The sequence below is a fragment of the Vidua macroura genome, chromosome 2, assembly GCF_024509145.1.
Source record: "Vidua macroura isolate BioBank_ID:100142 chromosome 2, ASM2450914v1, whole genome shotgun sequence".
Classification (NCBI taxonomy): Eukaryota; Metazoa; Chordata; class Aves; order Passeriformes; family Viduidae; genus Vidua; species Vidua macroura.
Genome location: NC_071572.1, coordinates 88,084,383 through 88,372,740, shown reverse-complemented (window position 1 = coordinate 88,372,740; position 288,358 = coordinate 88,084,383). Strand labels below are relative to the sequence as shown.

The 288,358-nt window shown below is 40.3% G+C and overlaps 6 protein-coding genes and 2 long non-coding RNA genes across 14 annotated transcripts in view; 4 read left to right on the top strand and 4 right to left on the bottom strand.

The window, feature by feature from the left end:
* Positions 1 to 10,858: 10,858 nt before the first annotated feature.
* On the bottom strand, positions 10,859 to 13,705 carry LOC128804163 (uncharacterized). The gene is made up of 3 exons (XR_008435958.1): positions 13,616 to 13,705; positions 11,858 to 11,940; positions 10,859 to 10,937 (listed from the first exon to the last, which is right to left on the bottom strand). It is a non-coding gene; the product is annotated as an uncharacterized LOC128804163 (long non-coding RNA).
* Positions 13,706 to 13,821: 116 nt separating this feature from the next.
* SLC35F2 (solute carrier family 35 member F2) lies at positions 13,822 to 34,679 on the top strand. 2 transcript variants are annotated; one of them, XM_053971710.1, is made up of 8 exons: positions 13,822 to 14,438; positions 20,015 to 20,082; positions 20,706 to 20,833; positions 25,921 to 26,080; positions 27,680 to 27,836; positions 28,621 to 28,673; positions 29,409 to 29,563; positions 33,318 to 34,679. In XM_053971710.1, exons 1-8 carry the CDS (start codon positions 14,299 to 14,301, stop codon positions 33,534 to 33,536), a joined length of 1,080 nt encoding a protein of 359 aa, XP_053827685.1. In that variant the 5' UTR covers positions 13,822 to 14,298; the 3' UTR covers positions 33,537 to 34,679. The 2 variants fall into 2 exon arrangements, with proteins under 2 accessions (XP_053827685.1, XP_053827684.1); XM_053971709.1 differs by having other exon boundaries at positions 13,825 to 14,438; positions 20,015 to 20,190.
* A 10,572-nt stretch (positions 34,680 to 45,251) lies between these two features.
* LOC128803687 (uncharacterized) lies at positions 45,252 to 51,715 on the bottom strand. 2 transcript variants are annotated; one of them, XR_008435809.1, is made up of 3 exons: positions 50,807 to 51,715; positions 49,744 to 49,914; positions 45,252 to 47,405 (listed from the first exon to the last, which is right to left on the bottom strand). It is a non-coding gene; the product is annotated as an uncharacterized LOC128803687 (long non-coding RNA). The 2 variants fall into 2 exon arrangements; XR_008435810.1 differs by having other exon boundaries at positions 45,252 to 46,524.
* Positions 51,716 to 51,999: 284 nt separating this feature from the next.
* SLN (sarcolipin) lies at positions 52,000 to 74,082 on the top strand. Of its 2 annotated transcripts, none has more exons than XM_053970801.1 (2): positions 52,000 to 52,184; positions 73,444 to 74,082. In XM_053970801.1, exon 2 carries the CDS (start codon positions 73,552 to 73,554, stop codon positions 73,645 to 73,647), a length of 96 nt encoding a protein of 31 aa, XP_053826776.1. In that variant the 5' UTR covers positions 52,000 to 52,184; positions 73,444 to 73,551; the 3' UTR covers positions 73,648 to 74,082. The 2 variants fall into 2 exon arrangements, with proteins under 2 accessions (XP_053826776.1, XP_053826777.1); XM_053970802.1 differs by lacking the exon at positions 52,000 to 52,184 and adding an exon at positions 72,367 to 72,440.
* Positions 74,083 to 92,099: 18,017 nt separating this feature from the next.
* On the bottom strand, positions 92,100 to 138,567 carry ELMOD1 (ELMO domain containing 1). Of its 3 annotated transcripts, XM_053971807.1 has the most exons (13): positions 138,394 to 138,567; positions 137,249 to 137,340; positions 122,990 to 123,084; positions 110,061 to 110,206; positions 109,884 to 109,912; positions 108,606 to 108,703; positions 103,058 to 103,187; positions 99,820 to 99,953; positions 98,552 to 98,620; positions 98,242 to 98,265; positions 96,148 to 96,198; positions 94,521 to 94,654; positions 92,100 to 93,685 (listed from the first exon to the last, which is right to left on the bottom strand). In XM_053971807.1, the coding sequence occupies exons 3-13, from the start codon at positions 123,004 to 123,006 to the stop codon at positions 93,513 to 93,515; spliced, it is 1,005 nt and encodes a 334-aa protein (XP_053827782.1). In that variant the 5' UTR covers positions 123,007 to 123,084; positions 137,249 to 137,340; positions 138,394 to 138,567; the 3' UTR covers positions 92,100 to 93,512. The 3 variants fall into 3 exon arrangements, with proteins under 3 accessions (XP_053827782.1, XP_053827781.1, XP_053827784.1); XM_053971806.1 differs by lacking the exon at positions 137,249 to 137,340; XM_053971809.1 differs by lacking the exons at positions 98,242 to 98,265; positions 137,249 to 137,340 and having other exon boundaries at positions 138,394 to 138,566.
* Positions 138,568 to 148,634: 10,067 nt separating this feature from the next.
* Positions 148,635 to 195,215, top strand: ALKBH8 (alkB homolog 8, tRNA methyltransferase). Its single transcript, XM_053971526.1, is given in 14 exon segments — positions 148,635 to 148,712; positions 149,583 to 149,649; positions 149,652 to 149,764; positions 153,723 to 153,863; positions 155,765 to 156,005; positions 157,068 to 157,199; positions 158,016 to 158,111; positions 159,449 to 159,553; positions 162,508 to 162,578; positions 179,429 to 179,535; positions 182,563 to 182,717; positions 183,537 to 183,802; positions 191,468 to 191,617; positions 192,814 to 195,215. Coding segments are annotated over 13 exon segments (2,214 nt in total). The 5' UTR covers positions 148,635 to 148,712; the 3' UTR covers positions 193,384 to 195,215.
* An 11,544-nt stretch (positions 195,216 to 206,759) lies between these two features.
* CWF19L2 (CWF19 like cell cycle control factor 2) lies at positions 206,760 to 265,418 on the top strand. Of its 2 annotated transcripts, none has more exons than XM_053971746.1 (18): positions 206,760 to 206,840; positions 217,990 to 218,100; positions 218,813 to 218,932; positions 220,343 to 220,450; positions 221,852 to 221,971; positions 223,103 to 223,196; positions 224,194 to 224,309; positions 224,611 to 225,341; positions 229,117 to 229,210; positions 232,511 to 232,600; positions 244,342 to 244,467; positions 245,681 to 245,818; positions 254,996 to 255,208; positions 256,887 to 257,003; positions 260,875 to 261,030; positions 262,316 to 262,396; positions 264,251 to 264,352; positions 265,206 to 265,418. In XM_053971746.1, the coding sequence occupies exons 1-18, from the start codon at positions 206,775 to 206,777 to the stop codon at positions 265,344 to 265,346; spliced, it is 2,724 nt and encodes a 907-aa protein (XP_053827721.1). In that variant the 5' UTR covers positions 206,760 to 206,774; the 3' UTR covers positions 265,347 to 265,418. The 2 variants fall into 2 exon arrangements, with proteins under 2 accessions (XP_053827721.1, XP_053827722.1); XM_053971747.1 differs by lacking the exon at positions 206,760 to 206,840 and adding an exon at positions 215,177 to 215,215.
* A 22,256-nt stretch (positions 265,419 to 287,674) lies between these two features.
* LOC128803159 (vitelline membrane outer layer protein 1-like) overlaps positions 287,675 to 288,358 on the bottom strand; it is a 1,708-nt gene continuing 1,024 nt past the window's right edge. Inside the window, exon 3 of the mRNA XM_053969810.1 lies at positions 287,675 to 287,966. Within this exon, the coding sequence (XP_053825785.1) occupies positions 287,675 to 287,966 (292 nt within the window). The remainder of the gene's footprint in view (positions 287,967 to 288,358) is intronic.

Below are 288,358 nucleotides of genomic sequence, written 5' to 3'. Positions count from 1 at the left end.
ATGACTGCAGTCCATGAAGGCATCCCTGCAGGAGCAGGTACTGCACTAAAGGGGACTACAGTCTGGGGAGAAATCCAAACTGCAGCAATCAAAAAGCATAAGAAACATGAAGTGACAAGGAAAGAAACCACTACCAGATGCTGTAAGCAAAAAGCAACTCCTGTTCTAGTCACCTTTGTAAAGCCCACCTGGGAAGTGTGATTTGAACAAGTGAGGGTGAAATAAATTTGTATTGAGAGATGATGCTGCTTTTTTGGTGAAGATTGTGTGCTGTGAAGAGATGTATATCAGTGTGTGCACACCTGCAAATATCAAGTTAGATTAGTTGGTGAGAAGGACAAGAGGCTTGGAAGCTGTAAAATAGAGAAGCTGTAGGTCTAGGCTGGATACCAGGGAGATCAGAGTGGTCTGACAGTTGGCTCCTGGAGGGACCAAGAGATCCAACCCAACCACTGGAGAGGCTATGAGGTCAGTGGTCAACATGAGACCCATCTGCAGGTTTATGTCTCTGAGTGTGAGTCAAGGGGAGACAGGAGGAGCCAGGGACAGTTACTGGGAAGATCCATAGTGCACACATGTAGGCTGTTGGTTTGTGTGGGGTCAAGCAAAGTAAAGTGGAAGGCCAAGGGTCCAGGGTCAGTTACTGGACAGAGTGCCTGAATTGTACTCATTCCATGGCCATTAAAAAAAATTATTTTACAATTAAAAAACCTGTTAACTGCCAGAGAGGAGGCAGGATTAGGATGCTTGTGCCTCTGGTGGTGTGATCAGCTGTGTATATATACATATGCACACATGCTCTGTGGGACTGTTGGGAATACAAGGAATAGCCCACCCAGTACTTACTGCATCTGGCAACGGGGAGCTGCAGCAGCTTCGCCTCTGTTGGACTACCAGCTGCAGCAATCCTCAAACCAAAAGGTTTCTCTCACAACACAGAAAGAAGCTCCAGCACTTGCAGATAAGTGGTTCTGCACAAAGTACACCACACTAATGCTAGAAGTGGATGCACTGAGACTCTGTTCAGAAGAGTACTTGTCTGTATTGCATGTGCAACAGCCATTTAATCCACCAACAAAAGGTCACTGTGAATGACTTGCAGTAGAAAAGTGCTGAAGCTTCAGTTCACAAATTTTATTTGCAGTGTGCAAGTGCAGAGACAGAATTTGGAAATTTAGTTAAGCTGAGAAATTAAAGAAAAATCTCTGGAGTATGTCCAACATCATCACAGCTCCTAAAATATACCTATGCCATAAAACAATGGCATAATATCTGTGTATCTGTAATGTTCACATGTGTGCCCTCTGAGTCTATTATTGATTTGGCACAACTCACATCTTAACATTTAGAGTATGACAATGAATGTTAAAGGTTTTCCTGGATAAGCAGTCAATGAAACCACTTTTTCTTCCTCAAAACATATGCTGTATTCTGGTATGCCAAATGAGTGTGATAAATATACAGAGGAAACTGCTCTTTACTCTTTAAAAATCAAACATTGCCAAAGAAATAGTTAATATTTACCTAAAATTGCAGAGAGAGCTTTTTAATAGAAGAACACTTGCCTTTACCCATTCCCCCAGTAATTGTTATAGGAGCTTTAGAATAGAATAAAATAGACTAGGACTATTTTTCCTGCAAGAAACCTACAGTGGTCATCCACTCCAACTGACTGACCACTTCAGAGCTGAGCAAAAGTTAAAGCATGTTATTAAGGGCATTATCCAAATGCCTCTTAAACTCTGACAGGTTTGGAGCACTCGCCACCTCTCCAGGAAGCCTTCTCCAGTATGTGACCACCCTTTTGGTGAAGAAATGCTTCCTAACATCCAATCTCAACCCCTTCTGTCACAGCTTTGAACCATTCCCACACACCCTGCCACTGGATACCAGGGAGAAGTGCTCAGCACCTTCCTCTCTACTTCTCCTCAGGAAGCTGTGGAGAAAGATGAGGTTGCTGGTGACCCTCCTTTTCTCCAAAACAGACAAGCTAATTCAAGGACCTTCACATCCTTCTTAAATGTGGGGCCCAGAACTGCACATGGCACTCAAGATAAGGCTACACCAATCTGGAATACAGTGTAATAATCACCTTTAAGCCCAATGCTCCAATCTATATAGATCCCTCTGCAGGGCCTCCTGTCCCCTTGAGAGAGTCAGCAGCACCTCTCATTTTGGCATTATCAGAAACTTGCTAATGGTGTATTCACCTCCTGCATCCAGACCATTAACAAATATATTGAACAGAACTCACTCTAGAATTGAGCCCTGAAGGAGCAGCACTGGTGACCAGTGGCCAGCCAGATGTAGCCCTGTTCACTGGAACACTTTGAGCTCTGCCCTTCAGCCAGTTCTTCACCCAGCACACCATGAGCCCACTCATCCCACAGCTGGACAGCTTGTCCAGAAGGGTGCTGTACTAAAATCCAGAAAAACTACATCCACTCCTTCCCTTCATCCACTACGGAGGTGACCCTATCACGGAAGGATACCAAATTACTTAAACAAGAATTTCCCGTTGTAAACCAATGTTGACTACAAATTCTTCTTTAAATGGCTTTTAATAGTGCCCACTATAATCTTCTCCATATTTTTTTCCAGGAACTGAGGTTAGACTAACAGCTCAGCTCTCTGAGTGTTCCCTTATGTAATTTTTTGTAGGTGGAACTAACATCCCACCAGTAGGGACCTGCCCAGACTCCCAAGACCTTTGGTAGATGATCAAGGGGGATCCTGCCATATCTGCAGGCTCCTTCAGACCTCTGGTGGGAATCTCATCAGGCCCCACGGACTTGTGAGCATTCACCAGCAGAGCTGCTCCTTTGCAATTTCAGTGTCCACTAAAGGAAGGTCACTGTTCCCACACTCGTGGTCCTTAAATTCAGGGGACAGGACAGTCCAAGGTCTATCATTATTAAGGGTTGAGGACAAAAAAAGCTTTGAATGCCTTATTTACCACTGAAGTTGCCATGCACGTTGCCTTTCTTGCTTGGAAGTGTGAAAAACGCCAATCACTTGTTTTTAGAATTTTTAAAAGTTTAATAATAATAAAATGGTTATTAAAATAGTAATACAATTAGAGTAATAAAAATTTAGAGTTAGGACAATTACAAGACAATAAAAAGCAAAGAATTACGGATGTCCGGATGCTCTCGGGCACTTAAGCCACGACAAGCACGCTTTGTGCACAAAGGAATAACCCTTAAAACAATACACTGTTGCATATTCATATATACTTAATGGTTATGCATACATTCTATTTAAAACAAGAAACTCTGTCTGGTATATGTCAAATACTTCTTTTAATCCCCACGGTCTGAGCAAGACCTGAAGAAATTAGCTTCTTCTGATAAGAAAATCATAAATTCCTATTCTCTGGAAGATTTAGGTATTCTGTGACTGTTATCTCGAAGCGAGTATCTCATTCCTTAAAAAAAAAAATCACCACATACACAGTTTCTATTTTAACTGCTAAAGTTTCATTTTAACTACAGAACTACATTTACCATTCTATTAAAATGTTAACACAGCACTTCTAATCAATATAACATAATACATATAGTATTCAATTTAATATTTGCGAAAAGCCAACCATAAAACACGCATTTTTCACAGAAGCATCGGGGATTTCTTCCAGGCTGCGAGGGACCTTTGCGGCGGCGTCACTGCGGCCCGCGGAGGCGCCGCGTTACCGCCAGGGGGCGCCTTCCGCCCGCGGCAGCGCTCGGGCTCTGCCGCGGGGCGCGGCCTGGAAATCTGGGATCGCCGCATGGAGCTGAGCGCCGGCCTTGGCGAACAAGCGCTTCCTGGGGCGCTGGCGGCCAATGGCATCCTGGCCTGCATCAGCACTGGTGCGGCCAGCAGGAGCAGGGCAATGACCGTCCCCCTGCACTCAGCACTGGTGAGGCCACAGCTCCAATCCTGTGTTCAGTTCTGGGCCCCTCACTGCAAGAAAGACATTGAGGGGCTGGAGCGTGTCCAGAGAAGGGCAACGGAGCTGGAGAAAGGTCTGGAGCACAAGTCCTGTGAGGAGCAGCTGAGGGAGCTGGGGGTGTTCAGCCTGGAGAAAAGGAGGCTCAGGGTGGACCTCATCACTCTCTACAGCTGCCTGAAAGGAGGGTGCAGCAAGGTGGGGGTCGGCCTCTCAGGTAATAAATGACAGAACAAGAGGAAATGGTCTCAAGCTGCACCAAGGGAAGCTTCTACTGGATATTATGGAGAATTTCTTCCTTGAAAGGGTGGTCAGGCATTGGAACAGGGTGCCCAGGGAAGTGGTGCAATCGCCATCTCTGGAAGTGTTCAAAAAATGTGTGGCTGTAGCACTTGGGAACATGGTTTAGTGGTGAACACAGTGGTCAGGTAAACAGTTGTCCTCTGTGATCTTACAGTCTTTTTCCAACCTCAACCATCCTACAAGTCTATCATTTTAACACAAGATTACAGAAAAACTTCTACATTTTACCTTCCAAACCTATACCATGTCTTAAAACACATTGTCTTTAGCTCATTGGGTTCTATGGAACACACTAGGTTTATGTGGCTGCATTAGTAATTAAACTTGGCTAGCAGTTGTAATGGCATGTTGTGCCCATTATGTGCTATGCCAGAGATGTATGTGTCTGCATACACCAAGGGCACTTTAAGATGGGAAAAAACCCAAATGATTTGACAGTTTTTTTTTGCTGAAGCCAAAGGAAAAAAACCCTTGGTGCTGAGGAGATTCTCACTGATTTTCAGGATCATACCCACAGACAGGTTTATAGATGGATCCGTTTTATAAAATACTTTTCCTGGGAATAAATTCCAATTGCTGTGATTAGGATGTGTTCTCTACTCTCTCCTCGGTGGTGTCTTTGGAAATGACAGTATCATTGTTACTGCCTCAACAGAAACAATATAATGAATGTTATTTAGTACAAGCAGTTGTCCATACAAGATTATCAAATAGTCTAGAAGACAATTACCCAGCTGCTTTTAAGAGGGAACACAGGATAAATATGTTCAGCCTGTCACTTTTTTTTCTGGGAGGTGCTAAACACACACAGGTCTCTTGGCATTACAGATCAATCACCAGCTCTCTTCAGCCAGAGCTGAAGATAAAATCTATTTAGCTTGGTCAACATTTATTGAGTGTCATTAGTATTTTTAAAAATTGAGGGTTTTCTATTTCATTCAAATAGATGCATTTATGTCAAACAGTTGAAAAGACAATTTTTGGCAGTTTTTTTTGTCTTCATCTAGTAGTTACAGCTAGCCAAAGCCAGCTGGCAGGCTCAGTTACCTGGTCCGTTGATTTGGGTTATTTTTCTATGCAAGGAAAATAGAGTGTGACTAGATCAAAGCTGGAGTTCAGATGTATATGTACAGTCTTGGCAGCCACCCTGAATTTATTCCACTCTAACTCAAATCAAAATCCGGCTTGTGATTTCCAAATAACAGAATGCCTTGTTCTTTCTTTTGGTTAAGTTCTGACTGACTTGTAAGGAAACGGGAAAAGGTGTGACTGTTCCAGATAGGTCAAAACACAAGTAAGTGCATATTTGACTACAAATTTAGGAAGTTCTTTTTCTTAAGTGTGCATTGTCTGAGATATTGTACTATTTACAGCTCCAGGAAACACAATGGCCTTTTCATAATGCAAAAATAATCAGAGCTATTTGAAAAAGTCTTTAGCTCACTGTTAATACAATGGAGATAACAGGAGTTCCCTCCTTAGCATGCTGAGAGAATTGAACAATCATTGGTTTGTACATACTGGTTATAGAATCAGAAAGTGGAATCAGGTCTTGGAAGTGGTCGCTGTAATCTGAGACATTTGACGTGACTGCTGAAGTTATGGTTTGATAATGCTGACAGCGCTGGTTTAGAGGGCTGGGCAAGGCTGACAAAGGGTTTCGTGGTATAAGTGGGCTGAGTGGTAGTGGTGGACTAAGAGATAGTGATGGATCAAGGGTTGCTGGGGAGGGAGGGACATGAAAAATGTGTGTGCCAAACAGAGATCCCACACAAAAGAAATGCAAACCAAAGAAACAGGGCACACAACAAAAATGACAGTTTGCATAAAATAGTGATTTAGTAATGAAGTGTGCAAGTGATTCCTGTAAATCAGTCTAGCCATTCTTCTTCCTCTTTCACAGATGTAATGCCAGTTTTCTGGCATGGGATATTTTATTTATCATACCCAAACGGCATGAAAAAGGAACAGTCATAACACCCTGTTACACCATGGTTGTTCAGTCTTGGACACACACTCTCTGCCTTCGTATTTCCTGTGGAAGACCTAACTTGTAGCTTCTAGAACAGAAGACCAGGTAACAAAAAGTTCTAAGAAGGTAAGACCAGATAAGAAAAAGACCAAATAAAATTCTGTTCAATGCTATGATTTGCAAACTTATTACTACCTTACGTTGTTATACAGAATATAAAAATCTGAAACACAGAGCACGCTTTATCATAAAACAGCTAAGCTTTCAGATAAGTGCATATATTTTTAAACCTCCCCCCTCAAATGAATAATATCCTTCTCATTAACTTACGTTTCAACATAACACTCAATTTACTAAGGTTGCTTATATATTAAGGCTATCAGATAAGGAGAATTCTGTGATCAATCTTAGTCCTAAAATATCTGAGTCCTATGATGAAATCATAATAGGAATAGGAATGACTAAAATGATCTGGTTACACTTCTTGGTGAAAATGTGTAGGAAAGCACTTCAACACATGAAGCTAAGTAGGTACTTGATATTTTCCTAACCTGGTAACTAAGTTCTGCAAGTGTCTCAAAGACCCTGATTTTCTGACAGTCATATTGAAAACAAACAAGCAAACAAACACCTGATTAGTATTGCTTATTTTGTGTCAATTTTTGAAAACAACTAAAAAATTTCCCTTGGAATATATATTAAACCGTAGTTTGAAAATGTCTTCCGACATCTTCCCACAAGGTGAAAGTTCAACTGAAGTAGTGCTACAATGAAGGTGCAGCTTGCATCATTTACTCATTAGTGGAATGCCTTGCCAAGATTAAAACAGAGAGTGGAATGTGGCCCCACAGGTCTCGTTGAAACCTAACCTCTTTAGCTTTTATTCTACTTTTGCAAAACCTTCACCTCTCTCTCCTCGCTCAAAGAAAATGTTTAGGAACTGCTCAGAATAAAAATACAAAGTCCTAAACTCCCAACATTGGTAAAAGAACAGACATATTTACCCCCCCCCCCAACTTTATATACTTAATACTGAAAAAAAAACTTGAAAAAAGATAATTATTTTTCTGAGAAGGAATAATTTATTATTTAACTAAAATATTATTTAACTAAAATTCCTTCAAGCTAGAAATTTTGATGAAATGGCTTTTGGATATGTAGGAATTTTAGGAAAAAATAAGTAAAACTGTATACCTCTGCATTATTTGTATAGTATCTCTCCTCTACAGTACCTTTTTTTTTGTGTAGAATAGTTTTATTTTACACCATTCAAATGTCTGGTATTACTTGTGCTTTGTCGGATTGCCAAAAACTAAAAGGAAGAAAAAAAATTTGGTCTTAGTTCCATACTGAAGCTGATACTCAGTTTTTGCTTTTCCTTATGTAACACCTAATATGCTTCTACAGAACACTTTTCCTCCAAGTATGATTTAAAATGTCAGAAGGCATGTCTTTATTTTAAGAACAAAGTCTGTCCTAAGAATAAGTAACACTTCTTTCAAGTACACAAAAAGAATGAAGAGTCAGCAGATCAGTAGGAGAATGTAAGTCTTCAGAAGGGACCTGGCAGAATCCATGTTTCTGAGACAATAATATTAAAACTGCTGAAATCACTCTGCATGATCACCTTCATTGCTGTGTTCAGGTTTGGTCTCTTCAGCAAAAGAACGACAATGGCATTTAGGAGGGTATCCAGCAATGGAGATGGTCAGGGGTCTGCAGCATATGACTGTCGTCCTGATTATCAAGAGTTTTCTAAAGCTTTCTGAGTTTACATTCTTGTAGAGAACTTTCGTACACAACTTTCTGTAAACAACTTATTGTTTTGCATTCTTTCATAGAGGCAGAGAAATTTGATGTACAGGTAGTTTGTCCAGTGTCGTTGGAGAGGTGGCACGTTCACCCTCCAATCCACTGGCACCTTTTGAGAACTATAAAAGATTGGAGTCAGAAAAAATAAATTAGTCTCTTCATCGTGACCAAAGCTGTGGTGCGTCGTTTTTCCTTGTGTCATGTGGTGACATATGACAGCCAAGTGAAGCTGAGGGAAGCTGGAGATGAAAAGGGGGATCTTTTTGCAGTCTTCACTTTCCCGATGGCACACTGCATAAGGAGAAAGGCTGGCAATCATGGTTTGCAACAAGGGAATTTCTGAGTAGGGAAAAGGATTTATTTATTATCTATTGTTTTGTGAGCATTCTTAGACACTGGAAGAAGAACACAAAGAATTGTAAAATCTTCAGCCTTGGAGAAATTTAAGCTTAACAGGCCAGGATCCTGAACAACCTGCTCAAGATGACCCTGCTTTAAGTGAGGGTTTGGGCTAGATAGCCTCCAGGGATCCCTTTCAACTCGAGCTACTCTGCAATTCTGTGAATATCTTTTGATATATCCTAGGGTACCTTTCTTAATAATATTGCATTGATGCAGCCCAAATCTTCAACAGTGCAAATCCAGTTGGATGAACTGCTGTGTGCCTGGCTAAACTCTTTTCAAATTACACTGGTTGATTTAATTAAAGAGTTTCTTCTGCCTGGAATCCATGTTTTGTTTGTGGTGGATCATCACAATGCTGCCTTACATAATGTTACCTTCAACTTTTTCATTAAGGTGTGAAGGAAAAGTGCCAGTAAGGTGTAAAAACAATCATGGAAAGATTGCCCCAACTCTTCTGTTAGGTTTGGAGTGGAAACAGGGGTTTCACCTACTTGTAAAATACTATCCTACCCTTAAACCTGTTTTAATGGGGGCCTGGTTAGTCTCTTCTCAGCCCTAGTCTGTATTTGAGTGTTAAGATTTAAAGATGAACCACACAATGCAAAGTCTGGCATTCACATTCATGCAGGGAATTGTGGATTCTGGCCTTCACTACTCTAAGTTTAGTCTCAATTACTCTAATAATATCCCATCACAGACAAGCAAGTAAACTGAAATTAATTGTACACAGTCTTAATCAAGAAAGACCTCAGACTGGCAAGTTTTGCAATTCAATTTACACAGATTTTAATTTTCATCTAATAGCAAAGGTGAATGCAATGTCATAGGGTATTCTGATAAAAAAAATGGGGTCAATGTAATAAAGAAGACTATTTTTTTGTGATTTTCTTTTTAAGACCAAAATCCCAAACTATTCTGTAAAGTCCAAAGAGCAGAAGATGCCTGTTATAGAGGACCTACTGGATCCTGCAGATTCAGAGTCAGAGGTATTAGATGCTATTCCATGAAACCACTGTGAGAACACAATTCTTTTAAGAGAAAGAAATATGTCAGAGGGTTGAAGAAAATTTTCTTTTATTTCAGGGACAGAGAGTTTTGATCAAAAAAAAAAAAGCCTTCAGCATGTGCTAAATAGGCTTAAATTTTGATGGTCCTTGGGCTTTATTATATCTGCCTTTCTGAGATTGAGCTCATGGCTTGAAGCTATAATCTCCAGTTGTCCCGGACATTATAGCACCAGCTCTTTAAATATTATATATCTTGTGTCAGTGATGGAAGGTTAAAGATTTGAGGGAACTCTGTTTGGACTGGGTACAAAACCAGAGTCCTTTGAGATTTTGCTAGTTATTAGTGAAAGTAACTCTCATGTTGGTTACACTTGGAAACACGAAATTTGCAACAAAACCCTACTTTTTTTTGTTGTTGTTGTTCTTTTTTTTCGGTTTTTTTTTTTTTTTTTTTTTTTTGTATGGGTACAGTTGCAAGCAGGGGGTCATATTTCAGGTGAGTGGGAAGTGAGGATGGTGTGTGAGATCAGAATTACAGATGCATAGACTTGTGTGACCTTGTACTGATTGCCCTCAAAATGCATCTGTTTTACCATTTCTGTTGGCTCTGGTGATTTTCAATGACAATCAAGGACCTAAACTCTGTTCTTGATATTTTCTCATAAATAAACCTCACTACATACTGAAATTCTCACCCCTCCTCATTCAGTTGCTTTTACTTAGTAGTTATGTTCTTTGACATTACAATGTGAAAACACATTTTCTTCACATTTCCTTCTTGGTAGAGACAGCAGAATGACCCCTGCACCCCAGGATATGGCAGTGCAGACATAAGGTATGTTTTTCCACTGAATATCTTACTGTGATGTTTATCAGATTAAATTTTTTTAGAGAATTTTAGGGAATATTAGAATATTTTAATTTTAAAATAGTGATTTCCTTCATCTGCAGATTTTTTTTTTAAGATACAGGATAGTAAGGAATCTTTTGGCTATCAGGGCCTTTGCAGTGAATCCATGGTGTCCCACAGATCTTTTTGCATCTTTCTGCATATTTGTCTTGAATGAGCAACCAGCACATACCCTACCTTTCATTAAAAGTTCCCCCAGGACTTTGTACAGTGTAACACATCCCTGTCTTGATTACAGTTGATGCACTCTGTGATTCCATTTGCCCTTTGTGCAGCTTTTAGGCCTTTCCAGCTCATGACCATCCCAGGAACAGCAAGTATTTCTTTGCCTTAGTTCCTAATAATTTCCAACTAACGAGCTATGAATCTTTGTTACTAGTTTCCCAATAAATAACATTGTGTTCTGTAGTGATAAATTTAATGTCAGTACCAAGGCTGCACAGTTCTCCAAAACAGTGTTCAGACGTTTTATACCAACTTCTAACTAAGAAAATAATGACAGAGCAGAGAAAAATTACCTTACATCTTGTTTTATTGTTCCAGTTGTTTTTCCTAATTTCACTCATTAGTTTGACATTTGTTCCTTCCTTTATTTTTCTAAAAGAAAAGTGATTATGTTGAAGATGAGGTATAAGGCGATGAAAAATTGGAAATTTAAAAACATGCAGTTATTGAAGTAAAAATAAATAATATTTATTATTTCATAATAAAACGAGCTTTTACTGAAGAAATGCTATCTGAAAAATTGTATTGGTATCTTCCCAGAAAAGGCTTAATCACAATAAGATCCCTCTATTATTCTAATATCTTTAGAAATTATAATTCTCATATATCCCATAGATAAAAGAATAGAAAAAGCCCTTGCAAAATGCTGTGGAGGAAAACATAATCTGATCATGAAGGACCTCTAGTGGCACATATACTTCCAATCAAAAAAACCCTCACATTATGCTTGCTCAGCATTTTAGAAAGAATCACTTCTGCAGTTTTAGCTTTTGACTTCAATTCATGTAATATTTTTTGTCTTTCCTTCAGTTGACACAGATGCAAAAAATATAATTTTGTTACAGTAATGTACACCAAAGTGTCTAGCTGAACAATGGCTTTGTTATCATTGTTATCTACTTTTATCACCTATTCAAACTTATGATTTTCTCAGCAGGAGGAACAGCCTGATAAGACACACTGAAATTAAACTGTTTAGCAAAAAGGACTTTAAAGCAGATGAGGATACCAGAGCTATGTCTGTCTCATATTTGTTATGGCTTTGCTAATTCTTTTATTTGTCCTCAGCTCCAATTTTTTTTTTTTTAAAGCAGTAAGTACTTGCTGGTACTTTTGAGTTATCTTTCACCCATTCTAGAAGATATCCAACTATAAAAAATATTTGGATTCTTAGATCCTTTCAGTCACACTTCAAAATAGTTTGATATTTCAGACAAAATTTTTGAATACAAATAATTAAATAATAAATTTATTGCTAAAAATTCTTAGCCAAAAAGGAGGTATATACCTACCAGTTAGTCTAGGGGCCCATTAAGCTTCCAAGTACATCCTGCCTGCAGATAAACTAGAGTCATTCCCAGAGATTTCACTAGTCCTGGAAAAGACACATTAAAGTATGTTACAGTGAAAGCAGTTACTTTTGTAGAGCCCCAGGAACAGAGTTTCTGTCTCTGAAAGAGGATGCACACCCTTAAAGGCACACACTGCCATGTTGCACTGGTGGGCAGCACAGGACAGGGACAATACCAGTTCTGGATGGAATGAAGGGTGTCTGCAGGGCCAGGCAGCCTGGCTGGCACACACTGCAGCCACGTGCATCTCTTCACTGGCATGAGGCAAACTCAGGGCACAACAAAGATCCAGAAACATACAGCCACAATCACACATGAGATGGACCCTGAATTGCAGTAGAGCAGCAGCCTGAAGCAGGAGTAGCTGAACACAAAGTCACGTTTAGACTCAGTTATCTCTGCATTCATGGCCATGTTGTCCACAAGCCATAAAAATGTCCTGCGATAGCGAAGTTTATTACACTTTGCAATGAACTTAGTCCCCAAAGTCTAACAGACGGCACTTTTAACAGCTGTTGCTGGGTTTTCTTGTTTGTTGCTATTGTTAAAATTTAAATTCAAACGAGATCAAACTCTTTATTTTGTTTCATATTTTTAGAATTCATAGATACCCCTCTGGCATTGCAATCTTTCGGCAGCTGAGCAGCTCTAGCGTAAAGCTCTGGCCTGGCAGTGTCTTTTTGTGTGCTGCAGCCTACCTGTAGCAAGGAATTTCAAGAGCTGAGCTTAAATGGAGACAAAGAGCACCAAAGACATGATTCCCTATCTCTGGAAAACTGGCAGCAGATTGCAGACATAGGATGAATTAAATGTGAAGATAAGAGTACCACAGCTGTGGAACTCAGATATGACTAAATATACAGGGTCCGATAAGTCTGTTTCTTTTAAACCCTTTGTTAGTTTAGGTTGTGAAGAATCAGGACCAGCATGACCAGATTCATAACTATCATAACACTGAGACTAATCTTGGCAGACTGATTTTTTTGCAGGAGTCAGAGCAGGATTTTTATTGGATTAGGAATTCAAGATTAAAATACCAGTAAACTTTTCTGTTATACAAGTGAAGAAAAAATACATAAAAACTCAGTATAATAAATAAATGGATATGTAGGTTATAATTTATTAATGCTATTAAAACATTTAATTATACAGCTTTTCTTTCATAATGACCTTTAACATTATACCACCACAGAGTCAAAGAGGGTATTTGGGGTCCTCTCCCATGTAGCCAATACCTTAGTGGTTATTTGAGCCTGGGCCCCTGGGGAAAGGGGAGACTAAAATTCACCTTCATTAATGACACATACATGGAAATGTAAAGATAACCTGAAAATGGCACAGTAATGCCTCTTTGACTCCTAAATCTAATCCTATGAGGATGAATTTGAGTAGCAGCATAGGGAAATAAATGCAATTTGAAAGAGAGAACTATGACAGAGAAAAACACGTCTGAAAAAAAAGTGTTATGGTGTTGGGAGGAGAAAGATTAGATCGTGGTGCTCTGCGGGGAAAAGCTAAGGGTAGAGACCAACAGTGTATTGTGGCAGAAAATCCTTTCTGCCTTCAGAATCCTTCAGGGAGGACAGTGATAAATATCTGCTCCAATGAGGGCCAAAGATTGCTCTTCCTGGAGACACCTCGGGGGGTTCAATTCCATCACATACAGAGCATCATCAGAAGTACTGTTAAAAAACCCACCAAAGTATGCAAAATGTCACCAGGTTCTCCAGGTGAGTTGCCATGAGATATAGGTGAAGACAAACAGGATGTAAAAAATCCAGAGGCATGGGAAAGAAGCAGCAAAGAAGTGGGAATTGAAACGTTAGAACACTCGAGGCTACGGAGAAAGCTGCGAAAGTTGAACTTGAAGGATATCCAGTAACTGTTACTGCTCTAACTGGCAGATGCGCCTGAACTGCCTGCACATCAACCAGCTGCTGCCAGGCTCCCACGTGCCCTGGGGCTCGATGCCTGCGCAGGGGCTGGGGGCAAAGTAGCCCTGCAGGGACCCGCACCGGGGCACCAGGCTGGGCTGCTGCCGGGGAGCCCCGCGGGAGAGCGGGAACACCAACGTGGCGTTGGCGCTGCTAAAGCCCCCCACCTGCACCCAGCGGTTGGAGGAAACTGCAGGGCCGGAGCGCGCCCAGGAGAAGCAACATCAGGAGAGCTCCGACCCCACGCCCCAGCACGAGCCGTGCCCCTCCCGGGGGCGGCCCCTCGGCGGGCACAAAGCCGGGCTCGGCCGCTCTCCGCGAAACAGTGTGCCGCTGTCCCGGTGCTGCTGCTCATCCCTTCCTTCCGCCGGGTGCCGCCTTCGCAGCGCCCGCCCTCCATCGCTCCCTGCCCGCTGCCGGCGGGCGCGGTGCCGGGGCAGCCGCGCCATGGAGGAGGCGGCCGCTGCTGTCGGGGCACCGCCGCCCGCGGCTGCTGCTGCTGCTGCTGGGGCCGAGCCATCGCTTGGGGCCACCGCCTCCTCTCCGCGCCGGCTGCTGGCGCTGCTCAGGGCCAAGCTCTGCACCTGGTGAGTCCTCGGCCTCCACGTGGAGCCGCGCGGTGCCGGCCTCCCCGCCCGCCGGCTTCCGGGCCGCCCGCCGGAGCGGGGGAAGGAAGGGAGGAGAGGGGAAACGTCCGCGCTGCTCTCGGCGCTTCGGCGGGCAGCGCGGTCGGGATGCGGAGGCCGCTCTGCGCCGCCGGGAGCAGCCGCGGGGAGTCTGGGCCGGAGCGCGGTGCGGGCCCGGGGTTACGGCCCGGGGTGCGCGGGGCTGAGCAGAGCCCGGAGCCTTCGGCTGGCCCGGCCTGGGGGAGCCCGAGGGAGCTCTGGCCGCTGCCCCGGGAGCGGGCGCTCTGATGCCGGGGCTGCTCCGGGAGCGCCGCCGAGCTGCAGCCTGCGGGTGCTGTTGGGCGGGAGCGCTCAGGGTCGCCTCGCCTAAGCGTGGAATTAGCGAGTGACGTTTTGACTCTGTTGAAGTAGGACTCTGCTCTCACACATAAACGCATGCATTTGTCTTTTTTGTTCTTCTGTTTTCCGTTCTTTTCCCTGCACTTTATCTGTTTTGTAGTCCTCGATCAGCATCATTATGAAGGACAGGTCATGGGGGATAGCGAAGGTAATAGAATAAAATAACTGAAACGAGGTATGGAGTCCAGAAAGACCAGTATCCCCATTTCCTCCTTCCGTGAATCAGTTTAGGATAGAGACTCGTTCAGGTGAAATATGAGCACTAGTTAAGCATGGAAAACTTGTGGAAAAATATCTGCCAAGCTGTGTAAACAAGCTGGTACTTCAGAAGTGCTACCTTCCACGAGAGCAGGACTACATCCTCAGACTTCTAGGCCATCCACTTACAGCTTCACTTTCCCTCTAAGAGAAAAAAACAGTCCCTGTTTAAAAGGCTTTTTTTGAGCTATAAGTTTGGTCACTAATAGTTATTATGTAGGATTTGTCAGCCAAGGATGTGCTGGCTTTCCTGCCAGCCTCTTGCTTATAAACTGTAGCCTGGCTGCTGGACTATGTGGTGGTGTATGCTGGACAAGCAGAGCCTTATTCCAGTGGACAAAGTCTCATCTTCTTTTTTGGTTATAAGTTTTTCTCTTTTCACTCCTCGTGCCTGTGAGGAGAAACACTAAAGGCGAGACAGAAACTTGTTGAGTGTTCAGTAACCTCCCCTATGCTGTTAGTTTTGCCAAAGGCTACACTAAGTGAGTCTATGGAAGGTATTTGAAAGAAAATCAGTGCCTTTGACTGAATTTTAAGAAGTGTTGTCTGAGATACTGAGTTGATAGTTTTTCTTTTTTTTTTTTTTTCCTCTAGGTGACAGCAGGCTCAGCCACTTCAGTTTTGTTTGAGGCCTTTCTGAGTCATAGGAAGGTTTAGTAGTTGTATGTAATAAACTAGGCTAAGCTGTATGTAATAAACTAGGGGGAGACTAGGCTTGTCCCCTACTCCCCCACTTTGTTGTGTTTTTTTTTTTTTCTGCCTTTTTTTTTGAGTAGAACCATTAGAAAATATATTTCTGGTGCTTTTCTGTTTTTTACCTTTTGCAAATTAAATTGATGTCAGTTTTAAAGCAGGACATGGAAAAACTAACTTCTCACGATGTTAGTTGTTGAAAATATATTCTGTTCTTAGTTAATTACTAATTATGTTGCAATATGGGTTCAGTCTGAACCTGCATTTTCCCTTAACCACTAGCATGAAAAAGTGAGATCATTGAAATTAAAAGGTCACTTCCTCCCCTGTTTAGGAAGGGTTCAGTAGATAAAGCTAAGCGCAAGTGCACTCTGTACGTGAACAGTGTTGCCAGGCTTTGCCATGTCAGTATTAAATTGGTGGCATAAATAAAATGAATATTTGAGTAGCTGTATTTATTATGAGTTAAAAATTCACATTAAAATTACAGGATTTACTAAACTAATTGCCAGTAAAATTGTTGAAAAGAAAGGCCTTTTCAGATCACTTACCTTGCATCATCTGAGACACCAAAGTGAATGTCTTTTCCACTGCATTAAAAAAAAAAATGCTGAGAGGATTAAGTTCTGGCGTGGAAAAGTTAATAATTAATATATTTCAAAATCTGATCAATTATTAATAAGAAAGTCACTGTCATCAATACTCATATCAATACCAGAATGAATGGAAACTTGTGTCTTTAAAGCATTTTTCTCAGAAGAAATTGTCATGCAAAATGCAAACTGTGGGATTTAAAGTTTGCTCTCAAGTTTTACAGAAGATCAAATATATTTTTTAAGATAAGCTATGAGCTCAGTGCATCATGCCAGGAGCATGGTGATGTCATCTAAATTTGAAGAAATTATTTTTCATGTTTTGGCAAATGGTGTGAGGGGAAACTGTTGCTGCTTCCTGCTGAGGCTTCCACCTGGCATTAGGAAGCAGTCAGGGCAAGAGGCTCTTATCTTACACACAGCTGAGAAAGCTGCTAGTTACAGAGCATTTTGGGATTCACAGAAGACATTTTTTGAGGATAGTTTTCCACTGTTGGTGGACTAAGTATTTCTGTGTGTTTTTTGATGTTAACATTTTGAATCTGTTCAGGTGAGAAAGAAATTCCTTGAATTAAAATAGACAAAAAAATAGAGAAGGGCATGAGGTGTGATGAAGCCTGCTTGCTTTGTCAGACACCTTTGTTACGGTAGAAGTAAACTCTGTAGTACTGCCAAGACATATTAACTAAATAGCAATGATTGCTAGGCCAGTAACCACAAAGCAAACAGTTCTGGCTGTTCTGGGCCTGCCTCTGTTCCCAAATGCAGAAATGCAAGGAGATAATTCCTTAGGTACTTTGAACTGGGGAAATTTGGTTATTAGAAAAGCTGAGGGTCACCTTAGTGGAGTTACTCCACTGCAAGAGGGCAGATAGGTCTGTCTTGTTTTCAGTAAATGATGGTTGGAGCTCAATTGTTAACAAATTTGAATGGCAGCAGGTTTTCCCCATTTTTCCCTTTCATTGTAGCATGGTTGCTATCCAGTTTGCCAGAAAGCTGCATGTAGAGTCCAGGCCTTTGCTATAGAGAATGTGCTGTAGCTCAGGAGGAGCAAAGTTTCCCCTTGCAACTCATATCCTAGACAAAAATGTTTAAAGCCTTACCACACAGAAGTCCATGTTAAATGAGCCTCCTTAAACAAACTTGTGGGGTGGTATTGCCTGTGCTTCTGCCCTTCTCTGTGGCAACAGCCAGCAAGTGGGTGAAGAGGAGTTTGTATCTAGATCAGGGCTTCTGCCAGCCAAAGCAGCTTTGACCTCTCCTGGTAGCACATTGACGAGTGCAGTTCATTTTGTGCAGCACACAAGCTTTGCTCCAGTAAAACTGCAGCAGTTTTGCCCAGTCATGCTTCTATTCATGTCTGACGCCTACCTCCACACTCTCCTCCCAGCTAGTCCAAGTGCAGGGTGAATTTGGTCCAATAAACTGCTAAAGGCTTGCTGTATTCCTTGAATGCTAATGGTGAAGGAGAAATTTTTTTTTCTGCTAGTTTGGGGCAAGAAGCTTTATTTAAATAATAAAAAGTATATGTGTGTTTTTTTAAATGCCTTAAATCATGTTCTTGTATGTTTTTTCACCACAGTGTATCTTCCTTTGAATATCAGTGGGTCTTCTGTCATTTTACCTGTTGCAAAGAAACCAGAGTTTGCAGGGCTGGCAAAGGGCAAGCTGGAATCCTCATCCATGCCTGCTTGAAATTTTAGCTAACCTACATCACATTTGTTCTAATGGCAACTGATTAAATTCTTTACGTGACCATAAAAAGGTATTTCTGCATCAGCCAGAATAATTAGCCAGAATGTGTCTGAGTTGTTCACTAAATAGCACAATCAGATCATTGACCAGAATATAAAGAAATGAAAAAGAAATAATTTAAAATATAAAAGAAGTGAGGTCGCTTCAATTTTTTCTCCTGCTATTTTTAATGAAAACCACCCACCACCACCCCAACAGATTTAGAAGTCTCTTTAGAAATGAGAATGTTTTCCTTTCACACGCCAGTAAGAGTTACTCATTTGAGACTGGATAGTACCTTACAAGATTGTCACATGATATATAATATTTAGGAGTGTGAATGTGCACCATTCCTGGGATTGGGATTGGCAAGGCAAGCTGTAGTAAAGCATGGGATTCAAATCTCTTGGAAGTACAGCGTGGCTGGACTTTGTAGAGATTTGCTGTCTCATCAGAATGGGCTTGGAGAGAAAAAAGTGCCCAGCAACATTTTCGAAGTCAGAAGAGCTTGGTGTTAGGCTGAATTGAAAACAGGATTCATGCAGGAACATTAGACTCTGTGCAAGGAAGATGCCTCCCTTCCAAAAGGAGGGATTGATTGCATGATTGTAGTTGGGTTTAGCACTGTCAAATACACCCTTCTCATTGCCTGGCAGCTGGATTGCACAGCACAGCAGGGTGAGCTGGTACTTACTGCATTGGGGTCTCCCACCTTGGGAAGACAGCCAGTGTTACTCTCAGGTGGTGTGCCTGACACATGGGTGTCAAGCCAGACATCAGCGTGGAGAGATGTGGGCACAGGGTAGATGTGGAATCCTAATGAGGTCCTTTCTTCCCCTGCTTAGCAGACCTGTACAGACAGCACAGGGCTGAGCTCCTGTCACTGTATATTGTGCATGTGCAGAGACTGGGGTGGTACAAGTCTGCATAGCTCCACTGGCAGGAGAAAGAGCAAGCCAAAAAAAATACATAGAGTTACATGCCCCTGTTTGTCTAGGAGCATCTGGACTAGTTCATCTTACATTAGGTGAAGAAATGCTACTAAAAGAGCATGAGCTTTTTTTTTTTTCTTTTTTGTCCCTTCTGGCTGTGGGTGGGACTTAAGAGCTGTAAATGCAAATGTGATCTGTACCCAAAATGCATTCTTGACTCCATCCTCAGTTGCAGCAGAACATGATGTAATAGAACTGAAAAAAATTCACAATAATTATTAATTACAATAATTCTTACTATAAGAAAGATTTATTTTATGGTGAGAACAAGCAATCACTGGACAACCTCCGGAGGGATGTTGTAGAGTCCCCATCCCTGGAGGTTTGCAAGATGTAACTGGACAGGGTGCTAAATAGTCTCCTTGAGTCTCCCTTTCCCATTAAAGGTTGGACCAGATGGTCTTTCAAGAGCCTTCCAAACTGAGTTGTTACTTGGTTTTATCATTAATACTTATGTGTTCCTTTAGTACTGCTCATCTAAGGTCTCAGCTCAATAAAACTCAGGATGGAATTCAGTGGAGGACAAAGGATTTAACTCAAAACTTACCTAATAAGAATAAGACCTGCTATTGGGAAGAGCCTGCCCAGGTGACCTGTTTGAAGATCCTTGCAAGTAACTGCAGTCTCCATGGCTGATGGTTTGAGCTGGCGTCACTTCTCATGTGGCTATCCTGAGGTCAGACTAGACCTTCTGTGTACACAAAACCCTGCTTACCTGTAGGTAACAGGACAACATTGTAGGGAGTAGAAAAAATATAAAGTGTCAGCCTAAAAAAATGTCATTTTTCCTGTTAAACTAGAAAATATTTTTTTAGAGACTTGAATGTTTAATTCTAAGCTTACTGTGTTTTGTCTTTTATGTTCACAGGCATATTTGGAAAACTATAATTCTGGGCCAGATGCTCTCCTTGTTCATCTGTGGGACAGCTGTTACTAGTCAGTACCTGGCAGAGAAATACCGAGTGAATACTCCAATGTTGCAAAGTTTCATCAACTATTTTTTGCTGCTTCTAGTTTTTACAACAATGCTGGTATTTAGGACTGGTATGTGAAATACGGCATGGGAGATTCTTGTTCATCTTTTTTTTTCTTTCTACGTTTTCATTTCAGAATTTGAAAATAAAGACCTCAATACTCATACTAGTTTTTAAAGTTCCTGCTTTATAGCAACACATGGAAACTAATTTCACAGGTTAAATGTGCATTTAATTTGATGTCATGTCTGTTTAGAGTTTTGTGCTCTTTGGTTTGAAGTCATCTATTGGGAAATATAGGCTTTAACATGCTTTGTTACCAGAGGCTATTTAGTATTCCTCCTATTCTTATTAATTTACTCTTTAGACAATTCTAGTCTTGCTGTGTTTTGCTTTATGTGGGAGAATTTCTGTGCTTTTCACTGTTTGCATTGTCTCCTCCCAGGCTGTGTTTCCTGTTATTGTACCTTAAGCAGGGGCAAGCAAAGTCAATCTTGGTATTACTTATGTTTCTAAAAAGCAACATTCCCGTGCAACATTTGGTTGGAAAGAAGCACATATTGATTGCCGCTTTCTTCTGAACAGGCAGTGACAGTCTTTGGCAGATTTTGAAACAGAGGTGGTGGAAGTATATGATTGTGGCACTGGCTGATGTTGAAGCCAATTACACGATTGTAAAAGCCTACCAATATACAACCCTCACAAGTGTGCAGGTAAGGACTGATCTCTCTTTTTGAACTGTTGCTTTTATTACAGTTTTGGACTGGTTTCTAAAATGAGATTCATAGGACAGACATGGAAGCTATTTAAGCCTGAAAAGAACTTTCCAGTATCTATTTTCTCTTTGCAGTACAGGGAAGAGCATCCTTTATCATGAATAACCTTTCCAGGAAGCAGAGAAGATTGGCTGGTATTACCCTGTGCCAGCTCCTGAGTTGAACCCTAATTATTTTGATAAAAGCACTTCTAAGAGTTTGCTGACAGCCACTCAGTTTTTTCTCCTGACACAAAATAAAAATTTATGACCAGATAACAGTCACTCAGTGCAGGTTCTTGATGACAGTGAGGTGGATCTTTTGCCTAGTCCTAGAAGCTGTGGGAGGCGCTGTGAGATGTAACCCCACCTGTGAGGACACACTGAGTGTCAGCTGGTGTTGCTGCCCATGCAGTGAGGTACCAGGCTTGTGGCTTTTGCATGTGGCAGTTCAGGGCCCTGTCTGGAAGAGGTGGAAGGAAGGTCAGCATAAATAAAGTAATAGTAGACATCCTCTGCAACACCAGTGCTTGATGCTGCATTGCTGCGCTAGGATAAATCTTGTGTTCCCAAAAAGTTCTATAGACAGAAGGGCTAAAGCTGGGGTTTCTTTGTCACACTATGCAGACAAAAGCTGCTGGAAGAGTCAGTGCTTTCCTCCTACCTCCAACTGCAGTCTTCTAAGCTTGCAGGGCCAGTTTCCTTGAACAAATTAACTCAGAACACTGAGCAAAGTGGGAGTAAACCCTGCCTTTGGCTGTACTGTTAGTGAGCTGTGTCAGGCCCAAGTTAACTCACTGTGTGACTTCACAGCTGCTGTGGGAACAAGGGAGAGGATGGTGCAGGAGCAAGTAGGGAGTGTGTCCATATTGTGCCAATTCATGCCTGCTGTTACCAGTGGTGGGGATCTGTGGCTGGGGTCATGGCCCCACTTACCTGAATAAAAAAAAAATAGTAACATGAAGACTTGGCTGTTAGTTGGAAAGGAGTCAGTGTTTTACAGAGTCAAAGTAATAGGGGTTAATATTTAAGAGAATTCCCTATAAAGCAATAAACTCCTGCAGTCTGGGCTCCCTTTAGAGAATTGCAGTAGATTTTCATTGCACTACTGAAGACCGGTTGTGTCTCTTGGGTTGTTTTGTCACATTTCCACTTCATACTTATGTGTTATGACTCATTAGGTCTTTAATCTCCTTACAAATAATGCCTAAGAAATCAAAGTTTTAAGAGTGGCTTGTTTCACTCTCAAGATCAAGTTAAGCTGGTAAGTGAGACACTGTTTGACCTTAAATTTACAGCTGAAGAAGCCAGGACTTGGATCCAAGTTCTCAGAAGTAGTAAAGCTATTCCCATTATTTCTTTCATAGAAATTAAGAAAGAATATATATAATAGATTGTCCTATCAAAAAACCTCAAGCATTTTCTGAGCCTTTTTCCCTTTTGGTAACCTTGTGTTTGATCAGTTCAGTAATTGCGATTTTTTTTGCAGTTGCCTGTTGCCCTGAGGTTTCTTGCACATTCTCTGAAGTCATCAGTTTCTCTCCATTGTCAGAAATGAGATACAGGGAAAAAAACCCACAACAAAAGCCTGTGATATGCTCTAGTGCAAGGCTTTTTGGTTTTGGCAAGCGATTTTGCAGCTACATCAGTACCTGTGGTTCAGAGCACCCAGCCTGATGGCCTGTCTGCAGTACTGGCTGTAAGTGGATGCCCAGAGACCATAAAAACATCACAGGGGTTTATGGCACTTTCCCAAATGCAATGTAAGCATTGTTAAAATGCTGTCTGGCTGGAGCTTCAGCTCACCACTATGAAATGTAGCTTCAAAGATAAGTTTTTTTCAGCTCAGCAAGGAACTTCCATGTATTTTCTCACACACACACACAGAGGCAGAACTGGTTTCCCTTTAGTTATCAAATACCAGCATTTTGCAGGAGGAGTTTGGAGATTTTTAGGGTGATAACAGTGGGATGGCAGCTCTCATTTCTTGGTAAATACTGAAGACTTTGGTCCACAACTGAACTGTTTGGCTGTGGCTGAGGCAGTACCAGGATACTCCTTGCTGCCAGTGTCCTTTTTTGTGGCAGGACTTGACTGTGCTGCAGTTTGACCACTTATTATGGCATGAAGCTGAGTTGGGAGAGGTTCAGGTTGGATATCAGGAGAAGGTTCTTCACCCAGAGGGTGGTTGGGCACTGGAACAGACTCCTCAGGGAAGTGGTCACAGCACCAAGCCTGACAGAGTTCAGGAAGCATTTGGACAACAGGCACATGGTGTGACTCTTGCGGTGTCCTGTGCATGGCAAGGAGTTGGACTTAAAGATCCTGATAGGTCCCTCCAACTCAGGATATTCTGTGATAACAATTATGTGATTTATATCAAAAGACAAGCAATATAGCTGTGGTTTGATGTTTTTAACATGTTACTGGGCACATTTAGCATTCGCTCTGTAGATAATTCAGATAGAAATGTTTTTCAGGCAACTATTGACAGATTGTCAGCTGATGGAAGAGTGCTGGCCTCAATAGAAGAAAGTATAGGATGAGGCCCTGGGGCTCAGCTGGAGGCTGCCCTTAGGGAGCCTTGTAGGGAATGAATAGAATGAGCAGTTGAGCATTCTTGTTTACAAAGCTGTCTGAAGCTGGCAATTATAAGCAAACCAATGACCTCCAACTGTCTATGATAATTTATTAACCATTATATTAAAATGTCTTTCAATAATTTACCCTACTTTTAAAACCTCCTATAAACATTGTGGCCAAAGCGTGGCTTGAGTCAAAGCATTTGTAAATCAAATGACTAGGTTATCTGGTTTCTTCCCCACTTCTTGTTAAAAATACGGGCTAGAATTGAATAACATGAGAATTTGAAGAGGCTCTACTGGAAATAGTAGTCAGTACCACAGTACTGCTGTAAATGTTGTAAAACCTCAATAAACAGAATTTATTTTTTAATTGGTTCCATTGACACAATCCATTGTGATATTACATCCGCCTTGCACCTCTTTGATCTTAATCCTGTACAGAAGAGCTCTGTAATGTACTAGATGAAGGGAAGGTACGATCCAGTAGCTGGAAATCTGATTTCATCTGTCTGTAATTGAAGAACAGAACAGAACAGATTACCAGAGTGTGTTCTTCATCCTTTGATGCCTCTGTGTCCTGGCTGCAAGTCCTCTAACCATGGTGGTATGGTTCTCCAGGGTGTTCTTGGTCTGGATGCAGCAATTCCCCATCTGGCATTACTGAAAGAACTTCTGGCTCATTATGCACTACTCCTTTATAGCCTAATTAAGATTTTTTTAAAGGGTTTCTACTCTTTCGGTTTGGGTTGAAAAACTGTTTGGAGGTTGGAAGGCTACACACTAACATCTCAGTTAATGGGAAGTGAAAGCTTACTTATTAGTAGAAGAGGTATGTCTATTTTTTACCCCTCTGGTGGTAGATATACCACCAGAGGGGTAAAATTTTTCCTTTCTAATGCTTGTAGTATTTCTTGTTGTTTGATACTAGTCAAAACAGTCCAATTTGAAGGAAATGTTAGAGGTTTTCTTGAGTCTAGACTAAACGTAAGATAGAGAACAAGACCTCTGAAAAGATAGAAGATCACAGTGTGATATATTCCATGGTATAAAGTTGTGTTGAAATACTTGGTACAACATACTGAGACTCAGGTAGTTGTAATGTCTCATAATACAGCCTGAAGAAGTACTTTTATACTTCATAGACTTTACAAACTGGACAAGCTGGAGGCAATCCAAAGAGCAAAGACAAGTAGATGGAAGGATTAAAGGCACTGTTAAGATTTAATCTTTAATAGCTGCTCTTAGCACTATGCTTCTAAGACTTTACTATGTATAATTATGAACAAGTAGAACGAGACATCATCAAAATGTTAACAAGTTTGGTTGAAGCCCTTGGGGAAATGGTACAGCACAGAAGTTGACTGCAGTGGTGCACTGAGGCAGGCAGAGTCTGGAAATAAACATTAAGAACGGAGGGCTCTTGTCTTAATTGCAGAGATTATATCCCAGTCCTACTGATCCGGACATATTTTGTTGGGGTTTTAAGAGGCCAAATTTTAAGGGCTGACATTTGAGAGTAATTCCTGAGGAATCTTTGGGAAGTTGACTGTATGTTCTGCTGTAAGCTGTTCCCTTATGTAGTTCTGTGGCACTCTACTGACACAGGTCAGAAAGTACACTTTTTCTTTCCTTTGACAAATTCAGAAACAAAATCTTTTTTGTTGAATTAAATATTAAAGCAATTATGATTAGCACAGTGGTCTCGATGGTATTTGATTATTTTAGAACAATATGCCGGTCTTATGTTGCAGTGTATGTTCTTCTGTATTAAGTACACAGATAACTCTTGCTGCTTCCTGTCCTAAAGGAGAATAGGTAGAAGATTCTTGAAAGTGTCCAAGGCCAGGTTGGAGTGGTTGAGTGGAAGGTATCCCTGCCTATGGCAGGAGGGTTGGAACTAGATGAACTTTAAGGTCTCTTCCAATCCAAAGCAGTTCTGTGATTCTATGGGTGGGTCTAACAGCGAAGCAAAAATACATATAAACTTTTACAGAAAAAAATAAAGAAAGGAAAGATAAGTCAAAGCATCAAACCCAAAGCTGCAGGGTCAGGTCCTTGTCACAGTCACGTCAATGTAAAATCAGATTACTTGTACCATCAATAGTTCCATATTTTTGCTTTGTGTACATGGAGTCCTGGGGAGCAATGCTGTTTCAGAGCAACATCCTAGCATTGATTTGTAAAGCTGCAAAGGTTGATTAGATCCATCATTAGAAGACTTTCTAAATCAGCACTTTCTACCAAGGGAAAGTGGAGCCCTGTTCCAGCTCCTCCTTCACTTGCAAAATGTTTTTAATGGTGAAATGTGGGTCTCACCCCTCTCTTAAACAAAACTACTGGGGCTGCTTTGCATGTTTCCTTAACATCTGATGACTGAAAGTAAGATCCTGTGCATTTGCTTCCAGGATGTTGCAGTCCAGATTTGGGGTGTGTTTCTAACTCAGTTTTTCTGTACACACAGCTCCTGGACTGTTTTGGGATTCCCATGCTGATGGCTTTGTCATGGTTCATTCTCCGAGCAAGATACAGGCTGATACATTTTGTTGCTGTTGCCATCTGTTTGCTGGGTGTGGGAACAATGGTGGGTGCAGACATTTTGTCAGGGAGGCAGGAAGGTGAAGGTAAGGAGTTCTTTATTGTGGGGGGGAAGAGCAGAGTGATGGTTCCTGCTGTGGACAGGAACTTGTAAAGCAGAAATAGTAGCAGATACAGTTCTGTTTTAAAAGACAACATGTTGCTATTTTTATTTCTTGTCCAGGAAGAGGAGATGTTGATTTTATGGGGAGTTGTGGAATTTCTTTGCTTGTATGTTTGGATATTTCTACCACCTTAAAAAAAACCCCACTTGTGTTAAGTTTAAATTTTGCTGCTGTTCATTAGACAGTGTGATGAAAAGTCTCATTCCTGAAAGCTTGTTCCCTTTGACTGTCATGTGAGATGGTTTAACAGAGGAAGCTGTCTCTGCCTGCAAACCTTGTCTTTTTTATACAGTATCAACCTGCTGGCAGCCAGACTTCTCTGATTTGCAATTTTCTCTGGGTACCAGTAACACATGAAAAGTTGCTCACAGCAGCTGACTTCTCAGAGTTCTGTTTGGCAGACCCAGCAGAAATGGTCCACGTGTCCCCAAGGTCACAGCCTGGAAAGCGGGGGCTTAGCACAGGAGTCCAAGAGGAGATGGGGTAGGATGCCAGGATTCCTGGGACCTCTGTGGAGGAGGCTGGGGCCAGGAGCCAGCTGGGTGCAGATAAGGGCAGGTCTTGTCTTCTCTATGACAGATACCTAAATCAACCCATATCATAGCGATCGTATTTTGAATAAGAATTTTGAATTTTCAGAGCCAGAGGCTATAAAAGAAGGTAAATTTCAGGGCATTGCCTTCATGAGGCAGCATAGAGATAAGACTGCATGCTGTTATTTTGGGGCTTTACTGTAGGTAAGACGTAAGACAAACTGAAGTTTAGCTTTACTGCTATGTGGTACAAGTATCTTGGAAGGAGAAGAATATTTCCCTGAGACATTAAGAAGTTGTGCTTTATTTGCTGACTTGGGCATCCTTACTGCTGCTTACCCTCATATTTTAGACATACTTTCTTAGTGATTGCTTAGGGAAGGAAATTTTAAACCAATCGAAGGATTTAAACAGCAGTGATCCTCTTGCTACTTAGCTGATGCACAGAGCCGTTTAATGATGAGTGATCGTAGCATAGGGAGTCCCGTTTGCAGTATAAATACATTGCAGCAGGACACATGGTACCACCCATCTGCAGTGCCCACTTAGGATATGGCATAAAACCTGAAGCTGAGTCCAGGTCCCTCCAAAATCAATAGGCTGATTTTAGCAAGCTTTGAATCAGGCCTTACTGCAAAAGTGAGGACAATATTCTCAAAATGCAGAGACCATCTCTAACTGGGAATTTGCTCAATTCCCTACAGTGCCTGGGGTCAGCAGAAGTAGGATTGGACCAGATAATACAGCAGGGTCTTGGCTGGGATGAGATGTAAATGCTGGGTTTAGCTTACTCCACACTGTGCAGGGTGAGGTGAACGGGCAGCAGAGTCTGTGCTCAGACACTCCTCTGCGCATACAGGAAGGGTTTCCTTCCTCTGAAATGAGCTAGGAAGATAGAGATGTTCAAGATAAATTTGCTTGCTTTTTTAAGGAAAGTTAAAAAGTATTTGCAGCATTACCCTTATTGTGGATTAATATTTCTGTACAGGTAGTGACGTGGTGATTGGAGATGTCTTAGTTCTTCTTGCTGCTTCTTTGTATGCCATTTCTAATGTGAGTGAGGAATACATTGTGAAAAATCTGAGCAGAGTGGAGTTTCTAGGAATGGTGGGCTTGTTTGGGACTATTATCAGCGGTCTACAGCTGTAAGGATCTAATATTTATTTTAAAACTAATTAAGAATACACTACAGATGATTGCTTTTGTACCCTGATGTTATTAAATTCTTTGTTACATCTGTTTGTGGCCTCTATCGGAGTCCTTCCACTTGAATTGATTTTTGCTGCTGATCAGCATCTCTTTTATATCCTTTTTATTTGCACTACTCTTATTGCAGCAGTACTAAAGCTGAACTCTTGCAGTTGAACACACAGGATACTTGGCTGTATTTTTTATTTTGTTGAGGTTTGTGAGGACACTCACTATGCTGAGGACTATTCATAGGAATGTATTTCTTAAAGAATTTTCTCTGTGGAAAAGATTAGGAGATAATTGTTAGCACGAGATCTTCCATAATGAACTCAAATTTGAAATGAAACCATGTATACTCTTACAAATAACCATATTTGAGTAACAGCCCAGATGTATTTATGTCTGTCTAATGAATTATACAGTCCTCATTTCTCATCATTATAGTTAATAATTTCCTCAAATGGTATCTCAAATAAAACTGAATTGCTGAAGGATTAAAATGCACATGAAGAAGGCATAAGAATTAAATAACAGTGCTGTTGACTTTCAGGCACTTTAATTTTTATGTCTTTTTTCATGCTTGTTAGATGTTTGAGCTAGTGTCATTCAGTAAAATTTGAAACAAAAAATGAATGGCGTATAGATCAAAAGTTTCTTATCTATTTGGTAATTAAATTCTCTATTTTAGTATGATTTTTTTTTCTTTTTTACTATATTATATCTTTTATCTAACTCTAGAGCCATTGTGGAACATAAGGAGATAATGAAAATTCAGTGGAACTGGAAAATTGGTATGTGTATGACAAAATAATGTGCATGTTACAGAACACTGGAAAATTGTTATCATTTAGACTTTGAATGGTGGGACTTTTCTTTCTCTGAATAACAAGCAGCATTAATACTATATTTCACAAGTTTATTTTCTTCAAACTTTGCAGCTCAGCAAAGAGAGAGGGTCTGCAGCACTGAACATTAAAACAGGTTTTGGATTTTATATATAACTTGAAATAATTTTTCAAAATAAATTGAAATAAGTAAAAAATGAAACCTGTTTAATTACTGTGAGTGTTTGTTGTTTAATTACTGACATGTTTGTTGTTGAAACATCACAAGAACATTCTTCGTTGTCCTTCCTAAATGAAGTACAGGAAAAATTGACACATTTTGACCTGAACAGAACTAAATGTTATAAAGAAGTGTGGCTCTAAATGTCTTCAGACAGCTCTTATGTTATGTAGGAATGAATGAGAACTTTCTTGTATATATACATATATACATACATCCATACATCCATACATCCATATATATATATTGTATATATACATATGTATATATACTTTCTGTACTTTCCTATATAGATACAGTAATTCTTGCAATACAAGGTAATCTTCATGCTTCTCTTACATGTACGTTCCCATATATTTTAGGAGATAAAAATGCATAGTTTCAAGGCATCTGAAGAATATCAGTGCTCTATAAAATCATAGTTCTGTGCCTGAGGAGTAACATGTCGCCTTGTTTTGCAGCACTACTGTTCACAGCCTTTGCCCTGTGCATGTTTGGGCTGTACAGCTTCATGCCAGTTGTGATTAAAGTTACCAGCGCAACCTCTGTCAACCTGGCGATTCTGACTTCAGATCTCTACAGTTTCTTCCTTGGGCTTTTCCTGTTTTTGCACAAGGTGAGTACATTCATTCCTTCACTTTCACATTCTTTCAGTTATATTTCTACTCCAGAATTATAAATAAAGTATAATGTTCTTAAAAGCCCCAGGACAGTCGTTTGCACCTGAACATTTCTGCAGCTTTTATGATTCATTGTTGGCAGGTGTCAGTCAGGAGGAGTCATGTTAGTTAATGACAGAGCCTTGCCTTAGCCAGAGAGCCATTTTCAAACCATTTCACACTTGAAGGAATAAGTCAATGTTAAGATATAGTAAATAATTTCCCAAGGTGTTCCAATAATACAGTTCTCACTGAAAGCCCTTTGTGGAACTGTGTGTTAGATCTGGTTCATTACTCCAAGTGTCGAAGGAGAGGGTTTGAATCTCCCTGTCGTGAAAGGTGTTTGGTGTCTGAAAGAAGACCAGTTTGATTTTCAGAAAACAATATTTTCTTTCAGAAGTTTAATCTGTTCATTACCAACATTTTGGGATGGGAATCAAGCTCTCTCAGGGCTGCTGCTAACAAGAGACTAAAGGATCTGAAAAAATACTGATAAATGTATTATTCTGTACACTCTTCAAAAGGCAGTTACTTTTATTGTGCTCTAAAATATTTTTGGCAGTGTCTGATCAAGCTAAATGACAGTGTTGAAAGGATTTTATTCCACCTTCCACTTTCCATCCAGAATCACTTGTGAGAACCTAGTTCATTAAAGTAATTGGAGTAATTGAGTCAGCCGCTCGGTGACTGGAAGGGCTTGTGAGAGTGAGAAGCTTGTGAACTTTGCTTAGGAACTCGATCAGTATTATTCCATGTGGTTGCTTTCTCTTCAGCCAGGAGCTTTTAGGTCAGATTTGTTTTCTGAAAATGAAGGCAGTGCAGATTCTGGTAGTGGTAGGGTATGACAGCAGCTAGATTTTCCTTTTCAAGAGTCTCTTAGCTTTCCTCCCTGTTTTGGGTTCCAGACTTTGCTCCAAACTACAAAGCATCCATTAAAAATGAATGCAGGAAGCAAACCATACTTACAGTCTAACAATTAAATCCTTTCTGAGTCACTTCCAAATGTGGATTTTGGCACCCAGATAGCTTAACTCAAGAAGTGATTATAAATTTATATTCATAATAGTGAAGAGGAAGAAGAGGTTTGGAAGGGATATATTAAATTTTTATTTTTTGGGTTTTTAGCTTATTTTGGGAAGAGGTTTTTCTGGGAGCAGGCCATCTCATAATTTCTAACACTGAGGTGTTCTGGTACCAAAGGAACAGGCAAAGAAAGACTTTGGGATTGTGTTGAGAGAACTTCAGATATTTATTGAAATAGGAACTTGCATCTGGAGTTAAAAACAAAGAAATAACAAAAAGGAGAGCAATAATGCCACATCTTTAGTAATCAGAGGATCTCAGATAAGTTATTATCTCATCTGAGATAACCATGAACTGAGAGAGCCTGATTTTGACATGACTCTTAGCAGTAGAAAATCTTATTGCCAAGTTAACCATGTAGTTTCTTAACCTATGGGGCAAAAAACCAAGTAGGATGTTTGCTGGAATAAAAAGCACTCTGAGTACAGGAATCTACAAGCAAAAAATACAGGGAATTGCTGTGTATCCCCCATTATCAGATGATATTTCACAACAAGTTGCTGGAGGCTTGGCTGAAGAGAGTCATGGAGAGCTCTGAATTGCCATGGTCTGAGCCTGCTCTGAAACAAACAAACAGAAGGACCACAGTCAGTGGCTGCAGCAGAGACCAGGCCCAGGAATTGATAAAGTTTTGATTTGTGCACAGTGTTTTGCTAATGCGCTTAACTTTTTGGCCCCAGCCATGTCTGTTTCAAGTGAAAAGTGAATTTTTCATGCCTGTTTTGAACTCTTTTTTTTTTTTCCGATTACTCCATAATGAATCCTTGCTGTGCTTCCTAATGAACTCATTATATAGATACCTGTAATCCCTCAAGAGATATTGAGAAATATCTTCTCATGCATTAGTTGTATAAACTGCTGTAGAAGGGAGTATACTGCACAGACACTAGATGGAGATACAGTCCTCCAGTAACACTTAAAAGTACTCTCTAGGCTCAGCACTGGCAATGAGGATATCAGCTGCACAAAGTATGACTGAAATCAGCGTCTGAAGCAATAAAGTTGTTGCAATATTTGAAATTAAAAAAAAAAAAAAAACAGAAGGAAGAAAAAGCCCAGGAAAAAACCACTAAGTTCTCCTCAAAAGGAAAAAAAGAAAGAGTGTAGGTCTGATAGAGCAGCATGGGTAATGCTCACCTGTGTCAGTAAATGCAAAGATGCGCACAGGCCTTGAGTCACAGCTACACTGTGACAGCTTTGGCACCCTGCCTTGGTGACTGTATCCACTCCTGGAGGAATTGACTCATCAGGATCAGAGACTCTTCCAGCCTTGTGTGCACTGTGCTGCAAGAAGGGTCTGCAGTTCCTGTGACTGTCCAGGCAAGTGCTCACTCAGGGCATTAGGCTGGAGAATTTGTGCAGGTGGTTGGATACAGCCCCAGGCTCTGCCCATTTGCTGGGAGCAGGTCAGTGGGAGGTGTGACCATGGGTGATCCTGCTGCTTCTGTCGGGATAGTTCAGAGCTTGATGCTTCCTCTTGTGTGGGGCAAGCGCTTGAGTCCAAGCTCCTCCAGGCAAACAGCCAACAAGGTGAGATGGGAAGGCACTTAACACAAGGCCACTGTATTTCAGTCTGCTTTTACTTTTGTGTGTTGCCATCCAAGAGTTTCCAAGCCAAGTGACTGCCAGCTAGGAATTGCAGTGCCTAAATTGTAGATGCCTTAGTCTTTTTTGGAGGAGAGTCCACCGTCTTAAGTCCTGCCATTCATTTTGTCCTGATAAACTAGAACATACTTTTCAAGCATGTCTGAGGAAGCTAAGGAGGTTAGAGGATATTGACAGAGGTGTGCAGGATATGCTGGTCCTTCCTCCTAGTATTTAATCAGTGTGGTTTGACAAAGGGAATATAGAGGATTTCAATAAACCTGCTGAAAATTGTTCCTGTATGTGGATATCTTCAACACTTGGTGTTATTGAATCTGGTGTTATGTAGTGTTTGTCTTTCTGTCAAGGTGGCTGAATCTTGGCAATTACTGGAATTTTAACAGGCAAGTGAACAATAGAGTGCCTGATATACCTCTGCAATTTGTACTCTTTAGCTCTCACCACTCTTCACAGCTTGCAAAGGCAAATCTTGTAAAAGGAGCCCCAGCCTCTGTCCCCTTAAGGACCTGTTGGGTGTAGAGAGCAAACTGGTTTTGATCCACCAATAACACTCACCTAGCCCTGTAGATGGTTAAGAGATCTGTGCAGGGAACTAGCTGCTCTGGTGACTTGCAATAGCATAGAGATTCATCTCTTGCCAGAACCTGAAATACTTGCATGTGCTGGATCAAAATTCTCTTAGGGATAGAGCGTTTCAGTATTTATGTGAGTAAACAACTTTCATTCAGTATGACTGTGTTTACACCCATTTGTTCTCTCTGTTAAGACTCTTGTATGCAGACCTGAGGAAACTCCCTCTCCAACAGTCTTGGGAGTGAGGTGCAGAGAAAATCAGCCAGTGGCCCAAGTCTTTAAGTAAATAGAGCTGTTGAATTTTGGTTTTCAGACCTGTGTCCAGCTCATGGTGATAATCCTCATTAAAATAATTTTTACAAGGAAGGGTAGCTTTCACATTCTTGGCACAAGGCAGCGTTGGCATGTTCTTGCATGAGACTGAACGCATCTCTTTCTCTCCTCTGCCAGTTTTCAGGTCTTTACATTGTGTCCTTTGTTATCATCATGGTGGGCTTCACCCTGTACTGCTCCACTCCTACTCGGACAGCAGAACCCACGGCCCTGCCGCAGCCCAGCAGCACCGGCCTGGACAACGCGGCACTAAAGCTGGAGGAGAACGACGGCGAAACCCCGGCTGTAACTGTGCAGTTCACCAGAGGAGAAACTGTGCTGGTCAGCACCAATTAAAGAAATGGCAGCACTTCAAAACTGAGCCTTTTTTTTTAATTGCCAAATTTCCCTCAAATATTAATCCAGAGAACTGTCCTACTGCCAAGGCACATGTCATACTGTGCTGGGTTTAATGGACTTGATAGACTTTTAAGGCCAGATCCCCAATCAGTGAAACTGTATTGATTTGCCCTTGCAGAAAATCTGGCCTTTAGATGAAGACAGATTAGTATTTATGTGGAGTCTCTGGAAAATGAGAGACTGTTATTTTTAAGTGCTTAATTAACAACAAATTCTTAGGGAAAAAAAAAAAAACTAAGCCAAAGCAAGCTCCCAGGTCACTTAATGGGGGGCAAATCTGTTTTATATTGCATTAGGGACCTAAATCTGCATGATGCTGTCTGAGGGCTTCATGGGTTCCACCCTTCGGTGCTGGATGCCCTCAGACAGCATCTTGCAAAATCTGCTTAGCTTCTCACAGGACCTGCTTCTGTAAGCCACAGTACATTCACACACCTTCTACGTGCCAGTGGACTTCATTCCTCTGCGGAAGGATTTGCTGCCTACATTCCACCCAAATGTTCATCTCTTCATATTGATGTACTCCCTGTCACCACTGGAGCTACAATGTGTATTTTTATTTGAATTTTGCTAGTATGGAAAGTTTGAATATGTGTTTTTATAATTCCTCCTGTTTCTGTGGCCTTTTCTTTGGTGCATTCCTATTAGCTGTGGGGAGGCAAAGTCAGGCTCTTCCTCTCTTCAGTAGAACTGAAAGTGGGGGTTTTTTCTGGATGAGAAAGCAAAAAGATTTGAACGGATGCTCACTTCTCAGTGAATTTCTCCCTGAAATGGGACATGTTTCTGCCGAAAGAGTTGTAATAAAATTGGCATTTCTTCAAAAACTTGAATCATTTAAGCCAACTCTCATGGCAACACTAATGACATAATATCCAAAAGGTTAGGTGCTTTCAGTAGATAGACTGGCAATTTTCATACCCCTCTTTATACTTAGAATAAATGATGAAAAAATACAAGGCTGAAGTTTTAAGATCAGTTTTAAAACCCCATACTGGGGTTTTATTTTATTTTATGTTTTGTACAAGCCTTAAGAGCTCAGGTGTATGAAGTAAAAAGAGAATAAAGTATTCAGCAGCTGGATACTTGGTCTTGGTTTGCTTATTTTTTAAGCTAGGATTTCTTTACTTCTGAAAATTGTTTTCATTATTTTTCTCAACTAAATCTTTTACTGGCTAAACTTTGCTCTAGAACGAAATACGACGCTTTCTGAAGATACTGGTGATCAAATGACACAGTCTGGATTTGTGCTTCTGGTGTAGTTTATTCAAGCAAAATCTTCCAGGAAAAATCTTACCTGATTGTTATTTACAAAAGTAAAACAAAGGTTCAACAGATACTACAGCAACAATTGCTGCTTTTTTGCTGTGTCGTTCATGCACAGAAGTGTGAACAGGTGCTTATATTTTATGGAAAGCATTTGGGTCTTCTCCCATGTAGAATGCTCCTTTTGAGGGGGAACGGTATTTATTTTATTTTCTAAAAATATGTGGTAGTAACATCAGAACACAGATCAGTGTAACATAATGTAGATTTTATCTGAAATTGCATGGGAGTGTGTATTGGCTCAGGCTTTGGCTGGTCTTCAAAACACAGGACCATCTTGTAGTGTGGTGTGAGTGCTCCGTCAATAGCTCATTTTCTCAGCATATAGACCACTGAAACCAAAATTGTGTAAAACATGGGCTGGATGTTTTAAAACCCACAGCCTGGATTTTTTCTTCCAAGGCTTTTAAAATCTGACTGTTATAAGAGGTTGGAATCTGATTCAAGCAAATTGGGCCAGACAGGGCTTCTGCTGAGCTGCAAGGAGAGGGGAGCAGTGTGGAGCAGCTTAGATTCCCCAGCACGGGCACTGGGACACCTTAGTGATTTGACACATTCTGAGTTGAAAACTTTAAAACTCTCTTTCACAGATACAGGCTGTGATTTAATTTCTTATGCTGTGATTTTATGCCATGCAAAAGATTTCCTGGAATATTGTGCGGTAGCTCAGATTCATGTGCATTAATGCCCCCAAGAAGGTCTTTCAAGCTCTCAGGACAAGATTGATCCTTCTGTCAATGATTCTGTGCTCTTGCCATCCTCATGATGGCTCCCATCTATCTTGTGATCCTGCTGGATGCAGGCACCTACTCCAGCAGCCTGGGACGGTGGCCAGCCACATACTGGTGGTCATGCACACCTTGTGTCTTGCCTTTCATCACCTTAAATTTCTACTGCATCCTCGTGGAATGGCTGTCTGGGTGGAGAGGAGGCAAAGTTGCCTTGCAGAAATGTTCTGCATCACAAACCAGCACCATGGTGTGGTCCAAGCTCTGGGCACATGAGGTACTTGAAGCCTGACCTTAAAGAGTTCTCAGCACGGGGTGCTGGTCCCTTGAACCTGCTTTGTGTGGGAGGGGGCCAGATATATCAGTCATCTTTGCTGTCTGTCCCGTGAATCAGAAGGAAATCCTTGCAGACTGTTGAAGAAAGATGCATTGCTTCAGAGCACAAGTGACGCATGTATTGCTTGTGGGGAAGCAAATGGTCGGTTAACGAATCCCATATGCCAGATCCAGTGGTACCTCTGAGACAAGGTGCCTGGGTGACTCTTTAACATAAATCTTTCTGGAATATTGGAATAAGCTGGAGAAAAAAAAAATAAATCTATCTGTCACTTGCATTAAACACAAGAGTCCAAACAAAAATGTGTGACATCCAGCCTTCCTCCAAGGCTTGGTTACAAAACAGCAAAAGTTATCTGGCATCAAAATGTCACGGTATGTTGGGAAGTAAGAAATTAGTGTCCTAACATCTCTAGAGTCCTAACATCTCTAGAGCTTGAAGGAGAGGATGGGCTTGTGGACATCAGCTATTTTAAGTTTTTTGACCTTTTCTAGGTCGCACATACTCAGTTCTGTACAATGTGATGTCTGGAACAAGCACATCAGTTCTTGTCAGCACCATTCATTCCCACTATTTATTGTGGGATATTTCATTGTATTATATATACGCTTGTCTTGGACCAATCTATTTCAATCAATTTAGGAGGTTTGACAGAGAGAAACTGCACATGCTCTGTGATCAATCATGAGCAATTTTGAGCAAGCAGACAGAGATTCCAGAAAATGCAGAGTGAAAGATCCTGCGACTGGTTTGATCTTTCACCAAAATACAGCCTCCTGGCAATTCCAGTGTTATACCTGATGAGAATCCAATGAGTTGTGATGTTGCAGATTTAATGTTTAACTTGAGGCTACACCTAAAATATATATTCATCAGACGAACGGCATCCAAGGTATTGGAGCCTCACCCTCTAGAGCTCTCTCTTTGCAGTCCTTGGAAGGAGAAATTCAGCTCTCCCTTGGAGATGCCAATATTTATTTATTGAGTTTGCTTGTTTTGAGTGGAGTCAAGCCAAACCTAGAGATCCCAGTCAAGTGTGATGTCCCTTTCTTATGGACATTGGTATCTGCAGTAAGGGGTTATAGAAACTGAACTTTTACAACTAATGTGAGAGATGAAAGAGGCACAGAGATTTTCTTAGCAGCTATGGGAAGTCTGTGGCTGCTTCAACAAGGTTTTGTGTGCAGTGGTATCTAAAATTTGCATCCTTCACTCCTCTCCTGATACAATTTAATTTTTCTCTTGTATGAGAGCATTCAAGACTGAAAGTTATAAATTTTACAGAAAAGAGCCAGAAGGAAAAATCTGATTTCTTGTACAACACGGATCAACATATTGCATCTGATTGCTCACAAGTAAAAAACACAGCACTGTACCAGCTACTAGGAAGAAAATTAACTCTATCCCAGCCAAAATCAGAAAAAGGTATGGGTTTTAGTAATGTTGCAGCATTTATTTAAAATCTTGATTAAAATATCAAAGCAATATTGAATTCATCCTTTCTGGAAGTAGGAGGATTGATTTTATCTTCATGAACTGGCTCTTGGATATATAAAGCGTGAAGAAAGTTACAGTTCTCAGAGCTCTCTGAGAGTAAATAGCCTCCAAAAGCAGGTTTCCATGCTCTTCAAGACTGATGTATTGTTAAGGTGCCAGCTGGGAACAGTTGTGAAATTTTCATCTTGGATGTATGGCCTGGGGTCTGTATCACTGAACTGAGGCCCATGATACCACCCTATTGAAAACAGACTTTGTTTCACCAACTCATCTCCAGCCTGTCTCCCCGTGTCAGTACCAGGAGCAGAGCTTGTGCAGCAAGGCAGAAAGATCACTGGCACTACAGATGAAATGTGTGTTTCATCCCCATAAATCATAGTATCACAGTCTTCAGAGTGCTCTGAAGGAGCGGACAACATGAACTGAGACAGCATTACAGACAGCTTCCAAAGAAGGCATTCAAGAAGATGGCTTAAAAAAATTAGAGAGATATATTATTAGTGTACAAAATGAAATGTTGATGTTTATTTGAGATGTTACAATGTTTTCATAGAAATACCAAAGTTTATTATGTACTGATGCCTGGAAACAGTGCAATAGCTCCAGAAGTACCCATCACTGGAAGTTTATGTAATCAGCAGCTAGTGACAGTGGTTGCAGTTCTCTGGAATATTTTTGATCTTACAGCAGTCCAGGGCATTGTTGCTGCTCTTCAGCACCATCTCTTGACACTGTTTCTAATTATTTGAATTAGAAACAGCAATCATACAGGCAAAAACGCAGCTTCCCCAGCACAACTATGTAATTCAGTAAATGCATGACCAAGGGGGTGATTTGAAATGGGATAAATGTAGCAGAAAAAGGCTGCACAAGAGTATGGCTGCCTGCTTGCCAGTAGTCCAGAAAAAAATTATTTTCCTTTAATCCATTATTATTATTATTTAATAAACCAGATAACTCATCCATATACAGATCATTGTAACAAAGTAGGGAATGTTTTAAATTTTGGCCTCAAAGTATTGGGTCACCTTTCCTTGTCAAAACCATGGCAAAATTCAAACTCATTGAGAAATCTTGCTCAGAGTAAAAAAGATGCCACCAATCTCAAATAAGCCAACACTTCATGGTCTGATAATAATATATGTATATGCATAATATTTGTGCCCTTGAAAAATCAATGAGTATTAAAAACCTGCACAGGTACAGGATACAATGTGTGTTCTTGCTTTGCTGTGTTGTTTGTGGCAAAATTCCTCCAAGTCAGTTGCAAGGAGACTATGATGCTCCCTGAAACTCAAAAACCTTTGCAATTTGTCTCCCTTTGCCATCAGTATAAGTGCCTGTTGGACTTCCCTGGAGAAATTGCTTACATTTAATAAAGTTTATACATTGCATGTGTTTAAAAAAGAAAACCTACTGGGTAATCCTATCTCTTGCAACATCTGTAAATAGATTTGCTTCTTGAGAGCAAGAATGATTTGTAACTCACAACAAAGCTAAAGTAGCATGACTAAATTAAGAGAAGCGTTCAGGCAGCTGGAACACAATTACAGTATCAATGCACTTGCTGTGTTAATGTGATATTAAGGTTATGAATGTCATGAAACTGGAACCAGCGTGCACAAAGATGCACTTCCTTCCTTCCTGTGGTGTTTGTCTGCTCAAGCTGACATGGAAATATCTGTGTTAGCTGAACAGGACCCGAGGACTACCTGCGGGTTTCGTGCGCGCAGACGGGAGATGCCAGCTCAGCTCATGGGCAGCGACACACACTGTGCTCTGTCAGAGAGATTTTGCTCTTATCCTGCTTGTTTTCCTCAGTCTGAGGGATTCAGGAAGTGAGTTGCTATTGAGAGCTGTTGCTCTCTTTGCACAGGAACACCAGGAGACCGGACAGGGGGCTGGGCACCTCTCACCTTCGCCTAACTCTTCCAGGAGCTGCTGTGGGGCTTCCCCTAGGGCAGCAGGAAGGACCTGCGGGAATGCAGCCCTTGGCTGGGATGCACTGCAGCTGCAGTGGCTTTCTCAGGGTCTTGGTTTCCAGTGGAGCATCATTAGCCAAAGGTGAGTGTCCCCTGGTCTCTGCAAAGAGCATTTCCTGCAGCAATAGAGCTGCCATGGGCCCTCTGCAGCATCAGTCTGTGCTCACAAGGACAGAGTGAAGGTGTTGGGTACCAAACCATTTTAACTGCGGTGAAACCTGGGTCCAGCCTCACTTTCTGGAGCCCACTTTGGGATACACAGGTGATAACTTCCTGGAAGGGATTTGCAGCAGGGTATGAGGAACATGTGGCAGGATCTGGAGTTACCTCAGCCCTCCACTCTGGTGAGGATCTTAACCAGACACCAAGAGCAGGGTTGCCACGTAAATCTGGGATACTTGAACTCTGGATGCAAAACACCGTATGAGACACGTTCTGCAGAGCCAGGTCACTGACACAACTTTATGGATGTGATTGCACCAGTAAGTAGAAGAGTTTGTTTTCTGGCTCCTAAGCCAAAATTGCAGGTTCAGCCATAGCTGAGGTCTTGCTTCTGCAAAGAGGAAAGCATCCTCATCTTCATGGCAGCTGATATGAAGAAAGTCCTGAGAAACACCATGAAAACACCACGTTTAACTTAATCTTTGCATTTGTTTTCCCCCTTCCTGTTTTGCTTTATATTAATATATTTCTTAGCATTTCTTGCCATGAAAACATTTCTCTGCAGGAAGGAAAAACCTGTGGGAACAAAAGAAATCCTCTGTCAGGCTGGCTGCCTCACAAACAGACTTGCAGTAACAGCAGGTTTTTCTGAGAGACTGAATCATCATGCACCTCGCCTGGTGCTCACACTCTGGTCTCTAGGAGCAGTGTGGAGCTGTAAGCTGTGCTTACAGCTGGCTCCCCTGCCATGGTACTCAGCCCTGGGCTCAGGGGAAATCTTTGAGATGCTGTTTATCATTTTGGGGGTTCCTTAGTTGCAGAGTCTGAAAAAGAATGAAGGGTGAGTCATGGTCAACCAGCAGAATGGTCTCATCTCATGGAATTGAGGTTGCCTCTCACAGACCCTGGCAGGCAGTAGGAAGTTCTGTCTGAGTCCCCCAGGAGAGTGCTGGGGGCTGCAGAGGGCTGTGGGAGCCCAGACCAGTGTAGCCTTAGCCATGTTCACCTGGAGCAGCCCTTGGCTGGGTTTGGTCTCAGAGGATGCTGACTTGGATGATCAGAGCAGCAAGATCCAGGGGTGAGCAAGGAAACGAAGATGTTTGAGACCCATTGATGGGCTCTGCATGCAGGTGGTGTGACACAACTTGTGTCCCTGCACCTACACTTCCCTCCTTAAAGGTTGGGACTTCATGGATCTGCCTTCCAGGATGAGCTGCTGCTCTCTGCTGCTCTGTGCTTGTCTTCCCTGACTTTGCCTGGGGAATTTCAGCCAACACAGGCCACAATTTGCCAGCCCTTATTTTCTTTTCCATATTTCACCCAGTGAAGACTTTGGCAGAAGTTAGCTGCACCTTTGGGTATCACAAGCAAAGTCAGTAGGGAAGGATCCAGTAATTCCTCCACTTCCTTCTATGCACCATGATCCTGTTGTGACACCTTTTCAGGAGACTGAGCAAGGTTAAATATGTGAGGCCCACCTCACTCCAGATTCTTTTTAGAATGTCCTTTGCTACCCTCTGCTGTGTGATTTCTGCAACAAATCACTTGAATGTCAGGAATCTGCACATATTTCACCCAGGAACAACCAGTGATAAGTGTTAGTGCAGATTCATTAGTGCTGGCGTGATGACAATCTCTCAAATGTCAAGTCTGTGCACATGCCTGGGCCTTGTTTCTTTCAGTAAGGTCTATTTTTGTTAAAGGACAGCACAGAGTGCACATTCTTCATCCATTAATGCTGCTCTGCAAAGTCAGTATTTTCTACTGTGATGGGCTGCAGTGCTTGGGATGAGGAAGAAATGAGTGACCCAGAGGAATGAGTGAGATGCTTCAGAGGCTCCAGTGAGCTACTGTGACTGCTGCTAATAAGACTTGTAATGCTGCACACACACATCTGGGTTTTCTGTAGGTCTTTTCAAAACTCCTTGTAAATTTGAGGTGTCTGTTTTCTTTTGTCTACAATTCCTTCACAGATTTTTCATTCATTTTTGAATAGCTGCTGGGAAAAAAGGTACTGCATTGAGGGAAAGGAATGATTTATCCAAGCATGAAAGACATTTCAAAAGATGAATGTCCCAACCCTGGTTGTTAACCTTAAGACTCCAACATGAGGATTATGGTCTACTGAGAGCTAGTAACATTTTTTGTAAAGAAAAGGACCTTTCACCTCAGTATTGAATGAGGAGAACTGAAGAACTGCTCCCCTTTCTTTCTGCAGTAGAGTAAAACTGTCTTTTACCAGCATTATCAGGCTGCTGGCAGAACTTGGAGTCAGGTTCATAACAAACTGAATTAAGACTGTTTTAAAGAAGACCTGCATTTTTCTTTTTAATTTGCTTGTAATGCTAAGAAGTTTTCCACAGGGACTGCCTCAATTTGCCTCAGGTCATTTAACCACAATTCAGTTAACAGAAGTGATGGATTAATTTAATTTAAATGATCCAATATTCAATTTTGATTATAATTTGGAGAAGCTGCATGTTGAGTTACTCATTACTGGATTGACCTTTAGCCTCACAGAAGAACTGAAGATTGTGCCCCACGTCCTCCAGACAACACTGACAGATTTGTGTCCATGAGGTACTGGCTATGCATTGAAAATATGACAGGCCTGAAAGTCAATGCAGGACAAATGCTGACCTGTGACCAAATCCTTCACACTCTTCCCTTAAAGCAGGGAAGAGAGAGCAGATGACAACTGCCAATTTAACTTCTCACAGTAAGGAATTGTCATATGGATGCTTTTGTTGGATGAATTTTGGTCACATTCCTGGTTTAATTGACTAAATCTGGTTAAAAAGAACCTGGATGTATTGGTCTTCCCTTTCTGCCATCAGCCATAGCAAGGTCGGTTTTGCCCCACAGTGGACATGTCCCTAGTAGTGTCTGCTGGCAGCAGTGTCTGGCAGGGGGCATGATGTCCTGGATGGCCCTGTGGGCCGAGGAGGGAGGGTCATGGGCATGGTGCCCACCCCGAGTCTCCCTGCCTTCCCCCTCTGCTGCTGAAGGCTGCACAGGCAAGTGGACACCGAGGTGTGATGGGGCAATTCTGAGTGACCCAAGCAAGAGCTCTGACAGCCAGCCTTGGGGATATGCCCTGCAGAGGCACAGCTGAGGTGTGCTAGCATCCCAGCATGGACACAGTGCTGTGGAGCACCTGACCATCCTGTTGCTGAGATGTAAGCCTGTCTCCTGCAGGGATGCAAAGCTGGCTGGAGACCCTTTTCATTATGAAGGACACACCCACTCCCCTGTGCTCCCATGACTCTGGTGCCTGCAATGAGGGCCCTGCTGCCAGCAAAGCCTTGCGACTGCGTTTGCAGCCACGTTTACGGGTTTCCAGTTCTGCCCAGGCCCTGGCAGCCTTTGATCCAGCACAGCATCAAGATGCAGTGGAGTTGTGTCCTTCTGGGACTACTTCCCATCCAATTAAGCTTCTGTGTGCTGTGATCTCTCTCTCAGTAGTAAGCTGATCCTCTGGCAGGGTATTAGATCGAAAATTAATTAGTGGGAGCAAAATGTTGTGAATACATACACTGTTAAGTTTTTATTCTAATAACCTAGTTAATAATTTTGCTTCTTCAAGCAAAGAAAAATAGTGTGAATTCCAGCTCTTTGATCAGGCAGTGACATTTTGATGCTAAATTGCCAAGATAAGAATCCAGACCAATAGTGTTACACAAAAGAAATTTGAAAGCCTTTTGGTAGTTTTTAAAGTGCCCTTTCTGGAAGATGGACCAGACACTCAGAAAAATGTCTGTGCCCCAACATAATACCAAAAAATATTGGTGCTATATGAGGTGGGATGGAAGTTGTGCATTATCCCTGGTAACTGGATTGAACTGCAAAGTACTCAAGACTTTAATTATTTTCCTTAGGCTCTGTTGTGAGTGGAGGCTTTTGGGAATCTCAGCGATGTAGATCAGGCTGCAGGAGAACACCCCCTCTGATGCCAATGCTCCTTGCTCTGCTATTCCTGTCCAGCCAAAGCAGAACATGATTTTTCTCCAAAGTTGAGCAACACTTAATTTTTTTTTCCTTCTTAATATTTTCATTCATATTCCTCAAAAATATACAGGAACTTTATCTGCTTGGTACAGATCTTCACCGGTGACACTCAATATTCTCATTTTGTTTTGAATTGGCCTAATTGATTAGAGATCATGTTGCAATGACAGTCTGCAGGCAGGCTGTAGGAGTCTACAGAGGCAGTCTCTTCTAACTGAAAGAGATAGAGCACCTTCCTAGGAGCAAATAATGAGTTTGACCATTTACATTGGTATTTACATGAACAACCCATTTAACATAAACATCAGAGCAGATGGGCTCCAGCATTCCAATGCCTTGCAGCCATGAGCAGCATGGGAATCCCAGCTCAGCAGATAGCAGCACTAACAGGAGCTCCCTGTGTTCTGTAGGACAGGTCAGCAGTGTTCATTTGCAGGTTTGCTGCACTAACAGGAGATGATTTAATGCTGGCATTTTGAAATTGGTTGTTTTACTGTGGTAGCACAGAGGCAAGGATGTGGGGTTAGGGTGAGGTGGGATGCTTTTCCCATCTGGGACTCTACTTACAAGCTAGCAGAATATTTTTTTTTATTCTGAGCTTAGTTTTCCCTCTTTCCTTTCATGTAAACCTTTCTATTTTGACATGAAATCACTAATGCAATCCACTGGGACATTTACTGTGGGCTGTCATCATCACCAGAGTGCACAGAAATATTAGCTGTGGATCAGCTTGGAGTTGTTTGGGGCAGAGGACATGTGGCTCAACAAAAATTGCTCATGGGATCATTCTTAGCAGAGTGAGCTTAGACAGGGATTTTTTATAAATCTGGCACCAGAGCTGTGACATTTGTGCCCTCTGCTTGATGGAGGTTGAGACTGGAATACTCCAGGCTTCTCTATGCAACCCTTCATCACCTAATTAGAAACTTCAAACCTTTCTGAACAGAAAAATAATTGGAAAACCTCTGTCACACTTCTACAAGTTAAAAAATACAATTCTCCAAGTTCAAAATTACAGTTTATGGTAGCCTCCAGAAACTGGGATAGTACTTATCTGTTAGATACCATCTGCCTTGATACCCTTAAGCTCTTTCTAAATGGAGGGGAACTGCAAGGAAAAGTGATGTACTGGAGTCTCACACCTGATTTCTCAGCACTGGAGTGCCTTGAATAACCACTTTTGGTGTTAGTTAGTTTGGAAATAATGTCAATTATTGCTTCGGACAATTTCTGTCTAGCCCAGCATATTTCTGATGGTGGCCTTACGCAGTGAAACTTCTGTGTTTTGAAAGTGGCTGACATTATCTGGTCAAACACCAAATAGATTTGTTTGCTGTGACTTCACTGAACTCTGTTTTGATCTTTAGATTCTCCTTAGAGTGCTGTCTTGCAGACAGCACACTTCAGTTTTATGTCCCTGTCTGGAGAAAGACTTTCAACTGCAAAGGTGTTATAATATTTTCAAAGCTATTTTTCATCACAGATAAAGATCTATACTTGCCTACAGTCAACACCTTTGAAACACCATAAGCAAAACAGAAGCCATCAACAAGCTGCATTAATAGTTTAGAAAGGTATTTAATTATTAATGATGAAACTTCAGCATATTCTTCATATAAAACTTCAGTGTAAAGTAGTTGGCTTCAGATGCACTTCTCTCTGCTCAATACTGGGAACAGTTTATAGGGCTTTTATTTATCAGAGAACATCAGCATCATTTAGTTAACTCTGAAGAAGTGTATTTAAGGCATTTTGCTTGCATGGATGTTGTTTGCTGTTTGGGTAGGCAGGAGTCAGCACAGGCTTCTTTGGTTTCTGCCTGCAATACTGGCACAGGGGGGGTGCATGGAGTACAGGTTACTTAGAAAGCATGGAAATAAGGTATTTCATTACAGGTTCTCAAATAACACAATGAAACTGCCATGGTCTGAGCAACTCTACTGATAGCTGAGACCCCAGGAGCTGAGCCAGGAGACTCAGTCTGTCACAGCTCTGGTAATTGGCTATGAATAGTCATTTGATCTTCCAAACTCAAGTTTTCCAGGTATTATAGCAGCCCCCTTTGTAAATGTTTCTGGAGTTAGAAACAGCTTATTGTTCCTCAACAACCTTAAAGGGCTGGGAATTCAAAATGGATTAGGAATAATAATATCTAAATATTATTATCAGAAAGTTAATTTATCTAGCCAGACAAGAATGTAATTTCCTCCCTGATGCCCATTAAAGGACCCTTTAATGTGCAACATTGATTTTATGTTATAACATCAACATTTTAATTTGCTCTGCCAGAACAGGTGTCTCTGTATCACTCTCCTCTGCATATTTGGCTTTCTTGGGGAAGCTGGAGATGGCATGAGAGAGTCATGGACACAGAGTTCATGTTTCTGTCCTTGGCTTGTCTCAGGTTTAAATTAAACATGTGCAGCATGAGGTGAGGGCAAATGAGGAATATGGGCTGAAATGGTAAAATAGATTTACAGGAGACAAAAGGAAGTTTCTCAGAAGCACTCCTCAGCCCTCTCACTACCAGCATCTCTCCTGTTATGGATGCTCTTACTCTGCCTTCCCAGGCAAATTTTTTCTCTTTTGTAAAAGGATCTTAACATTTCCTGCATTCATAGCATTGCATCCAAATGTATAATTCCAGAGAATCAATGAATTTTCACAAGCCCTCAGATTTACCAGGGCAGAAGATGTTAAAAGCTCACTGATTTCTCAAAAGATCATTGTTAAACAAGGAAATTGAATATTGACTTCCTGAGGTTGAAGTTGGTGCCTGTTCCCACAGCTCTGGGGTATGCTTCACCTTCTGCAGAGTTGTCCAGATGTGTCACCCCTTGATGGAGCTTGGGTCACTGCATGAAGTGACTTGTAGTCTGATGTCCTCCCTGTCCTCAGGGAAAACACCATAAACAGCAGGATAATGAGGCTGAGAACACAGATTCACAGGCAGATTTTTTTACACGTTTATTGGTACAGCCAGTGGATAGGAAAGAAAAGGTTAGAAATAAAGAATGATGTAGTCTTATACAGTAGCAGAACTAGAGGGAGTGAACTTCATAGCTTCTGCTGGGAGTTCATCTTTGACTATTGCTGGCCTATACCTGCTGGGCACCACTTTTATCTCTGACTCAAAGGACACTTCTGAAGAAATTTCCTTCTCTGGCAGTTTTTAAACTTGAAAATATCTCATAATCTAAAGCATTTCAAAGAGGAAAAAGAGACTCTGGACCCATTTGCAAGAATGTTATCATGCTGCCCTCTAAAACACTGTTTCCCCCCCATATGTGAAATGTGAAAAAAGCGCTGAAGAAAAGAGAAGAAAAGAAGGCCAGGTACCAAGTCAATGAGCTTGGAAAACAAAGCAGCATTTGGAGACAGGTTCATTTAGCACTATGTCTGTGATGTTTTTAGTCACCTTGGGAGCTTTTAGACCTCTGGATTCTGAAGATCAGAGATGAGGATCTTGCTTTTTACAAAAAGTAAGTTTTTTGTCTTTGTGCTTGCAGAAGAAATACCATCCAAATAACAGCCTAAGTCAAGAGAACACTTTGCTATTTAAAGAAAATTTTGTTTGGACTTGGGGGAATCTGGCTCATGATACTTAAATATTTGAACCTGGCGGTAGCAACCCAACTCTCTGTTTCTCCACTTAAAACTTCCACAGGCTCTTCACAAAGTAAAAATGGTGGTGCCAACAGTCAGGGATCTGACTCCTCCCTATTTGTGCAAGAAGTCACATAATGGCACACCTTTGAGCTTTGGTGTCCTGAAACAAGAACAAGAGGAAAAAGAAAGTCAAGCTCCACATCCAATTGTACATTGATTTAACTGGCTTGAGTCCCTTCTCCAAGGAAAATCCTGCAAGAGCAGAGACCTGGACTTGATCCGAAAGTTATATTCATATTTCAAATCAAGATCCAGCTCTTCTAGCAACATTTCTATTGTGAAATCAGGAAATGGAAAGTTTCTCACATTTTTTCAGTTCAAGAAAGTAGATAGATGGAAGCACAATCATTTGCCATTTTGCAGGTATCTTATTTTCATTCTACAAGAAATGTGTACCATAGAAATTACTACTGCATAAGAGGTCACTAAAGTTTCATATTGAGGCACAGTGAAATGCGAACTTCTTGAGCAGGCTTTTGTTTCTCATCTGAAAATCCCATATGGAGAATGGAGATATTATGGAAGTCTTTCTCTTAGGTAGAGCATGAGAGCTCTCAGATGTTTTTGTCTCCCATGGCAGATTGCCTATCACTGTCCTAGGCAAATAAGCTGATCCAGAACAGCACTCCCTGTCTTCAGTGTATTCCCAAATAAAAATCACCTTTCCCATGTGGACAAGTACAAGGAAGGTCAACTGTCTTTCTGTTCACTGTGCACCTCGTGCACATGTGTGGCAATCCTTTGGCATGTGGAAATTTGCTCCAGAGGCCCTTATCACATAAGAAACAAATTTTTAGACCAGCACCACTACTATGAACTCACTAGATGTCCATGCACATCCCCTCGATTCCTGGGGCTCTTATTTGTCATTTTGTTGTGAGAGAGAGCCTGGTTAAATGAAAACCAGGGAAGAGCATTAGCACAACTTCAGCACTCCTGCAAGGAGCTGTTGCCACTCTCAATATCATCAAGCTCTGGCAGAGGAGGGGCTGTGGGTCTGTGGCTCAGCTGAGCGGCTGCACAACTTGGTGCAGCTTTTGAGGCTGTAAATGAGTTTTAATCAACATTGACAATTGCGTGCATCCATGTCTTTTCTGCAGAAAGTGTGCAGAAAGTCCTGCAGAAACAAGAGCAATTAGTCTGGCTAAAAACAAGGCTGTGGAGCAGGCAAAAAGGAGTCCAAGCAAGTAAGCATGCTTTTCCATTGAAACAATTGGCATAGTGTAGTTCTACGAAGCATTTCCTTAATTTCCAATGCTATTTTCATTCACTGAGCTCCATGTTACTTGCTAATTAAAAAAAAACCAAAAGAAACAGAGCAAGGGTTCTCATTTGAAAGGCTTCATCTGCCTTTTTGAAGTAAGAAGTTAAAGCAAAGCACAAGTTGGTAGCTTAAATTCAGATCTCAGCGCAGATCTCCTTCTATCAAAGACGTTTGCTAGCGCAGAGGTCACTGTCACTGCAGAGGGGACACCTGGGGTATGCAGCCTGTGAGATAATTCTCTGGTTACCATGTTATGCAGTGCCTATCAAAAGCTTAATGTCCACATTATCCATACCCTCACCCTGACCTGGATCTGTTTCATTCTAGAGCCAAAGTAGCTTCCAGCCAGGTCAAAATGGATGTGGCAGAAGTAGTAAAATTAATGCTTAAATTTTTTTTGATCCCACACACATTCTGCTCTGAGAGGTTGATGCCTTACTCAAGGATTGGATGTTTGACGCTCTGTTTGTTTGCCTCTGTGTTCTGTGTTTGTCTCTGTTCTCTGTGTTTTGACTTCATGCATCCAAAACACCATCAAACAGAAGTAGAATTAACAAATCCTTAGTGTGCTTGGGGTTGAGTGGTCATATCAGCATGGAGAAGCGTCTGGCCATGGCACCTTCCTTCATTTTGGGGAGCAAGGGAAGACTGAATGCCTCCTTGGTTAGACATAGTAGAAAACTATTGCATGTAGGCAAAGTGATGAGGATGGTGAGCCACTGGAACTGGTTCCTGAGAGAAGTTACGGATGCCCCACATTGGAAGAGTTCGAAGTCACATTGGACTAGGCTTTGAGCAACCTGATCTAGTGAAAGATGTCCCTGCCCATGGTCAGGGGCTGGACTAGATCTTTAAAGGTCCCATACAACCCAAACCATTCTATGATTCTATGATGAAGTGATTAATTTGGACCCTGCTCTGATTGAAAACCCTCAATAAGAAGGAAAGATATGGTAGCTGCTGAATATTTGTGAGACAAGGAGGAAAACCATAAAGGTTCAGCTTTTTAGGCAACTGAAGATGTGCTTTCTGTGAAACTATGAGGAAAAAAGAAACAAAGAAACAAAAGAAAAAAGAAACAAAGCATGAAACTTTGGGTGGAAGGAGGTCCTGATGGTCTCTTATTGTATACTTATGGGAAAAAAATGCTTTACATACTTGGAAAATAACATACCTCTTAGCCTTTCTTCCTAGTAGAAATACTTTGCAATTTTGCTCAATTCCTTGGCTCAAAAGAAGCAACTACCCAGGCAATTCAGACCAAGCTTCAGTTCATAGCCCTGGTTTCCTTCTGCATCACAGGAAAGCAGAGTGGTGATTGCTCTGGTGCTGCTTCCTGGCTGTCCTGAGGATGAACACTGAGTAAATGAAGCCGAACAAATCCAACATGGGGAATATTATCACCAGTACACAGCAAATGAGTCACACAATGTTGCAGGTATTTGAGTGTAGAAATTTTCTCTGCCTGATTATTTGAATTAAAGCACATTATGTTTGATTGTGTCAGTAGAAAAGATTTTTCATCCAGTAACATTTTTAGATTACTTGTTCTTCCTCATGCATTTACTTGCAGTAAATGAAAAGAAAACTTAGATGTTTAGCGATCTCTTTTTATACTGTTGAGTATAGACATAAGTTCTTTAAGACAGGGATATTATTGTTATTTAACTGCTTGGTGCATCCTGGGTGGAGTCTGATCTTGAAACAGTACCACTCTAATAAAACAGGAACATAATAGTGTCTATGGGAGGGCACTTACTGAAATTACTTTTTAGATGTTGTCAAGCACTTTTATTTACCGAATAGATAATAGACTATAAATTAGAGGTAATAATTAAAATTTTGAACTTACCTAAATGTAATTTCCAAGGAGATAAGGGTATTCCTGTTCATAAAATCTACAGCGCTCAGTTAGAAAGATGACAATTCAAGTGATCTATGATATTCTAAAGCAGCAATTCACAAAGCTGTGGCAGTTAGTAACAACTATCAGGTGACAAAGAAAGATGGATCAAAACATGTTTCTACAAAACATGTCCATTATGAATGACAAGTATTAATAAATACCGCTGATTTTAATGCAAATAAACATCACATTAATAAACATATTCCAGTGAGAAGCCCTTCATATTTTAAATACAGTCTGTGTTTCTTGCCATTGTCTCAAAGGCTGAGAGCATTTAGGTCTTAAATCTTCTAAATTTCAACCTCTCAGTCAAGATCAGTTTTTGTCCTACCATGGGATGTCCTTGGCCAGCCATAGCCTTCACAAACAGCAGCTGAAGAAAGAGGAAAAAAAGGGTGGTGGAGACCCATCCTTCAGCTCCTGCCTTCAGAAGATCTGTGCGTGGAGATCCTCTCCTCAGTCTCTGAAGGTTTGGGGAATGGAGAGGCTGGCTCTAACTTTCTGTAAGGCACTTAGTGTAAGTGGTTAAATTTACATGGTAGAGTAGCGGTTTGGGTGGCCAGAAAAGAAAGGGCTTGGTGCGCATCTCAGGGACTGCAGGGGAGAAGATGCCTCACAGCCACACTCCATGGTGAAAAGCTGCCCCACAGTCATCAAAACAAGATTCAATTAGCTGGGGGCCCAGGCTGACCCCAGTGAATGTCCTGCTTGGTCCTCTGCCTGAAAAGGGGAAATTAGTATGTCATAGCAAACCTGTGGGAAGTGGTGATGCTGTAGCTGGGGACAAGGAGAGTGCTGGCACAGGGACAGCAGGGGAAGAGGATCTGTCCAGGCTGTGCAGGGAGGATAGCTCTGCTCTCCCACACAGGGCTGCCCAGGGCATTACAGTCACCGCTCCCTTCTGCTTGGCCCTCACCACTCGCCTTGGCACTGGGGTCTCTGGGCTCTGGTCTAAAGCACCACAAAGCATCTTTCTCAGGCTGGGAGTGTGGGTGTCCATGCAACAAAGACCGTCATGGGGCCTCCTCTACGATTTCCCTTGTGCTACTGCCCAGTGCTCGCTGGGCAAGGAACCATTTGTGTCTCCAGCTGCAGCACTGAAGCACGTGCTTTGTCCCCAAGACCTGTCAGGTGCTCTCAGCGGGGAGGAATGTGCAGTGTAATTAGCACTCAGCATCCCAGAAAGCACCAAAGGTGTGCCCTGGCAGAGGCTCTGGCAGGCTCTGCTGTGCCCCTGGGGAAGCTGCTGCCTCTCATGGCTGCAGGCCTCGAGCCTGGCCTGGCCCTGCTGGGGCTGGTGGGCCTGCCTCCAGCGCTGCAGCCCTGCACTCCCGCACGGGCTGTCTGCGCCTTGTGAGCCCCAGGGAGAAATCTGCCCTGGGATTAGTCTCCAGCAGCCCTGGCTGCTGCCATTCCTGCTCAGCTCCCTGTGCAGAGCTGGCTCTATGCTGTGCAGGGAGTCGAGATGCCCATGGGGTCCATGGTGCCCTGGGAAGGGCATGCCAGGGCTGGGCAATCTGGCAAGAGTCCAGCCAGCCCCACAGTCAGGATGCTACAGCCATGGCAGCACTGGGGCAGCACTGCAGCCTGCCTGGCATAGCAGGGCACAGAGCCAGGGACATGCCTGCTGCTGCTTTTTGGCCTCCCTCTCTCTCCCTGTGAAACGCACCCAGGGATTTGCATGGACTTCACCACCCTTCAGTGAAGAGGTAGTGGAGGTTCCTCCTTTGCTTTCTTTAAAATTAAAATTCAAGCCTTATTCCACACCTGTGAAATGCACCCAGGGATTTGCATGGACTTCATCACCCTTCAGTGAAGAGGTAGTGGAGGTTCCTCCTTTGCTTTCTTTAAAATTAAAATTCAAGCCTTATTCCACACCCTCTCTGCCTTCCCCACAACTTCTAATACTTCTAATACTTGTAATTGATTATTTTTCAGTTTCATTTTTGTAAAATACAAATGTTTCTCAGGGAGAGAAATCTGACAGCTCTTACCTAGAGGGTGCTCTATAATCCTAAAAGTAGGAAAAAATTAAAATCAGAAATAAAAGTAGAAAAAAATCAAAGATATTTGGCTGTCACAGAAACTCATGAGTATATTTGATCTTAGGAAAAAATATGTTAAAATGAAGTGGAAAATGCAGAATAGGGTAATGGAAAGACAGGTGTAAAATTAGGGCCTGGTGCAGCCTGCAGTGAACCAGGAACAGCTGAGTCCTGAGCACCACAAAGAGGTGGGCTGAGTGCTGCCGAGTGCTGCTGCAGGGACAGGGAGGGCGACTTCTTGCAAGGCTGATTTTAGGTCACAAATACTTTGAAATTAGTATTTTTTACCCCTATCAATAAGTGAAACCTAAAAAAGGCAAAAGGCATCTTTCTTAAGTGGAAAACACCCTTTCAAGTATGTTTGATAGTGATCTGAGACTCAGCTGCCAGTCCTGGCAGGCAGCAGCAGCCCAAACACGCTATTCTTAGACCTGGAAAGCATAAGTAGGTCAAGTTACAATTGGTTCTTATAAACACCATCTCCACTAAAATCAGAAATCAATATGAGGTCAGAAACTTGCAGTATGTTGAATCAGCAAGATAAAACAGATGGGGTTGGTTAGAGCATGGTGCCAATAGCGCCAAGGTTGTGGGTTCGATCCCCCTATGGGCCATTCACTTCTGAGCTGGACTTGATGGCCCTTCTGGGTCCCTTCCTGCTCAGAATATTCTGTGATTCTGTGGGTTCATCTAGCTTCCAATAACTGTCCTTTTGGTTCATCCCCATTTTTACCAAATGTGGTTTTGCTCCATATGCTATCAGGGAGACTTCTCCCTGGCTGGGGAGGTGCCATGAGCCCTCAGAAGGTCTGGCAGATACAAGACAGCAGTACAGTTGAGGGATGCATTTTATTTACACATCCTGAGCTAAATAGTTAATGAGATTTAAAAAATAGTTGCAGCTTGTCTAGTGCTCTCCCCTGTCTGTGCTCTTGCCTCTCTTTCTTTCTGGGATGGATCATTTAGACATACAGGGAGTTAATTTGTAGGCTAAAAAGAAGGTTTGGTGTAAAATGTGGGTAGAAAAATCCAGTGTAGATTTTAATCCCGCATTTTCTTCTCCCCTTTCATCTGCTCAGTTTTATTCCATATTTTATCCAGTTTTTGGGTCTGGCATTACAAATTTGTTTCTACTCATTTGTTCCACACAAGTATTACATTACAGCTCAGGGACCTCCTTTACATCCAGTTGAGCACTGCCTAATTATAGCTCGAGCTGGCCTTGTAAATAGGCACAGCATCTTTTCCAAATCACGTTCCTCTTCATCCTTTTCATTACAAAGGCAGATGGGCTGCAGTTATTTACAGCCACCTTGGTGGAGGAACCAAGACCAGAACATCTTTATCAGAATTGAGCTCATACTGATCCTGAAAAAAACATCCATGCTTGATTGCAGACAATGAGAAGGGAAGAATACACCAAAAGGAGATTTTCAGATAAGCTTGATAAGCAGGGAAGTGTCTGGAGACTGATCAGTGAGCTCTTGACAGAAAAGACTGAAGGTTAGCTGAACCTGAAATGAAAGAGAGATCTCTTAATTGTGAGTCTGAGCCCTTTCCCCAATACTGCAACTGAGTCAGTGGACTGATTTAATTCCTTGCCCTTGTTGAAACAGATTCAAAGTTCTGACATGTTTGGGGTCCTATTATCAATAAAAATCCAGGCTAAATCTTTAAGAACTTCAGTTTTCAGTTGGTACAAATGTGTCAAGTCTTGTGATTCATAATGATTTTCACAGTGCTTTTGAAGTCCCCCTTGCAGCACCAGCATGAGGAAGCATATTAGCAAACAGGAATACTCCACTTAAACTGAAAATTGTATGTGCATATACTGTAGTTAGAAGTGCTTGAAAATAGGAGTCTTGAGGTGCAAAGCCATTAGGCAAATGACCTCCTCACCCAGCAATTTGTGTTTCACCTTTCAAGCAAACGTTCTGGTTTCCACGTCCTAATTCAAAAGGCAGCAACAAAATCACTGTTAAGTTCATAAGTAGCCCTTGGCTATACTGCAGCTGTTAATGTGGGAATAAAATTGTACTTACATATTAGCTGACACAAGATACAGCTACAGCTTGGGTAGGTCCTGCCTATGTAACTGAATATATCTTTCATTATATGCTCCAGGCTGCTCAAGACCATGGATTTGGAAGACTGGCAAGTCATACCAACTTAATTCTAAAATGAAATCGTCCGCTAAATTTATTCATTAGCAACACACTTGCAAATGGGTATTTCTTGCACCATATTAAGCACTGCCACTACATAGAGAACAGTCTTAGTCTCTGACAGTCATAAATTAACTGGGAGTGTATGACACCACAGAGATAAGAGTTTGCACTGCTGGCTACAGTCCTGGTCATTCATAATCACTGGGGTACTGAGAGTTCATCAGAAAGACAACTCAGAGCACAGGTGGTATCTTTCTTCTCTGATTTTCCTTGTTGATGCCTTATGTTTTCATGCTACTGACCCTCTCCAAACAGGGGCAGGAGGTGTCCTCTGTTCCTGATGCCACTTGTGCTACTTTCTATTGTCTTGCCAACAGCTCTTATCCCATCTATTTCTATGCCCCTACGCTTCTCCTTTCTCTGGAAACTTTTTTTACTGGGATACCTCCGATGTGTAACTACAGCTGTCATTGCCCCTTTGATGATTACCTAGCTCACATGCTTTTGAAAAATTGTGCCTACCGATGCCATCACAAAATGTTACAAAATACTTGCATGCAGTTGGTAATTGCCCTATTTTAGTGTAGTAGGTTGAAGGCAAGCTCTTACTAATGTTATAGAAGTACATGTCTCTTCTATAGCTGTCAGGCCTCTGTTTTGTCTACACTGTACCTATGTGGAGCAACCCAACCAATACTCCCTCTGCAAGGACATGCACTTCTACAAATGAGGTGTTAAAGAGCACGGTACTGAAAAAGACATCGCAGCAATTAAAAGCACCCCCAAAAATCAAATGCAAAATAGAATCAAAAGGACCACATTAACAGCAACAAGCAGGGGCTAAATCAATTAGAAACCATCATAATTTTTTGGTAGTAAGTTCAACCTCCTGATTCTAGCAAGGCCAGCCTGGCTGCAGATTTTTGAGGCTTATTGAGGATTCCTGGGAGCCTTTTCTCTATATGTCTTTATGGTGTACTTTGCCCTCACTTTGGCTGACTTCTGACATCCTCCAGCAGGTACCAAAGCTACAACAGGCAAAACAGTGGTCCAAAGGGCAACACCTTCCTTTACTGACCCACCACCAGGACGAGACTCTGAGCAAATAATGACATTGAAGACCTGTGGGAAGACGGCCAGTGATCCCAAAATGAATCCTGTCAGGCTAGCTGTGGTAATGATCATTGGGATCTGAAAAGGGACTGAGACAGAACTGAATCAACCCAGATCCAATGTATCCTGTCAAATGATTCAAGCCAAACAGCAGTATGTTCCTGCATGTTGCCCACACTCGTCATGCTCCAATGTTTGGCTCCAGGGTCTGAACAAGGAGCATGGGTTGGCATCACAGCTCACTCAGAGGTCTCCAGAGGTGGTTCTCTTGGACCTGGTTCTCTTGGACCATATATTGGTCTCTGCACCCATGTCCCCATGCCTCCAGGAACAGGGTCCTCACTAAATTAAATGGTGGCACGGGTGATTTGTTGTGACAACTGCTTGCCTGGAGTGTAATGAGAAATAACTACAGCATTCACATGGGAAATGAAAGACCTGGAATCAGTTCCCTCAGCCTAGGGAAGACCAGGTTTACTTCTCCCAGTACAGCTTGTGGGGGATATTTTTCACCCAGTGCTGTAAAATGCGGCATCGAAGAAGGTTCATGGGATAATAGGGACTTGGATTTGGGGAAAATAGGGACAGTAACTGAGGTACAAAGTGTCCTTAGTCTATCTTGGCTGAATATGTGGGAACAGACTGCAGGAACATGGGGCCATGGTCTCTCCCTTCGTAGGCCATGGTACATGGTGTCACCCTGCTACACACAGAGCAAGGGTTAGGTATCTGACATTACCATTTCATGTACTGGACTCATGTACTGGACTTCATGTACTCAAGCCTGAACATGTGGCTTCTGGTTAATGGAATGGAAAGCTTCTAAAAAGCTGAAACTGGTTACACTTCAGCAGTATTGGCATTTTCATTACATTTCTTGGACTACAGAAAGGTCCTCTATTGGTCAGTGACAAAATCTCAAATGGCTGGAACAAGACTAGATAGATTTTTTCATTAAGGGCATCACCATTTGAATATAACATGCCTGCATAACAATTTGCCTGTGGCCTGATTCAGCAAAGATCCTCAAGTGCACTCAACTCTGAGTGAGAAGAGCTATTCTGAAATCAGCAGCTGACTCATAAACAGCTAAACATGCACTTAAGCACTTGTTGGGATGCTGCAGTGTGGCTCCTCTCCTGCAGGGAGCTCGGCACCCAGCCAGGCTGGGGTGGAGGGAATGGACACCCCCCACCCCCCGAGTTGTACATTTATTGTATTGTCACTTTTTTGTCACTAGGCAAACAAAGAGGTTGGGATCTAAGAGCCAGTGGCACTGGTGAGTTTTTCCTTCCCTGTCCTGTCTCCCTTCAGTTCCAAATTGGCGTGTAGCTTGCAGGAGGCCCTGCAGTTAAGGCAGTGCCAGCTGGGCTGCAAGCACTCAGCAAGGTAACTGCACACCCACATTCCTTCCACTGCATAACTAAGGCACTTATTTAAATGTCTTACAACATTTTACTTGTATGTGAAGAGGTTGGTTTTTTTTTTTTTTCACGCCAAGAACACTTACGAGGTTTTTGTGGTTTTGTTGCTTACTTTGATTCCATCAGCTGTATCCATTTTGGGATTGCCTCTTAGTAGTCAGACAAGGACTGAAGGTGACAGTGGATTATTTAACCAGTGCCCTCAGTGAAGGGTTATCTAGTTCTCCTAATCCTTCTCCATTTGTTTTCTTGATTTCCATGCTGGGAAGAATAAGAGCACCAAACTTCAGCTGAAACATTATACTGCAGGATCCTCACTGTAGAAATAATTCATCCAAACAAGTCCTTCTGGATGAGATAATGACCAGCCAGTCCTTAATGAGATTTTGAAGCAAGAGCCAACAGGTGTCCTGTGGCAGGGATGGATGCACATTCCAGGGATAGCTGGGGGGGGAGCTTTGGAGCCCCAGACCCATGGCAGCCGTGGCGTGATGTTGCCTTGGCCACGTTGTCAACAGCAGGCTCTGGCTGTACATTGTGCCTTGGTTGCTGCAGACCACACAGCTCATCCCAGGAAACCTGCCAGGCCTCAGGACTGCGTTGGAACAGGGCTGGTGTGGCTGTATAGAACTGTGAGCTGTAAAGAATTCTTCAGGTGCTGCTGCAGCAAGGACTAATGACTGAAGAGGCAAACTCTGCTTGAAATTCAGTGTCTATGAAGATTAGCTTTCAACCCTCTGTCAACCATTGGAATTTGACCTTTGCCTGTTCATAAACACCAAGGCCTTCAGATTATCTCTTCACAGGAATGATAAGCTCCAAAGGTCTGGTAAAAGACCCATATTCAGAATCATAAAAAGTCACTGTACCAACAGGGAAATCTTGCTACCTAGAGCAAGAGCAGGGAATTTGTGGTTGGTATGTTTCTTTTTGAAAAAATAATATTTGAAATAGACTTTAAAAACCCCCAACTTTCCTAGATTGTTACAGAAGATATTTACAGACATAAAGTATATGAACAATACAAATATTTTCAAATGTATAACTTTGCCAAGTGAGACTGATCCTGGCTGGGTTTGGATTGCAATTTTTAAGCCATTTTATTTCAGTTACAGTAAAGGGGTTAGTGGTGAATCCTGCATGAACTCCAGGCTTCACATCTAGACTCCCTTTCCTCCTTGCTGAGAGCATCTTGTGCTATGGCCATGTTCTTTCTGTTCTCAGGTTTGTATTGGAATAAAATGCTTATAATAGATGAGGGTTATTTTGGCATCCTTAATGGTGTCTAGTAATGAAAATATTTTTTCTGCTTCTTCTCCATCTCCAAGAACAGCAAAAGAAGTTATCTGGTTCTTTGGGCTATGGTAGAAAGAAATGCAAATACCTTGTGCTCATACATATCTACACAGCTGCTTTTTCTCTATTCGTCTCCACCTGAGACTGAAGCAGGTGGCCTGTGAAAGGTGGAGAACTCAAGCTGTATTACAGAAAAGCTGCCCCAGTCCTTCAGCAGGAATTTCTTCTTGAGCTTTTTGGCCTCTGCAGATACCACCAAAGCTGTCCTGGTACCGCGTAGAGCTGAACTGCAGCACAGCTCTTCCTTGAAGGTGCTGGACATGCAGGGATACTTGTCCTCGTGTGAAGGGATTGGCACTGATCTCATGAGGTTGGCTCAGGAAGGCTCATCCCCATTCCTGGGGATGCAGGTTAAACCCTCCCCACAAGGGGTGGTTGGGACCAAGGCAGAAATCTGCCCCAGCACCCACCTGCTGTCCACAGTGGCCTGCACTGGCTGACATCCCACAGAAGGGTCTCCAGAGATGCTGAGTTTGGCCTTTCTCTCCACTGACTGCTGGGGCATCTCAGAAAGATTGGCCTTGTCTGGCTGAAGTTGTGCTTTTGCTGCGTGCACCTAAGTTTTCATCATACAGACAGGTGAGCAAAAAATAAAACCATGCTGGCTTTCTGTATATGCCTTTTTCATCTTTTTTCCCCTGTTCTCTCCTCTGGGTTTATCCAGGAATAAAAAAGATTCAATGCTATAGTTTCATTGTCCATGAACTACTTACAGCTAAGAGCTTTCCAGTGTGCCCTTTTTCAAATGGAAAGACTAGCTTGGTCTTTAGTGATCCTCAGCTTTGAAATTGAAAGAAGAGGATTTGCTGTCTATAAAGTAAACAAATAATGCTTTTGAATGGAAAAAAACCCCAACCTTTTCTTTTTTTTTTTGTATAAGTAATATTTTCAGCCTTTCCTCTTTCTCTCTCTTGAATGAAACACCCAACATTTTTTTCAAAGAATCTTTTGTCCAAATGAAATAAGTAGAACTGAAGATATTTTCAATTTTTTGCAGTAGCTTGTCTTGCAAGTCCATCCAATATTCACAAGAGTGTGAAAGGTCCAAGATATGGACAGAATAAGTATTGCTTGAACTAAAAACATGACAGAGTCTCTCTGGATTTCCTGGAATTTAAATCAGGCCCTAAAGGGATGTTGTTTTGCCAGCTGTGCTGTTTCTCCCTGAGCTCACTGCAGCTACAATTTGCAGTAAACATTAACTGCTTTTCTACTGAAATTCTCACATGTGTCCAGGAACATATTATAGGAAAACTAAGAAATAGTACAGTATTTACAGATCAGATGAACTTATATAAATTCATCACATCAATGAACTGTTCTCAGGAAAGATAGTGAGAAATAAACTGTGACTAATTCTTCCCCGGTCCTATCAAGAGGAAGACGAGAGAAGAGGCATTTTAAAATGTCACTCAAGTGTTCAAGTGTCAGTGATTTTCTCCAGGCTTTCTTAGCTTAAATACTTTTTAGCAAAAAAAAAAAAGTATTAAAATAAGTCTTTACCAGAAATTTTCAGGGAATATTCCTAATGGGCAAAGGTGCATACAAATCCCAATGCAGCTAATTTAATACTCCTCACATTTCCTGGTCACTGGGATTATGCAGAATGAGGAAATTATGAAGCATGAGTAGCACGTGGACCTGAAGCACATGGGCCTGCCTCCTCTTCCTGCCTTCCTGTCACCAAGCTGATTTTAGGTTATAATGTGCTAGCTAGGCTGAAAAGCTGGTGAGAAATTAGGGGTTGCCACTCTGCTTGCAATACCTTTCTATGGCAGAAACCAGGATATTCCTGTGCCTCCTATCAGCAATTCCCACCTGTATAGCACACTACCCTTTAGAAACACCTGAAATTAGGAGGGTAGCTATTAATGATTCACCTCCTCCGATATGCATTGATTAGTGTACCTAGAATGTAAGCAGGAAAATACCATAAGATTCCCATAGTTTGGGAAGTCTCTAAAGTTCCCTGACTTGCCTTTGACTTTTACAGCACCGTGAGATCATAGCATAGGCTCCATGGGCACTGGGCAATTCCCCTGGGTCCCGTTTGCATGCTGCTTCCAGAGGGCACTGCAGTGACACTGGAGCTCCTGAACAGCCGCCTGTGTTGGGGTGCTGCGCTCACAGCGTGGGTGCAGCAGCATCGGTGCCGTGCTGCTCCGTCAGTGCTCAGCCCAGCGCTGCTGCCTGGGGTGCCGTGCTCCACCTTGTGCAGCTCCAGATGCCTTGGCTGTGGGCCTCATCTCTTCCTCCCCTGGGAAGTGGATATCAAACATCAACATGAGAGGCTGGACAGATCCACAGTCCAGCTTCGTGAGGGAATGTTCTTGTAGTCTGCATGGATGCACAAAGGCCAGGGGCAGTCAAGTGCCTAATGAATTCCCCAGAGATGACAAGCCTATGTCTTTCCTTCTGAGTCATGAGACCTGCTTGGGTTTGGCACCTCCTTCCAGGGCTGCACATGTGGTCATGGCTAATCCTGTGCCTGAATGGCCCTTAGCACAAGGGACTTTTCCACTACGTGCCTCCGTTGTACAAATCCAAGCAGCAGATGAGGGCCACGAGACTATGACCTTACAGTACTAGTGCTTCATTAATTCCAGGAGGTGACATCCTATCAGACCTTCTTATCACATTCCAGAAGTTTATTTCAGAAATATTTCATGGACTGTAAGTGGGACAGCTGTTCCCTTGTGACACTGTTAATAGCATGGATCCCCTTTGTCAGGAGTCCCAGAGCTGCTGCTCCTCTCCCAGGCTCAGTTTAACACTTTGCTTTTAATCTCAGCCCAAAAGAACTTAAATGAAGTTCTAACAAGGTGTACCTTGTGAGATCTCGGAGGAGGCTTGGAGAGCTGGGTAAGGGACAGGAGCGAGGGCATGTCAGGCTACGCTGAGGCTGACCAGCCTGGCACAGTGTTAGCCCTGCACAGCTGTGCTTGTGTTACTGAATAAAACCAGGGCCATTATTTGCCTGTATGACCCAGCTGCCCTACCTATAGCTCTCTTCCCTCTTAAGATGGGATGATCATGTCCAGACTGTGCCAGTAACATGCTGCAGAAGCCATGCTTGGGCATGTGCCTCTGTGGGGCTCAGCCTGTGGGTCCTGGGTGGACAAAAGGTACCTTTGGGACTAGTGGAAAGCACGGAGGTGGGGTGATCTGTATGGCAAAGAGGGGGATCTCTGGGATTTTAGAGGGGAGCAGAGCCCTCCACTCCTCCTGTGTGCCTGGATGCTTTGCTGAAAAGACAAGGACCAGCAGAGACACAGTCCTGCCAAATTTATGGGTAGGTGAATCCTCTCACATCTTTTTTCTTTTTTTTTCAAACTGGAGCTTAGCTAAATTTTCAGCAACCCAGTAAATTAGGATTTGCACCTAGCCATGTGTGAAGTGTGGCAACTTGTGCATTGTTCAGTAAAAGGCCTTGCTGCCTACGGGGGATACTTTTGTGTCTGTGATAAACCTGGTGGGACTGAGATCAAATAATACAACACACCTTTTTTCTCACTTGCTATGTGCAACCTGATAGCCTGCAATGGGAATCTGAAACTTCTGAATAAAACACAACAGAAAGGGAATACAAAATACAGAGCAGTGAGTGTGACAGACATTCACATGGATGCTGGATCTGATTTCAGAAGAACAAATTTTCTTCCTCCATGGGGACAGGGCTCCATGGGTAGGTACCACATACATTATAAAGTCCCTCAGGGTGGGCGCTGGGGATGCTGCAGGCAGATGGCTGCAATTTTTGTCTCTGTTGTGCACTCAGAAGGTTGGTCAGAGAACTCATCACCCCCTGCATGTCCTCTGTGATGAGTTTTGGACAAGACATGCACTAACGAGATTGCAACCCAAATCCAAGGTTGGATTTATAGGTAGGATCAGCAATATTTCTTGCTGAGATTATGGTTATTTTACAGGCATCAACCTGCTAAAGTGCCAGAGGTGTTTATGAAATTCATAGCTTGGACAATTACGATAACCTGGGTCTGAGCTGAGTGGTTATGGATTGAAGAACAGAGCACTGTTGCGAGGGAATATAACCTGATAACCCAAATAACTTGATTTTAGAAACAATCTCTTATTAATGAAACTGGGATGGGAATTTTGTGCTCTTGCCTACTTCATTTTTAAATCTGTAATTGTCTGAATTTCAGCTGAAGAAGGGATTTTAAGGTTAGCTGGTAAAACCCATTTATTTATACAGTCATGTTTTTATTCGCAGTTTTCTGCTCAAAATAAGATGTATTTCCCTGACATTTCTAAACCAGCTCTGTTATGCCTGGTTAGTACAGTAAAGCCAGAAGCACCAGCCTTGGCCATTAATCACATTAAATCCCATTCTGGTGCCACTGCCGACCAAGTGAAAACTGATGGTGGGGTCAGTCATGCTCAAAGATATTTGTTGCTGGATGCAGAAAGCTCTGTGCCCTACATCTGTCTCCAGCTGTGTTCAGCCCTGTTCTAACTGGATGTGGTCTCTGAGTCCTGCCAACCTCACTGTAAGTACTTGGGGACCGAGAGCATTTTCTAAATCATTATGACTTGTCTTTTACCAGTTTCCCTGAATTTTTTTATGGGACTCTGCTTGGCCACTTTTCTCTACAACCAAGTTTAATATACTGCATTTCTTGAGAGCACTCACAGGGCAAGACCTTCATTTTCTTCCAATTCAAATGGTTTGGGGGACAGTAAGAAGCAAAGGCATGCAGTTACGCCTCTGGGGGTGGGGATCAGGCAGGCTCCTTGGCTCAGGGTATCCCATGCATCCTGCCCCCTCTGTATACCATACACACTCCTCCATTACTCCTTGGCTGACATTTCCTTAGCACCTTCTGTTCTCTCAGGCTCGTCATACACAAGCCACATGCTGGCAAACTTCAGAAGATAATTGGCACAGAACCAATAACTTCTTATTACGATGAGGATTGCACATACAAAACAACACAGGCTAGCAAGGTTCTCATGCCCTTATTGCCGAGGTAATCTTCAACAACTTCAACCCTTATCAGTGTGTCAGGGTAGAAAAACTGAACTTTAGCTCAATCTAATGAAGCAACATTCCTCTAATGCTTCCTGGAATAACAAGTTTCTTCTCTGACCTGGCACAGATTTCTGCTTCGCTCCAAAAGCATAACAAGCCCCACAGGAGCTCTGCAGAGGATGAGTGTGGCTCCCTGGCTGTTCCTGCTGGATTAAGAGATACTTCTATTATCCAGGGTTGACACAGGTCAGTGTCATGTCATCCAGCCTGAGCAGTCTATTAGGTGTCAGATGGTTGTGTAGGTCCTACGGGCAAAGTACTAATCTTGTTAATATTATCAAATCAAGCCAAAGAATGCACCAACTTGCACCCCTGACTCTCTCTTCCAGGGAAGAGTTATAATCATAGAATCATTTAGGTTGGAAAAGACCTCTAAGGTCACTGAATCCAACTGTTAACCCAGCACTGCTGTGTTCACCACTAAACCATGTCACTCCAACCCCTGGTGACATATCTACACATTTTTTTAACACCTCCAGGCATGACAACTCCACCACTTTCCTGGGCAGCCTGTTCCAATGCTTGGTAATCCTTTCAGTGAAGAATTTTTTCCCAATAAAATCTAAACCTCCCCAGTACAACTTGAGGCCATTTCCTCTTGTTCTATTGCTTATTACCTGGAAGAAGAGACCAACCCCACCTGGTTGCAGCCTCCCTTCAGGAAGCTGTAGAGAGCAGTAAGGTCCCCCTGAGCCTCCTTTTCTCCAGGCTGAACACCCCCAGCTCCCTCAGCTGCTCCTCACAGGACTTGTGCTCCAGACCCTTCCCCAGCTCCGTTGCCCTTCTCTGGACATGCTCCAGCCCCTCAATGTCTTTCTTGCAGTGAGGGGCCCAGAACTGAACACAGGATTGGAGCTGTGGCCTCACCAGTGCTGAGTGCAGGGGGACGGTCACTGCCCTGCTCCTGCTGGCCACACCAGTGCTGATCCAGGCCAGGATGCCATTGGCCTTCTTGGCCACCTGGGCACACACTAGATTGTGTTCTGCAATGGGTAGGAATTAATTCTCGTCCACAGCTTAGCCAGACTACCTACCTGGAAAGCGTCTCCTGTGATGCAGAAAGGTCTGGAAGATGGCAGATAACTTGTTTTCCAATAAAGAAGAACTGGAACATACTTCAGAGGGGCAGATGCCAGAGGTGCATTGAGCCAATGCTTTCAACACAGCACTTTCAAGCAGAGCATCTTGTAAGCACCTATGAAGTGTTTGCACTGTGCAAAATGGGTAGCATACCCAAGGGTGAAGGGAAGGTGGTGTGCCCAGCTCCATCTGCCATAAACACTGAGTGCACACTGGCAGGTCAGCTTCACTGCTGACCTGATCCAAAGAGAGTCATGCTGACAGCTGGTTTGGTAATGCACAGGATTGCTATTAGCAGCTGCCTAACCAGGCCCTGAGAGGGCAAAACAAGGAGTTTCCTCTTCTAGGGCAGGGAATGAAAGTTAATGTATTAATAGAGGAAGGGAAGAAAAGGTATGATAGCTGAGCAGGGAATGGATCCCAGATTTGCCCCTTAGCCACATAACACTGAAGTTTGTGGGTGTAAGAGTGGGTGTCTGTGTGCTTCTCACTTGCTCCTCTCTGCAGTTGTACACCCTCAGGTAAGGAAGCCTCCATCTGCTCACCAAGAGATGTGTGAATTGATTTTGCAGAAAGCAAAAAGCAGGTTTACTATTCATCAGTGATGCACAAACTGTGATTACTAAGACAAAAAGAGGGCAAAGAACATTTATCTCAAACAATGGAGAAAGCTTAACCTTAGTGATGCAGTTATCTGGTGTTAAAAGACTTTGCTCCCAATACATTATTGGTCAGTAGTTCTGTTAAAAGGTATTGTTCACTCTTAGTACTTGTCTTTCCAAGACTCAGAACATATGCCCATCAAAACAGACTGGGAGAGTGATTATAATAGATGTGGATTTTGACTAAGTAAGAGGAAAGAAGAAGCACTGTTGGGGCCCAGGCTGAGGGTGCTTTTTTGGACTGTTCCCCTAATTTGGCTGTTCAGACTTTTTTCTGGATTAAATCCTGACAGTCTCAAAAGTTTTTTCAGGTGCATTTCATAGCCTGGAGCAGTCATCTGGGTCCTGGAGAAGGAAGGGGTTACTGAATTGTTGAGAGTAGCTGTGTTTTACTTTTCATTTATTCCATAAAATTCCATAGAAGTACATTGCTCCAAGAAAGAATAATAATTTATTTTCATTAGTTGTGACAAAACTCTGGTCTGCATTTTCTTGAGTCAAGCTTTATATTAGATTTCATCCCACTCACACGGGGTCAATGACTGCTGTGATTAGAAAATCATTAGAGACCTCTTGACTCTCTTTGGCTGTGTATAAACACCTCAAAAATGAAGGGTGAATCTGTGCTGAGAGAGGATCTGCTCCTGCCTTCCCCCCCCACCAAGTCAATCCAGCCTTTTTTAGCTCTGTTTTTCCTAATGAACACAAAGCAGTGCAACCCAATGCTTTGGGTTCTGCTCAGCCCCTGCTAAAACCCATAGCAAGATTCCTCTGGAATTCAGTGAGAGAAGGATGAGATCCTTCATGAGCTTTTCTTGCTAAATAACACTGGCTTTGGATTTTCTCAATGGATAGTACTGAAATGTGTGTCAACTTTCCTGCAAGGGATGTTTGAGGTAGTGATGGGCCAGAAGAGATGTTTTAGGTCCTGTTTAGTGGCAGTTTATCTATTCATCATATACATTTATATTTGTAGAGAACACTGAAATCTTGCAGAAGCATTAGGTCTTCCAGGCCTGTTGGCTTCCCCCTGTTCCAGGCGTTTCTGAGGGCTCTTATCTACAGCATCCACAAACTGAGACTACTGTAAAATCTACCAAAAAAAAATCTAATTGACGGTGAGTGCTAAACTGTGCTTTACCAGGGCTCACACCATGAAGCATTTATAGAGATAAGCTTTAATGGTTATTTAAATTCAACAATATTCCTGCTTCTAATACAGATACCCAGATTAGTATGGTTTCCTCTCTACCAGTCCTGAGCTGGACCCAGAGCTCACCCCACACATTCTTTTTTGTAGACCCCCACACTTCTTTTTCTTGAGTTCTGGATGAAAGTGTGTGGCTTGCTATATACCTCTGAGCTCCATAATTCCAGAAGCCAGGCAGTTGCTTTCTATTTGTTTTTCTTGGTGGGGTTTGGGGTTTTTTTGGGATGGTTTCTTTGTTTGTTTGAAGTTTGGTTTGGTTTTCTTTTTTCCTTTTTTCCCCCAAGACAGGTTCCAGGCTAAGGCTTCAGCTTGCTGGTTCTGTTCACATGCTTCTCTGAGTGTTCCTAGGGAAGGACAGTTCCTTTCCATGTTCCCAGGAGTGAGATCTCTGTCTTCTTACTGTGGATGCTGGACTATATAAAATACCAGCCTACAGCTGATAATTACTTCCTGATGATCTCCTCATGATCTCCTGGCTGAGGGCAAGGTCCCATGATGGTGTTTTTTGGTTTGGTTTGTTGGTTTTTTTTTTTTTTTCATTGAACCATGTGCACTGTTTTGTCAAAAGAATTTGCTGTTGGTGTTTGTAAAGCAGTGAGAATGGGAGGGAATGAAAGCTTGTACTAACAAGTAGGGCATACCCAGAATTTCTTGCTTCTTAGAGTGGTATTTGAGGACCCACTTTGGCCAAGGTTCAGTCAGAATTCCAGGGTTTTTCCTTTCTTGGATTCAGGTGAGACTGTCTGTTGGACACAGGTGGGACTGTCAAAGGATTTGTTTCCCAGGTGCAGAGAGTGGTGCCCTCCACTCCTTTCGGATTTTGCATGCACAGGCTGCTCCCCTGCCACATTCTTCTTCAGCAGTGCCAGTCCTTCAGGACAGCCCCCATCACCCCTCTGGAGCACACACCTCTTTGTATTCTTATAGCCAGCCAGGGGTGTTTAACACTCCCCTGTGGCTGCCACAGCTTTGTCGTGAGGGTTTGGGAAGGATGTTGTCTGCCTGAGGAGAAATAGTGCTGCTCTCTTGAAATGCAGCACGTGCTCCATGGCATCTGTGTTTGCTGTTGCGTGATAAACATGACAGAGGCAGGGGAGCCACACAGCACACCCAGGGTAAGGGCAGCCCTGTGGTTTGCATGTTGCAGCAGAGCAGGGCTGGGAGACTTCAGAGGCAGGTTCATCAGCCCACAGCCCTGCAAACCCACACAAACACTGTTGGCTGGAAGTACCAGGGTGTGTTGGCACAACAGCTGGTGGCTACTTGGTAACTAAAGGCAAAGCTCCTGCTCAGGGGGGGCGTTACAGGCTGCCTTGTAAGTGACTTCAGAGATGTGAGAGCTCACACAACAGCTGTATGGGTTAAGTTGAAAGCTTGTCACATACCAGTAGTGCTGATATTGTTGTTCACAGAGATAAAAATTGTATTTCTTCACGGTGCCAGGACATATTTTATTGAAGACTCACTTCTTTCCATGGAAGAGATCAAACCAGGCTGTATGTGCACAGATGCCTCACTCTGTGCTAGAGTAAACCTCACAAATGGCATTTATTGGAAGACAGATGTGGCAAAGGTCACAGCTACTGTGCTTCTGAGGATGTTGCTAATGGAGGGGTTCATATTCCCAGGGATTTAACATGCTCCTGCCTACTCTGTCTGCTCAAATGCAGCTCTGTCTGGCAGCACCTTTTAAGGTGGTATGGAAGAGTGTGGCCTCAGTAATTTGCATGTCTGTGACCTTGATCCTGATTGCTTAAATTTACAAGCATTTAAGCTCAAAACCCTCTCCATAGCTTCTGCCAGTACTGTCTGGACAAGCAAGTGCAGCGATAGCATATCCCAGTGCATAGCCATGAGTTCCCTACCAGCCTTTAGTTATCTTCCTGGAGAAACTCATTAACTTCAAGGTCTGACATTTAGCATCACGGGGAGTAGTTGGTTTTTAATGGTTTTCTGTGAAAGACGAAGGCTGTGTCCCAGAATTCAACTCCATTCAGAACAAGTAAGATGTAAGAATATGGGACCCAAGATGTAAAATACACCCATTTTTGTCTTTCAACAGCATTTTTTGCATAATTCCATCTATGATATTTAATCTCCTAATGCTGTTCACTGCTTGATTGTCCCTGGAGTGACTGGGTCACCGCTGTTGAGGGAGAATTGATGTTTTCTTCACTTGTGACCTGACATTTAATTTTTTTTGAGACAGCCAGCTATAAAAGTTTAAAATTAAGGCCTCCTTTTCTTTATCCTTCTTATCTTACCTCTCATTTCTGGTGCTTTAGAAGTAATTTCAAGTTTTCTTCTTTCCCCTCTGTGTTCAGGGTTGCACATGGTCTTTTATTGGCCTAAGTACATTGCCACAGAGAATTGTAGTTTGTCTCACAGTATTGTAACATTTGTCCAGTTGAAAATGTTGGAAAGGAGCATCTTCTGAAGTCTAAAGTTAATGAAACAACACCCAAAACCTAATAAAAATGTTGTAAGAAGAAAATATTATAAAAAGAAATGAGCTCTGACAGAGAACGAGGAATTATGCTGGCAACAATTGTAAACACCTGTGTGACTCATGGCCCATACTTATACATACATATGCTGCAATTGGTAAGAAAGGTAATGCCAAGAGCAAAAATGAGGACGATATCCTCTAACTGTGTAAGAATGGCTTTGAAAGATTATATGGTACTTGATTAGTAGGTTGGGAAGAACGTGAGATAGTCACAGCAACTTTAAATATAGACTGGAGCCTTAAGTTTGAGTACGCGAGGCATGAAAATGGAACTTTGGCATGGCCACATGAAAGCTGAGAACATCCAGATCTGTCAGAAAAAGGAGAAAAAGTGACAATGAGAAAAATATTCAACACTGTATCTAAACCTCTGGATTAGCATTTCAAATAAAATCACTACATTCATTTTCTTCTCTCCTTTCTGCTTTCCTAATCAGTATTAAACCACTTGGATAAATAGATCAACTTTTTAAAGAAACAGCCTTTAAGGTCTTTATGCTTTTTCATAAAGAGCAGGAATAAGTGGGGTTTTTCTTGTGGGGGGTGAGGTTGAGGTTGGGTGGAGGGGGCAGAAGTTTCACCCTCTGGCAATCACAAACTCTAATCTGTGGTGAGTTGAAGTCAGATGTTCAGACACTGGTCGGATTCACAGTTAGCATTCAGGGAAATTCCACCTCACGGATGTTTATTTGACCTAGTGCTAAGCCCTTTTTTTTTTTTTTTTCCCCACAAGTCTCTGTGTGTATGTCTGTGTGTACATATGTCATATATAGGTAAAGCTCAACTATTAACAAGTTGCCTGATCTAGAATTACTCATGGAATGAGCAAGAGTCAGCCATAAATGCAGCCTGTTTGTAGTCTCTATGATCTCTGCTAACATCTATAGAGGTGAGTTAGAGTGTTTATTGTATGAATTGTGTTCATTGTGATTAGTGACATTTATAGTGCTGTTTCCCTTCTTTGAAGAAGGGAAATTTTCTAGCTGTCATGTAGGACATTAAAGAAGAAGGAGATGAACTGGGACAGAGGAGAAGGAGCTCTGTCACTGTGGAAGCGAAGGGGACCTGAGCATGGGGACCAGAGCTGATGGGTTCTAGGTTAAAAAATACACTTCTGAGTTTTCTGTTAGCAGAGAGTAAAATAAATCCCAAGGTTTCCATAGCCCAAGGGGAATATTTGGGCAGTGCTGTGTAACATTCAGTAATTAGCATGAATGGCATTCAAATGTTTCACCTTTTCTCTGGTGAAGATTTATGTGATTCAAGGTGAAGTAGATGAGGTATAGCATGAGAAATCCACAGATTTCTGCTTCAGAACATCCCAAAAGAGGAACTAGTCTAGGGTAGGCTCATGGTAGTCATAATCTTGCTTCCCTCTGGCTAAAAGGAGCATTTTCAACCTGGATTTCCCAAATCCCTGTAAGTGTGGGATGTTTGCCCAAGTTTTCCCTAAAAGGATGGCTCAGCAGAACAAGCATTGTAACAGGACCCTGCAAACCTACTTAGGCATGTAACTCCTGAATGAGGCAAGGGTTAAAGCCTTTGCTGTTTGATCTGTGTACTTTAGCACAAGGCTCCCACGCAGCACACTGGCTTTTCTGAACGTGCTGCCTGGTTGTGTAGGAGGGCAGTGGCAAGGCAGCCAAACCAATGAAAAGGAAATCTTCTACTGTTCCGATCCCCCTCCTACCTCCACTGATCCCGTGGGAAGACTATTTAGGGAGATCATCCAGCAAAACCCAAGCAACACTCCCCTCCACCCCCCTGGTTACCCACAGCTATTTGTTTTGTTGTGTTTTCCACCGGGTAGGTTTCCAGCCAGCTGGCCTCGCTCACCAGGCCATCGTCCTGTGATGTGAGTGCCAGGGATGGTGCAGAGGGAGAAACCTGGGAGCAAAGGGAGGGGGATGGTGACAAACAAGCTTGGATACTCTGAGCTAAAGTATGTCCCAGCATGCCTGAATATAAATATACAAAAGGCATCAGAATCAATAAATTATCTGCATGCTATGTATCACACAGTGATTGGCAGTGAGAATAAGGTCAGTGTTGTGGCTAGCCTTACACACTTAAACCTGAGCAGGATCCCCCCACCACTCTGGCAGTACCGTATTTCAGAAGTGACCCTCTGACTTCAGTGGAAATATTTGTATTTTCCAAGTAGGGGGAAACCCATGGCACTGTCTGCTCCCAGTCCATTCCAACTCACCCTGCTGTGTCAATTCAAAGGGAGCAAATAGCCACTTCTTCTTGTTCATGTTTACAGCCATCAGTGTCTTTCTGGGGTGAAACACTGCATCGTGCCAGAAATACTTCTCTGTATGCTCAGGTAGGTGAAGCATTCACACCAGCACTGAAATTCAATGGAGGAAGAGCATGTAAGAGTGTTAACAGTTCTTTAAAGAAATGTTTTGTACTTTTCAGCACAAACTAGTTCCAAATTTTCTGTCCAGGAAATTATCCTGTTTCAGTTACTTGTATTGAAATGAAAAGTATATTTTGCTCCCTATTCACTCTCTTTTAAATGCATGTGAACTCAAGAAGCTGTGCAGACTGTAGGTATGTGGAACAGCAACAGCTGTACTATACTCAGAAAGATAGATATGTAGACAGGCTCTGTATCCTGGAAATGGTCTTGAGATCCTTAGGTCTGCACACAGAATTCTTCAAGTGGCTTTCTTTCCCTTTCTCCGCACTGGGGAAGACACCAACAGGCCAAAGGAAAGAATGTAGTGACAGAACATGGGGGAATGGCTTCCAGTTCAAAGAGTAGGTTTAGATTAGATATTAGGAAGAAATTCTTCACTGTGAGGGTGATGAAACACTGGAACGCTTGCCCAGAGAAGCTGGGTGCCCCAGTTCCCAGAAGTGTTCAAGACCAGATTGGATGGGGCTCTGAGCAACCTGGTCTAGTGGAAGGTGTACCTGTCCATAGCAGGGGAGTTGGAACTAGATAATTTTTAAGGTTCCTTCCAACCAAAACCATTCTATGATTGTATGAAATTCTCTATCAGATCCAATTGACTACCAAGGGATGCACACAGCTCTGCTGTTTGTACAGCACCTTGGCAAAAGAAGCAAATCTGCCCACAGAGCCCACTGCACAAACAGCCTTAACCAAATTTGCAGCCCAGCTTAGCCCTTTAAAAATATTTGGGGGGGGTGATGTCAGCACCTGGATTGCCAATGCACTTGTTGGTCTCCACCCTCAGCCTACTTTAGTTCTCACGCAGGGACAGAGCATCCAGACTGGGTGGGAGATAATCAGAAGCTTGGAGGGAAAAATTATCTGCAGTGACCCAAAGTCCAGAGGCAGAACCACTGGGCTCCATTTACCCCCTCAAGGTAAAAGAACTGGCTCAATTATTAGGTCAGATTCTCTCATGTGCAAGGACATAGAAGGCTGGCAAAACAACTTGAAAATGTAAGAATTTGTTAACTGCATGCATTAGACTTTTAATATTTAATCTGCAAATTAAAGTAATTTCAATTGAAACTCTCTGTCTTCATGCTGGTATGGTCCTAAGGCTTCTAATTTGCACCAGAGATGTTACAGCCTAATCTGGTTGCGTAACTGAAACTCTTTGTCTAGACTTAATGTTTCATTTTTTTAAGGGTTCCTATTTTATTTACATGGCATGCAGAGATCAGTGCATGATATTTGTGATAAAGTATTCTCTTTTCTCTGCATGAACTCCAAAATAATATAAAATTCAAAAATTGCTGTCATAAAGTAAATAAAAGCAATAACCAACAGAAAAGTTTATGAGTACAACTTGAATGGGATTTTTGAAATATGAGACTTTTAGCATTTCTCAATTCAATTTTTCCTTGAGATTTCAGGAAAGGCAAAAGTTTATTGAGAAAATACTATTTCATCTGTGGAAATGACTCACAAAATATGTGAAGCTCTTCAGAAATTAAAATGTCTAACCTTAGGTTCTCCCTGTACTTTTAGTAATAAAAAATAATTCAGATTTATTAATCTTTCTCTATAAAATAATAGTTTGCACTTATTTTTTAAAAAACAATACACCTAGAAATATGGGAATTTAAAAACTCTCAACAGTAGTATATTTACAATGTATACTTGTTGAATGTGTTAAATGGGTCTTGGGCATTATTTCTTTGAAAATACTTGCAGTAAGCAGCATTGATTTCCAAAGATTGCTCACCCCTGTGTACTGTATTTTGGGGCAACACTGGGAATGTCCTTGCTGGAAATTAAAGAAGGTGATAAGCTGCCAAAAATGGTTTTTACTTCTTAGCACCCCAGTGCTTATTGACTGAAACAACACTTATTTAGACTGACATAAAAAGCTCCTTTACTTTTTTTTTTTTTTTTAAGAGCCTGTGACTTGAAGGCTGAGCTCAAGGGCACATCCAAGCAAGTCACCGGAGTTTTCCCTTTTGTTCTGCCTGCTGACCTCTGCTCTCTCCTCATTACTCCCAAAAAATGGAACGTTCCACACGAGAAATTTGCCTCAACTTCATGGTTGTCCTGATTACTGTGATCCTCATGTGGCTCCTTGTGAAGTCTTATCAGGATTGAAAGACTCTCAGAAACTCTGGAGGTGACTTCAGTGTGTGCCTCCACAGACATCAGTAACACCCACAGCATGCCACAGCAATTAGCTTTCAGTCAATTGAGGATGTTGTGAACCTTTATTTTTTTACTCTCTCCTATCTGTTGCCTGCTCTAATGTTTGTAATGGGTCTGTGATGGTGTAATTCTCTCAGTCTGCAGTGATCCAGCTGTAAAGTGTAAGATGCTTAGGAACAGTTTGATGTGCCTGTCTCCTCTGGTAGTTTCTGTGAGTGCTGTACTCCCAGCCCACCATGCTGGCTTGTTTGGCATCAGTGTTGGGTTCTGGAGGGTGTGAAACTGCAGTGTGTAATGTAAGAGCCTGTATTATCCAATGTAAAAGGCATAAACTTGCTTAGCAAAAAGGAATGTGAAACCTCTGCTTCCACTTGCATATTTTGTTTAAATAAAGACGACATAAAACCGTTTTTTGGAGCATTCCTTATCCCTCTCCTGACCTGAGCCAATAATAGCTGTGGTACAGTGTGATATGAAAGTGGGGTGGTTTGCTTGTTCCTCCTTACTTACATTTCAATTTATATTTTTTAAGAAGTGCTGCAGAATGGAAACCCTACAGCATAACAGACACGTGACCACATATATGACCTGTTTGGGTAACTTTCCTATCCAGAGAGACTTACACATTTGGTGCCTGAGGACACAGACTTCAAAGAGAGCGTTTGTCCCACTGGGACATCGTCAATATTTGTGTTTTCTGAAGCTCGATTTCAGGCAGGGATTCCCACAGTTCTATTTTGGGCCAACCTATTTTTGGAGCAGTGCCTGGAGGGATGAGCCTGGCCAATTGCAGGCGTAGGTTCCTGCTGGAACCAGCCCTGCCATGAGCCCTACTCAGAGCAGAATTCCCTCTGGGTCCAGTGTAGCACACCATGTGTCACGGCACAGCCCTGGCCAGCCTCAGGAAGCTGAGGCGTGACTGTGTCTGGGTTGCTGTGATGGTGTTGTCACCTGCTAAAACATCTTGAGCCAGCTTGAAGAGCCCACAGTTCCTGGGCTTGTGAAATCAGTAATCAAACTCCTCCTAGGAATTCCCCATCTGTCATTTTAATGGCTTCAGAGAATCAGCATCTTCTACAAAGTGCAGCTTCCTGTAGGAAGGCAATTAAGTATGTGTCGTGCTGTTGATACACATCTCTTTCCCTTCCAGTGCCTGGAAGGAGCAGGCAGCATTGCAGAGCTGTGCTGGGCTACCCAGGTCTTTGATGGTGAGGCAGAGCTGGCCCTCACAGGTGGGATTTGGGCCCGGGCTTTAGGGAAAGAGCAAATATTCTGTTAGCACCACTTATTAAGGGTTGGTCTTGCTTAAAGTTTGCTAATAAATGAGCTCTTCCTCTGTGTCTTTGTACTGTCCATCTGGGTTTGCAGTCTTGCAGTTTGTGCCTCTCATTCTCCCAGTCAAGAAATCCCCACTGCAGTGCAATGCTAAAAAATCACCTCTTGTTTATTCTTGGCTGCAAATAGGCAAACTTGCCTCCAGCACTTCTGAGCATGGCAAATTTTCTGAAAAAAAGTGCTGAGACATTGAAATGAACTGTCAGCAACGGACACGGCCTTTTTCTGCAGCCCATCTTGCACCAGATGCTGCTCTTTATCAGTATTACATGAGGTCTGTTTGTGTTCATAAGCTTAGCTGAGACATGCAAGCAGTGGCTAGAGAAGGACATGGAAAATCTATTTTTAAATACCGTGAATACTTGATAATTCAGTATGAACGATGAGAATCTTTCATTGTCTGTAACTCCCAGAAGAGAGCAATACCATGAGTGAATTGACGTTTTTAGGCTCATCCCAGTCTAGCAATGGAAAAACCAGAGCTGTGGTCTTCACTGTCTGAACCAGCAGTGGTTCAGAAACAGTTCAAAATGATCTTAGCAGTTTTCAGATAGGAAGAATCACAGAATGGCTTGGTTTGCAAGGGACCTTGAAGTTCATCTAGTTCCAGCTCCCCCTGCCAAGGGCAGAGACACCTTCCACTAGACCATTCTTTCACTTTAGATCCATCCCCCTTGTCCTATCACTACATGCCCTTGTAAAAGCAGCTCTCCTGCAGACCCCTGCAGGTACTGGAAGGCTGTAGAAGGTGTTCTCAAAGCCTTCTCTTCTCCAGGCTAAACAGCTCTCTCAGCCGGTCTTCACACGAGAGGTGCTCCAGGCCGCTGATTGTCTTTGTGGCTTCCTCTGGACTTTCTCCAACAGATCCATGTCCTCCCTGTGCTGGGACCCCAGAGCTGATGCAGCCCTGCAGGTGGGGTCTCAGCAGAGCAGAGCAGAGGGGCAGATTCCCCTCCCTGGCCCTGCTGCCCACGCTGCTTTGGATGCAGCCCAGGACAGGATTGGCTTTCTGAGCTGTGAGAGCACATGGCTGGGTTGTGTTCAGTACTCGTTATCCGATGGCCCCAAGTCCTTCTCCTCAGGGCTGCTGTCAATCCATTCTCCACCCAGCCTGTATTTATGCTGAAAGATGCTAAGAAAACATTCTGGAGAGTTTGGGCCATCCACAACTTTCAGTCGCCAATCTGCATCTGACTGACAATATGATTGAGGTAAATCACCTTGAACAAGCTCCTAAAAGTGAGAACACCAGCCTAAGTGTTTCTCTTTTCAGGCATTTCTAGTTTTCAAGCAGATTGATGAAAATTGTTTTTATCAAGGAAAAATAAAATTTGTCAAAGGCAAATGTCATGTATGAAAACCAACTGTGTCCATTTTGCTTTTGAATGATGTGTCAAAGCTGCTGTAGGCTGTGTGACCTGTGCCCCCTTCTCCTTTATTTCCGAGGCTCCAGGCCAGGCAGGTTCTCTATCTCATGTGACGTAAACCAATCTCATGATATGCTGCCTCCAAGTCACAAGGTAGGAAATTGTCATGCAATGACAGGCGAGTAGGGGAAAAATAAGTGGTTAACATCAAGGAACTGCATGCTCTGCATTCCTAAGTGGATTGATTACAAACATTTTCTTAGCAACATTTTTTAGTTTGCAAAGATTCACTCAAAATTCAGTTTTCTGTAGGAAAAAAAATGGCACACTGTGTAAGCTCTGTGTTCAGCAGATGGAAATATATAACATGAAATGTGTAAGTGCTGTGTATGTGTTCAGCAGATGACAAAGAAAAGAAGAAAACGCAAAACCTGGGGTTCTCAGCCTTATCAAGGCAGTATTCCTGTGTATGCACAGAATCTTTCTCTGGCTCATGCCAAAAAAAATGTGAAGCATAAATAACTTCCTCGCTATGTAGAAAGTCCAGCACAGTTCTATTTATACAACTGCATTTGGAAGCATGCCAGAGGCAATAGTTGCCCTTGCAATTCAAGAAGAACTTGGCACAATCATAATCTATATTTTGCTGGTGCAGCGAGCTAGAAGGGATCAAGAAGACTGACAGGTGCTGACTCCCTGTGTTGCCATTGCTGGGGCTCCTAAATCACTCTTCACCTGCACAGCTGAGCTGGTTTGCCCCCTGTGTGCTGGGTTTGCCCACGGATTAACGTCTCATGGGTCTGAGCTGGAAAAGCCTTTGGCACGTTTCTCAGGGCCACATACAGCTGCTGCTCAAGCCAATCAGCTCTGACCTCCCAGCTTAACAGTTCAGCTGGCAGCTTCTGCAGAGAGATGACAGCATTTTCAAGCAGGCTCTGCTATGCTTATCAGCTAATGCCAATCTCTACTCACACTGAGCTGAGTGAGGGAGTGCAAAGAAACATAAATTCATATATGGAACAAACAGAGGTGGTCATCTTGTCCCACCATGTGTGCTGTCTTCCACTTGTGCTTTCCAGTTCTTGCCTGTAGTGGATGGATGAAGGAGAGGAGTAATAATTTGGTTTTGGCAGCAGTTGTTAGGTAAATGTAGATTCATGATTCCTTCTTCTACAGCTTGTATGGCAGGGCCCAGGTTTTTGTATGTGCATGTATTGTAAAATGCAGGTGAACCCAATGGGAAGAATGATGATGTCTGACTCCATTTCAGAAGGCTGAATGATTTCTTATTATAACTATGCTATAATACATTAATATACTATATAAAGGAAGATACTAAAACTACATGCTACTTTATCATATCTAACTACTAACAACTCATGACCCTGTTCCCGGGAGTCCAGACACAGGTGGATCCAATTGGCCACCAGACTCAAACAATCCTCACCAGAGTCGAATCAAGCAATCACCCCAGGTAAACAATTCTCCAAGCACATTCCACATGAGAAAAACAAGGACCAGAAATAGAAATTGTTTTCTCTTTCTTTCTCTCTGTGCACCTTTATGAAAAGTCCTGAGAGAGAAATGTGCTTGCCACATGCCTGGATGTGCCTTAATATTTTGGTTTTACATTTATGCCTTTTGGTGTACCCAGATAAGCAGCCAGAACTGTGCCTCTCTTCCAAATGACTGTTTTCCTTGGGTTTCAACTCTGCCCTTCTGGGAAGCAGGCAGTGGGTTTTGTGGGTTTTGTCTCAGCCTCATGGCCAGAGATGTACACAGTCTACCAGAATAATGTCCTGCCCTGTTCATGTCTGTTCCACCCTGCTGTCCCTGTCATGTGTATGAAGGCCTGGAACAAGTGTGGTTCAGATGACCTGAAGATCAAATTGATGGGGTCAGGATATTCATGGTGATCCAGGTATCTAAGTTGCTCAGGAGAGACTTAATCCCTCATGGATATGTGCCTTGGGAGGAGGGCTCCCAGAGAAGATCCTACCTTGTGCTTATAGAAATCTGCACATTTTTACATGCACATGGCGTTTGTGTGGGCTTGCACATCACTGTGACAGCCTGGCCCAGATGCGTCACCCAAAATATCTAGTGGGAGTGACCCAATTCCTTAATCAAAACTACGGGACACATTGAGCAATAAATAATCTAGGATGGATTTTACATGTACTTCTTTTCCCTGCTGTATTCAACCCTTTTGCTGTTCAGCTTGTTGTTCTCAGATATCTCTTGGCATAGCTAAAAGCAGGGATATAATTTTTTAATACTTGCAGCACAGTTTCACTGATGACTGCTGGTTCCAGTAGGATTGACCTGAGCCTTGTTACCATGTTAGGCAGGATCTGCTTTGGCTTACTGCAAGCCATTTCCCCAGTGTGCTTCAGTGGAGCTGGGCCTGGTTATTTCAGACAAGGATCTGTGTCTCTCTGGTTCTGACCTGCCCTCCACAGAGTTCTGTCTTAGCATCACCTGGAAGAGATACGCCAGAAGTAGCTTTAGATCTTTCACTTCAACACAATTTTCAATAAAAGAATTTCACTATAAGCAACATTAATTAACACTTTAATGAAGATATCATTTGGAAACAGTAAGCCTCACACTTGAAACCTATACCTGTATTTCAAACTATGCTTTCAAATTGCTAGGTTCTAAAATTTATATGGCTTGGAACAAAATAAGTAATAACAATTAACTGAGTTTAATGGACTTCTTTTGCAACAGATTTGTTTTTACAATTTAGTACAGAATTTTATTCTATTCTATTTAAAATAGAATTTTAAATCTAGCCTTAAATCTAATGTTTTTAAGTGGTTTAAATCTAAGTGAAGTCAGAAGATAATAAGCATTGAAAACACTAAGTCGTGTTTCTTTTCTTTTTTCAGTCTAGGATACTTCCCTACTTAATGATACCTCTGGGTACTTCAGTGCATTTTTACTTGTGTATCAAGAAAACTGTGAAACTGAAACCATCTCATCAGATACAGTCAATTCCATGTCATAATGAGGCTAAATAAAGTGAGATTAATAAGTGGGAACTTACACCCATTGTCCCAGTGTCATATTTTCTTTTGCAGCCTTAGTTGGGAGTTTTGGCTCTTCTCTCTTCTGAGACTGCACTCATCTGAGCACTGAAATTACTGAAAACTCCCTTTCAGGCTTGGGGAAAGCTTGTCTGCATAAACAGCCAGCTCCAAATTTGTAGCGCTCAGCTTCTAGATTTAAAATCATACCATACTGCATTCCCTGACATAGAACAAAGTGAAAGGAAACAAAATTTAGATGGAAAAAAAAAAACAAAAAAACAAAACAAACAAACCAAAACCAACCCCATCAGAAATTTCAACAAATAAAGGCCCATTTAGCCAGAAACAGAAAAAGACCATAGGACATGGTGTTAATGGAAATATCAGAAAGACAAAGATGACAACATTAGTAAAGAAGGTACAGTATACATTAAAGAAATCTTTATCAAAATAAACTCACTGTTAAAAAAAATAATCACCCTCCAGCCTGACATTTCAAAATTAGGAAAAGTGCAGTTACAACTGAAGTGTCAGCCAGAATAAGACAGCAGGGAGGCTTTAAGGCAGAAAGCACTGTGGCCATAGAAAACTCCAGCTTCACACCGCCTCCACAAAGTGGGAAAATGTCAAACTGGTCTCTAATTCCTGCTACAGTTTTTAGCAACATAAATTATTTCCCCTTGGGCCATCAGACATCACAGAAGGAGAAGCCATGCAGCCATTATCAGGATCAAATGTTACCTTTGTAAAATGATGGTGTGACAGTGACCACAATGTGCATGAGGGAAACTTCCTTATGGGACTAGGAAGGCTGAAAGAAGGATCAGCAAAGCACAGGGAGGAGTTATGAATAAAATACTACTGCTCAAAACACAGAAAATGTATCTACACTGGCAAAACTGAAAAGAACTCAGAAAAGTTATATAAAAGGTTGTAAGGAGGGTAAGAAAACTGTTGATTAACAGCACAGCAGATGCCTTAAAAGCTAAAAATAAAATACATCAGAAGGAGGCAACCTGCCAGGAGACTCCAGGGTTTGCAGATGATAGATACAGAGCAGGAGCACTCAGAAAATATGCTTGGTATAGAAAAGGTATATTAATTACCTGCAGCAGTGCTCACTGTAGAAGGGATTAGGAGAGTTTCCATGCTAGAACTTTTATCTGCAGGTGATGAGTAATGGTCTCAACAGATGGGCCAGAAGCCAATAGATGAGCAGTGATATATCAGCAGGACCAGATGATGTTCACCTGGTGATTTTAAAGGAGCTTGGATATGAAATTGCCTGCCAAGTTACTGTGGAATGTAACTTATTGCTCACATCAGACTGGTACCAGAGAAATGGGAGGTAGCAGATGAAGTATCAGTTTTTAAGAGGACTGCAGAGGACAGCCAGGCAGTTACAGACCAGGAAGCTCCATTTCCATACTCCAAAAACCCTCAAACCATAGAAAACCAGACAGAATTCAAAGGCCCATAATTGCCTTGAGTTGTCAAGCATTGGAACAGGCTGTCCAGAGAAGTGGTGGAATCAACATCTCTGGAGGTACGTAAAAATATGTAGATGTGGCACTCAGGACATGGTTTAGTGGTGGACTTGGTAGTGCTGGGTTAATTGTTGGAGCTTATGATTTTAAAGGCCTTTTCCAATCTAAACAATTCTACAGTTCTATGAATCTAAGTGGAAAAGTCGGCAAGGCTTCTGCAAAGGGAAATCCTGCTCTTGGTATCTATTAAAATTCTGGAACAGTAAAAGTGAGCCAATCAATACGTTTTAAAAACCACAAACTGTGATGGGAGAGAAAGGGGAGTTCTCCTTTTAACTGGGTGAAAGATGGAAATAGAGTGGCAGTGAACAGTGAAATTGCATAATAAAAGGGGGTCCACAAGAGACTGCATTGTTTAACATATTTACAGGAAAAGCAGAAGGACTGCAAAATTTTCTAGTGGTATAAATGTCGTAGATGAGGGGTTGCAGAAAGTCATCTGAATGACAAATCGTAAGTGAAAGAATGGTAGATAAAGTTAAAAGTTGACAAATGTGAAGGAGGATAGGGAGAAAGAACATTTCAGCACAAAATAATGAGCTCAGCAGACACTGGCATACAGGAAAAATCTAGGAATTACTGCAGAGAGCTCCCTGAACACATCAGCTCCACGGTCAGTGTTGAAAAAATTGCAGAGGGCAATAAAATCATAAATAGTGTTGTAACAGTTTCAGCTTGAGAAGAAATTAAGTAGACATAGATCCCTTTACCTTGAAGAAAAAAAGTAACTGAAGAAAAGACATGAGTAACAGCAAATAAGGGCAAAAAGAGTGGCTATTTGCAGTCTCTAGTCCATCAAATAAATAGCAAACATAATAGTGACATATAAAATGAAGAAAGGCATTTCACAAAGCAAAACTGAAATGTAAAACTCAAAAGTACAAGATGTTTTAAAAGAAAACAGAACAGGTATGTTTAAAAATGCTTAGACAAATCTGCAGAAGGACAATAAAAGACATGAAGACCTGATGAATATGAGGATAGGCTTGCTGGCTCCACAGCAAGCTTAACCCACAGACTGCTAAATCTCAGTAGGTATTCTGAAGAGTTATTGCACCTTGTTTCACCTATCGTCAGGGCACCAATGTGACCCACCCCAGCAGCAGACCCCAGGCACCTCACTGGGAATGGGGAAGGGTCAAATATGACAAAAGAAGATTGTTAACAGCCTTCGAATACATTCAACATAGCAGCAAAGAAGAAAGAAAAAACTTTTCCTTGCACACAAAGTAATGGGGTTTGGATGTTAGCAACGGAGATTTTGGAGCAGTTTTCTTAGTCTAACTAATGGCTGGTGTAGTTGATCACTGTGCTACGGTGTTGAGAGGTGTGGGGCTACCAATGTCAAGAGATGCTGCCAGTGGTCCCAGGGAATGGGTTCAAAAATCCATCAGAAATACTTTATAACCACTGTCCTAGTTTGGAGAGGGATACTACCTCTTAAGGGGTTCCTATGAAAGCAAATATCAGAGGCTTCTTTCAGAGTTTAAGAGGCCTCAGCCTTCCCAGCTTGGCTCAATGAAGAGGAGGATATTTTATAACGGAGAGAAACGCTAATAGAAAGTTGCTGTAATTTGCTTACAGGAACAAAGAAGATGTGAATAGGCCTATCTGCACTCGCCTTTATGGAATTTAGGAAGTGTTTAGGTGACTCAGAGCAGTGTTTCACAGCATGGAAAATGTTTGCCCCAGGAAAGACAAATGCTGCAGATTTTATTTCCTCCAGGCTGCTCCTGTCTCTTTGGGATCTTTCAGGTCTGAAGTGCAGGGTCCTTGGCAGACTATCCCCAATGTGAAGGTACTCACAACAGCCAATTCCTATTCAGAAACTCTTGATAGAATAGAATCATAAATTATTTCAAGTTGGAAGGGGACCCATAAGGCTCATCGAGTCCAACACCCTGCTCCTTGCAGCAATATGTAAAACTAAACCACATGGCCAAGAGCATTGCCCAGCCGCTCCATGAACTCTGACAGGCAAACTGAGCGAAAAATCACCCTGTACAGATCCAAAGCCCTGAAGGGCATGGCCTCAACACGACTGCCAAGCTCTGAATTCCGTCAGAAACTCAACTATAATTTATCTAATTTGATTAACAGGGCTTTCTTGGAGATAGTTACCAAGCATCCCTACTGCTATTGTTCCAGCACTTAGGGGCAGCAAAGGGCTGTAACACGGGAATTCCCAGGAGCTCCGGAGAGGGTTATTTATCATTTTTGCCTCGGTGGCCCAGTCAGTCGCACTGGGAGCTGTGCCGGCCAGGGCGCTGTCCGGGGTGCTGAAAGCGGCTGCACTTCACCCTCCGCGGCTGCCGGGGCGGCTCTGCCCGGCGGGAGGCGGCGCAGCGTCGGGGTTGTGAGGGACCCTGACACCGGGAGAAGGGGATTGTCCACAACCTCTGGCTGCAGAAGAGAAATCTCGTGCTTTTAGCCCAGAACGGCCCTTGGTTCTGGGGCAGAGGGGTCAACTGGACGCAGAGGGGTCAACTGGAAGGCAATTAATAATAGAATCACCTGAGTTGAAAGGGATCCATAAAGATCACAGAAGACCAGCTTCTGTCCCTATACAGGATGACCCCAAGAATTACACCATGTGGCTCAGAGCGTTTTACAAGTCCTTCTTGAGCTCTGTCAGGCTGGTGCTGTGACCACTTCCCTGGGGAGCCTGTTCCAGTGCCCAACCACCCTCTGGGTGAAGAACCTTTTCCTACTATTCAACCTAAACCTCCCCTGACACAACTTCAGGCTGTTCCCTCGGGTCCTGTCACTGCTCACCACAGAGAAGAGATCAGTGCCTGCTCCTCCTCTTTTCCTCACGAGGAAGCTGCAGACTGCAATGAGGTTTCCCCTCAGTCTCCTCTTCCCTGGGCTGAACAGACCAAGTGACCCCCGTGGCTCTTCATACAGCTTCCTCTCTAGACCTTCCACCATCACAATGGCCCTTCACTTACCATAATGTGAGGCTGTTCATAAAAAATGTTGGTGCTTATGGCTTTGAAGTGGTCTTTTGTGGTTTTGTTTTGTTTTTTTTTTCCCTTATTATTTCAAATTCATTGTACAGTCAGACATCAGTGGTGAAGACTTAGGTTGTGGGGGCCTTGCAAGAAAAAAAGTTTTGAATGGGGAGTGAAACTTTGGTTTTGAGGAGATAAGAATGCAGGTGGAAAAGTAGGCAAGGAGGCAAAACCCAACCATCAATGGTATGATGGTTAACTTGTTAGAAACTGGAAAAAGTGCCAGACATTAAACAGAGGAAGCTGCCCCCTCTGCCAGGGGTATCTGACTTTCTGCATTTAGGTGTTGTTGTGGTTTAGCCCCAGATGGCAACTCAGCACCCCCAACCACTCCTTCACCCCTGCAGCAGTAGAATGGAGGAGGGAATCAGAAGGCAAGAAAAAAAGCAAGAAAAGTCATGGACTGAGATCAAGACTGTTTAATAGGAAAAGCAAAACCCTCACATACAAACAAAACAAAGTAAGGCATGAATTCACCACTTCCCATGGGCAAGTAGGTGTTTAGCCATCTGCAGGGAAGGGATCCATCACATTTAATGGGGAGACAAACACCATCACTCCAAGCATCCTCATATCTTCCTTCACTTCCCATCTTTATACGCTGATTATGATTCCATATGGTCTGGAATATCTTATTGATCCCAATTCTGCCCCCTTCCAACTTCTTGTGCACCCCCAGCCTACTCACTCCTGGCTTGGTGCAAGCTGTTCTCAGCAATAACAAAAATACCTCTGTATTATCAACACTCTTTCCAGCACAGACCCAAAACACAGCCCTGTAGTAGCCAACATGAAGAAAATTAGTTCCACCTCAGCCAAAATTGGCACAGATGTTGCTTAAAGGTCAGATTTCAAGTGTTGCAGGATGATGGTGATGTGATAGCTTTAAGCAAGATGAGACATTGTATCCCATATTCATTATATATATATATATATATGGAAAACCTCAAAATGCAGCCATGTCAGAGAAGTGGCTGCTTCAGCAGCTGAGACAAAACAATGACATCATACCCAAAATTTGTGTTTGCCAACTATAAACCAAGATATTTCATTCTCAGATGGTATTCTACTTGTCTTTTGGTGAAAGCATCCCCATAGCTGAAGCAAGAAAGGAGAGCATGGGAATTCAGGCCTCTCCCATGCACTGGCATATCTGAAACCTATGTTATTTTGCATGGCACCTCCTTTTCCTCAAATGGGACAAGTAGGTGTTATTTGTCCATGTACAGGGATTTTGTGAAACTGAATTCTTTATGATGGGCAAAGAATGCTTGTCCTTGCTGGAGCATGACTATTGGGACTGTCATACGACAGCAGCAGCTGAGATACACTGATATTATGTAGGCTTGTTAACAAAAAATTTGCTCTCTCTAAACCACAATATTTTTCCCATTGCAGTGTTTGTTACAGACAGTTAAATATGAAGAAAATAAAGATATTGTAATTGCTTTGATCCCAAGAGTAGCAGTGAGCTAAAGTGTCCTGGAATTGACCCCTGGCACAGTGCAAGACCAATGTAGAAGTCCCACTCCTAGTGCAGGGAATTCATCACTCTGCAGCCCCCAGCTGCAATGGGTATTTCAGGCTTACCTTTTTCCTAGATAGGTACATAGTCTTATGAATGTTTTCACCTCTGCTGATATCCCTCTCTGAAGTTTAGGCACTTGATATTAAGGTTATATTGATTAAATTTTCAGTAGCATCGCAGATGACCTAACCTAAATGACACAGGCAGCATTGCCTCCCATGGTGATCTACCCCAAAGGCAATTCTCTCTCTTTGGGGAAGAGTTTCTAATTCTCATCACTCAGATGAGAGTCTAGGAGCTGTCATTGCTGTGCCTAAAAAATAATGGAACAGAACTGTGACATAGAAGTTCATCACTATTTTGTATAAGACTCAAAGGCAGTGATTATAGACATCCATAATAAATTGAAAAGGATCACAAAAGATACTGTTTCTAGACAGTGATGTTTAATACTTTATTCTCTACTCTTAACTTGCACCTATACATGCAAAATGAAGTGCCAGTATCTCTCTTTGATTTGCAGTTCAGACAGCTCCAAAAGGCAGGCTCCCACCATCTCTCTGTATCTTTTGGATCTCTACTGGAATTAGAAATTAGTTTAGTGCTCCAAAAGCACTGATATTTCAAACAAGGAGAGAGTCACTGGCAAGCTTTTCAAATAGTCTCTAAGGATATGAATGCTTAGTCTACCCATTAATACAAGGGCACTCACACCAGCGATCAAGGAAGGCTTTCTGACCCACTCAGTGTTGCCAGATGAAAAATCATCTACACCTGGAGAGCTAACACAATGGTTATTCTTTAAAACCCACTGGCCTATGGAATTGCACAATGCCCATTGTGTAAGAAGGAGAACTGGAAAGCAACCAGCTCCAGTTCTGCCAACTTCTACTAGTTCACTGATCATTCAGGTGTGACTGTGCTGACCACCAGAGACCACCAAAAAGACCCCCAGCACAGAAGAACACAAATAAAGGGGAGGGAAAATATGTCAAGGATTTCAAGGAAATTACTATAATATATGTATGTTTATTCTGGGGCAATCAGTGAATAGGTATGTAAAATACAGTATAAAAACAGGAGTACTCAGCATGCATGGTATTTTGAAGGAGATATTCCCTCATGCCTTCTGACAAATAAAGAATACCTAGTTCTTAATATTACATTGGTGTCAAGGAGTTTATTTTATTTTTACTGTTATTTGGTTACAGCTAGATAGTTGATGTTCACATTTCCTTCAGACCTGTCTTTTTATCCAGCAAATGAAGAAGAGTACTGTGCCGGGATTATAATTTCTTGCCAGGGCTCAGGATCCCCTGTTCTTTGCTGTTGCTGGATTCATTTCTTCCAGTCAGAAGTCATTGGAACCAGTGTAAATTTGCTGAGTTTCACAGCAGGCAGACATGACTTACACTAACAGAGGCCGGTCTCAGGCATGGACAAAAAAAAAACAAAAACAAAAACAAAAAAACCCCCCCAAAAAAACAAAAAACAAACAAAAAAAAACAACAACACAAAACAAAACAAAAAACCACCAACAAAAAAAGCTGATTCCCCCTGGAGAGAACCTGGTGGAAGGCTGAGGGTGCTTGAGGGGCAGAACAACCCCATGCACTGTCAGCAGCTGAGCTAGAGAAGCCCTGGGCTGTCCATGCAGCCACATGCTCGTGACCCTTTCCCACAGCCCTCAAGACAGGCACAAAGCACTTGGAGACAGCAGCCTTGACACAGCCAAGCTTAGAGCAGCTTTCCTACCCCTGGTGTCACAGTGGCCTCCTGCAAGCTGGGCCAGGGAATGGCAGGAGGAGGAGACTCACCAGGTCAGAGCAGCCTGCTCAGATCTCTGCTCCTGCTGTTCTTTTTCTGCTCTTTTTTAGCCACAGAGCTATGGAGAAGTGACACTTGCATCCTCTGCAAAATGGCTTGCTTACAAATGTGTGAGAAGGGCCAGTGGGGCCAGAGCCATGGAAACTGGCTTAAATACAAACCAGCCAATGTGAATGGAAAACTGAGAGTGAAGAGGCAAATGGTGGCTAATCACAACAGCTTAAAGGAACATGTGAGACCATCCAGAGCCAAGTCAGCATCACAAATTCCCCTATCAAAGAGAGACAGCAAAATGCATCCTTGGGTCTTCTGCATCCTGCCCCTTTGGTGTTCCCCCATCCAGCACATCAAGCAGAGGCAGATTCTCAGGGGTGAGCAGGCAGGTTTCATAGGCTGATGTGCCAAGAAGCACTTTCTAAATTTGGAGAACAATCCTATCTTGTCTCTGGACCATGACCAAAGGCCCCACTTAGGCCCTTAGCCTCCCCTCAGGGTTTTACATTGAGGCTATGTCTACATCTCATTGATACTTCCTGACTAGTCTCTTTTGAGAATCAGACTTCTCATCCATGTGGTAGGCACCAGGGATCACAGAATAATAGAATGGCCTGGATTGGAAGGGACCCAAAAGTTCACCTGGTTCTAATCACCTGCCATGGGCAGAGACACCTTTCACCAGACTAGGTTGCTTAGAGCCTCATCCAACCTGTCCTTAAACACTTCCAGGGATGAGGCATCCACAAATTCTCTGGGCAACGTGTGCCTGTGCCTGACTACCTTCACAGTAAAGAATTTCTTCCTAGTATTTATTAGGTGGAAACCATTCCCCCTTGTCCTATGCTCTTGTAAATAGCCTCTCCATCCTGTAGACCCCTTCAGGTACCGAACAGCTGCAATTAGGTCACCCCAAGGCTACTTTTTTCCAGGCTGAACAATCCAAATTCTCTCAGCCTTTCTTCATAGGATAGGAGCTCCATCCCTTTAACCAACCATCCTGGTGTCCCTCCTATGAACTCGCTCCAACAGTTCCATGTCCTCCCTGTGTTGAGGACCCCAGAGCTCAATGCAGTGCTCAAGCTGGGGTCTCCTATGTCTGTCCTCATTGCCAGAGTCACAGTGGCATGCCCTGCTGTCCTTGGGTTAGGTTTTTCACAGTCACCTGCACGTGTCTTCCTTGGTTACCCTTTCAGTTGGGTGATACTGCCTGTAAACATACAACAGGCAGTCTCATGTCTCTTTTTTCCAGCTCCTCTTGTGCTGCTCTGCTTTGCTGAGCTGCCAGCTGTGCTGGTGTGTGTTGGCCTCGTGCTTCCCCATCCTGCTACCCTCCCTCATTCCAAGTTGTAAGCTCTTTGGGGGATACACCACCTATAGTTTTGACAGTCCTTCAGCACAGTGGAGCTCAGGCCTAGTAACCAGCCCTCTGCCCTTGCTCATAGCTCCTTTGGAGTTTAGCTGCTGTACCCAGTTCTTGCTTGAAGGAAGGCTTTTAGAGCTAAACCTCTTTTCTAATTATAGTTCTATATACAGTAGAACAGTTTCCTTTACTAGAATAAGTAATGACCTGATTTCTACGTGCACTGCTCACAGGGGAAAGCACAAAGCCTGTCCTACTATATTCCTATAGGATCTGGCAGGAAGAGTCCTGTCTAATCATTGGCAAGTCTTACAGAAAACCTGCTCTGCTGCAAACTAAGGAAAACAATGAATAATTCATTTCCTTATCCATTTCAGGATTGTTTTCTGCAAAACATCTATTTTAATAATTTATGTGATTTTTAGCTGCACCATGCTGCAGATGCAAGAGTACAGAGGGGAGCCCTACTGTTTGTCTCAGTGTAGCCTAGTGCAAAATTTGAGCTCCCATTGGAACAATTTCCAAGTGAGGACTGAAAGGTGGAAATCAGGGTAGTTAACAAGATTCAAAGTAGAACAATTCTCTGAAAATCACAGTTCCAGAGGAGTCTTCCTGTGATGCCAAAATGGTCATGATGATGTCAAAATGTTGATGATGTCAAGCTTGTTAAGAGCCAGCTGGGGGACAGAAGTAAGTATAATCAGAGTTATCATATTTTCCAATGTGAATACAGAGTTTCCCTATTTCCCCAACAGCACTTGCCAAAGACATGAACTTAACAGTTATCGAATTGCACTCCAGTTACTATTCCAGGCTGTAACTGATTCCTGCCTCGGTCACATCCATCCAAGTGGTGGAGCTGTGGATTGAGGTTTCCCCTAGAGCTTGGGCAGGAATGGCAACAATCTGCAATACCACACTAGGGGACAGCCCTGCAATGCTGGTCACTGCTGTAGAAGGGTCAAAAATCTCTGGTCACGTTCTGACAAAAAGGGATAGGTCAGCAAATGACATGTTAAAAGCTAATCACAATCCATGAAGGGAGGGATTAAGAAAGAAGTTATGATCCCTCATAATGTAAGCCAATGTATTATGATGCTACCAGTGATTCTTTGGGCCAGTAGAGGCATATCTGGGTTCATTAACCTGAGCATCAGCACTCTGTTCATATACATCCTGTTGCACCTAACAGCACTTATTTCAGCTGGGGACATGCTGAAAATGCCCTGCTTGCAACAAGGTGTTTCAGCCTGCTAAGTCATCACCAGCTGTCTGTGCCCCACAGGGCACACAGTGGGCACAGGTGCTTTTAAAGATTGCTCTTTCATTAAAAAAGGATAATAAACTAATCTCCTTTACCCTCTAAATGACAGTAAATTTTTCAATCGAGCTTCAGTGCTGCTCCAGGAAACAGTTAGGAGATACAATCATCCAAGACAAATCGTATAGATAAGGTAGACCTTGTTTGCTTCTAAAAATAGTACACAGAAATACCACCAGCACCAGCATTTGAAAAACTACCTTCCAAAAGAGCCAAATAGAAGTGCAGCAAAAATATTTCTCCTTCCCTCAAAGAAAAAAAAAAAGCCACAAGCCAAAAAGTGTCAGGAAGTTGGAGTAGCACTTGCTCTCCTCCTCCTGGCTGTAATCAACCCCCCAGGCACAGCACCACAGATGCTGGCCAAGCACCAAGGTTACAGAAGATAAGTCCGTGCCCACCGATGCTGCTGAAGGAGCCCTGGTAACAATTTAAAAACACATTAGCTGGGATAAGAAAATGCTGTGCTATGGGAAGTGCTTGAATCGCTGACAGAGAGGAATATAGGCACCATTATAAAAGGATGCATACAGAATTAAAGAACTCCAATACTACACAGCCCCTTCCCCCCCCCGGCTTTAAAGAGATCAAGGTATGTACTTCTGCAATTTAACACATTAAATCTCCCAATATTATACTTCCATCAGTTATATTTTCACCCAGTTGCCGACCCAAAGCAACACATATTCTAAGCAATGCATATTCTGCATAACTTCAGCATGTTGTCTTGAATTTTATACAATAAAGTAGCAGCTTAGACTTACAACATGGCTTTTTAAAAACAATATCTGGGCTGCATAGCATTGCCAATGTGAATTATTTGACTGAAAAAAATTGCCTGTTAAGAAAGAAGGTAACCATTTACTTTACAGCCTGGGCAGGAAGCGCTTGCTGCCCGAGATGAACATGGCCAGGCACGAGCCTGAGAGAGAGATGGCTGGTGAAATGCAACAACCATGAAGCTGTGGAAGGCTTTTGGAAAGATCCAACCTAAACCTTCTCTATACTTAATTAAACCAAATTCTGCACTCTGCAGTGACTATAAATATTGATTCTTCTTTATTGAAACATCTTTTTAATATTTCCCTTCCCCCCACCAAATTTCTCCTTCATAAGGAAAGCAGTATCCAGGTGCTCACAGGTCAGTCTGGATCTGTACTAGTGATAGCATAAATTCTAACTTTTTAAACAAATGCTTAGGTTTGTATCATGGTAGAGGTCATATTTGGGGAGGAAGGAAGGCAGTGCCGACAGACATCCTCCCTCAGCAGTGCCCAGCCAGTTTTAGGCACCCACCAGGGATATTCTCTGCCCCAGGTTTGACATTGATTTTGGGAACAAGCATGTCACAGGACAAAGCTGAAGCACAAGTGGGCAGGATGATAAGATTTGAAGGCACCAGCGTGCAAGGGCTTCACAGGAGAAGGAGTTTCACACTTTCACTTCATTAAATCTATCTTCCTGCAAGACAGGAAAAATAATCACCCAAAGCAGTTGGATTGTAGTGATACAATCTGACACAGAGCCAGATGATATTTTCTGATTTTATTTGAAGTTGACACCTTGAGACAAGGCACAACTGAGAGGATCAGAGCAGTAAGAAGGTAGCAGGAACCTTGCCCCCCTCCCCCGCAATTTCATGAACTGCAGAGTATTAAAAGTAAACCAGTGTAACCTAATAAATTGCAGATGATATTTAAATCAGAGTGGGGCAAGGAAAGAAAGAGAGAGCCTAAAAACTGAAAACAATGAAAAAAACCTGTTACTAAAACCTATTTTAGGTTGCAAGAGTCACACAACGAAGTCCTTGAGACCTAAGGCTATAAATAACCACTTTCCAAAATCGATGGTATTAAGTTGAACATGCATAGTTTTTATTCCTTGTATTCTCATGCAAAATATGCAAATGCTAATATTTCCAGTTCCATATTTCCAAATTAGAAGACTAATTATTGCAACACCCATAAAATTCTGCTGATTAACTCCATGAGTGCGAGTTTCCAGCCGTGTAGAGAAGTCCTGAGCCCCAGCTTACATTTTAGCAAAGAAATGAGACAGCTTTAACTCAAGGAGTTTCCTAGGAAGTTGAAGTACTCCCATTTCTTTATTTATTTTTGTTAAATAAAGTGATGGCCCAAGCAGTAACTAAAATGATATAAAGCACCTTATTTAAAGAAGCTGCAATCACACTTCATCCTCAGGAATACCACAGAGCTGTTACAACCCATTTTACCCGATCCATTAAATAAAACATTTTTTCTCTGTATTATTGCATAACCCAGAAATAAAACCCACAGTGCTTCAGTTTAGAATGATGTATTATTTATTCATATATTCACAAGTAGTTGGACACTACTCAATTTAATCTCCATATGCAAGTGATTTACACAAACATATAATACTAAAATTGATTGCTTAGAAGGTAAAAAATACCATGGGGTATGAAATGCCATGGTAGATGTTGTTCATTATACTACACAATCTTAGTGTCAAACACTTTTATTCATTTATGGTTTTAGAAAAAAGGCAGTTTGCCATTTTGAATTTTTTTTATAAGTAGTCTGGGAAACACAAGCAGTTTTGTTCTAGACCTTCTAACCAATTATTTCTCCCAGCTCTTAGGAACTAAATTAACAACCAAAGCAACATTTTTAGTAGTTCAAAGAAAAGATACATATTTTTGCTTCCCTGAATTCACCAAGCACCACGTGACCAAATCATGTTGCCTTCCAACATGTGACACAAAGCACTCTGTTTATCCAAAGGAATGTGCAGGAATCTAGACCATGCTTTAGCATGGTGGTGTAGGTGACAACAGCCTGATGTTATAACTTTTGGCCTCTGCCAGTATCTGTTAGTTGTGAATGTGTTCACATCTCACTGTGTTAGCATCACCAGATCATTTGGTATTCATGCATTTGATTGTAATTCTGCATAAACTCTTCTCACTGAAACTTGTATCTCATAAGCCTCATTAATTTTGCATTAAGCATATAATGGTTGCATGGAGAAAATTGGACTTTAATGTGTTTGTCTGAATTAGATTAAATTGCATTATCTTCTAGATGAGGTCCAAACATATATTTTGCTTGAAATGCCAGTAGTTATCTTAAAAGATACCAAGAAGTTAAAAAGCTTTCACAATACAAGATCCAGCTACTTAGTCCACATATACAAAAACACTGCTAGATAAATACAATTCAATTGTCAATGCTGAATTATGAGGAAAATCTAAAAAAATAGAAAAACTCTGATATCTGGACATCAATTCAGAAGGTAACACTGCATAATGAGGCAATATGAGCACCCATTTAAAATGAAAATCCCCAACACGAGAAGCATAAGGGGATCATGTGACAAAAATAGATGAACACTGCGCCAAAAACATGCACACGATTGCCATGGTCATTCAGTATGCTAGTGATGGTCTAACAGTGATCTAAACCAAGAGTGAGACGGTGCTTCCAAATTAAATCAACTGAGTAACTACATATTGATTAAACTTTCTGATGCAGCAAAATGAGGACACAGAGCCATCTCTGGGTTCTGGAGCTGTCTCAAGATTCGCTTGTAAAATTTCTCCCTGACGCGATTGAATTCCATTATGTCCAGTGGATCCTCATCAATCCAGAATTTGTGGAATTCGTGCATTAAGTAACCTACAAAACAGGAAGAAGAGATAAATACTGCATGCAAAGATGACATATAAAATTAGAAAGTAGCTTGGAATTAATAATTATGATCTGCACAGAGAATCCTGCTCACTGAGATCTGACACCTCATGACACTGGGCAGGAGCAAGACTAAACCTATTCTGGACAATGCCAAAATTGGATGAATATTACACACACAGGCAGAATATCTCACAATAAACACAAGAAGTCACTAGTCATCTTGACATATGGATTCACAAATTGAAACATAAAACCAGGGAGTGTAAAAACAGGGAAAGATGCAGCAAGTGCTCATTATCAGTTCCTTGCCTACACATTGGAAAATATTAGAAGTATTACTCCCACTGTGCAAAGATGAACAGCAGGTCTCTGCTGTAGCAGGGATGCTCAAATACAGGGGAAAGAGCTGTCGAAACATTATTTTGGCATTGGAGCTGCAACTCTGCTGAAGGATGGGGAGTAACACTAGAATGTAGACGCAAGTATCATAGGACAGTTGGATTTAAGGGGAAACAATATTCAGACACTCCTTAAAGCACATTTGCTTTTCTTCTTATTATTTAAAAAACAGGAAGGTCACTTGGTAAGGTGCTTAGTGCATTTTTTTGTTTGTGTTTCTTTATTTGTTTTACACCTTGGTTTGGTAGTGGCCTCCATCACAGCTTAAGAGCTGAATCCAAGCATCCTAGACAGGAGAGCACAGTCTCCATGCTGTGTCAGAAGACTTTATTTCTTTTTTTAAACTATGGGCAGTAGTATGTTAGCAGAGTACCAATTATGCATTTCCACCCCTTGCCCCACACTCACATCCAGCACTTACAGAACGTCTGCTGAAAGTGGGTGAGCGTTGGTGCTTCTGGAGCAACATTGTAGAAATGGGTCTTCAGAGCCCCACTCACAAGCAGGTTGTATGCAAGGTCTGTTATGTTAATGCCCACGATGGCAAAAGAGTAGCTGTAAGGAAAAGCAGCAACTTTTGTTGAGAGTTCACCTTCTTTCGTCACGTTTTCAGGAACACTGATGGCCCTGACATTGCAGATTTCATGTTACTGAGATGTATTAATTCTCTCCTTTGTGAGTTTCCAAGGTGTGTGTGGGGTGCAAAGCAAGGAAAACATTTATTCTGCATGCTTTGTACAGCATTTCCCTTGGGAAATACATGGTCACAGTAAAAACAGGAGTTTCATCACTGTGCCAGCCTTTTCAGTAGAACAGGCTGAAAATAAGCCTACAAAATAAGCACAAGCAGAGACGTCCCTGTGCTCCTGCACTCGCCTCTGAAACAGGGCAAGGACTCCACACGGTGGCCATGGCTGCAGGGTGACCCATCATTTGTTATTTTTAACTGCTGGAATTCCCACTGGAACTCATTACCCACAGTTAGGAACATCATGCTTCAACAGCCTGTCCTATAAAGACATTCATTTGGCTAAAAAGCTTGTGAAAAAGATCCAGCCAAGTCACCTCTAATTTCTCCCTAAAAGAGAACTAGAGATAAAAGCTAGAAAACAGGCAAAATCCTAAATCAAAGCATGCTGGAAACAGAAACAAGAAAATCAGACTCATTAAGCAAACTCTGTCCCACTAGGAGATATCAACGAGTGAAGTATATTTAAGCACAACAAAACTTAGAAAGTGGAAGTTAATGTGTAAGGCTGTTGCATAAAGAACTTGACATTTCTAGCCATGACTATTTCCCAAGAAAGCACATAAAGACTCACACAGATATTTAGTCATAAAAGCAAACATGTTTGGATATTCAGCGATTGAAATTTTTTCTCAGCTAAAGACAGAGGTCTTCTCTAGACTGCCTTGGGTATTTTTTCAACCTCTATCTTTTTCTTTAACTTTTTTTTTTTTTTTTTTTTTTTTTTTTTTTGCATTTCAGGAGGAAAAAAACCAAATCAGAAGTCCAGAAGTTAACTTCAGCATGTGGCCTAATTGCAAGTTTCACAGAAAAATTAAATATGGGCAGTAAAATCTTGTATTACAGATTTTTAGATACATTCGGAAGGAACATCCCGTTCCATTTCCATGAACAATGCAGTTATACCAAACCCACTGTTAAAGAAGAAAAAACCCTCAGTACTATTTCTTTGCTATTATATTTTCCTAAAAGCAGTTCTGAACCTGGCTTTGACAGCAAGAAGTGAAACTTGATCATGTCATGTACTAAGAAGAATTGAACAGATATTAATCATCACACTATATATAGCACAAAGAGAAAACTTTTCCTTGCTACAAAATTTTTGGGTTATTTTTTTCTGAACGTAATTTGAATTGTTTCTCCTGTAATCTTTGATCAAAATCAAGATATGGCAGATGTACATATGCTCACAGAAATTTCCTTTAAAAATTAACTAGGAAACACCTTTTCTCCCTCAAATATACAGCATCATTGTTACCTGCTGTGTTTGTAGCAAATTAAAAAAGGTCTTTAAACTTACCCAATTGCCTTATCAAACTTTTTCTTCTCCCATTCAGCTTTGCTAAGTTGGCTGAGGAAGAAAAAATAGTTAAAATCCAGATATTGCCAAACATTACTAACTGACAAACATTTTCTTTCAACTTCTCTGATGTTATAATATTGATTGAACATGATATTTATCTTCTTTTACATGGCTAATCCCATTTAAAACTCCTGGCTGAATGGATTGATAAAAACAGACTTGAAATGGGTAACTGCTTTACAGCATTTCCAGCAAACTTGTCTCACCATTACAAAATTCACCTATGTCAATACTCTCAGAAAAGCCCATTGTTTTCTAAACTGACCACAAAGGTGATCCACTTCAGTTAAGCTCAAGCTGTACAAGAAGTTGAAATTACATTTAACTAATCAAAGATGGTTTCAGCTTTTTTGTGCTTTCAGAGATATTCGTGATAGTCATCACTGGTGATGAGGCATGATTCACCTGAGGCAGCAAACATGAAAATACTCCTGTGACAGTAAGCTTTTATGACTGGCCAAATTAGAAATCACTCAACAGCCAAAGAAGGGAACAGTGTTTCCTATTATTTGGCACAATAATGCAGTGCTTTTCAAGGACACAGAAGATGCCTCCCTTAAAATAAAATTAGTTAGGGAACAGATTGATTTTAAACTAAATTTCAGCTCTTCAGCGATTTAAAAGAGCTGTGCTATCCAGCCAGTCAGCCAACATCCCACTAACCAGGTTTGAGTCTACTGGAATGAGCAAGTTTAGCAAAAATCACTGCCTGCATTTAAAACTAACTAAAGGCAGGCACGGAACTGACCTAACCAGGGGCCTACAACATTGACATGGCTGTGGGAGTTTTGGCCTAGTAAGGCAAATCCAAGTTTGCAAGTTTTAGGTCCCAAATTATAGACAGCTATGTGTGAAAGCATTGTTCTCAGACTGTTCTTAGACTATTCTTGAACTTCAATAAGTATATATTACACTAAAAACAATTCCCTAAGTTTCATGTAAATATACTATATAAAAATTGTTATTATTTACTTAAGATGGTAACAGATTCATACCCATTGTAACCTGAGGGTTACTAGCTGATGTGCATGAGGACATTTAGGAGCTGACGTTCCTAAATAGCTTTGCATACAGGAATACACGATTCTTTGCTCATCCTCTAAAATCTGAACCATCTTTGTAGGCTGTGGTGTAACACCAGTTAGAAAACCCCAAGTAAAGACTGAATAATAAGAGTGGCACACATAGGATAGGTCAAGTGAAAGAGTTCAACTGAGATAGAAAATCCATTGATCATGATCCCATCAGAAAACAGCACAGCTGCTAAGCAATTGTATCAAGAAGTTCACCATGGGCACCACATGCAGCATCTGTCTTCTACTGAGTGCTCTGTCTAGGCATAGAAATTGCACATGCTCACACTGCACTCCAAGACTGCCCTTGGTAATCAAACATGCAAATGAAGCACACTAATATGTTCCAAGGGCTTTTTGTCACAGAATTACCATTAGGAACTCAACAAAAAAAAAAAAAAACAAGAACCCTGAGGAGATCAAAAGCTTCAGGATTTAGGTGTGAACCAGTTTTATGGATATCTAACATTCCTGGCAGAAGAAAAATGTCTTTTAAGGCAACTGATTTCTGTGTAACTGGCTAAGTGGCCTCCACTCCCCAATAATTATGGAGTCTCTTATTGACAAATTATCTACAACAGTTTGTGACACTTGAAAGTAGCTGATCTCTCAACAGTCAGGTCAATGGAGTAGCCACATTGGAACCATCATTAGTCAAGGTAGAGAGAGTATGTGAATATAAATAAAGGGGCTTTTCAGCTCTGCTAATAAATATTTGGCCTAGACTACTTATGATTATCAAGTCAGTCACTTTAAGTATATCAAGCAAGGTGGATTTCATTTTTGATATATAAGCATGTTCATATGTACTCAGTGTTCCACTGCCCAGTTTGGATCAACTCTAGAGGAAAGAATATTGCTCTCCCAGTGTTGCAACAAAGACTTTATAACACACCAAACTGTAGTTCAATCTTTATTTACATGTCTCAGAAAACTTAGAAAAAAGAAAAAAAAATACCTTAGTTCCTTCTTAGTGACTTCCCTTTATATGGAAAAACACAAACAAATTAAAATAAATGTAAATAAAACACAAAAATAATTTAAAATCAGAAGTGAAAACATTTAACACTAAATTTAACTATTTCCAAGATTCAGAATACAAGTTTGCCTCTTGCACCTGATCAACTTTCAGGATCAGTACTTTAAAACAGACAGTGTATGGCAATACCCAAGGATATGCCTAACAAAGAGAAAAAACCCAGCCCCCTTCCTCAAAGAGAGCCAGCAGAGCGCTCTCTCAAGCTATTGTTTCTGGTCTCAACCATTACCTGTATTTAGGGTGAAGAGAATCAGTGAGAACTTGCTGAGCTATCTCAGTGTCCCATTCAGCAAAATACCTGCAAACATATATGTTCAGGGTGAATTGTTTTAAAAAAACAAAACCAAAAAAAGCATCTGAAATCATACTAAGCTATCTATACACACTTTTTTAAAGGCATGTGTCACACAGTAGCATGAGTATGAGTAGCATCTGATGTGTTAAACTCATTAAACTGCCACTCAGACCCCCAAACTGGAAGATTAAAGCAGCCTCCAAGTGCACTCCTATATGAGTTTAGTGAATGTGCATTACCGGAGTCTCCTTTCTACCCACCCTATAAAAATCAGTTGTTTATGACTGGAGCATGTCAGGTGCTGAGCTCAAGAGAAAGCAGTTCAGGCTTCTTGATCTGGCAGATTCATTAAGCAAGATAAGAGTCATCACAGAAGACTAAGAAATTAAATACATGGTAGGGATTAATTTCAAATGGAAGTTCAAAGCCAGAGTCAAGAGTCCAGATTCTCAGCTGAGATTTACTAGAGAACAACATACGGACAGAGGATGATTTATGTCCTTCAATCTGTAAAAGCAGAAAATACTTATTTTTCACCTCATAAGGAGAAGTTATTTTACCAAATGTTTCTAAGTTATGTAACCGCATGCAGCAAATACAAGGGCTGGAAAAAACAACAGGCATTAGTCAATTCCCAAATTACAAAGCACAGCTATGGCATTAACACCTGGTGTGCATGAGTTAAAAGGAAAAAGTGATGTAAACTCACTGCCTGAATAGGGACAGAAATTGAAGCAGTAGTCAAACTACCTAAGTCTGCCATTGGCGGCTGCATATCAAGTGTTTTGCTTAAGAATTCAGCATGAAAATCCCAAAGAAAGCAGCTGAGCAGTAACATAACCCTCCCACCTACATACTTCCAGGGCATTTTGTTTAAGGATATCTAGATACTGGTGAAAATATACTTTACACTTCTTTCTGGTAGGACGAGAGTGCTAACTTGCTGTGTCACAGAGAAACTAAAAAAAGGGCTTAGCAAGTGGTATTACAAGGTTGAATTAGGAATACTGAAAGAAAGGAGACCCCTTTGAGAAGAGAAACACTCCAAAAATACAGCTAGCAAATAAATTCTTTCATTTGCTTAATATTAAGTCCCTAGCACTTTTATAAATTATTCCCACAGATTTGCTAAAATCTGCAAGTAATGCTGCTTTTCATGACTTCAGACACACGTAAACCCATCTGCAGAGGGACATACTTACACCAAGTTATATAAGCCCAGAAGACCCATTCCTCTAAAGTCTGTTTTAGGATCGTCACCTTGGAAACCAATTTCACACCACTGCTTCGAAATCCGAGCTTTCAGTGGCGAATTCGGCTTCAAGCACTTCCACAACTAGGAAGATTACAGGTAAAACATAATTAAGTTTCCACACAGTAGAGCTTTTTTTTTTCCTCTTTTTAAACCAAGCTAAATTCTGATCACTGAACAGACAACTGCAGTAACATAACTGCATTGCTATCCCAGCAACCCAAACACAAAATCAAATTAAGTTCCTCTGGATGTGTGTCTGTGGGGGGAAATCCCAAACTGCTCTGAAGTATTGCAGACATTTCAGCCCTACAAGGCCCTTCTAACCTTATCACAGCTGCTCTAATATCTCACACAAAGACCTGTTTTGCTCATGCTTTGTGCATCGAGGTGGTGTCTGCCTTCATAAGCACAGAGACAGGAATGGGCTGGAATTTAGTTGTAAATCACTGACAGAGCAGCAGAGCAGCTTTGAGTCCCTGAGGCTCTGCAGCAATCTTTTCTCTGGCATCTTTTGCAAGTCTCTGCAAAGGTTATAAATCAAGAGACCTGACTTGGCTACCACAGTGTTGAAAAGCAAATTGGAGAACATAAAAAAAGAATCCATACAAGGATAGCATGTGCACCATCATATTTTAACTAAGGGAAGGATCATTCATTGATCTCACATAAAGAAATGTCTGAAGTGATTTAACGAGCCAGATCATAAGGTGGAATAAATTCATTTAACTGCACTGGTCCAGCAACTTTAGTGCCTAAATATCATGTTGCTATGATCCTAAAAGCAGCCTAAATTGACATATGACAAATACATACCTTTATGCACACCTCATGTGCCATATTACAAACTCACCCTTTCTGAAGTGAACTAAGAAATCAGAATTTAAAATTAAGAAAGTGCATTAATCACCAGTCATGAATTGGTGAGTACACCCTCAAGAAAATCACTTAGACAAAGCCTACCAAAGGGAAAGAACTGTGTGCACATTTCCCAAATAAAACCAGAAATTGTTTTAATTTTACTATTCTAACTGCATTTAAAATTAAGTGCCTTGGGAAGGTTAAAACTTTAATGATTTCACTTTGTAATGACTGCATAAAGCATCATTGCTTAAACCACTGTTCATCCATCAGCAGTAAATACAGTATTAATCATTAGTACAATCACATTAAGTTAATCTTTCTCTCATTCGTAAAGTGCTCTCCTGGTAAACATGAATAAATGATAGCCATTAGGAACCTGAATTGCCCATTGCAGAGATCACTTAGCAGAGTATCTAGAAGGAATGAAAACCAACCAGACTATTCTTCCACAGCAAGGATTGGAAAATGAATTCAACCCTTGGACATATTTCCATTTGACATTTGCAAAAGTACAACATCTGCTGTAAACAAGTGCTAATACTTAGGTGAAACTGATACTTTTCTCAACATTCTGACTTTGCATAATGTTGCACAAACTGCACTGTTTAATCTCTCCTCAGACAAATGCTCAGTTTCCATTCTGCTTTTATGCTCATGCAATTATGTTTTTAAAGCACTTCCATGACCACACATCATTGCTGACATGATTCTCAGGACCTTGCCCTCATAGGCTGGATGGTGTGGGGAGACTACAGTCAGCTCATTAGTTCTTCTCACCTATGATCCCATCCCCAGACCCTGCTTGCTCTCTGGGCAATGTAGATGCTTTTTGGGGTATTATGTATTTGGGGTATTTAAGGATGCTTTCCTGGAGCCAAAGGCCCTCTTTAATCTGCAGTGAGGTGCCTGGTATTTTCAGGGACCAATGCTGTAGGTTACCACCTGGATTTCTCACCTGCAAGACACAGGCTTCTTCAATGGGTAAATCTGTGTGTCTCTTTAGTTAAAAGTCACTCTACTCCCATAACTTTGTGCATTTGGCTGCACAGGGGCAGGACTTGGACAAGAGGAGTCTATCTGCCCGAGTCTACCTGATGGTTAGAACACTCCTTCAGGGCAGCTCAGGATTTGGATCATTCCTTGGGGAGACTCCCACCTCCCATCAGCGGGCAAACCTTAAAGGCAGCTTTCCAGACTCCAACAGGAACCCTGACCATCTGAGGCATTTTTAGAAGTAGATACTTGCATCTGACAGCCCTTGTATAATATGCCTACTGGAATTTTTGGAAGACCAATTATGGTAAAATTTCCAGAAGCTCTCACTGTAACTTGTGCAAAGCTTTGCACTGCAATCTACAGCATGGAAGACATCTTCATCATCATCTGGTATCATTAAAGTCTTCAGTATTTTTGTCTTAAATTGAAAAAGAAAACCCCCCAATCAAACAGGTAGTATGTTTTTATAAGAACTCTGAAAATTCTCTAAGAAGGCATTTTTCTTATAGCCAATAAGCTCACTATCACTTATTCTGTGTTTCTTGGCATTTCTCTGAAGCATCTTGCAATAGCTACGGTTAAACCAGGATCAGGATCAGGGCTTGCTATTAGACTCTTTTCCAGAATCTTTATTTTTTCATCAATTTCTTTCTAATATAAGAACCCTCTAGCTCTTCCACTGCTTATGGCTTCAGAATAGAAAAATTGCTTTTATTATCTGCTCCAGTGCAAGGCTTTCTTGAAAGCATGAAGGAAGTAAAACCCAATTGTTATGGTTTTCCTAACTCTGCATGTGTTATCTAAAGAATAGTTTCATTTTGTTTCCACTTGAAAATACATTTGGCAAGTATAAATGTGTAAGTGAACTCCCACTCTTCCATTCCACATAATAAAAAATAGATTTTTGCCATTGGTACACATAGACATTGCCCTCAAAAATACAAGACATTGAAGAAACAAATTTGTAATTTGGCTAATAGAGAAAAATACCCTTCTTGTGTTGGAGAAAGGTGTAATGAAGTAGGACATAAAGCTACTTTTCCAGAGCTCACTGCAGATAACAGCTCTGTGCTCTAAGACCTGCGTTATCCAGTGCCTAGATATAGTCCAGCCAAGGGAAATGCATTTATCAGCCAGGGAGTGAGCTGCTTGCTTGGCAGGTGTTACACCATCCAGACCAGATTATAATGCTGTGTAGTCTTATCCTAAAACAGGTACAAGATGGGGGAACGTGACAACAGCTCTTGATGTTTCACAGAGGTTTATGAAGCAGACTTGGGAGCTGACATGAATAAAGGATGCCCTCTAAGCACCTCTTCAGTGCCTACCTTCAGCAGCATTTCCTCATGTTGTGGATTCTCCGAATCGTACGGCTCTCGGCGAAGCTTCTCGACCTCTGCAATGAGATTTCTGTAGCCCACAATCTGCAGCAGGCATGCCTGAAGAGACACTCCCAACCTGAGGGTGGGGGGAGCAAAATATTCCAACTCAATCACGTACAGCCATGAAACAGCACTGCCGTGTATGCACACGGCCAATACACATGACATCCATGAACTGATAGTCTAACACTTCAGTTGCAACAGGGTAATTTCCAAGAGATCAATATTACATTAAAGAAGGCATTATGAAGGGCATAGTCTCATTTAGTGCCTTCCTTAGATGATAATATCTGGGATTTTTTAAAACCGTGAACAGTGATTTTTCACATTGAAATCACATTATAACTATACACAGCAGCATTGAATGCCTATAACAAGCACAGTACTGAATCTTTCTCTTCATTCCAATGACAGCTTCTCAAACAATTCCCTGGGATCAGAGATATGAACTAGAAAAAGGCTGAGGGGGGAAAGAAAATTCAGCAAAAAGCTAAAAATAATTGTTTTGCTTCTGTGCCACTAAAGCTAGCACAAAGAAGCCAAAACCCTGAAGTAATATAGTTTCAAAGATCTGCCTCTAGGCAGATTTGGCTTTTGTCTCATGTTAAGAATCATCACAATGGTTCTCTTTTCATTATAATGCAGATTTTTGTGTTTCCTTTTTACATTTTCTGGTGCATCATCAAAAAACCAAACCCAACACACATGAAATAACTACCCTCAAAAACCCTAACCCAAACTCAAAAAAAAAAAAAAAAAAAAAAAAAAAACAAAACAACTCTGCACTAAACAACAGCTTTACATTAAGATTTTATAATACAAAATATAAGTCATGCAGTATGCAACTGCCATGCTCATAGAAATATTTGCTTATATATGGGAATAAGCCCTTTAATATCTAATAGTGTCTAAAAATATTGAAAATCTAGTATGAATTTGGAGGGCAAGCTAAGTGTGCACCCCTATTTCTCTGTGGAACACAGGCTGCACTGATATTAAGCTGCACAGGTTCCTTGCCCGTCGTGCTTGATACACTGAAACATTTTGTTTATTCTGTAATACTCTTAAATTTTCTGAACATAAGGGTTTTCACTGCTTATCTTTTGAGGCAAGTCCTTCTTGTCTAAACTGATCTCCCCCTATGGCAAGGTGACCTGCCTAGGATGAGGGAAAGGATGTGGATGTTTTCTTCCTGAACTTTACTAAGGCTTTTGACACTGTTTTCCTCAGCATTCTACTGGAGCTGGCTGCTCATGGCTTGGGTAGGTGCACTGTTCACTGGGTAAAAAACTGTCTGAGGGTGGTAGGGAATGCAGTTACATCCAGGTGGGGGCTGGTCACTAGTGCCATTCTCCAGGGATCAGTTTGGGACCAGTTCTGATTAATATCTTTATCAATGACCTGGATGAGAGGATCAAGTGCACTCTCAGTCAGTTTGCAGCTGATACCAAGTTGGATGAGAGTGTTCATCTGCTGGAGGGCAGGAAGACCCTGTAGGGGAATCTGGGCTGGCTGGATCCATGGACCATGGGCCAATTGTATGAGATTCAGCAAGGCAAAGCACTGAGTCCCCCATTACAAGAAAGACATTGAGGGGCTGGAGCGTGTCCAGAGAAGGGTAACAGAGCTGGAGAAGGGTCTGGAGCACAAGTCCTGTGAGGAGCAGCTGAGGGAGCTGGGGGTGTTTAGACTGGAGAAAACGAGGCTCAGGGGAGACCTCATCACTCTCTACAACTCGCTAACAGGAGGGTGTAGCCTGGTGTGGGTTGATCTCTTCTCCCAGGTAACAAGTGATAGGACAAGAGGAAATGGCCTCAAGTTGCCCCAGAAAATGTTTAAGTTGGATATTAGGGAGAATTTCCTTAACCAAAAGTGTTGTCAAGCCCTGAAACAGGCTGCAGGAAAGAAGTAGTGTCACCATCCCTGGAGGTATCTAAAAGACATGTAGATGTGGCACTTAGGGAAACAGATTAGTGGTGCATTTGGCAGTGCTGGGTTAACTGTTGGACTTTTTTTTAAACCTTTTCTAACTTAAATGATTCCACGGTTAATCTACAGAATCAGAGAGGTCAGTATTAATCCATTTCTCATGCTGCAATTTTATCCCATTTGAAGCTATAACCCTTTGAGACAGGAAAGCTTCCACAGTATTTTCCATTCTTTGCTGTTTCTTTTTTGAGGGATTTTTGGTTTTTTCTTTTTTTTTTAACATGCTTCACTAGCTATAGCCTCCAATTTTACAGAAAGGCTGCATTTCAAAGAAAGCTGAAAAGCCTGACAGACTGTGAATTGCTGTAGAGTATCACTAAATCACAGCCATAATGTTTTTAACTTCTTTATAGCCTCAGTTTAGAGCAGCAGAACACAGGCTGTGGCAAAGCAGAGTAATTTTATATTAAAAAATACATGTTTTTAAGATACAAGGTACACAACACATTCAAAGTAAACCATTTTTGCACTTTATGTAAAGGCAGTCAAAAGCTCCACACAATGTTATTTGGGTGAGGGGGTGGCAGTCAGATTCCCCCCTTTCCTTTTCATTAATGCTTTATTGTTCTTGCCAAACACAGGATGTGGGTGAGGTGCTGATGTCCCACACCTCCTCCTTGCCATCCTGGTGCTGGCTGTGGCTGTTCTCAGAGCACAGGAGCAACGTACCTGGGCTTGCACTGCCACCATACTCAATTCCAGGTGCTCCACCAGATGGAGGCAAGTCCAAAACTGGAGCAAGGGAACTAGATCATAGTTAAGCTCCCTCCCAACCCAAGCCTTTCTGTGATTCTATGTCTGCTTCCATAGTTAGTGTAGACTGCACGTCAGCACCAGGTTATTCAACCTGCTTGCTCCTACTGCTAAAGATACACACTTAGCTGAGAGGCGTTGATAAAGGAAAATTACTGCGGGATGCCTTCTCCTCTTTAGATCACAGCAGCCCACAGCCTTCAAGAACAGTCAGTGCAAGCAGCCCTGGCATGCTAGTTCAGCTCTGCAAAGATGCCACATTAACAAAAATGATGGCATACAGATTTGCAGAAACACATACAGTATGACACATGTCCCCTTGTCCTTACCCCAGGAAATTTCAAGTCTCTGCTATCCAACACAAGGCCAGAACTTCTAAACAAGATTGTTTGGATACAGGTGTTTTATGTTCAAGAGAAGGCAAGGCATTGGATTTTCCTTAATCATGTCTAAAGAAGCAGCTGACCTGCTTTTGCTCAAATTTCTATTTCAGATGTGTAAAGTTTAGCAGAAATATGATTAATTCAATATAAGGACCAATTTTGTGGCAGAGTGTGTATCTATGTATGTGACTTCATCTTGCACATTTCAGGCCCCCATTCCTCACTGCTTTAAGAAGATATTTTACCAAACAGGAGGGAGTGCAAGGGGAAAAGGAGATGAGAGACTCAAATGCAGTAAAATACTGAATGCAAGCATTCTAGTCTAAAAACAATTAAGCATTTATCTTCCAACTGGATAAAAAAAAATAATTTAGGTGATTTTTTTTTTTTTTTTTTTTTTTTTTGTTTGGGTTATTTTCTCCCTCTGTGTGGTATTTTAAAAAAATATTATCACAGATTCACAGAATGGTTTGGGTTGGAAGGGACCTTAAAGTTTGTCTAGTTCTAAGCCCCTTACCATGGGCAGGGACTCCTTCCACTAGATCAGGCTGTTCAGAGCCCCACTTAACCTCATCTTGAACACTTCCAAGGATGGGTCATCCACAACTTCTCTGGGCAACCTGTTCCACCACCCTCACCATAAAGGATTTCCTCCTAACATCTAATCTAAGCCTACTCTCTTTCAATTTTAATTCATTCCCTCTTGTCCTGTCACTACATGCTCTCTAGCTCTCCTGTGGGGTCTCTTCATGTACTAGAAAGACCAGATCACTAAAAATGTAACCTAATGTTCAGGGTCCTGATTTCAAGCAAGGAGAAGTCATTTGCATGTCTGCTCTCTCTCTCTCTTCTGAAGGAGAGCATTTCTTCAGAGACCAAAGGTATGCCATGAGGGGAATCAGAGGGTGATCTCTGGTGTTATACAAAATAATAATTAATTACTTGTTTTCTCCTGAAATCATTCCACCCAGTTACCCAAGGGTCCAACACTGAGAAGCGAGTACTTTGATCATTCTGATTACTAAACATTGCAGTTACTGATGTCCACAATCCAGGCTCTGAGCTGTGCACATTTACATCCTGCAGTTTTTCCTCATACATCACCTTCACTAATTTTGCCATTGCTGGGGTTTTTGTTTTCTGAATTTCAGCAATCAGCATCCTGTGCAACACAAGAGTACCAGTGCTGTGACACCCTCCTCAGATGGCAGCCTCTCAGAAAGGCCTCACATCCGCTTGAAGCGGCTGGTCTTTCTTCACCCTCCCTTTGAAGAGCATGTGGGCTGGGTCCGGCCTGTGCTCACTTCCAGAAAAAATTCACAGGCTTCTCACCTATGAGAATGAGGGGTTCTCTTTGTTTTGTTTCTCTTATTTTCTTCCTCTCTTTAATGGTTGGGTCACCATTTTTCAATTCTTGGGGCTGTGGTCAGCAAGAGCTGTCTCTCAAGTTAGCAAGATGCAGTGTATTCTATTTCCTTTATGAGCAGTGAAGCCTCATTTTAAGACTACCAATTAGAGGCCTTTTTAATGGGAGATGGGCTAGGAGGGAGATTCCTGTAATGAGACAAAAAATTTATAATTTTCCAACTTAGCTTTTGGGTTTTGTTGTTGCAGCAAGATCTTGAGACCACCTTACTTTTTGATGCTACTGACCAATTAAAGAAAAGCAGCTATCAATTTATGGATGTCCATTTTTAATTATGTATACCAACTTCAAGCTTGGGAAGAGGAGTGGACGTCAGATCACCTGGATAATACAGCTCTCATCTTTCCTCCTACTGATTCCTTACCTAGACACCTTGTGCCTTAAGCTAGGAACTGAAAGGAAGGCAACCATAAAAGTGTTATCATCACCTACTCTTGAAATACACACTTGTAAATTTAATGGTTGGTTGTCAATCTCTTCTTACAATATTAAATATCAGTTGTATCATTAAAACTTCTGTTTGGATAATTAAAGGCAGTTTTAAAATGCAAACCAGCATACATCTGTATCAGCTAAACAAGATGGTTTCTTCCCTACTCAAAAGGCAGCATACAGCCTTTCTAAGAAGCCATCACTGTCCCTGCCAGGACCTGTGGTTTGGTGGTGGGGAAGTAACCCCCATAAATCCATGCATTGACAATATGCTAAGACAGAATCAGGTAGATAAAAGACTCAGGACTTGCTTATTAAGTCACCATAAAAAATAATTCCTTTTTACATCAGTTTTTTGACAGCAAAGCTAAAATTAGAATTTTATGCTGAAAGACAGAATTCATCTTTGACTTCTGCACCACAATAACTATAGAGAACAAGTTCTCCGTGGACCCAAGAACTGAGGAAAGCAGTAATTCCCACTTGCTCTGTAAGGAAACTATGAACTTACTGTGGATTTATATCTGGATTAATCCTTTTCAGCTCCATGATGTCATCTATTGTTTTTTCAATAGCATCAGGGTGAACATTTACTGATGTTTGCAGCCGCTAAAAAGAGGTTTTAAACACATATTAATTCCTACAGAAGCTATTACTCAACAGAAGTTAACAGTGGTAAATTTGATACCTGAAAGCTTCTGCATTAAGAGCCCAGAAGACTCAACTCAACACCTGTACATATCTTTCCAAATTATTCAACCCTACTGACTCATTTCAGACCACTTGCCCTGTAGAAACTTGAGTCCCTTCACCCTCACAGTCAGTTTATCGCATTGTTGTGGTGGCTGTCACTGAAGATGATCAAAGGCCTCAGTGCAGATCAAGAAGCAGCTTCAGACCATCCACCTAATTACACTGGAATTGACAGCCTTCATTTGACATTCCCTCTCCCAATATGCTGCAGTAACACAGAAAATCATTCTTTCCTTTCTTTCATATGTAATTGTTATTTGTAGAAATGCCCCTAGTAGTTCAGTATTCAAAAACCAACATGACATCTGAAAATTTAAAAGGCTGAATTTTCTTGTGTTTTGTCTCAAAACTTCACAATTGCTTAAATACAAGTTTTAAAATAAGATTTTGCCTTTCTGTTTGTGCTAGAAATACATTTGGAGCTACTATGCTGAACTAAGAGCTAAATGACTTCATTTTTCTTAACGCTGAGGCAAGGTTTTCAACATCACTGACTCTTGTGACAGAAAATTTAAAGGCTGAAGGACATTATTTAACATACACACAAATGACTTAGGGAACAACTTAGGTTAGCACAACCACCGGTACAGTAAAAGGATGAAGTGAAAGAGGATCTTCTCCATCAATGTATTTAAGAGGAAAAGAGAGAACGAAGTTGGGAAAGTTGCTTTCCAGAGAAAAACCTGACTTTTCTTTTCTAAACTTGCAAGCAACTGACTGCAGATTACAGATATTGTAAGACAGTATGAGGAATCAAACCAAGAACCCCTAAATTACAACACTTCACTCTCATGAGCTCCACCATGGCAAATTGTTGATTCCATCAGTGCCACAGTGGGCCCATCCTTGGAACACAGGACACTCTACCCAACTTCATAAGATCAACTGCTATTGCAGACACAAGACCCTCTTCAGTGGAAAATGTTAAGTCATCTCAAACCTTAAAGTGACTTTTTGGGGTGAGCAAACAGCAGACTGAACAAACCAACAGCACAGGACGTCATAGAAAAGGTGAATAATGAGATCTTTCACTCACCTTACTTTTTGAACCTTTCAGGGATGCCTCTGTAAGGGAACAGTATTCAAAAGCATCATGTCAGACAAGCATGTTTATATTGGATCAATGTCATAACTTATTTCTAGTAACGATATACAATTTTCAGCATATGCAGAAAGTTACAAAGGCATGCAGAACTAAGTATATTGCAGTTACCTATTTTCATAGTTCTGGCAGCTCCAGGTTTGGTATTGTAACAGATCCTTTGCAATTCACATTGACCTGTTAGTTTCCTGACCACGAATTTCAGGCAGCGCCACAAGCATTTGCAGTAGAAGTACAGGCATACCTGGACAAACATCCTGGCAAAAGAAGTTTGAAAATAAGACTCTGGAGCAGAGCTTGTTTCAACATGTTCACTACCCAAACAGAAAGTACTTCCTTACCCCAAATTCCTATTGTCTAAGGGCACCTTCAGAGCAAAAGCAGCAATCACACTACAAATATTTATGCCAGTAAATGTTAAATTGTGCTATTTAGTATTAGCCAACAAAACACCCCCCACAAAAGCACTACAGCTAGAATGCTTTGGGCAGACAGGACTACATGAGAAAGGAGTACAGCTCACCCTGCTACAATGGATGCTGAGAATCCAGGAAGACATTACAACCTAGCTTAGTTTTGCCTCATCAACCACCTGCTCCAAGCAGAATGCTTGGTTATCCTGACAAACTTGACATCCTGACAGCATTCATGTCATGTCCCTAAGAAGGAAAATTAAGGCAATCAAATCTTCTCTCCTTGCAGAAGAAAAGGTGTTTGAGAACCTGTCTTGAGGACTGCCAGTTCTTCCCAAGATGAGCTGTTACATAGCAGTGATGCAGCACAATTTCTCAAAGTACAGAACTGACAGTAAGCCAGCCCTTATGTAGCTACTGCAACTAGTTTTGAGTCCCAGTAACAGAAGAAAGACTTCGACAAACTGGATGTATTTCAGTGAAGATGGTAGGGTTGGAGCACAAACCCTGTGCAGAGAGGGTGGGAGAGCTGGGCTTGTGCAGAGGATCAGAAACAGGACATCACGCCATGATCAATATGATCAAATGAAGTCAATTTATTGCACAAAAGACTGTATTTATACTGTGTTCTACTGTTCACGCGCCTTAAGCTAATACACGATTGGCTAGCCCTAACTGTTCACGCGTCTAATGTTAAAAGATGATGGGATTACTTCTGATCTTCACGTGTCGTGCTCTGGTCGTCTACTCTGCCCCACTATCTTGCTTCACATCCTGGACTTGTTTTTCTTCTTAGTTAGCTCTTCTTCTTTTCTTGCCCTCAAGGACACTCTGACCTTGCTGATTATTCTGTCTCCATGAAGGCTGGATTGCGCATCTGTTACAAGTGTCCGTTGTCCTGCAAGAAATTCTGCAAAAAATCCTCAACAATTCCCTTTTCTTGTTTTTGCACAAGCCAGACTGAATTAATGGCACGTTCAGTTATCCTTTGTACACATTGTAATAAACAGGGTACAATAAGCAAAATTGCTAAAATAATGCAAAGCACCATAATGCTGAAGCGGACTAAGTCTTTAAGCCAGCCAGTAATGCCCCAAGATTTTAGCCATTCATCAAAAGGGTTATCAACAACTGTAAGCCTTTTCATGTTTTCTTTAAGTTGTGAAAGTTTCTTGTGACTTGATTCAGAGTGATCAGAAAGGTTCATGCAACACATTCCTTCAAAATCTTTACACCCATGCCCTTGTGCTAACAATAAAAAATCTATGGCGGCCATATGCTGCAACACAGCAGGACGCATGCTATCAACATCAGCGGTGAGTTCATTTAGCACCATGGATGTAATGTTAATCTGTTTCCCTGCCCAACATGCCAGTCACCTCAATTGCATGAGGGCCTGTGTTTCAATAAGGGATAAATCTTGGCTAAAATTCTAACATTGTAAAAATACCCCTCTAAAGGGTGAGGGGGAAGGTTGTCTTCTATGACTAGGCCCTAAAAATATTGCTAGTGCGTGCTCAACATTCAGCATATTAAGTATACTAAGACATCTATTGCAAGCTAAATTAGTAGAGCTAAATTTTTGCTTTTTCTTGCAAGCTGTAAAAAGATTATTTTCCTGACAGACTTGTTGCCACCACTGCAGTTTGCATTTAACACATTGGACCTTGATCCATGGTTTGCAAGAATAGCCATGAACGGGACGAGCTTGTTCGATTTGGTTTAAAACCTGTATTGGAAGTGGTGGCAAGCTGTCGTTACTAGTTACCGCTAGCCCAGGTCCAGGTAGTTGGCCCGCATCTGCTAATAGCCGTGGAAGAAAGTTCAATTGTTGTTCAATCGTCGGATGCTGAAGTATCGGGTTCAACTGCGTCTGAAGTCGGTGTTGTCACCGACGTTCTGCTTCTGGACAGAGCATTAGATGGCAGGTATGACTTTAAATAAGGTTTCACCCACTTAGCCGGAATCCAGCAAATTCCTTTATATTAGTCTCCACCAGATGTACTGCAGAGTCAGTGATGGTAAGGTCTACTGTGGTTTCCATGTCCATTCCAGCGCTTCCAGGAGTTGCTAATTGGAGTGCGTAAAGTCCTCCAGAGGGGGTTGAGCCACTCATGCAGCTCTTTGTCTCTCTGTGGTTCTGGTCATTAATTCTAGCATGTCAACAACTTCTGCTCCCTTTTGCAACGTGCCTAAATTCTGCCGAGTCTTGTCATTAGCATTGTCAAAGGCAAGCATCTTAAACAGCTTCTGCTTTGTATCCAGATCCAGGTCGGGGTGATCATAGATGGCTCTGTGCAAGCGGTCTACGAATTTATCAAAGTCCTCATTTCCTCCCTTACGTATCTGTGTAAAAGCCTGAGTATGCAGCCGATCCGGCAATGCAAGGATTGAGTTGTATGCAAGTTGTTGGCTTAGATGCAAAACTTCATCAATACTTTGGGCTTGGGCGGTTGCTGTGAACCAGGGACCTTCTCCTAATAATTGCTGAGCTGTGATTCTGAACAATGGGTCCCCTTGAGCCCGAGGTCTTGCTCCCTCTTTTTTACACGCCCCTTCCCAATTCTTATAAAACTGAATTTGCTGGTGAGGGGGCATGATTAATCCAACCAAGGTTTGAACATCAGCTGGAATTAAAGTATCTGCTGTAAAAATAAATTTTAATAACGATTGTGCTAATTGAGATTTCAAGCCATATTGTGTAAGGGTGCTTTTCAATTTTTCTAATATCTTCCAATCAAATGGCTCCCATCCTCGCCCTGTGGCTTGGGCTACCACAGGGAAGGCTTCTATAGTACCAAGGGAAAAAGACCCCTCTATTATTGCTGAAGTTATAACTCCTTTCCACTTCCTCTTTTGTGCGGCTTCTATATCAGGGTCTAGCTCTAACTCCCGATCTGACGTGGTCGAGGGGGGTATCCGCCTCCCTCTCCGTTCATCAAGAGCTCTTTCGGAGTTTAAAATAGCTGGCAGTTCCCTCCTTTCAAAAGAATAGCCCTTTTGGGAAGTGACTTGATCACTTTGTTGAATTACTAACTTTTGCAAATTATTTACCAAAGCTTTTAAGTCCTTTTCTACCAAGGCAAATCCTGACTCTGTCTTTTCTTCTTCAGCCTCATCTTCAGATAATGAGTGCACTACTTTTAACACTTCATCACCAGCTGCCCCCTTTTCCTGAGTATCTTTATTCTTGGGTCAGCAGCTCAAACCTCCAAGGGAGGTAGTTTCCTCACTCTCCCTCTGAACTGGGGACCCAGTTCCGGTAGCGCCCAATTCAGGAACTGAAACCAGACGGGGGTTCATGGACCGTGTGTGGGAATGTCTAAGGTCGTGGAAAACAGTTGCTGGACTGGAAGCACCTGGGGTTTTGAATCTGATTCTGGGGCAAAGGCTGCACAGGCTGCTGCAACAGCCTTTCTCTCTGCTTTCATAGTCCGCAACACTTCTATTATATTTTTCCACAAGGTAGGATATTTGGATGCCTCCTTCACCTCACTACCCCCCAATGCAACATTATCCCACAGCATACGGTCCACGGCTTCCCATGATGGGACCTCAAAGGCGACCTGTGCTCCTGATATGAGGTTGTGGTCCCAAGCCCAGTGAGTAAGTCCTTTCAGAGTGGAGGCATCATATTTCTGCCCTCTCTTAGAGAAGATATGTTGGAGGAGTTTCTGGACCCTATCTCTCTCATGGTCCGACCCCATCTCCTCTCCGGCTGCTCACCTGATCAGGGCGAATTCACTTTGTCTCTCCTTGGAGTCCTTCTCCATGTCCCACCGGGACAGCGGGGATACTTTTGACTGGCTTCTCCGCTCTCTGAGGGCTGTCGCCGACTCTTCATGCCGAATCAAAATAGCCGTCCTTGGGCCCCTTGACAGTATCACTTTGGGCTCACCAGAATGTGGAGGATCAGAAACGGGACATCACGCCATGATCAATATGATCAAGTGAAGTCAATTTATTGCACAAAAGACTGTATTTATACTGTGTTCTACTGTTCACGCGCCTTAAGCTAATACACGATTGGCTAGCCCTAACTGTTCACACGTCTAATGTTAAAAGCTGATGGGATTACTTCTGATCTTCACATGTCGTGCTCTGGTCGTCTACTCTGCCCCACTATCTTGCTTCACATCCTGGACTTGTTTTTCTTCTTAGTTAGCTCTTCTTCTTTTCTTGCCCTCAAGGACACTCTGACCTTGCTGATTATTCTGTCTCCATGAAGGCTGGATTGCGCATCTGTTACAAGTGTCCATTGTCCTGCAAGAAATTCTGCAAAAAATCCTCAATAGCCTTGTTCCACCTGCAGCAAAGATCCAGAGGGATCTAACAGCAGCCCCCAGTGCTTGTGGGAAGCTACTGAAGGAAACAGAGCTGGGCTCTCAACCATCCTGCAGGGCCAGTAGACAAGGGACAGCAGCCCTAAGCTGAAACACAAGAGAATCAGCCTTGCAAGGAGAAGCTTTTTCCCTCGAGGACAGTCAGGTTGCCCAGAGAGGCTGTGCAGTCTCCTTTGTCAGTTTTTTAATCCTTGACTGGAAGAAGCCCTGAGCAGCCCAGTCTGACCTTGGTGCTAACCCTGCTGTGAGAGGGAGGTTGAACTGGAAACCTGCTAAGGTCCCTTCCAGGCTCAACTGGGATCCTACAAAAGCCTGGAAAAGGCTGCATACATGAAAAACACTAGATTTTAAATTTGGTTAGCAATGAAGCTGCTACCAAAGCCCACATATTGCTACCACAATTACATAACACACACCAAACCCATATTTTAATGGGAAACAATTTATTTGGAAATAATTTATCTTTTTTGTTTCTATGGTTATGATGGCACAGATCCTGCCACATCACCCAACTATCTGTCAACCTCCTGGATGAAGAGGATGGATCCAGCATATGGATCCACCCACAGTCCCTGGGTTCAGAAACACATCTCATAAAAGACAAATTGCAAAGAACTAGCAGTAGGAACATTGCCATTTGGGCATGACCCTTGGCTACAGGTGGTTCTGCTAGAACAGGGGGATGGACTAGATGATGTCTACAGGTGTCTTCCTATCTCAGCCTCTCTGTGATCACATTCGGTGATTATGTTATATGAAAACATCAATACAACTTTGATATGCTAGCTTGCCAATAAATATTCACAAATAATTTGGTACATTCTAAGCCTGTGTGTATGCATATTCATCATTAGCCCATTATTTTCTACTGTTGATGCCTTCAAAGGACAGTTATTTCTTAGGAAACTCTATTATCCTTTTCAACAGACTGCAGTGATTATTTCAAAACACTGAATTCCAGATACTCAAATCAGTTATAAATATGTATATATATGTATGTAAAGCTTGAAGAGCTCCATCACTTCCTAAAAACTTCCTGAAGGGCATGGTGTAGAAGGATGTTCAAGGAAGGGAAGATGAATTAAGGCATGTTAATGTCCACACAGGAGTTTAATCTGCTTTATGTTGGCTTCAGCTTAATCATCTTTGAAGGGGGATTAAGCTATGGGAACTAAAGACATTTTATGTCTAAATGGAAAACATCCACACAAGTATTTAAAATGCTTTAAAAGCATCCACTTTATCTTCAGACTTTCAGTTAATTCACTTAGTACTCCCAAATGCCTGCATGCAGAAAACCTCCTTGGTTTTATTCAGCAGGAAGCCTCTATTTTAGAAACAAATTGACACCTAAAGAATGAGGAATCAGTCTCATGACAGAACCAAGTTTTAGACAAGAAAAAAGTTTCAGGTGCTGACATCGACTCAAGACATGCCAGAACACACTACTGTGAGGAGTTAATTTGTGCTTCACAGCAGGTTATTGCCTTCAGTATTAAGAACAACACCAGGTATCAGGAGGCAAGGCCATCACGAGTCAAGTAGCCATTCTTTAAGTTTCCAACAGTCAGAAATAGAATAACAGAATCAACACAGAATGATTTGGGCTGGAAGGGACCTTAAAGATCATCTTGCTCCAAACCCCCCTGTCATGGACAGGGATACCTTCCACTAGACCAAGAAGAGGAATTCAAACAAAACCTATAGCCATTCCTTAGTTTCATCAGCACAACTCAGCTCTGTAGTTGGGCTAAAAGCACAGGAAAACACCAAACTGGAAGGTGGAGTATGGTAAAACAAAGTCCTGAATTTTCATCATATAGTTGTAGTAGAAATTAGAGTGGCTTTCTTTTGGTCTGCTTTGTTTCCAAATGTTAGATCCCTTTTAAAGGAAAATAATACAGAGAGCTCATTTATATGGAAGATGAGAGGAAAGACTCACTTAACTTCATGTTAACAGTCCATGTAAGATTTCCTTCTAATGAGCAAGATAGCTTCTGTAAAAACCACATGTGCTTTAAGAAAGTTCATGCCTATACTTAGTTGTGTCCAATGCTAAAACACAACAATCCGTTCCATTAAAAAACATTTTGAGTACTATATTGTTGATAATTGAATACTGTGTGTTGTGGATAAGTTTTGGGGACTTAGAGGTGGGAAGGTATCAGGTGCATTTGAATTACATATTTTTGCCTTAAGGTCAATGACAGATCTGCAAGTTGAAGGAAAAACTCTAAATGGGATAGAGCTGTGACCACATAATTGCAATCACTTTCTCCACTAAAGTTCTGCTTTGGCTGGGGTTTGCACAAAGACTAATAAAAATGCATCTACTAAAAACAAGACACTACAGCACACAAACACCACCTCTGTGAGTCACTAAAATATGCTTAGTAGCTATTACTAATATACCAAACACACACTAATTTTGACTAGGTAGCTTATAGAAGAAAGTTAGCCTTTGTGGGGTACCTTCAGTTTTCTATCACTCTTCTACCTCAAGCTTACAATAGTTGGAACCTTCCATTTGTAACATGAAAGACATAAAAAGTATCACAAGCAGTTTATAAAAGGGAATTCTTGCTTGCAGAAATCCTGTAATAAAAGCACATTAGTGATTATGCAAGGCAAGTTTTATGTTAGTCCCTATGCACTGTAAAACAAAACACAGAGTATCATGAACGGGAACCCCCCCCAAAAAAGCACAGCCATGTGTTTTGACTGTGGCACAGTGGCATTAATTTCTGGTTTATTTTAAATTCCAAACCTCCTCTCCACTCAGTCTCCTCTGTGTTTTTTTTTTCTGGTTTCTTTTTTTTTTTTTTGGTTTTGTTTTGTTTTGTTTTGTTTTGTTTTTCTTTAGTTTGTTATCCTTCTTTGTTAATTTTGTGGGTTTTTCCCCACCTGCTTGCCTTTGCAGGTTTCTCAGCACAGAAGAGAAAAGGAGGCTGGAGAAAAGGAGGCTCAGGGGGGACCTCATCACTCTCTATAGAACAGAAAATAGTTCATGTGGTCATGTACAGCATTATTTCAAATCCTCAGAGGTGAGGTCTAAGAACAGAAGTATTACAGAAATGAAGGTGTTCCTCAGGGACTCACACTCTACTCTTTCCTATTTCAATCCAAGTTCCTTTCCCCTCCTGTACTCCAAGCAGCTGTATAGACCTGCATATTTGTGTTTACACAAGCATGAAAACTGTTCATATGAACATTTATTCGAGTAAAAAAAACCAAAAAAACAACAAATGTGTGTAATACGATGTCAAATCAAGATTCAGCTCCCTTGCCAAGGATGCTGCATGACAAAAACCAATCAAGCAACCAATCTCTATCAGCAATAATGGGGCTCAAGAGATTCTGGAGAGCTCTCTTCCATGACAAAGAAGACGAAGAAAGGGGTTTCTACAATTTCTCAGATCCTTGCAAGACAGGGAGAAATGTAGAGCCAAAGCAAGCACAAAGTAAGAGTACTGCTGCAGCAGAGACAGCGCTTCTATTTTCCACAGCACATGCTGCTCTGCCTGGGGAAAGAAAGCACGTGGCAGCAACCAGCCAAGAGCATGGAGCACGTTGCTTCACACCCCAGCACTGCAAAGGGAAGGACATAAGTGGTTTTCAACAAGGGGTTTCCAGGCTTGCCCTTGACTAGCCCAGCTGATGCTGGGAGAGTGTGATTAAAATGGCAAATGCAATGGCTATTAGAATTTACATCTCTCTCCAATGACAGTATGACACCACATTTTCATTAAATCTGGCTTTTTATTTTAAAGTGACTATCTCTAGGAGATAAGCACAGCCTTCTCCATGATAAACTGTCAGAAGCAAAACTCTCCAAAACTTTCTGAAGTTGCCTAATATTTCTGTGACGCTCTTTCCTGTGTAATCTGTTCACCTAAATATCAAGATGTATGTCTAATGCAACATGAAGTACTTCCTGAAGGGAAGTAGAGATTAATTACTTTGCAACATTTCTGAAACTAAGAAAATAGAAGGTGGTTATTCCCTCCTTCAGTAATTTGAGAACCTTAGTATTTTCAGAGCTAGTAACAAACATAGGTACTCTGGGGAAAATGAAAGCTTCATCTAGATACTCAATGCTATTTACTGGACTTAAAACTGGGGGGAAAGCAAGCAAACTCCTGAAACAAGGGAAAAACCAAATCAAACCAAACCAAAACCAAAGAAAACCACAAAAACAAACAAATCTAAAAAAGCCAAAATGTCCAGCCCTATCAAAATACCCCCAAACACAAAACAAATCCAAAACCCAAAATCCTAGACCTAAATCTAAAACAAACAAACAAAAAAAAAAAAAACCCAAAAAACCGCAATCCCCCCCAAACAAATTGTTTAAGAGAATGAAATAAAAGTCACTGAGCATACTTACACATAATTTTCTTTCCTGTGTGTCGTGTTTTAGGTCCTATGGATACTGACGATTTTTATACAACTATTTTTCCTGAAGGACATATGGATCTCAGAAAAGCGTGCATTACACATCAGTATGTCCTTTCTGAGAATTCTAATTACTGTTTGAGAAGTCAAGGACACACTAGTCATGGCTGATAAGCTGTCCAAATGGGTGAGTAAGCAAGTGATACAACCCTGTTAAGAGCTCATTAACTTGACTATCTTTGGTTTATGTGCATAATTTACTTTGTGTATACAAGGTCAGCTAAGGAGTGAGGTACCAATCACCATTTCTACCATTGGCAGACCTGCTACTACCTCCTTTAAAACAAAAGATATTGCTTTCATTCTGTGCCTTTGCAAACTTGACAACTGAAATCCACCTTATCTCCCCATTTAGACATAGGAGCAACTCACTGTGGCAACTAGGGAAGGCATATGAATAGTTTTTAATAGCAGCTTTCCACACATTCACTGCTCTTGCTGTTTGCTGATTTGATTTTCATTTTATCTGATGACTCCAGTACACTTAAAATCTGCTAGAGCTTACAGTTTGCTTTGCAGTAGAACAAGAGAAGGTGTCAGATTTCTAGGATTTACTGAAAAAAACCTGTCTGCTACAGTTGGTTCTCCAAGTTGTTATTATTTCAGATGTTTAAGATAAATTACAGTCAAAGTAGAAGTGTTGCTGACAGACTTCTCAGAACCCCTTTACAACAAAATGAAAAAGCCCTGAAAGATTAAGTATTTAACCGAGAAACAGTTTTATTTTTTCATAAGTAATATTTCAGATGTCAGAAACAATTAATATCAGAATTCATTCTGATATGAATTTGTTCTTCATTTTGTGCCAGGAAAGGTTTAGATTCAAAATCATTAAAAATTTCTTCATAAAAATGATTGTCAAGCATTGAAACAGGCTGCCCAAGGAGGTGGTGAAATCGCCATGCCTGGAGATATTTAAAGGAAACATAGATGTGGCATTCAGTTGATATGGTTTAGTGGTACACTTGATTATGCTGAGCTAATGCTTGGATTGAATGAGCTTAAAAGGATCTAAGGAATTCTATGATTCTAAAGAAATGGAGCAGGTTTTTCAGGGAGGCTGCAGAATCTCCATCCTTACAGGTGCTCAAAATGTGCCTGGATGCAGCCCTGTGCAACCTGCTATAGCTGACCCTGCTCTGAGCAATGGGAAAGGACTTGAAGATTTCCAGAGCTGTCTTTCAACCTCACTAAACAACAAGCTGGATTTGAAATCCACTCTTCAAAGTCCTCCTCAGGCCTCCAAGTGAATATCTGCTGCATGAAGTTGCTACAGGTAAAATATTGCCACCACTTAGCAAAGTCAAGGTTATCATACCTTCAGAGATGAAAGCCCTGTTCCTCTTGATGTCTGTTTCATGGCAACTTCCACATTGCAATCAACAAACTGACTTGAGTTTGTGCAGACTTAAGTAATTTGTTTTAAACACAGAGATAATCTATGCCATCAGCATTAGCTATTCTGGTGTTTGTTGCACGCTGTGCAACAAGGAGAACACCATGCCACTGAGGAGTCTCTGCAATCAGAATTCCACATTTCAACCCTGCATTGATCTTCTCAAACAATTAAGGACGATTTAAACTCCCATGTGGTGGTGCTATTGGTAACAGACAAACATGGGGACACAATATATATTAACTTACTTTCCAACCCATTTCCAAGGTGGAAGGCTTAATAACCTTGTCTTGCACATATATGTCCCTGCAGTTCCACACTTCACTTACTCCCCATCACACAAACCTGCAACTGCAGGTTGCAACACATAGAGCAGAACTCATTATGACCAGTAAGTGCTTTCCTTGGAGGATTTTTGCTTCTTAATCTCTCTGGCTTTCTTCTATATTTACAGAATATGGGGAGGATAGTACTCTTATCAGTTCATGTTAAAGGTTTAACATAATATAAGAAAATCCAGATGCTTGTAAGTAAATAGTAATAGCTTTCCTATTTCAACACTGTGTTCATATTTTTGGTGCTCTGTACTCTCCTCCCCCCCAATCCCTTAATCCAAATTTCTGTTCAGCATTTGGAATACTGGACTTTCCATAACAAAGTCTCAGACTGTCCTGTTTAGATAGGCAACTGTTTTTCAGAAGACTACTGTTTTTCAGAAGACTGTTTTACCTTGACTACTTAAGAGAATCTAGCACCACCGAGACATTTCAAGCCTTTTAGGATTCACTGACTTCAGGAAAAACATAAAGAGAAGTAGAAGGTAGCTTCCCCATGATAGCCTCAGGAACCCACATATTCAAAACAGCACTCTTTCTCCAACATGGAAAAAATCATCAAGGGGCCAGGAGAGCAAAGGTGAGCAGAACAGGTAGTTTAACAGGAAGGGAGCTGGCAGCTTAGAAGTTGTTAACAGCTCAGCTTCTCCATCAGGAGGGAGCAAAGTTACTTTATGTTATGGGGTCAAGTGTAACACCCTCTGCGATCCCAGCCAGAGGCTCCCACCCTTCTCACAGGATGGTAGAGTTCACTTTATGAGGAACTCATGAACCAAATCCCAAATGACATCAACTTGTGACCTTGGGTCAGGCTGCTGAACAAGTTTGTAGAGAGAATAAAGGTAAAAATTATAGAGGGCAGGAATGTTGAGAAGGAAATAATTAGCAGGATTCCAGAACAAAGGCTCTGACATGAGGTGTTACAAAATTGTAAAGGGAAAAAGCAGTGCAGGGATGTTAGTCAAGCTAATTGTGAACTTTTAGGTCACTGGACCAGTACAAATGGAATTGGTGGAAGACTTATGACCACCCAGGACCTGGGCCACAAGCTGCAAGGGTCAATTTTTTCCCTCGTGGCTGGTGCCTATCAGGTGGTGAGCACCCTAATGTTTAAATTAAGGCTCAATTCAGCCTTGGCTGTGTTATGTGGATGTTAGCAAACAAATAGTTGCTTTATACTTTTGATCTGTCTATGTCCTTCTTACAGAGCCCTTTTGCAGCTGGTTCAAGATGCATGAAGAAGTTGGCCCAAACACTCCACAGAAATGCTTAAGCTATGTCTGTCTTGGCAGCAAAATCATTACAGATGATCAACCTAGAAGTAATGATGCTGATATCCATAGTGTGTAAGCTTCTTTGCTATAAACAGTCTAAAAAGGGAGAAAAATATAGTGACAGATGCTCTATACAGAAGCATATGTTTTAGTCCTCTTGAAAAGGTTCCTCCCATACAGACAGAATATGATTTCTTTGGTTTATACACAAATGAGCTCTTGATCTGTATTAGTTTTGAGAAGTGCTCAACTCCCTTCACCGACTACAGAACAAATACAGCATGGGCTTTCTGCACCTACATCTGTTGTCTGCAAGTCCCCCATTCTATAATTAGTTTATAGAGGAACAACTGTAAGTCATATGTGGGAGCAAGTAATTGACATTTCTCCTGCAGACTGAGCATGATCAGCTTCAAAAACACTTACACATCTTCAGCAAGCATCTCTGCTTTCACAAACAGTACTCCAAAAATCCAGACAGTGGACAAGAGCAGGAAGGAAAAAACCTGCCATTTTCCAAGCACTGTTCTATGTTACTATTTCTTCTCTTTTCCCCTGACTTATCAGGCACTACTGATTTGATACATCACTGCTCCAATCCCACAAGACAGTTCCACATTCTTTGCTTCTATAAAGAACTGCAAAAGAAAATTTAAATTAAAATAGCTTTAATTAAATAGTGAAATCTAGGTGAACAGAAAGCAGTCTAGTATAAACTAGTTTACACCTTCTGTAATACTTGTAACAGTTTAACCACTTAGCTCACTGCAGCACAAAAGTAATTAGAATAATTCAACACTTTTGAGAAAATACAGAACAGTTACCTCAGGAAGTGTTTCATGGTGATGGTTTGGTTTGTGCTGCTAGAGCCGTAATATATTGATCACTGATGACCTCTTCTTCACAGGTGATATTAGTGCTGTAAAAATAGAATTGAGACTTTTTTACAGACAGGAAAAAAAAAGGGTATACTTCATTTTTTAAAAAATGCTCTTGAAACAAACATCTATGGAAATACAAGGGAAATATATTAAGAAAAAATCTCATGTCAATAAAAACAAAATGAAAAATCATAAGTTGTTCACACTTCAGTCTGAGCACATACTTTGACTAGACTATACTACACATATTTTTTTTCAGAGAAGTAAAAAACTTGAATGAGAATGCAGAAATAAGTGAGAAAGCTTGAAGAAGTATCTAGACATTTTCAAATGCTTCTTGTGGCTTCTTGTGTTCTTCAAACCCCTGTCTGGTCCCAGGCAGCAGCTTCAAGAGACACTCAGTTCACTCTGCTGTTAGAAGTCCTCTCTTCACCAAAATTTGCATAATACATATCATAGAATAATAAAATATACTGAATTGGAAGGGAACAACAAGGATTATCACATCCAACTCCTGGGCCTGTGCAGAACACTTCAAGAGTCATGCTACATGCCTGACAGCATTGCCCAAAAACTTCCTGAATTCAGAGCTCCTATAATACACTTAACCAGGCTGCCCATTGGTTCTGTGATCTTGTGTCCTATGGTTGATATTCCTTATGATTACCAGATAGTTCCAGCAGAGGAGAACAGGAGGAATTCATGAAGAAACCTCATAAATATAACCCTGCCTGTGTACTGTAGACTCTCCCCAGCCACCACGTCTTTACTTTAAGTTTCTAAAATTAAGTATTCATATACAAGTGATACTTGACTAAAAGATGCAGACTCCACAAATTACTGTACTTCATGTCCTGTAAAAGGCAGTAAAATATTTTTACTTGCTGCCAGTAAATGGGACACTGCTACACAGGGACAACTGCTATTGAGACAACTTAATCCAACACTTAAAGGGAACAAGATCATGGTTTCAAGCTCTGTACTGCTACAAACCACACACAAAGGCCTGAATGAAAGTTCTGTTGTTAAAAGGCATTTAAGAGCCCATTTTTACTTAGCACTGCATGCTGAAAAGTACTGAAGGCCTTAAGAAATCTGACCTATTTTGTCACAAATTTAGAAATCTAGAGAAGTTTAAACCTATTTTCTTCTGTAAGACCTATCAATGATGGGATAAAAATCTTCTTGCCCTACCATGTTCTCATATTCTTTCCTCTGTGTAACTTGCAAGTTTTATATTGTGATATTGCCTGCTAACAGAAACAGAATAAGTATTTAAGTTCAGAAAAATACAGCTATCTTGTTGGATTATATCACATACAGCTTGCTAAAAATATATAATCCCTGAACTGTAAAAGCTTCTTTCATTTATATTGCTTTTGACTGGCTGAATCATGTTGCTGTCCCCTGAATACAGCTGTAATTGGTGCTGGCTGCAGTGACACCTGCTTGCAAGGGCAGAGAGATGCTAACTGGTTTATTAATGAACACAAGAGGCAGGCTCCAAACACTTCCTGCTACAGCTTTTGATAGGTCTTCTATGGCAGTGAGCACTGGAGATAAGCAAAAACTGGAGGGGATGTAACCTGCTCCCCTTCTCCAGTCTAATAATTTGCTGTTTAAAAGATATCCTTTGTGAAAGATTCTCACAGCTGAGTCTCAGCATTTTAACATCAACTTGAACAAAGGAAGCTTCACCACAAAATTTGACCCGTAAGGGCATCAGTGTAAGGAACACACCAGAAGTGCCACAAGCTGTCAAATCAACTCCCTCTAAAAGTGCGTGCTGGTCTCAGCCTCTGAGGTCAGCTCCTTCTTGATTCTGACCAAGGTCCTCGCTGAAAAGTATGCTACTTTGTTATTACTGCTTTAAAGTGAAGAGAAATTCCACTTGCCCCAACTCCAGAAATGGCTCACACAAACATGGCATGATAGGAGCTTCAAGATACTATCTCTTCAAGAATAGTCACCAGTTCCAGCCAATTATAAATTACAATTCTGTTTTCAATACTCATTAAAAATTAGAGCATCATTGCAGCTGTTCAGAGACTGCTGTCTTCTACACAGAAAGCTAAAGAAAGGTAGTTGATTGAAAAAAAAATAAAGAAAAACTAAATGACACAATAAGCATGACAAGGGGTTAAAAGTGCCTATTTTGGATGTCTTCAAAAGCCCACACTTGAAATTACAAGAATAAATTTTCCTTGCTTTCTCCTTTTTTATTAAAATGCATGTGGGGAAGTCTACAGAAAGAAAGTTTACAGATGAAGACCTGATGCCACAGAAGTCAATATTGAAGCCCTTCAGCATGGAGAGAAAGAGTTCACCCTGCAAGTTCAACATTCAGTTCCCTACAGTACAGGTCCAGCTAATAACTGGGTCCATAGGAAAGCCATGGCTTCAAAAGCAGTTTCATCCACAGAGGCACAAAGCAATCAAATCCCACCTGACTCTATTAACAGGAGAGCTTTAATATCTAGAGGCAAGACTTCCAGCTCAAACAAAAGTACAGGGAATCTATGCTGCTGTCTTGGTTCATAAGGTAAAAATAATTTTTGTGTATGGTGGACAGCCTTTCTAAATGCTGTCATCTGCTAAGTACAGGGATAGAAATCAACACTATGCTCTGTGGTTCTTGCAGCAATTCACTTCTATGAACACACACATACAGATGGCATTAAGCTATTTACACCCAGGATAAACTGAGAAGCTGAACCAGGTGAGATTTTACAGTCATCTTTAAACAAGTAGGACTGGAGGGCAGCATTTTCTGTTTCCATATACCTCCATAAGTGATCCTCTAGAGGAGTTCAGTAAAGATTTTCTGTGAAGAAAACAGTATTTAAACTCTTAAAAAAGATTATTACCACAATTTACAGCTAAGTTCAACTATTCATAAACCTGTAGAGCCAGAAGACCTAATTTCTGCCAATCTCTTTTTATCTCAAAATGTAATACATTTCTCATCAGTGAAACTTTACAGTGATGTTGTTATAGCATCTCAGTGAACAGGAAGAACAGCCCAAGCTTAGATATGTTCTATCAACAATTCAGAATTTACAAAAAGACTCATTTGCAATTAGGTGTGCTCAGAAAAAAATCCAACCCAAACAAAAAAGTCACATACTTATTTTTATTTAGGGAGAAGGACTTGACTTCCAGCCTCCTGTTTTCTTTAGGAAAGACCTTCCTCACCAAGTTGGATGTCTGCAGATCAGGAAGGCTTTCAAGGTCCACTTGTAGGAAAGAAAGACATGAGAAAAAGATTCTCATCTACAAGTGATAATTTTGTTAATATATGTTTATGAGTTTGTTGAAAGAAAGGGTGCAACAATTATACAATTCAGTTGAGAAGTTGACAGCAGTTATGGATTACATAGACTGAAATACAAAATTCTGAAGACTTGACAGCAGGACACCCAGAGCCATCAGGTTCTGGGGAGCAGCCAGTTGGCCACAGCATCCACCCACTGCTCAGAGCCTGAGTTTGTGATTTTACATGGTTTCACTCATGTGAACCTGTAGCTGTGGGCTTTTTTATGGCTTAAGAAAATGTTCCAGCTTCATGCTATACACACATTTTCTCACTAAGGAATCCTCAAGATACTTTTTTTCTGTAGATGGTTTTTCAGCTTTTCCTGATTTTAAGTCATGCAGCTGATAAAAGTCTAAAGACAAATAGATTTGATTTTGTTAGCAATCTTCCATTAACTCCCTAGAAGTAGCTTGAACCTACAACTACAGAAAGCCTCTAGACTCAATGTTTGAAGTTTCCTCTTTGACATGAAGGGACTCATTTATGTTCCAAGGCTCTATATTGAGAATGATGGGGTGAGGATGAAGTTTGGGTTTCCCACAGGTTCACGTTCTCAGCTTGCAGGATTTTATCCCATACCACATCACTTCCACAAAGCAGCTTCCTATTCCCTCCAACAACACACCCACATACCCATTCATTGCCAATTGTTTCATCCAGTTTATTTTAAATTAGACAGCAGCTTCCCCTCCTAAAACTAACCACAGCTTTTCTTGGGAGAGAAGCAGTACTACTATAATCACATATAACAGCAAAACTATTGCAAGATCTGTCTCAAAATAAAAATTAAGCTTTTCTTAAATAAACATCAACTATGTGAATTTCTTGTGACTCTATGATCTTTTTAGTCTTATAGCAAAACATGCATCAATCTGAAAGGTTAACAGTTGCTGGAGGCTTAAAGAAATCAAGAGTAAGCCTTAAACGTCACCTCTTTATCTAAAGCTGAGGGTTTGCTTTGTTTGTCTTCAATAAAGCTGCAGATACAGCTGCCAGGAAAAGTTGTGTTATTTAATATAAATCACCACACTCTCAGAGTAAAATATAAACTCAAGGTAGTTCCTTTCATAATCTTTGTTTTGCAAGCTAGTGGGTATTTACAATCTGGTATATTGCATACACTTTTAAATGTATATTCCAATTATTAAGAAAGAATAGATGTGCTGAAGAAAAAAAAAAACAGAAATGTTTATGTGAGCAGGCTGGATATAATACTTTGTTTATGTGGATCATTAGATTACCAAAAAAACCCCCACCCAAACCAAGTAATTTATTTTTAGTTGTGCCAGTTTAAAGTACGTGTTAAAGTATGTTCTCCTGAATACCACCACAATAATGTTGCTTTCAGGTTGCCACTTTTCTTTACAGTGGTGTCCTGGGTTGGCATCTACACATCATTCACCTCAAAAGCCTACATTTATTTATTTCTGAGGGACAATAGGCTTGAGCCTTATGTCACAGAAAGTGCTTTGCTACTGTATATTCCTGTTTCTTTTGCTGATGGGAATGTTAATGCTTCAGTATCTCGAATGCCAATGTAAGATAACTAGAACTGGAAAGGGGAAGAATAGCCGATACAGATTATGAAATGTCCCTTGAGGTCCTGGAGGATAGCAAGCTGGCTGGAAGCCAGCAGGATGCAAAGACAGACAACAGCACTCTGGGCTGCATGAACACAAGCAGAGCCAGTAAGCAGATTGAGGGAAGAGATTATCTTCCTCTACTCGGCACTCTGGGCCATATTTAGACACTGCCTAGTTTGGGGCCCCAGCAATACACAAAAGACACCAACAAATTTAAGAGAGTTAAGCAGAGGCCACTGGCATGATGGGGTGAGGCTGGGGGAGATGAGCTTGTTCAGCTCCAGGCAAAACTGCTCCAGGCAGTACAGCTTTGGAGGGACATAACAGCACCTCCAGTGCCTGTGGATATGTCATTGAAAAGTCAAGAGATGGAGTCTTTACAGCAGTGCAGAACAGGAACGGGAAAAACAACAGGCAAAAAACAAGAGAAGCTCAGCCTGGATACAAGACAAAATTTTTTTCCCAAGAGGACAGTCAGGCAGTGGCACAGGTTGCCCAGAGACACTTTGAGGTTTTGAGCCCCAACCAAATGAAGGCCTGAGAAGCCTGACCTCAAAGCTGACGCTGTTATGGGCAGGAGGTTGGACCAGAGATAGTCTGAGATTCCAGCCTTTGATTCTCTGCTCCCCCCACAGTCACTCTCCTGGGGTGATCTCAAATATCCTGTCTTATACCCAAATACTCTTAGTACTATAGTGTTATAGAGATACAATTGATAGGATGCCCAAGTGCCTGCCTGAGCATCAGTTTATCAGTTTAAGAGCTACCCACTTCTCAATATACTTTGCAATGCTTCCCAAGAAACAGGCTTACCTTTAGGATGAAACAAAATCATTCCCTCTCTCATCTCTCCCCACCACTCCCACCAAAAGCCTCCACCATGAAATCTGACCATAAACAAGTCATATTATGGTCCTACAATTCAAGAATGAGAGTCTACAAGAGTCATACCAATGACAAACACACAACACTCAAAAAGCCCAAATACAAATAAAACCCCAACAACTCTAGGACCCCAGTTTGGTAAGCCATTCTAATTCTAAGCATGCATTGTTTATCCAGCTATCCCATGGAATAGACACATACCTACTTGCATCTTCCATCTTGCATTCATGCCCAAATGTGGCATAAAAATCACTTCAAGTGTGTTAAACAAATACACTTTGTATTTGTATTAAACAAATACACAGAGGATCTTTATGTCAATTACAGCACAGTCATTTATAGGTCTGTTAATGTTATAGCAACAACACTGCTCAGACCTCTCCAACTCAGAGGGCACCCTGGGAAACGGCTCCATTGCTAGAAAAGCTCTCAAGAACAGGTCACCTGTTCCATGCAGTTCAAAAGTTTTATGTTGGTTCAGAAGTGGCTTTGACTGTCTCCAATGGATGCTGCCACTGGCAGGACTCACCTTAGAGATCAAAAGTGGATGCCTGTTTTGTGTTTTGTGTGAGCTTAGTTCCCCATCTCAGTACAGAAGGGTATTTTCATTTCCATGTGCCCAAGATCAGGCTGTATTCAACGTTAAGCATTCTTTAGAGGAAAATCTTGGAACAAAATGTCACACTTGATTGATGACCCTAATAAGCAAGACTTGACTTCAGTCACACTGTCACAGGTAATAAAAAAATTTCCACTTCTAGTCTACATCACACATTGACATTTTACATTTATGTATTTCACTAGGAGGGTAAGGGCAAAGCTAGATATGAAGTAAAATTTAACTGAATTTTAGTCCTGTGAGCATAAGCAGATACCACACAATTAAGCAATAAAAAGAAAAAGAGGCCTGAATAAAAGGTTAAAGAGGCCTGAATAAAGGTTAGAGTTGGGGAATCAGAGGGCACAAAACCCCCAGCTTCTCTCAAGCTACAGAAGAGTGCTTTGAAAGCCTCTAATTCTGTAGTTCTAACTTAGCATTTCAGTCCATTACTGCCTCTTCAAAGCATTATGAATATAAGGAAGGATCAAGAGGGTCTTAAAGTCCTTGTAAGAGACAGTCATGTAGGATTGTATTTGGATTCAAGAGAACTTACTTGTCACATCTCACATGGCAAGTTACCTCTAACACCACTCAATTCAGCCTACCTGCTGTAATTCCTCTGCAGATTTTGGCTCAGAGACAACCCACAGTTTGATGAAGGTAACATCAAACCAGAACTCAGCACTGCAGAAGCATCTCCACCTTTCATTGTAGATCTCTGCCCTTTAAAAAAAAAAGGCTGGGGTTCTCTACATGACTGTTCAAAGCAAACTAAATCCCAGAAATCCAACAAAGGAAATGTTCATGCATGCATACACACTTTGCATGCAGAACTGTGACAATAATCTACTTTTTCCAATTTCTATTAGCTCTACTCTACTACAATGTTGAAAGATGGAAAGAAAGGACAAAACTATATGAAGTCACTTCATGTCACTGGTGAAGACTTTGCTGGATACTAATAATTCTATTTCTAATGATAAGTCTATTCTAATGATAAATACAATGGTAAAAAATAGCGGAAGATCTCCACAACCCATAATAATACCATAAACTTCTAGAAATGTAATCAGATGCCTAAATTCAACAGGAATTAAAGTATTGTCTTGTCTTGTCTCTGTCTATAGTGTGTCCATCCTTAACAAGCTCATTTTGCATGTGGAGGAAAGTGTATTTTATCCAGAAGGGCACCGAGTAAATGATGTATCAGCTAAAAATGGAGTTCTCATGCTTGAAAACAGTCTTCAAAGCATAGCAACTTCCTCCGCCCCCTCCTTCATACATTATAAAAAGGTATAATTTTTAGTCACTTCTCATGAACTTTCACTTGATCACTAAGGAGTTCACCCAGGAGAACATCAGCTTCATCTGGGTGGCTCACATGTGTCCATATGTGGTTTGCAGTGGAATGTTTCTGGCCAACTTGCTCTGCTGCCAGACACACTGTACGACAGCTTGTATTGCAAGGAAGTGTGTTCTAAATAAAACATCACACTTCGTAGCAAAAATCCTTCAAGTTTAGAATAAATCCTACAAGGCTAGAAACATAAAATCCAAAGAGGCTGCCTGGCTACCTCCCAGACTAATTACTGCAGAAGTTTCAGGAAAAAAAACCCAAAATTACTATTTCTAAAAGTGAATGACTGATGTGCTTTTGCTCTCCCTCCCTTCCTGGCTCCACGCCATTGCCCAGAGATGAGTGGAGGGTACAAGTTAAAATGCAAAGATGAAGTATTCCCTTGCCACCAAAATTAACTGAAGGCTAGATTTGCTTTAGAGCCCTATTAATTCCTAACAAACAGTAGTTTGTGGGGAAGCAACATCATCCGATCAACAGGCTACATACAGACCTGCAATGTCAATAGATTTATGCCAGAGATTCTTGTTCTATCCATGCTCCCACCTTTCCAACATCTGTTATATTTTTTTGGATCTAGTAGAGTTAACTCAGTCATCAGATTAATACAACCTCACCCCAACTATTAGCCTGAAAGCATGCGATAAGAACTGCGATTTAGTTTGACCCTTACCCCCAAAAAACATTAAGACAAGAATACCAGAAGTGTCAGGACAAAAGCCAAACTCAGCTTTCCAGCTAGAGGAGCAGAAATCAATTTATTTATCCAGGAATTTGGTTAAGATCAGACACAATTCATACTGATCTAACAGAAAATTGTTCCATGTGGTGCCCTTTTCCCATCATGTCACCAGATTTCTTTGGCATGAAAGTGGCAACTTTTCCACAGAGCTCTGAGAGACAGACATGCAAGAGTAGAGCAAGTAGGATCCATGAGAGTTTCTGCATTTCCTTCTGCAATTTCACTAAGACAGGACTCAAGAATGATGACCTCCCATGCAGTCAGCCAGTTAGATGATGTCATGAAGCACCACACTTGTGAAACCATAAGCATCCTATAATAAGTGTCACGCACCAGCTGTTTGCTGCCTGCTGCCTGCAGCTTGCAGGGGGACCACAATAAAAGAGGAAAAATTTATTCACCAGACAGGAGGATCTAAAATCCCACTGCAGTTACTTTGCAAACTTCATGGCCTACAATTTAATCTCCTGGTTGCTGCTCAGTGAGATGTTCTGCATCCCAGGAGGTAGGAAATCAGGACAACTCCAAGTACATGACCTTGTTGGAAGCTCTGGTTATGCATTTGGTGTCATGAAGGACACATGCAGGGTAGATTGCTCTGGTTTTACTAATGTCTGAAGTGAGGAGAAGTGGAAGAAATAATCTCTTTTATGACATTTCTGTCATAGAAGCTTTTCTAAAGTTTCTCTAATATGTATTGCAAACTCCATGCTTTGGTTGAACCAGGTTTAAGCTGTTCTTTAGGGAAAAATTTTGAATGGCAACACACACACACCCCACACACACACCCACCCAAAAAAAATCTATCTATCTATCTATCTATCTATCTATCTATCTATCTATCTATCTATCACTCCAGGGCATCTATCCAATCTGTTGTCCAGACAGGCCTATGTACCAGCCTATCAGCTCAACTTGGAAGAGTCACAAGTATCTTACCAAATTTTTGATTCTATTAACAAGAGCTATGAATGACTGTAAAAATGACCGCACAAAGGCTCCCTTCCTTCACCTTTCTGTAGCTTAAGATACCTCCAAGTAGCATCAAAGTCAAACACTGCTTCTATAAGCAGTGGAGAAAGAAAGCTATGATGGAGTTTGGAGACAGAGACATTCATAAAAATGAGTGATGAATCAACACAAACACCATACTGACATGACACAGTAAGAGGAAAAGGCAATGGAGATCTGCAAAAGGTCAAGATGGAAAGAATGGTTTGAAGGTCAATGAACTTACACCAGCTGTTAAGCAAGACTTATGAAACACACTTTCAAGCATGGCATAGGAACCATTCTTATGTAGTAATTGCACAAAATGTATTTCCTCAACCAAGAAGGAAAATAAAGTGAGTGACAAGGGAAGTGCAAGGTGCTGTGGTGCTCTTCTCCTGTCTGCTGCTTCCTGCTTAGTTCAACCAGACCTTTACTTTCTTTTGGGTGCCCACTCTCAGACAGAAAAAGGTGCTGGCAAAGATTTGGTAGTAGAAAACTGGAAAGAGAAGAGAAAGACCACGTGGAGAAGACCACGTGGTGAAGAAAAGAGAAAGAAGAAACATGAAGACCATTGAAAACTGTTCCTGCAACATTACTGAGGGGGAAGAGGAACAAAGTGGAGCCAACAGACTAGGACAGGATGATTGACAGTATTGCCATAAAGCATTTATTCTTAACACACTGAAAATTTAGCTTAACACTGAAACACACAACACTGAAAATCTTCTTCCTTCAGTGTCTCTTTTTTCTTAGAAAAGTGGGCACACTTTTATTTCTTATAGTCTTACTCTTAACCTAGTAAGTGTAAAGTGATAGAAAAACTTCTAAAAGGAAATACATTAAACAAGTTTCCAGAACCCTTGCAGCAGATACACCCATAATAATTCAGCAGCATGAACTGATCTTATCATTGAGACAGTAACCTGTAAAACACAGCACATGTTGGTCAGGACGCACAAGATTCAAAGAAGAACATGACTATCTCAGACCATTGAAGATATTGTTGTAGTCCTATTTGAAAAAGTGGGGAGTAGGTTGTGAGGCCTTTTCCTAAATCGTGCTTATGGTATGTTCTGTTATCCATGTCATCTTCTGGGAGCACCATTTCTTTCCCTTCCTCACTGAGTTCAGCAAGAACTCCATTTTTCCTCCTTCAACCCATCTGTTCTCCTCAGGTTGCTTTAACACTGACAGCATGAGGGCCCAGCAAGCCCAGAATTAACAAACCCCACATTCATTTTAGTGTTTCAGAGGAACAACCTGCTTGATGGCACACATCCAAGCCAATGTTGATATGGATATGGCTTTGTGAGAGCAGAGTGGGAGAAGGAATAAGAGACTTGCTCTTATAACTGCCTACCATAAGAAGACTGTAGTTTCCATGACCACAGGACAGCTTTGTACTAAGGGGCCCAATTTTTATCACCTACACACCCACATGACTGTGCAAGTATTATCAGTGTAGTAACAAATGGTTGCTATGCCATGGACAAGTCTCAACATCTAAGTCATCCTGGAAGATAATGAAAGGTAGAGATTTAATTACATTTTTCAAATATATGAATAAGACTATGAAAAATAAAGAAAAAATAAACAAAATTAGAAAACTTCTTTTCATCATTAGTGCAATCTGTAACTAGCCACAGAAGCCCTTGCTCAGTTGAGCAAGTATAATAGTATCAGACTTGGGGTCCTAGGAAACTTCCTGATTCACTTTTGGCAGACACAGGCATGGGCACAGGCATACAGTATGGGCTTAAATGGCAGATGGTATATATATATATATTAAGGAATAACTCCTTTGTCTGTGAAATTGATAGCCAGCTGTACACAGCCCTAAACAAACCTTCTTTGCAGAAACTGCCTTTCCTTCTTATGCACCATCAGAAACATTGGTTAACCATGGCCAAGTTACAAGGATGATACAGAGAGCTGTGGAGACAGGACTTTGTATAACTACTTCTTTTGGGTTTGGTCTTGTCCCTTAATTTACCTGAGAATCCTTCCCTGGAAAAGCAAAATACATAGCTACTACAGAAGCATCAGTGCAGAGCACAGACCAACAGAAATGATGCTGCCAAGAACTTGAAATTGAAACTGCACAGGATGGGGGAAGGCCGTTTGTTTTTAAACAAAACACCCTATACAGATGCTGGAGTAGCTCCAACCACATCCCTGGGACTGAATATCAGCTTGCAGTTGCAGTGCTCCAAAAACATTTTCACCTATTTATTCTCAGGTGCTCCAAGAGTAGTCCACAAAGAAAGGTGAAGAACAAAAGCCAGGAGATTTGCTTGAAAAACATTAGTGTAGACATTGTATTTAGACTAAAAATGCCCGTGAAGTAATTTCCTACCAGAGAGGGAAGAACTCACAGGTACACAGTTTCCTATAGACACAGTCCTGAGGATCACTACTGAACCTCCTAACTTTGCTCTAACAAGTTGCAATTTCACCTGCTTATATTGTCAATTGTTTTCAATTCCAGTCTTTGTAGCTCCTATATTTCTCCTGTTCCCCAGGCTCCTTTTGAAATCTGTGGCTGTATCTGTCTGAACTAGAATGGAGTGCTCAGCCTGCAGATCTGTAGACAGATTAAGATGAGGTAAAAACACTATGCCAAATTTCTCTATTTAACTCAGGTACTTCAACTCCTGGTGGGGCTAGAAACTATCTTCTTGAAGGGACTCTCAGCTGTAAAAGAAAGCTGAGAAGTGTTTGCTCACATTTTGCAGAGGAGCAGGATACTATACTCCAGAACAAACTGCCAGAAACCCTTGAAGATGATGAAGTTGGTGTGGGGCTCTTCATTGGTTTAATGCTAAAGTGGATGAGAACTGCTCACTAGACTGCAGCTAGGAGGTACTTTCAAGAAGTCAGTATCTTTCATGAAAGGCTCAGTAACTAAATGGGAACACTCCCAAAGCAGAAGTCCTGGTGTAGTTTCAATGGGAAAGTTCAGGTCTTTTGCAGTCAGACTGCTCTGAGACCCGAACCACTGCAAGGCAACCGGAGAAGATCTTTGGAGGATGTGTCAGATACTTAAGCCAGATGAAAGCCAAATCACTAGTGTAAACATACTCATAAATGTGTCTCAAGGCAAAGTCAGACAGCAAAATGCTTGCTTTGCCTTGAAAATGAGTGCTCATGCAGTCCCACTTACCACTAAGTAGTGACTCGGGAAGCTGCTCCCACAGCTTCTGCTGTCATGCTTCGTTTTCCACTGCCTGGCAGGAACAAGCAAAATTTCCACCTCCAGCTCAGGCTTGGCAAATCCTGCAGTACAGCACAGCTCAGCACTCGTGCTCAGTTAGGTGGCTGAGCCTGCATCATGTTAGATGGATGCTGAGGATGCTAAGCCTGAACCGTAGCCACAGTCCTGCACGATCACAAACATTCTCCACATCTCTTTACATCAGTCTCATCTTTAATTTTGTTTTTCCTTACTTTATCTTTCTTGTGTGTTTGGAATCTCACCACCTGGTTTCCTTCTCAGTATTCCAGTAAGCTCTCCTCTAGAGTTTACTTTTCAGGCTTCCTTCCCAAAGTTTATATTCAAAAAGTAACATATTTCATGCAGTCCTTTGCCCTGCATTACCAAGCAAAGGATTTAAAAGGAATGTCAAATGAAAGAAGCTTTCCAATCAAGAAAGCTGAGCAGATATTAATAAAAAAAAAAAAATGTAGTCTTAGAGCCGGACAGCATTAAATCCAACAAAATTTGATCTCCAGGCAACTCAAGCTTGTTCTTCTTGCAATTTTCTGCTAACACTTCAAGTGACCCCTTGGGAAAAATAAAGCTTGCCTTGCTCTGTATAGTTATAATGCCCTGACTGTACAACTGAACATAATTTTTGTTTAAATTGGTTTATAGCTGATCACAGCTTAACTTTAAAATACAAGATTGTTTAAATACTAGGAGCAGTCTGGAGCCCTACGTACGCCAGCATTTGTGCAACAGCATTTTCCCTGCAGCCACCAGCAAGTCTGTTTGTGCAGGGAAGATGATAGATAACCAAATAATCACTTAATGCAACATAGCCCAAAAGTTTACCACTTAATGTATAGCTTAGCTCAGGGGGCTGCAATTCCCTGTCAAGAGCGACAGGAAGATGTTTGATCACAGGAAATTCTTGTGTTCACACATGTCAGTGAAGCTAATATGATGCTGTCCCATGGTTAATAAAGCCCTGTCTCAAAACTTGAGCAGGCTAAGGATTCGTAGACACCATGCTCATGTGCTCAGCCATAGCAGGTTTTTACACTAGCAGAACATGTTTTACTGTGTATCAGAGAGCCAGTAGGAAAGTTAATGACTGCATTCCATTGCCGATTTTCCCATTGTTTGCTGCTTTCCTGGAATCATCTTCTGCCCATTTTCTGTTTAGAGCAATACATACAGCATCTGATGCTGTCACATGATTTCACCCTTGAAAATCATAGGCTTCCTGTCTCCAAGCTCCTATTAGCCTTGATGATAAGTCATTTGCTACAGCAATGTAGTTTTGCATTAGTTTCAGTTGAAATAGTGCTTAAAATGATATGCAGATTATGAGAACTGAACAAGTTAAAGGATATTTCTAGATGCAACTCCACCTGTTCAGTTTGGCAACACAGTGGCCCACATTTTTAAAGACAGTCAGAGAAAAGCAGGCTCTCCTAAGAATCTATCAGTCTCATCTGAACCTGCACTTTGCAAAATAGATATAAGTATGCAACACCTACCAAATTACTACACATAATGAGGCTTTTGCTGTTCTGTTCCTGGGAAGATGAGACGTTCTTATCACACTCAACTGATTCAACTATTCATCGATCTACGAGTACAAAACAACATTCTTTAAAAATGTGCAATGAAACGTTTGGAACAGAAGGCAATCAGTAAGCTTATTGAAGAGCACAGGGATGATGCAGGATTTTAAAGATGCTATTTTTTCTATTCTGTTTCATTTTAGGATAAATTAGAATAACGGGGAGTGGAGGAGGGCGGCGGGGGGGAACAGAAGAGAAAAGAATGAAAACCTGAATTGACTAAAGCATGCAAGCCACAAAATAAATTTATTTCTGTTTCTAAAATGGCTTCTTTGTTTCAAATGCCTTTGCCACAAAAAAATCAGCTTGTTGTGATCTGACTGTTGAGTTGACTGAATTGGGACGAAGGTGTTGTTCTTCCCTCTCCCCCACCGCCCCCATTCTGACAAACACTTTTGCTATCCTCTTTTAGCTATTTTAAAGGAAATTGTAAAAAAAGCAGAAACCGTGAGGACAAAGGGCAACATCAAAGGCATCAAACCTGGAATAAACTCGGAGCAAGTGTAACTTCAATACACAATGACCATGTGGGGGGATGAAGGGGAGGCGGGGAAGAAGAGAGTGCCATGGAAAAAAGAAGTCATCATTATCATGTGCACACGTTGGTGTAACTGAGGTGCACAGAGCCCAGGGCAGGTGCAGAGGGGCAAGCCAGGCCAGCGGCCCCGCGCAGGGCGGGCTGCGGGGCAGGGCAGGGCGCGCAGCCACTGCGGAGCCGCAGAGCCGTGCGCCTGGCGGCCGCCCAGTGCCAGCCTCCTCCCGTACAGTTATAAAGGATGGAGCCGTTAGAAAAAATAAAAATTAAATCAAAAATTTAAAAAATCAACTACAAATACCCCAAATATGCAAACCACTCAGCGCCTCCAAATTTCCTTACGCCGCAAGGTCTTTCCGTAAAGCGTCCCGCATTCTGAAGGGAAAAACTTCTCTCCCACCGCCGGGCGGTGAACGGGGGAGGGAAGCGGTGCAGGGAGCTGCGATGCGATGCCCGGAGCCGCCTCCCGTCGCTAAGCGACCCGCGGGGCCGCCGCCGGGGCCCGCCGCCGCCGCGCACTCACCGCTCCGCGCCGCTCCATGCCCGCGGCGCAGCGCAGCCGCCGTCCCGAGCCGTCCTTCCTCGCCGGGAGGGACACGGAGCTGCCGCCGCCGACGCGATCTGGGTCACCCGGCGCGGCGCCTGGCGAAGGTGAGGAGGAGGAGGAGGCGGAGGAAGGCGGGCGGCGGTGCCGCCTACCGGCGAGCGCGGGGGGAGGCTGCGGCGGGGCCCGAACCCGCCCCGCAGGGAGGGGAAGGGGCCGGGGACCGACGCGCGCGCGTGGGCGCTCCCTGCGCGCCGCCCGCCGTCGGTCCGCGGCCCCCAGCGCAGGATGCACCTCTCATCCCTGGACTTCGAGACCTTCCCCCCACCTCGTTCTCCCCGCGCTTGCCAAGGAAAGGCGATACCTGTCTGCGCTCAGGGAGTCCAGCCACAGTGGTACGGTTAAGGTCCTACGGGAAAGCGGGGAATATCTCCAAGGTGTTAATGTCCCAGTTAGCTGGGGTAGTACTCAGCGAGCCAGTATCCTTCCTCCAGATCCCATACCACCGACCTGTCAAGCAGTGTCCTTTCTCCCTCAGCAGTATATCCTGGAGGCTTTTGATCTCCAAAGTTTCAAGTCAGCTAATTGGGATCATAGGCATGTCATACTAATTATATGGCTCTCCCCTCTGGAAGAATAACAACTGTTGTCTGCAGCATCCACAGAATCATTTAAAGTTGCCCAGTTCAGTATATACTGCCAGTAGGCAAGTAATCTGTGTTTTATTTATCCTTACTGCTGCATGCATCTGTCCAGATGTTCCTTTGAAGCTGTAAGCAGCCTGTCAGGCCACACTGGCATCCCAGTATTAGCCAACAGTTTCATGTTTCAGAAGTCCTTTGAAAATGCTAATTAACCTATTTTTCTAAGTGTTCTCTATGCCTAATTTGAAAATAGCTTTCATCATGCCTATTTCAGGGACATGGTTTAATTTCTTCTGAATCTCCCTTTTCAGTCATTTTGATCCCTTAATCAACTGTCACATTCAAGAAGTATGGTGAAAACACTCGGGCTGTTGTGTTAAACATTTAACAACTAGGAAACACTGGTCATGTCTTAAGGCAAAGCAGACTGGTATTTAATTCTCCTCCTGGCTAGAGCTATGCAGTCTGTCTTCCACCTGCCATCAGCATGCCTGGTGCACCTGGCTGGCAGGTGCTGTGTCCTGCAGAGCTGACTGAGTGGCAGGAAGGGAGGAGGTCCCAGCAGCCTCCACCTCAGCGTGTGGTCCTTCAGCAAATGAGGTCTGACACTCAATGGAACAACTCAACAGTCAGTATCAGACTGCAGCTTTACCACCTCATCTCTTACTCGCATCATGCTTTGCACATTGAAGTAATCTTTCAAGCTTAATTCCATGCATCAATGCAACTAGAAAAGTAGTTCTTTCTCCTGTCTCCTGCATTAGGGCAGTGTTTCTAGTCACTGTATCGCAACAATGTCCACCCCCAACACATCGGATCCTTGCTCTTAGATCCTGTGCCTGTCAGAAACTTCTCTTGCACTAGGCCAGCGGATCCACTGCAGGTCTGTAGATGTCTGAACAGAATAAACTCTAAACTGGGGGAATTTTCAGGGGCTTCATGAGCAGAGTTGGGTTATGCTTCTCAAAATAAATCTAGAAACAGAGATTTTATAGACAATTAATTCATATTATGCAAGATGAATCATGAGCATGAAAAGCCAGATCCTTGCTACAGAAGTAGCCTTACTTTCCCATATGACATGGTCTTATTCACAAATATTAAGGAATTCAAAATGTGAGATAGAAAGCCTTATTGACTTGTTCCCTTACTGTTGTGGCAAATTTAGGGGATCAGACCAACATGTTTGGAGTTTCCAGATGGCCTCTTGCCCATGCTCTGGAATCATGCAGTGGTACATAGCTGTACTGTAGTCATGCAGTGCCATTTCAGACTTGCCTGGATTTTTTTGAGACCCTTGTTGTCAAATTTCGGTTTGATGTACCCATTCACTCAATATGTTGGTATGGAAGCTACTCAGGTTACTATGACTCCTGTGTTCAGAATAGTTTTTTCATGGAAAGTTGAGGCAAACCAGCATATTATAAAAAGTTCTTCTGTTTGTAAGCAGTTATGCTGTACTTTCCTTTTAACAGCATAATTATTTTAATTGATGGCAAATGAAAGAAACTGTGCATGACAGCAGAAATATAGCCTGTACTTAGAAGTGGCAGTGAAGCCATATAAGAAAAAAATAGATGTAGGACCCCACTAGTTAAGCAATGTCATGCTTTTCCAGCAATAGCTCATACAGCCTGCTGTGCTTAATAAAACAGCAAGGTCACCTGCATGATTAATTTAGCATTGGAAAGAAGGTGACAGAAGCAGCAGAAAAACCAGATAGCAACATACCTTGCTCAGATATTGGTGAAAAATCAAAAGCTCAAGCCCCTTATTATTTTGGATAGACGCTCTTGCTGTTACAGAAATTACTGATAAAGACAAAATTGATAACAAGGACATGTGCTGTGTCCTTGTGAAGAATCTAACTAACACCACCCAGCACTCTTCTCAGACAATGTGCTACCCAAGCATTATTAAATGTACCATAAGTAGTTATATTTAATTAATGGTTTTATGGTATTATTTTGTTTTCTTTTTAACAAGTAGCATTTTTCATTTTGTGAAAATACAGAGCTGGAAGAAATACCTTAGCTACACTTGTATTCTTTGACTTAAAATCAACAAGAGAAAGAAGGTATTTTACCTAACAATCCTAGTACTGCTGGAATAATCCTAAAAGTTGTAGGAAGAAAGGACAAGGAAGGAATAGGAAAACCCTCCTTATTTACATAAGGAATTTTCTTACCTCAGTTTCCAAAATCTGTAGTTCAGATTATCAGTCCCTCTAGTTCTCACTCAGAATGAGATAGGCTACTCTCCATAAATGACAAGCTTCTCAGGCTGTTCTCAAATTTCCTCACTTGCCCCTTTTGAGGGGATTCTTGTCAGTTGGCAATTCTTTGTGCCTGGCTTAGGACAAGCATCAAATACAGATTGTCCTGTGATGGTGAATTATATGGCTCTCATGCATTGATATTATAGCAACTAGGGCTTTGTGCACACAAGCTTCAAGATAACTTTTTAAACCAATATCCTAGTTGTTTTGTTGATTTCCAGTCCCACACTTCACCTCACTTGTATTTCTTTGACTGAAGATCCCATAAAGTTGAAGATGGGAGACACTAACAGAAGCCTGTAGATGATGGTAACGTGAGATATGAAGTGTGTCAGGCTTACTCATAGAGCCTTTAGAGAGATGACAGCTAAGTGAAGCAGCCAGTATGCTCATTTAATTCACCCATTTCTTGAAGCAAAGAATTTTGCCCAAAAAGACTTTGTCTACATATAAATTAAGAGCATTTAATGTTATAATATTTTAATTTAAGTCATTCTGGTGGATATTTCTACGTAGAAAGAATAAAATAAAGTGATGTAGACATGAGTTTCAAATACTATAGACTAGCAATACTTGCCTTTTTCTCTTAATAAAATTGAACAAACTTGAATATGCTGAAACTGTGTCCTAATCATCACCAAGATGTGTACCAACCATATTATGCCTGTGTGAAAAAGAAAGATTTGCATTTATAAGAGAAAAAAAAAATCAATTTGTAACAAGGAAAAAAAAAGGTGATGTGTTTTTTTTTTTTCCCAATCTATTCTTTTCATTCATCCTCTGCCATTAATTAGATCCATACTCTGAATGCATGAGCTACACTTCATGCTAAGATTATGAAGTGTTTCACCAACAATGATTCATGAGGATTCACAACCCCTGGTGATGTGGGTAAATATTTATGTAAATGTCATACAGATCAGCAAACTGACTCACAGACAAGTGGTGTTTGTAAAAGAAAAATCACAAAGTTTTGGTGCATCTTTTTTTCTTCTTCTTCCTCTTTTGCCTGTCCAGCTTAAAAGCTTACAATTCCTGTTTACCAGATATGTCAAGAGTGCACATAGATCCAGAGAAATAATGAAAACTAGATTACAAGAGCAGCAAATGGGGTGACCCAAGCATATGACCATGTTTTTGTTTAGAAAATTTTAACTTATGGTAGAACAGCTATTCTTCTTATAAAGAAAGTAAACGTGTTGCACGAACAACAGCTAATGAGTTCTGACACGATGACTGAAAGGAGATGAAAGAATGGAGTCCCGGTCCAAGGAATACATTGTAATATTCTCTCCAGCCAGTGGGGGCACCAAGGTTCTCACGATGGAAATGTAACATTTAGTTCTCTTATGTAAAGCGCACTATGTCTTTAAAAATTAACTTCACACATTGTGTCCAAACTGCCAGCACTACATCCTTAAAAATGTATTGATACGCAAGTAGACAGAATCAGAGCCTGATACTGCATGATTGTCCTTATGATACATTTATGCCCTGAAGTTATAACTTTGAGAAACGATGTTTTCCAAGGATATGCAGGACAGCAGACTGCCTGCCTAGTGTAGATATCAGGGAGGATCCCTGTGCAAGGTCGTATTGCTTCCTGAATGCCTACCAAATCCTAATTGTTTGTGACAGAACTGAGTTTTCCCAGGTTACTGTAAGATTTTGACTGTACGGCCAGAAGAGTATAATATAGCTCAAATACAATTTAAAAAAATTATATTTTCTATTTGTTTAATGTAAAACAGGCATAAAGAGACAGAAGTGAATGTAAAGTACATGCAGACTTTGAAGGGATGACAATTTTCAGTATCCAAGTCAGAGAAAACAAGTATTTTGTGAGACTTTCTAATAACATTGCCTTCTAAACTACACTATGTGTTGATGGGTTTGGTGATTTAGAGGGAAATCAATATTTTGTATGATTCTTTCAGTGTTCCATATTACTTTTCTGACACCCCAGAAAGTGTACTAGATTGGCAAATAATCCCACCTAAACTTTGCCTGAACTGCAGAGAAAGAGTCACAGCAGCAGTGAAAGCAACAATTCCTGATCAGCATAGAATTATCATCTTTTCTTTAAAGCTTGCATGGCATTGGAAAGATTTAAAGCCCTAAGTCACCAAGATTGTTTATGCCAAGAGGAAGTTAAAACTGAGGACAAAACAATTTCATGCATGTGGTTGGTATGGTTTTGGTTTGCTTAGTATTGGTGCATGTGGGACTTTGAGGAGCATTCACTGAGAGGTTGTATTTGAGCAGAAAAAGCTGGCAGGAGATTCACTGGGAATTTTTGAATTAACTACTGCTTTCCAGTAGTTGTGTCTAGGGAATTTACATCTCTTGGGGTCTTTCTTAATGAAATCAAGAAATTATCTGGTTTTTTACATCTGTGTCCACATGTTGCAGGGACCTCTCAAGAGCTGATTTTTTGCACTGGCAGTACATATAATGAAGTATCTTCAGACTTGTAGCAGGCACATCATAATTACAGTAATTTCTGTCTTATGCCTGAAAGTTCACAGGAATTTTCTGAAAACTCACCAGAAAAGGATCAAAGATTTTCTGTTTTTTGGGGCTTACAGATTGTGTCCCCAGTTCAAGTGCAATATTAATGGTCACCCAGCAGTGTAGGCATTCTTTTGCAGTTGTCTGACAACAGAAGCTAAAGCTGTTCCTCCCTGCCTCTAATAAACAGCCTTGAACTTCATTAGTGCAATCTCATGACATAGCAGAAGTTCTCAGTTTACTTAACCCCTGTCCAATCCTAAACATTCACTGACTGGTTTGGTTCTGTAGATGACAAGATCTGTAGCCGTCCCAGTAGAGACTGGAATCTCCCTGCTCCGAAAAAGCTGTGTCATCATGCTAAAGAAGCTTGCTCCACAAGAGCAAGATTATCATACCTGGTAACAGTGGAAGTGAACCTGCCAATAATCATTGTGACAGATACAATACAATAATAATGTATTTGTGCCAGAAATGCAGTGTTGCCAAATATTACAGTTTTACTGTGAGATTTATACTATTTAGTGTATTTCTTGAAGTTCCAGTACACTAACTCTTGAAATTTCAGGAAAAGTGCAGCTTGTTTATTAAAGGAAAGGGGAAGAAAAGTACTCTAATCTTACATTTGTGGAAAAAAGCTTGAAAAAGTTTGGAGATATTAACAGAATGTAGGCTAAAGCTTAGAAACCAGAAAGCATACTGATACTACTTGACATTTTAAGTCCCTTGAGAATACAAGCGTTTTGATCACTAGCATTTGAAAATCCCACTGATTTTAAGAGGACCCAGACTTCTCATGTCTCTTTAAGTCCTACGCAATTGCTAACAAACTTCTAAAAGTTGTTTTTTTCTGACAGTTTTTCTTTTTTAGAAAGAAATAGAAATCTAACACCGAACAGCACAAACACAGAATAAAAATGACATGCAGCACAGAGCCAGCCTTGCCTTCATCCTGAAAAATATAAGCCCTTGGCTTTGCAGAGGTTTGTTATGGAGACTTTTATTATCTCAAGCAGCAGCAGTTGCACATTTTGAATTTAGATCAACATATATTTGTCCAAGTGCTGAATTATTACATGAATGCTATCCTAAAACAATTTATCTTGCGTCTCATCCTTTATTACAGTACTTCTCTACAGGAGTAGTCATGGGTAATTTTGAGCTGGATTTAGTGCTAAGAGGTTTCTTCTTATTTCTGTAACAAACTGCTATCCTGAAATATATCCTATTTGTCATGATTCTTAAACTGCAGTTTCTTATACCAAGAGATTTGATAGAGCAAATCCTATCTTCTTGCAATTCCCTTTTAATTGGGTTTGAAATTAATGGAAATCCAGTGTGATCACATTAGGCTACAGCATGGTTTGGTTTGCTTTACTATAAAAAGGAGTAAGATTATCTTTTCACCTACGGACCAGTAACCTCTTGTTTGTTGAAGGAAATAGAAGTGTTTACTTGTTATCCTATGAAGTTTATTCCCAGGGACTGACAAATGCCTTGATTCTCCCTGGGAATGTGGCCAAGATAAAACAGCTAACAGCATAGCAAATAGTGTAATTTGTTCCTGAGAAAAGTCAGTAGGATTTTATTTTTCACCTATGACTAAATGGGAGCATGATATTCTGCTTTAGAAAACATCTTTCCTCTTTATCAATTAAAAAAAATAGAGCAGAGACAAGATTTTCTGATATAAGCCTTATTTTTTCTTAAGAAAACTATTAAGATTTAATATCAAACTAGAATATTTGCTGACATATAAACCAAAAAATTAAAATTATAAAAAAGGGAATTTTAAAAAGAAATATTGAGTTTTCTGCTAATGCACTTTAAGTCAGAGATTATATTAACATCAAAGGTGAATGCATTTGAATCCCCACTTCTGTGAACTCTTTTGTGGGTTAGTCAGTGATAATGTTGTTAATGGAGATGTATTTTTACTTGACAATAAGTGGTATCTGTAGGAGGAGCCTGTACCCATCTTATCTAGCAGCAGAGGAGAATGCACAGTGCTTCTGGGCTTAAATCATGAAGGGCATAACAGTTCTGGTTTGAAATATGCTTGTATTAAACCCCTAACCAGCCTTTAACTGTTTTCCTTTTAAATGGTGGAAATTTCCTATGTAAGAATGTTGTTTATAGAAGAAAAATCTTGATGCATTATAAGAGGAAATGTTATTGCAATATGCATGAAAAATTATTGACCACTGCTAATCATACAGAGATACTTAAAAAAAAAAAACCTCACAGAGAGTTTGTTCTCCCCCAGAGAACACACATAGACATGCATGTAGAATGGAGAGTGCACAGAATCTGGAATGTGAACACTTAAGAGAAACAACCATTGGGCAGGTATTTTCCACCTGTCAGAACAAATTGGTAATTAATTACAAACTGGTATCATTAGCATCATCCTTTCAGCAGCTTTCAGGGTTGGGTGGTTTCCAGGGCTGAGAGCCTCGGAGAATATTTCAATAGAGACAGCAGCTGTTGATGCAGCCTGGTTGTTCTTTCTCCATTCATTCTGGCTACCAAGAAGAGCAGATGATGCTAAGGCTTAGTGTTCACAAAGGCTAAAAAGCTCTATGCTGTACTCTTACTGGGTAGCAAATATTCATACTTTACATGTAAGTTAAGATCTGTGCTATCACAACACTTTGCTAGCCACTGTGTGGGTCAAGGACAGAGGGTAACTTAACAGCACAGACTGTGGAGGAGGAAAAGAAGTGGAACCACCCTTCTGACCAAGTAATTCCTATCTCCCAAATATTACAGGCTGGTGGATATGCCCTGTCAGCCTCACATGCTTAGTGCACTTGCACCTTCTGTACATGGAACAACTGTGTCCTTGGCATAGGGCATGGTATACATTCCAAGGGAAAGAGAAAGGATTTTGTTGTTGTTGTTTCTTGGTTGGTTGGATTTTTTGTTGTTTTCTTCTGGGTAAGCACAGCCATAGGTAGATTCCTCCAGAGTGTGCATCTGGGAAAAACTTGAGGAGCTGGCTTCAATCTACAGGTTTACAGGCTCATCAGTCACACCTTACATACCACCTGCCTGGGAATCCCATACATCATTGAGAAAGGTTACATACCCACAGGAGGCTGAGGGAGGAAAAATAAACAGAGAGAGAAAAAAAAAAAAAAAAGAGTTAGGCTTTAGGTAATAAGATGCAGTGAGAAGTAGAATATTTGTCAGGTAAACAAAAGGTAGGCAATCCCAAATTCCAGCATTTTGGATAAAGAAGGGAGAAAGGTTATGTCTAGGGCATAGTATGCAGCTTGGTTAGGCTATGAAGAAGAAAAATGAAGCAAAAGCTTACACACTGTATCTCTGATTTAAAGGACCACTTTCTCCACATGAAGTCAGTGAGGTGTGGAGATGCTTCCTTTCAGTGAGGCAGGCCTCTCACTAGTTTGGTTGTTCACTCCACAGCCTTAGGGTGGTTGCTGGCCAGGTGGTGCAGAGGAATATTTCCGTACAGCCATGGGCTCGGTCTTCCCATGGCCTTGTCTGGACTGGCATGGTTTTATCTTCCTCTGTCTTTAGTGCTGCAGTGTGCCGAAGGTAACGTGATCAGTGCTGGCTGTGATGGTGGCTTGTCCAGGGGATGGTCTCTTCTGGTGAGCACCTGAGCCTGGGAGAAGCTGTGATGCTGTCTTTAATCCATCCTGGCCTGGTGGAAGCTGTCTTTAACTTGCCCTGTGGATGTGGCTTCCCCCATCTGGTTTTGGATCCCCTGTGCTGGAGGAGGCTCCAATGAAGGAATGAATATAGGTGTGGGGCTGAGGGACGGCATCCCACTGCATGTAGGGCTAAAGCATTGCAGTTGTGAGGACTCAGAGGGAGACTCTGGATGGAGAGGAGGATGCAAAGAGATGGCTCTACTTGGAGAAAATGTGGCATGGGAAGGACCTGCTGGCAAGTGGAGCTGGGAAGCATGGAGTGAGCACAGTGACAGTAAGTGTGTGTCTATGGAAGGTGGTTGTAGGGGGCCACACAGACTGCCCTGGATCCATCCAGCATGGCCATCCCTCTCCCCAGGACACGGCTGTGTGCCGCAGGAGAGCCCTGGCCTGGTCATTGGGAAATCCTGGCACATAGAATTGGCTGCTGCCAAAGAATCAGAGAGCTAGTCAGGTTGGAAAAGACCTTTGGAGATCATGAATCCAACATTTGACCCAACACCACCATGTCAAATAGGTCGTGCCACAACCAGTCTTTTCCTAAATATCTCCAGGGACAGTGACTCTACCACCTCCCTGGGCAGTCTATTCCAAGGTCTACTCACTCTTTCCATGAAGAACTGCCTCTTAATGTCCAACCTGAACCTCCTGCAGCTTAAGACTATGTCCTGTTGTCCTGTCACTTGTTATCTGGGAGAAGAGACTGATCCCACCTGGCTACAGCCTCCTTTCAGGCAGCTGTAGAGAGTGATGAGGTTCCCCCCGAGCCTCCTTTTCTCCAGGCTGAACACCCCCAGCTCCCTCAGCTGCTCCTCACAGGACTTGTGCTCCAGACCCTTCCCCAGCTCCGTTGCCCTTCTCTGGACACGCTCCAGCCCCTCAATGTCTTTCTTGCAGTGAGGGGCCCAGAACTGAACACAGGATTGGAGCTGTGGCCTCACCAGTGCTGAGTGCAGGGGGACGGTCACTGCCCTGCTCCTGCTGGCCGCACCAGTGCTGATCCAGGCCAGGATGCCATCGGCCTTCTTGGCCACCTCCGCACACTCTGGATCACGTTCAGCTGCTGTTGATCAGCACCCCCAGGTCCTTCCCAGTCACTCTTCCCTAGCCTGTGGCGCTGCCGAGAATTGCTGTGACCTGGCACCTGGCCTCGCTGAACCTCAAAACTTGGCTTCCCTGACGGTAATAAAGCGACAGACGTTTGCAGTCGCGAAACTCCCCCTGAGACTCCCCGCTCCGCGGGCAGCGGGGCGGGGCGGTGCCATGACGGCGCGGCGGGGGCGGTGCCGGTGCTGGTGCTGTGCCCGCCCCGACATGGCCGCTTCCTGCAGGTAACGCGCCCGCCGGGCCGGGGCTGCAGCGCCAGGGCCTCACCCGGCTCCGGCTGAGGACGGGGAGCCGCGGGAGCGCAGGTGGCCTCTGCCGCTGGTTCTCCTTCCCTCCCGTCCCCGCCGTGCCGCGCTGTGCGGGGAGCAGGGCCCGCGGCGGCCTGGCCGCGGTTCCGGCTCTATCTCCGTCCATGTCAGGACGAGGTGGTGTAAGGGGGGCAAGGCCAAGTCAGTCTCTACGTCTGCCTCAAAGCTTTTATGGCCTCCCCTGTGTGTAATCAGGGCAGAGCAGAAGGGACACTGCTGTGAGGGTGGTGAGGCCCTGGAACAAGTTGCGCAGGGAGGCTTTGGGTGCCCCAATCCTGGCAGTGTTCAAAGCTTTGAGAGTTCTGGTCTAGTAGGACGCGCCCCTGTCCGTGACACGGCGTTTGGGACTGGTTGATTTTTAAGGTCTATTCAAACCTTTAACATTCTGTGATTCTATGACACGCTCCTGTGGTTATTCCTGTTATCGTTATTGTTTACAGCGAGTGCCCAGAGCTCAGGGGTTTGCGGGGTGTCGGTGGAAGGTTTGGTGCTGACTGTCCCTAGTAGGGGTGGGATGGGACAGCCGCAGGGACATGCTGGTGCCTGGATGTGCTGGTGCTTTCAGGCGCGTTTGCTCAGTGCTGGAGCTTTTAAATCTCACCTTCGGGCCTCCTGAATGTATTTTTTTTCCCCCCAGATGTCTATGTTAATACTGTGTCCTTATACGTTTGCTGTGGCGTGTCTGCGGCACAAAACCAAGCCGAAAGTAACAAAGAGCCCAACTTATCCCTGATCGTGGCGCTCCCTCTGCCGACAGCCGCCGCTCAGCTCCGCCCGGCCGCCAGGTACTTCAGTTTTCAGAAGCTGCTTCTACAGCAAGTAAGCTTTGTGCATTGCATTAAAGCTTTACATTAACCTCTGTAGTAACTTCAGGCCAGTTTTGTAACGTGTATTTCAGTCTGTATTTTCAGGAGCTACTTTTTAAAAATACTTGTTGTAAAACCAGGTGGTAACAGTAATGAATTCAACAGTGGATTAACCCTTTTTCTTCTGTAGTCATATTGGCCTTTCTAAAGGAGGTGTGCGATCCTAGTAAATGAAGTTTCCTACTTCTGTACAGTTGAGTGTGTTTCCTTTATTCAGAAATCAGGGCAGACCTGGTTCCTGTGCCTGCCGAATTGAGACACTGGTAATGATGCAACAGACAAGACACAGAGTTTAGACCTGGTTCAGAAGGAGGCCAAGGGAATATTCTGCTGTCTCACATATGCAGATATTACTGGTTAAGATGCCTTCAGAAGCTGGAGGCACCATAGTGATGTTGGCAAACATGACACAGCACATCAGGAAGGTCTTCAGCTTCTTGAGCAGCAGGTGAAGAGCTGAGTGTTGTGGGATGGGTCATCTCTGCCAGTGTTATGTGCTATCTATACAGCTGAGTCACACCTCAGCTGTCCCTTCTAAGTTGTTTTGTTCAGGGACTATGAAAGGATAAAAACAAATCTTTCAGCTTCAGCTTTCTGTGCTAGTTTAACAAATATTGTGGCATGACTTCTTTGCTTTTGCCTGGAGAATGTGGGCATTTGTGAGGACCTGACTTAAGGCCTGACTAAACTCAGAACTGCTTTCCCCAGAGATCAGATGAAGTCTTCCAGTATGTAGAGGTGTAGGTGTTATGGGGGAAACCTGATCCTTTCAGTTTGAAGTTCTGCAGGCTGCAAGATGGTGGTCTGACTGGTATGGGTGATGTGCATAGCCTCCGTGCTTTTCCATCAAAATCCAATTTGCTTGGTTCCAAACTATTAACCTGTCCTGTATTTTTGCTCTCTTTCTGTAAACTAACCAAGTCAAAGATGTGTCACTTTCCTGTGGACTAGTTTGGGACTGCCTGACACCCTCTGCAGAGGAACCTGCTCAGGTGTAGGCGGTAAAGATGCAGGCCTTTGTTCACCTGTGTGTGGCAAATAAGGTGGGACAGGCCAAGCCTTTTGGACCCAATTATGCAGATGGTGATGCTTAGGGGTCATAGGGTTTAGTGGTGGATTTGGCAGTTCTGGATTAACAGTTAAACTCTACCTTACAAGTCTTTTTTTAACCTAAATGATTTTGTGATTCTATGAAATCTTATAATTGCACAGCTTGGTCATAGTAGGCTTGCTGAAGGAGCCTGCAAATCAGCTGAACCTTGGTAAGGGTAACCCATTAAATGCACTTAGGAGAATTTATTTCATAAAAACTTATTATGCTTCTTTTCATGAGGCTTTTATTTTTCCCCTCTCAGTTACCTTGCCTTCTAATTCTCTTATGCTTTTAGATGTTGGTTTTTTAGTTTTGTTTTTATGTGTGTCTTCCACTGTGGTCTTTTTTTTGGTTTAAGCAAGTTTGAGATTTTTTGGATCATTATTTAACTAATGAAGGTTAAGAGGACTATCGCTCTCTGTTTATTTAACACTGTTTGTTGATTAAGTGAAGAGTCTTACTTTGAACTGTTTTGAGCTATTTGTATTTAGAAGGAAGAATGTTGTTTTCAAATAATGAGCTGTGGCCTGTTTGCAAGTGTGACATCAGGAAGGGAAAATGATCATTTAAGAAGGTACCAAGAATTTGAGGAAGGGAAAAAATTAGAGTATAAAATAGGCAAAAAGCCCCTAATGAACACTGTTGCTTTCAAGGAAAATGGCAGACACTTCCTACAAATCTGTAATAAAACTAATTTTGCAGAAATCAAGATTGATTCCATAACCCATTGATATTTTCAGCCTCTACACTTCATTTCTGAAGTCATGTGAAATAATTATTGTAGTAGTCTTCTCCTTTTTCTGCCCTGTTTCAGTTTTGTTACTTGTGAGACTTTTCTCTTATGCATTTTGTCTCCATTGCATGTGAGCATGGTTGTGATTGAATTCTCTCTTAAGAGATCCTAGGAAATGTCAAGAGTCTAATGGTGGTAGGATGGATTTTGGTGCTGAGTAATTTATTAAGTGTTTTTTGGTTTTGTTTTTTTTTTTTTTCCTTTGTTCAGGCTCAGATATAAATGTGGTCTTTATGTGGTCAGATGCGTAAAAACTTGAAGAATGCCAGGAAGTCAGGGTTCAAACTGGCCTTGCATGTGCCACCTCAAACTTGTTAGCAGGCATCTGAAACCATATCAGGAGAAAATTGTTGATGCCCACCATGCCAGTAACTTGCCATGTTTGCTTGAAAGTGTTGTTGACAAGGGTTTCAATTCGTTTAAGACCACTGTAAAATTGTGTTTGAGAATGGAAGAGGAATGGTAGGAGGATGAACTAGTAAGTGGAAAGGAAGGGCAAAAGACTGAGTCTTCTTTGGCAGCATTGATCCTGCTCCTTTTTGGAGGATTAGAATCCTTCATTTCCACAGAGTGCTTTTGTCAATCTGATTCTCTTTAAAGATCGTTCTTGTGCAGTGCAGTTAAAAGTTGTGCAGGTTGACGATGGTAATGCTGCAGCAATCACAAGGAGTACATACTTACAGCTCCTGTGAAACACTTCAATATTTTATAACAATTTTACTAGCATATCAGTGCTTGTTTAAAACAAAATTTTTGTTAAGTCATTCAACACAAAGTTGCAGCAAATACTAATATGAGGGTTTTTTTACCTTTACCATTTTTGGTAGTACATTGTCATATTATCATGGTTGTGTCTGCAATTTAGGTATTGGGAAGCAGCTCTGCAGTCATGCAAGCCAGAAGGCATGCAAGTGGATGAGTGACTGTTGGGGCAGTTGACAGAGTTAAATAATTACGTATAGCGGTGATACATATACATAGTTATGTTTTGGGTTTTTTTTCCTTAAAAATAACTGAAACAAAACCATTTTTTGACAGGAAGAGAAGATGAAAGGATTGTTGTCAGGTCAGTGCTGATAAGAGAATGGAATAGGACAGACAGCTGCAGCTGGATTGTCCAGCTATACTGATAGGAGGATTTTTGGCAAAGAAAAGAAGTACCTCTAAAGTAAAGGTAAGGGGTTATGTTATAGGGAGAGATAAAGTCAAACTGCATCAGTGTCTGGGAGCTTTGTCATAATCTTATATGACATCTGGACTCCTCCCTTGGATTTGAAGGAAGTAGAAAAAAGAAAGGAAAAGAATGTAGGCTCAAAGAAATGTGGGAAGGTACTGTATGATCTCAATATAGTGTTAGACCAAAAGTAGCAAAAGATGCAGCAAAACCTGGAGAATGCCATTTTCCTGTAAGTACTTACTGGTTGGTAAATGCTGTGCTACCATGGAATTCAGTAGTTAATACATACATATATATGTATATATATGTACACAGTTTTCTGTTCACACAAGAGGAATGTGATTTTCATTAAGTTTGGGAGATGTGGTAAATGATGTGTGGAGCATCCTAATTGCTTGCTCTAGGACATCTAAGTATTGCACAGTTTTTTCTATGCTCAAGAAAGGCAAGTTTGGCCAAATGTTACACTAGGGTGCAATTAGGTAAAAGGAGTCAAACATTTCATCTCCAACACAAGCTTTTGGTGAGGCATGAGAATAACTGAGAAACTGAGACAATATGAATTTCATGGCAGTTACACACAAAATTTTTTTTTTTCATGTTCTGCTCTGGAGAGACTGTAGAGAGAAGGAAATTAGCTGAAATTACTGTATAAAAACAGGAGGGGCTGACAGATTAAACCCCACAAATGGATGTAGTGATATTCTGAATGTGAATAAAGGAGTGAAGAGGAAGAGAAAAATGGGAAAACGAAATCAAGCATCATAGCAATCTTTTAAATATTTATTTTTGGGAGAGATCCTTTTCAAGCAGGACACTCACTATGTGTTGTTATTTCTGCTTTTCAGAACACCAGTATGGAAGCTAAAACCAATGAAGATCATTTGAAAGTCCAGAAAATGAAGAAGAAGATACTGAGGAAGCAGGTCAGAGCTCAGCATACGTTGATGAGACATGAGGGCGTGAAGTGTGTCTCTCATGCCACACAGGTAGTTGTGATTTTGATGGTAATGTTAAAATACTGCTTATCTGTGTTCTCTACTTACATGTGTCTTGTGTAAAATGCAGTTTTTAAAAATAGTCTTCCCAAGACTGAGGGTTTTCTGTGCTTCTTTGATTTCAAAGCAGAGCTGTACTTCAGCAGTTCAGGGTCTATGGAGAGACTTTGGATAAGGTTTTTTTTAACCTGAAGCAGTAGTTACTTGGGTTGAGGAGGAGGAGGAAGCCTTGGTAATGCTATTGAAATAGATAAACTTTTCTTCTCTTTCTCTGTGGTTTCTTTTTTTCCCCCTTCTTTTGTACCTCTTTTGCTTTTAACTTTTGTACCTTTCTATCCTCCATGGTTCTCTGTCAAGTGTATTTTGTCTCATCTAAGCTCCCCATCTCCCCATTAAAAATATGTCTGTCTTGGAAATCTTTTCCATATTTTTTTTTTTCCTCTAAACAAATGAAGGCTGTGGTTCTGTGGGAATTGAGCTGGTTGGCTGACTTGCAGCTGTTTAAATAGGGACAGCTTTCTCTTTCCATGCAGAAAAGAGACCTAGCAGAAAGCTACTTGGATTTTTAATTTGTAGTGTTCTGCCGCAGTAGAGTTAGAGCAGATCAGAGAATGACCTCGCAGGTACTGGTGTAGCAAAAAATGACAGGAACTTGCAGACAGAAAGGGATGTTAGAGTTCCTAATTTCGCTCTCTCATTTATGAAGAAATACAAATGGCTTGAAACACTGTAGAGCAGTATCATTTACCCTATGCTTGCCCATCCTGATCCTGAAAATTCTTCCCATTCAAATATGGAAACATCAGTTAGATCTTTATACATTTTTCTAATAAAATTTGGTTTAATTTTTGCTCAGATTTCAAACCACATAGATGGATGTTAATGACTCAGCAATCTTGTTTATATTGTAAACTCTTTAGAACAAAGACTGTGTTTTTCTAGTGTTGCTTGGAAATCGGTCTGTAATTTGGGACTTGTTCCCCTTGAAACTGTCCCAGGTACCAAATTATCCATCTAATCTCTCCAAAGAGTAATTCTGCAAGGTCCTTATTGGTGACAGAACATTTGAATAAGTGATACATGAAACAAAATCATAGTGCTAGTGGTAAACTTGGGTCAGGAATATAGAAAATACTTCCAGGCTTTGTGCAAGAGTCTGACTAACTCTGAATTACATCATCAATTGCTGTATGTGCTGCAGCAGTTGTGTAGATTAAGTTGTAAATTAAGTGAAGGGAGTGGTGTGAACCTCTGCATGTCCTTCACACACATAGGTCTCTCCATCAATAACATTCCAGAAAATAGCAGTAATTAATAATGAGGTAAACCTTGAAAAATATGATCCATAGCAAACAGCCTGATGCAGAGCTTAGAACAGATGTTAACAGAGCCTTCACAATAGGCATAATCACAGCAGTGCTCAGTGTATAATTTTTTTAATGACCCTTCTCTTTGGTTCTAAACCTCATTTTCTGTTTTTTTTTAGAGAAGCAAAGTGCTGTTGTTTGAATTAATTGAACACTTTTCCCAGCTGTTCCAGAAATCACCAAAATTATGTATGCCAGTGCCATTGTTTGTGACAAGCGTACTGCAAGCACACATGGCACTTCAAAGCATGCATTAACTGAGGAGGTGTTTCTGATAGAGGTTGCAAGGCTTTCAGCCACACCATGTGCTGGGCAAACAAAGGTTGCATGAGCCTTGCATAACAAGCTCATGGAAATGTAAATATCTTGTGCAGAATACATAAGAGTGCTCATGGGTTTCATTTTTCTTTATAGTGCTGGTAACTATAGCCATTTTCTCTTGGTAAAATGTTAGTTTTAAATGAACCAACAGTAATCACTAATTCTTTGTTTGTTTGTTTTGTTTTTTAATACTTTTTCAATTAGAGCCTGGTTATTGCCAATGCCGGTCTTGGTAATGGGATGAGTAGACAGCAATTGCTCAGAATACTAGAAGAATATGGAGCAATGGAAACACTCTTAATGCCACCAAATAAACCATATTCATTTGTCAAATATAGCACTACAGAAGAAGCCAAAAAAGCCTTTAATGCCCTTAATGGAAAGGAAGTAACACTGGAAGACTGTGGCCAAAACATTGTTCTTTATATTAATTTTGTGGAAAAAGGTACAGTTTTTCTGCTCTCCTATATATCCAGCTTCCTGCATACTGCTCCCCTTTGCTTTTACTTCCTGAGTTGTAAATACAGGTAAAAGCACACTAGTTTTTGTATGTAGACTCAGAAAATGAAAGCTAGAATCTGAGATTCAGGACATAAAATAATCTTTGCTCCTTGTATTCCAGGTCAGGATATTCTAATTTCAGCTCTATTACTTGGAAGGAAAAGGGAAAAAAAGATTTGAGTAATTTCCTGACCATTCAATGCTGTACATGAAAGTTTTGTGATTAAGGAGCCTGGAGAATCTCTGTACAGTTCATTGGATTTCTTGTGTGACCCTGGTCTTGCAATCTCTATCCCAGCCCCAAGAAGAAAAATATGCACAATGAAATTTCTGTCTTTTTTTTCCCCCTTCCCCTCAATATTTTTTTATTTTTGCCTGATTATAAGTTATTTACTACAAGAACTGTTGCTCTTTCTGTAAGCTTTCATAAAGCCTTGCAAAAAGGGTTCCTGGTGTCAGTCTGTACATTCTGCTTGCAAATAGCTTTTTTTGAGCTCTGAGGATAGCAAACTGAATGTCCCAACATCAGTAATGTTTTACTTTCACCTAGGTGTTGTTCTGTACTCCATACTAGTTCATATTTAATTACAGAGTACTCTCTGTCTGGGGAAGCAATCTGCTGATATGGTAAATCACTAAAATTCCCAAAATTAAAATGAAATTCAGGTAGAACCTGAAGTGATTAGGAAATTCTGTTTACCGTTATTTTTACAGGAAAACCGCAAATGGTTTTGTATTTGAATAGTGTAAAGTCTTGTTATTCTTATGCAGTAAAATTTTAGAAAGCACTTCAATGATGCAAAACTCAGGCCTTACTCTGTTTTGTCATGACAAAAAGAGATCATTCTTTCTCCAAATAAGACCACAATTAGGGCTCCATTGTATCATTAAACATTTCTACAGCTGTTCTGTATTCTCATAAAAAGTAATTATATCTCCATAGGGAACACAGGTTTTATTTTCTCTAAAGAGTGAAAAAAATTATCTTTTTTTTCATATACCTCAGTTTCCTTGCAAAATGCTGTTCCTACAAGCTTGCCTCCAGGCTTAATGGTAATTGAAAAGATTATTTCTCCAGAGGAAGAAAGGAGGATGTTGGAAAGTATTGACTGGAAAGGAGATGAAGATACTCAGAATGGTGGGTACAACTGTAGGAATTCAGACATTCTATACTTCTGTGCTGTTTTTTTCCTGCAGTTTCAGGTTACAGGAAGTCTACATCTTAGGAAATGTATTGTCAGAAATGATTCTGTGGTTGCTCTTAGCATTTTAGAAATTGGGTCTTATACTGCAAGTGATACCCAAGTTCCTTGGGGCAAGTGATCTGAATTAATATCCTAGAATGGATTTACTTGAATAACAAACCTGCATCTAGAGACAACTAAAGTCTTTTTTATGTGTCTCATGCCAAGCAGAAGATGTTTGTAATTTGATGTCCAACTGAAGAGCTGTGTCTTCTTTTATGTAAAAAAAAAAAAAACCAAAAACAAAACCAAAAAACTTGGTGAGGCATACATTCTAGATGCTTTCACTTGAAGTTGTGGAGTTAAATCCTTCAATAAATGAATTCTTGGAAATGACTTCAGAGTTCCTGTGTAAATTTGTTCCGTGGAGCAACACAAAAGGTTATGCTGACCTTAGCTAATGTGTAACTTGGTGATTAATGAGAATGATGGATCTTGATGTAGCTGTAGGGTATTCATCAGGTGTAAATTCAGAGATCAGGGCAAGAAAAAGATGCATTAAGCATGGCTCAAATAAATTGGTATTCCCTGCTTCTTGCATATACAAAAACACCATCCCTTTGGTGGTCACATAGACTGTTTTAACTGCTAATTAAAGAATGTTTAGGCTTAATAGGTAGGATGGAATAGGGAAACATGATAAATTGCCTGCAGCGTTTCATATAGTCTTTATGTTGTCTAATCTTACTTTAAAGTTATGTTTTTTACAGCCCAGAAGACCTTAAAGCATAGAAGAGTAAAGCATTTTGGATATGAGTTTTTCTATGGTAACAATAATGTTGATAAAGACAAACCATTACCTGGAGGTGAGAACTTCCCTATTAAACTGTGCTTATTTTGCACTGATGTTTGATCCATTATAAAGAGCCTTTAACCCTTGCTGAGTTATGGCTGTGAGAGTCTGGTTAAAGGAAAGCCTTTGCTGTATCTTAAGCACACAGAAAAGTGCTTTTGAATTTTGAGGTTCATTCCAAATTATTGTTAGTGCTTCAAGCTTGTTGTCCAGTCACTTGGAGCCAGAGGTTGCTGCCCTTTGTTGAGGTCTGGTCAAATAAAGCTTTTGGGATTGTAATGGTCATTCCTTTTTGCTTTTATTTCCATAAAACAATTATGTGTTACAAATTGCATATTAATTTATTTGGGGGATGTGACGTATGTTGCTGTATATATTTATCTCAAGCAGCTTGAAGCTTGCTGGATGCACACTGAAATAAAATTTCCTTTGCTCTGAAAGCAATTTTGTAAAGGTTTCAATAACTCATATTGGGAGTTGAAAGCTGTGAGTCAGAGCAAAAGCAAGTGAGTCATCTTAGAGACTCAGATTTAAAAATAGCAAAATAGGAGAGTTAAATTCCTGTAAAACTTGAAGGTGTTTAAGGTGATGCATGTGTACTGGGGTGGATGTAACATGCAACAGAAGGATTCTGGTTATATTAACTCTGAAGCTATATCATTGTAAGAGTTTGATATGTGAATTGTTTTCTAGTCTCACAGATTATTTTATATGTGGGAAAAGCATAAACACTTCTTGGGAGAAAACAAGAATAAAAATCAGTAGATTCATGGAAGGGATAGCAGTAACATGTTTGTTGGTCTTACCTTCAGCAGAATTTTTTAATCAAGTCCTCAGTCGTAAATAGCAAACCAGAGCTTCAGTGGAGGACTGTGCCTTCCATTCCTGTTTCAAGACCAGCTTAACTTCAGCAGATTTTTTGGTGATACTTAATCTAATTCGGTAACAGATTTCCAGGGAATAAATTTTTTAGAGAGCTCTCTGCACAACTGACTCTGTATAATAATTTTGCTTCTTGACTGCAACTTTTTTATTGTAATTGGTAAAAATGTCTCCTCAGATTTGATGTGGTTTTATTTATGTGTAGAGATACTACAGTTTGCATTTGTAAGGAGTAATCTGCTTCTGAATGCAGAGGCCTTGAAAGAGTGACCTTTGTAATTTTGAGATCTTAAAGAATATTGGACTTGAAGATTAGGTCCCCAGTTCTGATGCGTTAGCAGCAGATGCAGAGTAATCATAGTTAGAGATGGACTTGCATGTATATTAAGCTACTTCTATGTATTTTCCTAGTTATATTTATTGTAAAAAGCTGTCCTGTCTTGTTTACAGTTCTGTTTCTATAACTAGGTCTTCCTGAAATTTGCAACCCATTCTTGGAGAAGTGCTTAAAGCAGGGATATATCAAACATAAACCTGATCAATTGACTGTAAATCAGTATGAACCTGGACAAGGTAAGTTCATTTGTCCCTCAAAAATTTTGAACACTTTATTTCATATAGTGGTTTAACCCTGGTAGGTAACTCAACACCATGCACCTGCTTGCTCACTCCCCTCACTGAGGTAGAGGAGAGAATTGGAAGATAAAAGTGAGGATACTCATGGCTTTAGATCAGGACAGTTTAGTAAGTTTAAAAAAAAAAAAAAAGCAAGCAAACAAAACAAAGTAAGACAAGTGATGCAAAAAAAAAAAAAAAAAATCCTTGACTACTGGCCAATCAGTGCTCAGCCAGTCCCTGAGAAATGACCTCCCTGGTAAACTTCACCCTTAGTGTTATTACTGATCACGATGTCATATGATCATATGGAATATTTTCTTGGTCACATGGGGTCAGTTGTTCCAGCTGTGTGCCCTCCCAGCTTCTTGTGCATCCCCAGCTGACTTGCTGGCAGGGAAACATGAGAACATAAAAGACCTTGATGCTGTGTAAGCACTGCTTAGAAAGAGATAAAACATCCATGTATTATCTACACTGTTTTCATCACAAATCCAAAGCATAGCACCATACAGGCATCTGTGGAGCAAATGAACTACATAACAGCCAAAGCAGTACAACTTCACTAAAAAGCAGGAGAGTGTACCATCTAACTGTGGAATGGTGTAGTAACAGGATTTAAGCACCTGCTTAGTGTATTTCCTCTGTGACCAGAGATGCTTTGAATCAGAACTAAAGTCTTAATACTGGTTTCTGAACATAGGAACTTGGGTTTAGAAGTGCAGTTTTTGATACCACTGTTATGGAAAATTACGGTGTTTGAGTCCAAGGCCATGATTTGAAAACTAACTATAAAAAGATACAAGAATAAATAGTCATATTTGGTCTTCTAGTTAAGTGTATTTTTTTTACTCCAGACTTGTATTGCATCCTGTAATGTGAATACAGTTTCCAAGAAATGGTTCCTGCTGTTAGTACATATGATATAATGTTAGTGCATGTGATATATGGAGTCTTAAGTATGATGCAAGCAGTGTTCCCTTATCCTAGAAATAAGGAATTACTGTATTGTTGTATTTTTTCCCAAACTGGAGGCTTCTGAAGAAAAACAAGCTTCTAATCACACTTCTAGGGAACAAATCACGTGCTGTACATTTTGCTAAGCTTAGTCATCAAGGTTAAGTATCTGGCTTGCTTTCCAGGGTGAGTATCTCATTTGTCCTTAGGAGAAAGAACAATGACTTTACTCTCAGAATTAATGTCTGGGAGTTACTACAGTATCTGCTGAACAAGGGTGTGAAGAGCTGATCCTATTTGTTTGTGTATCTGACAATCTGTTAAATTGATCCAGTTGTGTACTTCTGGCTGGGACATCTGAGGAGATTAGTTAGATTTGTAGATTTCTATCAAGAATGGAAGCAGATTTTTTTGAAAAATCAAACAAAAACCCAAGCCCAAAGCAAAATACCCTTAAGTGCAAATCATTAGGATATGAATGAGCACAGAGCACAGTCAGATTAATAATGCCTTCACCTTGGTTCCGAGCTGTTTTTTCACTGGTAATTATACTTGAAATTTTAGAAAGTGAGTTATGGCTATAAATATCTAAGCTGGAGGGGCCACACATAAGATACATTAAATGAGGTGTGTGGGTCAGTGTGGTCTTGGTTGAATTATCGGTGACAGTGTGGAGAGCTGTCAGTGTTCTCCTGCTGCACAGTGAATTGCACAGACTTCAGTGTGCCTCTTGAAGCAGAGCCTCAGCGCTTTGTACCGAGGCAAAGTTATGAGCTGTAACAAACAGGTGTCTATCTGTCCTTGGTTTTCAAGTCTCAATGATTTTCTGTCAGATTAAATGTTGGTCTCATAAAACACTTGTATTGTTTTCACTGAAACTAATGGAATTCAGAATATTTATGTCTGGATGCAAAATCTGCCGTATAATAAGGTTGCTTTGTAGAGCTGACTGACACTTCAGAAAAAATTGTCTTCAACTCAGGAATTCTCTACAGAGCCCAAAATGAACATGGGTAGAATATTTAATGAAAAATAAAGCTGTTTTGGTTTGGATGGTATAGGAATCAGTCTGTCTGCCTTGGCCTACAGTGGATCAGAGGAAGGTGCAGTTGCAGTTCTCCCAAGCTGTCTGCTGTTCTCCCTTGCTCCACTGCTGATTGCTGTTCCCCACCATGTGGTGAGATCTTGCTGTGGCATGCACACTGCTGTTCTAGTATTTGGCGTTAAAATGTGTGGCACAAACTGCAGGGATTGGCAGTTTCTTTCCAATTAGCAGATATGAAAGAAAAATCTAAACAAACCCTTAAAAATGACTGTCCTTTTGGCAATTCTCAGTTATGTGTGTACTCATATACACACTAACAGATGTATTACCCAGGGGTTAGCCTAGGAAGTGCAAAGCAGAGGCAGACTTGATCCTAACAGTGCCTGCCTTTGAGGTAGTAGGTCCTAATGCTAAAGTGGAAATCCTTAATGCAGTCATTTGCTTAGGAAATAGAGGGATTTGAGATTACTCCTCTGTGAAGGGAGTGAAGAAGAAATATATTATTGTGGATGAACTAAAGCTCAAAATCACCATAGGTACCATAACTGTTGCTGCTGAGGGCTAAACTGCCTGCAAGGAGAGGCAAGTGCTTGACCTTCTCTGCAGCAGGGAGTCATCCAGGAGAGATCAAGGCCTTGGAGTAATCTGAACTATCTTTTAGGTATTTCTACTGATTATACAAGATACTTAGGTTAATTGTATCTATCTAATCTAGGTGTAAGACAATTGCCCCAAATTCTTACAGAAGGCAATTCCCTTGTTTAAGGTAAGTTTTGTTTGTTTAACTATGCATCCCAGTTTTCCATAAGGACATCCGTAGAAATAGAGCTTACCAATGGAGATAGCACTCTATTACTGTTGTTATTATCATTATTATATTCATTTTTTTGTTTTTTTTTTTTTTTAACAGGAATTCCCCCTCATACTGATACACATTCTGCTTTTGAAGATGAAATAATCTCTCTCAGTTTGGGAGCTGAGGTAAACTTAATGTTTGCATGTGGTCTGATACTTTACTGAGAAGTTCCATTTTTATATTGTTAATTTGATTTTTCATGGTGTCTGTCCACATGAATCTGAACTTAATATCAGGTATGAGAGGTGGTGTGATATGCTAATTGAATAAGTAACTGCAATATGATGTTGTCACTGGAAGATTTGACAGTAATATCAATGATTTTTAAATCTTGGCATCCGGGTCTCCATGGACCTTCCTTCATCTTTATTTCATGCTTTAATTTCACATATTCTACCTCAGTACTGCAGCCCTGGGCTTTCTTATCCTTTCCATTTCAATGAAAAGGCTGACTCTGGCACAGATGCTCTGTTACTTCATTGATGTAACACCATAAGCAGTGCAGTTCTAGGTTATTGTGTTACAGCATACCTTTGTGATGGTCTCAGAGATGGCCAAAAGCACAGTGATTTTAATCGCTCTGAAAAATACAAATCTTTCTGGGAAGTGGACTGCATGGAGCGTTTTGAAGCTGTAAAAGGTTGGAATGTGTACATTTCAACCAGTTACGCAGTCAGACTTGGACCGTTTCTAGATATTTCAGGTGTAGGCATTGGATTACAGCCTGTTAGGTTTCTCACAAATTTCAGTGCCATTTCCTAATGGGCCATAAATACGCTTTTCAGGTGCAGGCAGTCAAAACACAGATGTCATTAAGCCAGGGGGCCATGAAATGCTCTGTTATTTATGGTTTTTCTTTCTAGTACTTTCACAATTTTTTTATGATTTCTTTGTGGTTTTGTGGACTTAGCTCTTCATCTGATATTAAAATGAAAATATCAGTTGCAGTAATATGTGATTTACCTATTTTGGGAGTGAAGCCCCCTTCTCTATTCCCATTAAATCTTATCACAGGCAAAATTTACACACGCTATTAACAAATAATTGGACTTACACAAACAGCATCAACCTTTGGTGTCTATCTCTTCTTCTCTTTATTTTTCTCTCTGTAGGGTGTTATTTCCTACCTGAACACATCAGGCTGCAATGTGGTGGAAAACATGCATAAAGCCATATGTCTTGTCTTTCTTTGTTCTCCTCAATAGTAAATGCACACATTTAAATAAAAAGTGCTGTAAAGAAATAACCTTGCAATCCAACTGGTTCTGTATTCTATTTTGGAAATTGGCAGATACTTCAGAGGAAAAAAAGGAAGCAGAATGCCTCATTATACTGAGTAATGGAAAGAACACTTCTTTCAATTGCATATATGCTTGTCCCTCCAGGATCTGAGTTAGGCAGATTGTGATAATTAATAACTACAGTAAATGCTTTGGCTTATGAAAAAGAAGTCTGTCAGAACAGAGGACTAAACACAAACACCCTCCTGGCTTGGTGACTTAGTTATCACCACAGATTCTCAAACTTTTTGTATCATCTTCACAGGCCCACAGAACTATTTAGGTTGGAGGGCTCTTGAAGTCATGTAGCCCAAGCTCCTGCTTAAGTATGGTCAGCAAAAGTAGGTTGTCCAAGACTGTGTCCGGTTGTGTTTTGAATGTTTATGCAGATGGAGACTCCAGCACCTCTGTAGGCAATATTTTGTAGTATTTGACCTCTGTCACAGTAAAAATCCAAGATGTTTCTTTGTGTTCTGATGGAATGGCATGGGATTTAAATTGTGCCCATTGTTTCTTGTCCTGTTGATGTACATTGTTAGGAAGAATCTGGCTCCTTCTTCTTCATTCTTTCCCATCAGTTATTTGCACACATTAATAAGAGCCATCTTACTTGACCCTTAGCCATCCCTTGTCCAGGCTGGTCAGTCTCAAATCTCTCAGCATCCCCTTATGTAAAAATATTCCTTAATAATCCTTATGGCCCTGTCCTGGAATTGCTTCAGTAAGTCCATGGCATTCTTGTAGTGGGAAGCCCAGTCCAATTCCAGTACTGGACAGAGTACAAGAGATACCTCCTCACCAGGGCTGATAAGTGAGAAAGGATCACATCCCTTTACCAGCTGAGTGTTCTTCCTAATGTAACCCAGGATGCTGTTGGCCTTTTTTTCTCCAAGAGTACATTTGTGGCTCATGTTCAGCTTGTCACCAGGACCTCAAAGTCATTTTTGGCAAAGCTGCTTTCTAGCTCATCAGCTGCCAGTGTCTAAAGATACATGGAATAATTCCTGACCAGATGCAGGACTTGGCACTTCTGTTTGTAGAACTTCATGAGGTTCCTGTTGGCAGCAATTTTCCAGCCTGTCCAGATCCTTCTGAATCGTGGAATCTGGTATCAACCACTTCTTCTAGTTTTATTTTATCTGCAGAGGTGCTAAATGTGTGCTCTGCCCTATCATCCAGGTCACTAATGAAGTTGTTAAACAATGCTAGCCCCAGTATCAATCCCAAGGGCAGCCCACTAGTGATGTGTCTCCTCCAGCTGTGCTTCATGCCACTGCTATCTTCAGTGGTACTTTGCAAATCACATTACTGAGGATCAGTCTTTTCCTCAGTGTGGAAAGAGTTCCTCCAATAACAAAGCACTCTGTAATGTTTGTTAGACTAATCACTGTAAGTTTAATTTGTTTCTGCAAACCTGATTTATGTTGAAGAAGCAACAGTTATTGGCATGTATGTTCATTTTAAATATAAATAATCTTGCGAAATAAAGGCATGATTCTTCACAACACTGCATTTGTCTTGCATCAAATATCTACAGCAATCCAGGTTCTTACACCTGCGTGAAATGAGGTGAAAATGTAGGTGTGAGATCCTCTTTCCTATCTCAGTCTCATGAAACAGCTTTATCAAAGGGCACAGAGTGGCCAAGTGGTGGCCCTGGTTGGTGCAATCTATCGTGTTTTGAGGAGTTTACAAGATGGATTAAACTTGTTTTGAAGGAGGAAAATCTCATTATTGCATTGCACTTCTGCCTAGCTTATAAAAACTACTGAATAGTTACAGGGCAAAGCAGTGCGAGGTGATTTGTCTTGTCCTATAATACTTCAGGAAAAGTTGGGGGTCTTGGGCTAATCTTTCCTGTTTGTAACCTATTTCTTTGCCATCTCCTGGGAAACTGCAGAATGAAATGAGACTTTCAGAATGTCCTGTGGGCTTGTAATTGCATTTTATAAATCACCACATTCACCCTGTCTTTATAGGACCTAATACACTGAAATTATTAATGAATATCAGTTTCCATGCTCTGTTATTGAATGCAACTTTCTTTTATTCAGAAATTGTCAGACTAGGGAAGACAAGGCAATGTGGTAAATTTAGGTGAACAGTCTTTTATTAAACTTAATGGCAAATCATGTTCTATATCCATAAATTTGAACAAAGTACTGTAAAACAGGGATTAGTCCTTTCTGTTGAGAATTTTGGTTTTATTTCAGTTAGGTGTCATTTTCAGTGCCTCCATTTGGTGTCTCTAAAGATATGCAGTTTTACAGTATTTCATCTTAGAAGCCTGGCCAAGTTTGCAGCTGTCTCAAAAGAATCCTAATTTTAACCTGTGTTGAATTTCTGTTTGCAGGTTTGCTGCAGGAGCTTGATCAATATTGAGATTTCTGTTTTTCCAGTTTTCCTAATTTGCTATTTTATATGCTGCTGTGTAAGCCTTGATTCATTAAAACTTTAGAAATACAGAGGCAGCATTTATATTATGAGCTAAGTAGTGCTATGAACATATCCAACCCGTAGAAGAATTTTCCCTTCCTGGCTGCAGATCTTACTCCCAGTCTAAAGTTACCACCACCCTGTAGTCCCTCCTTGTCAGCTCTGCCCTGCTGTGTCTGAGACTGCTGTGGGACACCCATTGTGCCCTGCCAGACAGCAAAGCACAGCCATAGTTTGCTCAAAAGGGATGTTGGTTTGGCACAATATCCTGAATTATGTTGCTGTGTCCCATTTTCCTAGGATGCAGCCCCAGGCTTGTCATTCTCTTCTTAGCTCTGCTTTTCCTTGCCTGACTCTGCTTTCTATGCCTTGGTCTGGCAAAAGGCTGGTACAAACACTGAGAACTGCTGTGATGCTCTGTCTAGGCCCTGACCTAATGTCTGAGGAAGGAAAGCTTTAGGGATGTCAGCCAGATTTGTGCCTCAGGGTTAAAGAGGGGGGGGCTGTGTATGGATCATCCTTGACCTCTGCCTAGCTTCTGTTCATATGAACACATTCATCATCTCTTAGCCTGTGGATCTTAAGTACTTTGATCTGTAAAATAACCCTGTGACTCTCTTAAGCCTTGAAAGCAAAGCAATGTTTCAAAGAAAAGCTTCACCAGACCTTTTGAACAACCTTTGAGTATGGTCATTCTAGAACTGATGAGAATGAGCTTCTACTCATCTCTGTCTGATAATTGATTATTTTTCTGGCACTTTTGCTTCTTAACTGTTGATCTATTTCCAATCTGTCTTGGCTAACAAACAGAAACCTGTGGCTGGTATAACAGCAGTTGTTTCTGTAATAGCTGAGAGATTTTACGAGAAACCTTTAGAAAGTCTAGACTGTACCCAGCCTTTGGCAGTTAGCAGCTGTTTTGAGTCTTGCATGAGCTTTAATAAGATAGACAGGCACTGGGTATTGCTGTGTGGTCCAGCTCTTGCTCTGCTTATCTTGGTTAGTTGCTGAATTCAGTTTAATTTGCTGTTTACATATATATTGCTTTATTTTTCTTGTAAGGGAAGGCAGAAAGCATCTTACCTATTTAAAGAATTACTATGGTAGTGGCTATATCATTTTTTTTTCTCTTTGTTGGCAGGATGATGGTAGTGGGTGAAATAGTAGTAACAGTCATCATTATTTAAAAAGAGATTGTATTGGCATAATCAAATTGTCTCTGAACCCAAATGGAAAGTACTAATTTTAATCACTGCAACCTAATGCTGAGTTTAGAAGATTGTTCAGATGAGCTAGGATTCCTAAAGCTCAGTAATGGTAAGACAGGTGCAAACTCAAGAAGCATGTCTTACAGTCTTGGATTTTATTGGTTCTTGAAGAATAGCAACTTGCAGTGGTTTTAACTAGAAATCCAAATTGATGTAATTTTTAATTGTTTGCCAATATTAGTTGGTTTGTCCCAATTAAAGTGGTATTTCATTTTTGAAAACGAATGGGGAGCTGCTCCATGTAAAAGGTGTGCTGACCACTGCAAATTAAATGCATCAAGCTTCATGAATCTGTCTCTCCTGTTTGCATTTGCTCTTTATAGATATGTCCTGTGTGTATCTTTCTGTCCATGTCATACCATGGTGGACTGTCACTGAGCTTGGATGAGATACAAGAACCACCAAAATCAAGAGCAGACTTCCTTTTGATGTAATTGGACATTGAAATATGCCCTCTGAGATAAGCAACAAAGCCTGCAGCCCCTTCATGGGAATACTTATAACAGTCTAACTGCCTCTTTTGGGAAAGGTGAAACATTCTGAGTTTTTATTTCTGTGCTGGATATCTCTTTTTCATTTGCATACAGGATTCTGTTCACAGATACCAACACATTCTGCGGATGTTTCCACCTGATGAGTTATTTTAACCCTTGGAAGGATCCTGAAAGCCCAGCTTTCATGTAAACTGTTCAGAGGGAACCTGTCCTGCAGTACAAAAAACCTCCTTGGTTGTTGATAGGCTAACTCCTGTTTTAGCCAAGGGTAAAAATTAACTTGCACCCACTGTGTCCAAGTAATGTAGACAAGCATTTGTTTCCTACAAATTTTGTAGGAATCTGTTAACCAATTTCAATTTGCATTGAGATGGTACAAGAAGAGCATTCTGTTTTGGTAAGAATTGCCCCCAGAACAATGATTTGATAGCATTATTTCTTTAGAACCTGTATGGCAATAATTTGTGAAGAAACAAGACAGCAGTGTGGAGATCTTACTTTCTCTGATATCTCCTCAGCTACTTGGGAAGAAGCTAAGCTATGACAGAGCCATATTTCAAAGTTTTATATGTAAAAATATTCTTTTTTGCTCCCCTTTCATATTGGTGAGATATTATAGTTTCCAGCTGCCTCTTTGTCTGAGGCTGGGTATTTACTATCAGTGGACCAATACCAGGTAAATAACTCTGAAAAGGTTGGTCTCCTGTCTCCCTTATCTTGCATTTGTACCAGCCCGCCTTCCTCTCCACAGAAGGAAGAAACTTATCATCCCCTATACCTTTCCATAAAGCTGTTCCCTGCTACGCAAAGCCCAGTAGTTCCTACTTCAGTGCTGAGGAAGAAAGGCACCCTGTGGTTTCATTGCTGAATGTGCAGAATGTGCTGTGACTTGCTGAGCTGTTTCTCCTGGGTCTGCTAGTGTGGGAATTTGCTTTACTCCATTCTCTGTAGTGGTTTTGTTTCCTCTTCATGGTCCATTATTTTGGCTACTGAGGGGGAAGGCAGAGCTGTTGCTTCTCCTGGTTCTTACCAGTTTGCTTTCTTCACAGTCAGTTGGTTGTTCTTTTTTAGCATCCTGTGTTTTGTTTGAGCTGTTAAGAGTTGAGAAAGGGTTGTGGAAAGAATGTTCTCTTTGTCTCCTGAACTCCTCTGGGCAGTGTATCCAAAGTGAATGTGGAAAGATAAAAGAAATGGCAATTAGGAAGAATTTGAAAATGAAATCCACTCAATATCACATAGAAAAAAGCATTGAGATGCTATAAGAAATATCATATGGCTCCAGTTATTTTTGTGTAATTGTGAGAAAATGCCTACTGTGACTGAAATACTTTCTAAAATGTTTGCAGTCTGCAGTAGGGCTTACAATTTTCTGATTGGGGTTATATCTGCTAAATAATGAAGGAAAACTTCTGCTTAAATCCTTTACCAACTTGATTCTGTTTTAACAGAACCTGTCGTCTCCAGGCTATTTGCTGTTTCTGTAGTGTGCTTATTTTGTATGGTGAGGCAGCACCATTTCATTTTCAATTCTCAGACGTCTGGCTGTTAAGGCGCTACTGTGACACACAAATAGAGATACTGAATTTTTCAGTGGAAGCAAATGTACTCTCTAAGAAGTGTCTTGCTATTCCATAGCTATTGCTACATATTTCTAATTGGTATTTCATGTGGTAGGAAAAATGTAGATGGGTATCAATCTTGGAAAAACTTTATGGTATGCAGTACCACTCATTTTAAATTAAAACCTTTTTTTTTCTGTTTTGCACTTCATATCTCCCATGTATGCTTTGTTATGATACATGAATCATTCTTCTGTGGTGGTGAGATGAATTAACTGTTTAAATATGAAATTTCTATTAATATACTTATTGTAATAAAAGAAAAGAAGCATTAGATAGGAGACCATCAAAAGCAGTGTGGGCAGCAGGCTGAGGAAGGGGATTCTCCCCCTCTGCTCTGCTGTCATGAGACCCTTCCTGGAGTGCTGCATCGAGCTCTGGGGCTGCCAGCATAAGAAGGACAAGGACCTTTTGGAGAGAGTCTAGAAGAGGATCCTGAAATTGATAAGACAGTTGGAGCTTTTGTTGTGAAGACAGGGTGAGGAAGTTGGGATTGTTCAACCTAAAGAAGAAAGGATTCTGGGGAGTTTTCCAGTACTTAAAAGGGGCCTACAGAAAAGTTGGACGGGGATTCCTTATCAGGGAGTGTAGTGACAAAATGTAGAGTAATGTTTTGAAATGGTTTGAAGTGGAGTAATGGATACTGAAAGATGGGAGATTCAGATTAGGAAGGAATTCTTTACCATGACGCTGGTGAGACACTGCAAGTTGTGAATGACCCATTGGAAGAGTTGAACCCATGGAAGGGTTCAAGGCGATGCTGGATGGTGCTTTGAGCTGGTGCAGTGGAATGTGTCCCTGCCCCTGGCAGGGTATTTAGAACTAGATGCTCTTGAAGGTCACTTCCAAGTCAAGCTATTCTATGAAAACTAACAGTGCATTTGAATTTACATTTCAGTTGGTATTTTACCTCTGAAATTATTTTTCAGTCAGATTTTGAGTTGTCATTCTTGAAATATAGTTCAATTTTTTAATAGAAACCTCTGTGTTGCTTTTTAGTAGTTACTAATTTCTTCATTTTTAAAGGATTTTTTTATTTTGTCAAGAGGTTCATCAGTGGAAGTTACTTTCATTCCCCATGTTATTTTTAGAAGGTTGGTACTTGCTGTGTGAAATGGAATTCTTCTGTCTGCTACCAATTAACAGCAAACAGGCTGAACTGGAGCATTTAAAAGTTGTTATCTTTAGCTGTTGCATTTCAACTGTACTTCAGTTTTGGAATTCAATTAGGAAATCTAATTTCATTAGCTGTTGATGTCATCTCTGTTGTCATAGGAGCCTATTTTAAGACTGTGGCAAATTTCATGTAGAAATGCCTAGCAAGTCAATAATAATAATCACAAGTAGCCTATAAGCAAAGAAACAAGCTTAACGTGTTAAGCTCCTGCTGTGGTGTATTTCTCTTGGCTTTAGACAGGAATTTGTAATAGCAGTAAGTGGTAGCACATGGAGTTTGAAGTCTGTCTGCATTTATGCTATCTTTACAAATCTGAGTATTTTGCATGCTGTAATGTTCTGTTTCTGTTTTTCTTACCAGATATGTTTTGAGAGGGGGTTTCTTCACAGAGCTTGTTGCAGTGGAGTTGAACTTTTGCTGAGGAACTGGCAATTTTGAGCAGTTAAAGTGTGCTGGAGCTGTCAGACCTGTGATGTTGATACTGTGACAGAACGATTCTGTCAGTGGGAGAGTTGTGCCCTTAGCAGAGAAGCAAGCAGGCAGGCAGCCTATTAGTGCTGCCCAGGGGCAGTACAGGGAAAACCCTGGTCTGTTTGCTGGGGCAGCAGAGGAATGGTTGGAGGAAACCAAGTTTGATGGTGCAGCAGAAAGCAGAAAACTGGACACTTCACAGTTCCTTGGGAGGTGTTCTTGTTCCTCCTGCCCTTCCTGTTACTGCCTGCATCTCTGCCCTGTGTGTTCACGCAGTTGGTTGTAAATTCAGGGCCAGATGTTGAGGCCCTGGTTACAGCCCTTTTGTGTAACTTTGGCTGCTTTATGAGAAGACAGTCATTGTGCTAATGAAGCAGGTGGAGGGAATGACAGAAGAAAGAGATGACATTGTTTATGATGAAAATCAGCAGTGTTGGAATACTTCCTATCCAAATTTCAGAATGTGGTTTTCCTTTATGGTTGTTTTCCCTGTTCTAAAATAACATGATGTGTGGGAGCTCTATGGGGTGAAATGTAGCAATTGAGTAATTGATAAAACAATTTTCTTCAAATTATTTTAAAGAAATGGCTTTGTGTCATGCAGTGTTCTGAATTATACTTTATGGCCACAGGAGACATTGTTAACTAAGAAGATGGCTTTCATTAGTTGTTTGGGTTTTTTTGGTTTTTTTCGGGGGGGGGGGGGGATTGAGGGTTATATGCTTTTGACTGCTTAGGAACAAGGTTTCTTAATGTATGTAAGCAATTTATTTAAATTCATACCCAGGTCTTTGTTCCTCAGTAGATTTCCCTTTTACAGTGAAGATGCAGAGGATTAAGAAACAGGCCATATGGTAGTTTCTATAGCAATAGATTAAAAACCATGTCTTGTCAGCCCTTATGAGATATGATGCAAGAATTAGTTTGGGAAGGCACAGTTTGCATGTCTTGTATCCTGGCAGTTCTCTTTTATTGTAATGATCTCTGGGACAGCTGTTAGATGCATATATGAGAAGGACTAGCTGACCTTTGTTTCAAACTATGAGTGCCTAAATTCAGAATTTCATCCCTTTGAATTACCGGTATTCAGTACCACACTGTTTCCATACTACTTTCTCAGAATGTCGGGGCCAAGATTTTAGTGATTATAATAGTGCAGGAAGAGGTTTTAATTAAAGCAGAACTGTTTCAAACAGAGTTGAAGCATCTGCTGAATCCATACTTGGATGCCTTATTCAATAACTTGTTGTCAGTGGTATTTAGTCCAGGATTAAGACACTGAAATTTTAGTGTTTACGAGTAGGTGTCTATCTGTCCACTGCATGCCTGAGCTCCTCGGTAATCAATGGGGATTGAGTCAGTCCAGCCTATGGGGTAATTCGGCTCATGCTGAGTTAGACAGCTCTTGTTTCATTTCATAGGTGTCAGTTCCCTAATGGGTTGTTTTAAAATCGAAGGCCAAATGTAGGTCTTAATCTTGAACTGATTTGCCTATTTCCACCCTAGTCTTAAAGTTAGCCTGAATTCCTGTACTACAGCACTGCAAGCAGAAAGCTGAAACCTGCTGAGGAGAGTAAGGTTTGTTGAACAATCCAGTGTTTCTAGAGAGTGATAGAAGATGGTTTTCTACAATGTGGGATAATGAACATGCAGCATGTTTTACCCATGCCTTGAAATACACGAAGCCTGCAAAGGCTTGGGCTATTTTACAAGAACTGGTGGGTCTGTGCCACACATTTGGTATGAGTCTACACTTTGAATGTAAATCAGGTCCTCTTTCCTGCAAATGACACTTTTTTATTCCATGTTTGTCAATATTACTCAGCCAAAGCCTGGTTTTTGCTGTATGAAATATTGTTTATATAGCATGGAGGCTTTATTCACTGTTCCTCACACTGCTTCTGCTGTAGAGAACCTGCAATTAAAGCCTGTAATGGTTGATGGCAGGATGATAAATGCACAGGTAGCATGGAATGGATGTAAAATTACAGTTGAAGGGAGTCCTGCTTGCGTGTATTTGCAGCCTCAGTAACGTGAGAATTGTGTGTATTTCCATGGGTATTGGTAAACAATCAATGGTTTGGAAAGGTGAGATGTGCTTTTTGAGTGCTGAAGTGTTTCCCTTTCTATTTAGATATTGAAAATCTCTTGAGAACTTTTCTAAATGTGTGGAAGAATTACAGATCTACCAGAGCATCATATAGACCATGTGCTACCACACACATCCATTTAGGATCATCTAAATATACTAAATATTAGGATCCTCTATATTAGGATCCTCTAAATATCATACTTGCATATAAATTTGTGCTTATTACAGAACAGCTATGTCTGTGTTGTAAGGACTTGTTCAGTGGTTTCTTGGCGGACATTTGGTACAGTATTAGACATGTAAATAAGGATTATTTGCTTTCAGGACATAGAGTAACACTTTAAGTGCAAGTCTGAGGAGACGTAGTTGAGGACACAGAACTGCTTTCTTATGATGTCTGGGCTTTACATGTTAACAGACTGAGCCCTCTGGAGACTGTCGGGTCAGGATGTGTAGTCATCCTCTTGTGCTCTTTCATTGAACTGTACCTCATTAGAAAGCAAGGGATGCAAAACCTTAGAAATTTCATTTCCTTTGGAAAGGAAGATGAATGATTTTGTGTATTTCAGGCACATTCTGCCCTGGTATAGTTGGATGTGATTCCCTGTATGTCAGTGTAGTAGCACCCATGGATGTGAGGGAAGATACACGACTGAAAGAATGGAAAATACTGCAGAGGAGGTGAAGTCAGTAAAAAATTAAATGAAGACTAACAGCATTAGCCTCTTGCTTTCTGTGTACTAAGAGAGTTTAAGCTAAGAGCTAGGGAGGCAATTTATTAAAGGATGAAGATGAAATGTTAGTGAGAGTGAGTTCCTGTTGGGAACTTGATAGGCTCTTTGACTCTGGATTCACAAAAGGACATCAAGGTTTTATGCTTGGGTTAGATAGGACTTAACAGAAAGGAGACATCTGTACCTCTTGGGGGAGAGAGGGGAGCAGTGGTAATGCAACTGTTGTCTTTTACTGTAGGGATTGAAAGCCTTTTATATATGAGTCTAATATTCAACATTAAGTCTTAACATAGGTAATGATCTGGGAAGGTGCAAAGACCACAGGTAATGTCCTGACATACAAAAGAAACTTGATAATTTTAGAAGCAGTAGGAACTGACATATTTAAAGACTTTTGAAACAAGGAGTCAGCTTGAGCAGAAGCTGGTGGGATGGTGCCACAAGTACCACCAGCATCCCAACCTCTGCCAAGGCTGGTCAGAGCAGCCACCTTGCTGGACATCACAAGGAGCTACATCCAGCTTAGTGAGGTGACTGATAATTCTGTGGGCATACCAAGAAAATCATAACAAGGTGAGACCTCAGATATGGACAGCTCTTCATTCTTTTATATATTGAAATATTTTTTAAACACTCATATGCTAGACTTTGATTAAGAGAAAGAAATGCATAGATACTTAAAATGGCACAGAGAATTCAGGAAGATAGTAACATGTTGTATGGATGGAAAATTGAATACAATTTTTGAAGAAAGAAAGCCTAAGTATATTAAGCATCTGAGTAACATCACCATAGTGCCTAAGTGGATAAACAGGCTTAGCAAGAGATGGTATGCTGTAGTGTGGATCTGATATGGGAGAGGCCTGCACATGTGTTGTGAGATTTTTGAGAAAGGCAGTACTGAAATAGTTCATTGTCATGATTGTCAATGGTGCACTCATTTTCTGAAGTATGGCCAGAGTATGTACATGATACACGATGTAAATATCTGCATATATTACATAAGGTAAATTTGCTATGATGTGGATTATTCAGGAAAGATAATCCTAATTGCTTTCCTTTGGAAACTCAGCATTTTCTGAATCCTGAATTTTGGAATTTAGCATGGTTTTTGCAGTGAAAGGTGCTGTATGTTACCAATTAATTGCCTTGTTCCTGTGTGAGCCAGCAGGCTCTTGTCTCTGCATAGAGCCCCACTGTGTTGTTCAAGCTCTGTGTGTGGGCTTTAAGCTTCTCAGCTGTCTTTGAAGTAGACATTCTTTTTCATCTGTTTTACATGTGGCAAACTGTTATGTAGGCTGATAATCTGTCTTTGCTCTCTGAAAATTCAGTAAATAATGTCAGAAACTTGAGAAGCATTCCACATTATACTTTTTTTAGCTTTAGAGTATGTTTCATCTAAGGTAGTCTATTATCATCAAATACAAATTGCATCAGAGACAAAGCTTAGAAAAATAATTGTCAATCCCCACTGTAGCTGTGAATTTCTTATTGACATTGTCTTTATAGCTCTCTTGCATTATTTCTGTTTTCCCTTTGAATCTCTACTTGTTTGATAGACCAGTCATTCACCTTCATCCTCCTACTCTTTCATGAAGTACAGTACCACTGCACTGAAAGGTGGTGCAGACTTCTGCACCCTGAGGTGTTAAGAAAAAGATACTTTATTCCCTTATGTTGGATTGTTTTCTGATTTTTGCACTTTGCCATATTTTATGCCACAAGGAACAATGTTCATGATGTGGGTGTCTCTTTGCTTTGATGTTTAGCTATCCTTAAAGCTGTTTACTGGTTCATGTGCTCCCTTGTCATGAACACTCTCTCTTAAATAACTTGGCATCATGACAAGTTATTTAAAACCACAAGTAGATATTAGCTGTTTGTTTCTTTGTGTTTTTTTTTTTTTTTTTTTTTTGGGTTTTTTTTTTTTTTTTTGGGTTTTTTTTTTTTTTGCTATATTCAGAGACCCACTTTTTCCATAGTAGAAGGAAAAATGGTAAAACTTATATGGCACCCACTGTTTTTATTTTTTGATTGTAATCCTTGGATGATACACCATGAGCTAGCTGGAAAATTTGATGTTTATTGACTCTGCCATCTAAGAGAAAAAAGAAGATAGGTAAAAACAAAAATAGTAATTGGAAATAGGTCCTGTGGAGCAAAGCTGTCGTGAAGCAGATTGATTCAGCAGTGGCAAAGTTGCTTTATTGATTTTAAGTCGTTAGTAAATTAAAAAGAGGAGCAAATGCGTTAATCTTCTGTGTGCGTGTGTGTTTGACAGTGACAATTGAGAATGCTCTGCCAGGATAAAGACACATAGAGGAATGTGGGAATGTTATCTACTTCAGTCAGTAACTGGCTTGCCAGAGATAAGAATAGGATTCTTCAGAAATCCTTCTGGGTTGAATGTTCTTTACTGTGCTGTAAACAAAGGATAGAAGAAGTACTCCTGCTTGGGTTTTTAAGCATTCAGGTGCAATTAGTCTAGGTAAAGGAATGAAGCATAGGAATTATAATAATTTTCTTCAGGTGTTTCTTAAATTTTATTCTCTGTCTCAATTGCAATGTCAAATTTGTTGTTAATAGTTCAGTGCAAAACCTTAATATATTCTAGCTTAAGACCTCAGTCTGCTTCATAAACAAAAGTCAGTTTTGGATTTGGATTTTTGACTCTTTTAATTACTGCTTATTACCTTATGTCATTGCCCATTTGCAAGTAAATTAATCCTTTATTTATATTTTCCTTCCCAAATCATCACAGCTTCTCATAAGGATGAAATTCAGTTGGATGGGAGCAGCTACACAAAGTGACATTATAGTACAGAAGCTTTCCCTTCCCAGAAAAGCAGGAACAGAGCTGGGATTCTGTTCTGGTGAGGGCTAGATGTTATCAAGAGAAATTCTTGCTTTTCAGCCTCAAATTGTGCACCATCAGAAATTTTGTTTCATGTGTTTCTTGTTGTGTTAGTGTAGTTGAAATTCAGCCAGGAGAACATGCTCTTCTCTTCTTTATTTTCCTGCCACTGCTGCCTGAAAATCCAGCTGCTGGGGATAGTTTTGTGGCCTCTCATTCCTAACGTGTCACCTGCCTATAAAGCACTCTGAACCTCTGTTGTTTTGGATGCACAGTTGTTTACAGGACAGGGTTTGAGCAGCATCTCCTGTGAAGAGACTCTGGGGCCACACAGGTGATGGGGGGGAAAGGAATTGGAGATGAACGAGGTAAAACAGCAGAGAAAGCAGGGAGCTGGAGATACTGTTGTTTCCCACTACTTTGTATGGAGTCACCAGTCTGGTGACTGAAGTGAAAGGGAACAATGTCCTCTTGGGCCCTGGAGGGAGATGGGAACTGGAAATGCAGGGGACCCATTAAAGGTCTACTCATTGATTCCTGGATAAAGTACAGTTTTGTAATATCATCTGCAAGAATAGAGCTTTGTAGTTACTTCTGACTCAGAAAGAGGACCAGTGGGGTAACGGGATTCCTTCCAGGAAGGAATCTACACATTCTTGTGTTCAATTTATTATGCCATACTGCTGAAGAACCTGGACTCTTATCTTGTCCCCTCACTTCTGTCCCCAGCAGCAGTGAGCTAGAGAGGCATAAGACAGACTGAGGCATCATCTCACCCATTTCATCCTACCACTTCACTCCCCATTTCTTTTCTTTTCATGCTTTTTCTTTCTTTACTTGCTGGTCCCGATTAGTTATCATCTGATTTATTTGCCTTGCCAGGTAGCTGTATCTTTTTGCAGAGACTTGCTGCTACTGTGCTTTACAGGACAGCATCCCCATCAGATTTGTTAAGTCCACTGTATTTTCTCCTTTCTCACCCCATACTTCTTTGAGGTTTCCTAGAAAAAATTGCAAAGTCCAAAGGAAGGAGTACAGTAGCAAGTGGCTGCCATTCATTTTGCCATTTGTGCAGCTAGTGAAACATTTCATGATCATTAATCAGAGCTTATAGTTATGCTTTATTACTCTTCCCTGACAGCTCTCTTTCAACCCCACTGTTTGTCACCCTTGTCACTTTTTGTCTTAAATTTAGATAGCCCAACTGGAGAAGCTATGTCACTCTGAGTGGTAGTACAGCATAATTTTTTTTTTCCTAAAAATGTAAATGCTGCTGTGCTTCACTTCAGTGCACACAACATTAAATAGTAATTGTTGTTAGTGGCAATTTGTAGTGTTTAAGAGTCTTACTTATTCAGTCTCTGTCATGCTGGGTTTTTGTGCTGAATGACTGATTGTTGCACCACTGTTTTTTCTTTGTTAAACGCGTCTGTACGCAGAAGGAGAACTGCCTAATTTGTTTCAATCTGGCATACTGGAATAAGTCTGCTTTTAAATTGCTTACTTAGTAGGTTACAAATCAGATGGCAGTATCTTCATGGTGCTAATTCTCCAGTGTACCAGGAACTGCTGACTTGAATAGGTTTTGACCACTTTTCTTTTTCAGTAAGTCTTCTGTAACTCATTTGGCTTGCTTAAATGACCTGCTCCTTATTTTCCACAGCAAGAGTTTCTCTCATTTGGGAAATGTAAAAGGATAACATTCCTAGCCCAAGCAGAAGCAAAATGTACCACTGCCGTCTGGGCTGTGAAATTGGAATAAAGCTGAAAGCGTTACCTCAGTATATTGCTGTGGCTGGAAGCCCGATGGCAGATAATAAAAAGATGGTGTGGTAGTTGGCATGTTAGGCAGGCTCTTGGGATGTGCTTGTTGTGTTTCAAATCTCCAAGAATGTCGGCAGGTTGGAGATTATTTCTCTCACCTAGTACTGCTTATCTGCATGTTATATATCTACTGAGCTAATTGCCTCAGCTCATCCACTGTGAACAGATAGGCTGTTCCAGAGGGCACAGGGTCATTCCACATCACTGAGCTCTACATTTTACAGTAGGATGAATAACCCTGTGGACAAACTGGTCTCTCTGCATAGACATCACAAAAAAAACAGTAGCTGATGGCCTTAGTCCAGGTACATAACTTTTAGATGTTAGATGCTTGAAATACAGCAAATGAGCCCTCTCTTCCTCTCATGCAGCTGCCTTTACTTGTGGGATAGCAGTTATTTTCTGCCTCACAGGTACACAGAGATTGAACAGTGCTACTGTTCTTACAAAGTTTTTATTGTGAAAAGAAATTTATATGTAATTTTAATTATCTCTATATACATATATTTGTGACTGCCTGAGATTTGGACACTGTGCTGAAAGGGAGGGAGCTTTAGGTCAGGGGACCTGGAGACTTTTGCATCCCTAGGAAATATGTAGCTGTTTCATAGCAATATTCAGTTGAATGCATTAGTGAAACAAAGCTAGGACTTGAGAATACCTGGCTTGTATATGAAGCTCTCTAAGTCATGCTCCTTCATGGTGGCTGGTTTTGTTTCTTTTTAGATTGTGATGGATTTCAAACACCCTGATGGCTATACAGTTGCAATTATGTTGCCCCGATGCAGTTTATTGGTGATGACTGGAGAATCCAGATACCTGTGGACACATGGGTATGTGTAAGAGTCCCTGCATTGCTGATAATAGAGGAATAATAAATGTTGTTTGTTTGCTTTTTAAATGACATTCCATGTTTAAAAGTGCCTGAAAGAAATCAAGTCAAGTTTTATAATTAATATAAAAATTCACTCCTCTGCTCAGATGCTGCTTAGGTTAAATTGAAAAACTTGGAGATTTAGGGAGCTAATTGCCAGTCCCTGAGGTGTAGTTTCCTGCTGCTGTCATAAGTGAAGTTTCAGTCGGAAATCGCTCTCACATCTGCAGTGTGAAAGTTCTCAATGACTCTGAGCTGGCAAAGAATTGATTGTAGTGCAATTAGTGTCACCATTCCCCTTCTCTCTTTTCAGCCCACAGCTTTTCCCATTGGATCACATACGCCAAAGGCTTGAGAGAGTGGCTTAAGAGTTTAAAAATTTTACTTCCCCTGCACTGAGAGCCTGAGGGTGGCAGAGGGGAGTCTTCCTGAGCTGTTCCCAGCTGCTTTAGGGACACTTTAGCTGCTGGTAAGACTGCATTGAGCAGTTTTGGGGTGCTACTAAGAGATTTCTTGAGATATGTCTTGGGGCTGTGCTAATTGTAGAATTTAAATACATGCTTTTAAAATCATGCACCACTGGGAGGTACTTACAATTGGAGTGCTGAAATTGGCAAAAAGTTTAAAACCTTGCTGAGCTCTGAGTGCAACAGTAATGCATTTCAGGAGTGTATGGCAACCCTGTATTGGACAGAAATGCCCACAGTAAGCATTTCTTCCTTTGTTTGACCCAAGCCATCACTGGTTCACCAGTCAACTGGAGACACTAATTATATTCTGTATAAATTAAACACCAAATCCTTTTATTGGCAGAAAAATTTCTGCCTTTTAATTTTGCTGGTTAATATGTATTATGAAAACAGGGTGAATATTAACTCCCTGATAACCTTTACATTGTTAATTTTAGAGAGCTCTTCCTGTATATTCCCATGTTAAATTAAATAGTTGTAAAAAGCACTTGGTACTTCTGATGTGCATCAATATAGAAGCCCAGGGCAGTGAATTCCCTTGTTGTTTGATATACAGGACTGAATACGAATAGCAGCATTGTAAGCTTCTTATGCTGTCCTGTCTAATGCTGTCAGCTGTCTTTTGGAAAGGTCACGTACAGCTCTGAGAACACCGTGCAGTTTCCATGTCAGTGACATTGCTGGCCAGGGAAGCCGGTGGGCAGTCCCCAACCCCAGGCATCAGGCAGCTCCATGGGCCGTGCTGAGGCCAGTTTGGAACACCAGCCCAAGGTCAAGGTAGTGGGTGTGCACAGACAGAGCTGGGGATGCATCTGAGGCTGTAACTGGAACAAGGCCCAGTGGGACAGCCTCCATTTAAACACAGCTCCCAGAGGAATCTCCCTTTGTGAGGCATCAGCTTTCTCCAGGGCTACCAGCTCTGCTCCTTCCAAGCCAGTGCTGGGCAGCCACACTCCCAGGAGGCAGAAGGATACATGCTGGGCACTTACAGTACTGGCTATCAGCCATTGAAGTTGGAATAGTGTATCTGTCTATTAAAATGTGGAATGAGATTATTATTTAACTCCCTTGTACTTTCAAGTGATGATTATCTTTTGAGAACCAATGAATAAACTACATGAAAATTAAGATCCCAGACCTTTATACTCATGTACAAATGATTCCCATGCTGGTTCTTGTCCACCTTACCTAAATATATTTCTTCTCTATGTTTTTAAAAGCAGTAGTGGGTCAAGATACTCAACTGGAGTAAGCTTTGCATCATGCCACTGGAACATCGTATTGTAATCAAAATTCAAATCATCCAGTGAGAAGTTGTAACTAATTCACTTGCATACATAATGTCAAAATATATTTAATAACATTTGTGATGCCTTTTATCTACACTTCAGAAGTCAAATTATAAGAGCACAAGAGTCAGTTTTGAAATTAATCTGGACATGTTTTCAGTGTGTATGCTTTGATGCCAAGGAATTAGAGACTTTGTTTTGGCCCCATTAACAAAGTGCACAGGAAAAGCATTTTTGTTCAGTTCTCTGTAAAAGGAAAACACATGGTTTAGAAATAAGCTTATGCAGTGTCATCAAGGAGGACAAAAGATGTATTCTCTTTTTGACTCATAAGTGAAAGTAAAATTCTGACTTTTCTGATGAAGTTCATTAGTGATGTTTTTCATATTTGGTTGGATAACTTGGCAAAACTATATTCTTGGCACTACAATAATAAAACCACTCTGTGTCAAGGAAGAAGGGGTGCAGCATTTTATTTTTGACATTGGGAAGTCCTCATAGTAGTAATGAAAGGAAATGAGAGAGAGGAACAAAACCCAGGAGAGACAAGTGATGCGCATTGCAGTTGTTCATCACCCAGTGACTGATGTCCAGCCCATCCCTCAGTTCATACACTGAGCAGGATCCTCTGTGGTATGAAATATCCCTCTGGCCAGTTTGGGTCCTGGCTGTCCTGGAGAGAGAGCTGTCCTGGCCGTGCTCTCTCCCAGCTTCTCGTGCCCCTCCTCACTGGCAGAGCATGGGAAACTGAAAAATCCTCACTTAGACTAAGCACTACTGAGAAACAACTGCAACATCAGTGTGTCAGCAACATTATCCTCATACTAAACCCAAAACACAGCACTGCTGCTGTTAGCACAGATGCTTAGAAGAAAATTAACTCTATCCCAGCCAAAACCAGGAGAGAAATAAATATATTAAAAATATATTTATAAAAAAGTACTAGACAAATAAACAATAGAACTTTATGGAAGAAAATGGAGGGAGGGAAGGGAAATGTAATTACATGCAATTAAACAACACTTTAAATCATGTCATTAGTTTATGTGTCATCTCTTTTCTCTCTGAAATTGAATAAGTTGAAAACTGAGAGGCAGAAGTATGTTAAATAGGATGTTGTAATCACATTTCTGTCAGAGTGTGGGGATTGCCTTCTTACAAAGATGGATTGGGTTTTTTTCTGATGCAAATTGAATTATTCCTTTATTTTGTGTTGCTTTGTTTTAGGATCACACCCAGAAAATACGATGTTGTTCAAGCATCAGAACTTGGGCAAAAAGTTAGAACAATCACTGCTGATGTTGGAGATCTAACATTAAATCGAAGGGAAACAAGGACATCGTTTACATTCAGGAAAGTGAGGAGAAGCCCTTGCAATTGCAGTAAGTGTCTTGAGGCAACCTTCAAGTCAAAATTACTATTTATCACCAATAGGTAGCTTTTTTTGTTTTGAGAAAAGAATTTGATTCTTTTGGGTAGTTTTAGCAGTCATCGTAGCTATTCCTGGATGGATCATAGCATGCTATATGGCTTGAATTGGCTGCATTCATGTGGTTGCTGGAGTTTCTCAATAGAGGAAGGCATTTGGCTTGCTCCAGAGCCAGGCGAGTAATCTGGAGTCTTGTGTTTCCTTGGCATTTCAAGTACTTATTAATGTTACAAAATAGAAATAATTACTATTCTTCAAGTTTTTTCCTCAGTTTTGATTTTTTTTTTTCGAGGGGGCCTCTAATTTTGAGAAAAATAGGTACATTAGAGAAGGAGAAGTAGTCATATCTGCTGTGACAGAACCACATGAAGTGCCTTAGGGCAATAGAAATAATAATAGACAGGTGGTTCAAAGACTACATGGAACTGAAGTCCATCTATACCCTTAAAACAGAATTTCAGAGGCTGAATTGTAATGATGTCGTGGTCTTTGGCATTGGAGACACTATCTCAGTTTTGAGAACATAAACATCATTAACATAGCAGATTAATGATCACTGCAAACAGCCTCTGGTACATGTGGGCCAGTTATTTATTTTCAGCTCATCAAACACTTCTGTAGTTTGACCTGTGTTTCAGTTTTTAAAAGGTGAAGGAAGATTGAAGCATTTTTTGCATTTTAATATTTCACTTTTAATATAATTTTATTAAATATGATTAATCAATGAGGAATTGCTTAAAAATGAATATTTTGTATCTGTTGCTGTATCTAGTTTACCCATCTGTCTGTGACAGCCAGAAAGGACAGCAGAGACCAGTGCAGCCTTCATTTCCCCAGAACGAGATGGAGGCCTCAAAGCTGGAGCAAGAATATGTACACAAGGTGTATGAAGAGATTGCCACACACTTCAGCAGTACCAGGCATAGCCCTTGGCCCCGAATTGTAGAGTTTCTCAGGTCCCTGCCAACAGGGTCAATAGTGGCTGATATTGGTTGTGGTAACGGGAAGTACCTCGGCATCAGTGAGGATTTGTACATGGTAAGTAGCTACTGTCATTTGTTTTTGCTGGTTCTGGTGTTTATTCTGTCATGCACTTGCAGCATGCTGGAGGTTCATGTCGGCATTGGAAGAATGCTGAGAACAGAAAACTATTTCCTGATCCAAGATCAAGTACCAATTGTCTTAAGTTTCCACCTGTATTCATGATGTGCTTTACCTTTTTATTTTTTTTCAAAGCTACTTCTGCTTTGTAATTCAAAATACGTTAAGAAAAATAGTAATGGATGCAGTGGATTGAAAAATTTGATGGTTTAGGCTTTCTTGTCATTGATGTTGAATAAATTTATTAAATGGTTGGACATTTTGAGTGCTTCCAATGAAATTTTCATTTGTTTGGTGAGTGAAATCTCCATGGGCAGTGCTATTTTTTGCAACTTCTTGAGTTCCCTATGGCCTGGTGACGTGTCTCATTTGTGAATGATGTCATGTTTACTGTTCTACCTCTGGCTCTTTGCACGGGCCCAGTAAATATGCCAACATAAAATTCACAAGGAAATCTCAACTTTGGTACAGATTTCTGGCCTTTCACTCCCTTTTCTTCACTTTTAGACAGTTCTGACATAATTCTTGCTCATTTTCTCTCTTTCACTGTCTCACAGTCTGTACTTAATCCAGTTTTATGTCTCTTCCTTCCTATCAGGGAGAGATGAAGTATGTACAAATATGAACCAGAAGATAGCTTTCATTGCAAATATTTAAAAGACCTTTTCCGAGGGAATAAAAAAGAGTCAAACTTGCCATTGTTTTAACCCAAGAGAAATCTCAGAAGTGTTTATTATGGTATCTGCGCTCTCTTGTTCCAAGATTGTCTGATTCTTTCACATGTTTGTCCTGCATAACACTCTGAAATCCATCAGACTTGAAAACTTCTATGTAGGGCAAGGCATTCATTATTGATAATAAAACTTCGAGTTGTCTTTTTCAGGAGTTTCTGTCCTGTTGTTTATATTTAGCTAAAAAAGAGAAGCTGTTATTTACAATGCTGTTTGTGTTAGTAAATTATCTCCCTTACTGTTCTAGCACTACTGTACTGGCTAGAACAACATCAACCAATTAATAAGTAGGCATCTTTATGCCTGACTGCTGTAGCCCAATTATTAATTTCAGTATATTTCAGTCTTTTTGTCTTTCAGTCCTGATTGGTCTAAGAAAAATCAGCAAGCCTAACTAGAAAGGAGAAACATTTATCAGAGTATCATGAGGGTCAACTGGTCCTAGAATGGATTTGGTTACAGTTGTGGAGGTTTGTGGTAGACTTTTAAAGTGAAATTAATGCAAGATACTATGTTCAGAAATTGCCAGCATCAGTCTGTTTCCTGGAGCCCACAGTTAACCAGCTAAGGAAAGGAAAGATCACATACTGGCTGTCAGTAAAAGGAAATCCTGCTCCTCTCCTCTGTTACTTTGGGAGTTACCTAATTTCATGTGTGTCTGCAGGAGAAATAAAAAACATGAAAAAAAACAGTGAAAGGGAGGAAACTATTAAAGAAGCAGTTGAAACAGTTGAAAAATAGAATCTGGGAATTGCTTCATTCAGTTGGCCTCCCTTGATATTTTATTTTCCAGTGGTGACAACTAGTGTTTCTTAGATGGAGATAGACTCTAGACTTTGCATTTTGGTTGCTTTCATCTACAAGTCAGCACGAGCCTCAGGAGGATGGATTTGACTTCATCTTTCTACCAGATTTTTTTTTTCCTGTAGCAGCCAAAGTGTGGTTAAAGAAAACCCTGTGTATATTGTGTTTACAGGTGTTTTTAAACTTTCGACAAGGTATCTCAAGTGCTATTCCATCTACCATGGTTTGATCATGGAGCTGAGGGTGAGGGATTACAGAATGTTTTCTGTATCAGGTGCATTGTTGGGATAAAAGGATTGGTCTCTAGATGCAGGGCATCAGTTTTCTTCCTCATTTACTCCTATTTAGTTGGAAGCATAAAATCCAGGCATAAACTTAGTAAATTCTATGTCTCTTTTTTGTGCACAGTGTAATGGAGCTCTTAGCCCAGGTCCTGTTGGGAAAGAAGCAATAAAGCAGTGCTGTGAAATTAGGAGTTGTGTAGGGATTGGGTAAGGCACTGTTGGCACAGCTCTGTAGCTTGGGTGTTTTGACTCAGGAGCACTGAAAACCTGAGGCAAGCGTTTCCTGAAGGCAAGCAATATGCTTTTATGCTTTAAGTAGCAGTGCTAATGGTAGATCACAGCTAAGGTAGCTCTCTTGATGTTTTACTTTATAGGTACTGTCTGAAAACATCTCCTCTGTGGCCTATGCTATTGTAGTTCCTTCAGTTTCTCTGGATAATTACATGTGGCCTTATCTACTTGAGTATCTCGTGTCCATCTGCGCTCAGGAAAAGTGACAGTGCTGTAATGGCTGCATTATTCTGACACAGTGAGAGAGCAGCAATTCCATGCCAAACAAATTCAGATTAAGTATGTTTCAGCTGGAGATGGAATCCATGTATGATGTAGCTAGCACAAAGGCAGGAGAAAGGATGAATTTAACAGTGTTTCAGATTACTTTTTCTGTCTTGCTCACCTTGTTATTATTTAAATTATGGCAAAAAAAAAATACATGGCTTTAGTGTTGTTTTTCCACAATTCTCTTTGCACCCAATCTCATTTGGGGGGATTATTTTAACAGATTTTATTTAGGTGCTTTCAAGCTGAATATTCATCTCTGTAAGAAGAGCTTTTCTTTTTATAGAACAATGTGTTTCAGCCTTAGCCATTCCCCCGATTACCACAAGGGTTTCATTGATGTTATTTCAATGATCTCATTAATTTCTATGCACTTTAGCTTTGTCTTCTTGTTTCCAGTGTTCAGGTAGGTGTGGTGATGTGCAAGTCTCTGCGGGAATGTTCAGAATCCTCACAGGGCTACAGCATGAATGAAAAGTCATTGAAGTCTTTCAAATTTGTGGTTTGCATTTTTAATTGAACTCATAAATTGGTGGGAAATTCAGTGGCAAATAACTGAAAATGCCATAGATATGTTTTCTTTTTGTATAAAGAAATTACTCTACTTGACAGAGTAATGATGATAGGAAAAATATGTCAATAGAGGAGCCAAAATTATTTGCTTTAATACAGATATTCCTATTTCTGTTGTGTGTGTCATTCAGAGGTAATTGGTAACACAGTTTATATTTCACAAGACATTGTAAGACCCACTTTTGCTCTGAGATGTGCACCTCTGTTTTCTGCATTACTGTCCCAAACTGTGGTCTACTAGAACTATATAAAAATTTGAGTTTTCCAGGGTCTGGGGAGGAGAGAGAGTGTATATTTACTGTGGAATAGTTGCATAAAGTTGGGTGGCTTTTAGTTGCACTGGGTTTGTACAGATTGGGAATAGACTCCCAAGGACTTTTTAGTAGTGGGTAAAAGCAGGAGGGACAAAACAAATTAGTAAATGTATACCTGGAGTAAGTTCACCATATCTTAGCAATTGAAAGGTGAGACAGATGAACCTTTCCTGCTCTTTTCTCTCAGTGAATAAGAGTAATTAAATGGGTGAGAGATCTGAGAAGAGAGCTCAGAAGGAACTGGGCAAGAGCAGAACAAAACTAGAACGGAAGCTGAATTGCTCAACTTGGTTCTGTTGCTTTGTCACTGAGAAATGGACTCCAGGTCTTAGGCATAACACTTTGCTTTCAGAGGTACCCTGACTGCATGCAATGGAAAAGCAAAACATTACATGAAAGGAATGCTAAAAGTCTGACTTAGATGAATTGTTTGCTGGAATGTAATTTGGTTTCTTGAGCTTCTCATGCTGTTAGTTATAGCTGAGGTGTTTCTCTGGAGAGCGACATAATTCCATTCGGTGGTTGGATTTCAGAATTAGATGTCGTTTTGTTCATCGCTTTGTAATGTGCTGAATAAATCAGGTTCCCAGATACTTAAATGAATGAAGTCTACCAGGCTGAGTTAGTTATAATGAGATAACAGAAAGAAAACACATAGTGGTGGGTAACCTCAACCTATCTTGTCTTATCTTTTTATCAGCATGCAAGAGGGTTTATCTTTTGCAGATTTGCAGCATAACTACAAAGCAAGCTATTTATTAGTATCTTTTTCCCCCAGTGATCTATACCAAACCACTGCATTGAACATATTTTATAAAATCTACTCCTTGCTGTAAAGGTGGAGGTGAAGGTGCATGGAAACATGAAGGAGCAGGATGGCATAACTGCCTATGTTATCAACTTCCAGGAAGCCAGTACAGAACTGCTGCACACTCAGACAAGTCACAGGTGTTAAGGGTTTTTCCAGACAGGATGTGGTATGCCAGAATGATGACATACCATTGCCCCTTTCCTAAGTTTTGTGTTTGTTGGAGTTCTAGTTACAGAGTTACAGGCCTCCATACTAATACAGATTTCCTGTCTTCAAGTAAGAGTTGGATGCAGTTAATATTTATCCTTACACACTGAAAGTCAGTGCCTGAAATCCAAGTGGATTTCAGTCACAGTACCTGTTAGTGGCCATTCTTGAGCTCCTGTGAGCCATTGTTTACATCACAAAAAGTGGTGAAGAAACAGGTCGAGGTACTTCCCAAAAAGGCAGGGATGCAGGAATGGATGTCTGGAGTAAAATCTGAGAAGCCAGCCTCCTTTATGGGAATATTGAAAGGTGTGGAATGACTTGCTGAGAAGTGGACTTGCTGAGGTAGACTCCACTGAATAATCAGCCATGCAATTTGAGATATATATGAGACATTGTGGAGTTTGAGCAAGGAATTTGATTTGGAAAACTGAGGTATAAGAAATGATTGAGAAGACTCTTAGATAATAGGAAATAGCCTAAAAACATACACATATAGCTTGACTCACCAAGAGGTGTATTAGATTCTTTTGGGTCTGGACGCTGGACTAATAGTAATTCATCTGCCTTTCTCCACTCTTCTGGAAGAGATGCCAGCAAAGACAATAAATATCCTGTCCCGAGCATTGAAAATAGAGCTATGAACTGGCAAAAATTAAAGCTTTCCAGTTATATTTTGAGATTAGTTTTAAATGTTTTTATTATATATTTAATTAGAGAGAGAGAAACATGTTCTTGATTAAAACAGTCCTTTGAACTCTTCTGTAGATGAAGTTTCATCAAATCAAAGCTTCTTCATGCGTTAGAATTTAAAAATCAGTTAATAATAGAATTGGGAAAAGCTGAGTTTGGGATCTCTGCCCCTTGCTGTAAATGTTTTCTGTACTCATAAAAGCCACAGATGGACTAATTTAAGGTAGCTTTTTGCTATCTTATTGTTTTTTTAAGTGACTGAAACAAATGAATTTTGGTTTTTAATGAATGCATGTCTCTTGTAAGTCAGAAGATGCAGGAATGCACTGATTATAATTATTTTGAAATATCACCTAAAGATAATTCTAGAAAAGATGCTAAAATTGCCTAGTTTCAATGCCAGGCATCTGTGGTGATTCCTTGTGTTCACCATTTATGCATATATGCATAGCACCTATTCTCCTGTTTACATTTAAAACCACGTAAAGTTTTAGTCTAGTATACCTATTTTAGAGCAGCTGTGTGTTCAAAGTGTTCTGTTTCAAGGTCTCCATTTTCACTGTGAAACAGCATCTTTTTGCTTTGGATGTACATTTGCTTTAGAAAGTATGTCAATGCAAGTAAACCTGACCTCATAATATTTGCTATAATTTAGATGCAAATGAGAACTTTGCAATCTGGCAGTCATGCCTTTGTTCTCATTCTCAGTTCATTGGATTTCATCAACATACACTGTAGTCCTTTTCAAGGTCATTTTGGGAACGGGGGATTGTGTTCCATTATCCAGCCATTTTCACTCTAGATGCGGAGATCCAAAGCAATTTTTTCTGGGAAAGGTTGCTGTCAGTGGAAGGTGCAAGGTTTCTTCTTCCTCCTTCTGCCAGCAGTGAATTTGGTCCTTTGAGTTTTATTATTAAGTACTGCAAACCAATGACTTAATTGCAGAAGTAGTTAAAGGTACCGGTAATGAGGTGTGCAATCACTAACATGCAGGTTGTCAGAGTAATTTAAAGACACTTCAGTTGGCTGCCAATGTAAAATGATGGGGATTTGTTTGCATTCAAGTAAGCAAGGGTTTCCTTTTTAAATTCATAAACAACACAATTCACTCAGTGCTTCAGTAAATGCAAGAGACCAAGGAATGAGTGTGAAGAAAGAAATGTTAGGATTGATCTTTTCTGGTCTGTTTATTGCTAATTGGCAGGATAATACGTACATATTAGTAGGTTTTTGTGGAGGATTATCTTGTATTGTCAGGTTGGCATTTTCACAACTGTTTCATTTACTTTGGATCAAAAGTCAGGGACCTGAGTAGAAGGCAGCTCACTGGTAAATTTTCAGGAAATAAGACTGGAACAGAATTCTGGTTTTCTTCAAAACTGTGGTGGTAGGCTGAAAGATAAAGGGACTTGAACAGATAAAATGAAAAATTATGATGGCAAATAAATATATTTTCATAAATCATTGCAAAAGAGGTTTTTAATTTTAGTGGTACTGTTGTCTCTTTTGGGTTGATTAAGCAGGGCAAGTTGTTTGCTATTCTTCTTGTGTCAAAGACGGTTTACTATTCTTTCAGTGTCAAATGCAATAAACACTGTCAACAGTAATTATTTAGGATTCTGAACCTGTTCTCTGCTATCTACGTGTTGCTGATCCTTGAAAACAAATAAAATATTATTCTCATACATGCAGAGTTTGGTATAAAACCTGGTAGCAGGGCTTTGGTTTGCATATTCAGTATGCATGGCAGACATGAAAACAATTTCTCACTATTTCTTTCAGAAGGTTTTGATCAATTTAGATTTATTCTTTTTATGCAAGCATGTAAAAACCACTTCTAGATGCTGATTTTTCAAAGATGGTAAGTTTTGTCTTACTGCCTTTGATGTGGACACTGGGCAGGTGTAGCAGGCTGACTGCTGGGTTTAAAAGGGGAAAAAACCAAATGTTTTATGACGTATTCAGAAATGGTCCTAGGGGTCACTTCACTGGACTGTACAGAACCTTGTAAAATTATATGGACCTTAAATTTTTTGTGGATTGTGATAATGAGAGGTTAGAGAAAGATATCTGAGCACTTCCTCACATTGAAATGACAAAACCTGGGTGATGAGTGAAGCTGTATGCCATACTTTAGTAATACCACCAAAGTCACTAGATAATTGTTTACACTTGTAGATCAGCTTTTGTGAGTTCACTATTTGGGTGCTTCAAATGTTGTCAAGTTAAAAATGGCAGTTGAAATGAAAAGAAAATACTGAGGCTAGATCACATCTCATTTTGCTCATTTCAAGACACCTTGAATGAATTTTGCACTAAAGCTAGGTTGAAACTTGGTCTGTCTTAAGCTGGTTCAAAATGAGGGTGCTATAATGGGCTGTCTAATATCCAGCCTTTCATCTTTATTTTCAGTCCGCATCAGGGTTGTTTTCTTTTTGTCTATACCTGGGAACTATATACTCCTCTTAAGGCTATTTTCTTATACTTGCTCTTGTTTTGATTTTAAACTGTGTTTCCTCAGTAGGAGACTGTGATGATTCTATTACCGTAAGCATCAAATGAAAATCATATTCCAGTTGTAAAATTATCCTCTCACGAAAAGCTTAATGAAACATTTTATGTTCTAGGTTGGCTGTGATCGCAGCAGAAACCTGGTGGATATTTGTGGAGAAAAACATTTCCAGGCATTTGTCTGTGATGCCCTGTCAGTGCCAATCCGCAGCAGTTCTTGTGACGCCTGCATCTCTATTGCTGTAATCCACCACTTCTCAACAGCAGTAAGTTACCCCTCTCTCTGCTCCACTGTACTGTTGGATTGCTGTATAGAGCTGCTAATACTACCATACAAGCAAAGGCAAGAACAAAATGGAAAGAAATCCGAGGTTTGCATTTGGTGTAAGCAGTTGTCAGAGCAGAATTAAGCTGTTGTGCTACTGCTGCTTCTTAGACTTTCAGTTCTCATTCTCCTTCTGCTTCTCAGATGCCCTTGTTCCCCCTGAAGTTTTGGTCCTATGTTTGGGTTTAATTTTCGTGTGCTTGTAATTAATGACACTGGAGAAGAGGGCTCCTCTTAGTGAGTTAAGAGATACATTGTTTCCTGGCTCAGATCTTGGCCTCTTGGGCAGATCTTGTGATTTTGAATTTTTTAATCTGTGCATTGGTTGTCCATCTCCAAACAAAAGGGAGACTACTCACCAGTCTGCTGTATCTCTGGGCTGGATGAGGTTCTCCTGGCAGAAACTGTGCCATGGTAACAAATTTCTAGACCATCTTATTGGGGCTCCACAGATCTTTCCATACCATAAATACAGTGAATGTTTCCAAATCCAGTAAAAAACAAAAGTAGAAAGAACTCTGTTTTGGAGAAGGCTGACATATCTTTCTTTGTGTGGTCAGAGGACCTGTGTTTAAGATGTAAGTCTGACCCCTTCAGCTGCAAACTTCGCCTGTGCATCATCAGGTGTGGTAGATTTGAATCTGGGATTTTAAACACTGAATCACCTTCTTGAAAAGGTCTTTTCCAGATGGGCTGAAATGTCCAAGAAATCCTGCTCAGCATAGAACTATTTTCAAAAGAAAGAGAATAGTAGAATCACTGAGGCTGGAAAAGAACTTTAAGATCATCAAGTCCCACTGTTAACCCAGCACTGCCAAGTTCACCACTAAACCATGTCCCTGAGTGCCACATCTACAGGTCCTTTAAATACCTCCAGAGATGGTGAATCCACCACTGCCCTGGACAGCCTATTCCAGTGCTTGACATGAATAATGTCTTGATGAAGAAATTGTTTTTAGGAAAATGTCTTGGTTTGCACACAGTGATGGGCTATATTATGAATGAAAATAAATAGCAGGGAAAAAACACCTTCTTTTCAAATTTTATTGTCTCTTGGGTAAGGAGAAATTGCTGCCATTCCATTCTCCTGATTTCCTGTTTATGTACTAGCTTCACACTTCTGCTTTTCATTTGCAGGAGCGGAGACTGGCAACTATCCGGGAACTAGCTCGGCTTCTAAGACCTGGTGGAACAGCACTCATTTATGTCTGGGCAATGGAACAAGAATACAAAAACCAGAAGTCTAAATACCTTAAGGAAAAGAATAGTAGTAAAAACAAAGACAAGGAAATGAATACTGGCACAGCTCAGAGACCACTTAATGACCAAGGGCCTGATAACAGCAGCCAAGATCCAGCATGGTCTGACCAACTCCTTAATGACTTCAAGGATGAAAGCTGTGGTGCCAAGCCAGTAGCAGAATTCAGACTGCCTGTTCACACTAACAGAACCTCTTTTCACTCTCAAGATTTGCTGGTTCCCTGGCACCTGAAAGGTGGTACAAAAAAGAAAGAGGAAAATATTGATACAGTGTTGGTTCCAAGTGGCTCCAAAGAATTGCAAGAACTCAACCCTGTTTTCCACCGCTATTACCATGTGTTCTGTGAAGGGGAACTGGAAGCAGTGTGCAGATCCCTGGATTGTGTGAGGGTTCAAAAGAGTTACTATGATCAGGGAAACTGGTGTGTGATTCTAGAAAAGTTGTAGCCTGTGATGCTTCCTCTACTATCTGTAGAGTTTTCTGTGTTTTTTACAGTGAAAGGTATTTTGTGAAAGGTATTTTTAATGCAGGCTGCAGCTATTGCCTCTTTTAAAATAGCAAAATAAAGATTGTGCATTGAGTTAATAACAGTGGCTAGCACTGTATGCATATGTTAACAAAATAATGGCCAAACTCAGCTACTACCTCTGCAGTGTTTGCTTTACTTCTCTAAATTACAGTGAAGAGGATTAAATGGGAATATACTGCCCATGCAAATCACTAAGACCAGTGTTGAGCTTTTAAAGACAAAGGGCCTGGTTCTTCCTTCTCTTACACCATTTTATACTGATATAGCTGCAGTGCTTTCCCTGCAGTCTGCAGCTAATTGGAATGGAGCTCTGGGCAGGAAAGGCAGAGCTGTTTGCTGTGTGGATGAGGGGAGGAGAGAGTGAATGGCATATGAAGCAGTTAAGCTGAAGAGTCAAACTGTTGCCTCAAGTTTGGTCTTTCCTGTTTTGTTGTCTTTGAGGGGTGAGAGATCTCTTTCAGTTTGGAATTTACTCTCTTGGTTGTGGTAATAATGATGTCCTCAAAGGGAAATGGAAAGATATTGGGGATAGCACAGACATTTTTCTCTTCCTTGACTCTCAAATACCCACAATTCATGCTGTCTATCCTCAGATTTCTGTAGCTCTTTATTGTAGTGTTGTGTGAAAGCTCCTGTAAGGTGTGAGTTCCAGCCCAGCTGGAACAGCCAGACCAGCTCTGCTACACACCTGCACCAAGACTTGTGGGGGTGGGGTGACCCTGAGTTCTCCCGGGGGAAAAAGGGAAAAATATTAAAGTGAAGGCAGTATTGGTGCAGGTTTTCTGGTGGGTATTTTCAACCTCTAAATGTTGGCAGTGGAGCAATTTTTTATTTAATACACTTCAGAAGAGCAAAGGACTGGAGTAGAGGGGGACTGATGCTGGGCTGGCTGACTCAGAGCAGCTCTTTTGGCTGTGGCCTGCAAGGACTACTGCAATTTCTTTGATACAACTCTTGTGCTACCAAAGGAGCATGACACCTGGAATGCATTTCTGAAACTAAACTTTATGGTATTGGCAGGTCGTGCTGCTGTAAATAATGGCATACAAACCAAGGTGCCCATCCTAAATCATGTGTGGACTTGGACAGCTCAAGGACAACTTGGCCTACTCCTGTCTGCCTCCCATGTGCAGGTTAAAGGCTGCTGTGCTGGCAGCCTGCTCACAGTCACCATTTCTCCTAGGCTCCCATCTTGTAATGGAGAAAATCTGAGAGGAATGAGAGCAGTAAGAGAGGAGCCTGCTGCCACCACAATTCACCTGGCCTGTGCTTTGCATGCTGTCTACTTCCAAAGAGCCCTTGGAAAGAAGGTCTCATTCCTCATCTGCACATGCTGTCCATGTCACAGCAGCCTTGTCCTAACTGATTTGTTTCCTTTTAACAGCAAAGGAAGCATGTCTGTAGCAGTCAGCCCTCTTGGGCATGTTCAGGGGCTGATTAGCACACATTCAATGAATATCACATAGCTGGAAAAATGTCTTGCATCAAGGCCTGACCTGGCTTCAGTACTGGGACACAGCGTTTGGGTGCAGGAGCTCACCCCTTTCCCAGCTGGACTGTGGCACCAGAGCTAACCTGAATAGCTCCAGGGTGCAGTGCTACATGATGTTGGTGTATCGCTGATGCGAAAGGGCAGAGAGAGCCTCTGCTGAGTGTCTGTGCAGTGAATAACTCACTAAACTGGGCTCCCTGTTATTTCTGACTATGTGGATTGCATTTGTGTAGAATAAAGTAGGATTCATCTCTGAAGCTCTGTGCCTGCATGGCCCTGTGTTTGCTGGTGACTGGACTCCTGCTGAGCACACAGCAGCTGCTACTGGGTTTGTACATTGCCTGTAGCTGCATTTTCTTTAAGAATATACAGTGTTCTTGCAAGGAACAATTACTGCTTGAAAGTCCTTCTGAAGTGCTGCCATATCATGACCTTGTGTGACAAATTAGGAATCAGGTCTGCAGTTGTGCTCGATTACTCAATGTATCCTTGTTCTGACTCAGAGATGCTGCCTCCAAATTCACTGCTGGCTCTGACTGGATACAAGGTTAAGCACTGTTCTAATCTGGGGCTCAAATGTATCAAGTAGACAAAGCCTGAATGAGACTTTATGTAACACTGATCTATTTTTTGCAGGCCCTGTGGCTCCTGAAGAGCTTTCCTGCTTTTCCTCTGTTTCCCTGGCAGAGGCAGCATTAGGCAGTGTCTGGTGTCACACTTAGCATTTCTTACCTTCCGGGCTGATTAACATCATTTATTGACTGCCATATGTATGAATAGGTCACACTCCCTCTCACCAGGTCTGCAGTGAAGCACCTGGGATGTCTGAGAGGAGAGTCAGATTTTATTGTCAGCCTTCTGGATGCCATCGGTCTTCTTACAAGGTATTCCTTTTAGCTGAGTCACAGCAGCTTTTTCCATCCATTTATTGCTGGCTCAGAGCAGAAAGTGTCACTCTCCCTGTTCTAGGCAGCCCGATGGTGGTGAGTTCCAGTGGGTCCTGCTTCTGGAAGGAGGAGGTTCTGGCATGGGGAACACCAGCTTGGGCAACACTGCTTGCACAGGCACACTGGTTGAACATAATTCCTTACCAAAGAGGCTTTTCCTGGCGTTTCTGAGGGCTGTGAGCCAGAGGACGATCCCAGCAGCATGCTATTGCTTCAATGACAGTAGAAAAGTTAAAAGTACTCTGAAATCCTCTGAGGCCTGGAAATGTTATGAAATATTTCTTTGGCTAAAGTCAGAGAGTCCTTCAGATGCTCCAAGAAGAATGAAATGGTGAAGGAGAAAACGACAAGGGAGGAGGGCAGGTAGATGTTAACAAAATGTATTGCAGAGATTTGCAACACAAAATTACGTGCAACGACAGCTGCCCTCTGCAGTACTCACTTGCCCCTTTTTACATCCTGGAAGTGATAATGAGATGAAACTCTTTAAGGTCAACAGTTGAGTTTAAATGTTAGAGATTTTGTGTTGCACTGTCCTGCCCTGACAAAGCAAGGGCTTCAGAGCATCCCTGGGCTTAGGGCAAAGGACATGATGAGGTGATTTCTTGTTCTGGGGCAGGACTTTTTTTAACTTCATAGAGGTTCTTCAGACTGATGTCATGGTGCAGCCAAGCCTGTGACAAAAACTCCTCCAGACCTCAGAGAGGTTGGATTTCCCTGGAAGTGTTCAACTTCAGCTTAGCAGGGAGATGTGTAGGATAGCAGATAGCAAGGGACAACATGCTGATTGGATTGCTTTGCTGAATGAGAGCCACAAAAAGCTGAATGGGGACCACAGCTTCTCTTAAGAGAGCTTGAAGGACTGGCCCTGGCACCATGAGCTCTTGTACTCTCAAAGATGAACTCTTGTACTCTCTAGTGCCCACCAAAGTCACTCAATCATGCTCTTCCTCAGCTGGACAGGGGAGAGAAAATTTAATGAAAGGCTCGTGAGTTGGGATATCATCAGGGAGAGATCACTCAGCCATCACCAGAGCAGAAAAAGGAGAAGTAAAATAAATCTTAAAAACACCTTCCCTTCTTCCCAGTCTCAATTTTATTTCTGATCCTCTAACTCCTCCTCACAGTGACACAGAAGGATGGGGAATAGGTGTTATGGTCACTTAATCACATGTTTCTGCAGCTGCTTCCTGTTCTTATACCAGGAAAAGGAATCTTCTTCCCCTCACAGAAGCATTATGAATATGAAACTTCTAATCATGTAAGTACAAATACAAATGCCAGACATTCTTTGTATAAAGTGAACGTCAATGGGCATGTTTGGGGAACCATGTGCCAGAAATAAATGTCATTCAGCTGTCACTGCATACAGCAAATGTTCTGTTTTACAAACTATTCCCCTAACAGTACTAGGTGGATGGAGAGCCATCCCAAGCACTTAAATTATGAGAGATTTAGAGTGATAACATTTTCCATACATAATAAAATTTTCATGTTTACAAGAATCTAAAAAACCTTTTAATTTCAGAATTCCAGTTGTTACACCTGTAAATATCTCAGAAACTTTCCACTTAAAAAGTGAAAATGATAAAGAAATGATAAATGAAAATACTAAAGAAGATCAATAGCTACTGTCTCCAGTGTGCTTTGTTTTGTGTATTCTTCTTGCTGCTACAATTAAGGATTTATTGTCATTATCACTTTCTGTGTGTCACTATGGTTTTGTATAATTTATTGTGGAGAAAAGAGGGAAAGACATTCATTATTACAAATCTCTTTTAGGTGTGTTAATATGCTTTATATGAAGTGATTATACTGACAACATCCAGCATTTGGACCCTAATTTATTATGCAGATAACTTGCTCTGCCTTAACTAGTATATGTCCACTTGGGGCAGAATTAGAATTGCATTGCTTTGTCTAAACTTCATGAAAGACCGTGCCTGACAACTCAAGTGGCTGAAATGAAACACTTTCCTTCTCTCACCTGCCTCCTTGACAGATACTTGCTATGGAGATGCTTGTTGTATGCAGACAGCTTGTTCCTGTGCCTAATGGTGCTCTCATCCACAAATATTTTGACCAAGCCACCTCAGTGAACTGTAAAAGACATCTGTGTTGAAGTCTACAACTCAGGTCAACAGCAAGGATTGTTTTTATCTGGCTGACATAATTTTGTACAGTATTCCTGTCACATTTCTGCACTTACAGCAAGCCACCACTGGTGTGCAAATACTGCAAAATTCTCAGAAACTTTGCCAGTATTGTAGCTATTTTATAGCTTTTATAGCTTACAATAGCTTAATCCTTGTTTAAATTGGATCAGGGACACAGAGAGAGTGCTCTGACATGAAACTCTTCTCTACCCCTTAAACAGGCTATGCCTATGCTTTACCATTGCTAAACAGCAACCCCAATAACAGCAGTACTTTTTCCTTTGATTTTATGAAAGTGGTAGCAGGAAATTTCCAATTCACAAGCAAATAAGGTGGAGAGATAATGTCAGTGCAATATGAGTAATTAATTTTCTCCCTGCAATGCAGAAATGCTCCATAGTATTACTTTAACATGATGACAAGCTTACTTTTGTTAAAAACTGATGCCCTTTATCTGAAAAAAGAAAAAAAAAAAAACCAAACAATCTTCAACCACACCAATCAACTATATAGATGTATTTATTCTTAGCTTTGTCTTTGTCTTATATTCCTACTGAAATTTAATTAAAAGGAAAACTATTGAACCAAAGCACACGACAGTAAAATAAATTATTGTGATATATTTATTTTTATAAATGATTTTGTATTTCTTCATGTGATGTCTTATTCAGCCTCTAGGTCAAAACTGAAACTGTGATTCCAAGGCCTAGAGAGTTTAGAAATTGCTAACAATAAAAGTAGCTCATAGTGTATTGCTGAGCCATCCTGTCTCCTCAGATAGTTCATCTTTGATGCCTTGTGCAGAGCAGAAAATGAAGCAGCATGTTTCTCATCACACACATCTGCTCACACACATCAGTCCTCAGCGTTAGGCTCCTCATAAACTCGGATGAATTCAAAGCATAAAATTGCAACCAGGGAACTGCTAAAGCACCCATCTCGGGGAGGCAGAGTCTTTTACAGTATGCTGCAGCTCTCTCTGGCAAAAATTCAAGTTACAATCTGGCAATATCTGAAGCTGTGTTAGAACAATTACAGTGAATTCCACGTTCCTGCTATTAGAAAGCAAATCCTGCCTTCAGTTCCAATTTCAAAGCTCCCCAGCTTTTCACACTGCCTTATTCTTCTAGTTAAAGAAGGCAAGGATAAGAAACAGAAGAGGTTGTTCATTCATTTTTTTCTGCTTGCCTCTTGCTTAGAGATTTGCACAGTATGTAGTCTTTACACATTCTCCTGCCCTTTCTAAATCTATTAACACAAATCTGCTGGTTTCCCCCCACCTTTCTTCCTTTGCAAATCTATTTTTTGTGCACAGTATCTCTTTCTGAGGACTTGTTTGTGTGTGCCATCCATCTTTTCACCTTTATGTATGTATTTCCTCTCTGGTCTCATGGCCTCTGAATTCTCACCCACCTAATTTACCAATACAGAAATAACTCTTTGACTCATAAGTAATGACATGCTTGAGTCCTTGAAAATCCTAACACTTTATATTTCCCATTCAAATCCTCTCCTTGGGTTATTTATCTCTGGGCTTCTTATATGCATCTCAGGCTGGGAAATTTTGACATAAAGCCCTTTAGTAAGTAGTCCATCTGGTAACTAGCCTGATGCTCGTTTTAATTTATCATAAGAACCAGCCTCTACCAGTTCTGTTAAGGGGTTATGTCCTTCAAAAGAGCTTGGTTTCTTTGAGGAAGCTTCCTATCTTTGGGGTGGTTTTTTTGTTTGTTTGTTTGTTTGTTTTTAATTGCCATTGTAATGATTTCTGCTGCATGTACTTGCTTCACATCTCGCTTTCCTCACTCTTCATCCCATATTTTGAGGAACATTCAGAGGGGGTTTCATTTTGAATTCATCAATGCGTCTCACCAAGCTACCACAATGAGAGGATATATTTCCTCTGGCCCAACTGTTGAGTGTTAAGGATACACTAAAAAGAAAAAAAAAGTTTATTTATCATGCATTCTTCTTGGGTCTCAGCCTTTTTTGGGTCTCAGGCTGTATGTGACAAGGATGTAAATTAGAAGGTGTTCTGGAGTAAAAATTTTGAATCAATTCCTTTTGATGAAGAAATGCTGATTATGGAGAGAGATGTAGCTTATCTGTATGCTTCATATTAGAGGAATCACTGAGATTTATCTATTTCTGTTGCTATCTCGCAGATTAAATAAACACAGTTGTGCAGTCTTTGGTGCTGTTCCCATAATCTCTCATTTCTGTTACAAAACCTGAAAGACATGGAGCCAGCTTGCCGGCCACAGCTAGATTTATCACTCCAAGATCCCTGGTAGGAGGTTTGTTAGGATGGCCAGAGTTCTTCCTTCGCCTTTGTTCCTTCCAAATAATCCTCTCAGTTGAATCAATCCACTTGTTCAGACTGACATGCCAAGTGGTCTCCTGGGAGAACAGGCAGGAGGAAACAGGGTCAAAAATCACTTATTGCCCATCTTCCCTGTATAAAAAGTGCTTGGCTTTACAAGGCATAAAGACTTCATAAAAAGATGTCATTCTTGTGTGACCAATCCCTTTCTGAATCCTGACTCCAATCTAAGGTAGGGTGAGGGCTTGAAACCACATAATGGGAAAATACTAAATGGAACTTGACAATGGGACATACTATGGTCTCTCCCATTTGGAAACTTCTAGGACAGAAGAGCCCAAAAAGCACAAGAAAAGAAATCCAATGTCCTCCCACCTCCCACTGGTCTCTTTTCCAGCTTGGTGGTATCCAGCATGGTGGCATATGCTTTGGGATATGCTTGCTTAGTGTAGCCTGTGTGTTAGCATCAACAGGGGCCTGGAGGGGCCTTTGTGCTTCAAAATGAGGTGAGTGGCAAGACAAGCTGGTAGTGTTGCACTTATCAGAGGGTTTCCTGTCAAGAACAGTGACAAAGACAGTGACTTGGGATGTCAGGCATATTACTCAGTATTTACAGCTATTTCTGGGTCAAGGGCTAAGACAAGAATTGGATATGAAATTGCCCTTCCCTCTAAACAGAGTAGTATAACACAAAGAAAAATGAAAAGCAATTTCAGGAATTGTGGGGTGAAAATTGGAGAAGAGTAAATTGTTCAAGTTACTGCTGAAAGAGGCAATTATGAACACTGTGTGACAGTCAAATTCTCTGTACAATTATTGTCACGGTGCTGTAGTGCCTTGGAGCCCTTTCCATGGAGCAAGACCTCACTGGTCTCAACAATTTTTCCCCACGAGTGTTCACCTTTTTATAAAAAAAAAAACCATGCTCCCAACTTTTTTTATTCTCTATATTGCAGTGAAAGGAGGAGACTCCCTTGCAATACTCCATGTGTACAGTCCAGCTGAGACGGTTTATGCAGCTCCCTTCAGTTTGCTGTGTGCTGCCCATGTGAACGTGTGTTGGACTGAGCTACAACACTGCAGGAGAAAAGGACAAAGACAGCCCCAAGGTCTCAGGAGCAGCCAAAGTCTGTGGTTACTCTGTACAGTGTCTCCAATATCAGTTTAAGGTATTGCTGCTCTTGCAACAAATGGGCTGATACAACTCTGTGGGACTAGGCTACAACGTGGCCTCTGGAGCTGGCCTATGTTTAAGAGCCAAAGATGTGCTTTAATCTCACTTAAAACCAAAACAAACCAATTGCACTGCATGAAAACTCTGTCTAAGAGTATTTTAGTTACTATTGCACTGGTCTGATGGATAGGGAGTGATAAATGAAAGCCCAGGGCTTTAATCCCTTGCCCCATCCAGATGATCTTGAGTCAGTATTTGTGTCTCACTTTCAAAGTAGCTGATCTGAAGCTCCCTGACATGTGCATCTCTCCAAGATAAGCAGGCACGAGAAGATGTAGTAATTTCTCCCAAAAGATGTGTTACCAGTCTCAGCAAATCACAGACAGGATGAGTGTTAGCCCTGCTGTGAGCTTCCTGTGTGATAAAAATGTTTTCAACTTCTCAAAGGAAAAAAAAAAACCAAACAAAGCATGTAAATGCTTCCCAAGAAATGACTTGAACGAGATATTTCACACGTGTAGCAGCTACCTCGCAAAACATTTATTAGTAGAATAATAGAAGCATTTAGGTTGGACAAGACCTCTAATCCAAGATCACGGAATCCAACCACTAACCCAGAACTGCCAAGTTGTCACTAGAGAATTTCCCAGATGAAGGATTCACTTTATTACAGTCGTGAAACTTGAGTGGGGAGAGTGAAAATGGATGTTTCTAAACCCCACCTCCCTGGTCTGCTGAACTATGGCCGAAATTATAATCTCTTTTCAAAGAAGCTGAAAAAATTAACAAAATAACTATTGCTCAGGGGCAGACAACTCGTGATTTGCTATTGAATATGGAACAATGGGTGAGTCATTGTTCGATCCACCACGGCCTCCTCATTTGTTCTCATTGCAAGCTGAGCTCTCCTTTCCAAGTGAGGCTGTCAGGAGCCTCAGTGTCACTGGGGCTCTTTTGTTGCTGCCAGGAGCACTCTTCTTGATGGACAGAAGAAAATCATCTGGTTTTTCACTTCAGGTGCTCACTGCACAATTGAGGCACTCATAGCACAGTTAAGGCAACAGCAACTAATAACCTGGGCATTGCTGCTGCATTGATTTTTGGGTGAGGTGTTCTATCATTTTATGGCACTGAATTTAGACACAGTTGCTTTAATTTTCTCCTGAGTAAACATAATGAAATTTCTATGAAAGAAATATGCTTTTCCCTGTAATTGCATCATTCTTTGTTTGTTTATTTTTTTTTTCCCACTGCAATTTCTCCAAGGACTGACATTTTTATTTCTGAGACAAGACAATGAAAATTCCCTTCTAATTAATCCCTCAGAACTGAATATAAAGGACTGCTTGATAGTACCAATGGCAACTGAAAACAAGGTGGTTTTAAAAATGAACTGAATGAGAATTAACTGAAACGAAGTACATTTTGACTGGGGTGTGAACCCTTTCTGTCCTCTTACCAGCATCTTACTGGATAATGTTTTTCTTTAGCATGAGGACTCCATAATGTGTTGTTATAACTGAGGTAAGAAATTCTCTCCAGCATCACAGTGGAAAAAGATTTTGTATTTTCAGGAAAAAAAGAACCTCTTTTCCCTTAGTGAAACCTTGTCTCTTGTTTAAAGAAAACTGCACAGGATCACACTGAGTAGAGAGGATTTTTTTTAACCTTTTTGAAATAAAAATAAAACATCAAGCTGAGAGTTGAAGGCACGTAGTGAAAGTTAGAAGCATGGAGGTTTATAACACGGGTCAGTTGGAGAGTGACCAGTTTCTTTCAGAGAAAGTGTAAAATGTGCCATTAAATGGAAAATAATACTTCACTAGGAAAGGAGAGTTCCTCCCTGAAGTTCATCAAAAATCAGTATCTCCAGGGCATTACCGTTTTGTTAGCCTTTTAATTTTGGCACAGAGAATTAGACAACTGAGCAGAGGTGCCCAGCTGACCATTAAAAATGGTATACCACAAAGTAGCTCTCTAGGCTCACTGAAGATTTCTGAGCATGTGAGGAACTCTCAGACATACTAAAATCTTCAAAGAAATAAGGGTAAACTTTAGTTTTTACTGCTTCATTTGAGAAAATACTTTTCTCAAAAAAAAGGAGAGGAAATTAAATTAAATTATGCCACCATTTCCCTAACTACTGACTTCAAAATTAAAGGCAGCTCTCAGATATAACTTTCTAGGTTTTACTGTTCTTCAGTTTTTGAGATTATAGAGTGTATTTGTGTCATAGTTTCTTTCCTAAAACCAGGAGTATTAGAAAATGGTTTTAAATTAAAATTTACAGAACCACCCTAATAATGACATGGAGGGTTACAGGTATGAAGAATAGCACCTAACACTGCAAGAGCTCACCCCCTGCTTTGAATCCTCTTCTTTGTAACTTTCTGCTGTAGAAAATACATTCCCTGTTCTCACTCCCAAATTGTCCACATCTGTCACTATTCACACTATGCCATAGTTTCCAGACTTTCTGTTCTCATTTTCAAATACTTCCTAAACTGATTCAGTCACAAGTAGTTGGCTCAGCTCATGGACTATCAATTTTCTGTTTAGATTTAATACAAATCTATTAAGCCCATATGCCTGGCTGTGTGCTGAGTGAGTTAGAGAGCACCCACTTGAGATACTCTGCTGGCTGCCTGGAACAAGTGGTAGCACTGGGATGGAAAGAATCCAATTTGTTGGTGAGAAGAGCACATCACAACCAGAGAAGAGGCTTTCCTTAATGGGGCAAACATGTTCTTTTCTTGCTTCTCCTCTCTCAAGCAGTGTACTTTGCTGTATATAGCCAAGGACTGGAAGTAGCATTAGTCAATCCTGCTGGAACATCTTCTGTATCCATCTGTTTGCTCTGTAAATGGCTCCCTGAAGAGGTTTCACATGCTGCTTTTCCAAATGGTGCCTATGAAAGTCTATCAGTTATCATTCTACACCTAGTGGTGATCTACAACAGGTTTTTCTTGAGATGCTGTTAACTGTCAGCATAAATTGAACAAATATGCAAATTCAATTTACACATTTAATACCACCATGGAGATGATGATTAAATTACTGTTACCACTTTGAAAACATACTGTCCCATGCAAATAGCTAACAAATTACCCAAGATCTTCACTCAGATCTTGGCCTAAAGAATGTTATTACTTGGCAGCTGTGGACACATTTGGTGTCAGACACATTAATAATGCTCTCATCTCATCCCAAAGAAATTATGTCCCAGATAAACATTTGTTTCACCAGAGGCATAGAAGTCCTGTCAAATGCTGCTGGCCAACTGCAACTTTCAAGTGCTTGAACACACCTGTTTTTGAATTTCCCTCTGCTCATCCAGGCACATTCTGGGCAGCCAGCACCCTGACATTACAGAGGTCACAGTCTAGCATGGATGCACTGAACTGGCTGAAAACAGGCAAGAAAATTTCTGGAAAATCATCTGGAGGTGTCCGCAGCAATGGGGAGCACTGGGCACTGCAGGGCACCTGAACCTGTGAGCATCTTTCGGGCCATGTTCCCTTGTTTGCTCTCATTAATGCTGGTCTGGACAAGCAGGCCAGGGTCTGTGCAAGGGAATTTCAGCCTGGCAGGAGGGATGAGCCTGGACATCAGTATCCCCAGTGCTAGGATTACATTTAGTGCTCGGTGTGCAGCTGCAGGCTGAGCTCTGGGGAGGAGCCTGAGCCTGAGGCAAGAGACTGTGAAACTGCCAAAGGGCACAGGGACTTGTGGTGCCAGCCAGGTGCCTGGACGCTCAGGGACATGGAAGGAGCCAAGGGTTCCAGACATGACTCTGCTTGGACTGTGCTTGTGAGGGTTGTAAGAGCCCTAAGATTTCACTTGGGGTCCCTCCTTGAAGGCACCCAGTTCAAGTTGTTATTCTGTTGTGGTATTATTTTAAGGATTGAGATGTCAGAGACTTTACTGTGGGAAACCTGGGGTTGAGCCGGTAATGAAGCCTTGTCTGACAGAGAGGTGTGTAGCTGCCAGGGTAGCTCAGGTGGTATGAGTGTGACTGCTGGAGAAGCTTCTGGGTGGCTGGGCAGGGAAGTTTCCTTAATGCCCATTGCAGGACTGTGTGGTCCTGTTGGTCAAGCAGCACAGGGTTCCAATAAGCAGCTGTGCCAGGACATGGTATTTGCTGTGACCTCCACCTGTGAGGCTGGTGAGCTCTGAGCAAGGTGTGGGGAACCCACCTGGGTGCGTGGGATGGGGCAACCCTGGACGTGCAGACAGACTGGGGAATGAGATGCTGGAGAGCAGTGCCACACAAAGGGACCTGGGGGTCCTGGTCTGTGGCAAGTTGGACATGAGGCAGCAGTGCCCTGGCAGCCAGGAGGGCCAACCCTGTCCTGGGGGGCATCAGGCACAGCATGGCCAGCTGGGCAAGGGAGGGGATTGTCCTGCTCTGCTCTGCACTGGGGCGGCCTCACCTCCAGTGCTGGGTGTCACAATGTAAAACAGATACAAAGCTGTTAGAGAGTGCCCAAAGGAGGGCAATGAAGATGGTGAAGGGACTGGAGAAGCCATTTGAGGAACGGCTGAGGGCACTTGGTGTGCTCAACCTGGAGAAGTAGAGACTGAGGAGAGACCTCATCACGGTCTGCAGCTTCCTTGTGAGAGGAAGAGGAGGGGCAGGTACCGATCTCTGCTCTGTGGTGAGCAGTGACAGACCCGAGGAAACTGGCGTGCAGCTCAGTCAGGGGAAGTTTAAGTTGGATACTGAGGAAAGGTTCTTCACCCAGAGGGTGGTAGGGCACTGGAACAGGCTCGCCAGGGAAGCGGGGAGCAGCACCAAGCACCAAGCCTGACAGAGTTTAAGAACCATTTGGACAACGCTCTCAGGCACACGGTGCGATTCTTGGGGATGGTCCTGTGCAGGAGCTGGACATTGATGATCCATGTGGGTCCCTTCCAACTCAGGGTATTCTATGATTCTATAACCCTGTCATGAGCCGAACGCGTCGCCACGGACGCCGGCGAGAACAAAGGGCTGAGGGACCGAGCCGGTACCAGAACCCGGCTCCGGGAGGTTCCCGCCGTGCCCCCTGTGCCCCGCCGTGCCCGGCTGTCCCCGCCGTCCCCGCCGCTCCCCGCAGCCCCGTCGGGAGGAGCCGCAGCCGCCCCCCCCCCCGCCACTCCCGGGACGCTGTTCACGACAGTGTCGCGGCGGGGCTGCCGTACGGCCTCTGCGCGGCTTCCGGCGGGCGGTGCGGATGGCGTCCGGGCCGGAGAGCGAGCGGAGCCGGGAGCAGCGGGAGCGGGAGGCGCTGCTGGCACAGGTGGGGTGACCGGCCCGGCCCGACCTTGCCCTGGGGCTGCTCAGCACCTCTCCGTACCCCAGGCTTGGCGCTGGGTGCTGCGCGGGGTCGGTGCGCTCCTGAAGGTGCCCCGGTCGCGGCAGCCGGAGGCGGGGACGCCGTGGGGAGAGCCCCGTCTGTGCCCAAGGGAGCTGGGCTGCAGCACCGACAGTGGCAGGACGCAGTTTGGAATTTCTGCGTGACACCCACCTGGTTTCGTGCGTTTTGCCACTTGTGGTATTGATCCTCTTGGTGTTCCACTTATTATGTATTTCTGTGCTTACACCTTTGGAAAGAGCCGGAGTCTTTACATTCTCTCTTCAGATTTTTTATACATTGATAAGATGGCACCACCCTCACTTCCCGGCCTTCTCTAGGCTGAACAGACCTAGCTCTCAGCCTTTCCTTAAATGAGACTTAAAAGGCGACTACTTCTCCTTGTCTTATGGCCTGTCTTTCCTAAAGAGCCTGTATCCCTCCATTGCAACATTCTGGTTATGGAGTGGTAATAACTTGAAGTTGCGTGCATGTATTAAGAAGTGGGAGCCTGATTTTGTAGGGTCAGTTACTTGCCTGGTGATATGTTGCTGAACTGTAAGACAAGAATTAGGAGGCTCTCACTCACAAGTGCTTTGGTAGAGATGCTGTGACTTGGAGACCCGTGCTAATCCTGATGCATTTTGTTCAAAATCTGCCTGGTTTTGGTATTTGTGATAATTCTTGTTGTCACTTGTAGGTAGAGTGAATGCTGAAGTCACAAATGGCATATCAGTTAAGGGACATGGCTTGTTTTTGGGGTTTAAGGGAAGTGTAAGAGAAGTGTAGGAGAAAGACAGAGTATGGAAAGAGACTGAGGTTGTGATGGTGGGCTTTTGACAAAAGGAAGGCCAGGGTAAGCAGCAGCCAAATCTTCCTGTGCAAAGATATTGTCAGAAAAAAAGTAGTGGGAAAATGGCCTGAATAGCCTGATGGTTACAGAGCAGTGATGCCCTTTCTCAAGGCAAAGCAGAAAGAGAGAGGATTTTATGTAATATATCATGTGGGCATCTCCTTTGTACAGTTATGGAACCATTTCTTGGCAATAAAAGTTCCCTTCAGTGATTTCCCCCCTTTTGACAAGCAGTTGAAGGGAAATTCATTTAACTTAGTAATAGTGAATCACACTACCCTGCAAAAGTTTGTTGATGTTGTTAATATGTCTGTTGCTTTACTCAAACTTCTCCTTTGCTCAGTTCAACCTCTTGGATGTTCAGAAAATACACTTAACAGCAAGCAAAGCTTATGTAGGGCACTATTATCCTACTTTACCTTTCCTTCTCAGCTGGTGCCCCTTGTACAGCAAGCTGTCTGGGCCAATGCCACTGGCTTAGAATCCTAGAATAGCCCTGGCTGGAAAGACCTTGAAAGATCACTTGGTCCAAACCCTTGTGGGAAAGGCAGCCTAGGTGAGATTATTTAGTCTTCTGCTCAGTCATGTCTTGAAAAACTCCAGTGACAGGGTTAAGGAAACGCTCCTGGCTGACCATTCAGGAAGTACAGTCCCCCACCCGGGATGCACTCCCACCACCCGAGGCTCTCACTGCTGGCACTGAAGCCCTTTTGTGGAGAGCAGCTCCAGTGAGCCAATGTGTGCTCTGCTTGGTTCCCTATACACAGCACTCACACTCAGTCAGACAAGTTTTCCTTACCAGCTTGACCCCAGGTTTTCCATGGAAGAGTCAGAGACATCTGGATCCTTACAACAGTTTAATCATGGTGCAGAACACAAAGCCAGCTTGAGCTGGGTGCCTCCAAGGAGGGACCCTGAACAACCAAATGCCTGAGCTTTTATAGCCTTGCAGTCTAAGTGTGCCACAGTCTGGGCTCCTCCTGCTGAGACTCTGGCTCCTGCAGTATCTCTGAGTGCCTGCTCTCCTGGCTGGCTCCAGAGGTCTCTCTGTTGTGCAGAGGGGCAGCACCAGTTCATGGCCTGTTGCCTGGGGCACAGGCTGTCTTTGGCTCAGTTCCAGTAGTTGCTAGAAAGTTTGGTATCTTGGGCAGGGGGGCTACACTTCTCACTGCACTGTTAGGACGTCTCAAAGAGTTGCTGCACTTCAGCACCAGGGTATGCTGTTAGGATATGTCTCAAGACTTCTTTGATGATACTGTAGCTTCACAGGTCCTAACTCTCAGTGTTAATTCTTGTAGGTTTAGATTCTGCTCGTCAGCCTTGCTGAAGGATATTAGAGAAAGTGGTTTGGAGTTTTTAGAATGAAACCAAATCTGATATTTTTTCTTATTGCTAAGCTGTAGTGTATTAAAAAGTATGTATGTAGGATCTTTGTTGAATTTTGTAATTTTCTTTGTCTTGAACAAGAAACAGACCATCATTGTATTGTTCAGCATATTTTTAAAATGCCATGAATACAAATTACTCCTACATGAATATCTTAAAAGTACATCTGCAATATTTGTGTGATACTAAAAAAAAACCAGTGCACAACACTAATTTTCTGGAGTAAGGCAGACTGATTTTCTTTGTACAGCAGTGGGCTCAGAGCTGGCATTTACCATTCAAAACTAACAGCTGGGGAGTAAATAGCTCTTTTAAGATGCTACATCATTGCTTAGCCAAAAGCTGATCAAGTGTTAAACCACTGTGAGATGAATAAAGAGCAAAGGAGTTGGTTCCACAGACATTTTACCCATTTCTGTGTCAAATAGCTTATGCAGCCCTGGTCCCAGCATCTCAAGAAGAACCAAACAACCTTGGGCAAGGTGGGAAGAAAGGTGCAGAGATGATCATGGTGCAGACTGGCCAAGGACTCTAGAGGTGTTGAGACAAGGAAAGATAGGGAAGCAGAATGGAGTATAATTTATGAAATGCTAGCCACTATGATTCTTCAAGTTTATTTTTTGTGGAGTGTAGGAATGGATCTGGACACAGTGACATTGTTTTCTACAGAGCTTAACCATTACAAGTGCTTGGTCCCTATATGGCTGATGAGAAACCTCCCCCGTGTGACTTCTCAACTTCTTACTGAAAGTCACAGTATAGAGTCTGTGTTATATTTCCGCATTGTTATGTTTTCACTTCCAAGCAACCTGAAGCTAGGTCATATTCTCTGATTTTCAAAGATTCTCTTGAGTGCATTGGGATAATAGTGAAACATTCATTATTTATCAAATGGTTTTGTTTGCTTTTGCTTGTGGAATTGCTGTGTTCATCATCTTATGAATGTTCTTGAACTATTTCTTTTCCTTGCAGTAAGAACAAAAAGTTGAAGTAAGGAGAGGACATACTGAAGGTTGGGAGTTTCTCCCCCTGCCCCCTTTTCTATACCAAAGCTTTAGAATGTGTTAGCAGAAGTGTATCATAAGCATTTTATTCTATACAAGTCCACGTGGGCCAAAGGAAGCTGTAGAGATTCCTTTATTGCTTATTTGGCTGATAGGGAAATATAGGAATGAAACTTTTTTTTTAAACTCATTTTGTGTTTCCTCTTCCCATTTATGGACCAAATAACCTAATATAGCTATGTAAAAGGGCAACATTTTTAAGACTTCTCCTGTAGATACTCTGTTATTTCTGTGAAAAGTCAATTTAGCATTTTATAATGTGAAAGTGTGAGGATGTCATAGTTGCCATGTCAATACTCTGCTATCTGCTTTTCAGAAATGGACGTGTTGCTGCCTGAGTGAGAACAGATTAATGTCCTAAGTGTATTGACTTTCTCTGCTTTACTTTGATTGTGGCTGGACTGCTTGCTGCAGTGGAACAGCCAGGCGGTCGAGGGAGGGGATTGTCCTGCTCTGCTCTGCACTGGGGCAGCCTCACCTCCAGTGCTGGGGGCAGTTGTCAATGCCACCATATAAGAAAGACATCAAACTAGAGAGAGTGTTCAAAGGAGGGCCACAAATAACAGTGAAGAGGTTGCAGGCATATGAGGACTGACTGAGGTCAATTGGCTGGTTCAGTGAAGAGAAGAGGAGACTCAGGGGAGACCTTGTCATGGTCTGCAGCTTCCTTGTGAGGGGAACAGGAGGGGCAGGCACTGATCTCTTCTCTGTGGTGACCGGTGACAGGACCTGAGGGAATGGCCTGAAGTTGAGTCAGGGGAGGTTTAGGTTAGATATTTTGAAAAGATTCTTCACCGAGAGGGTGGTTGGGCACTGGAACAGGCTCCCCAGGGAAGTGGTCAGACAACACCAGCCTGGCAGAGTTCAAAAATATTTGGACAACACTCTCAGGCATAGTGTGACTCTTGGGATGTCCTTTGCAGGGGCAGGAGTTGGGCATTGATGATCCATGTGGGTCTCTTCCAACTCAGGATATTCTATGATTCTATGAACAGAACTGGGAGAAAACTATTGCAACACATTTTCTCAATGTATTTTGATTGTCTTGCTTAGAAAGGCAGCAAGAGATTAGCAGGAACTTTCATAACAGGCTAATGCAGTCAAGACAGTTATTTGGTGATTGTAATCCTGGAAGCCCTTTACTTTGGGAAAGACAGTTGGAAAGCTGCGTAATCTTTGCTTCTGGTAATCTGAGAAATTTGCAGAAATAACTGTACTTTAGTAGATCTGTTTCTGGAAAGATGAGATGTTCAGCCAACTCACCTTAAGGAACTTTTTGTTATGAAATATTGAACTTGCACTTGTTTTGATGAACGAAAATGCCACACAATTCATTGATTGAGATTTCTCTTTTAAATCTTGGAAATCTGTTCTTTTATTTGTGTAGTCTGTCTTCCAAACTGCACTGATAAAACCCAGTGGCTGATAGTGTTTATGATAATGATTAGTAATCAAATAATTAAGTGTTGACATGCAAGTAATTAGAAAGCTTCAGAAATAGCATCTTGTTTTGATGAGCATGATAGTTCATGACACTGTTCTTTTGGTTTACAAGTTTACAGCAAGAAAATAATCTGATGGGTGTTGTGGTAAGTGCAGAGATGTGTATTTTTCCTAGACATAAACACTTCTTAGGAAGACTTCAAATTTTGGATTATTCTTGCATCTGTTGTTTCATATAGTGTTTTTGTATTTTAGGGTTGCTGTTCTGTTACTTGGGTTTTTTTCCATGGACTTTGAGTCTTTCACTCTTCAGCCTCTGAGGGTGATGTGATTTGGCCATTCCTTGTGCAGAAAATCCTGCCTTTTAATTTTTTATGATTAGTGACAGATCGGAAGTTGAATACAGATAAATAAGACCTTGGTCAAATAATGTACATTTATTGAAACAATGGAAATAAATTGATACCAAAACAAGTTCATTGCACAAACAAGAAATTGTGTGTTTAGTTTTACTTACTTATATTTCTGAAAAAAATTATTTGAGATTTTCAAGCCATTATTTTTGGAAACATCTCATTTGATGCTTTTGATTAGACTTCTCCCTTTAATTTTTGGTTTACATTTTTTGTTTTATTTTCTTTGAAAATACAGCTTAAAATTAAAGCAAACAAGAAACAGTGTATAACAGTATCACCAAGTTCACAGAATTAGAGCTCTAAAGAAGCTTTGAAATCAGCAGGTTTTGCTGAAGTATGATCAGGTATTTCCTCCTAAAAGCCTAACACTGGCTTTTTGCAATGATCAGTATTTGCTGAGGTGATGGAGTGCTTGGCAGTATTTTACATTGCAGTTTTCAGTGGAAAATTACAGAAATGTCTCCTTAGGCAGAAATTAGTAACAAAATATGTCTCTGTTAGGGGTTTAGTTGCATCTGTGCTGTAATAGTAAGCACCTCCTTTTTGTTCTTTTCCTTTTAAATCCTTCATGAAGCGTTAAATCCCCAACTCTATATGCTGAAGGAAATAAGCACTTCAGCACTTAAATCTGTGCTATTAGAAGAGTAATGGTGCTGAGAAATGAATACTGCCTTTTCACAAAAGATTTTTGGATTTTTGTCAAAGCACCTCTATGCATTTTTGCAAGCAACATCTTTGAACAGACAGGTCATTTTTGAAGGTCAGTGATGAAGACAGATGTCACATTAACAAGAAATACCTATTTACTGTTTCCTAGCAGTAATAGTTTCTAGTTATCTGTTGTGTCTGCACAACAGATGTGTACCAGCTGAACCTCTGCTGCCTCCCCGATGTTTCTCACTGAAGGCTGGCATCTCCTGTAGCCTGCTCTTTAAATCACATCTGACTTTTGATTGTTGATCACGAGAAGCTTAAATGATTGAAGTGATAGTTGCTTCAGTGACCTTTCTTCTGTGCCTTTTGGCAGGTGAAAATGACAAAGAGTGGTGACATTTCCAGTTGGCAAAGCTGTGTCTGGAGGAAGTGGTGGTGCAGGCAGCTCTCTGACTCAGTTGCAAGTTCCCAAGTTGGGCTGGAAGCTAAGCTCTTTCTTGTGTTTCCACCGTTGTCCTCCTTGGGAAGTCTTTGTGGATGTAGCAATAATTGGAATATTGAGACTTGAAAAATAATGTAAGCATTCACCAAAATAAGTGTGTTATTCAGACAGAGAATTGGTATAAAAGCATCAGAGCTGCAAAGAAGGGTATGTTCAAGTTCCCTGGAACTAAGCACTCATGTAACCAGGGCTCTCTGCTCTGAGCTTTGGGGTGATAGAAAAGTGTGAGGGTAATACATGGCACAGCAACCTTTCTGACAGTTGATTATCAAAACAGTTAAAATAGTGGGGTGGTTTGTATGTTAGCATGGGAGATGATCCTCAAATTAGAAAGGAAAGGTCATTGTAGATATTTTGAATGCCTTATCTTGGTATTTGAAGGACTGGCTAGGTGATAGATTTTTTTTGAAATTTCCTAACTGAAAGCTGTTGCTGAAAAGAAGTTTTTTGCACATTTCTTTTCCCCGAAATGCACTTTACCCCTTTGTTCTTTGAGCCTTGCTGACCTTGCTAGAGTGGCAGCTTGTAAGCTTGTTCTGTAGGAAGCTGCACTGTCCTTTTGGTGGGATTAATTCTGTGTCAGGGTGGTCCTGGAAGTGACTTTGCCTGAGACTGGAGTGCAGGAACAGGCCTGGGTGGGTAAGGTGGTGGGAACATGTGAGGGGCAGTGCAGAGAGGAGAGGTGTGGAATGGAGCCCTGCCCTTCAGTGGAGGTGACCAGGACAGCAAGTTAGCTGGTGCTCTCTCTATTGAGGGTTTTTGTCATACTGTAATGGTCTGATGTGCTGTAGATTTTATTCTGATTGCTTGTGGAGGAAAAGGGAGTCTTTCTTCTTTTGGATGAAGAAGTTGACTATTGAGTCATGGGGATTATCATTTAAAGAACTAGAGATTGACCACAGTTATAGGTGGAAAATTGCAAGGTCTTTGTAGTGGTATAGAAAACTTCCCCTGGCCTTCATGAGAGCTGAAGCAGTAAATAGAGCTGAGCTCAGGAAGGAATACTGGTCAGGGTTTCTGTGAGCTGGGGAGGGAATTTTTAGCTCATCCCTCCATCCCTTCTGGACATCCTTGAGGGACTGCTGTGTAACAAGCTCCATTTATTGTGTGACCTATAACTTGTCTGTTGGCAGTGTCTTTGATCTTTTCTGCTTTTTCCTGGTGTGGGATGATGTAATTTTTACAGCGTTTGGATTTTGCATCTGCAGTGTATTACAGGCTGCTTTGGAGCAAATTTTATTCATTTAGTAGATCATGTTGTCAGCTACTGGGCGGGCTGGCCTTAATGATCCACTTGATGGAAACCAGAAAGCACTTTCCTTGAACTTGGTTTCCTCCCACATTCAGATGGATCTGTGAAATTCAAACTCCTTTTGCCTACTTGTGGTGAAGTCTGTAAAATTTGTCTCTCTTCAACCATGGCAAGCATTGCTGACATAGTGCTGTAGAATAATTACTGTTTTTGTAGCACCGTAACAACAGACCTTGCAGAGTGCCTTGCCAGCCTTAGACTTCACCTTGTTTTTGTCGCAAAGGAGACCATGAGCAATTTTATTAGGGTGTTGCAGAAGTATGTAGTGCAGCATGATGCTTGTCCTTCTTTGACAGGTTGTTACTTGCAATGTGTTCATGTGTACATGCACAGGCATTTGCATAATTAAAGCATTACTTTTGAAACAGAGGTATTTCAGAAATGTATCAGCCACTATTTATGGAGAAAAAAACTGAAAAATATTGCTGTGGTACCTAAAATGTACCTCATTTGTAAAGCGTGAAACTATAAATTATTGGATATTCCTGTGGTATTATAAGTATTAATGAACTTTAATGTGAATTAAATGCTTGGACTCCTGTGGGTTGACAGATGTGAAACTATTAGAGTTGGTCCTCATAGATAGAATGGAAAGTCTTACAGGAGAATTAATTAGTTTTTCTTTCTTTTTTACATTTTATGACATGCTAGTAAGCCCTGCAGCTTTTGAAAAGAAGAGTAGAATATGAAGGTAAGTTTTGAAGCTAATAAAGTAGTGTAGGCAGATTTTTCCGGCTCACTTCCACTTGAAGTAATTGTGTATGTGTGAGGGGAAAGTATCATGAACAAGAGAAATTGAATATCATAATTTGAGGGACCTAGATTTTAGAGACAGAAGGATTTAGAGGGTATAGCTGCTAACTTTCTAACTTTCTTGTGTTAAAATGATAATTTAGGTGAAATTATAACTTATTTCATATTTTTAGGTCTCTAGGCAGCATTCTCATTTTTTCTTTTTCTTTCCTTCCTTTTTATTTGATCTTGCATAGATATATTGTTAAGAATCTTCTATATTTTGTATCCTTGTCTAGGAGACACAAACTTCCATCTGATGCTTTTGTTTCTTTTTAACAGCCTGGTGGTCAATCTGCCGCTACACATTCATCCTGCCCAGTCGTGTTTCATATAGTATTCAGGAGACAGCAGCCTGTAGTCTGATGATGATTTCTAGTCAATCTGTGTTCTAAATGAGCATTTGTGTACTTCAGCCAAAATGATGATCCACCTCTTTCATTGGAATGATGTATCTCAATTACTTAAATACTTGCCTTCATTTCTTCTGTTTATTTTTAGATCTAATAAAAAGTATAAAAGCACAGTTTGTACCTTACTTATAACATTATCTCATTTTATTTGTAACTTCGGCAGCATGAAGAAAATAGTAATGTTATTTAAAATATACTTGTTATTATAGGAAATGGTAAGAGGCTAAGTCTTCCATGACAGGCAAAGAACATCTACAATGAAGAAATGTTGACAAGCTGATCTTGAGTGGCCTTTATTTGTGGCATTTATAGATTTATGGGCTGGAGAACTGCAAAAAGGGTGGCAGGGAGCTGTTGACTCCAGCTGCAGTTCTTTCTCAACCAAAAATGAAATTGAATATGCAGAAAAGTCTGCCTTTTTTTTCCAATCTACTTCTTGGCAACTTATTTTGTGTTTGCTTGTGGAGCAAACAAGCTTGGAGTCAGGGTTTGGGTTTTTTTTTTTCCATCTGGAACTATATTCAGGTTCTCTTTATCTCCCCTGTTTCATCTCTGTCCAGTTATAAGCCTAAGTTTGGAGTCTGTGGCTCGTAGACATTTTGTGAGTTGCAAAGCTGAGGTTATTATCCTTCACTTTTCGAAAAATGTGGCATATTTAGTTACTTTGTTTTAGTCAGATGAGCATATTTTTAAGACAAAAGGGCCATCATTGACTACATGGACTAGAAGAGAATATATCAATCTGATCTATTTCTGCATGAATTTTCAAGGGTGTTGTCCGAGAACCACCCTGTAGGGTGGCCAGGGTTACCTCTCTGTATGATGGAGAAGTTGCAGGAAACATACCTGCATTTTTTGGAGTCTTGGGTGGTTTTAGTGATGCTCTGTTGTACTCAACAACTATTTAACTCTCACTGAATTGTAGTCCTGCTCATTCTTTTGTTACTTTGTTTACTTATAAACTAGAAAATGTTTTGGTGTTGGAATAGATATTTGAATGTGTTCTTAACTCTATGCCTACCTTTTGAATTTTAAGAGGTAGCATTCACCTTTGTAGACTGTCAGCTTCATTCTAGAGATAGAAGTCTCAGTCTTGGCCTCTTTATTCAAGCTGATTTATATTATTTTTTGTTTATGTTACAATATTCCTTTGTTTATAATCAAGAAGTCTGGGTAGCATCCTTGCTTTGCTTGCATTTAAGTGCATTAGAAAGTTTATCACATGGAGCTGCTAAGAAAGTAGGCCATGAAAGTTGAAAAGGGTGTTTTGTTTGGGCACACATATGTAGTGGGCTTTTTTTTTTGAGTTCATTGTGTTGTGCCACTTTCAATATGCTAATGCCAATGTTCAAAAAAACACAACAGCAGTCCTATCTTGTGAGTTAGCACTTAAAAAAAACCCCTTTTAATCTTATTTTTTTAGCATGAATTTCTGTTCTTTTGAACCCTTATAGTGTATTTGTCATCTTCCTGCAAGCATTGTTTTCTGTTAGGACAAAAGCTGCAGATTTCCTTCTTGGCTATATCAAAAAAAGAGATACTGCCCTGTGGTAGGGTGGTTACTGTCTTCTGCAGTGCACAGGCTTGGATCTGGAGAATTAATAGCTGGCCGGGAGGAAAGACCTCAACTGTTGTCTAATCTCCTGAGACTTTTTTATTTGTTTGTTTTAAATATTGGTCTTTCTTAAACTTGTATGTGTTCTCTTGGCTTATGCTTGACAACACTTTCTGGTAAAATTGGTGTTTAAGCCAATTTCAAGTGAATTTCAAGCTCTACCTTTAGTTTTTGTTTTGATTTTAGTTATTTTAAAAGCAACCTCTCAAATAAATAAAAACCCAAAAGCACATTAAAATTTGCACAAATTATCTAACACAAAATATGGATTGTAATAGTATAAAATAACTTTCCTCCTGTTTAATTAGGGTATGGTGATATATGGGATAAAGAATTTCCTAAAGACAAGTTATACTTAAGTAAACTTGCTCCTGAAAGTCATGTTTATGCTAAACATAACAGGGTGAACTTCAGAGGCTGAAAAAAAATTATTTTATTGATATGGCTTATAAAAATCCTTTTTAGGAATTGAAACTGTTTGCAGTGATGGTTATTTCTTCAGAAGAAGTAGTAAAAGTATTTCTAGTTTAATCTCCATAACTAGAAAGGGAGGAACATTCTGAAGTCTGAAATGCAGTTCTCAACGTTGTGTGTGGAAATGCTACTGAGCTCCACCTGATTATTTTTCTTCTCCGTTCATCTTAGGCCAAAATTAGATATGAAAAGAAGGAGAGTTGCAAGCTGCTAAAGGATCTGCGAGGTGAAGATACATGGATGCCTGCTGATGTGAATGAATGTGTGGAACCACTGGAAAAGGTGACAAAATTGTAAATAATTAAATTGGGTTGTTACCTTTACAGAATGTTTGTATGAACAGAAGACTTTGTGGGCTTTAAGACAATCTTTAAACACATCCCAATTTCTGATTTCTTTATGCTTTGATACTAGCATTTTTTTAAGCTAGACATTATCTTTTATTTGCCAAGAGGAAAAAATTCTGTCATTCAATTCCAGCTTTAATTTCTACCAAATGCAGAAAAGGAAGTGCTATCAGACAATGATAGTCCCATGGGAAGAAATCTGGAGGATTCAAGGCTTCATAGCAGTCTCATTTGTGTTCATTCACAGGAGGAGCCTTAATGCAGCCTATGACTATCACATCCTTTTAATGTGCAGATATTTCAACAGTGAAAAGATGTGTATTGATAATGTAGCGATACCTGAAGAAATAGGTTTGACCAAAATAATGTAGTGTAGTAGATATTGTCTGTTTAGTTGTAGTGCCTTAGTTCCAACGAAAAAGATACTGAGAGGGGGAAGAAAAATTGATCATGGATGTGAGGTATGCCCTCCCTGCCTCTACCACCCCAGCCCTTCCCCCATAGGAGAGAGAGAGAGGGTAGTAAAAATAAAAGGTATTTATGTGTATTTCACCTTTCTTCAGTGAGGTTTGGTAAGTAGGTTTTGATTTTTTTTTTATATGGATGATTTGGTTTACTGGATCTCATTTACAAACATTTACTTGTAGGAACATTCTGTACAGAAAAAAAAGAAAAAGGATAAACATTCCAAAAAAGCTAAGAAGGAAAAGAAGAAAAGTAAGAAACAGAAATCTGAAAAGAAGGATGACTTACTTGATAGCTCTTCCGTAAGTAAGAAATTTTAAAATAGTTCAATTTACAGTCTTAAAAATTGAACCATTTTAGTCCTTTTGCGTATGCACGGTTAGTAAAATTACGGCTCATTCTTATCATTTTCTGTTGGGAAAAATTGCGGCAAAATTTATCGGTTTTAATGTACTAAGTATTTAATCAATTTAGAATAGGCTGCTACGTGAATGCTTGTGAATTTTATGATATTAAATTCACTCATTAGGAACTAAGGGAGTTACAGTTTTTCAGCAGAGAGAAAATGGAAAACAAAATCTTCATTCTGATATAGAGAGGAAAATTTCATAGATACCCTGTAGTGTGTGGTATGTGATAGAAAGATGTGTCTAAAATTGGAAATAATTGACTTTGATTTTAAGCATGAATTACCTCTGCCTTTTTTCACAGATGTTCAACCTTGGACACTCCCAACAATGTGGGAGTTGTACATGGGTCTGAAGGACTTGTACATTTGAATCTGTAAGGACATGCCTTCACATCGAAGGGCACTCTGGCAAAACAGTGCAGAGACTGCATTTGAAATCTGGGTGCTGCCTTCTGGCCGCATTGTGGAAAACATTTTCCCAGCATTTTTGGTGCAAGTCAGGTGGCACTGTTAGTTTTACTTTTCAGAGTCGCTTTTATGGAGTGAAGGAATGTCCATTATAATGAGACTTATTTTTCAAGGGTTAATACCAGAGATAAACTATAATATCAGTGTGGGAAGTAACCAAAGGCACAAATGTCCCACATTCTCCATGGGAATCACCAAAACCCTTCAGATCACAACAGGGACTCCTAGGATGCAACACAGTCCTGGCTGTAACTTCCATCCAAAGTCTTTTACTCCTCACACTGGTTCATGTGAATAGCAAAGAAACTCTGTGCAATGCAGTCCTATTGGATTCAAGTGAAAAATCTCTGTACACTGTTTGCAAATGCAAGTGTAGGAAGCTGGATACAAAAATAGCAGGCAATAGCATGTACCATGCTTTATATTGTGCTGTGTAATGATCTAACTTTTCAAATGTGAAACATACTTAGTAATGCATATAGATTTTTAAAAATTTTGGTTTTCTTATGTCATAAACCCAACTGGTTTTGATTTTGTTTTTATTCTGACTGTTTTACTTTTAGTAGAGTTACGCAAATAAGCTGCCAGTATGAGGTAGTGTTGCATACCGTGATGTGCTCATGAAGTGAATTGTTTTGATCATGATGGAGCAATCTCCTATGGGAATATTAATATTCTGGTTTTATTATCAGTATTTTAAAATATTAAACAGTATTATATTAATAAAGCTAATCAGCATTAATTTTGATTATTGATATAATTGCTAAGTGTTACATGTTATCAAGTAGTGTGTTAAGGTATTATTTTTATTCTTTACATTAAACTCTCTTTTTAGGATTCTTCAGTTGAATGGGTTGAGTCAAATGTGTCGCAGTCAGATCACACAGAAGAGGCTTGGAAGGTCAACAAACAACCAGATGCTGCGAAAGAACCTTCCTTGCAGGTGGGCAGGCTCACAGCTACTCCAGAGATAAATTCAGCTTGTGAAATATGGTTAGGTTTCTTGGGAGCTCTTCTGCAGAGTGTTGAGCAAAACCTATTTTATAAACAAATGTCTTTGTTTAGTTGGGTAAATACTACTTTTCATTGATTGGAAGACTTCTCTACCTAATAGTTCTGAGTGTTTAACAAGGCACTACTCTTAATGTTGCCCAGCACCAACTCCTATCAGATTTTGAGGCTCTTACAAGTTAGTTTGATTTTCTTGAAGACATCATCTTAAAGATCTTGACTAGACGTGTTACTTTTTTCTTCACAATTTCTTCACAATGGTGAATGTTCTACAATTGAATAAACTGGCCCTAGGTTGAGTGGGGGTTTGGATCAGATGACCACCAGAGGTCCCGTGCACATCCACATTTGTTGATGCACATTGCTTGCTGATGTGGACAAAGATGTTATTGAATCACTTGAAGATAGATATTTTTTCAGTTCCTTCTCTTTCTTGGAAGAGATCTGAAAAATGGAATGTTGTGTTTCACCTCTGAAATTCTCTGGCATGTTGCCTAACATAATTTTTAAATAATAGAGACAAAGTGACATATGGCATCTGTTCAGATTGACAACTCAGTCTTGAACTCTGTTGAAGATAGGAAGATTCTTCTGCAAGGACATATTTCAAAATAGATGTAATCTGGTCATTTTTGTTGCTATACTAGAATTACAAAATTGCTCTAAATACTTGCCTTTATAGAGTAATTGCTTACAATGTGTATGTCACTGCTTGCTTTTGAGGCTTCAGGTTTTAACCTGTATAAAGGTAGTAGGTATATCTAGGCTTTTAATATGCTGCTTTTCTTTAGTCTAGTCCTCATTTTAAAAATCTCCTTGGTCTGCCTTAGGTTCTGTAAATGCAGTTTTCTAGCTGTTATTGTGGGTACAGTTCACAGAATTTAGATGTATAACTGTTAAGTTTGAAGGTGCAGTTAGTGCCTGGATTTCTGAGGTATGAACTATGCTCAGATACTGATTGCAGATTTTGTATACACTAGCAGAGATGTGAGAGATCATGAGATTAGAGTTAGCTAAATGAGATGTACAGTATTTGTTTATGCTAATGATTAGCAGTCTGTACAATATGCATGCTTACTAATGCCTTAAATACCATTGTAAATACGTATTTCATATTACAGGGAGACATGAAATTTGTTTAAGTATTAAAAATTGGAAGATTAGAGTTCTTAAGATTATATTTGCTTTTCATTAATGTATTTCATATGTGTTTGTAGAACCTGTACTGTTTATTGTCAGCAACATTTGTCAGTAGTTGCACTGCTTTGGTTTGGCACATAAGCCATGTTTTTGTTGGAATTATGAACACTGATTCTTTGTGTTTATTTTAAAGAGAGAAGAATGGATGAATTTAAACTTCATGTCATTGAAAACAACATCAGTAGCAGCTGTCAAAGGTGAAAGACACAAAGAAAAAGTATTGGAACGGCAGAAAGCTCAAGAACTTGAGCAGGTAGGAGGAATAATATCTTATTTCTTCTCTGCCTTTTACTAAATTTTGTGTGATGAATAAAATAATTAATTGGTTCAAATATGTAGGTCTTTGTTGTTATTAAAACTAATGCCTGATGTGATAATGATTTTAATTAAATTGGTCTGTTTGAATGGAAGGCTTCATACATCAGGGTTGTGGAGAAAAGCCTTTTAACTTCTAGGTAAGGAGAAAGCTACTTTTGTTAGTACTAAATTCTGCTAGTAACAATGACAGACTGCTGGTCTGGCCTTCTCCATGGTGTGTGAAAGGAGCACCTCTTGTTTAGTGTGGTAAAAGCTTACTTAAGTTACTGTATTTAAGTGTAGGGTAATGAGGCTTGTTTTTTCCTAAAGAAAAAACTCGGAGCAGTTGTTGTGCCTTTCATGTCTCAGTTGTTGGTGAACACATGGGTGACTCAGAGTCTGGCTGAAGAAAAGGTTGCTGTCATGGAATTAACTCTTTGTACATACAGTTGATGGCTTCTTTGTTCATTTACCTTGTTAAATGCTATGTAGTCTGATCTGAAAACATAGTGATGGATCACTAGCTAATATTGCTTTGTCCTCACATTTCACAGCAGTCTCTTTCTTGCCACTAGGTTTCCCAGTTAGCTGTTCTGCTTGGGAAAGAAACATTGACCTAGATCGATGTTTTTGTATAGTATGCAGTGCCTTGGTTATTGTCTTTAGACAAAAGATTAATATTTTAAATTTTTTTTTCTCCACAGTTTTTTCCCCTGAACATTATTTCAGAGCTGTTGGAGGACCATTTAATGTGTGTATCTTAAATCATCAGAATGTTAGCATGTATTATATGGTTAATGACAATTTATATGTATTCTTAATCTTAGAGAAGAATGATTTTTATAGACTCTCCCACCTAACTACTTGCTGTCCATGCAGGTTTATACTCCTGTGTTTTCTGCACCAGATTGTCTGCTTTTTCTTGGTACCCAAAACATGTGTACAACAGATGCTTAGACCATGAAAGTGGTGGTGGTGAATTGACAATATAACACAGACTTCACACACAAGTCTCTCAAAAGTTATCAGATATTCTATAAAATACAAACCATATGCTATGCAAACATTTAAATTATTTCTGTTTTAGGCCATGCTGTCTGAGAGAGAACTCAATCCCTATTGGAAAGATGGTGGTACAGGTTTGCCACCAGAGAAGGATGAAGAGGCTTCAGTTAAGAAAGGTTAAGAGCAACTTTCAGTAATAATCTTAAATTTCTGTCTCCAATTTCTGGACTCTGTGTTCCTAACGAATGACTCCTAATGTTGTTGTAACAGAATTAAGAATTATATATATATTATTAATAATATAGGTAATAAAGTAAAATTTTGATGAATTCCATAGTGAATATTGGATTAGTATCATAGTATGGTGTTTTGCAGAATTTCTCTTCAATGGGTTTTAATCTAGAGTGGTTTGACCTTTAATATCCTTACAGAAATTCTCCATTTTGAACTAATTAAAGAAAAGCATGATTTAACCAAGACAAGATAAATTGTTGTCAACCCATTTGGTTACTTTCATTCCATTGCACAAATTACAGTTTTAAAGTATTCACCCACAGAAGTCTGAGTCACATCAAAATGAAGCACATTACAGATGCAGTTTTTGAAAAATAGTATTTCTGTAGACTTTTCACTTTTTTCCTTACCCCGGGGTTATCCTGCCCATTTCCAGCAAACACAGTAATAAAAACCTTTTCCAAAATGTCATGAAACATTTATTATGTGGTGACAATGCTCCTTGTATTTTGTCAACAGAGAAGAGTTGGGTCTGTGCTTTCTGAGAGCCTTTCCCTGTGGACAGTCTGTCCCAGAAACCATGAACCTCATGCCCACTTTTAGGAGTCACAGAGATCAGACATCAGATCAGGCATCATTGAGTGTGTTTTAATGTCATAAAGAAACTCCACAACTTCTCATATGCCACTCCTGTCTTGGAAACTGCTTGTGATAAACTAGAGAAGCTTAAATTAAATGAGTGGTATTGCTGAGGTGTAACCAGCATTAAATTATGAAAATATGTAATTGTATTCGTATATTAATTCTGTTTTTCTTTTGCACTCCTTCAATTTTTACAATAAGTTTAGGTGAAGCTTTAATGTCACATACAGAATAAGGTTAAATAGGAATAATTACTTGAGATGTAAAACTACAACCTCTTCTTGTTTTCTACTTTAGTTACAGTGGTAGAAGATGCTGGATTAAGTTGGCTGCGAAAATCATACCAAAGGATGAAGGAGCAGGCTGAGAGAGAGAAGCGAAATTTTGAGGAAATTGTAGCTGAGAGATATGGGGTAAGGATCTTCAGTTAAATTATCTTCATACCAATAAATGTTTGGAAAAGATTACTTTCATATAAAGGCACATGAAGTAGGAAGGCACAATGTATGAAGTAAAACGTGAAAAGAAGCAGGAAAAAACAGACTCTCTCAAGCTTCTCTCAAGTGATTAGCTTGTGGTTTAGCGCTACCCAGCCTTTTATATATTTTTCTTGTTAAATGTTTTTAATATATGAAGTCTTGTAGCAAATTTGAAATACTTCATCAGTACCCCATGGCCTTAAAAGTGGTATGACTTTTTTGTTTTTCCTTCTAGTCAGTGGAGGTATTTCAGTCACGATTAGAAGAAGCTGAAAAAGCTGCATCCAAAAAGGAAAATTTTCATAGAAGTGGAAGATGGAAGAAGACTGACTATTCAGAATGTGAGAAAGAGAAGAAAGACAAGAAAGAACAGCATATTGAAAAGGTGACACGAGATGAAGATGATAGAGACAGACACAAGTTTGGGGGCTATTCCAGGGAGAAGTATGGCAAAGGGTGGGCACAGGATAACAAGGGTTACAGAAGAGAGGTGTCAAGAGCAGACCAGGAATGTGGACGCAGTAGCACGGACTCAGTATCAAGGGGTTACAGCTCCAAAGCAGAAAAATACTCCAGTGAAAAACAAAATCAGGAAAGGAATTCATCTCTAAGCAACTTGAAACACAAATTTTTGAAACCCTCTGAAGATGATTTAATGTCTTACAGTGCACCCAGAGACTCCAGGTTAAAGCAGTCCTCTTCCAAGGAGGACTCAGCTCATAGCTCTTTGAGCAACCGTTTTCAGAAACCTGATGAGGATACTGCACTGTGGACCAAAACACACACAGAAGATAGCAATGAGAAATTAAAATCTGACCAAAAATCATCAGGTACTAGGGAACAAATTGATGGCAAAAGTTGGAAAAGAACTCCAAGTGATGAAAAAGAGAAGTCGCGACAGGAACACACAAGCAATACCCCTGAGAAGAAACAGATTTTATCTGACAGCAAAACATCATCCTCTAGGTATTCTATGAACATCTTTACTTGGTTTTTATTTGCTATGTATACTTGGTTTTTATTTGCTATATATACTTGGTTTTTCATTGCAAAATAGAACAAAAGCTCTATCTCCTTTTTGACATTATAAGCGCTGATTATATCAGATCTCTTTAGTTTGGAGGAGGAGTCTTAGCCTCCAGCTAAGGGCAGGTAGAAGTAAGTTAAACAGAAGCAGTGAATGTCCTTTACCTGATCTGTCTCCTCAGCACATTTGAGAGTTGCTAATGATAGGTTATTTTCTGCTTCTTTCTAATGTTAGTTCATACTGTGGTAAAATTGGCCTCTTAGGCAAAAAAAGCCTCCAAAATATCTTAATGGTCATTGAATTTATAAAATACAATCTTGAAATGTTAGAAAATGCTGACTAAAAACTGAAATAATTAATACAGCAGGGATAGGTTTGCCACTTGAGAGATGAGCTCATATGCTAAAGTAGTAGCATATGAAAAATAGTAGAAGGTATTTAATTGAAAGTATGTTTTCTGTGGTCAAGAGGAAGCATTAATAGAGTGGGAAAGGAAACATAAACTTAATAGGCAGCAGGAATTTAGTTTTCCATTACTTGCTTTTGTGAGAGACAATGGAGAGTAGGAAAGAGAGGTGGTCAGACAAGTTGTAGAGAAACTGACCTTTTGCTCTGTCTCCTGTTCCTCCAGTATTAGCAGCTTACTGGTTCTTCCAGTGATTTGACTAGTGTGATTTTTACTATGACTCTTCTTTCAGATTGTTCCAATAATTCACACATGCATGCACATGGATGAAAAGAGATATATAGGGATAGAAGTGTATAAATGTATAAATATATATATATGTGAATATATAAAAAATGCCTATTAAGAGTTCCTCTTGAGTTCAGTGAAATGTTTCAAATGTACTGGAATTTATCAACAAGCAGGAGTTGAGCCTCAAGGAGTGGAGAGTTTCAGCTTTCTATCATGGTGCTCTAATCTTTGCAAACTGGGGAGCTGTTGAGTTCTGAGAGGTGTCCCACTCAGTGCAATGCTGGCACAGCCAGCTGTGGTCTAGGAGAGCTCAGAGGGCCTCACACAGCACTGCTGTTGGTGGGGTCGCAGTGCGTTGGGCTGCAGTCATCAGTAAATTTACATCCTGGCCACAGTCTGGCACAGTCACTGGAATTTTAAAAATTCCAGTAGCAATGGTACTGTTCCACTCAGGCTGTGGTTCAGGTGAGTAATGATCAGAGGCTGCCAGGGGCTGACTGAGGTTTCTGCCTTTGTTCCCCACTGGCAGGCACCAGGAGTTCCAGGTGCGGACAGTGTGCTCCCACCTTAGCCTGGCAAGAGTTCCTGCTGCAGTCAAGGGATACTTCATTGGTCCACAAAGGCCAAAGCATAATGGGAATTCCTAGGATTGCAGAATGGCCTGGGAAGGGGAGGGCTAGGCACAATATGGAGGAAAACGCACCACCGCATTGCTGTGGAAAAAATAAATTCCATCCCATCCAGCCAGACCTAGTAGAACATGTAATCATTGAGTGGAAGTTAGTGATACCATTGCCTCAGTATTGTTTTCTTTAAAGAAACAGCTATTCTTTTCAGTCCTTTTTTATTTTTTTTTTTTGTGAAATAACGGTGATTCACTTTTTTTAGTTGTAGGTACAAAAACAGTACCTTTTTTTTAACTCCTACATTTATTAAGTACAATGGTAATTGTAACTGGACAAAGCTGCAAATTTTGGGAAATGAGATTGTGTGCGGAAGTGGTTTACTTGCTCAAGTTCAAAGAATTCAATTATTATGATAGAAAAGATAACTCTTTTCTTCACAGCAGAGAACTAGATGTAGAAACTGTTCGGCTGATATTTTCTTTTGCATGTGTTTTCCGTTCTGGTGTTGTTAAACCCAATTGTGCATCTTTGATATTTTAATCATATTTCTTAGCCAATGCAATTACTAAGCTGACTCATTAGTAAAGTGGGGATTACTTAGGCCTGCAAAACCATATAGCCTCTGCTTATTGACATAACTTATATCCAGGTTCTTGTAAGATGACTTTTTAACTCCTGAGATTCTGTGTGTTTTGAAGTAGTGAATAATCTGTCTTCCTCTTTCTAGCAGTCAGAAGTATGTTTTTGGTACTGTATTTTGTAGAAAATTCAGGCTTTTGGAATGTTTCAGGTTTCGATTTGTGCAGTAGATACCTGTTGAGAGTAATTTATACACTGCTGTTTTCTTTTTCTTCTTAAAGTTTCTAGACTTGTAGTGCATGTACTCTTTTGGTAGTGTTGTCAGTCACAAAAAGTAAATCTTTGAGGTGAAGGCTTGAATTAATAGGTGTTGCTGATTCAGTTCCTCATCTCTCATGCTGAAAGTATGGCTTTTAAATTTTATCTTTTCTAAAGCACAGAGGAAGCCTCTTCAGCCTATAAATCAAAGTGTTTTGGACAGTTATGACACAGGTTAATTAAAAGTGCTGATTGGATGTCCAAGGGATCTCCCCAGAGGAAAAGTCCATCAGCTAGTGTTTGCTGGAAGTCACACTTAATAATGTGACTGCTTCAGAGTTTAATTTGAGACAAGATAAAAAGCAAATCAAAGCAATGTCTCAAGTCTCAAAAAGTTCAGACAATGATTCAAGCACTAGCACCATTAAAAAAAAGCGTATATGAATTAATAAAAACCTTTTGTTCCCTTTTCTGAAGTAGTCTGCCTTGCTTTGAAGGATACAGCTTAAGGAACAGTGGGAACTTAATCTTTGAATGTTTTGTTTTTGGTGAAATTAAAGTAAATTCTGCTGAGTTCTAGGGGTTTGGATTGGGCATCTTGAAAATGAAGAAAAGCAACTTTAGTCATTTTCTCAGGATGGGGGAGGCCTGGTGTTCAAAGAGGACACCATATTCAAAGATTTCTCCTTCTTCAAATCCTACAGGGGTTAACCATATCAGTTAGTGAGTGAATTCTCTCTCTACCAGCAGGAACAATGTCATAACTGTACTCCTATGTATCTTTTGTGTTAGATATTTTACTTTTAGAGTTAGTTGGTTTTAGTCTTTCCTAGGGCCAGAGAACAAGAGCCAAACTTACTCTGATGCCCTTTTGCAGTATTTCTTGGAATCCGTATTTAATAAACATCATAAAAAGTAATATGCTAAGTTTTTAATATTAACATTAAGATACAGTACTCTTTATTACCAGCTGTGGCTTCTCTAGGGGGACTTGATATTTTTAAAATGGTGCCAGTTAATTTTCCATGGAAACTCTTCTGTATCAGCCGTAACGTATTCAGATGTAAAGATTGTACTGTGAGCAGATAAATGTAGGAAAATAAGTCATCTTCAAGATGTGGAAGGCCAGAATAACTCAGAAATTGGTGATTTTGCAGCAGCTGAGATGTAAAAGCATGGCCAAAGCCAGAAAGAAGAATTAGAGTAGGTTAGAATAACATTTTCTGTTTCTCTTTCCCTTGTTTTTTTCCTGCTTATAATTGCTACTGACTTTTGACTGTTTTTTCATTCTGAGAGAATGTTCACAGATAGTGCTTTTCATTTGAGTTGTTCTCAAAAGTTAAAGGAAACAAACCTCGTAAAAATTTTATTCAAGGTCTTTGGTTTCAGTGTCCTTGGCAGCTTCTATCTGTAAATACATTTTTATAATATGTAGTTTTCAATTATTTTGCCAATAGACACATATATACAAGTATAGTAGGCTTATCATTCTGAATTACACAGGTGAATACTGCACTGTTTTTCTGTGGCTTGAGTGCAGCTGGTGTTTTACAGAGCATCAAAGGATGAGCCGCCTCGGGTGCTTAGTGAAGAGGAGATGAACAGACTGGGAGCGAGGATTGTGAAAGCAGAACTCATGGGAGACACGGTAATGGCTGTGGAAAACTGTCATGATTTACTACAATTTTTCTTCAAAGCTCACAGTGATTTAATTGTTCGGGTGGTTTTTTTTGAAAGGGTATTGATTCAAGCAAAAAAAGACTTGCAAAATTTGGTAGGATTTGAAGATAGTGCTTTTACAGTAATTTCTGCTTTAAATGCAGTAGTTAATAGACTAGAGTAGAGGATTCAGGACCCCGGCTTTTTAGGATATGCAGCATACCTAAAACCAGTTGTTCTCTGCCCTTTTTATAGTATTTATTGTCTTTTTATAAAAAAGGCAGTAGGTGAAAACGACAAAGCTCCCTGTCTTGGTTACAAGGTAAACAGTGTCTGGAGCTGTACTTATTTCATCAGCTTTGTCACAAGTAGGTACTTGTGGTCCATAGCTCTGCTGTGTAAGCGGGCTTATTAATTGGGTTATGGAAATTGTAAAACTGAAAGGAATAGCATATACCATTGCAGCCAGCTCTACACTGAGAACAGCTGTGGAATGCTTTGTGGTCCTGCTCTGATTGAGGTTGGTCTGTGGAGCTGGGACAAACAGCTGCACATTTAACATGGCTTGTTTCAGCCAGCTACCTGAAGGAACAAGAATTTCACTCTTGTGCAACACTAAATTTGGAGGTTTATGTATTTTATTTATTACATTAAACATGGCTATAATGAGTTAATTGCCTTCAGTAGTACTGTCTGGAAGCTTCAGTTATAACAAGGTCAGAATCTGTTAGTTTTTAAGCTGTGTTTTTCAAGTGCTTGGCTCTGAATAGCTGCTCTTAAGGAACTATTTTCATATTTTTTAGAAGCAAATGCTATCACTGTGGGCTTTTGTATTTATTTTTTAAGTTTAGTTTGCCTCTTGTAACATAATATTTACACCAAAATCTGCATATTTAAGAAATAATAAATAAATATTTATTTATAGTAATATATAAAACATGTTACATCTCCAAGTGGTAAATTAATATTTCTCAAGAGCTATTGATTCTTTGATTTGTGGAAAGTTTAGTATGTTTTGTCATTATTGCTTGACTAGGACATGGTGTTGATCTTTGTTGAAGCCCTTATCAGATAATTCAAATTTTGTTAGGAGAAAGTGTCCATTTTATAAATATTTTCAAACCAATTTTATGTTATGAATTCTTTTTCCACAGACGTTTAGACATAGATATGAGTATGTAACTTTAAACATTTGAACAGCAATACCTTATCTAGAAATCCTGTCCATTTTAAATGTTACTAGCTTCAAAGGTAAATTAAAAGTAAGTTGCAGCAATGTATTTCCTACTAAGATACAGTGTTAATGATTTAAGTAGATGTGTCCATAAGTTAATATCTAGTTTTCTTAGTTAGTACTAAATAAAGTACAAGTAAAAAAGTACACTAGTGAGGAAAAATATGTTTATGGAAGTAATTATATGATAGGTTTGTGAGGGACTGGTGTAGTGTAAGCTATCTATACACTAGTTGCTAAAGTACTGTGGAGGGGAAGGTTTTCCAAAATTGATGGAAAGCAGCAAAAATTTGTTAACATTTTTTTCTGATACTGCTCAGCTTCAGTAGCATAGCCTAAACAAAACTTTGGGCAAATTATCTGGTCTTTTTCTTTTCAACCTGATGGGAACTGAATGTAAGTGATTTGATGAAAAATATACACATATTCTGTGGGGAGAGTGTAATTCATTTAATATTCTATCGTTTTGTTTTGTTTTGACCCAGATCATGTGGCAGAAACCAGTACTACAATTTTATTATTATTTATATATATACAGTTTTCTATATATGCGCTCTGAATCAACCTAATAAAAAAAAAAACAACTAAAACCAAACAACAACAATTTAAAAAATAAAATAGCTAGTATAATATATATATTATATATATATATATATAATATATATAATATAATATATTATAGCCTTGTGGCATTTTAAATATTTTTCATGGTCTTTCTCTAATCAGATTGAAAATGCTTGTTTAAGCAAGTTCATCCCCACACACCAGAACAGTTGGTTATGTAACAACATGTTCTGGTGGCTGGAACTCGAGGTTGGCCATGTGGGCCAAATTAATTCTGAATCTATTCTTGTTACTGATCTGCTGCCTGGTGTTGATCAAATGACTTAATTTTGGGGAAGCAAATACGGGCATGATGGTTGGAGTCCAGTCAGTGAAACTGACAGAGGGGTTAGAGTATAAATGGTTCTATTATTTACAGGTTGATAGGCTGGTAATTCCTAGCAATCCAAGATATTCTGAAATACTTCTATTTAGTTAATAATCAGATGGTTAAGAGAGCACAGGAGCATCAAAACCAATTTGCACAAGACTGTAAACTCTTCTTATTTTCTACCTCTTGTACATTTTAATTCTCAAGATAAGATCTGAAGCACAGAAGTTGGACATGGAGTGTAGAGAGCTGTGAAACTTCATAGCAAAAATTTCTGAGAGATAGTTCCCTAGACCCATAGAGCTGATGTATGTGTGTTTGTGTACAAGAAAAAAAAAAATTATTATTGTACAAATGTGGCGAACCCCGGATGCAGGGAAGAAATGATGATGCCTGGCTCCAGATCAGAAGGCTGAAGGATAGCTTTATTAAAACTATACTATATTACATTAATATACTATTTAAAGAGATACTATACTATTCTACATACTTCTTACTTACCTATCTAACTAACTAAAAAACTCGTGACTCTCTGCTGAGAGTCTGAGACACAGCTGGATCTGATTGGTCATTGAACCCAAACAACCTTCACCAGAATTCCAATCAAGCAATCACTTCAGGTAAACAATCTCCATACCACATTCCACATGGGGAAAACAAAGGAGCAGAGATAAAGATTGTTTTCTCTTCTTCTCTCTGTGCTTCTCCAGGAAATCCTGAGAGACAGAATCATGTCTCTCTGTCCAGAGAATGTGAATGTTACATATGATGTGTTCAGGCTTCCTTGTTTAGGTTCCAATACATAAAGTAATGCCTATGCCTAATTATACAAAGCATTTATTAGTAGAACTTAATAATGCTTAAGAATACGTTTTCTGGTCTTCTTATGGCAATACTTGTTCCTATACTTCAGGTGCCTCTATTCTGAACGTTTTTTTAATGTTATATCCTATAAAGAGTTGTGTGAATTATACTGACATTTTCTTTAGTATTTTGTGTCGTTAGAGTTTAAAACGTTATACCAAAACACAAAAAATGAAATTAATAGTTCATTTTGATATGAAAATCTCCGAAAAGTTTAAGATAGTTAAACTAATGGAGTACTATGACTTTCATTGAAGGATTTAGCTTCAGAACTTCAAGCAAAACTTGACAGTGCTCGCAAGTTGAGAGAGACTCAGGGACACATTCCAGCAAAGGCTGGCAGAGAGGTATGTGGAAAAATATTTTTCTTTTCTTTGCGCTAACACAATTATATGTGTGATACAGGTGGCAGCTGAATTAGAGAATATCAGATGTACTTAGGAACATTAGAAAGTGTAACTTCTGGTGAGTGACTGTCCAAATTGAATTGTATTTTTTGTTGGTTAACAAAACTTTCTCCATGGTACTTCAGCAAATTCAGTAGATTTTCTTTTGTTTTACTCATAATATTTCCTCAGCAAGGATAAATATCTTGCATTAAAAATGAAACTGATATGTGCTGGCTGACATAACTGCCGTGTCTGAAGAAGCTGGCACTTCAAATGTTATTTGGGTGGTGTTTAAGAAATGTAAGAAAGCTTCTTCTGTACCAACACTGATATAAGGAAACAGGTCTAATATCTTAAGTTGTGAGCTCTGTCCTCATGATGGAGAGGAAACTTTCAGGCAAAAAAAATAATATTCTTGTTCAATTTGACACCAATTCCACAGTAAAAATTCAGGCGCTAGTGAGTTGAGTTTGAAAAACCACTAACATTTTTATCCTAAAAGGCTTCATGTCAGACCTCATACACCAACTAGTATTTGTCCAATCTTTAGAAGACAAACTAAACTGAATTACAATGTGTGGTCTCTGCCTGACTACCCTGTGGTGATATTATTTATGTCTCACACCTGAATTCACAAGAATTCAAAATTACAAAAGCTCTGTGTAGGTAGATTCTGCTTCATTGCAGTGCAGTTCTTTGGCATGTTTTTCATATATGTAAAAAAAAAACCCTAAATAAAGCAGACTGGAGTTGTGTAATTACACAGGAAAAAATCCATTCAGATTTTAAATTGGGAAGTAAAGAGCTTGTTATGGGTGGGCCTCAGAAATTTTGGTGGACACCTATTCCTTAGGTGCTGAGTTATGGATGACAATTTTGGTCAGGCCTGGTCTTCAACCATATTCTGATTTTTATCTTAATTTTTAGTTAGAGCATTCTTACAACTAACAGTCATTGCAAAAATACCAGTTGTAACTATGAATATCCTTTGCCTGTGCCTCTTTCCTGGCTTCTTCTAGTCTGTATTACATGGTGTTTGAGTGTCAGAAGTCCATCAGAGTTAGTTGCTCTGTCCTAAGCCCTGTTGTTGTGATGCCAATTTTACGGCTTTGAATTGATTTTACAGCTTTGATTTTACAGCTTTGAATTGGTTTTGACCACTGGGACACAAGCAGGATGTGTTTGGTACTCTTGTGCATCAAGGGCCAGCATTGTCACACTGTGAGTCAATAGGCCAGATGTTCAGAAACCATCCCATAGCACAAGGGAAGCCGATTTGTGAAGGGCTGTTTGGCTCTGCATGACTCAGCCTTCCTGTGGCATAGACCACCCAAGCACCAGCCTCAGCCACTTCAGCCAGGTGTATTGCAAGAGAGGTACCTGAAGCAGTTTCCACAGAAATGGTTTTCCAAAAGGATATCGTATTGATCCCAAAGTTTGATAGCTGTGCCTCCATTACCAGTAACAAACATGAAGCATTTTGTTTCAGGCAGGTCTGTCTCTGCTTCTGTGGAGCAGCATGGCCAGTGTCATGCTGAGTGATCCTAAAGTGTGGCTTTGCCTTATTTCAGTTTCTGTTGGGAAGGCTGGGGAGATAAATCAGGAAACAGTGAAGGCAATTTTGAATGCATCTCCCTAGGAAGTTTTTTTTTCTTAATTAATTGGACACGGATCAATTTCCCAATTCTGTTCTCTGTGTGACTGAGTGAAGACTTATGCTAGTATAAGGGGATGAATGAATGGCTGGGGTTTGTACAGAGGACAGGATCAATTCTTTTGATAGTCGTGCTGGTTTATTCTGCCTTAAAGTGATCAAGAAACTACAGACTAAATGGACTCTAAAGTGCTAGCTTAAATCCTATTTTAATTTTATATAATTTTATTTTGTTTGTAAGTGGGAGTAGAGGCAAATACAGCTTTTACAGTGGGACTTAGTGACTAGTTTTGTAATTTTTTTGGCTTAGACAAGAATTCTACCCCAAGCAATCTCAAAAATGTGGTTATGAAGTACAGTTTTCAAAGACTGATGTTTGGAGTTTAACAACCTTGTGCTTCTCAGCTGATATATTTCACCAAATCTCAGCTTGGGGAGAACCCTAGTGTTGTTCATTGTAGGCTGTCTTAAGTATGTAACCCTATAAATTTTAGTATGAATATAGTTAAATTATCTGTTAATGGAATTTGGGGTCTTAATGGGTATTGTAGTCGAATGCTTGAGCCACATTTAGATTGTGCTTGTTTTATCTTTAAGTTTAAGTAGGAGGCAACATTCAGGGTCTATAGAAATCAAAACACTTTTGATTTAATTTGGGATAGAATGAAATGATGCTTATTTTCAGATGCTTATTTTCTAATTTGTCATGGGCATTTTGAGAAAGCAAAGCTGCACTTTGAGTCCTAGTGAAACTGTCTAAAGACGAGGCTACTGTACCATAGGGTTTCTGAGTTGGGATAGATGATGAAAATGATACCTACTGAATGTAAGCAGACAGCAGAAAATTGTGGAGACTTCAGCATTTAGAAAACAACTTTCATGTGTTCATAGTTTACCTCTTAAATACAGTTTGTATTTCTGTTCTGGAAGTGTTACGCAACCCTAGATTTTATTACATTGATTATGAGGATGTCACCTCTGCCATTGTCAGTACCAGTCACAACTGATGTAATTTATACTTTTATTCAGTATTTTTATTTAACAAACTCTATCTGGAACGTTAGCACTCCTATGGGGCACATGATTTGCAGTGGGTTTTGCTACTACAAAAATGGAAATGTAAAAATTTAAATGAAGAAGGGACAGAATATAGAATATATCCTTTGGAAGGGACTTACTATGAACATCTGGTCCAACAACATGGTGGTGGATGAATATAGTGTAAGAGTATGCATCTTTTGAAACTGTTTTCAATCCCAAATGAAGAATGGCTTAGAAGAAAAGCTTCTCAACCATAAGCTTTTTTCTATATTCCATAGAACATAATTAGTATGCAGGAAACAGAAAGTAGTCTCTGCTGAGCAAATGCTAGAGACAGTTTTCAGTAATGATGAATTGCATTTGAAAGACAAAATCAATACAAAATTGAATGAAAGCTAGAAGGTGGTACTTTAAGCAGAATAACATGATAGAGTACTGTGTCACTGATTATTTAAAAGAAGAGTCCTGAAAAATAGAAGCAGTTATAGGCTTTTCTGTTATGCATTTGAGAATATGCAGGGAAAATATGAATTATTTAATCACAGAAAATCTTCATTTGAATAACTGAATTTTCTGTGGAAGTCCTTCAGCCTTTGGTCTAGTATGAGTGTTTTTCTACTGAAGAGTATTCAGTGCTTCTGTGAAGCCTCTTGCATATAGAAGATATCCGTAGAGTAAGACTTGAATTTTGGCAGGCACAGCGTTTCGCTTTACAATTGCTGACATGATGCTGCTTTAAAGGAGAAAACCTTTTCTAGGCTACCTGTTGTATGTATGAGAGTAACAGACTTCAGGCCATTGGTTGTGCATCTCAGGTGGAGAAGATTTATAATGCAGGAAAAGTTAATTCAGTGACTCCAGACTGAGGGAGAATTGTAGGGAAACTAACTCAATATAAATAATATTTTAAAAATTCTTTTTGAAAAACTAACACTGGTTTTTAGAAAATAAACTGAATAAAACAGCTTGCCATAAATCTCAAATCCTCCTTGTCTGAAGGGGGCCTGCAGAGAAGCCAGAGAGGGACTCTGTTAGGAACTGTAGTGACAGGACAAGGAATAATGGGTGCAAACTGAAAGAGGTATAATTTAGGTTAGATATTAAAATTAATTTTTTTACTGTGAGGGTGGCGAAACACTGGAAGAGGTTGCCCAGGGAGGTTATGGATGCCCCAGTGCTGGCAGTGTTCAAGGCCATGTTGGCCAAGGCTTTGAGCAACCTGGTCTAGTGGGAGGTCCTGCCTATGGCAGGGAGTTCAGGGGAATAAACCCTTAATATTCTCTGATTCTATAAAATTGCATCCATTGCATCCCATTGTATATAGTTCTGCCTTAGGAGAGACAGGATGGAACATGCTGGATCTTCAAACAGAGAAATGATTTGCTGCACAGTTACTATCCTGAGACAGGTAAACCATGTGACATTAGGAGTGAGTAGCTGAGAGGAATCAAATGTGGAACAAACCTGAAATAATGTTCTCTTGGTTCCAGTAATGATAATGGGGAAAACAAGAATGTATGTTTATTTTTCATATGTTTTCAAGATTGACCTGTTCACAAACAGCTTAAAAATGGCAGGGATTCCTTGGAGAAAGAGACAGTTATCTCAAAATAAGGTGGTGTGTGTGTGTACATGTGTTTGTATATATGTGTAAAATTTAGATAGTGATTAATACTTCACAGAAGGAAGTGAAAGAAAGAAGAAAAAGAATGCTTCTGATGTGTGGGTAGTTTTATTTAAAAGGAATCCAAGCCAGTGCTAAACAAACACAAAGTAAGCAAAAGCCAAATCACCCTGAAAATTAACATTCAAAATTGCAGGTGTGCCAGGTTGTTAAATTTCAGGTTTGGGAATTGAGACTATAAACACAGATATTTTTCTGCAATGAAAATATTTGGTTGTCAAAATTTACCTATAATATGTTTTCATAACATTCATTCTGACTTAACCAATGCAGAACCTAAATACAGCTGTAGTATAGATATACCATATATAAAGAATTCTTTAAAAATTATTTTAAATTGCTTGGCATAAAATTATAGATGAGACACTTGTGTAAAAACTAGAAAGCTGAGGATTAGTGATCTACACTAAATGCACAGTAAAAATCTGAGATTTTTATTGGGAACTTCAGATGGTGGGGAGATACAGCAACAGATGGCTCATGGCCTGTTTACTCTCAGATGTTTTCAGCTCATCATAATTCCTGATTCCTGCTGTTCCATCACACTTGACTCTTGTCTGCAAGATGGCTGTGCCATTCTTTCTCCAGCAGAAGTTTGTGTTTCCCTACAGACTTGACTAGCTCTAAATGTAAAATGGAATAATGAAGGGGGCATACTTCTGCAGAACTGCTTTCATATCATTAGTGCGTACTTCTAAAAAATAATAGGTATATGCTGTTATTGATTAGTTTATTTCCTGAACATTCTTGTTGATGTCAGTAAGAGTGGATTACACAATTATTTAAGTCAAAGATATATTAAAACAAAGTGGTTTATCTTCCTGAATGTAATTTATGGGAAGTTGGCTTTTGCAATTAAAATGTGTTGGAAAAAATGTATCAGTAAGTAAATGATGTAAAATATCTTACCATTTCAGTACATGTAAAAAGTATAAAAGGGCAGAATGGCTAAAACTTCTTAAAATTCAAACTGAGAATACAAGAACTTCAAAGTATCCTTTAACACCACAGCAAAAACCATATCCAAGTGCCATGCAGCACTTGTAACTGATGGTGCCATTTTTTCTTGGCTGTATTTTTCTCCCAACACCATGTTAAATTTCTACACATTTTTACTGCTATATTTACCCTTTCACTGTGTTAAATCAGTTGATAAGGTGAAATAGAAATCTGTGGACTTAAGAACCAGCATGCTGCAATATTTCTCTTTTTTTTTATTGTCTGAGTATATATGTTTTGTGTCAGATGTCCCTGCTGTAAAACCAAGCCATCTAGTCATTACAGTTTTTACAAATTTTCTTACATCTCATACCTACAGTGCCTCATTGATGTAGCTAAGTGACTAACCATTTTAAAGTGTAGCTACCAATTTAGAGTATCAAACTGAATATTTTGAGCTTTTTTTTTAAAGTTGTGTTTTCAATGCTATGTGGCTTCCTGATATCCAGGATATTATTTTAAAGTTAGATTTAATTGCCTTAGTTTTCCCCATTTCTGGGTGCATCAATGGACAGACACATTACAAGCTGCTCTAAGTTATATGTTACTAGTTCCGGTTTTACTTCCAAAGGCTGACAGTATGACTCTTGCTGAATTTGACTTTAGATTTGTGTGTGCAGCCATTCTACTCAAGAGATGATATTCTGATCACACTATCTTCAAGATGCTCTAAGAAAATAAGTACTGAGTGGAAATAGAAAGATTTCTGCATGCAGGGCTAATGTCAGAGACATTCATTGTAAAGAGGAGATTAATGAGGATTAATAAACTGCTTATTCTGAGTAATAAACAGTTTAGCCAAAATAACCTTTTTGTAATATAAGGACAAAGAATTGCTGAATTTTAAGGGGCATCTGACTTTATATCAATAAGAACAAATGAAGTTTTTTACTTATTGTGTTATTAACCAGTGTTACTCACTCCCTGGTAGAAGAAAAGGATAATCCTTTTCCATGGTTTGGAGTTTTTGGGGTTTTTTTCAGTCTAGTGCTTTACACACAAACCAAGATACAGATGCTCTTCTGTAGAATAGTTCTCCTCTGCATTGCAGCCTGCATTAGATTTTATAATGCTTCTCTTCACTGTTAAACACAAGGGCCTAATTATGGCAGTCCAACTTTCTGATCTTGTAAAACCTTTTAAAAATCCCATTACTGTGTTAGTACCTTTTGAATGTGTAATAGTGACTCATTAATATATTTATTAAGTCTTTCTTGAAATACTAAATTTTTAACCTAGTTTTTAGAAGTTTGCTTTTGCTTTCCATCCTCATGCTGCTAATTCTCTTAGTCTTATCTTTTTTTCTGCTTTAAGAAACCCAAATAAAAGACACAACATGTATACAGAGGACCGCTGTTATAGACCCCTCTGACCATTTTAATTTAATATTCCTGTGAGATGCTAACCTCAGTCTTGCCATAGAGAATGGTTAACCTACTGATTTTTATTAGCATTACTTTGAAGGTTGCAGTGCCACTATTCACAACAACTGTTAGAGCCTGAAGGGGAGCTTAGATGCTTTGAAACCTGTTACTTGGGGAGTCCAAGTTGGGAATAAAATGACTCCTGAATATGGGACATGGTGCCCTTAGGAATAGCCAGCACTGAAGGAGGCAGATGCTCTTTCTACACAGAATGTACCCATCCTTCTGGTGACTGGTGATTTTGTGTGAATCAAGCTGAGAGCCTAAGAGAAGGGTAACTGGAATGGGAGGAGAAGGAGCAATGGAAGAGAACAGGAGACAGTGGATGGAAGAAATAGCTGAGTCTAGCACTCTGAGAAGTGCTAGATAGCTTTTAGACAATTACTGATACTGTAATGTAAGGACAGACTTTTCCAGTAGAGGACTAAGACAATATTCAAAGCATTTCCATTTGCCAGAGACTGTAGGGGAAAGGAAACAGGTGGCATGCTTAATGCAGCATCTGATTTGACAAAGCTAGCATTTGGCTGTAGAGGCTAGTTCCTTGCTGAAGACTGTTCCTTTGTTATTCCTTCATCACACTGTGCTTGTACCACTTGAATGTAGCTCTCAGTAAACATGTGCAGAAAGCTTTCAAATCATGCAGCATCCAGCTTTTTGTTGGCTCAGTAATAAAAATTTTTTTTTTAACTTTAGTTGTTCTCTACCCTACAATACACTGACTATTAAAATATATTTTATTCCCTATAGCTATTAGCATTGCAAAACAGTTCTGAGTGGATCTTGTCTTGGATGCTTGGCCTGCCTACTCCATTTGTTCACCTGCTACAGTGTCTGTTCCTCTAATTAAGCTGTGTTCTTGATGAGGCAGGGGATTTCCACTTCTTCCTGCTGGATTATAGAACAGGGATAATATCTGAAGAGTTCAAAATTCTTACTCAGATCTGTATCTTATTTATTTATGTATTTAATTTAAAGCTTTTATCTTTCAAAACCGGACTTGTCTGCTTGTTTTGTTTTTGTTTTGTTTTGTTTTTGAGTGTTAATTGCCATATAGCAGTTTGTGCATTTACTGATAACAACTGTCTACTTTGCATATTTAATTGGCCTGAAATAAAAAGTCATGTTCCTTAATTAATGGCAACAAACAATTCCTCTCTCATTCTGGAAATAGACCCTATTTTTATTCATTTCAGACTGTAAATTATATTGTTTGTTTAGCAATCATCACAAGATTTAGGGATAGTGACTGAGCCTCTTCTCCAGTTTCAATTTTAACATTTAACAACAGGTATGTTAAGAGTACTTTAATATATGTTTTTAAACTTACTGTTGTACTTAATAGAAATATTATTTTTTGATCATAATTATGAGTATTTGTTATATCACAGTGATCACATTGTGTTACCATATGCCATGTCATATAGTCATGGGAATACAAGTGTAAAGAAAATATCAATAGATAAAAAGAGAACATTAAGTAGCTCTTTCAGTTCGATTGATATCCATACTCCTTTGAAAAAGTCTATTACTTCTGTGAGTGGTGGATTTTTCCTGCAAAGGCTCTTTCTCAGTATGGTGTAATTGTTCAAGTGTAGAAGAAGTCTAGTTTTTATTTTACTTGTGTGAACTTGTCCATTACAAATGTTAGATACATTACCCCAGAATTCTCAGGATCAGCCCTTGGCACATTTTAAAGCTTTTTATTATATTGGCTGCTTTCCATTATTTTTGTACTGAGACCTGTTGAAGGGATATAGTATATGCTGAAGGATGTGGACATTATATGTTGGAGTTCTTTTTTGGAAGCTCTAGTAAAAATCATTGCTTCATAGCAGCTTACTTAAAAAAAACTCCTTTTACTGTTATTTCAGTTTAAAGGTGATTTCTAAAGTTCTAGGTTTTTTTTCTTTTTTTATTTCAAAAAGTGCTTTTGAATAAAATACAATTAATTAATATATTATTCAAATGTCACCTTCTGATAATGCTGTAACTACTTGAGATCTTTTTCTACCAGAAAGCTTTTTGCTTCTGATGTGTTTAGAAATAGCTTTACTAATTATTGTTAGTAAGATTCTCCTAAAAATCAATTTTTTGCGTGAATACAATTAACTTTCTGTTATGCTGTATTTTAAGTCAATTATATTTAGATAGGGTTTTGAGTTCTGAAGGATGTCTTTACCTCTAATAACATCTTTAATCTTCTGAATAATCATGTTTGGCTTGCATCCATTGGATTCATTTTGGTTCCTAATATGCATTTGCTGTTAATCTCTAACATGACTTCACATTAGTCTTCATACTGTCCATAATTATTTTATCCTTTTATCTGCTTCCTTTAATCTCTCTTTGAAGGACCACTTCTATTTTTTTTGTTCTTTGCATTCTAAAGCTAAAAATTACTATAATTTTTTGCCTTTTTTTCCCTCTTCTGGAATATCAAATCTAAATACATTATAGTTAGTATTACATGCTTTGTGTCAGGACTCAGGACTCTTGGAAATTAGGGAGAAAAAACCTCAAAGCCTCATAAAGGAGACAAAACCTTGCCAGCTGTAGGGTTCTGATCCAAAGAATTCAGTATGTGTTATATCTATTGCTCCCCTCTCCATTCCCTGTCCCTGTCCTAACTCATTCCATGGTTCAGATCCAGAAGGTACTCTTCTGCTGCTTGTATGTTAGTGTGTAAGCATGCAGAAATGGGAAGAACAAAGAAAGTGCAAATGTTGCTTGGATCTAACATTTTAGAGCCCTTCTTCAAAGGCAAAGAAAGTCTGTCATATAGAACACTTTGTGAATTCCATTAACTTTTGGGAAAATAACAGCCTGCACATCAATGACATCCTTTTTGAAATGTCTGTATTAAGAATTTTAGTGAAGACAAATTTTGGGATGGATGTCTTTAAAAGGAACTAAATGTTTGTAAGTTGATACAAGAATCTGGTATTTACTGTTCTTTGCAGTTGTTGAAGCACTGCTGTTGTAAAGACTATTGGTTTTAGTGATTTGTATTTTTTAAAAGTCATGTATACAGTGAGGTTAAAATTTAGAGACTGGGAATGGAAAACTTCATCCTTTTCTTGTCTCAGTTAACACAAAGGTGTGGGGAAGGAGATACCTGAAGTTAGCATCCTTTTGGAGACACTATATGGGCAGCAGGTAAAAGGAGCTGAATGACTGGAAAGATGCTTCTGGCAGAGGATTTCAGATAAACAGGACCCTTCAGAAATGGCTACTTGGTAGATTATTCACTGAAAACTGTAAAGGGTCTGCTGTGTGGATTTGACTAGTCCTCTTGGGGGAGCTTTTTATCCCTACTTGGCCATGTGGATATGGTGAGCTTTTCCTCTACAAAGGTCTGTATCATTTCAGGCTAATTAGCAATGCTCTGGATTTTTGAGATTTCACTGCAGTATCTATGGTTATGTGTTCAACCACCAAACTTGCAAAGTCACCCATCTTTTAAAGGAATTGGGACATTTGCAAAGTTTCCTGTGATACATTCTTATTGACGTTAACTTCACCTTTGCTTTCTGTATTTGCTGAGAATAAGGTTTTGTGGCATAGTAAGACCTGGTCCCCACAGCCTGGCTGTTTGTGTCTCAGTCAGCTGTGACCTTTTAATCACATGATGTGTGGGGTGAATGCACACAGCATTTTTCTCCTGTTGGGATGGACCATCTTTTCTCCCCCTCCCAAAAGGGACAAAAGCCCTTATCTTGTGAAGAAGGGACACATGAGGTACAGGTTACACACAGATAAAATGTGTCTGGCTGATACTGGAAATAAGTTGTGTTGTATTCTCTGAAAATACCAGTATTGGAGCCAAAGTGGTGCTGGACATCCTGGTTTGCTTTGCAAAATGAGATTTGCTTTTGGTGTTACAGAAGAGAGAGGTCTGGCTTCCTCAGGCAGCTTTTTGGTTCTTAACTTCTACCTTCATATGACTTTCCTTGGAAATATGTAATTAAGCTGTTGAAGTATACTTCAGTATCTACAGATTTTCCAGACTTTATTTGGGTTTCTGGGACAAGCTTTCCTTAGGCAAGGATGGCAGGTGGAAAGCAGTTTGGTAGAAAATAGCTTGAAATTGAGATTAATGAACTTGTTTATAAGATTTGACAAAGGCTGTCCTAATATCATCTGATGAAGTAGTGACCTCATGTGCTCTAATCTTTGGAGTACAGTCGGGAAATTCACAGGCTTTTAAATTATTTTTAAAATTATTCTTAATATATAGAAAGTGAAGTACTTACTTTTTGGTGAAGACTTTCTGCCCTTTTTCCCCCTCTGTGTGTGTATATATAATATATCTATCCCCTATAGATAATATCCCCTATATATAATATATCTGTCACCTATATCTATCTATATAGGGGCCCCCTATGAAGTGGGGCCCCTATAAAGGACTTTCCATGAAGACAGTTTCTATAACTTTTTGGAGAACAGAGGTGATTCTCCACACCCTCAATCCATAAAAGAAGTGGTAATGGGCTGTAGGTTTTTAGAAGGCTTTTGGGAATAGCATTATAATGATGGTGGTGTTTATTATTTCAATATTATCTCTTTAACTCTTTCAGAAGCATTGTGTGTCTTCTGCAGATAAAGCTTTATGCAAAAAAAAAAAAAAACAAAACAAAAAAACAAGTATACAAACTTGGTTCTTTTGGAAAGAAAAGCTCTGCATTTAACTAATTGAATGTATCTTTAATACTTTTTTTCTTTTTGAATGTGAAAAGAACACCTCACTAAGGTGAAACTGTCTACTTTGAATTATACTGAACACACAAAATTTAAAGAATCTATTACTTAATCTTTAGGATTTAATGTGGATTAGGTATTTCTTTTGGTTTGTCTGTACCATCTGTTTTAAAATATGTCTTAAAACCTGGCATAGGCTTCAAGCTGTCAAGAAGATGAACAAGTGGTCCTTGTCAGAACAGATGGAAGTGGAAGGGCATGGCCTGTGATGGGACCAACGGAGCCGCTGGAGCCAAAAGGAGGGCGAAGAAAGCAGCAGATGGTAAATTTTACAAATCTGAGTATTGAACTGCAATTCTTAAACAATTTTGTAGTTTTACTTTTATGATGCCATAATTAATGAGTATCTTACCAGAATGTCAATAGGTAGTTAAAACTTCATTTTGGAAGATGATTGTAATTAAGTATTAGACTACATATGTATTAAGTATATATTCAGTTTATTTTCAGATTGCATTTCCCAAGGGATCACTTTAGGGCTTATTTAAATGTATTTTCAAGGAAAAGTTATCACAGTCTCTTCTTAGTTTATATTACATCAAGTTATGTAAATAACGAAGATTAGCAGAGTTGAATATTTCCGAGTTCAGAAAGATTTTGCTGAGATAGTCAGGTCTTAGGGGCTAATTTTACTTTAGTTCTAACAAAAAATGTGGCTACTGATGATAATAATAATTGTGACCTAATCTTTGTAACAAAGTGCTTTGGGGAACAAGAAGAAGCTTGGAAGCTGGAGCGATGTTTTATTCTTAAGATAATTGCTTCCAACAGTAAATATAGTAGCACTTTGATCTTTTTGAGATAAGAGGAAGTGACACTACCTCATAATTCTAGCAAGCATTCTTGATTAGTAGGACAGCTTGCAATAGCTGCTATGGAGAAGTGAAACATACAAGAGGGTGAGGAATTTGTTGTCATCGTCCTGTTGTTTCCATTTTGGAAAATGCTGTCCTGCTTTTTGTTAATGAGCACTCCCTGTACTCCTTTGGAATTTAGGGACATCTGTTCCCCTGTCCACTCTGTCTAAGATGGCAACATTTCCCAGAGGTACCATGTTCACACAAGTTTTCAGTATTGTCTGTGATTACTGTGTTTCAGTGATGTCTGTGACTTTACAAAAGCTTTAGAGTTGTCAATAATGAAAATTGCTTTTTAGAATATTTCATTTTTATGAGCTAATTAACTGTACTGTTTGTCTTTCCTGGGTGGTAATGTTGTAGCTCTGATACCTTAAGGATGTTAAGGATATAGTGACTTTGGGAAGAGGCTATATTTTTATTTAGACATACTGATACAACTGAAGAAAGGGAAAGAGGTTTTTCTCCTTAGATAAAATGGAATTGTTAGCCCAGTTGTTTCGGATCTGCTTAGCTTGATTCTTGATTCTTTAAACTTGTTGAAATTGTTAGGGTCTGAATTTTATAGCTGATCTTTCTGATTAGGTTAATATTTATTTTTAATGTGTTTGCTTCCAGATGCCGACTCATGTAGATAAAGAGAGAGTAAGGTATTTTCAGGATGATGATAGTATGAACCTGAAGGATTTGGTCAAAAATGAGAAGATGAGAACAGCAGAGGATCAAAACTCATTGTTCATGCGTATGGCATCAAAGGTAAGGTGCTGAGTGTATGACTTTTTAATTAAGCATGTTATTATTAGAAATATCAGGGAGGACATGAGGCCTGAGTAATGGGAAGGCCTGAAGGAAGATGAGAATTGTTTATGGTTACATAATTATGCAGGACTGTCAAAAACAGGGGGCATTGTAAATTGTAGAATTTCCAACTACAAAGCAGGGATTTTTCTAACGTTGTGGAACATCTGAGCCGATTCTTAAGATTCACTTTAGAGAGTTGCTGGAGAGACGCACGTGTTTTAGTGATGTGAGTCCCTATCCTATTTTAAATGGAATTAAAATGTCTAGTTCAGACACAGGAGATTATGCTATAGACCTCTGAAATAAAAAGGAAGAGATCCTATCACAGGTATTGAGGCAATAAATTCAGATGAAAGACAGGGTTGATGAAGGCAAAATGTTGATAATATTGAAGCTGAGTGAGGCCATGACTGTACATATAACAAGAGGCTGTTGATGCTTGATTTGAGAGTCATTGTGAGTCTGCAAACTTCGTCTCAGTGCTGGTGTGATTAAAAGGAGAATCAGAATTTTGGAGATTATTAAAGGGAGAATTTAGCATTTTAAAGCGTGTAGTGAACGCATCATGTGCCCATATCTTGAATGCTGCCCAAGCTGTTAAAGCACACCCTGTAATCGGGGGCACAGAGCAGTGGCCATTTGAAGAAAACCTAAGTAAACAAAATTTCTTCAGCTTAGGGGGAATGGGTGGATGGGTAAGGGAAGACAGCTGCTAGACTAGAAAAATTAGCATAAAAATTTAATAGAATACAACTGTTTTTGTTTCTCAGATGGGAAGTGGCCACAGAACAGATAATATGAAGGAGTGGTTTGATGTTTTTTTTCAGTGATGAAGGTAATTGTAGAACTTGTGTTGTAGAGCATGAAATGCAGTGGAGGGCTTGATTGTGAGTGGGACCAAAAAAAGATATAGCAACTTAGTGAAATACAGTTTCACTGTTAAATATCAAACAGGGAGATGTAAATAGGTTTTGGCTCAGGATTTCCACAGTAAATGCTGAGAGCTGCAAATGTATGGGGGAAACAGTAGAATTGACTCTTCTTCTACACATTTTAGCCATTGCTGGAGATAGATTTTGCAACATAAAATGGTCACACTGGCTGAGAAAGCAACTGGGTTTAGTATGTTTCATTCTAAAGGCTTTTTTCCTTTTTGTTTCATTTTTGGTTTTGTTTTTGTTTTCTTGTTTTGTTTGGTTTTTTGAAGGATAGAATTTATTAATAGTGTTACAAGAATGTATTGTGTTTCCTAGCTTATGCAAATACTTCATTTTAGTTTTGGAAGGCTCTGAATTCCTACTAACTTCAGTGAGCTTTGGCTCAGATGCTAAGTAATGTGTTTTTCTTTTGTTCCTAGGCAAAGATGTACTATATCACATTATTTTATTAGAACAAGTTTCTTGACTAACCTTTAAGATTGAGTCATACTATTTATTTACTGGCTAAGTGTATTGGAGCATGTGCTCAAAGTAGGTATTTTGTCAAAGCCATTACTGTTGCAATGTCCATATTTTAATTTATAGCACTGTAGTCTTTCAGTCCTTTGCAATGTCACATTTAGGTTTTGAACGTATTTTTGTTTGGCTTTCATAAAAAGAAGCATCTCAGATGTCAATTGTTCTTCTCTGTTAAGATCTAAAATGCTTTTGGTAGTTTCTGTGCAGGTGATTCCCAGATCCTATCACCACAAAATGTGATGGTCTTCCCCAGATGTTGTTTGTTTCTTGATCTTAAGAAACTGGCTCCTATGCCTCCCGGAGGTTTCCATATCTTTCCATGTCTGTAGAATGCATTCTTATTCACAGCACAAGATCAGTGTTACCACTGAAGTATTGGCAGCAGTCTGAAAAATTTGGGTGTGATCTCAGATATTCTAGATGATTAGCCTATATTACATGGAGCACCTGCCTTATGATCCGGGGCTCAGTAAGTTAGTCTTCAAAATTCTTGCATCTCTTCTCAGTGGTTTCAGCAAGGTGTTATATTCCAGCAGGAAGTCTAGCAAACAAACCTCTTTTGCCAGTTTTAGTTTGATAACATACTACACAAATTTGACACATACAAATTACTTTCTCTTTCTGCCTTCATTTGAGAAATGAAAAAATTATCCTCAAAAATTAATCGGTTGTGTTGCAGAGGAGTGGTGGGAGGAAACTGCTGCAAGTCTGCACTATTATTTCCTTCAGGGATTTTCCCAGGGCTTCTATCACTTTCCCAGACTATGTCCAAAGAAACTTCCAGCCCCATGGCTGTTGAGGATGGAGGAAATAGGCGCTGCTCTCACAAATGGGAACAGAGTGAGAACGACAGACCAGCATGTTTTCTGGCTTTTGCACAGCTGAATGCTCTGCTCTAGATCAGTGTTGCTTTCCTGATATTTAGTGCTTTAACAGGATTTCAAGTGAAATACAGACTAGTTGTTATTGAAGATAATAACATAATTGCAGTTTTGTAGAGAGAGATGGGTATATTGAAATAGAAGGGTATAATTCATAAAAGGATTTATTTTCTTGAATAGGACTTGGAAGAAATATCAGTACGTAGACCCAAAGTCTCTCTTCATGAAACCTCTGTCTAATCCCATTGGCAGGTGAAAGTCTGTATGTTATCTCATGCCAGACTCCCACTCAGATTGACAGACTAAACATCTGCAGTATTCAAGCCATACTTGTACTTGTTAAATCTTTTTCCCAACTCTCCTTTTCTCAAGAGCTTAATGAGGTGAGATGGAGGGATTTTGCTGTCTCCTTGCTATTTGTTTACCTGCTGAGTCTTTGTTTTAAATTTAGGTTCAGACTTACCATTGCCCTCTTTTTCATTCTTATTTTTGTAGTCATGGTTCTGAGACAACCCTTCTGTGCTTGAGTCTTTACCTCTCGTTCCCCTTCGGCCTCTGTTTGAAGGTGGCTGATGTGGGTGTCACTTACCTCAGCAGTTTGAAATGCTACCTTTCCCAAAGCTGTCCCATGCACGCTCTTATGTCAAATTTATGAATACCACGAAAAAGGCCCAAATCTTTAATTTACAGTGGTGAAAAAAAAACCTTTTTAAAACCCAACACTGATCTTTTTGATATATGGAGAAAAAGCAGGCCTAGAGTTCAATTTGTTCATGTTTTGCTGTTATGTCTCAATGAAAAAACCATCCATTTAAATCACAATTTCTACTTTTTATTTTCTTCACTTTTGAAAGTGGTTTTGGTTCTCACTGTTGTAGAAGCATGATTTGAGGATATAAAGAAGTCAATAAAACATTTGAAAACTTTTTTTTCTGACATTTCTAGAGTACAAAATATGTGCAAAGTCTTAGATTTTCACTACTGATAGGTTTAAGTACCCTGTTTGTAGTTTCTTCAGCCTCTGACTGTTGTAAGTGGTTCAATTTTCCCAAATTCATGCTGTTAAGACTTATGTAATCCTTTCACTCATGTCAATAGATGCTTGTGGGTGTTTTAGAGACGGATTCCTAGAACATAACCTCAAGAGAAATTACCTTGTATTTGTATGTATTATTTTTTTTTCCTTTTTAGATTTTACTTCAAGAAAGAGAGAACAATTAATTTGAGTTGTTCATCAGGACATTTTAATTTTGGCCAGAAACAAATTTTATTTTAAAATATGTACAGTAATTCCTAAGAGAAATTCAGCAGTGAAAAATAAAATGCTTTATTAGTAATGCTGACCTTCCTTTATGGATTTAGCCAAGTGGTATTCTGGTATTATAGGTTTGCAAAAAGGAAATTTGCATGTTGCGTTTCCTTGCTTCTCTAAAAGTCTGTAAAATAGAAAATTACTTTCAGCCTAATCATTTTTACTTGCTGTGCAAATCTACTTGTTCACGTTTTTGCATTTCCGTCATCATAAACCAAAATAATAGTCTTGAAAAAGCCATAGAAGCTAAAGTGAGAAATGCAAAATGTTGCTGCTGCTGCTACTATTATGTAATGAACCTTTTTCTTCTTCTTCTTCACATGGTGAAGCAATTTTAGCACAATATTTAATAGGCATGATAAAGCCAGCAAAGCTCTGGTACCCTGTTGCTTTTTACATTTACTTAAAGATCATGTGCATGGTTTGTTGTAAAAATTATTGTGATAACCCAAGAGAAATAATTCCCAGCACCTTGTTCTGCTACATTTCAGTTCAATGCACCGAACATCCTTCTGTGTATGTTATGTGGACACAAAGTTAAAGTTGTTTCTGCATGTGGAAACAAAACAGCAGTGACAGCTGCATTAGGGAAGAAGATCTGGGAACTGTAAGAACTGTGTAGATGTAGCCCATATTAAGTGACTGCATAAGCATTTAGGATTCTGCCAGAATTATGTTAAAATTGCAAGATATGTTGCAAATGAAGACTTGTGCAGGACAGTCTTTCCTAGACATTAAAATTATGGCCAGGAATAACTGTAAAGTGAAACGCTAATTGGAATTTTAATAGTAGAATTCTCTGGCTGAAGGCATTTTTGTTTAGTTTACATTTTATGCCATTGACTTTATATAAAGTTTCATCTGTCCTAATAACTACTTATAGCAAAATCTACAGTTTATAGCAAAAACAAAAAGGAGGTTGGTCCCTAGCCATTGAGCAGTCCTCTGTCATCTGTTTTTTGCTTGAGTTCTACTGCTCAAAGGTAATCCTGAACTACCTTGCTCACCAGCATGGTGGGTAGTCTTTTCTACTCAGTGACACAGGCCTTAAAAGAACTCTGTGCACTGATATCTTAAAATCCTTTGATACTATGTGTTTAAAATATTCTTTAATTCAGTGTGATGATAGGTTTTGAAAATGCCTATTCACTGAATTATATGATGAATTAAACCTACAAATTCAAATGTCTGTGTTCACGGGGAGACTGGAATTGTAATAAGGTTTACATGATAAAATTCTGCCTTTGTTTGTCTTAAGCAAATACTATTTAAATTCAGCAAAACTTTTCTTAGGTGATTTTGTTGCTCAGAATAGGTGCTAAATGCTGAATAAATTTAAATGTGATGAGATGTATTCTTATGTCACTCAGGTCTGTATTCTAAAATAATAGATTATTCTTCTTAGCAGCTTCCTGAAATACATTGTGATACAACATTCCACAAATATTAGCTCTGTCATTTAAAGACGTCAGTGTTGCCATGACAATTTAAACCCAAACTGATACATTTTATACAATCTATAGACTTTTTTTTTCACAAATTTTTCAAGCAGATGCACTTTTATTAGCTTATATGGAAGTAACTCCAGCTATGATTGCGTTAGCAAGGAAGCAGGAAAAGCAGAAGTTCAATAGTTGCATACAAATTAGAACAAGTAAATAAGCAGAAAAGAAACAGTACCAAAAAGCTGAAAATAACTCACACTGGAACCATGCAGGTATCCTTTGTTCCTCTGCTAATTGTGTTTAATAGAATTTCCCATTTCATCCACAAATTTCAAAAGAAATTTGAAGAGGGGAAAAAAGTATACTTGAGGTATTTTACAAGTATAATCTTGATGATTAGTAGTTCTGTCTCTTATGGTTTCCTTTCAGTATCACAACGATACTAAATTCTTTAGCAGGGCTTTTTATTTGAAGGGGCCACCCAAAAAGCAAGTAGTAGCAGCAGAGGGAGCAATAAGAGACACAACTTGCAGCAGGCTCGAGGTGGAGTGAGTAGGAAGCCAGCAGTATATAAGACTCCAGGGGTTTTACTGTGGAATAAGAAAAAAAGAATTGGTTTAAAATCAAGCGATGAGGTATGGTTCCAGTGGCCTGAACATAGGTTGGCAGAAAAATGAGGCTGACACTGGAGTGTACCTTGCACAGATTTGCAAGAGTTACTTCAGGAAGTAGCCCCATGCCACAGTGCCTGATGGCTTCACTAACGTAGCAAATTAAAAAGGGCTTAAATTATTTAGTAAACAGAATGTTATATAATGAAATAATTCATGTAATTTATTCATATTATTCATGGTAATTATCATGATAAGGATTTAATCAGAAAATACAACACTGTAATTTTTCCCTCCCTCAAATCATTCTGATTTATGCATAGTCAGATGCTGATTTCTTTCTAAAATCCTGTGCTGAATGGTTAGAGATCTCACCCCTTTTCTTGGGTTTTAGCCACATTTGCACTATATTTGAGCTGTCCAAATGAAAGCCCGGAGGGCTCCCGAGAGAAGTTTGGATGCCTTCCCTGACTGCTGTTTAAATGTTTGTGTATTACAGGCCTCTCTTGGCCAGGGCAAGCACAATTGTGATTCTTCTCTGTTGGTCAAAGGAAAACTGTGTCCTGGTTGTGGAAAATCAGATGGATGGTAGCAATGACGTAGTTGTACAGTTATGCTATGAGATGTGGGAGGCCATGTCATTTTGCCCGGTGCTGAGAGTCCTAAAGCTGCCTTTGTGTCTTCTGGTTAATCAGTGCTTGCCAAAAGAGAAGGGAAAGCTGGAAGAAAAGAAGGTGTATAGGAAGGATGAATGTGGCAGATGAGCCCAGAATAAAGAAAAGTGAAGCAGGAAAAAGAAGACTGGGGATTGTAGAGCTGAGCTGTCTTATGAACATATCAGTTCAGCACAGCTCTGGGCTTTGGTCAGATTCTGGTAGAAACAAGGACTTCAGATGCATTGCCCTTATAGATACCTCAATTTCCTTTTTTAGCTTTAGGTAATTCAGTGATGTATTGTAAGACATCCCAACTTTAATAGATCAGAATGACTTCCTGCGTCTTTCAGATCTCTATGCAGCACCTGAGCAGCAAGGGCGATACCAAACAATATCAATCATGGCGAGAGAACTAAATACACAGCATCCAAAATGCATTGGCTTTCATGTTTAGCAGGTGTGATGCTGAACCTATGATTCAGAATAGCAGCTTTCCAGCAACTCTAATACATCAGCATAGTTCCTTCTTTGGATGTGTACTAGCTCTTTCTTTTGTATGGAAGAATATATGTATGAAAGAAATTGGTTTTTAAATGATTGCTTGCTTTCCTTCTGGCATTTTAGAGAATGATTTCTTGTTCTTTCAATTCCCCTTTAACTTCTTTTTGAGAGATTTAGTTATAGCCGAATAATGCAATTGGCAGAACACACTGGGAACCTTGTTATACAAATAGAAGTATAAATGTTTTACAAGAGGGAAGGAACACGTCTCCTATGAAGACAGGCTGAGAGAGCTGGGGTTGTTCAGCCTGGAGAAGAGAAGGCTCCAAGGAGACTGTATAAGACCTTCCAGTACCTAAAGGGGCATTAGAAAGGAGACAGAGAGCAACTTCTCACACAGGCAGATACAACATGGGTTAATGGCCCCAAAAAGAAAGAGGGTAGATTTAGTTTAGTTATTTGGGAGCATCTAAGACCAGGCTGGATGGGGCCCTGAGCAGCTTGGCTTAGAGGAAGGTGTCTCTTTCAACCTAAACCATTGAATGGTTCTATGATCTGTTGGTCATGACTGTACCAGAAGAAACAAAATCTGGATTTTAGACAGCACCTACTACTTATAAAAGTTTGCTAATTTGTATGTAAGAATTTTGCTTTGTATCCCAGATATCATGTTGTATACAGCAATTTATCCATCTTGAAGAGAGGCATCTTCCAGGCTGTTTAATAAGATGAATATTAATTCTATCACAAGGGATTCTGTGGAGTATTTTGAAAAGTACTATTATTTAAAAGAGGTTGTGGAGGTTGTGTGTAACAAACCAGGAATTTCCATGACTACTTCTAAGTGCAAGCAGAGCAGAGTAGTAATGGTATTCTGTGCTATGTGTGATACTCCTAATAGCCAAAATGTTGTGATTTATATTCTTCCTTTCCTTTCTAGTCTGCCAACTGTCATGTTTCCTATGTATTTCCATTCTCATTGCAGAATTTTTATTTAATAACAATCCGAAACTTAATGTTTAGTAATGACAAAATGCTACTATTCTCTAAGCAGTGCTTCTGCTGCAGGTCTAGCTTTACCTTATTAATGCTTTTATGACAGAAGAACAGAGACTTGATTTTAGACACCCAAACCACTATATATTTTTTCTAAATCTCAAAAACCTCCTTTTTCTGTTAAATGTAGAATCACAGCATTACAGTAAGACAGAAGAAGAATGGAGTTAAACTCTTGAACTGTTGATTTTAGTCTGCAGTGACTTCCAGTAGGAAATGCACATAAGCATTTAAGTGTATTATAGCTGAATAAAGTTAAATTAAGGAGGCTTCTCCTCAGTTGTTTCATAAGAAAAGTACTGAGCATATTTAAAACAAGGTTTTGGTCTGTGTTAGAGAACTGCAGTATTTGGGAAAAGCAAGACCTTTTGTCTTTTTTGGGGAAAGTTACTTATGTCCTCTGTCTTTTTTTTTTTTTTTTTTTTTTTTTTTTTTTTTTTTTTTTTTTTTAATACCAGATTATCTACAGAAACTATGCCTGGGATATTTGAAAATATTTCTTTAATTTTGACACTGTGCTTCAGTTATGATAGCATGCCTTCCAAATGCCTTCAGTTAACATTAGTCCTTTGCTAGAGCTACCCCAGTCAGTATCCTAAAATATATTAAGATTTGTTGTGGCGTGCAACAGGTGCACTCAGAAAGACTTGGTATTGAAGGCAAAGACTGTTTCCTTCCCAAAATGGCTTCGTCCTGTTCCCCTGGTAAGAAAAACTGTTGGGATATTTTCACAGAATGTGAATATGAAGTGCAGAGTCATGGTCTAGTTATTTCACAAAAGATGATTTAATGGTAGTTGTAAAGAGAGAGGAGGAGGAGGAGAAGGGAGAGGATAAAATATATGATATAAACGATATATAAAATTGTGCATCTATTTGAAGACAGCCAAAGTTATATCAAGATAATATTGAAATACCAAACCCTTAATTTGTAATGGAATATAGTAATATACTCTTCTCACTATTGTCACATATTTATATTTTAATATCTGTGCTAAGATTGTGTATGACTGCTCTCAGGAGAGATACCTGATGATTCCATCTGCAGCAGATCCATATGAAAGGAGGAAATGCTACTGCTTATGTACTTTATGCTTTTTTCTAGGAAGGAGGCTCTTTTTCAAAGACCTAATTATTTTTTCTTGGTACTTTATAAATGAGTGCAAGAAGTTCTGCATATCAAACAAGTGCAATTGTTCTGCATATCTTTTCAGCTCATGGAAAAAACAGACAGAGAGTACTACACTCTGGATGACATGTTTGTTTCCAAAGCAGCCAAGAGAGCACGCAGTGGGGAAGAGGAGGAAGGACAAAGAAGAAAAGCAATCCGTGAGCACCAGCAACTCACTGCATGCATGGAAAAGTGCCCCTACTGCTTTGATAGCAGTGAACTTTCTAAACATCTTATTATTGCAATTGGCACCAAGGTAAGAAAATAGCAATTTAACACAAACATAGAAATAAAAAAGAAATTGTGTTAGAGTGTTTAAAATTAGGAACGAAATTGCTTCTGTGGAAGGATATATTGTTCTGCGTCTTGCTTTCCTTGCTCTTTCAGTTGATTCCACAACTTCATCAAGGGTGAGGAGGAAAAAGATACAAATCTGTCATGAATTCTAAAGCTAATCTTTGATGTCAAGACTTCATGTTTGTAGAAGACAAGAGTAATAATGAAAGATCTCAGTGCAGAGATTAGACTGTCGGTGGATTTGTGGAAGATTAAATCACACTTCATTGGAGGAAATTTGAAGTAGTGAAGAGCTGTGTCTTGATATCAAAGAAAATTAGGTGGAGAATTCCATTTTTAAGCTTAGAATCCTTTGAAATAGACAGAAGTTTGGTTTGGAAACCTTTCTGGTTCTGTTAATGCTTTTAAAAGTTGCATAAATATTTGGATTTATAAGATCTGAAAAACTTGAATATAGCCTTTTTTGTAGTTTTTTTCACTACAGTTTTCATTTATTATTGATGTTTTCATTTGATCTAAAACTCTTTATAGGTAAAGGAATTAGGTGCATAGATATGTTTTAAGGTACATTGCATTCCATTTTTTAGAGATTATATATATATAAATACAGATGCATATTTATGTGTATATAATCTGTGTTTATCTATTTAATAGATAGATAAATGTACAGGGTATCCTGGTCTTGGCTGGGATAGTTAGTTTTCTTCACAACAGCTGATACAGTGCTGTGTTTTGGATTTATGTGAATAAAACACTGATATTTTTAGTTGTTGCTAAGTAGTGCTCAGGGATTAATCTGCCTGTCACACTGCCCCGCTAGTGAGAAGGCAGGAGTGTTCACAAGAAGTTGAGAGGGGACATGGTCAGGACAGCTGACCCTAACTGACCTAAGAGATATTCCAGACCATATGACATCATGTTCAGTGGATAAACCTGGGGGAAAGTTGGCCATGGGCCAGTGCTCGGGAAGTGGCTGAGCAACATTTTTTGGGTGGGTGAGCGATTGTACATCGCAAGTGATTGTGCATCACTTGGTTTGTATGTTATTGTTATTATCATGATCGTTATTTAATTTCCTGTCCTTTTAAACTGTCTTTATTTCAACCCACCAATTCTACTTTTTTTCTGGATTCTCTACTCCTATCCCACTGGAAAACAGGGAGTGAGTGAACAATTGTGTGATGTCTAGCTGCCTGCCAGGTTAAACCATGACATGGAGTACCCATTTTATCTGTCTGTCTGTCTATCTATCTGTCTATCTATCTATAGTATATATATACGCACACATATATATACATATTATTAAAAATGCATACAGCTATGTATCTATATTAAAAAATACTGGAATGCACTAAACAGTGTGATTTCATAGCAGCTATGATACCAGTTGGTTTATAAGGCTGGTATTACTGCCTTGGTGGTGGAACTGCTCTCTGGATACTACTGGCTCGTTTGATCTATTGGTGGATAATGGGCCCTTTTAAAAAGCACTAAAATTGTTCATACCATGCTGTAGTTAATAGCTAATGGCTTCTGTTGATTTGAATTTAGCAAATGATGAATTTCTTGGCCTCAGTAATCGGAAGGTCTTTAATGCTGGAAAACTGGGCACTTGAGTTTTTGTTTGCTTTTCCTAGGTGTACTTGTCTCTACCAAGCAGCCAGTCCCTTACTGAAGGTCACTGCCTGATAGCCCCTCTACAGCACCATACTGCAGCCACTCTTTTGGATGAAGACATCTGGGAAGAAATCCAGGTCTGCTGAGAAAACTGTCTCCTGTTCTAACACTTTTGTAAAACAATTTTGTTGTGGATAATAACATCCTTGTCATAAGTACGTATTTTTCATAATTTGCAGTCTGGCAGCTCTGTTCTGATTCCACTAAGGGGCAGAACATTCTCACATTGTGGATGAAAATTAGTGGTGAGATATTAACAGGAAAGAGAGGCAGGGTAAATACTGAAGCAAATTTTCAATTTATAAGCACTAGAAGAAGTTTCCTGGAATGCTGCAGAACGTGCATCCTTGGAGGTCTTTGAAACCATGTTAGAGGAATGTCTATTGGAAATGAAGAAGGTACTGCTGATCCCTTACAGAAAATAGAATAACTAGCTTCATAGGATTTTCTTGGGAGTGCCAAGGAAAATAAAAGAATTGTCAGAGCAGGCAGATCACTTAAAATGAAATACAAATGTTGTTTACATATCTTCAGTTTTTTAATCTGTTTTTGGTTGGATGTTAAGTAGAAGAGAGCTATCTTACTCTTAAAATCAATGAGATCCCTGTTCAAATCCAATTTTCTATCTTTTTTTAAAGAATTATTAAAATAAAGTGCCAAGCATGATGGGTTGTGCTTTCCAAGTCTCTTATGAAGACATTTTGAAGTTTTTGAGTTCTGTTTTCTTTGGAGATGGAAAATCAGGGGAGGGATGTAACAAGCTTCTGCCTAAGAGATTGACAGTGTTTGTTAATCCCCTATCCTGCCATCAGGATTATTACAAGGGGAAAACAATTTGCCACCTCTTATATTGAAATATTGGAGACTTTATCAGACTAGAGAAAGGTTTCATTGTTGTAGTTGCTGAGATTTAAAACCAGCATCATTTGTAAGTTTGTAGTAATTTAAATAACGTTGGTCTTGCCTCAAGAGTGGCAGATGGATTCTCTGACTTTTCAAATTTGCTCCCCACATTGAGTCTCATGTTTGATGTTGTTTCATATATAGTAAATTATGCTCCCTTCCAACCAGAAAGAAAAGGAGTTCTCTTGCATATGACAGAAATGCCTAAGAAAGTGGGATAAGAAGCAATAAGTGCAACAGATAGGATCAGGAGGAACAAAAGAGCATGTGGAAAAGTGATAAATATATTTATCCTTGGTCTTCTGTTTACCCTAAGCTCTTAACTAAACAATTACGAATTTTAAATTGTATGAGAAAGAAAACAGGATAATGAAAAGATAAGCAAATGCAGTCCCTGTCTTCAGCATTAGTCTATTACTTGTTAGAAAAGGCATCTAGTTGATAAAACCATTATCCTTTGATCCTGTGAATATATTCATAGACAGAATATAGATATTCTTAGATATTTCTTTGCAGCAAAATATTTTGAAAAGTGATGGATACATGACTTTTTTTCCCCCCCCAACATATATGTATTACAGAAGGAGGAGTCTGGAAAACTTCAGCAAGGGTATAAGCAGACAATCAATGACTAAACTAACTTTCTGATGCAAGAGACATATTTTTTATTACTGTTGAAGGGAAAAAAAATTACCACACTAAGTATTCACAAAATGTTCTATAAAGTATGTGTTTTAGCTAACTATTTTTGCTGTTTTTTTTTTTTTTTTTTCAGGATGTATTGGAGTAAAGCAAAAAGAGTTGCTTTATGCTGTATGCCTTCAAGCTCTTGAATTTAAGATCTTGTGTAGTTTAGACACTGATGTGCTCACTTGCCAAAGCAAATATGCATGGACTATTTTTAATATGAAAAGATATAAATCTTTACACATTCTGTGTTGACTGAACTGTTGCATGTATTAATGTTGTGTGCACCCAAGCAAAAGCCAAGCCTTCTTTATTTCCCTTTATGGATGGTTTTCTCCTTTCTGGTGCTAATTATTCTTGATGCTTTGGCCTGCTCAGAATTTGGAGGAAAACTCCAATGTATTTAAAAACAAGAAAATGCAACTGGGGAAAGTTACCTAACATCTGTTGATATTCTAGGCTTTTTGGTGGATTTGTATTTCAGTTTATACTGCAGGGTAGCAGCTGTAAGTCAAAGTCTTTCTCGGCCTTTGGTATCTCATCACATTGCTTGCTTCACTGTGTTTCAGAAGTAGAGGTCTGGTGGCTGGAGTGACAAGGAGAAGACAAAAAGTTGATAATCCAGAGTAGCCTGTCACTCTGTAATGTAGAGTCCCATATCAGTCATGGAACACTGGGCAGTGTCTTCTGGCTGTAATTCATCACTTACTTTAGGGGACTGATGGTAGCATTCTCCTGACACAGCATGGAGCAGCTCATTAGTAAGGAAAAATTCAGGGCACAAGGACCTGATTTGAATAGCTTAAATGCCTAGTTTAGATATATATTTGTTTCTTAGACTTTTAGTTTGATTCATACTGAGCAAGATGGCAAAAGGATGGAGAGTTCAATTTCTAGTCCTGTTGCATTGAAAACCTGGTAGTGATTTGTTTTCCTTCCATTTTACTTCAGTACTTGCTGATGTTGCTGATGTGTATTTGTTTATATATGTTGGATTCATCAACTCTCCATTTACATTAAGATAAGGAATCTTAAACCTTTACATGGGATTTGCCTTTTAATGATGCTGTTCGTACTTCTGAGCATTGTTAATTGGGAAAAAATATCAGTGCAAAAAGGACTACCTGTGAATTATGTGAGTCTTAGGGCTATGATACCTTGGTCTATGATGCTCATAAAGATTCAGTGATTTCTTGGCTTACACTTGGCAATGGTATAGAAGCACATGTAAGACAAAAATCTTCATTTTTAAAGAGCATTTTTCAAGATCTTGAGGAACTTCCAGAAACATTCACCCTATCAGAAAGTTAGATATTTTGTGCACTTGCAAATGAGTTTGAATGACTCTCAGAAATCATCCCTCGTTCTTGATAATTTGTTAAGCATCTGAACATTGTAAGCTCTAGAATGATGCTTTTGCATATCTTGGATGCAAATGCCAATTGTCAAGAGCCAGGGAAAAGCCAGAGCCAGCTGCTCTGCAGGAAAGCAAGTCAGGGGTTCAAGGTGATGGGCAAGACAGGCGGGGGAGGTTGTCTCATTGACAAGGCACACTCCATGGTTCCAGGCCAGGAGTGTTCCCATGGTAGTAGACAGTGTCATCCATGGCCCTGTGATGGCCAGGCAGATTTACAGTGATGACTTGGGTCTGAGATGAAATCAGGGCCAAGAACTGCCAGGTACCTGGCTGGGCACAGGCATTCCTGAAACAGCTCAGGCAAGGACCAAAAGAGACTGCCTGGGCTTAATTGCAGCTCCTGAGTGACAGGGGGCCAGGTCCACACTTCTCACCACTCTTTAATACCCCATATCTTTCTGCTGGACCTGATCCAGTTCACAACTGAAGCGCATCAGAGCTTCCACCTGCACAGGCAGCCACAGCCCCAGCAGGCAGGACCCAGCCCCTGCAGGGCCTCTTGGGTGTGTGCAGGACCCTGACACTGGAGCTATCAGAATTGTTAACTGTAAATACACTTTGAGTAGGTGCATTACCTTCTTAGGAATTGCAGGCTTCAGACCGATTGTTAAAGCCATGTTGTTTTATGGAGCACTACAGTTAAGAAGTTCAACATAGTTTCAATTTCAGCTGTAAAAATATGTGGTATTTATTAAAACTAAGTTTGTAGTGTTAATTATATTGCGTGTTTCAAAATAGTTTCCTAGACTTCCAATGTTTTTATCATAGGAAATATAGTTAATCTTAAATTAGTAAATAATACAGAATTTTCCTAGTATTATTGCTACTATTTTCCATTTTCTTGTTAGTTTATTACAAATATAACATGCTAGTGAAATAGTACATTATATCTGAAAGTTCTGCAAAGTTAGTTTAAATAACACATTTTTTTCTTTAAACAGATGTTCCGAAATGCATTGGTGAAAATGTTTGAAGCTAAAGACTTGGACTGCGTGTTCCTAGAAACAAATATGAGCATGAAGAAGAGGTATCATATGGTATATGAATGCATTCCTCTTCCAAAAGAAGTAGGAGATATGGCTCCAATCTACTTTAAGGTACATAAAAATGGTTTTTTATGAAGTAATTTGAATCAATATGTAATAATTCATCTATTTCTGGAAATTTTTTTTTATATTCAAGTGCTATTTTTAAAAAGATATATTCTCTGATCCTTCTTCTGGTCCATTCTTTGCTAATATTCCTTGATCTTAAAATAAGCAGTGTGAAATAATTCAGTTTTTCAAGCAGTCAGTGGAAGAGCTGTTTGTCACTGAGCATTTGTCCCAAGTCTGACTGCACTGAAAATACTAGAAGAAGATGAGAGAATCGTAGCCTCCTGAAGTGCTTTAAGGATTGCAGTACTTCTTACTTGAGTCTTGTACCATAAACTTAAAACACAGTATTTGTGCCTTGGCAAGCATTAAATGAGAAAATAATGTTACCTATTTTGAGACATACCAATGTAAATATTGTTTCATCCCCATTTTATTTCAGTAAGCCCAAATTTTACATGTGTCTTGGGCCTCTGATGCACGTTCTACAGCATGATAGATATTTCTTCTACAGCTTTTCTAGTCTCTTTCCCCTGACCTTTTAAGAAAAGTTTCATTGAGGCTTTTGCCTGGTACTGAGTCCTTTCAGCTTTCAGCAACTGACTCATTTGCCTTTTATAAGTAAATTATTTTATTTTATTTTTGAAATACTGTTTATGTTTTCTGGAAATAATGTGATTAGGTTTTGATGAAGTGGCAGCAGTATGGTGAACAGCAATACAGTAACTTTTACCACATTTTAAACCCTCCACCTGTCATATCTGACTGCTGTGCTTCAGGTGCTGGTAAAACTTGTGTATTCTTTGAATAGTCAAGGAAGTATCTACTACTAAAGTGCAGAGCAAATGAAATTTAAAGGTACCTACCCTACACTATACCCAATTCCATACTGTGGGGAATACAGAGTCACCTTTGGGTTTTTAAGGGCAATCATCCTTCTAAGCTGGACTCTTCTCTTAGTGTTTAAAAGAGAAAGAAGGCTAATTTAATGTAATGAATTCATAAGAGGTTTTGTATGGAGTGAGTAAAAAGAGAATGTGACCTTTTATCTGAAACTTGTGGCAAGCAAAATTCAAAATAAAAAAGAAATAGAGGATCTGAATTGGGTGAGGCTGAATATACTTTGTCTTTATAAAGTAGCTTGTGGAAATGAGAGGTTACCAAAAAATAAAGTTACTTTGTTAAGAAGTAATTGTTACTTGCACTACTACAATGTACTTCACTACAGTTAGTTCTTCATTTGCCGTATGAAGGACTGTTTTCACCTTCAGATAAAATCATTTTACAGAAAGCTATAATGGAGTCTGATGAAGAGTGGTCCATGAACAAGAAGTTAATTGATCTTTCTTCAAAAGATATTCGGAAATCTGTAAGTAATGAAGTGTTTTGTGTCCTGAATTTATCATCAAATTCTTCTAACATTTTTCCATTATTAACTGTTTCAAAGAGAGAAGAAAGGGAACACAATTAGATTAGTGCATCCGAAGATGGCATAGGTATGAGGAGAATTACCAGTCTGCACTCTTAACTGACATTAGGGAAAAGATTCCCATTTATTTCAACAATTGGTGGACTAAGCTGCCAGCATTAGTTGAGAACAAAGCTGACACTTTGAGGACGTGTACTGGCATAATTTTCTTGATTAACTTTAAGAATTAAGGTAGATCAAAGATTTTCAAATTACTTTCCTGGAACAAATATGATTTCTCCTTTTCATTAACCTAGAACAGCTGTTTGTGTTGCTAAGTTTATGAAGTGAAAATATAAACAGCATTATGGATCTTTTTTTTTTTTAAACAAGGGAACAGCACCCTCTCTGTCTCCTGGATACTGAGATGAAACATCTTTATATAAACAAAGGAATAATGCTGGATCGGTTAGGTTCAAAGACTGTTCTGTCATTTTAATATTGAGGTGGAAGATGTGTGTTATATAGCCATACATTTTTGTGACTATTATATATTCGTTGAAGGTAGACCAGTTTTCAGATTAAGTCAGGACAGTTCTTACATTAATACGATGTATTATACGATGCATAAATTGTTGCACAGTTGTGTGATTTTAACATTATTCTTGGGTAAGAAATGTCTGTAGGCTTCATGAAGATTGAAGAGTGTGGCTTAGGGACTGAGCTGAGGTTTGGGAATTTGGGGAGTTGTATTAGGAGATGTTAGTACCTGGCTGGAAGGTCAGACGTGGCTGAGACATCACCTAGTGGGTGGATTGTGTGCAGAAATTGTGAGAATGAGACAAAGCTGACCTTTTCTTTAAGGTGTCACCTGCCAACCCAAATTTCCTTATTTAATGATTTTTTTTAAAGTCCATTTAAAGTGTTAAATGGTTCTTTCTATGCTACATTGCTCCTCTGTATTAAATCTTAATTATTTTTAAAGTCAGTATTTCAAGCAATACATGGAACGTGCCTCCTGAATGTTGCATGGTTATTTGGACTGTAGCAGAGGAAATGCTTATGAATTGGAGGCTTTGTAAATCTTACCAGTACAGAAATGTCCTCAACAATTAAAGGAGTGAAAAATAACTTCTTGCAGTGAAACGGCAGCAATTACTTGCAGTACTGTATCAATAAATGGATCCACTTCTGTTAGACTGAAGGGTCTTTGTTGTGGCAGATATCCAGCATCTCCCCCACAGGCTGACAGAATTATTGTCTGATTTGGCAAGTTAAGGATAATATTCGTCCATTCACGTGGAGGGGGTTTCTAGTAATTTATTGTCTGAAAAGGTGTTTCTCCTTCCTCCTGAGTGTCAGTTTTTTTCACTGGGTAAATACTTCCTATTACCATAGGAATATTGTCCAAAGTCAACATCTTTAATAAATGCAGCTTGCTAGTGGTCTTAAAATTTCTGTTAATCTTCTGTAATTCAGAGATGTGGAGTCAGGGAGGCATTTGCCCACTGTGCGCACTGCTGCCAGGTGTCCCCATCTCTTACCTGCTATTCCAGCTGTGGCCTCTGGAGGTTCTGCCCCCCAGTCATCCTCTCATCAGTGTCTTTTTGTCCAGTTGCTGTATATTTACCTGTTTGCTTTACTGTTTCTCTGTTGCAATTTTATCCTACATGTAGTTGGTTTGAGAGGTAGTTTAAAATAAAACGTGATACTATCAGCTGCAAAACCATGTTCAAATTCATTCTCCTGTGGGGAGGTTGACTAAATGCAAGCAATGTTTGCTAAACATCTGAAAATGTGGTTTTGCATCTGTAGGTTCCTAAAGGGTTGCCGTACTTTTCTGTGGACTTTGGCCTTCAGGGAGGATTTGCTCATGTGATTGAAGATCAACACAATTTCCCTCATTACTTTGGAAAGGTATTGTTACGTAAAAGATTAATTTAACAATTATAGTCTGTTTTGGAAAATTTAAGTAATTAAACCAAGATGCTGCCAGAACAGTTACTTTGATGTACCCTGTCTCAGTTTATTATCTGTCTTTTCTTGATGAGTCATTGTAACTTGGCTTGTTGAATGAAGTAGTTGATTTTTTCACTAGCTGATACTGAGATTGTGATTCTAAATTTCTGTTTCTTTTCATTTGATCTGAACTGCTGATATTTGACATTATGGGTATATAATCTTATAGATGGAAGATACTTGCATCTACTTAAGAATTTTCATGGCCATAATATTGATATATAGGTGCACTGACACCCGCTTGTATGAATTAATGTGCATACGCATACAGACTTACAGACGACAACTACTAAAATCCTCATGTGGTTAAATTGCTACTCATGGTATGTATAGTGTAAAATGTATATATAGGGAGAGCTGTAATAAATTCTTTCTTTCTTTACTATATCACAGAAAACATTTTTTTTAAAGAGTCAGTGTTGCAAAACCATGAAGAGTGATTGGGGAGAAATATAACTTACCTTAGTCACAAATGCACTAATGCATTAACAGTCTTGCAATGTTAGGGTACTTAAGCAGTACATCAGTGTGCTGTGCTTACAAGAATTTTGCTGAGGCAACCATCTAACAACTGCCCTTCTGTGTTTAAATTAGTATATTTTTCAGAATTTCAAGTTTTAATTAGCACTTGAAGAAAATGGACAATCTCATAATTTGAAAATACATATTTCTTTATTCTGTGATAAGATAGTGTTAAGTAATATGGTAATTTCGCATTTATCATTTATCTATCTTAATTTTGCTTGCAAAGGAAATTATTGGTGGCATGCTGGACTTGGAACCACGACTCTGGAGAAAAGGAATCAAACAGAACTTTGAGGAGCAGCGGAAAAAGGTGTTGCAGTTTGCACAGTGGTGGAAACCATATGACTTCACCAAAAAGAAAGAATGAGAACAACCTGGAGTCAAGGACTATATAAACCATTAATTACACTAAAGGATACTTCAGATGTTAAGAATAACACCAATGTCTTATGTGTGGTTAATATATTTTAAAATATAGGATATTGTTTAATTGCTGATGATCTGTTTCTGTTTTGGACACTGGATCACATGTACCTGCAAGCCTGAAAAAACAGATTTGTACAGTGAGTTTAGTTTTTCCTTTTTCAGCTGAGCCAAAAGGATAATATCCATGTGGCCATTTAAGTTCTTAAAAATATAACTTTTGCTTTTGGAGTTTTTATAATCTTTGAGACAACTGATATTTTTTATATTGTATTAAGCCAGTGCTTAATTATCATGGTGAACTTTTGTTGAAAATGGTGTGCATTTTAAGAACATTTTTATTAATACAAATACATTGCTACAGAAGGAAATTGTACAGAAAATAGTCTTCTGATTTTGTGTCCTTGTGGTCTTTAAATTGAGGTCATTGCAGTAACACAAACATTCACAAAGAACATGACTGATAAACCTTCTGTTGCCCCCCTGCACAAGAATGAATGCAATTTTTTGTACTTCCAATATGAAGTAGTGTTTTTCAAGCACAAAGGATCATGAGACAGTCCCTAGCTGATGGCAAATGACAGCTTTAATAGTAACAGTTACTTTGGTAACAGTGAAAAAAGAATCTCAAGGGAAGATGCTCCCTGATGGCCAGCAAAGAAGAAAATCATCACAGGGGTCTCCTCAGGTGACTCTTCTCCCCTGGGTGTCGCCTCTCATGCCACAGGTGGTTTTTGGTAATACTTTGCCCTAATAGTTTTCATCAAGTCCAGCTCAAAATCCCTGCTTGTTTTTCCTGCTTGTGATGCTGTTAGAGCTGGTTGAAGCACACTCTGACCAGAGGCAAGAGTTGCGTGTTAATTGATTGTTAAGCATGGATGTCACTAGGAAATGCCTGCATGCTGTTTCAAGGACCACGTTCCACCATTTATTTGCTAGATTTTATTTTTTTCTTTTGTGTAAAAGAGGGTAGGGAAGTGTGAGGTGAGGAAAGGATGATTCTTGCATCAGTGTCCACCACTTCCTATGGAAACCCTGACACAGCAGGCTTGGACTTTGCAGGCAGGGAGCTGGGAGAACAATGAGAACAGGAGACAAGAACAGAAGGACATGGACAGAAACATTACAGCAGCACAAGGGAAAGGATGCAGATTTGTGAACAGAGGGAAGGCTGCAAATGGTGGAAGGTGGAAGGCCCTTGGCATAGGAGAGGTTAAGGCTTTGTGTAAGTGTCTCAAAGTGCTTCTTGTTCTTTTCCTGCTGGACTGTTGCTCTGTACAGCTCTGTTAACCATTGGGAACTGCTTAGATTAAGACATGGATACTAAATATTACAGGGTTGGATAAGTGTTTATGGTCTTTTGGTGGTCTTTTTCAGCTTTGCTGAAGATCTGGTGCTTTCCCTGTTCCTACCCCGCTGCCACATTTTGGCAAATATGTCTGGTAGAGATAGGAATCTGCTGTTTGTGAATTATTTTCTGTAGGATCTTTGTCAATTGGTGCCACTGCAAGAGAAGTAACTTAAAAGTAAGCTTTGATGATGATTGTAGTGATCTAATGTCTGATTTACACTGTGTTCAACAGCAAGCTGTGGATAAAGGGACAATTTTGCTGTTCTCCTTAGGCTGTTGGGAAGATTGCATAGCGAATAGAATGTGAAATAGTAGCTCTAGTAGTTGCTTAGACTGTAGCAATGCTGAACCAAATTTAGCTAAAGCACAGTCTTTGGTGTAAAGCATGACTAAAAATTGCTTTCTCTGAAAGCATATGTAGCTTCCAGTCTCATCTTCCTCCTGGGATGATAGTCACTTCTGCTGCTTCCAGCTTTCTTTTAAGGCTGTGGAAAAGTCTTTATCTAATGCTGTGCTGGAAATGCAATTCTTCTGACATCACTTCTCTCAGAATTTGTGTTCCTCAAGGGAAGTGCTGTGTTGCACAAAGAATATCCAGCTTGCATGTAGAAAAGTCCTCTGACTCTTGGTCCATGCATATTTTATTATTCTACTTTCAGCAAAACTACTGGTATTGTTTGGAAAGGACCGTGAAATATTGGATAAGAGTAACTCAAGCTAGTGATACAGGAGAATGTTTCTTACCCTTTTATAAGTTTTCAGAATGGGAGACTGTGTTTATCACATACACTGAGAATAGTATCTTGTGGTAATTGGTCACAGACCAAAAAAGCATATTGTCAGGTTAAGCTGTTCCTCCTCATAAGTATCTCTAAATATTCATGAGGCTGTGACAGTAAACACGGCTTGTTAGGGCACTTTTGGAAGGCATGGTATGCTTAGACTTCAGTCCTTACTCTTATAAATAGTAAAAAATTTTAAGTAGACCTCTCTCCTCTGGAAGAATACCCAATAACTTAAGTTCTTTAGCAATAAGAGATGGAAAATATTAATTCAGGCATCTTTAGGGAAAGCAGGGAGTGGAAGCTTGATTTCTTATGTTGTTATAAATGTGCTTCTATGTACTCTTTTGTGTGATCAGGGAAGAGAAGGATCTTCTTTCTTCAAGTGAATCTACATGTGTGATTTAACAGGTATTGGATTGTATCCATGTCTTGCCCTGTGTTACAAGAAGATTGTGTAATATGTGCTGCTACTCTTCTGAAAGGAAAAAGTGTTAAAATTAATAGTAATTCTCATGGCAGTTCACCAGTCTCTTGAAATCTCATGAAAGAAGAAAGATTTTCCTGGATCCCCTGAGTTCTTTCTTAGGTTGAAATTTCTTCAGCATTTCCTGTTTTCTGCATTTGTCATTTTATCATCAAAGTATGTTTTTCTAATTGACTACAGGTGAAAAGTCATGGAAACATAGGCTGCTATGCTCTTGCTTTAAGCGTAGCTGTTTTGTAAACTGTTTCTTTAATATCCTGGGTAAACTAGGACTAGATACTAGAGTACAAAACTTCTTTACCTACAAGCATCTTTACCCTCCCTGGCTCCTGGGTGTGACCCAAACACTGTACACAGAGGCACGTCTCGCACATCGGTTATGTTAGAGAAAGCAGTCTGAGCTCGTGATGTGTGGGTAGTTCATTCCTCAGTGCTCAAGCATGTGCCTTTGTACTTGTGGTCTGAGGGCAACAGGCAGCCTGAAATTGCTCTGATGAGCCAACTTTTAAGTTCTCTATTAGAACTGAAAAGGCATCAATTCATTATTTTTAAATTTTTAGCTTTTTAAAAGCAAGTACCCTAGAGCATACGTACAGTAAAAACAAATTTAGCAAAAAACCCACAAGCACAATTAACATTCTAGAATAAAGTTAGAAGTAGTCTTCTTGGCCCACTATCTTTGAGGTAATGTTTTTATTCAAGATTCTTTGGTTTGTTATTTCTGGTCATTGATGCACAACTATTGGTCACCTGCCAATCTGGAATGAGATAGATACAGTTTGGTTTTGATACCAGACAAGATGACTTTTCCAAGTCTCTCCCAGCTCTTTTTGCTGTGATTTTAAGATCTTACTTGGTTATTTTATTTTATGTGAAAATGTTTTGGAACAACATTGTAAGACAGGATATGAGCAGTGAACAGCTGATAAATATTTAATGGGGCATAAATACACAGTTGCCGCTGTACACCTTCCCCTTGCCTGTTGTCACAGGTTACTGGGCTTTCTTTGGGAATGTCAGGTGATCTCTTATGTCTCTAGATGGTTTTATAGCCAGTTTCAGTTGTGAGCTTTGTAATTGTTTGGAAGCATTATAGCTCTTCCAACTCTTCCAATATTCTCTCTTTTAGTGTAGAACAACTTTTTGAATGTTAGACCACAGTTCAGGAGGCCAGTGGGATGGAAGACAACAACAAACAGTCATAATGGCTTTATGAACAGTGGCATCTCCAGCTGGAACTGGCTTTTAGTTCAGAGTTAACACTGGAAAATTGAATCAGAAATGATGACATTATGATCTTTCAGTCCCTCGCTCTTCTTTCCTGGGTGCTATTGCAGGACTTAGATTTTCATTATCTTACCCAAGCTGCTCTTCCATTAGGTAATTCATCTTAGCAATATGTGCTAAGACTTAGTAAGAACTTGCTATGAATGGCTGTTTCAGCCTCTTGGCCACTAAGACTGACCAGTCTGCGTCAGTCTTACAATACAGTACTGGGTCTTTGCCTGAATCACCCTTTCCCATGGCTGACAGTGAGGGTTTGCTAATGGTACATAGTGGAAAAGGTGCAAAGCCTGGTATGGCTTTTATACGCCTGTTTGTAATACACCAGCACTCTGGGTCTCTGTGTAACTGTGTGTGTTGGGATATGTACTGATTACTTTTAGGGAACAAGTGCTGAGACTTCATGGGATTTCACTAGAGTTACACTGGGTGTACACCATTAAACGTCAGAGTATGTCCCTTACAATGAGACAGCAGTTTTAAGTATGCAAAGGAAATTACAACTTTACTTGTTTATGTACTTCTTTTGCTAATACTGGATTTATAAAGTGCATTAAGTAAGCCTTAAGCCTTTCATAAGTGGTTTGTGGCATCCATAGAATCAGAGGAGGAGGACCGGAAAAAATTTTATCTAGCTGATCCAAAGAAAAATTCAGGTACATTTGTGGAATTGGCATTCTTAGATCTGTTTTTCATAATGAAACATTTGGTTTCGCATCTTTAATCTGATTTGTCCATGATTCAAGTTCAGTATTTATTGTCTTGTCTGTTACAGATGTATGAAACATTATTTCATTCTTTGGAGGCTGCTTTTGCATATCTGAGGGCTGCAGTTAGGCTGTCTCCAAATTATTGTCTTCAGGTTAAACTGCATTTTCTTTCAATGTTTTCCTGTAGGTTATTTTTTTGTATTCTTCTCATTCTTTTGTGCTCTAGAGTCTCTCTGATTCATTAAGATGAGATGGGATGGAAGTCTCGAGAGTGGATATGATATCTCAGAGAATTGTTATCATTGTGTCTGAAATGAGAGGTTGCTGTCATTCTTGGTGGAATATCCTCCTATTCAGACACACAAATACACCCCCAGTGCAGTTTGCCTATTTGAGGAGACTATCACATAGCCCATGACTCCCTGCAATCTTCAGTTCCTCTCCTGATCTCAAGTCAACAGTTTGCTATTATAGCAAATTACGCCCAAGTTTGTGTTCTTGCTCTTATTGTTATTGACTTCATTTCCTTTTTATAGATGTTCTTTATTTTCATTTTGATGAGATAATTTTGAATTATACTTCTGCTTTTAAATTATTTTTTACACCCTCTTGAGTCATCTGCAAAACTAAGGAGCAATGCTGTATTGCAGCAACTAGCAGTTGGTGCCACATCCATGTTCACCCTGCAATATTTGTGTGCACTGGCTAAACTGTTTCCCTGCTGTTATTTGAACTGTTGCTGCTGGACTTGCTGCAACTTCTGATCCCATTATTCTTGCTACAGATGTGGCTGCTGTGGGCATCTCAAGTACCAAATGCAATAGGAAAGGTTGCTTTAGTAGAGTCAGAAACTAGTATCATCTGTAAAAGATGAGATGGAAATGAGCTCCAGGATTATATCCTGGTTTTCCATAGAAAAAAAATGGCCTGAAATTTAGACATTGCTGTTATACCTTTCTTATTCAGGTCATTGGCTTGGCTGGGTCCCTTCCCAGCCTCTTGCACGCTCATAGCACTGAGGGGGCAGAGGGAGACACAGGAGAGGCCTTGATATTGTGAAAACACTGCTCAGCAATATGTGAAACCTATCAGCACTGTTTTGGTCACAAATCTAATTCACAATACCATGCAAGCCATGCCCTCTGCTATTGGCAGATAGTGACAGGGCCACTACTCAGCAGGAGTTTTGCTTGGGTGAAATTATGTGCCATGAGTTCTTGCTGTGATTTACAGTCAGGTGTATTGAATTTAAAAGTATGTACTACTGGTCATTCCTGAAAACTCTTAAGGAAAATATTATCTGAAATGAAAACAGATTCAGGATTTTTAAAGCCCTGAACAAATTGATAGGCTTTAGAAGGCAGAGTGGAAAGAGAATTTGGCTGTTACCTCTTTTTACAAACAGCACATGGCTTCTTGAGAGGTTTCTGTTCACCAGCTCCCCACTTTTATTGAAGTGTAGTCTTCGGTGAAAAGCTTTTAAATTATTTTCTCTTTAGAGCAAAAATACTTTGGCCAGTATTAGAACAGAAACAGATGATACGGAATTCATCTGACATTGATGTGAGTAGTTCTTGTCTCTGTATATAGCTGTCTGCAAGACTGTGGGTAAATAGCATTTTATATTTCCTATCAAATAAAAAACTTTGTTTTAAAGTGGAAAAAAAAAGAAAAGAATAGCATCCTCCAATGAAATCTTAATCCACAGGACCTTGATCTTCAGAGCCCCTTACAAGCGTGAACTTTGTGTGTCTGAAGGTTTTGACAGACACAGCTCCCTCTGACAGCTGCTGAATCTATTGTCTCTTTGGACCAAGTGAATTTCCCCCTAAGCCCCCTTGCCCTGCCCCAACCGAGCACCTGGGATTTGGGTTGGCTTAGGGCATCTAGAAAATCCTCTCAGATTCCAGCTCCTTTTGCATTCCTGGGATCTCATCCACTTCAGTTGAACACATCATCCTTGAAGTGCTCTTTGTCCATGAACACAGTTTTAAATGATTTATGACTGCACAGTCTTTTATTTTTAGCTTCTGTGCAAAGCTTCCAAATCAAATCTTGATGGGAACTGCTGTCTGTGATGATTTTATTGTCTTCATTTCCACTAATGAAAAACAAGTAGAGTCTTGCAGTTAAAATGTGTGGTTGTCTTCCTTTAGTGTATTTTTTACACAAATCAAACAGGAATACAGGTAGATGAGAACAGTAATATAATTCTGGCATATTAAATAATTAACTTTAAAAAGGTCAGTGAGTCTCTTCCTAGCAAAACAGCACTGCTAGAAAGCTTGGATTGTTTTTTAATGTTGGGAAGTGGGGATACGCGAGAGGATTGTGAGGACTCACAAGAGGTTGTGAGCTGGGTGGTGCAGTTGGCAAAACAGAAGGATGGGATGCCATCCTGTGGGGCTGGACAAGCTTGAGAAGTGGGCCCATGAGAACCTCATGAGGTTCAACAAGTCTTAAGTGCTATTTCTGCATCAGGGCAATCCCAGACATGAGAATGGACTGGGAAAAGAAGTCACAGAGGGCAGCCTGGCCAAGAAGAATGTGGTGGTGCTGGTGGATAAGAAACTGGATGCAATATGTCATTGTGTGCTCACTTCCCAGAAAGCCAGTTGTATCTTGGGATGTATCAAAAGCAGCATGGCCAGCAGGACGAGGGAGGTGATTCTGCCCCTCTGCTCTGCTCTGGTTTTTATCATCATGTGATTCCTCAGTTCTGATGCTACTGACCCCATGACGTTTCACATGTCTGCATTATTTGGGCAATAAAATTGTGATGTTTCATTTTCTTAAATTACCCTATATGCATTACTTGGTTTATGCAGGCATCTTCGTGCAACTTCTAGTTGATGTGTTTTTGCTTCACATAAGATTTCTGGCTATGCAGTTTTCATTGCATGTTTTTGTTTTTCGTTTTGCTGGGGTTTGTTTTCCCTTGTAACACACCGACTGCAGTATGTTTTTCAGAGTGCCAACCAGAGTGCTTCTCCTGCATGGTATTGTGCTTAGCTCCTCTGTATATGACTGACTCTCAGTTAGTAGATTGGTACTGCCTGATCCTTGGGAGTTCTTGGAGACCTGTGCTGCTCCCTTTCCTAATGGCTGGGGTCTTGGAGAGAGGGTTTATTTATTGGAGATGGGCTGTGTGATTATTGATTGTCTCCCTCTCCTGAAAGGAGTCTGTTGTGCAAGAGGACAGGTCTTGGGGAATAATCTAAGACCTATCACTCTCACCATCTCAGGAACCGTGTTTCACATCTGGATCAGCTTATTAAGGATATTTACTAATGAAGCCCCAGTAAGGTGACACAGCAGCCAATTATTTTTTGCACAGAGTTCCCACTTGTTTAATGACTGACAGCAGGACCTTTTAAAACTGCAGGCCTGACAACTTTGTAATAATCAGTTATTTCAGTTTAGTCTTTAACAGCATGTTTAAATCCCAACCTGAATCCCTAAATATAATCACATTGCAGACCAATTATTCTGCTCGCTGAGTCACTTTGTCAGTTTGACAGCATGCCTAGCAGAAAATTTTGATTCCTTTCAATTCTTTGATTAAAGAAATGAATTAATTCAGAGTTTTATTTTGTTTGGAGATACAGAAGTCTGACTCTCCCACTGTTTCATAGTTGCCATTTGAAGCTGGAGAATTCTCTTTTGTGGTGAATGTAGTGAGTAGTCATAATTCTGGGAAAAATCTTTGTTTTTGCCATGCTGTGGTGCAGATCCCTGTCTTTGAAGGCCTACTCCATGCTTTTTTGTTTGTATTGGCCAGAGGTTGACTGTATTTCACTCTAGCAGCCATGAATGGCCGATGAGGCAAGTAGTCATGAAGAGGGAGTTGATCTGTACAAAGGATGTCTTCCTGATGGATTATCATTTAAAACAAATACACAAAGAATACAAGGATTTTTAGAGAGAGTTTGGAGCTGAGAAAGAATCCTTTTGACTTGAACAGCAGGTGTTCAAGTTGGAAGTTAGCAAATATTCATAGTGTTTGAACTCCAGAATATTTGGTTGGCTTAGAAAAGTTGGGTATCTGCAGCCTGCAGTGAAGACTGAGAACTGTTAACAAAATCATACTATCATAGATCTCTGTTTGATATATCTTTTTGCTCATAATGGTAAAGGAATAGTATTAATTTTGGCATTTTGGAACTGTTTCTCAAATACCACAAACACGTTATGGTTTGGAATTTACAAATATTGTACTGCTATCTGCATGGTGCAGATCAAATCAGCTGTTGTGCTGGTTGTTACCCAGTCACATAATTAGGCCATGCATGTCATAAGGCATTAACAAAAACCCCACCCAGTGCAGAGGAAAGTTCATACTTTTCATTCCTGTGCTGCTAATGAGGAATGACCTACAGGAAGATTAAAGCTGGGCTGGGGTTCCACTTCACAGTGTGCAGTTCTTGCTGGGCAGATGTGGCAGCACAGGGCAATAATGTGTGATGGGAGGGATGATAATCCCCTCAAAATTAGGGAAAGGAAAGTTATTAGAGAGCTATGTAAGGGCATAACAGAAATGTGTAGGGATACAATCAAAAGAACTAAAATGTGAAGTGGATCTAGTGACTTTTAGGCTCATGAAAGACAAGAGAGAAGTTTAACACCTGCACTAAGAGGAAGGCAATGATACCACGGCGTCATTGCTGAGTTAGGAAGACTCTCAAATAACTGATGGTGCAAAAGAGATATTAAGTAATTTTGGCTTTTAACTTTATAAAAAAGAATAATTTTGACCAGACCCTAAACACTATTAAGTTTTCAAAGGGGAAAATAGTTGTCAGCAGTAAGGAAAGAAGAGGTAGAACAAAATATTCAGTAACTTACATGTGTGTCAGTGTCTAAATAATCAGCAAGAAACTGTCTGGATGCTATAGAATATTTGGGGGAGATGTGATAATGCTATTAATAAATACTTACAGATACATTCAAATGTGGTATGTGTAAAGTTGCCTAGACCTATATCCCATAGCTTCGTTCCAAAAACGGACTTTTGAGGGGGGTGGGGGAAAGAAGCAAGCAAAATTTCAAAGAGAATACATTTTTTAATGTTCTTTTCATGAGAATCTTCACACTTCCTTAAAAAGTTACCTTTTCATCTAAGCAAAGCTTTCCATATTTCTACTTTGAGTTTTCTGTCATTACTCCATTATGCAGTCTAAATAAAATTCATCTTTGAAAAATTTCTTTCAGATAGAGCTTTACTGCCAAGAAAGAGAGTATAATTTTCACTTTTCTCTTGGGAATTTGTGCAGCAGAAAGGTTGTTTTGAAGTGCACAAAACCTGCTCTTTTTGCTGGGTAATTTTGCACCCTCCAGTGGCTGTGAAGCTTCTTTTTTAGTCCCGAATTCCCTGAAGTACACAGAGCACATTGCTGCAGGAAGCAAAACGTTCAGATTCTGAAAGCCATCTGTGTTCTTTTTTCCTATAATCAAATAATCCACAGCTGTTTCCAAAAGGATATATTCCATTAACTCTGTGCTTTTATGAAAATTTTCTTCTTCTTTCCAATGTACTCTACCACTGCTGGGGAAAAAAAGGTAAATCTCACACATGACATTCTGTTTATGTTTAATAACTGCCATAGGCAGGTAGGAGTCCTGCAGCATTTTCTTGTCACCTTTGGCAAGTTTTGTAGTATCACAGAAAAATAGCCCTTGGGAATTAAAAATAATAAGCTGTGATTCCATGTCTACATCTCTTCCTTTTGTTGGGACAAGCCTTACTGAGAGGAGAAAGTGCTGACACCGTTTGTGTATTCTTTCCAAGGCAGGCATCAGCAGGAGGTAGTGAAGTACTGAGTACCTCAGTGGTTGCCTGGGTTTGTTCCCAGCTAAATCACAGACCTGCTTGATACTTTGTCCATATGTGGAAAGAAATATCTTTTAAATGTCTATCAATATCCTCTGGAGGAGACCCTGATATGCGACTACGGAACTGTAGATGTATTTCGAGCAAGACCCCTTATCTCTCTTGAATTCAGTTTTTACATTGAACAATTTACCTTTTGTCCTCTGAAAAGCCACCAAAGGCAGTGTTACCCATGCTGGCAGGTAATCCTCAGCCTTCAATTCTTCTGTAATGCATCAGAATTTGCTTGGAATTTACTTCTGCAGTTTCACTAAGAAATGTTTCAAGAAGTGTAGGGTTTTTGCTACTCAGTGGTGAGATGCAAGCAGTAGAATACATCGCAGCTTAAGTTGGGAGGGGGGTGTGTGATTTACCACCAGTATGGGGAAGATGTCTGAACTCCTGTTACAGTCAGGATAGTGAGCAGAGCTGAGAGTGATTCAGTCTCCTCAGAGTGGGTGGTGTTCTTGGGATGAGTCGCTGGACTCCAAGCCGTGTCCTGTCCTGCCTGGCTCTCCATGGGCTGTGATGGGAACTTGGACACCTGCCTCACACAGACACACCTGCATTGTAGAAACTCAAATCCAAGAAGGGTGGATTGTAGCCTGTATTTTTATATAGAAAATTACTGTCATTGTTTTTTAGTCCTATATAGGAGTTATTTCCTTTAGAATGTAACTTCTCTCCTGTGAGTCTTGCAGCAGCCATCAGGACACTATTGAATTTTCTTGCTCTAACATACTAGGCAAATTGTGTCTTATTAAAGGTGGGAAAGTTTAATATGTTTCACAAATTGAATGTTAAATGTTTGGTAATATATATATATTTATATTTATTATTTGTGTTTATGGTTGATTAAATATGTTTATGTTCATGTTTATGTTTATATTTATATTTACCCTGAGGTATACAGGGAGAATTGAGTGCTCCTCTGTCTAGAGCCACAGGACCTTAACTGAAGCCAGTCCCCAAAAAATGAGGGTAAGTTTTCATATAAACCAGTAGTTATATTTCAGAAGTCAAAGGAATTGGACAAGGTCTCAGAGGATTTGCAGAAGAAAAATGTTTTTCTAAAAACAGACTATAGAGAACCTAGGGACCTGCACTCTTTTAACCCATCCATTGGAACTGGGAAAAAAGCAAGTGAACCACTAATGGTTGATGCATTTGGGTAAGAAAAAAACAAACAAAATGGATTTTGAAAATTCCTCAAGACTGTTTTTTGTTTGAATGGCCTACAGAGAAAGCAGTAGATATGATATATTTGGATTTTTTATGATTCTGTAACTCATGTGTGATACTTCCATAATCAACCTAGGAGGATAATGAAATCCTGGTAATGTTGGTACATTTCACTATTCAATTCATATCTTTGGTCTCATATAGCACTGTGATCCAGATGATCAGTATGATGCTGTTTAATGTCATGTGGTTTTAGGTTTAGGAAATATGGTTTTTATAGCTTTAGCACAATCCTGAAAATGTGAAGAACAGCAAGGATCTTATTTTGGGAGAAGGGGAGTTACTTTGAGTTTGTACTCAAATCAACAATCAAGATGAAGGACTTCTTAAAAACATTTTGCTCAAGATGAAATGAGGCATTGTAACAATACATGATGCTTCTGAAATGTAGTTTTGCTGACTTTCACATAAAAACAACATGGTAAAATAGCAGAGGTGATAGAAAATAATGAAGGATGTAGATTGGACAGAAGCAGTCAGATGCCTCTTCTCATTGTCTCCCTGCCATTAATGAAAAGAAAATTATTTTTTTTCTTTTCCCCAATTAGGTCGAATTTAAACATGCCAGTTGTGCTTTGCCGGGTTCCAGTTCTCAAGTTCTTCTTGCACAAATGGTGGTACATATTCCCCTAGGTCACACCAGTGGCCTCTCCCTCTGACTGGATAAGCCCCTGTGAGTATTTTTTTGCTGACTTTTATGGACCATTTTATTTAAAGATATCAGTTGTTTGGGTTTTTTTTTTTTTTTTGCTTTCCCTGGGACAGGCCCTTGAACAGGTGAGATCTGTGGCTTCACACCATTGTGGGTAATATGGCACTTTCAGTCAAGTCCTCAGAAATCCCAGGGGCACAATAGCTCTGGTCTCTGTACCCGTGCTGAGCGCCGCAAAGAAGAGGAGTTGCTGGTGTGGAGCTCTGAACTCTTGTGCTAACAGTGAACCTGTTATTTCAGATAGGATATGTATCTTTGGAGGATCTGGTGTTCCTTGTGGCTCATGTTTCTGGACGCACTGCAAGAGTCAGGATGAGATGCAAGAGCATCAGTAAATAGAAAATTTATTAAAAGTAACATTCAGCTGTACAGGTCAAGAGTTTGATTACAGATTCATGAGAGCTTACATTTGCAAAAAGGTCTCTCTTTTTTAAAAATTATTGCTCAAGGGGCTGAGAAGAGTCCCTGGCTCCACTCTAAACAGCCCACAAAGTGGCATCTGTCCTCCAAATTTCCCTGAGCAAAGAGTAGCACAGATATTTCCCTAAGCTTGAGAAGATTATACGGTTGTTTTGTGGATCCCGACTGCCACTGTGATTGCAATTTCAGCAGAAGAAGTTTCCTCTATCTTTGTGTTTTGTTATTTTGTTTTTGTTGTTTTTTTTTTAATAACTTTATTCTGGTGGAATGGCTCAAGACTTTAGGAATGATATGCAGTGGTATTTCTGACTTTGCTCATTCCTGGTAATAACAATTTCAGACCTCTAACTCAGTTTTCTGTTAGCATGATGAGTTTATTGTCTAATAGTTTTTTCTTTGCTGAAACAGGAGTTATTTGAAGAACAGAGAAGATAATACACTATTTTATTATTACTTGGGTATCCAAGAGGATGAGACAAGAAATGCTGTGATTATACAGAGCAAGAGCAGTTTCTATCCCAAATACATCATAATCTATGGGAAAGGAAAGACTCTCAGCCTGTTATTGAGAGATGGGAAACTGAGGTACAAAAAGATATCTTTTCCTGTTATGCTACAGCTGTGATTATGGGTACTTGTATTCAAGATTGTTGAGTATTTTCAAGTCTTTCAGATTTGATCTGGGGATATGTTGACGAGTACATAACAACTTTTAACTATCTCTATCAAAAGCTTTGTACCTAGGAATTATATTCCCTCCTTTGGTGAGACACAGACAATTGGCACTCAAACCAACACAATGCAGTTAATAAAAAAAAACTTTAGTTGCTGATAAGTGGGCCAGTCAATAACCTTCTCAGGCACAGCCTTGAAGGCATCAGCCTCATCTTTGTCACTGATAAAGAGGGAAAACATGATTATAGCAAGTGTGTTCAGAACTTGAGGGGGATTTTGGGTACATTATGTGAAGCTTATTATGGGATTTCAGAAAAGGTTTGTGGGATTATGTAAAATTTATTACAGGACGTTTAGGGGAAGGGAAGGGATCAGGGTAAATGGGTGAGAAATATGAGGCAATGAGAAAGAGGGATAGAAATGGCTCAACATACTGAACCCTGTGCCTGCCCAGCATTCCTGTCCTATCCTTTTATTAAATCCTTTCCCCAAACCATTCTTTCTTGGTAATCTTCCTGTGCTGTTTGTGAGAGCTGTGAGGTCCAAGTGTCACCATCTGGAGAAGGACTGAGGAGATCCAGTTGTCAGCATCTGCCTATGAGATACCTAAATGCCAGTAACTGGAAAAATCTGTGTCCTGCTTCCTACGACTGCTAACAATAAAAGAAAAAAAGTTGTGTAAAGGTCGCGTCTTATTTCCGTGAGTTACCAAAAACATGCTTTCCTAAAACTCCCACAGCACCAGATGTAATGACTCATTACTTCTGTTTATTCCTTAATTACAAAGTTCCTATGTGGGGGTCTCAGTTTTACGACAACACGTCTCACTGGCGTGACTTTCATAATGACTCTGCTCCATGGCATCTCTGAGCTCAAGCATGGAATTAAGCTGAGGGAAAAATGTTTCCAGTGGGGTTTCCAGTGATGGATGCCTCCACCATCCCCAGCTCCAGTACCTACTGACTCAGAGCTGAAGAGAAAATGACTAGAAAATTCAAAGGAAACTGCTGTACCTGCCAAGAAAGTGAAGCAAGAAAACTGTAAGATTTAAGGGAGAAATTGGTGATTTATGTGGTGGTACAGGCAGAGCCACATAAAGAAAATGACCACTTCCAGGTTCATATTCCATTATTATGCACTTCCCGCAGTGCTGCTGGACCCAGACTTGAAAATGATGATGTTTTACTCTGTAATTTGGAAGCCAGAAGGAATTGTAGTTGACTGATGTCCAGCTTTTATCTGAAAATTTGCTAATAAAATACCTTTGTTTTCCCGACTGCCTGTAGTCTGCTAATGCCTGCTCCTACCTGTGGCAGAGCCTTGATTAATGGCACTGGTGGTGATAATGCTTCTGTGATAGGAAGTCCTGCCAACATGAAGAGAAGCTAATCCCAAAAGAGGGACAAGGCACAAAAGAGGGGTCTGCCCTAGGCATGCTGGCAAAGTTGATCAGAGGGAAGGAAAGATGAGCTCTGATGGCTCTGAAAATATGTGGGGTGAGGTGCTTGGAGAAAGCACAAAAATGTTTTTTGAAAATAACAAGGAAAGCAAAACATTGGAAGAGCAATTGAGAAAATAAGCTGGGAGCAAATATTTTTCCCTCTTATTTTCACCCCAATCAATAAGAAGATTAGGAGAGACAAAAGTGTTTTCAAAAGGTCTGAGTCATCTCTTCTAACGTGGGGCAGAAATATTCTGCAAAGTCCCCTCTCCTCTTCAGAGTGTGCTTCTGGGAATCAGTCTGCCTAACTGAGGTGGCTTTAGGCCTTGAAGAAAATTGGAATTGTATTACATCTACTGGCTGCCTTTCTTTCTACAAGCAGAAAGAAATGTGTTGGGGGTAGTTGCTGAGCTTGCAAGCACCCACTTTTGATGATTTTGGTTTCAAAGGTGGCATGTATTACCACTGAATAATTAAAGCTTATCCTAATTAATCTGGACCTACAGATCACAGTGTCTCTGAAATACATTTTCTCCATTAATTAGTGATTTGAACAGTGTGGTTAGGTACAAAAATGTCTGCGTTTCTCTGGCAGGGGATTTACTCTAGCTTCTTTTCATGTGTTTTTCTGAAAGAAAATAAAATCTGATTTTCTTTTAAAAAAACTTCATTTGGCCAATCGTTCTTTGTGCAACTGTACTAAAAGAAGTTTCTTTTGATGCTTAAATTGAGGACACAGAATGAAATGACTGAAACACATTCAACCCGAGAAGCTGGAGATGACTTTTTCACCAGCCTTTTAACCAAACTGGTATGGGTTGCCCAACACATGGGCTGCAGCTCAGTAACAAATATTTCCTGGCAAGTCCAAGGACAATACTGGTTCTTGACTTGCTTTTTCTGTGCTGTCAGGACAACATCACCTAATGAGGACTTGTGCTTATTTACTAATTACATTTTTCTATTGAGGAACCTCAGCACAATTTGACCCCAAACAAAATTTATTCCTCCTGTGCAAAGGAATGACTCAGGTTTTTGTAGCTGTTGGGCCTGACTAAAAGTATATTACTCACTTTGTATGAAAATTAATGCTGGAGATGTATGATTCTGTAATGGCTACTCTGCAGCCGATTTTGTGGTCGTTGTCTCTCTCTACCTTTATTAATCTTGTATTTTTTGAGGGATTTCCAACTCACTTGTTGAAATTTGAATCAACTTAATGTTCGACCTTCAAGATTTTACCTAATTTTCTTAGAAATATTATCCAGGAGTATAAAAAGATGCAGATTCCTTAGTTAAAGGCAGGTTCTCCTGAGACACAACATTTCTTCCTCTTGGCATTATCTGAGTTTGCATGAAAAGACTTGGGGAAGGAGGCAAACCCTCTGTTGCAGGGTCTAGGGTCTCTTACAATAGACACCCTATGTACAAAATAAGATTATGCTTGGCCCAAAAAGCTTAAAGCCCAAAGAAAATGAGGACCAAAATGATGAAAGAAGTTGGGGAAAACTGGCATTTATGGGTAACAGGACAAATGCTTCCTGCCCAACTGTAGATCTTAAGCTGGACAGGGTGCTGGGCTATCTTGTCTACACCATGATTTTGCCAAGAAAGGTTGAACCAGGTGATCCTTGAGGTCCCTTTCCAACCTGGTATTCTGTGATTTTATGACTTTTCAGCCCAAGAAAATTACACTAGCATTGGAACGGTTTTATGTTCTTTCTCCCAGTTGCAGTTACTGGGACATGGCATCTGAAACTGCTACAAGGAGCAGAACGAAAGATCTGTAATAAAGGCATCAGTTTAGGTTTCAAATGGGTTCTGTACCAAAGTGGAAGATACAAGATGACACTAAGTACTTTTTAGACCTATTACCTTATTACAGATGACAGAGGTGCATTTAGATAAAGTTGTATAAGCAGACAAGCAATATTTAGAGAAGAAGGGAAATGGGGTGCTTAGATAGTAGTTGTTTTTTGTCAGGCCATTGTGATGAAATGGCAAAAAATACCTGCATAATGAGACTCTGGTAGATGTAGTACAAGTGTACAAATACAAGACATAGATATTAACAAGATGATGAAATTATTGCTCCTCCTTAGTGTCTTGTTCTTGTAAAATCAGATGTGAGACTTCAAAGCATCATGAGAACAGCAAATGGTGCTGCCTGCTTTCTTCATATAATCAATTTTCTATTTTTTTAAAATATATTTGAAAATAATTCCAGAGAGAAGATGAATGAGAGGTGATTTTTTTTTCCCCTACTATTAAAATGCTCCCCCCCACAGTATCACCATTGCAGGCTGGTACTGGGAAGCTTTCAAAAGATGTCCTTATCCCTTCAAACACTAAGGAGAAACCTCACCTGAAAAATCAGCTGCATAGACAACAAAGCTTAGGCAGAAAATCTCTCACTTCCTTTGCTAAAATGCTCTGAGTAAAGTGTGTTACTGAAATGGTTGAGGAAAGTCCAGGTGGCTGTAAAGGGCAGCAGTGCTGGAGCTGGTCCCCATGCACACCACTGAGGGTACAGCCTCCCTGGACAGGTGAACTTTCCTCCTCTTCAGCAAGACCACCTTCAGACCTTGGCAGGGGATCAGCTTCTTCATGGACATCCAAGGGGATCTGCTGTGGGTATTGGCACAGTGGCATGGGTGGTGTGGTGTCCCCACTGCCCTTTCCTAGGCACAGCAGCATTGGAAAGCTGCACAGCAGACAGGCTATTCCTATGTCAGCAGCTGAATCCTGAACAAGGAAGAGTGCTGCCCTCCACGGAAATGCCCCTGCAAACACTGTGGTGAAGAAGCTGAGCAGAAGAATGAAATCTCCAATGCAGCAACAAGTGTTAGAAATTGTGTATCCAAAGTCATGGCTGAGGATGAATGCTGTTTTTACTAGAAAATCAAAGAGAAGATATAAAATATCAAGGGTTAGAAAAGAAAAAAGGGAAAAGTATTAATATCAAAGAAATGATGGCTGACACTGGTTTGCATCTGTAGAGATTACAGCCCTTCTTTTACTAATGGACTTTCCATTAAGAGGTAAAGAGTTACATCAATTTATATTGAGATGACACTTGCCAAAGAGCATAGTGTCCATTATAATCTCATCTAATAAACTGCTAGGCCACCTAAATATGCTTTCTGTCTGAATTATACACTGGAAACATGCGCTTTAGCAATTCATTAACCTTCCTTCTAATTATGTGGGTATAGGCAGCACTCTGCTATGGCCCTGCAGAACCACAGCACAAGAAACTTTGTTCTTTTGCTCAAAGTACATATTTGTTACTGAAAAGGGGCACTGAGAGGTCAGAGGGATGTACCCTTCCTTGGATTTACTGGAATTGTTACTTACTTGTTCAGAATTAGCCATTACTTCAGTACAGATTTTATTACAGGTCAAAGACACACTTGTGGAAGCAAAACCAAATCTCCTACTAAAATAAAAAATAAGAGATAAAATCAGACACAGTATTTCTACTTCAAGGAAAATATAAATAAGTATTTCATTAAAGATGTTCTAGAGGAAATAAGCTGGCTTGGAAGAGTTCTGAACTTTGGGGACGTTTGCTCAGTGTGGAGCCAAGTTCAAACTTTGCAGTTTTTCTGAAGGGAATGTGGTGGTCTCAGAGGATGAGAATGCTGATAAGCACCAGAGATCTCCTAGGCTGCAACACCTCATATGCAGTTTAGAGTGGAGTCCAACCCTTGCTTCTCTTAGGGAGGAAACAAACTTCCCAGGAGACTTTTGGGGCTTACCTCTGTTACAGAGGTAGTTTGTTTGAAATGCTCAGTGCCTAGACGTGAGTTACTGATGAACATGAACATTTTTCAAAGCTTTGAATGCTTCATTTTCCCAAGTTTAGTATTCATTATTTCAACTGTGTTATGTGACAGTGATGCCCAAAGGCTGCTAATGCACCAGGGCAACCAAGCCCTGGAATGAGAATGGGGAAGATCCAAATGTTCTGTGTCTTCCTTCAGTGCTCTTGGGAGAAACAACAGGATGATTTCTAAGGTGTTTTTCATCCTGCTCTATTTCATTATTTATATTTATTCTCTCACTCCAGGAAGGGTGCTGCAGGTGTTGTGACAGCTAGGACACAGGACTGTGGCTTCTAAGAAGTGCACTGTCACCTCACTTAGCATGTGAAGAGGATGCCTGCTAATGTGTGTGCTCGAGTTGCAGCAAAGATTAGAGCACGGATCTTCCTTCTGCTCCCTAGTTGCACAAATGCCAAATGCCACAGGAGCCCTGGTACATTAATGTTGTTTTTATGCATGAAGTCTGTCACCAGAACAAACAGTAAAAGTGAGACAGAGCCCCTCCAATAAAACAGGGGCTCTCAGCTATCTGCTTAAGGCCAACACTCCAGTATCATCACAAGAATGCTCCTGTTGGGTGCATGTCTGAGCTGTGGAGAGACCCTCATGGTATGTATTTCACTCACTGGAGTGTAAATTACATCATTGAATTGCCTTTACTACTTGCTCCCTTACCAAAGATTTTAGCTTGAGAATATCTCCTGATGCATTTTACTGTAGTGAAACTCCATTGGCATTTCTCTGGCTGAATCAGTCCATACTGGACAAGTAACTAGGACTTTCTGAGGAGTAAAGCTGTTATTTTGGGTACAACAAGACCACCATCCCTCCCCTTATCCAACAAAATGCATACAAGGTGAGCCCTGGGAGATATTGCATTGCTGGTCCCCACCCCTCAGATGCTCAAACCCGTCCATCAATAGCTGGTGTTACTTCATTAACAGCTCTTGCTGCACATCACCTGTGTCTTTTGAGGAAGTGTGGCTGCGAACATCTTTACATACAATTTTGAGCACTGTGCATTTTCTGCCCAGTGTGTGGGGGAAACATGGGTGCTGCTGGCTATTTTTCACCACAGATGCCTAAAGGCAAAACATGTATGTAGTGAGGGATGCAAGATTAAACACCTCAACCAGCTCTTGCTGGTGCATCAGGGTGAGTAATTGCACAAGAAGCAAGATGATTATGGAAGAGCCTTGGATTTCCATTTGGCATTCCATTCAGGTTTTCCTGAGAGAAGAGTGGTCACATGCTGGTGTGAGTGTGCAGGAAATGAGTGTTTGACATGAGCCTTGCCACTTTGGGGTGGACTGTGACAAACCTCACTGCTGTAGAGTAGTGACATACACAGCAGAAAATCTGGTATCAGTCAAATAATGAATTTGAGGGAGTAATGGACAGGGATATATCCTGCAGCATTTCACTGTTAGATATCTTCTGCCTGGAAAATGGGATATTTATTATTCAAGAGGATCTGCCAGGGAATTTGGATTCAGCCCAATCAAATGTTTCTGTTATGATGGGGAGGGCTAAGGCCTGAGTGGGAAGATCATGAAATGACTTTGAAGAGTAGTTTTCTTGCAGGAACCTCCCTGTTGACAGACACTCTTTCATGTTTAATGCCACGTAAAGTGCTGTGTACACCAACTTGCTTAAGTGAATGAATAATGAGTAATATGAAAGTGATATAATAATGCAAAGATAACATAAAAACACTTGAGACATTCATGACAAGAATCCCATCTTTTTGTCTCAGAGTATTTCAAAGTGCCCTAGGGGAACTTTTTTCCAGAAGAAAAGCTGAGTTATGCATTTTTCCATTATATCCAATTGTAGAGAGAGATTCCTGGAACAAAAATTAAGCTGTCTCCAGAGTGCCTTTATCTCTTAAAATTGGAAATCATCCATGAGGATGTGTGACCTTGTTGTCAGATCACGTATTCAGTGTTTCTCTTTTGATTTTAAATCTGGTACTCACCTGATATAATAGGTGGCTCTGTGGGGCTTACCAGTTAGGTATGGAATAAGAAAAGCATGTGGAAAATGACCAAACTGGCAATAAAAATATAACTGCTTGGACTTTCAAACCCCTGTTTTCAAAAACTTGGCAGAAAGGGTTAAATGTGCTTGTAAATGTACCTTTTGTAAGGCTTTTACTGGCTGCATGCCAAGTGGCAAGCAGTCCCTTTGGATGCATAAGGGCACACAATGGTACAGTTAATGCTTCAGAAACCTCTGGAACATCTGGGATCTCCCAGCATAGATTAAGTCTCGGCTCCCAGGTGGTACTGAGGAGCATTCACAGTCTTCCTAAGCAAGCCTTACTTATCAGAGAGAATACTGTAGCAAACAAATTTCAAATACATAATTATGGGCAAAGTCTGTGAACTTTACAGAGTTGAGGATATTCTCCTTCCATCCTATGTCTTCCTCAGATTTCTGCCTTCTCTTTGCACTCCTAGGACTGAGGAAAGTGTTGGTTGAAATCTTTGCAATTCTCTCTGGAGCTCTCCTAATCCTCACTGTTTGTTCCTTTCCTCCTTGAGTCCTTCCTGCACATGTGCACCATAATGCTCTCCAACCAACCAGTTCCTGCATAATGTTCTGAGACCCGAGTTTGTGACTAATCCCTGCCCCGTACTTGTTATGTCCTCACACTCAAGGTATTGCCTACAGCCCCAGGAAGCAGCACAAAATATGAACTCCAGAGAAGAACTGAGCAGGAGGTTTGGATGCTGAAGGAGGTGGTGGGTTCAGGAAAAATACCTGTGCAATGGTACATTTCTGATTGCAATACATGTGAATTACTGCAGTCTTTGCAACAAAAATCCTCAGAGTGCCTCTTCTGCACGGGGCACCTGGAGACATGCTGAGAAGGCTGGAAGGAGAGGCATGGAGCTGGGACCACAAGCTGCACAGTATATTTGAACTTATTTGTGGATGGATGGATGGAAGGATGGATGGATGGATGGATGGATGGATGGATGGATGGATGGATGGATGGATGGATGGATGGAAGGATGGATGGCTGGATGGATGGATGGATGGATGGATGGATGGATGGATGGATGGATGGATGTCTGATAGTGATCCCTGCACATGCTAAGCATTATAATGGAAATATGATTAAGAGCTCCCATTCCCCTCCTTTGAAACCACAGTTTCTGCCAGGGCAGATGATCCCTCTTCTACTTCAACATTCAGCCCTTATAGTCCCACCTCCTGTCTTACCAACAGGTGTGGGAATCCCCTGTGCTCCCTCACAGGAATGTTGTAGGTTATAAATTTGTTACAAAGCTTAATCACAGTAATTACAAAGACCCTTCTTATGAAGTGCTGTAGCCATGGGACCTGGCTACCCTTGACAAAATAAGACAGAAAAAAAAATGTACACTTCTCTTTGTGCAAGGACAGATTCAAGGTTTAATGCTGTGCAGCTTTGTAGATGCTGGCACAGGGTGGGGAGTCAGGCTTACTCACAGAACAGTCTCCTGTCATTGAGAGCTGTGTCATCCCACTTTCCCTGGGGTTTCTCCACCTTTGTTTGGAGCCCACAGATGACCCCAGAGGTGCAGTTGCTGCTCCATGGGCCAAAGTGACCCCCTAAAAGTCCCCAGCCCTCCAGGCTGGTCCCATTGGAGCAGGCGAACCTCACGTTGTTGACTGCCATGTTGTCATGCAGGTACTGCCACCTTTCCACACGCAGCGAGAACGACACCAGCTTGTTGCTGGAGCAGAGCTGGGCCTCGGTCCAGTTCCCCCACCTGCCAGAAGAAAAAACAACTTATCAAGGCTTGTCCAGCCTCTGCTGTGCTAATATCAGCATTACAACCTGTCCGGGGTCCTGGCAGTCCTGGGGCAAGGGACGTACACGTGGGTGGCAGGTTTCTAGGAGCACCTGTTTGACTCTCCTTCCCCATCTTCCCCTGGATACCCAGCCACCACCAGCTCCAGTCTGCCCTGTTCCTGCAGAACCCCTTGGCAATTTCAGGTGCTTGCTATGCCCCTGTTACTCAATGTACTTTCCAAAGTAAGCATTTGAAGAAAAGGAGAAAGTATAGCTTTAAGATCCATAATTTCTGATCTTTCCTTCATTTTCCAAAGCACTGTTCGTTTCCCCGGGACCAGACCTTTACCCTGAAACCTTCACACTTTG

Coding starts and splice junctions, on each gene's coding strand:
- SLC35F2 (XM_053971709.1), top strand. CDS start 14,299: ATGGAGGAGGCGGCCGCTGCTGTCGGGGCACCGCCGCCCGCGGCTGCT. Junction 20,834..25,920: donor CAACCCTCACAAGTGTGCAG/GTAAGGACTGAT, acceptor CTGTACACACAG/CTCCTGGACTGTTTTGGGAT. Junction 29,564..33,317: donor TTTTCCTGTTTTTGCACAAG/GTGAGTACATTC, acceptor CTCCTCTGCCAG/TTTTCAGGTCTTTACATTGT.
- SLN (XM_053970801.1), top strand. CDS start 73,552: ATGGAACGTTCCACACGAGAAATTTGCCTCAACTTCATGGTTGTCCTG.
- ELMOD1 (XM_053971807.1), bottom strand. Junction 108,704..109,883: donor TGAAAGGTTCAAAAAGTAAG/GTGAGTGAAAGA, acceptor ACCTCTTTTTAG/CGGCTGCAAACATCAGTAAA. Junction 94,655..96,147: donor AAGTTTGATAAGGCAATTGG/GTAAGTTTAAAG, acceptor TTTTCCTTACAG/CTACTCTTTTGCCATCGTGG.
- CWF19L2 (XM_053971746.1), top strand. CDS start 206,775: ATGGCGTCCGGGCCGGAGAGCGAGCGGAGCCGGGAGCAGCGGGAGCGG. Junction 245,819..254,995: donor TCATGCGTATGGCATCAAAG/GTAAGGTGCTGA, acceptor ATATCTTTTCAG/CTCATGGAAAAAACAGACAG. Junction 257,004..260,874: donor ACATCTGGGAAGAAATCCAG/GTCTGCTGAGAA, acceptor TTCTTTAAACAG/ATGTTCCGAAATGCATTGGT.